This window comes from Triticum aestivum, chromosome 3A (genome assembly GCF_018294505.1).
Source record: "Triticum aestivum cultivar Chinese Spring chromosome 3A, IWGSC CS RefSeq v2.1, whole genome shotgun sequence".
Taxonomy (NCBI): domain Eukaryota; kingdom Viridiplantae; phylum Streptophyta; class Magnoliopsida; order Poales; family Poaceae; genus Triticum; species Triticum aestivum.
In genome coordinates this window covers 57,503,414-57,790,336 of record NC_057800.1, presented here as the reverse complement: position 1 = coordinate 57,790,336, position 286,923 = coordinate 57,503,414, and the positions used below count along the sequence as shown (strand labels likewise).

The following is a 286,923-nucleotide window of genomic DNA, read 5'->3' as shown; positions in this document are numbered from 1 at the left end:
CGTTCGACGGATTGCTCACAAGGTACAATGGATAGTGGTGATGAGTTTTTCTTTCACAACTTCATTTGCTCATCGGATGATTCATCCTCGGATTACGAAGAGCTGGGGCTGTGTTGGTCGTACATGAACACATCACTAGGAAGTGGCCTCGGTACAAGGGATCAATCCCAGGCCATGCTTCGGCCTTGGACCACAATAGGAAGAAAGGCCACACCCTTCTCTATGTCGATTACTTTAAGGATGGTGCACTCTTTAGGCCATCAATTTCGTCACCGATTCCGAATGAGAAGGCATGTGTTCAATCGTATTCGCGAGGGAGTGGTCGTGCATGACCCATACTTTGATTGCAAAGAGGATGCCCTAGGCAAGCTTATGTTTCTCTTCATACCAAAAATGCACAGTGACTATCCGCATGCTTGCATATGGAATTCTCGGTGATCTTTTGGATGAGTATGTTCGTATGAGTGAGTCCACATGTCTCCTCTCATTGTATAGTTTTTGCACGGCCGTGGTGGAAGTGTCCGGCCCGGAGTACCTCAGAGAGCCAAATGTCGCTGATACAGAGAGGTTGTTAGTGATCAATGTCGAGAGGGGCTTTCCGAGCATGTTTGGTGGTATAGATTGTATGCACTGAAAGTGGAAGAACTGTCCATTTGCTTGGCAGGGGCAGTACAAGGGGCATGTGAAAGGTGCCATTGTTATACTTGAAGTTGTGGCTTCACAAGATCTCTGGATATGGCATTCTTTCTTCAGCATGTCTGGTTCTCAGAATGATATTAGTGTTCTTCAGCGGTCTTCGGTGTTTGCAAGGCTTGTGGAAGGGCACTCCCCGGAGGTCAATTTTGAGGTCAATGGCCACCATTACAACAACGGATATTACCTAGCTGATGGCATCTTTCCTCAGTGGTCCACTCTTGTGAAGACCATACCCAATCCGCAAGAAGAGAAGAGACAGAGGTTTGCCCAAATACAAGAGAGTGCTAGAAAGGATGTGGAGCATGCTTTCGGTGTGCTTTAGTCTCGGTGGGGTATCGTTCGTAACCCTGCATTGACATGGAGCACGAAGAAGCTTTGGGAGATGATGACTGCTTGTGTGATCATGCACAACATGATCGTGAAGGATGAGCGCGATGATAGTATCTATGACCAAGTGTTTGATTTTCAGGGTGAAAATGTTGAGCCTGAGCATCCACCTCCTGCAACCTTTGAACAGTTTATCGAGTTTCATCGGAAGTTGCGTGATTGGTATACTCATGTCGAGCTTCAGAATAACTTGGTTGAGTATGTGTAGACTCACATTGGCAATCAGTAGATCTATGAGTTTAATTTCTTGTCATGCAAACAAATTTCGATTGGGTTGTAACTATTTGATATTGTTTTCTTGTCATGCAAACAAATTTCAATTGGGTTGTAAAGACTATTTGAAAGCTATATTTGATTTGAACCATTTCATATGCATCATTTTCATTTTATCTAGTGTGCTGGTGAACGGACGAGATGCGGCCATGCGTTGGACGCACGGCCGCCGCATCCACAAATTTGGACGGACACGGCCTCATTGTCATCCTCAAACGGACAAAATCCGGACAAAACGGACGTCCCTTTAGGTCGCGCGTTAGAGTTGGTCTAAGCAAGTTGGTTGATTCCGGCGAGTTACGCAATACGCAGGCAACGGCAACGCACGCGGAAACAGATCGATACCACCGAGACACACAGGCACGCACGCGAAAAGAGATTGATTCAAGCTAAAACACCACTGTGTGGAGACTTGGAGAGGCAGTGCGACGGCCTTGAGCGGCCGACAGCACAGAGCGGTGGCAGACAGGCAATGAGCGCGGCACGGGGTGGGTAGCAGCGTGCCCCACGTCACCGCCGTTATCTGGTACTCCGCCAGTCACGGACACTGCTTCGGTGCCGTAACTGCACCTGCAGTTGGGTCATCGACATGTGGGCCACGGCGCTGAAGCTCCGTCCGCCAGTCACCGCGGTCATCTGGTACTCCGTCGGCATGGCCACCGACAGACTGGAAGAGAGCGGTGCGAGGAGGGAGAAGCGGCCATTAGCAGAGGGACAAGAAAAGAAATGCAACTAAAGTATAGCTATCAAATGGCGGGGTGTCGCACGTCAGATTGCACAAAATTCCCCACTGGGATTTTAGTAAAACCGCAGAGAAATGGCACAACACCTGGTTCAAACTTCAAAGAAGCCATGCATCTCAAAATTTTGGCGAACATACGTCGTGGCAATTCACACGTCCACTTTTGAGTAAAGAACCCCGTAAAGAGCCCGTGCTTTCAAGTGCAAGGAATTACAGGCACCTAACTCCGAAGAATGCGGCTCATTGTGTAGTAGCAGAAGCTCCATGCGATTTTCAGGACAAGGGGGAAATGGGAGTAAATTGTGCCAGTATATGTGTATCTTCTTTGTCTACTTCACGTATGTGTAACTATGTGGGAACCAGCTTTCCAGGAGAGATCTCTTGATCCTCAGGACTAGGGCGAAGAGGCCATAACAAGGGAAGTGAAGCAGTGCCACCACCAAGTACCTGCATGAGTACAGTTTATTGAGATCACAGTTTAAGGCAGCAAGGTTGCAAGTTCAAACAGGAATGGAGATTTATGTTAAAAATTCACTATAATCAAGTATCTCAAAAAGATTCTGAAACAACTTAATCAAAATTTATGCAAGAACCTGAAACAGTAATCAGATTATGAAGCTGTTCAGAATTCTGTTGACTAGTCTTCTTGATAATCTATTCACCAACGGTTGACCCCAAAATGTATCCCCCAACAAACAACCATACTCTGGATTGATATCTAAGTTCATTCTTGACTTATGAATGCTAGGTATGTACCATGCCCAGTCTAGATTGTATACAAAGGTACTAATTCATTAATGAAGCAGCTGCACATGGAAGAATAGCACTACAAAAGTACTTTTTGTCAAGCAGAACTTACCAGACAGGTGCTCGAGGGTATGTCAAGTCTAGGAATGGGTAAGGCCACCTGGAAAAATAGTATAACATAAACACAAGAATATTTTTTCCACAATTAAGATTCAATATAATAAAGTGAGATGTAAGTAAAAGTATTACCAAATCGACACATTAGCATGGATGATCCACTGAACACTGACAAAAAGTCCTGTCCAGAGCATGAAATATGATATTCTAAACCATGGAAAACGCTGCAATTTTAGATTAAACGGTCAATATAAAGATCAGAAGATTGTGGTATGGATCAATATATTCTGGCACAAGACATTTACCAGGCTATTCAAAGCAGTATCACCGATTATGAAGAGAGCATTGAGTGAATGTGTTCCAATCAGCAACTGCAGTATGCAATCACAAAACAGTAGTAAGACATGCACCAAAGAATATGTTCACCAAAGGATGTGTGAGACACTCAGTCATTCATTAGCACAGCTCCAAACCAGGATGGAACTAGAGGAGTCCTATTTAGACTTCTATGTATGGTTTTAGAGTAGATTTAGAATAAAAAATACAATAATGAAGTAACAAATCATAGTATTGGTTATAAAAAAAGTGGCAACAATTCTTCCCATTTCTCTGGACTAACAAATACTAACTTAAAAGGTCCCAGAGAATACAGTTTGTAAAATCTGTGATCGAAAACTCACAAAATTCATTTGATACTGATTCCGGGCAAGAAAAGGGTAGAGAATGAACCAAAACACCATATCCGTAAGCATCACAGCACCTGCATTTGTCTGAAAACAAGCATATCAAAATCGGGCGGGCAACAAACACCAAATCCGTAATCATCACCATTCATCGGCTGGCCAAAGTTCATAATGCTTTCAGTTAAAGAATAGCTATAATAATGTAAAAGAATTACATGTCAAGCAATTACATTTTCAGATTATGTTATTTGTTTTTTCCATCAATCACAACACAACTCCGCCTATGTCTTCTAGGCATAGCCGGTCCCAAGCCCGGGTAAAGGAGGAGGGTTGTGATAGGCTTGGCGAGCCAACGTAAAAACTAGCCAGTCCCATAGGTATGAAACCCATTTGAGCGAGAATAGTACTAGGATGGGTGACCTCCTAGGAAGTCCTCGTGAAAGGGTTTCATATCTAAGGGTTGTGATAGGCTTGGCGAGCCAACGTAAAAACTAGCCAGTCTTTTGGGTATGAAACCCATTTGGGCAAGAGTAGTACTAGGATGGGTGACCTCCTGGGAAGTCCTCGTGAAAGGGTTTCATATCTAGCCTACCCCAACTTGTTTGGGATAAAAGGCTTCGTAAGTAAGTAAGCATCAATCACAACACACCTACTGTTCAGCAGTTAAAACTCGGAAAATCATGTGCACTTTGTATTTAAATAAATATGACGAATTACCTGAAACATAATCTGGAACAGATAACCCCAAAATCCTGCAATTTCCCGGCCATTATGTGTTCTATTGAAACAAGAACTTTTGATGGAATCGTCGTATGTACTTTCCCCCGTTGGAGCAATGATATAAGAGCCATGATCTCCATCAGATTTAGCCGTCTTGCACGCGTACTGATAACATCCATAGAAAGAAAGCACCGAACCAAGCTAAAGATGAAGAAGGTGCACGTTAGAGGTATCACCTAGTAAGTGACAGCAAAATAGGCAATGAGGAAGCATGCGGATACAACAAATTGCGTGCTATACAATCAAAAAATATTTTATATTGGCCATTTGTTCAAATTCTGGCAGAACATGTTGTTGTCATTCTCATGTGTAGGCAAGAATAAGTGGTCACAACAAGTTTACTGTAGCAAACAACATACCCCAAAGTACAAGGTGACAAGCAAGAAGGTCCACCTGTCAAATGTAGAGAACAAACAAAATCAAATAAGTTTCTGAATATTACTTGGTACGAAATGGATACTTCGCGTTATCTTTCAGCTGTTGTTAGCGAAACTTCACAGGCAGCAATACGAGGAAGGAAGAAGTAGCTTACTGAGTGTAGTAAAGGAAGACGGTCCATCCATCGACAATAACATCAGAGACAAGCACCGAAGCCATGAACAAGAACGACACAAGGCGAAAAGCCAGCAGCCAAGCGGGATGGATCTCCTCAAGGCACGGCTTCCAGCAGTCCTCAAGATACACAACTCCGGGTCCGATCCTGGGCCGAGCCTCCTCTCTGTCGCCCCCCTCGTCGTTGCCGGCCGGCGAACTTGGCCCCTCGTACTTCCAGATCAAGTAGAACGCCAGGGCCATACAGGAGTAGACCCAGGTCGCGCAGAGCATGAACCTCCAGTTGAGCCAGTAGCCCGGGTCAGTGGTGTCCATGACCATGGCTGATTGCAATGCTGACACCAAATTGACAAATGATAACATATTTTGTCAGGCTTTTCTACAGAACTGTATAATAATATACATACTTGTGGATGTGACCAAGAGAAAAGCCATTTTCCCCTGTTCCATGCCGACAAACAGAGATATTTGCCGAACAGTGAAAGAAAAAGGGGAATGGAATCAGGTGGTGCCCCCACGGAAAAGGCAAAGACGCAAGCTTTGCGCCATGATTCCGTGATCCAGTCCACGCCCACACGGAGCACAAGAACAGTAAACAGCGGGCATCAATAAGCCTCGCGGCGCAGGTGGGAGACAGAGAGAAAGGGGGACAGAGCAGAGCTAATTACCGGTGATCCGTCAGTAGACCCGAACGCTGGACTCCCTGACGAGCGTGGGGGAAGAAGGAAAGAAGCGGCCTTCTCCAAGCTCCCGCCTCCCTATCTCTCCAGCTCTGCCCGATTGCCGCTGTCAGATCGGAGAAACGCGTGCGCGTCAGTACAGCGCGAATCATAAATGCTGGGGATAGGACCAGGGGGTGGGGCGTGGATCGATCTTTACCCACGGCACTGTCAGTTTTCCGGTCTTCCTCTGAGGTCGCCGGCGCCAGGGACGGAGGGATCTCCGGAAGCGTCGGGGCCCGGGAGTCGTGGACTGGTGTCCCGTCTACCAGTCTCACTCGCTCGCGACCATAGACAGGAGTCGGGGGCTGTGGGGTGGGGGGAGTGAAGAAAGAGGGAGGCCGGCCGTGGGGAGCCACGTATCCAGTGTCTGATTCCAGGGCGCTCCACGGTCCACGGTGGTGGCGATGTGGGCGGGTGACGTGGTGGACCCGATGACATCTCCGCTTCTCCCTCCGACTTGGCGTGGCTGACTCGTCGTCGGCAGGAGTCGTTTGCTTGTGCCGTTTTGCAAATCGCCAAACAGTGTCCGCACGTAACACACAAATCGCTAACGGCCACGCGGGTTTGCGTCTAAACAAGCGTCACCGAGGAAGAGGCGAATTTGGGAGTGTCCAATTGGCACTTGACCAAAAATCAATTGCGTTTCTTTCATTCTAAAAAAAAGCCATTAGGTATTAATAACTCATATTTTGTGGCACAGTCTGCCGACCTAAATACACCACGCGACACTTGCAAACAATCGCGGCAGAATCAATAGAGTTGCACCTTGTGTCCTGTTGTTGCAGCAAGAACAATCAACGACGACTTAGTGGATTGTTTGTCGCTTGTATTTGTTTTGTAAATCAATGGTGATTTATCGATCATTGTCTATGACTTTGCATACATGCTAGTCAAAAGAGGTGAAGTATAACATGAACTCAAGTCATAGTGTTCCAAAGATGGAATACTTGCCCTCTTCTACTGGACCTCAACGTAGATTTTCATTTGGGTACAAGGTTCATGTTCAAAGCTTTCTGCTGGAGTTTGGCTGAGAGGCGTAACTCGATCCAATCTTCTGGGAACCCTTTTGTTGTGCGGAACAATAAATGGCGTGCCACAGGGAAGTGCTTATAAGTTATAACGTTGGAGCGACAAATGGATTGGTAATATCAGCCTGCAAATTTCAATCACTCTGGAGGTCATTTATCGGCTGGATGTTGTTACCAACTATAGGGCACCGTCGCGACGCCACCTTTCTTTTTATTTTTGTTTGATGACCCAACAAACACGTCTTGACTCTTGACATGCCATGTTCTGCTGATATCCCCTAGGGTTTTTCTAGGGTTCCAACTTCCTCTCGCGGCAACTGCGGGAGTTCCCCATCTACCCCCGAGTGATACCGATCTAGTCTTCAAACCATCCACGGCTGCCGCCCCGGCTTGTTCCTGGTAGGGTTGCGACCTGTGTGATCCCGTTGCATGGCTGGGAAAGAGACGATGCCGCCGCCGGCGGCGAGCGGATCTGGTGCTGGCGCTGGAAGTGGCAAATCAGGGCCAACCCTGGAGAACAAGTTTGCGGGATTAAACCTGCATGGCGAGGAAGAAGAAGATCTAGATCTGTCTGGTGAGATTGATGAATTGATTCAGGAGGTTCGTTGGTTGGCAATCTTCAGGGTTCATACGACCAAGCCTTTCAGTTATGTGGCCCTATATAAATCGATGCGCAATGCGTGGATGACAACACAGGGGGTCACCTTCAAAGCAGTGGGGGAGAACCTATTCCTCGCGCAGTTCATGTGTGTGGGTGATTGGAACAAAGTCATGGGAGGTGGCTCATGGCAATTCAGAGGGTTTGCGGTGGTGATGGAAGAATATGATGGGTTCACCAACGTGAAGGATTACAAGCTTGACCGAATCCCAGTGTGGGCACGGATCATTGGTGTTCCCGATGGGTTGATGAAGAAGAAAGAGATCGCAGAGAAGATAGCAAGGAAAGTTGGAAAACCACCAATCCGTGTATCAGTGGAAGATGGGAGAATAGTCCAGACCAAGTATCTCCGTGCCCGTGTGCTCCTGGATCTGGATACGCCGCTTGTGAGATTTGTACCAATAACATTGAGGAGAGCATAAAGTATCCTGTTGAATATGAAAATTTGCCAGACTTCTGCTATTTCTGTGGACTTATTGGTCATCTAGTAACTGAATGTGGAGATGGCATGCATAAGGTAGAGGATTGCGAATGGGGAGAATGGCTGCTTGTAAACTTTGATGCTCCTAACTCTTTTGGCCAAGGAAGAGGAGGGGGCAGAGGAGGGGGCAGAGGAGGTGGTAGAGGAGGATAGGGTCCAGGCCGAGGAGGCAATAATGGCCGTGGTAGAGGCAACCCTGGTGACACTAATGATGAGGAAAATCATAATATGGATCTTAGTGCTTCGGGTGGTCTGAACCAGAACGGAGGGCCTCCCGCTCGTAAGAGACTTGTTGGCCCGGACGGAATATTTCTAAAGGATACTACCATACCATCCTCATCCTCAGGAGTGGTGCCAGACAGGGCGATGATGATCGAAGGAAGCCCAGTTATTCCTGCAGACAAAGGTTTGATGAGTACCCCGCAGAAGGTGTAGGAACCGAAGAGGCAGAGAACAAACTATTAGGGAACCTAGTAATTTCAAAAAAATTCCTACGCACACACAGGATCATGGTGATGTATAGCAACGAGAGGGGAGAGTGTGTCTACGTACCCTCGTAGACCGAATGCGGAAGCGTTAGCAGAACGCGGTTGATGTAGTCGTACGTCTTCACGATCCGACCGATCCAAGTACCGAACGCACGACACCTCCGAGTTCTGCACACGTTCAACTCGATGACGTCCCACGAGCTCCGATCTAGCAAAGCTTTATAGGATAGTTTCGTCAGCACAACGGCGTGGTGACGGTGATGATGATGCTACCGACGCAAGGCTTCACCTAAGCACCACTACGATATGATCGAGGTGTATTATGGTGGAGGGGGCACCTCACACGGCTAAGAGATCAATGATCAATTGTTGTGTCTATGGGGTGCCCCCTGCCCCCGTATATAAAGGAGCAATGGGGAGGACGTGGCCGGCCAGGGAGAGGCGCGCCAAGGGGGAGTCCTACTCCCACTAGGAGTAGGACTCCTCCTATTCCTAGTAGGAGTAGGAGAGGAGGGAGGAAAGGGAGAAGAGGAGAAGGAAAGAGGGGGCCGCCCCCCTTGCCCTAAACCAATTCGGTTTGGGCCTTGGGGGGCGCGCCCCACACTCCCCTTGCTGCCATCTATTTCCACTAAGGCCCATGTAGGCCCATTAAGCCCCCGGGGGGTTCCGGTAACCCCCCGGTACTCCGGTATATGTCTGAAACCTTCCGGAACCTTTCCGGTGTCCGAACATAGTCATCCAATATATCGATCTTTACGTCTCGACCATTTAGAGACTCCTCGTCATGTCCGTGATCATATCCAGGACTCCGAACTACCTTCGGTACATCAAAACACAAAACCTCATAATACCGATCATCACCGAACTTTAAGCGTGCGGACCTTACGGGTTCGAGAACTATGTAGACATGACCGAGACACGTCTCCGGTCAATAACCAATAGGGGAGCCTGGATGCTCATATTGGCTCCCACATATTCTATGAAGATCTTTATCGGTCAAACCACATAACAACATACGTTGTTCCCTTTGTCATCGGTATGTTACTTGCCCGAGATTCGATCGTCGGTATCTCAATACCTAGTTCAATCTCGTTGCCGGCAAGTCTCTTTACTCGTTCTGTAATACATCATCCCGCAACTAACTCATTAGTTACAATGCTTGCAAGGCTTATAGTGATGTACATTACCGAGTGGGCCCAGAGATAACTCTCCGACAATCGGAGTGACAAATCCTTATCTCAAAATACGCCAAGTACCTTCGGAGACACCTTTAGAGCACCTTTATAATCACCCAGTTACGTTGTGACGTTTGGTAGCACACAAAGTGTTCCTCCGATAAACGGGAGTTGCATAATCTCATAGTCATAGGAACATGTATAAGTCATGAAGAAAGCAATAGCAACATAGTAAACGATCAAGTGCTAAGCTAACGGAATGGGTCAAGTCAATCACATCATTGTCCTAATGATGTGATCCCGTTAATCAAATGACAACTCATGTCTATGGCTAGGAAACATAACCATCTTTGATCAACGAGCTAGTCAAGTAGAGGCATACTAGTGACACTCTGTTTGTCTATGTATTCACACATGTATCATGTTTCCGGTTAATACAATTCTAGTATGAATAATAAACATTTATCATGATATAAGGAAATAAATAATAACTTTATTATTGCCTCTAGGGAATATTTTCTTCAGTTTCCCACTTGCACTAGAGTCAATAATCTAGATTACACAGTAATGATTCTAACACCCATGGAGCCTTGGTGCTGATCATGTTTTGCTCGTGGAAGAGGCTTAGTCAACGGGTCTGCAACATTCAGATCCATATGTATCTTGCAAACTCTATGTCTCCCACCTGGACTTGATCTCGGATGGAGTTGAAGCGTCTCTTGATGTGCTTGGTTCTCTTGTGAAATCTGGATTCCTTTGCCAAGGCAATTGCACCAGTATTGTCACAAAAGATTTTCATTGGACCCGATGCACTAGGTATGACACTGATACGTCTCCAACGTATCTATAATGTTTGATTGCTCCATGCTATATTATCTACTGATTTGGACATTATTGGGCTTTATTATTTGGGACTAACCTATTAACTGGAGGCCCAGCCCAGAATTGCTGTTTTTTGCCTGTTTTAGGGTTTCGAAGAAAAGAAATATCAAACGGAGTCCAAATGGAATGAAACCTTTGGGAACGTGATTTTCTCACCGAATACAACTCAGGAGACTTGGACCCTACGTCAAGCCAGCTAACAGGAGCCCACGAGGTAGGGGCGCGCCTACCCCCCAGACGCGTCCTCCACACTCGTGGGGCCCCTGTTGCTCCACCGACGTACTTCTTCCTCCTATATATACCCACGTACCCCCAAACCATCAGAGACGGAGCCAAAACCCTAATTCCACCGCCGTAACTTTCTGTATCCACGAGATCCCATCTTGGGGCCTGTTCTGGAGCTCCGCCGGAGGGGGCATCGATCACGGAGGGCTTCTACATCAACACCATAGCCTCTCCGATGAAGTGTGAGTAGTTTACTTCAGACCTACGGGTCCATAGTTAGTAGCTAGATGGCTTCTTCTCTCTTTTTAGATCTCAATACAAAGTTCTCCCCCTCTCTTGTGGAGATCTATTTGATGTAATCTTCTTTTTGCGGTGTGTTTGTTGAGACCGATAAATTATGGGTTTATGATCAAGTCTATCTATGAATAATATTTGAATCTTTTCTGAATTCTTTTATGTATGATTGGTTATCTTTGCAAGTCTCTTCGAATTATCTTGCAATGGGAGAAGTGCTTAGCTTTGGGTTCAATCTTGCGGTGTCCTTTCCCAGTGACAGTAAGGGCAGCAAGGCACGTATTGTATTGTTGCCATCAAGGATAACAAGATGGGACAAAGTATATCTATGCTTTCCCGGTGACAGTAAGGGCAGCAAGACACGTATCAAACCAACATATTTTGTCAGGCTTTTCTGCAAATTTGGACACTAATATACCATACTTGTGGATATGACAAAAAAGGCATTTTCCCCTGTTCCATGCCGACAAACGGAGGTATTTGCCGAACAGTGAAAGAAAAGGGGGAATGGAATCAGGTGGTGCCCCCACGGAAAAGGCAAAGACGCAAGCTTTGCGCCTTGATTCCGTGATCCAGTCCACACCCACACGGAACACAAGAACAGTAAACAGTGGGCATCAAGAAGCCTCAAACAGAACAGAGCTAATTACCAGTGATCCGTTAGTAGAACCGCACTCCCTGACGAGCGTGGGGGAAGAAGGAAAGAAGCGGCCTTCTCCAAGCTCACGCCTCCCTATATCACCAGCTCCGCCTGATTACCGCTATCAGATCAGAGAAACGCATGCGCATCAGTACATCGCGAATCATAAATGCTGGGGATAGGACCAGGGGGTGGGGCGTGGATCGATCTTTACCCACGGCACTGTCAGTTTTCCGGTCTTCCTCTAAGGTCGCCGGCGCCAGGGACGGAGGGATCTCCGGAAGAGTCGGGGCCCGGGAGTCGTGGACTGGTGTCCCGTCTACCAGTCTCACTCGCTCGCAACCATAGACAGGAGTCGGCGGCTGTGGGGTGGGGGGAGTGAAGAAAGAGGGAGGCCGGCCGTGGGGAGCCACGTATCCAGTGTCTGATTCCAGGGCGCTCCACGGTCCACGGTGGTGGCGATGTGGGCGGGTGACGTGGTGGACCCGATGACATCTCCGCTTCTCCCTCCGACTTGGCGTGGCTGACTCGTCGGCAGGAGTCGTTTGCTTGTGCCGTTTTGTCTTTGCCACCCGGGGCAGTCACAAATCGCCAAACAGTGTCACCAAGGAAGAGACGAGTTTGGGAGTGTCCAATTGGCACTTGACCAAAAATCAATTGCGTTTCTTTCATTCTAGAAGCGTAGGCCGCGCATTCGAGGCCTTTAGGTCTTAATAACTCATAATTTGTGGCGCAATCGGCCGACCTGAATACACCACACGACAGTTGCAAACACTCGCAGTAGAATCAATTGAGTTGCACCTTGTGTCCTGTTGTTGCAGTAAGAACAATCAACGACGACTTAGTGGATTGTTGGTCGCTTGTATTTGTTCTATAAATCAATGGTGATTTATCGATCATTGGCGGTGACTTGCATACATGCTAGTCAAAAGAGTTGAAGTATAACACAACTCAAATCATAGTGTTCCATAGATGGTTTGTTGTCAGATACTTGACATCTTCTGCTGGAACTCAACGCAGATTTTCATTTGGGCACAAGGTTCAATCTCAAATCTTTCTCGACAAAGGTGGAGAGTTTTACTGAGATCGTCAATGCGGCGTGGAACTCGATCCAATCTTCTGGGAACCCTTTTGTTGTGCGGAACAATAAACTGCGCGCCACTGGAACAAGAGTCAGAGCAGCGCATCCCAGAGTCCTCCTCATCGTCGATCTCCCACGTATAGTCAATCGTCGGATGCCTCGAACAGTCTCATCAGAGCCGCGCAAGCGCACTTCCTCTAATAGCATCAACATGTACAATAGGAATGCCGAGAAGCGGACTGCTAGGTCCGGTCGCACTGCCTGAGCATGGAGAAGTCGCTAGGTGCAACTCTTGTAGTTATAGCCTGACCAACCTTTGATCCAACTTCGATCAATCGATTACCTCGCACCGCGGGTATCCATCCACTTATATAGACATCCCATCAGGGACTCAACACTTGAGACCCACTTGGACTCAAGATGCCCAAAGGTCTACTCGGCCCCTGGTTGGATAACATCCGACTAGTGAAAGTCAGATCCAACCTTGTAGCTCTCTTCCCTTAAGCGTGTGATGACGGTATCCCGGCTTGGAGCGGGGGGGGGGGGGGTTCTCTCATCACATTGTCTCTCGGCCTAGTTGTTCGGGCCAAGGAACCTCGTGTTTAGTGGGCCACAACAGACGGCCCATGGCGTATCAATGGAAAGCTCCCAAAGGCTTGTTGTATTAGAAGTAGATTCGCCGGAGACTAGGATACTTGAACCCTAGAACTCCTCCTTTATATCTATATAAACTGAGGGGAAGGGCTCGTAGAAGCACAATAACAATCTCGGGATAGATCATCTATACTTTGTACTCCAACCCAAAGCAAAACACACAAGTAGGACATATGGTATTATCTCCTTGGAGATCCAAACCTGGGTAAAACCTCGCGTTCTTGCTACCATCGCATCTAGATGCTTAGTTCGGGACCCCCTACCCTACATCTGCCAGATTTAGCTTTGTCACACGACCCCTTAGAGCATCTCCAGCCGCGCCCCCAACAGGCCCCCGGGCGACTTTTTCCGTGCCGGTGCTGAAAAAACGCCCCAGTCGCGCCCCCAGGACGCCAAAATCCGCCGGCTCGGCCCGTTTTTGGGCCCGGCGATCGCAGGACGAACCGAGCGCACTGTGGGGCGCTCGGGGGCTCCGGCGCAAGGGAAAAGCACGTCTGACCCACACCGTTAGGCGAAAAGTCAATCCTATCGTCCAGATTCGCCTCCCACCCCCCGCGCGCTCGGCCGCCAACTGGCTGATCCCGGCGCCGCCCACCGCCCACCACCGCTAGATAGCCCATTCCGCGCCGAAAAAAGAGTAGACGTTTCGCCGAGGCAGCCTCTCCACCACTGGCTAGGCGATTTTTCCAGCGTTCCGGCCGCGGAGGGGCAATGTAGCGGCGGGTGCGCGCCCACCGCGTCCGCAAGGTGTTCGGCAATTTGCCTGCCTTGGCAATGGACTCGGACGACGAGGAGGCGCTCGCCACGTTGCTGGAGGAGGAAGCCGAGGCCGACGTCCAGGAAGTGAAACATCTCATGGTCCTCGCCGCCCTAGAGGCCTGCTGGCGAGCAATGAAAAGCCGCGGCGAGGTGGCTCGGCACCGGGGCGGATGTACGCAAAGAATCGGCATCGTCTCGAAGGTTACTGCATGCTCTACTCCGACTACTTCACCAACGCTCCACTAAATGGCGACAAAGTATTTCAGCGCCGTTATCAGATGAGCCGAAAGCTTTTCCTCATGATTGTGAATTCCATCCGGGAGTTTGACAGCTACTTCAAGTGCAAGAAGGATTGCACCGGCAAACTTGGATTCACCTCAATCCAGAAGTGCACGATAGCAATGAGGATGCTTGCATACGGAGCTCCCAGTGATTCATGATGTCTACTACACAACCTTCTTCTTGTAGACGTTGTTGGGCCTCCAAGTGCAGAGGTTTGTAGGACAGTAGCAAATTTCCCTCAAGTGGATTACCTAAGGTTTATCAATCCGTAGGAGGCGTAGGATGAAGATGGTCAGTCTCAACCAACTCTGCAACCAAATAACAAAGAGTCTCTTATGTCCCCAACACACCCAATACAATGATAAATTGTATAGGTGCACTAGTTCGTCGAAGAGATGGTGATACAAGTGCAATATGGATAGTAGATATAGGTTTTTGTAATCTGAAAATATAAAAACAGCAAGGTAACTAATGATAAAAGTGGGCACAAATGGTATTACAATGCGTTGAAACAAGGCCTAGGGTTCATACTTTCACTAGTGCAAGTCCTCTCAACAATAATAACATAATTGGATCATATAACTACCCCTCAACATGCAACAAAGAGTCACTCCAAAGTCACTAATAGCGGAGAATGAACGAAGAGATTATGGTAGGGTACGAAACCACCTCAAAGTTATTCTTTCCAATCAATCCATTGGGCTATTCCTATAAGTGTCACAAACAACCCTAGAGTTCGTACTAGAATAACACCTTAAGACACAAATCAACCAAAACCCTAATGTCACCTAGATACTCCAATGTCACCTCAAGTATCCGTGCGTATGATTATACGATATGCATCACACAATCTCAGATTCATCAATTCAACCAACACATAGGACCTTAAAGAGTGCCCCAAAGTTTCTACCGGAGAGTCAAGACGAAAATGTGTGCCAACCCCTATGCATAGGTTCATGGGCGGAACACGCAAGTTGATCACCAAAACATACATCAAGTGGATCAATAGAATACCCCATTGTCACCACGGGTATCCCACGCAAGACATACATCAAGTGTTCTCAAATCCTTAAAGACTCAATTCGATAAGATAACTTCAAAGGAAAAACTCAATTCATCACAAGGAGATAGAGGGGGAGAAACATCATAACATCCAACTATAATAGCAAAGCTCACGATACATCAAGATCGTACCACCTCAAGAACAAGAGAGAGAGAGAGAGATTGAGAGAGAGATCAAACACATAGCTATTGGTACATACCCTCAGCCCCGAGGGAGAACTACTCCCTCCTCGTCATGGAGAGCGCCGGGATGATGAAGATGGCCACTGGAGAGGGATTTCCCCCTCCGGCAGGGTGCCAGAACGGGTCTAGATTGGTTTTCGGTGGCTATGGAGGCTTCTGGCGGTGGAACTCCTGATCTATTGTGCTCCCCAAAGTTTTTAGGGTATATGGGTATATATGGGAGGAAGAAGTACGTCGGTGGATCTCCGGTCTGTCCACGAGGCAGGGGGTGCGCCTAGGGGGGGTGGGCGCGCCCCCCACCCTCATGGGCAGCCCGGGACTCTCCTGGTCCATGCTCGATACTCCGTGGGCTTCTTCTGGTCCAAAAATAAGTTCCGTGAAGTTTCAGGTCAATTGGACTCCGTTTGATTTTCCTTTTCTGTGATACTCTAAAACAAGGAAAAAACAGAAACTGGCACTGGGCTCTGGGTTAATAGGTTAGTCCCAAAAATAATATAAAAGTGTATAATAAAGCCCATAAACATCCAAAACAGATAATATAATGGCATGAAACAAGCAAAAATTATAGATATGTTGGAGACGTATCAGCATCCCCAAGCTTAATTCCTGCTCGTCCTCGAGTAGGTAAATGATAAAAATAGAATTTTTGATGTGGAATGCTACCTAACATATTTATCCATGTAGTTCTCTTTATTGTGGCAAGAATATTCAGATCCATAAGATTCAAGACAAAAGTTTAATATTGACATAAAAATAATAATACTTCAAGCATACTAACTAAGCAATCATGTCTTCTCAAAATAACATGGCCAAAGAAAGTTCATCCCTACAAAATCATATAGTTTGGTCATGTTCCATTTTCATCACACAAGAATGCTCTCATCATGCACAACCCCGATGACAAGCCAAGCAGTTGTTTCACACTTTAGTAATCTCAAACTTTTTTCAACTTTCACGCAATACATGAGCGTGAGCCATGGATATAGCACTATGGGTGGAATAGAATATAATGAGGGGGTTATGTGGAGAAGACAAAAAGGACAAAGTCTCACATCGACATGGCTAATCAATGGGCTAGGGAGATGCCCATCAATTGATGTCAATGCAAGTAGTAGGGATTGCCATGCAACGGATGCACTAGAGCTATAAATGTATGATAGCTCAACAAAAGAAACTAAGTGGGTGTGCATCCAACTTGCTTGCTCGCGAAGACCTAGGGCACTTGAGGAGGCCCATTGTTGGAATATACAAGCCAAGTTCTATAATGAAAAGTTCCCACTAGTATATGAAAGTGACAAAACAAAAGACTCTCTATCACGAAGATTATGGTACTGTCGGGGGACTGATCCATGAACACCTATGGGACCAGCGGGCCGAGTCCCTTTCGGTTCGGCGGGGGCGGAGGTCGCACGAAGAGCGGATCGAGGCGAACACACGAGCAGTTTACCCAGGTTCGGGCCGCACGGATGCGTAAAACCCTACTCCTGCTTAGTGGTTTGTATTGAGTTCTTGCTCGGGAGCGTGGAGTGCTACAGTACACACCAGCAGCTAGCGAGACCGAGCGTGAGTGTTCTGTTTTCCCCGAAACCCCCAAAAAAAACCCCCCCTCTACGTTGCGCATGGGCCTCCTTTTATATGCTCAAGGGGTCACCAACAGGTGGCAACGGAGACAAAGGGTAAAAATGGAAAGGTGCTGCGGTAGGGACAGCTACCTGCTACAGTGTATCATACCTAACCCTGACGGCAGGGGACAAGGGCATTAAATGCCCGTCTGTGTCGCCTAAACAGTGCAAAAGGGACCGTCAGGGACGCCACCGCTCGCCACGATGGCAATCTTGTCAGCTCCGCTTGCCACCGCGTGCCGCTTGCTGCACAGCCTCCCGCCACGTACGCCTGGAAGGGTCCCAGGGCGACACGTTGGTGGATGCACTGGAGCGCAGGCACAGAGTGGTGGCTTGCCGCGGCAAGCGCCTTGCCGTGGTCGTTGTCTTGTCGTGCCCGGGAGCTTGTCGCTCACCGGGCCTTGCCGGGACGCGTGGCGCGTCGCGGCAAGTTCCTTGAGATGCCTTGGTTGGCCTTCCCGGCAAGCTCCTCTCGCCGGGGTCTTGAGATGCCTTGGTCGGCCTTCCCGGCAAGCTCCTCTTGCCGGGGTCTTGTCTCCTTGGTATGTATACTTTGTTCTTGAATGGCTCCAAAGGAACCACGGAGGACCTTGGCGGTCACCCGGCAAGCCTTGCCGCGGGATGTTACGACTGCCCGTGCACAAGTTCGGGATACTAGGGTACCCCTACTCTAGTACACCGATAGGAGCCCCCGGGCCTGGGCCATACACGGTGCCGAGCGCTGTTGGGCCAGGCCCAAAACAGGGCACGGGCACGCGCGGCCTAGGTTACGCCGTATCTCTCTCTGTATCCATCGCGCCCTCCCCGAACGGCACGCGTTGAATGCGGCATCGTGGGAGAGATCGTGGGTGGTTTCTTTATTCGGAAATGCGGAACGTCCGCCCCTCCCTCTTTATAAGCAGGGGAAACAGGGGTAGTTCACCCATTCGCCAGTTTCTGCTTCAATCTGGAAATTTCCGCTGCTCCCTTGTCTTCCCAAAGTCGAAAGAGAGCAGCGCTCCGCCCCCCATCGCCACCAGCACCACCAACGCTGTCGACCTCCTCCACCACTTCCGCCATGGCTCCAAAAGCCGACAAGGGGAAGGTTGTGAAGTCGACCGAGGCCCAGCAGCTTGCGGCGCTGCGAAAGGAGCGGGCGGTCTTCCCCCCCAAGCTCGCCGCGAGGGAGCTAAGGGAGAACTACTACCTCTTCTGGTCGACGGAGACGCGAGCGCATCCGCGCACGAAGGTACTCCCCGCCGCCGCTTGGAAGACGGCTCCAAACGGATACCCTTTCTTCGCCTTGTTCTTCTACTGCGGGCTCTGCCCGCCCTTCTCTGAGTTCTTCTGCGATATCATGAACACCTACAGGTTCCACCTCCTCGACTTCACCCCCAATGCCGTTCTGACCATGGCAGTTTTCGCACATCTCTGCGAAAACTTTGTCGGAGTCCATCCCAATGTAGCCCTCTTTCGCCATTTCTTTATACCCCGAGTAGAGAGAGGAGAGCCTTTATCCGGCGGAATCGCCTGGATCTCAAGGGCCGGCAAGAAGGAAACTTATCTGGAGGGAGAGTTCCGCGGCAAGTGGGAGGAATGGAGAGCAGACTGGTGCTGGATTGATGAGGAGAACCCGCAGCCGTTTACCACCCGGCGCCAAACCCCAGTAGCACACGGCAGCGATTGGAGTGACGTGGCCTCGGAAGATGACAGGCTGAAGATTGCTGTCACCCGGATCCTACGCCTCAGGCTTGCCGAGCTCACTGTAGGCGCTGTTGGCGCAGATTTTCTTCGCCGCCGCATCGCCCCCCTGCAGAAATGAGGGAGACCCGCCTGGGAGTTCAAGAATGCGGCGGATATCATGAGGCTGCGGCCGGGCCTCAACTTCAACTTCACTGTTCTGAAGCTCAACGCGATGCTCCAGGAGCTGTTCAAGTATGACCCCCAACATCCCGAAGTGTTCAGGTTGCCGGGGGGCGTCGTTCCGCTGTGCAACAACTTCGCGCTCGACCGCATCCGTGTAATGATGCCATTGTGCGACTCGCATGGAATTGTCCCAACTTGGCAAGAGCCTGCGGACGACGTCGTGCAGCAATTCTTCGATGGCTTGGTAGAAGTGGCGATCCGCCCCGACGAGAAGGAGCCTCACCCGCGACACCACCGATGAGGAGATGACACGCATCGCCACCAGGCTGGAAGAGGCGGCGACAGCCGCAGCCGCGGGCGAATTTGGATTCACCGTGGAGGAGGCAGATGCAGCAGAGGCGGGAAGCCGTGCCGAGCGAGAGGAGCGCATCGGCGAGAAAGAACTTGCCGGGCATGGCGCCGGGTCGAGCGAGCTCGCCAAGGATACGAGCGGCTCGCTGGAGATCAACTCCTCTTCCACCTCATCTTCAGACAGCTCGCCGCAAGCAAAGCCTCCATCTCCACCAAGAAGGCGTCTCCGCAAGGCCGGGGACGTAGCGGAGCGGCAAGCGAGTCAACAGCCGCCGCGCCGCGCGACACGCTCCACCGCGGCAAGCAATGTTGCCGCGGGAGCACCTCATGCTGCGATGGCAACTGGAGCGGGGTCCTCCCGGACCACCGCTTCTGCTCCTGCCGCTTCTCACGCCGCGGCGGCAGCCGGAGCGGGGTCGTCTCAGACCACCGCCACTGTTCCCGCCAAGCGGCCAAGGGAAACCTCTCCTCCGCCTCCTCGCGCCAGACGTGGGCCGGACTTCGACTTCTCCGCGTTTAGCTCCGATGAGGAAGAAGAAGAAGAGTAAGATTCTCTTGTTGTACTTGCAGTTCTTCAATCCTTGCTGTTTTGTCTTGTATCTCATTTGCTTTACTCTGGACTTGTTCTTTTTGAGGACTCTGGCCCAGAGAGCAGCGAAGAGAGCCAAGGTCCCGGTGATCGTCATCGAGGACGAACCACTGCGACAGCAGGGGGTGCGCCCGAGACAACCTTGCCGGACCCGACAACTTTTCTCCAGAGCGGCCCCCAGCGTAAGTATATGGTTTGCTTTCTGCTGTGAGATGCGCATGGATACTCTGTCTTTGCTGATATCTGACTGCTGGTTTGTGTAGGAGCAGAGCAGCCCCACCAGGAGCCAAGGGAGAGTCCTCCGGCAAGGCAGAGCTTTCCGATAAGGGAGAAGTCTCCGGCAAGGGACAGCACCAGCGGCCCCCCGACGACGGAGACCACGACTGCAGAACCCGGTACAGGTAATCCTTTCGCTGCAAGACTTCCCTTGGGTTCTTCTTCTTTTGATCTTCTTGGGTTTTTGCTTGACTTTTCCCCCTTTTCCGGCTGTCAGACCCATCTGCTACGGAGCCGATGGAGACCGAGGCTGCTGCCGACGACGTTGCTGCCACCGAAGAAGCAGCCGGTGCTGACGATCCCGCCGGCGCAGAGGCCGCCAGGGCTGCCGCCGCAGCAACTGGCGAGGGGGTCTGGCGATCGCACTGACGGCCCTGAGGCCGCAGGAGCGCCAGGCGCTACGTCGACCGCCGACCCGTCCGCCGCTGCCGCAGCACCAGGCTCCAAAGAGCCCCAGCTAGGCGTCTACTTGAAGGCCGGTGATGGCGTCTTCATCAACCTCCCCTGGGCGTCAAGCTCCAGGGCGCCGGTCGAGGGAGAGATCTTTGATGGGGAGGTGCTCGCCTCCGCTGGGCTGGCGCTGGTTGACGCGCCGAGCAGCAGCAGCAACGAGCATGAGGAAGAGCGGCTGCTGCGGAAGTTATTGTCGCTCTATCACGCGCGGCAAGCCAAGCTGGAATCCCGCGAGGCGCTTGTCACGAAGACGGGAGCAGACATCGAGAAGCGCGCGGAGGAGCTCCGGGGTTTCCACCAGGAAGCTCTCCGGTCCCTGGCAGAGGAGCGGGAGCAGCTCGTCGAAGCGCAGAAGGCCTTCCTCCTCGAGAAGGATGAAGTCAGAGAGCAACAGCGGCTTGCCGCTGAGAAGCTGTCTGCGCAGGAGGGCGAGCTGGCGCAGCGGAAGGTCAACCTTGACACCCACGAGGAGGAGCTTGCCGCGCGCGAGCGAACATTCGGCGAAGCCCTCAAGCAGGCGGAGGATGCTGCCGCAGCCGCCGAGGCCGCCAAGAAGGAGCTGGAGACGAAGGTGGCGCAGCTGGAGGCCGATCTCGCCGAGAAGGGCAAAGAGCTCAGCGCCGCCAAGGACTCCAACGCGGACCTTGAGTTGAAGCTGACCACTTTGACCAAGACGCTGGACGGCGCCAAGGAGCAGGAGGTGGCCTTGAAGGAAGAGATCAAGGCTGACAAGGTGCTGCTGGAAAGTGCTGTCGCCGCCCAAAACGCTTTTAAGGAGACCGTGGAGCATTGGACGGAGAGTCTTGTGAATGTCGCCGCAGACATTGACAGGGAGCTGGCGCAGCTGGGGATGGAGGATCTCGGGTATCCCTCCGACGAGAACCTCCAACCCAGCGCCAAGCTCGTCTTGTTCTTCAAAGGCGTGGCGACGGCCCTCCAGCGACTCCGGGAGAGGATCCCAAAGCAGCTGGCCGACGAGTCGCGCAGGATCTGCGCGGGAGCTCTTCAAAAGGTGTTGGTGAAGGTGGCCTTCCGCAATCCGGGCCTCAACCTCACCAACGTCCTCAAGACCCTACCGCCGGATGTTGATCTGGAGGCGCTCAAGACCCTTTTCGCACCCATTGTGGATAAGGTGAGCGGGATCAAGAGGATCGAAGGCGATCGCGTAGACTAGGCCGCCCGTTTCTTCTTTTCTTGTCGCTGTTTGTCATGTTATGAAAACAATCTGTTAGAGCCGCGACAAGCTATCTTTGTAATATAACTCTATTCTAGGTAATGATTGCAATGTTATTCCCTTTACTTGATTCCTCCCTTTGTATGTCTTTTTACCCTACACTTTTAGGGAACTTGCCGGTGCAGGCACCTGAGCCGCGAGCGCTGAGTGCAGGACGTCAGCAGCCTGCTGGCGGTGCCGCTACCGACAAGAAACCTTGTCGCAACTAGTTGCAGCTCACTTAAGTTATTGAGCGGACTCGAAACAAAGTAAGGGCGCAACTAGCTACGAGTTGGTTCCTCCACGCACAGGTTTTCCATACAAAGTGCGGTCGTTCAAGGGAGATAACTTAAAAATTTTAAAAATCTGATTGCTCAAACTTTGGCAACTTAGCTTTTCTGTTGTCTGCTTCCCGGTAAGGTGAAACTTTCTTGAATGACGCCTGGTCCATACCATTATCTTCTCCTTTCCCCCCCCCCCCCCGGCAAACTTGTGGGCGAGGGAACCTTCCTTTCCTTGAGAAAAAAGAAAGAAGAGAAAATAAAGATATGGAGCCTTACGGCTCGTTATTGCTTACCGGGGAGTAAGTGCTGCACAAAGTGTCAGATAATACATGCAAAAAAATAGAAAGCATGAAATTGACAAGATGTGCGGAGCACATGAGTTTTACTTATGCACGGGGTCTGTGCCCGGCTTTGTACAAAGGATTACATGCAACAGCGGCAAGACTTGTACAAAGGGTGGTTGCCGGAACAGGTTCCGGCAACTGCGCCTTACGGGTAAAACTTACGAAGATGCTCAATGTTCCAGGAGTTGCTCACCGGAATGGCATCTTCGGTCTCAAGGCGGACAGCACCAGGCCTAGTGACTCGTTTCACCCGGTAAGGGCCTTCCCACTTCGGCGTCAACTTGTTGGAATTCTTGGCGGACTGAACACGCCGAAGAACAAGGTCGCCTTCCTCGAAACTTCTGGCATTAACTTTGCGGCTATGGTAGCGGCACAAAGCTTGCTGGTAGCGAGCAGCTCGTACAGCAGCCTGAAGATGGTCTTCCTCAAGGAGCAGCGCGTCATCTTGTCGTAGCTGCTCTTGCTCAAGCTCGTCATAAGCGAGCACTCGAGGTGACCTGTATACGAGTTCCGTGGGGAGAACTGCCTCTGCTCCGTAGACTAGAGCGAAAGGTGTCTGGCCAGTGGCTCGATTTGGCATTGTCCTGATCGACCAAAGAACCACCGGCAACTCCTCGATCCAGTTTCTTCTGCACTTGTGTAGCATGTCTAAAGTTCTGGTCTTGAGCCCACGCAGCACTTCAGCATTTGCCCTCTTCGCTTGACCGTTGCTTCTCGGGTGAGCAATAGAAGCGAAGCAGACCTTGGCGCCAAGATCTTGGACGTACTGCATGAAGGTGCGGCTCGTGAATTGCGTACCGTTGTCGGTGATTATCCTGTTAGGGATCCCGAAGCGGCAAACAATCGACCTGAAGAACTTGACTGCTGACTGGCTGTCACCTTCCTCACTGGTTCCACTTCCGGCCACTTTGTGAACTTGTCGATTGCTACGTACAAGTACTCAAAGCCCCCGATTGCTCGGGGAAAGGGGCCGAGGATGTCGAGCCCCCAGACCGAAAATGGCCAGGATAAAGGGATCATCTGGAGAGCTTGAGCTGGTTGGTGTATCTTCTTGGAATGGAACTGGCACGCTTCACACTTGGTTACTTGTGCAGTTGTATCCTAGAGGGCTGTCGGCCAAAAGAAACCTTGCCGGAATGCTTTGCCGACAAGTGCTCTTGCGCCAATGTGGTGTCCACATATGCCTCCATGTATCTCTGCCAACAGCTTTTGTCCGTCTTCCCGGTGAATACACTTCAATTTCACACCGTTGAGTCTTCTTCTGTACAGTGTCTTGTCGACAAACTGGTACATACTTGACTGCCGGGCTACTCTTTCCGCTTCTTCTTGCTCTTCGGGAAGTTCTCCTGTCTGAAGGAAACGGACAATCTGCTGCGCCCATGCTGGAGCTTGTGGCTCGACAACAAGGACTAAAGGCAAATCTGCTGCTGCGGGAACATCCGCTTCTACGGCGAGAGCCTGCGGCTCTACCGGAGCTTGACGTTCCCCGGCAAGCTTGCTGGAGCAAAACTTGTCGGGAGCTTCTGCTTCAATGGAACAAACCGTAGGGCTTGCCGGAGCAGACTGCTCCTCAGCGCCTTTGGCGTTGATCTTGGGGACCTTCTTGGCGGCGGCTTTGGGAAGCTCTGCCAGAAAATAGTCACCAGAAATGAACTTCCTCTTCTTGCTCTGTCCAGTGGATGGCGTTACGAATGGTTGAGTCAGCTTGAGCACAAAGATCCCTGGTTTCACAGGTAACTTTAGTGCGGCGCACTTTGACAGGCCATCGGCAACGGTGTTCTGAGCTCTTGGAACATGCTCCATCTGTAGGCCGTCAAAGTACTCTTCTAGCTTTCTCACTTCGTCGACGTAGGCTTCCATCAACGGACTCTATAGCTCTTGTTCACTTGGCGGACGACAAGCTGCGAGTCACCCCTGACAATGAGCTTCTTGATCCCAAGGTCTGCCGCGATCCTTAGACCGGCAAGCAAGCCTTCATACTCTGCAGTATTGTTTGTTGCTTGCTCCTTGGGAAAGTGCATCTGGACCACGTACTTGAGGTGCTCTCCGGTGGGTGCGACAAGCAACACGCCAGCGCCGGCGCCTTGCAGCGAGAAGGCACCATCAAAGTGTTGGAAATATTACCTAGAGGCAATAATAAAAGTGTTATTATTATATTTCTTTGTTCATGATAATAGTCTTTTATTCATGCTATAACTGTATTATCCGGAAATCGTAATACACGTGTGAATACATAGACCACAATATGTCCCTAGTAAGCCTCTAGTTGACTAGCTCGTTGTGATCAACAGATAGTCATGGTTTCCTGGCTATGGACATTGGATGTCGTTGATAACGGGATCACAACATTAGGAGAATGATGTGATGGACAAGACCCAATCCTAAGCATAGCACAAAGGTCGGTTAGTTCGTTTGCTAGAGCTTTTCCAATGTCAAGTATCTCTTCCTTCGACCATGAGATCGTGTAACTCCTGGATACCGTAGGAATGCTTTGGGTGTATCAAACGTCACAACGTAACTGGGTGACTATAAAGGTGCACTACAGGTATCTCCGAAAGTGTCTATTGGGTTGACACGGATCGAGACTGGGATTTGTCACTCCGTATGACGGAGAGGTATCTCTGGGCCCACTCGGTAATGCATCATCATAATGAGCTCAAGGTGACCAAGGTGTTGGCCACGGGATCATGCATTACGGTACGAGTAAAGTGACTTGCCAGTAACGAGACTCAACAAGGTATTGGGATACCGACGATCGAGTCTCGGGCAAGTAACGTACCGATTGACAAAGGGAATTGTATACGGGGTTTGATCGAATCCTCGACATCGTGGTTCATCCGATGACTTCATCGAGGAGCATGTGGGAGCCAACATGGGTATCCAGATCCCGCTATTGGTTATTGACCGGAGAGTCTCGGTCATGTCTGCATGTCTCCCGAACCCGTAGGGTCTACACACTTAAGGTTCGGTGACGCTAGGGTTATCAGGAAGACAAGTATGTGATTACCGAATGTTGTTCGGAGTCCCGGATGAGATCCCGGACGTCACGAGGAGTTCCGGAATGGTCTGGAGGTAAAGTTTTATATATGGGAAGTTGTTAAACGGGCACCGGAAAGTTTCGGGGTCATACCGGTATTGTACCAGGACCACCGGAAAGGTTCCGGGGGTCCACCGGGAGGGACCACCCCTCCCAGGGGGCCACTTGGGCTGCGTAGGGATAGCAGCCAGCCCCTAGTGGGCTTGGCGCCCCCCCTGGGCCCATGCGCCTAGGGTTGGGGGGGAAACCCTAAAGGGGGCGCACCCCCCTTGCTTGGGGGGCAAGCCCCCCACCCCTTGGCCGCCGCCCCCCTAGGGTTTTCCCTAGAGGGCCGGCCCCCCTTGCCCCTTCCCCTATATATAGAGGGGTGAGGGGAGGGCTGCAACACACGACAACTCAAGGCGCAGCCCCTCCCCTCCCCAACACCTCTCCTCCTCCGTACGTGCTTGGCGAAGCTCTGTCGGAGTACTGCTGCACCAACTACACCACGCCGTCGTGCTGCCGTTGGAGCTGCCTTCCTCAACCTCTCCTTCCTCCTTGCTGGATCAAGACGGAGGAGACGTCTCCCGTCCCGTACGTGTGTTGAACGCGGAGGTGCTGTCCGTTCAGCACTTGGACATCGGTGATCCGAATCACGTTCGAGTACGACTCCATCATCACCATCCCCTTGACAAGCTTCCGCTCGTGATCCACAAGTGGTATGTAGATGCAAACTCTCTCCCTTGACTCGTTGCTTAGATGAACTCATAGATGGATCTTGGTGAAACCATAGGAAAAATTTTAATTTTCTGCAACGTTCCCCAACAGTGGCATCATGAGCTAGGTCTATGCGTAGTTCTCTTTGCACGAGTAGAACACAATTTTGTTGTGGGCGTGGATCTTGCCAACTTGCTTGCCTCTACTAGTTTTTTCTTGCTTCAGCGGTATTGTGGGATGAAGCGGCCCGGACCAACCTTACACGTACGCTTACGTGAGACCGGTTCCACCGATTAACATGCACTAGTTGCATAAGGTGGCTGGCGGGTGTCTGTCTCTCCCACTTTAGTTGGAGCGGATTCGATGAAAAGGGCCCTTATGAAGGGTAAATAGAAGTTGACAAAATCATGTTGTGGTTATTCATAGGTAAGAAAACGTTCTTGCTAGAACCCAATTGCAGCCACGTAAAAGATGCAACAACAATTAGAGGACGTCTAACTTGTTTTTGCAGCGATTGATCATGTGATGTGATATGGCCAGAAGTTGTGATGAATGATGAATTGTGATGTATGAGATCATGTTCTTGTAATAGGATTCACGACTTGCATGTCGATGAGTATGACAACCGGCAGGAGCCATAGGAGTTGTCTTTATTTTTTGTATGACCCGCGTGTCATTGAAGAACGCCATGTAACTTACTTTACTTTATTGCTAAACGCGTTAGTCATAGAAGTAGAAGTAGTCGTTGGCGTGACAACTTCATGAAGACACGATGATGGAGATCATGATGATGGAGATCATGGTGTCATGCCGGTGACAAGATGATCATGGAGCCCCGAAGATGGAGATCAAAGGAGCTATATGATGTTGGCCATATCATGTCACTACTTTATATAATTGCATGTGATGTTTATTATGTTTTATGCATCTTGTTTACTTAGGACGACGGTAGTAAATAAGATGATCCCTTACAAAATTTCAAGAAGTGTTCTCCCCTAACTGTGCACCGTTGCTACAGTTCGTCGCTTCTAAGCACCACGTGATGATCGGGTGTGATGGATTCTTACGTCCACATACAACGGGTGTAAGACAGTTTTACACAACGAAAACACTTAGGGTTAACTTGACGAGCCTAGCATGTGCAGACATGGCCTCGGAACACGGAGACCGAAAGGTCGAACACGAGTCGTATGGAAGATACGATCAACATGAAGATGTTCACCGATGATGACTAGTCCGTCTCACGTGATGATCGGACACGGGCTAGTCGACTCGGATCGTGTAACACTTAGATGACTAGAGGGATGTCTAATCTAAGTGGGAGTTCATAATTTGATTAGAACTTAATTATCATGAACTTAGTCTAAAACCTTTGCAAATATGTCTTGTAGATCAAATGGCCAACGCTCATGTCAACATGAACTTCAACGCGTTCCTAGAGAAAACCAAGCTGAAAGATGATGGCAGCAACTATACGGACTGGGTCCGGAACCTAAGGATCATCCTCATAGCTGCCAGGAAACAATATGTCCTAGAAGGACCGCTAGGTGACGCTCCCATCCCAGAGAACCAAGACATTATGAATGCTTGGCAGTCTCGTGCTGATGATTACTCCCTCGTTCAGTGCGGCATGCTTTACAGCTTAGAACCGGGGCTCCAAAAGCGTTTTGAGCATCACGGAGCATATGAGATGTTCGAAGAGCTGAAACTAGTTTTTCAAGCTCATGCCCGGGTCGAGAGATATGACATCTCCGACAAGTTCTATAGTTGTAAGATGGAGGAAAATAGTTTTGTCAGTGAGCACATACTCAAGATGTCTGGGTTGCACAACCGTATGACCCAGCTGAATATTAACCTCCCTGATGAGGCAGTCATTGACAGAATCCTTCAGTCGCTCCCACCAAGCTACAAGAGCTTTGTGATGAACTACAATATGCAGGGGATGGTAAAGACCATTCCTGAAGTATTTTCTATGCTGAAGTCAGCAGAGGTTGAAATCAAGAAAGAACATCAAGTGTTGATGGTCAATAAGACCACTAAGTTCAAGAAGGGCAAGGGTAAAAAGAACTTCAAGAAGGACGGCAAAGAGGTTGCCGCGCCCGGTAAGCCAGTTGCTGGGAAGAAGTCAAAGAATGGAACCAAGCCTGAGACTGAGTGCTTTTATTGCAAGGGGAAGGGTCACTGGAAGCGGAACTGCCCCAAATACTTAGCGGATAAGAAGGCCGGCAACACCAAAGGTGTATTTGATATACATGTAATTGATGTGTACCTTACTAGTACTCGTAGTAACTCCTGGGTATTTGATACCGGTGTCATTGCTCATATTTGTAACTCACAGCAGGAGCTGCGGAATAAACGGAGACTGGCGAAGGACGAGGTGACGATGCGCGTCGGGAATGGTTCCAGAGTCGATGTGATCGCCGTCGGCACACTGCCTCTACATTTACCTACGGGATTAGTTTTGAACCTTAATAATTGTTATTTAGTGCCAAGTTTGAGCATGAACATTGTATCTGGATCTCGTTTAATACGAGATGGCTACTCATTTAAGTCCGAGAATAATGGTTGTTTGATTTATATGAGAGATATGTTTTATGGTCATGCTCCGATGGTCAATGGTTTATTCTTAATGAATCTCGAGCGTAATATTACACATGTTCATAGTGTAGATGCCAAAAGATGTAAAGTTGATAACGATAGTCCCACATACTTGTGGCACTGCCGCCTTGGTCACATTGGTGTGAAGCACATGAAGAAGCTCCATGCTGATGGACTTTTGGAGTCTCTTGATTATGAATCATTTGACACATGCGAACCATGCCTCATGGGAAAAATGACCAAGACTTCGTTCTCCGGAACAATGGAGCGAGCAACCAACTTGTTGGAAATCATACATACCGATGTGTGCGGTCCAATGAGCGTTGAGGCTCGCGGAGGATATCGTTATGTTCTCACTCTCACTGATGACTTAAGTAGATATGGGTATGTCTACTTAATGAAACACAAGTCTGAGACCTTTGAAAAGTTCAAGGAATTTCAGAATGAGGTGGAGAATCAACGTGACCGAAAGATAAAGTTCCTACGATCAGATCGTGGAGGAGAATATTTAAGTCACGAATTTGGCACACACTTAAGGAAATGTGGAATCGTTTCACAACTCACGCCGCCTGGAACACCTCAGCGAAATGGTGTGTCCGAACGTCGTAATCGCACTCTATTGGATATGGTGCGGTCTATGATGTCTCTTACCGATTTACCGCTATCATTTTGGGGATACGCTCTAGAGACAGCTACATTCACTTTAAATAGGGCACCGTCTAAATCCGCTGAGACGACACCGTATGAATTATGGTTTGGGAAGAAACCTAAGCTGTCGTTTCTAAAAGTTTGGGGATGCGATGCTTATGTCAAGAAACTTCAACCTGAAAAGCTCGAACCCAAGTCGGAAAAATGCATCTTCATAGGATACCCTAAGGAAACTGTAGGGTATACCTTCTACTTAAGATCCGAGGGCAAGATCTTTGTTGCCAAGAACGGATGCTTTCTGGAAAAAGAGTTTCTCTCGAAAGAAGTAAGTGGGAGGAAAGTAGAACTCGATGAAGTACTACCTCTCGAACGGGAAAGTGGTGCAGCTCAGGAAAATGTTCCTGTGATGCCCACACCAACTGAAGAGGAAACCAATGATGATGATCAAGGTACTTCGGATCAAGTTGCTACTGAACTTCGTAGGTCCACAAGGACACGTTCCGCACCAGAGTGGTACGGCAACCCTGTCCTGGAAATCATGTTGTTAGACAACGGTGAACCTTCGAGCTATGAAGAAGCGATGGCGGGCCCAGATTCCAACAAATGGCTAGAAGCCATGAAATCCGAGATAGAATCCATGTATGAAAACAAAGTATGGACTTTGACTGACTTGCCCGATGATCGGCGAGCGATAGAAAACAAATGGATCTTTAAGAAAAAGACGGACGCGGATGGTAATGTCACCATCTACAAAGCTCGACTTGTCGCTAAGGGTTATCGACAAGTTCAAGGGATTGACTACGACGAGACATTCTCTCCCGTAGCGAAGCTTAAGTCCGTCCGAATCATGTTAGCAATTGCCGCATACTATGATTATGAGATATGGCAGATGGACGTCAAAACGGCATTCCTTAACGAGCATCTTAAGGAAGAGCTGTATATGATGCAGCCGGAAGGTTTTGTCGATCCTAAGAACGCTAACAAAGTATGCAAGCTCCAGCGATCCATTTATGGGCTGGTGCGAGCATCTCGGAGTTGGAATATTCGCTTTGATGAGATGATCAAAGCGTTTGGGTTTATGCAGACTTATGGAGAAGCCTGCGTTTACAAGAAAGTGAGTGGGAGCTCTGTAGCATTTCTCATATTATATGTGGATGACATACTCTTGATGGGAAATAATATAGAATTTCTGGACAGCATTAAGTCCTACTTGAACAAATGTTTTTCAATGAAGGACCTTGGAGAAGCTGCTTATATATTAGGCATCAAGATCTATAGAGATAGATCGAGACGCCTCATAGGTCTTTCACAAAGCACATACCTTGATAAGATTTTGAAAAAGTTCAAAATGGATGAGTCCAAGAAAGGGTTCTTGCCTATGTTACAAGGTGTGAGATTGAGCTCAGCTCAGTCACCGACCACGGCAAAAGATAAAGAAGAGATGAGTGTCATCCCCTATGCTTCAGCCATAGGATCTATTATGTATGCCATGATGTGTACCAGACCTGATGTAAACCTTGCCGTAAGTTTGGTAGCAAGATACCAAAGTAATCCCGGCAAGGAACACTGGACAGCGGTCAAGAATATCCTGAAGTACCTGAAAAGGACAAAGGACATGTTTCTCGTTTATGGAGGTGACGAAGAGCTCGTCGTAAAGGGTTACGTCGACGCTAGCTTCGACACAGATCTGGATGACTCTAAGTCACAAACCGGATACGTGTATATGTTGAATGGTGGAGCAGTAAGCTGGTGCAGCTGCAAGCAGAGCGTCGTGGCGGGATCTACATGTGAAGCGGAGTACATGGCAGCCTCGGAGGCAGCGCATGAAGCTATTTGGGTGAAGGAGTTCATCACCAACCTAGGAGTCATACCCAATGCGTCGGGGCCAATCAAACTCTTCTGTGACAACACTGGAGCTATTGCCCTTGCCAAGGAGCCCAGGTTTCACAAGAAGACCAGGCACATCAAGCGTCGTTTCAACTCCATCCGTGAAAATGTTCAAGATGGAGACATAGAAATTTGCAAAGTACATACGGATCTGAATGTCGCAGATCCGTTGACTAAACCTCTCTCGCGAGCAAAACATGATCAACACCAGAACTCTATGGGTGTTCGATTCATCACAATGTAACTAGATTAGTGACTCTAGTGCAAGTGGGAGACTGTTGGAAATATGCCCTAGAGGCAATAATAAAAGTGTTATTATTATATTTCTTTGTTCATGATAATAGTCTTTTATTCATGCTATAACTGTATTATCCGAAAATCGTAATACACGTGTGAATACATAGACCACAATATGTCCCTAGTAAGCCTCTAGTTGACTAGCTCGTTGTGATCAACAAATAGTCATGGTTTCCTGGCTATGGACATTGGATGTCGTTGATAACGGGATCACAACATTTGGAGAATGATGTGATGGACAAGACCCAATCCTAAGCATAGCACAAAGGTCGGTTAGTTCGTTTGCTAGAGCTTTTCCAATGTCAAGTATCTCTTCCTTCGACCATGAGATCGTGTAACTCCTGGATACCGTAGGAATGCTTTGGGTGTATCAAACGTCACAACGTAACTGGGTGACTATAAAGGTGCACTACAGGTATCTCCGAAAGTGTCTATTGGGTTGACACGGATCGAGACTGGGATTTGTCACTCCGTATGACGGAGAGGTATCTCTGGGCCCACTCGGTAATGCATCATCATAATGAGCTCAAGGTGACCAAGGTGTTGGCCACGGGATCATGCATTACGGTACGAGTAAAGTGACTTGCCGGTAACGAGACTGAACAAGGTATTGGGATACCGACGATCGAGTCTCGGGCAAGTAACGTACCGATTGACAAAGGGAATTGTATACGGGGTTTGATCGAATCCTCGACATCGTGGTTCATCCGATGACTTCATCGAGGAGCATGTGGGAGCCAACATGGGTATCCAGATCCCGCTGTTGGTTATTGACCGGAGAGTCTCGGTCATGTCTGCATGTCTCCCGAACCCGTAGGGTCTCCCGAACAAGTATGTGATTACCGAATGTTGTTCAGAGTCCCGGATGAGATCCCGGACGTCACGAGGAGTTCCGGAATGGTCTGGAGGTAAAGTTTTATATATGGGAAGTTGTTAAACGGGCACCGGAAAGTTTCGGGGTCATACCGGTATTGTACCGGGACCACCGGAAAGGTTCCGGGGGTCCACCGGGAGGGACCACCCCTCCCGGGGGGCCACTTGGGCTGCGTAGGGATAGCAGCCAGCCCCTAGTGGGCTTGGCGCCCCCCCCCCTTGGGCCCATGCGCCTAGGGTTGGGGGGGAAACCCTAAAGGGGGCGCACCCCCCTTGCTTGGGGGGCAAGCCCCCCACCCCTTGGCCGCCGCCCCCCCTAGGGTTTTCCCTAGAGGGCCGGCCCCCCTTGCCCCTTCCCCTATATATAGAGGGGTGAGGGGAGGGCTGCAACACACGACAACTCAAGGCGCAGCCCCTCCCCTCCCCAACACCTCTCCTCCTTCGTACGTGCTTGGCGAAGCTCTGTCGGAGTACTGCTGCACCAACTACACCACGCCGTCGTGCTGCCGTTGGAGCTGCCTTCCTCAACCTCTCCTTCCTCCTTGCTGGATCAAGACGGAGGAGACGTCTCCCGTCCCGTACGTGTGTTGAACGCGGAGGTGTTGTCCATTCAGCACTTGGACATCGGTGATCCGAATCACGTTCGAGTACGACTCCATCATCACCATCCCCTTGACAAGCTTCCGCTCGTGATCTACAAGTGGTATGTAGATGCAAACTCTCTCCCTTGACTCGTTGCTTAGATGAACTCATAGATGGATCTTGGTGAAACCGTAGGAAAAATTTTAATTTTCTGCAACGTTCCCCAACACAAAGTACATCAGCCACTCTTTGCTTGCTTCGTCGACGGGGATGCTCGTTTCTGGAATTTGTTCATCTGGTGTTGGCGTCCATTCTGCTATGAATTCTGCCAATGCTCTGCTTTGGATAATTGAAGTACTCTCAAACTTGAGGCCAAAGCTTGACAGTTCCAGTGCCCACTCAACAATCCTGCATGTCGCTTCTGGATTTTGTAGTATCCTGTTCAGCGGAAAGCGAGTGACAACTGTGATCTCGTGTGCTTGGAAGTAATGGCGCAGCTTTCTCGAGGCCATGAGAAGGCCGAAAAGCAATTTCTGCACGCCAGAGTACCTTGACCTAGCCCCCTGCAGAAGGGAACTGACAAAGTAAACTGGGCGCTGCACCATTTTCTTCTGTATCTCCTCGCGCATCTGCGCAGATCCATCTTTGTCGGGACCAGAGCTTGCCGGGGAAGCCCCCTGCTTGTCGCTGGATGCGCCTGCCGTGGTTGCTGGCTCGTCATCTGCCTCTCTCTCTGCCACTAACGCAGCACTAACCACTTGATTGGTTGCCGCTATATACAGCAGCAACTTCTCTTGTGGCTTAGGTGCGACAAGTGTTGGAGCGGAGGACAGGTATCTCTTCAGGTCTTGCAGCGCAGCCTCCGCTTCCGGAGTCCATTTCATTGGACCTGCCTTTTTCAATAATTTGAAAAATGGCAGGGCGCGCTCAGCAGACCTAGAGATAAACCTGCTGAGAGCAGCCACGCAACCGGCAAGTCTTTGTACATCCTTGACGCGCTTTGGTGCTTCAATCTGCTCAATGGCCTTGATCTTGTCGGGATTGGCTTCGATTCCCCGCTGAGACACGAAGAACCCGAGAAGCTTGCCGGAGGGGACTCCAAACACACACTTCTCGGGGTTGAGCTTGAGGCTGATTTTGCGCAGGTTTGCAAAGGTCTCGTCTAAATCTTGAATCAGAGTTGCCTTGTCCTTGCTCTTGACCACTATGTCATCCATGTAGGATTCCACATTCCTGTGTATTTGTGGCTCAAGAGCGACATGGACTACTCTTGCAAACGTTGAGCCAGCATTTTTTAATCCGAAAGGCATACGTATGAAACAGTACGTGCCACATGGAGTAATAAATGCGTTCTTCTCCTCATCCTCTTCTGCCATGAAGATCTGATGGTATCCTGAATATGCGTCAAGAAATGAAAGCAAATCACATCCGGCTGTGGAGTCAACAATCTGGTCAATGCGCGGCAAAGGAAATGGGTCTTTGGGACAAGCTTTGTTAATATCGGTAAAATCGATACAAAGTCTCCATTTCCCGTTCGCCTTGCGCACGACTACAGGATTGGCCAACCATGTAGGATGGAGCACTCCTCTGACAAGGCCTGCTGCTTCCAACTTCTTGATCTCTTCTGTGATGAATTCTTGGTGCTCCACTGCTTGCTTCCTGACCTTCTGCTTGACGGGCTGCGCATGAGGACAAACGGCAAGGTGGTGCTCAATTACTTTCCTGGGAACACCGGGGATGTCAGACGGTTGCCACGCAAACACGTCGACATTCGCCCGCAGGAAAGCAATGAGCGCGCTTTCCTATTTAGGGTCGAGAGTGGCACTGATGGTGAAGGTACCACCAGTGCCGTCCTCCTTGGCGGACACCTTCTTCGTCTCTGGCGGAGCTGCCATTGTGTTCTTACACTTGCCGGTGGAGCTCGATGGTGCGTCCTCGACGGCAGCGCAGCACTCCGAAGAGGTGCGCTTGTCGGAGTGGGCATCAGAACTCTTGCTGGACTTGGTCTTCTTCTTCCCCCCGGGAGCTTCAACGGCAAGTGACTTACGATCTGTTGCGGCTGCCGCTTCCCGGTAGATCTTGTCGGCGCAGATAAGAGCATCCTTCTTGTCGCCAGGGACAGAGATGACGCTTATCGGGCCTGGCATCTTCAGCATGTTGTATGCATAGTGAGAGGCTGCCATGAACTTGACGAGTGCTGGACGGCCAAGTATCCCATTGTAAGGCAATGGAATATCGGCAACGTCAAAAGTGACCCTCTCAGTCCTGAAGTTCAGCTTGCTGCCAAATGTTACTGGCAACGTGACCTTCCCCTTCGGCTTGCTCCTTCCCGGGTTGATTCCTTGGAATGTGCCGGTCTCTTCAAGCTCGCTGTCAGGGATCTGGAGTTTCTGGAGTACAGCAGAGGGGATCAGGTTCAAGCCGGCCCCGCCGTCAACTAGCATCTTAGTGACCTTGAGGTTGCGGATAGTTGGTGAAACCAACATCGGCAAGCACCCGGCCGCAGTTGTGCGATCAGGGTGGTCCTCAATATCAAAGATGATAGGTGTGCTGGACCATTTCAGAAGCTTGTGTGACTCGACAGGTGGTTCCGCCGCATTGACTTCCCGCACCCACTGCTTGAGTTGGCGGTGCGAAGTATGTAGAGAAGCACCACCGTCAACGCACAAGACCTCTGTGGCTTTCTGGAACTCCTGCTCACTGGTCTTGACATCATCCATGTCTTCGTCGTTGTCGTCATCTTCATCCTTGTCGCGGCCGCGGGGAGGTCTGTCTCCTTGCCGCTGCTTGGACTTGCCGCGGCGTCCTCCCCGGCCGGCGCGCTTCTTGCCGGATTCTCCAGCGCCTCCTTGGGCCCTCTCCTTGTCTCGTCGCTCGTACTCAGCCTTTTGTTGCTGGACAAGCTGCTCGACCTTCTTGCAGCTCTGGAGGTCATGGCCCTTGGTGCGGTGGATCTTGCAGTACTGCTTGTCGGTGCCGTCCTGCTTGTCGGCGACCGCCACAGCCTGGCAGTTGGTGCATGCGGCAATCTCCTTGCCGGAGCTACCAACTTTGGCTTTCTTGGCGCCGCCTTCATTGCCGGACTGCTCAACGACTTGCGCATCTTTGCCTTTCTTTTTCCTATTACACCGCCGGTTTTTCTTTGCCGGGGCAGCATCCTCGCTGTCAGATCCTCCTGCTCTTGCATTCTCTCCGGGGAGTTTCCTCCCTTCCTCAGCACGTGCACACTTGTCGGCCAGGGCATACAGCTCACTGACGTCTCTGATCTTGCACATCGCCATCTCCTCCCGCATCCTGCGGTTACGCATGTTCTGATGGAACGCGCTGATGACCGCGGCAGGGTGGACATCTGGGATGTTGTGCTGTACACGGCTGAATCTCTGAATGTACTTGCGCAGGGGCTCTCCTTCCTTCTGGGCAAGCAGATGAAGGTCACTCTCTTGGCCATGAGGTTTGTGGCCGCCTGTAAAGGCGCCGACAAACTGATGGCATAGGTCTGCCCAGGAGGATATGGAGTTGTCCGGCAAGTGCATGAGCCAGGACCTGACGTTGGGCTTGAGCACCAGCGGGAAGTAGTTGGCAAGGATCTTGTCGTCCCGCCCCCCGGCAGCCTACACCATGATGGTGTAGATGCTGAGGAACTCCGACTGATGCGACTTGCCGTCGTACTTCTCTGGCACGTCTGGCTTGAAATTCTTCATGCTGGGCCACTGGACTTGCCGCAGCTCACGAGTGAACGCAGGGCAACCTACCGCGTACGGCAAATCGCCTGGTTCCCCTGGCGCATGCATATTGACAGAGGGCCCAGCGCGCTGGTACGATTGACGTCGCGCTTCTCTTCGGCGCTCGATGCGAGTACGGGCGTCTTCTTGCTGTCGTTCGTGAAGAACTTGGCGCTGATCGCGACGAGCTCGTGGATCTGATGACGCGGTGGAGTCGCTGTCGAGGTGGATCCGGCGAGTCGGCGATCTTGGCCTTCGGGGCGGAGAGTGCACAATGGTTGCACCCCCATCGATCTTGTCGCCACCGGCTCGTGCCTGGCTGACTGGCTGCGGCTGCGACATGCTCGGCTGCCGTTGAGTGTCGTCGTTGGCGAAGCCGATGAGACTCTGAATGGTGGCCCTCCAGTCGTCAATCTTGTCTGCCATTGGAGGGTAGTCCAGGAGCAGTTGAGCTCGCACCAAAGCTTCTGCTGCAGTGGCGGGTGGCGGTGGCGAACGATGCGAGGAGCGGGATATGCTCAGACTTCTAACTATGTTAGAAGGAGCAGTATCCCGTCCAGGCGACCGTGTCTCGCTTGCGCCAGCATGTTGGCGTGCATGGTGGTCTTGAGCACTCCGAGATCCACCAACTCGATCTTGGTCCAGCAAACGCATGGTACTGTGAGTACCATGACGCTGCCGGCCCCGCACCTCCTGAGATGGGCGCGGTGCGTGTACGGACGCCGAGGTCTTGGAGTGCGCCCGGTCGTTGTGGGAGCCGGCTACGCGGCCAATGGGCAGTGCAGCCTTGTCCTTGGACCTGGCAGCACCGTGAGCTCCCTCGTCGACGCTCGTTCTTTCACCGGCGTCCGCCCCATCAGCCGTTTGCTCCGGTGGTAGCGGGGCGGACGGAGCAGCCACCTCCGAAGCCTTCTTCTTCGGCGGCATGTCGATGAAGATGATGAAGATCTAGCTCGCGTGAATGCCGGATCTGGTTCGCACAACCTCGACGCCCCCTACCTGGCGCGCCAAAGATGTCGGGGGACTGATCCACGAACACCTATGGGACTGGCGGGCCGAGTCCCTTTCGGTTCGGCGGGGGCGGAGGTCGCACGAAGAGCAGATCGAGGCGAACACACGAGCAATTTACCCAGGTTCGGGCCGCACGGATGCGTAAAACCCTACTCCTGCTTAGTGGTTTGTATTGAGTTCTTGCTCAGGAGCGTGGAGTGCTACAGTACACACCAGCAGCTAGCGAGACCGAGCGTGAGTGTTCTGTTTTCCCCGAACCCCCCAAAAAAAAACCCCTCTACGTTGCGCATGGGCCTCCTTTTATATGCTCAAGGGGTCACCGACAGGTGGCAACGGAGACAAAGGGTAAAAATGGAAAGGTGCTGCGGTAGGGACAACTACCTGCTACAGTGTATCATACCTAACCCTGACGGCAGGGGACAAGGGCATTAAATGCCCGTCTGTGTCGCCTAAACAGTGCAAAAGGGACCGTCAGGGACGCCACCGCTCGCCACGATGGCAATCTTGTCAGCGCCGCTTGCCACCGCACGCCGCTTGCTGCACAGCCTCCCGCCACGTACGCCTGGAAGGGTCCCAGGGCAACATGTTGGTGGATGCGCTGGAGCGCGGGCACAGAGTGGTGGCTTGCTGCGGCAAGCGCCTTGCCGTGGTCGTTGTCTTGTCGCGCCCGGGAGCTTGTCGCTCACCGGGCCTTGCCGGGACGCGTGGCGCGTCGCGGCAAGTTCCTTGAGATGCCTTGGTTGGCCTTCCCGGCAAGCTCCTCTCGCTGGGGTCTTGAGATGCCTTGGTCGGCCTTCCCGGCAAGCTCCTCTTGCCGGGGTCTTGTCTCCTTGGTATGTATACTTTGTTCTTGAATGGCTCCAAAGGAACCACGGAGGACCTTGGCGGTCACCCGGCAAGCCTTGCTGCGGGATGCTGCGACTGCCCGTGCACAAGTTCGGGATACTAGGGTACCCCTACTCTAGTACACCGACAGGTGCTACTTTGAAGCACCAGTGTGGTAAAAAGGATAGTAGCATTGTCCCTTTTATTTATTTTTTTATTTTTTTATTTGGCCTTTCTTTTTATTTTTTTATTTGGCCTTTCCTTTTTTTGGGACAATGCTCTATTAATGATGATCATCACACTTCTATTTATTTACAACTCAATGATTACAACTCGATACTAGAACAAGATCACTAGTAGAAAGAGGGTCAAATGTGAAGCACATTAGTGCCGGTTTGAATTTGAGCCGGCACTAATGTGACCATTAGTGCCGGTTCCAATGGCTAGGCGGGCGGGCATCATTAGTACCGGTTCGTGGGTAACCTTTAGTACCGGTTCATGCCACGAACCGGTACTAATGAGGCTGTGTCAGGCTATGGTCAGTCTGGGGCCCCCACGAAGACCTTTAGTACCGGTTCATGCCATGAACCGGTACTAGAGTTTCTTTGTAAGCTGATTTTTAGTCCCACCTCGCCAAGAGAGAGGCAGTATGAGCGGTTTATAAGCCGTGAGTGCACAGACAATGACGAAGAGTTGCAATGCTCACCTACATGTTGATTAGCTTCAAGCCTTGCGGAATAGCATAGATTGCACTGAGCTATGTGCGGTGCAGTCTACACTATTCCGAATGGCTTGAAGCAAATTAACCAGCATTGCACCTCTTTTTTATTTTTAATAACTTATTTGAACTCCGGACTTCTTTTGTGTTCAGTATGCAGCATTCAAAGCGACATCATCAATTTCCAACATGTTCTGACATCATTTGTTGTTTTTCGGTCATTTACCTAATTGTTTAGAGAGCTAAATGACCGTGAAATTGAAAATCACTACAAAATGAATCCTGAAAATGTTGAAACTTGGCATGGTATCATCATATCACCCGCATAGCATGCAGGAAAGAGTAGAGAGGGTCACGGCAAAAACTGGACGCACTTCGTGTACAAACTGGACAAACTCTTTCAGAGTATCAGGGTTTCGGATGAGAACTCATCTGTTACATGGCCACTTCAATGTTTTTTAAACTTATTTGAACTCCAGACTTCTTTTGTGTTCAGTATGCAGCATTCAAAGCGACGTCATCAATTTCCAACATGTTCTGACATCATTTGTTGTTTCTCGGTCATTTACCTAATTGTTTAGAGAGCTAAATGACCGTGAAATTGAAAATCACTACAAAATGAATCCTGAAAATATTGAAACTTGGCATGGTATCATCATATCACCCGCATAGCATGCGCGAAAGAGTAGAGAGGGTCACGGCAAAAACTGGACGCACTTCGTGTACAAACTGGACATACTCTTTCGGAGTATCAGGGTTTCGGACGAGAACTCATCTGTTACACGGCCACTTCAATGTTTTTTAAACTTATTTGAACTCCGGACTTCTTTTGTGTTCACTATGCAGCATTCAAAGCGATGTCATCAATTTCCAACATGTTCTGACATCATTTGTTGTTTTTCGGTCATTTACCTAATTGTTTAGTATGCAACATTCAATTTCCAGAAGAAAATAAATAGAAGAAAAGAAATAATGCAGAAAATAAAAAAAACTATACAAAAAAATTACTCAAAAATAAATAGAAGAAAATAAATAATGCAGAAAAGAAAAAAACTATATAAAAAACTACTCAAAAATAAATAGAAGAAAATAAATAATGCAGAAAAGAAAAAACTATATAAAAAATTTGTTGGCGTGCTGCCCAGTGGGCCTGCCAGACCTAGGGTGTGAAAATGCAGGCCCAGAAGGGCCAGCAGGCTCACAGGGCAGCGCGCCCTAGTTAATTAGGCCCGGAAGCCTGCTATATAGAGAAGCTCGAAGGAGCAGCCGTAGCTGGGTTTATAAACTAGTGCGGCTGCCCTTCGCTCGGCAAGGTGGGACTAAACATTGTGCACCGCCGGTGGCAGCGCACAACCTTTAGTAACGGTTGGTGGCTTCAACCAGTACTTAAGGGGGGTCTTTAGTACCGGTTCGTGGCACGAACCGGTACTAAAGGGGCCGTTTCTCGCCCCTTGGCCTGGCGAAAATTGGCCTTTAGTACCGGTTGGTGGCTCCAACCGGCACTAAAGACCCCTCCTATATATATGGAACCTACGAAAAAATCAGTTCATCGACCACCAGTAGTTCTTCTCGATCCAAACTTCTTCGTCGCGCGCTCGTCGCCCCATCGCGCGCCGCCCCCGCCGCCCGTCGCCGTCACCGCCCGACCCGTCGCCCCCGCCGCGCCTGTACGTCGCCGCCGCCTCTCGCCCGCCGTGCCCGTCCCCCCGTCATCGCCCGCCGCCGCTCGTACGCCGCCGTCCCCCGGTCATACGTACACACACACATACACACACACATTGTTAATTTTTACTTATTTTCTATTTTCTGTTGTTTAGATTAATGTTAGATAAATTATGTAGATAATAATGTTAGAATGTTAATGGTTAGATGAATTATATGGAAAAGATGTTAAATATTAATGTCAAATATATTTTACATGAATTATAATAAGTTGAACTAGTTGAATTAGTATAGCTAGATATTAATTAGGTATATATATGAGATTATTTGAACTAGTTGAATTAATATAACTAGTTTATTTTTAGTATGAAAATTAATAGAACAAGTTTATTTTTAGTAAGAAAATTTAGGTATATGAGATTTGATGATCTAATCAAAATATTACTATATAGAACTACCTACTTTATTTTAGTAAGAAATTAATAGAACTAGTTTATTTTTAGTAAATGCTTAGTTGAATTAATAGAACTAGTTTATTTAGTTGAATTAATAGAACTAGTAAGTGTTTAATGTTTCACCTATATATGAACATATATGTTAGACATTAGATGAATTAGTTCAATTAATTAGTTCAACTAGTTAGTTGAATTAGTTTAATTAATTAGGTATATTCTTCGTAAGTGCTTAGTTGAACTAGTTGAATTAACAGAATTAGTTGAATTAATAGAACTAATAAGTGTTTAATGTTTCACCTATGAACATAGAAATGTCGTCTGACGACGAACACGATTTCATTATGTGTGAATACTGCGAAGACCAGCGTGGCCTGTGCGGCCAAAATTTTCTAGTTGATGATAGACGCTTCAGCATCGAGCTAGATGAGAACTTCGAAGTGGATACAGTAAGTCACAACGACAAGTCTTTTTTCGTAATTAAGCATGACTTATGCTTCATTTTGCTTCACCTTTTAATTTTAATTTTTCACTATTCTACTAGCGTATCCCCTGCCATGCAAGAATTTTTGTCTTGGGTAAGATAGGTTTCAGTCCTAATGAAATTATGGAGGTAAAAAGAGTTTACTTGAAGACCGGGCATGGTTATACCTTCAACGTCAAATTATACAATGCAGACACATACACCTATTTTGAATGCAAAACTTGGCAAGCACTATGCAAGGCTTATGCATTTGAGCCTGATATGGTTATCACCTTTGATATTCGTCCGGAAGATGATATTGAAGGTAATAGAGACATCTGGGTCGATGTGCAGACGCCTCCAGTTCTACCATTATGTAAGTTTCTCAACCATATTTATGTCTTCGATATGAGATTATTTGAACCAGTTGAATAATTAATAGATCTCAATTAATATTGACAGCTTACTTCCAGTCAAGCAAACATGTCCGGCGCTTGATAGACAGGACCATCCACTGTCCCCGGGCTGAACTAAACTGCGAGGAGACAAGTCATTATGTTTCATGGCTTGAGGATCTTGATGTTGTCAAGACAAATTTCTTTCCTGCACTTAGAAATGTTAGTACTCAAAACGTGCGACCAATAGTGTTCGTACTGAACTACGGTCACATATATTTAGGAAAGATGGTAAGATTTCTACTATTTCTTCTCAGTGCATCTTTTGCATACATTATTTTTTTAAGCTAAACTTCATTGCTAAGTATGTTACTATACGATGTTCTTCAACAGGGACTCCCGATGAATGTTGTGCCTGATTGGATCGAGACTAAAGGTACCATGAATATTGTTAGCTTACGGCCAAGATATCCTACAATGCACTTTAGTGCATTCAGGATTTCTAATAGCGAGGAATGCTTAATAGTAAAAGACTGGAGCAAAATTGTGAACGACCACAGAGAAGTACTAGGGGGCAGCAATCAGAAGCGCAACCCACGATTAGGAGACAGGTTCATCTGCATGCTCCAATATGATGAATCAGCAAAGCTATACATGTTCTATGCTATTTTACCTGAGAGAGAGCAGCAGGAGTGATTAATTAGCTAGTTCATGCTCTTAGTACTTGTCCTCTCATGTCCGTGTTCTTCGTCCTGAACTTAATCTCAAACAGCGATTTGCTTTTGTGGTGTTATGAACGCTTATAATATCATTACCATGTTGAACTCGATGATATCTTTGCTATGAAAACCGTTGGTGATGATATATATGATGCAAGAGTTTTTATATTAATTAATATGATGATGATGATGATGATGAGTTATTATATCATTTATGAAAGAAATTGCATATTAGTTTCAACTGGATGGATTCTAGCTAAGTGATCAAGTATATATATGCCATATCCATATTACCTCGATCACTTAAGTAGGTGATCAAGTATATATAATATGGATATGACATATACTTGATGACTTAGCTAGGATCCACACGCATCCAGTCAAACTAATCACCTAATGATTTAACAACTCATTATAATGTAAAGCAATCACTAAATTAAATTGAAAACACATAATTAAAGTAAAAAAAACCAAAACACACCAAAACATTTAGTACCGGTTGGTGTTACCAACCGGTACTAATGTCCTACGTGCCCACGGAGCTGGCTCGTGCCACGTGTTTGCCCTTTAGCACCGGTTCATGCTGAACCGGTACTAAAGGGGGGGGCCTTTAGTGCTGGTTACCGAACCGGCACTAAAGCCCCTTATGAACCGGTGCTATTGCCCGGTTCTGCACTAGTAGATATGACTCTATATGAATGCCTCCGGCGGTGTACCGGGATGGGCAATGAATCAAGAGTGACATGTATGATAAATTATGCATGGTGGCTTTTCCACAAATACGATGTCAACTACATGATCATGCAAAGAAATATGACAATGATGATGCGTGTCATAATAAACGGAACGGTGGAAGGTTGCATGGCAATATATCTCGGAATGGCTATGGAAATGCCATAATAGGTAGGTATGGTGGCTGTTTTGAGGAACATATAAGGAGGTTTATATGTGAAAGAGAGTATCATATCACGGGGTTTGGATGCACCGGAGAAGTTTGCACCAACTCTCAATGTGAGAAAGGGCAATGCACGGTACCGAAGAGGCTAGCAATGATGGAAGGGTAAGAGTGTGTATAATCCATGGACTCAACATTAGTAATAAAGAACTCACATACTTATTGCAAAAATCTACAAGTCATCAAAAACCAAGCATTACGCGCATGCTCCTAGGGGATAGATTGGTAGGAAAAGACCATCGCTCGTCCCCGACCGCCACTCATAAGGAAGACAATCAAATAACACCTCATATTTCAAATTTGTTACACAACGTTTACCATACGTGCATGCTACGGGACTTGCAAACTTCAACACAAGTATTCCTCAAATTCACAACTACTCAACTAGCACAACTTTGATATCACTATCTCCATATCTCAAAACAATCATCAAGTATCAAACTTCTCTTAGTATTCAATGCACTTATATGAAAGTTTTTATTATATCCCTCTTGGATGCCCATCATATTAGGACTAAATTCATTACCAAAGCAAATTACCATGCTGTTCTAAAGACTCTCAAAATAATATAAGTGAAGCATGAGAGTTCACCTATTTCTACAAAATAAAACCACCACCGTGCTCTAAAAAGATATAAGTGAAGCACTAGAGCAAATGACAAACTACTACGAAAGATATAAGTGAAGATCAATGAGTAGTCGAACAATTATGCAACTATGTGAAGACTCTCTAACATTTAAGAATTTCAGATCTTGGTATTTTATTCAAACATCAAGCAAAACTAAATAAAATAAAATTACGCTCCAAGCAAAACACATATCATGTGGTGAATAAAAATATAGCTCCAAGTAAAGTTACCGATGAACGAAGATGAAAGAGGGGATGCCTTCCGGGGCATCCCCAAGATTAGGCTTTTGATTGTCCTTGAATATTACCTTGGGGTGCCTTGGGCATCCCCAAGCTTAGGCTCTTGCCACTCCTTATTCCATAGTCCATCGAATCTTTACCCAAAACTTGAAAACTTCACAACACAAAACTTAACAGAAAACTCGTAAGCTCCGTTAGCGAAAGAAAACAAAACGCCACTTCAAGGTACTGTAATGAACTCATATTGATTTATATTGGTGTAATATCTACTTTATTACAACTTCTCTTTGGTTCATACGCTCCGATACTACTCATAGATTCATCAAAATAAGCAAACAACACATAGAAAACAGAATCTGTCAAAAACAGAACTGTCTGTAGTAATATGGATCAAACTTATACTTATGTAATCCCAAAAATTCTAAAATAAATTGCTGGACGTGAGGAATTTATCTATTAATCATCGGAAAAAATAATTAACTAAATAGCACCTTCCAATAAAAAATGGCAGCAATTCTCGTGAGCGCTAAAGTTTCTGTTTCTTACAGCAAGATCAACAAGACTTTCCCCAAGTCTTCCCAACGGTTCTACTTGGCACAAACACTAATTAAAACATAAAAACTCAATCATAACATAGGATAGATAAATTATTTATTACTAAACAGGAGCAAAAATCAAGGAACAAAAATAAAATTAGGTTGCCTCCCAACAAGCGCTATCATTTAACGCCCCTAGCTAGGCATGATGATTTCAATGATGCTCACATAAAGGATAATAATTGAAACATAAAGAGAGCATCATGAAGAATATGACTAACACATTTAAGTCTAACCCACTTCCTATGCATAGGGATTTTGTGAGCAAACAACTTGTGGGAACAAGAATCAACTTGCATAGGAAGGTAAAACAAGCATAACTTCAAAATTTTAAGCACACAGAGGGGAAACTTGATACTGTTGCAATCCCTACAAGCATATGTTCCTCCGTCATAATAATTTTCAGTAGCATCATGAATGAATTCAACAATATAACCAGCACCTAAAGCATTCTTTTCATGATCTACAAGCATAGAAATTTTATTACTCTCCACAAAAGCAAAATTCTTCTCATGAATAATAGTGGGAGCAAACTCAACAAAATAATTATCATGTGAGGCATAATCCAATTGAAAACTAAAATCATGATGACAAGTTTCATGGATATCATTATTCTTTATAGCATACAAGTCATCACAATAATCATCATAGATAGCAACTTTGTTCTCATAATCAATTGGAACCTCTTCCGGAATAGCGGATTCATCACAAAATAAAGTCATGACCTCTCCAAATCCACTTTCATCAATATAATCATCATAAATAGGAGGCATCCTTTCATCATAATAAATTTTCTCATCAAAACTTGGGGGACAGAAAATATCATCTTCATCAAACAAAGATTCCCCAAGCTTGTGGCTTTGCATATCATTAGCATCATGGATATTCAAGGAATTCATACTAACAACATTGCAATCATGCTCATCATTCAAAGATTTAGTACCAAACATTTTAATGCATTCTTCTTCTAATGCTTTGGCACAATTTTCCTTTCCATCATACTCACGAAAGATATTAAAAAGATGAAGCGTATGAGGCAAACTCAATTCCATATTTTTTGTAGTTTTCTTTTATAAACTAAACTAGTGCTAAAACAAGAAACAAAAAGATTCGATTGCAAGATCTAAAGATATACCTTCAAGCACTCACCTCCCCGGCAACGGCGCCAGAAAAGAGCTTGATGTCTACTACAAAACGTTCTTCTTGTAGACGTTGTTGGGCCTCCAAGTGCAGAGGTTTGTAGAACAGTAGTAAATTTCCCTCAAGTGGATGACCTAAGGTTTATCAATCCGTTAGAGGCATAGGATGAAGATGGTCTCTCTCAACCAACCCTACAACCAAATAACAAAGAGTCTCTTGTGTCCCCAACATACCGAATACTATGGTAAATTGTATAGAAGCACTAGTTCGGCGAAGAGATGGTGATACAAGTGCATTATGGATAGTAGATATAGGTTTTTGTAATCTTAAAATATAAAAACAGCAAGGTAACTAATGATAAAAGTGAGCACAAACGGTATCGCCTCCCACCCCCCACGCGCTCGGCCGCCAACCGGCTGATCCCGGCGCCGCCCACCGCCTACCACCACTAGATAGCCCATTCCGTGCCAGAAAAATAGTAGACGTTTCACCGAGGCAGCCTCTCCACCACCGGCTGGGCGATTTTTCCAGCGTTCCGGCTGCGGAGGGGCAATGTAGCGGCGGGTGCGTGCCCACCGTGTCCGCAAGGTGTTCGGCGATTTGCCTGCCTTGGCAATGGACTCGGACGACGAGGAGGCGCTCGCCGCGTTGTTGGAGGAGGAAGCCGAGGCCGACATCCAGGAAGAGAAACATCTCATGGTCCTCGCCACCCTAGAGGCCTGCTGGCGAGCAATGAAAATCCGCGGCGAGGTGGCTCGACACCGGGGCGGATGTACGCAAAGAACCGGCATCGTCTCGAAGGTTACTGCATGCTCTACTCCGACTACTTCGACGACGCTCCACTGCACGGCGACAAAGTATTTCGGCGCCGTTATTGGATGAGCCGAAAGCTTTTCCTCATGATTGTGAATTCCATCCGGGAGTTTGACAGCTACTTCAAGTGCAAGAAGGATTGCACCGGCAAACTTGGATTCACCTCAATCCAGAAGTGCACGATAGCAATGAGGATGCTTGCATACGGAGCTCCCAGTGATTCATGATGTCTACTACACAACCTTCTTCTTGTAGACATTGTTGGGCCTCCAAGTGCAGAGGTTTGTAGGACAGTAGCAAATTTCCCTCAAGTGGATGACCTAAGGTTTATCAATCCGTAGGAGGCGTAGGATGAAGATGGTCACTCTCAACCAACCCTGCAACCAAATAACGAAGAGTCTCTTATGTCCCCAACACACCCAATACAATGGTAAATTGTATAGGTGCACTAGTTCGGCGAAGAGATGGTGATACAAGTGCAATATGGATAGTAGATATAGGTTTTTGTAATCTGAAAATATAAAAACAGCAAGGTAACTAATGATAAAAGTGAGCACAAACGGTATTACAATGCGTTGAAACAAGGCCTAGGGTTCATACTTTCACTAGTTCAAGTCCTCTCAACAATAATAACATAATTGGATCATATAACTATCCCTCAACATGAAACAAAGAGTCACTCCAAAGTCACTAATAGCGGAGAACGAACGAAGAGATTATGGTAGGGTACAAAACCACCTCAAAGTTATTCTTTCCAATCAATCCGTTGGGCTATTCCTATAAGTGTCACAAACAACCCTAGAGTTCGTACTAGAATAACACCTTAAGACACAAATCAACCAAAACCCTAATGTCACCTAGATACTCCAATCTCACCTCAAGTATCCGTGCATATGATTATACGATATGCATCACACAATCTCAGATTCATCTATTCAACCAACACATAGGACCTCAAAGAGTGCCCCAAAGTTTCTACCGGAGAGTCAAGACGAAACCGTGTGCCAACCCCTATGCATAGGTTCATGGGCGGAACCCTCAAGTTGATCACTAAAACATATATCAAGTGGATCAATAGAATACCCCATTGTCACCACGGGTATCCCACGCAAGACATACATCAAGTGTTCTCAAATCCTTAAAGACTCAATTCGATAAGATAACTTCAAAGGGAAAACTCAATTCATCACAAGGAGATAGAGGGGGAGAAACATCATAACATCCAACTATAATAGCAAAGCTCGCGATACATCAAGATCGTACCACCTCAAGAACATGAGAGAGAGAGAGATCAAACACATAGCTATTGGTACATACCCTCAGCCCCGAGGGAGAACTACTCCCTCCTCGTCATGGAGAGCGCCGGGATGATGAAGATGGCCACCGGAGAGGGATTTCCCCCTCTGGCAGGGTGCCGGAACGGGTCTAGATTGGTTTTCGGTGGCTATGGAGGCTTCTGGCGGCGGAACTCTCGATCTATTGTGCTCCCCGAAGTTTTTAGGGTATATGGGTATATATGGGAGGAAGAAGTACGTCGGTGGATCTCCGGGCTGTCCATGAGGCAGGGGGCGCGCCTAGGGGGGTGGGCGCTCCCCCACCCTCGTGGGCAGCCCGGGACTCTCCTGGTCCATCTCCGATACTCCGTGGGCTTCTTCTGGTCCAAAAATAAGTTCTGTGAAGTTTCAGGTCAATTGGACTCAGTTTGATTTTCCTTTTTTGCGATACTCTAAAACAAGGAAAAAACAGAAACTGGCACTGGGCTCTGGGTTAATAGGTTAGTCCCAAAAATAATATAAAAGTGTATAATAAAGCCCATAAACATCCAAAACAGATAATATAATAGCATGGAACAAGCAAAAATTATCGATACGTTGGAGACGTATCAATTCACTCGATGACTATGGGTGCATGGCCGAGTCCACCACCATTGAGTGTTTCTACAAGTTCTGTCGGGCAGTGATGGCAGTGTTTGGACCGCAATATTTGCGAACACCCAATGTAGAAGACACTGCTCGGATCCTAGCATAGAATGCAGCAAGAGGATTTCCTGGGATGCTTGGAAGCATCGACTGGATGCATTGGAAATGTAAGAACTGCCCATTTGGTTGGCAAGGGATGTACAAAGGAGCCAAAGGCGGTTGCAGTGTGGTACTTGAGGCGGTGGCCACACAGGACCTCTGGATTTGGCACTCCTTCTTCGGTATGCCAGGAACTCACAATGACATCAACATGCTGCAGTGCTCCCCTGTCTTTGCCAATCTTGTTGAAGGTCATTCTCCTCCTATGAACTTCGAGGTCAATGGGCAGCACTACAATAAGGGGTACTACTTAGCTGATGGCATCTATCCGAGATGGTCTACATTTGTGAAGACTATCTCAAATGATGTGCTAGGAGGCAAGAAGTCCCACTTTGCCAAGGTGCAGGAGGCTTGCAGGAAGGATGTCGAGCGGAAATTTGGTGTGCTCCAATATTGATTTGTTGTTGCCCGGTACCCTGCCCGGACCTGGTCGAGAGACCAAATGTGGGAGATCATGACTTGTTGTGTCATGTTGCACAACATGGTCATCAAGAGCGAGCAGGAAGAGCCAGTGTTTGACACTGAACCATACTGCAGGAGGGTCCTCTAGCCGAAGTTGATCACTAGCTATCGGCAATCTGGACTGCCTACCACAGTATGCGTCAGGAGATCCAAGACCCACAGGTGCATCATCAACTACAGCAGGATCTGGTGGAGCACCTATGAAGGATCAAGGGCGACGCCTAGCTCGACGTGTGATGAAATATGAGTTTTTATTTGTTGAACTATATAATTGGTATTGAACTATTTGTTGTTGCACTATTTTGTTGCACTATTTGATTTTCTGCGATGAACTATGTGATAAAAAATTATTTATGTTAAGAATTCAACGCCGAACCACGTTGAATATGGGCCGTTTCTTGCCGATATCGGGCCATTTTTCGTCAAAAGTTGGCCGAAAAGTGGCCAGGAATGGGCCGGCGCCTGGGGGCGACGGCTGGATGCCCAACCGCCCCCAGAGCCGATTCTACCGCCGGCTTGCCCCCATGCGGCGATTTTTATGCCTCCTGGGGGGAAACGGCTGGAGATGCTCTAGGTTCACGTCCACTTGGCCGTGAGTTGAATCTCATTCCGCTTGACCGTTCGACAGCACCTTCTAGCAAAACATGCCGACTCCAATTGTCCGATGAAGCAAGAGCACAATGGTACCCCTATTTTTCCTTGGACGACTGGTAATAGCAAGAGGACTACCATCACCAGCAACCTAAGCGGTACCATTGTGACCATCTGGTAAGAAATGGGCAATTTTCTTTCCTGGAGGCATGATACGTCTCAAACGCCACTACTGCAGGATGCTACTAACACGACACTATGATCAGAGACCCTTCGACGAAACTGTGTGCGATGCAATAATCGCAAACGGTGGTGTAAAAACCACCAAAAAAGGCGCAAAACGTTTGCGATGACGGATGCATCAAACACGGTTCATATTTTAGTTGCATGTGCGATTCAGGGCATACGGTTCAGTTCAATTAACCGTTTTTGATGAGTAGGAACAAACGAAATGGGCAGCTAGATGAGGGTGTCTGCGATGTACAACATATGGTTCACTCGGATGAACTGTTTGTGATTAGGCAACACAAAAGAAACGGTCAGCCAGATCAAGGTGTGTGCGATGTACAACATACAACATACAGTTCACTTAGATGAACTGTTTATGATTAGGCAACACAAAAGAAATGGTCAGCCAGATCAAGGTGTGTGCGATGTATGACATGCGGTTCACCCGAAGGAACTGTTTGCATTGAGACAAGAGAACATAAACGGTTTAATATAACAAATACCATAAATATTGCAAGGTTCAAATTCAAAGATTACAACGCCCAAATTCAAACATTGCAAGCTGCCTCATTTCTTAAAAGGGATCAACCGCTGGCATGTCATGTATGGGTTTGACACAATGATTTCCAATTTCTTTGCCATATGTTCTTCCCATATGAACTTTGGTATTTTTGGAGGCACTTCCATTCAACAGTACCAGCCCGCTCTGCTGATCATACCATTGCTCTTTCCTAATTAAATGCGTGTTCAACCTCAGTACACTCAGCACCTTTGCTCTGGCACGAAAGAACCTGGCGAGTGTAATCTCCGGTGGGGTCCCTCGGTAGGAGTTCAAAGTAATATTTGAGAGATGCAGATCCATGCATTCGATGTGATTGTCGTTATAAACATCATCCACCGGGCCTAATATGCACTGCAAAAGAAGAGAACTGTTAGTGCCTACATGCAGTTTTGAACACTGCTACACGCCCATTTGGTTTGCAGGATTGGTAAAATGCACCAACGTGCCATCTTCGATCTGGCATGATTAACATGGGCATTTGATTACATTCTAGAAACATGTAGCCTTCTTCAAAAGAGGTTGGATTGGATGAAAAATTCCCTAAGAAAACTAGTACAGATGAATCCAAAGGAGAAATTCTTATGGACGATTGTAACCATATGAATGAAGCAACCAATATGGGGTGGGGGTGTATGTCCAAAAATCCTCCAAAATTCCTTCAAAAATAGTAGTACATTGTCATTGTGAACTTGGGAAAAGGTGCAAAAAATTGAACTCCCTTACAGTAAACATTTAACAGGAAAGGAACATCACCTCGATATACAGCTTCTTCAGGCACGGAAAGCATCTCAGGCAACTGAAAACTTGGTCCAAGTTGGGGATTACAGATTCTAGTGCCAAGACCTTCACTATGCCCAGAGTATGGCTGAAGCTTCGCTGGATGACAGCCGAACATACATCTTCAAAACTAGTTATAATGTTGATATCAAGAAGGAGAGGTATATAAGGCGACTGTTGTACCTGAAAGTTGTAGTATTTGACAGACGAGTAGCCCACCACTTTCAATTTCGGCGCAGAAATGACATTGATTCTTGTTGGACCTTGTTGATCAACTACAAGTAATCTCTCAAGTGTAGGTGTGTCCTGGATGACCATATTGTGGTCCACCTTTTTTGATCTCTCGTTGCAGCACCAGCAACACACATAAATAGTGCAAACTGTCCTGGAGGTGATGTGGAAGGTACTCGACCAATTCATCACCTAAAGACGAAGAAACTCGAGTGCAGTGTAGCCGCGGAGCAGGCGCTCCATGTCATCCTTTGGGATGCGGACGACGACGAGCTCGAGGTGCTTCAGTCGTGTAGAAAAAGAGCGGGCGCGTCATTAAGGGGGGATGGCAGTTCATGAATTTGGCGAGGCGCAGCGTGGGTGCGAAGCGGAGCATGGACGTTGGCAACAAGCTCATATGCCCATCATTATAACTTAGCTTCTTGAGCTGATCTATGGCGCGGGATCGGAACCACTCGTCAAGCTTGGCTCGCTCCTTGCCATTGGAACGGAACTTGCCCATGATAAGGCCTTTGATTAGCCCGTGGTGACTGCCGATGATCTGGGAGAACGCATCCAAGCTTTGGCGATAGCCATGGCAGAGCTTGTGGACGTGGAGGAGGTCGACAGGGGTGTGGAGCCATAGGGTGCACCACCACCAGGAAACGGCGGCTGTCCTCGCCCGATGTCTGATTGGGAGGAGGGATATGATGACTACCAACATATCATCGGGGAGGTTGTTGATGAAGTCTAGGCCTGCAGGAGTCTCTTGCGGTTCTTTCTTGACCTGTCTCCGCTTGTTGGCAACCTCATTCTCCACCTCGTCGGCGGGGACGGGAACCTCTGTCTCCATGTTCACGCCGTGCTCTGGTGCTTGAGCAGCCCCGGCGTCGCCACTCCCTTCGATGGGGCGCTTCGGCGGCATCCTCATACACTGACGGCTTTGAGGACTCAGAGCAGCATCGAGGATGCAGGCAAAGAGAGAGAAATTGTGTGTGTCGCGAGGATGGGGGGTGCGGCCGCTCGGTGGCGTCATTAATATAGACCAGTGGGAGCGAGGCGGGCGGCGGTCCAAGGCTGTCTCGCTTCCCGGTGAGAACGACTACTTAATCTCTAGTATGAATGAAATATATGCTTAATTACTGAATTTTAGTTGCAAAAAATAGATGGTGATATTGATTTTTAGCTGCATATTTTGACAAATCGCAGTGTCTCTTGGCTTAGCGCCAAAGTCTGGCTTTAATTTGCATACCGTAATCTGAATCGTTTGCGTTGAAGAGATGCACAGATCCTGCGTTGAATAGCTTGTACGCTTCCCGGTGAGCCTGCGCACCGGACTGCCGTCGCACGCCTCCCGTTCAGTCAAGCAACTGTCCACACAGCACCTCCTATAGCCATTAAAACCAAGACACATGGAGTCACATGTATGGTTACCCGAACGCACACGGTTTGAATTATACAAGTGTTTGACATATTAAAGTGGCAGCTATTTTTTTCAAAATGCCTTTGTTGGCTGTCATTATTCGAGTGCTCCTCTTAAAATGGACACGAAAAATACCACAGCATGTCGGGTGCCCTTCCATGATAGAATGCCAAGTTTCATGAATTTCAGATGAGTTTTGAATTTACTAGAATTTAAAAAACAGGCATCTCAATGTTTTACCGGCAATCAACGGTGCCCTGGTGTTTGAAATTTAGTCTCATTTCTTGCATGGGACCTAAGCATGCACCCAAGGATACAGATTTGATTTTTAAACCAATTTATATGCACTGGAGCATGCACATGTAGTTCAAATTTGAATTATGCACATAAATGCATTGAAAACTCAGTTAATGCAAAAAAATGTCCAAACGAACCCTGAAAAATCACAAAAATTCACACAACACTCCTGTTGTTCTATGTTGACACGAGAAAAAAACTTGAAAGCAATAAGAGGCAATGAATTCGTTTCATCCCCAAAGGTGGGATGTTCCCTACCGAAAACTATCATGCTTATTGTGAGAAGCTCCAGTTTGTGAGAAGCATATACCCAAACCTGCCCCAAATGGGACAAAATTTGTACCACGGCATGTTGATGCCGCTCCATGATAGCATGCCAAGTTTCATGAATTTCAGACGAGTTTTGGATTTACTAGAATTTAAAAACAAGGCATCTCATTCTTTTGCCGGAAATCAACGGTGCCTTGGTGTTCGAAATTCATTCTCATTTCTTGCATGGGACCTAAGCATGCACCCAAGGACAAAGATTTGATTTTTCAACGAATTTATATGCACTAGAGCATGCACACGTAGTTCAAATTTGAATTATGCACATAAATGCATTGAAAACTCAGTTAATGCAAAAAAATGTCAAAATTCACACAACACTCCTGTTGTTCTATGTTGACACGAGAAAAAACTTGAAAGCAATAAGAGGCAATGGATATCGTTTCGTCCCCAAAAGTGTGAAGTTCCCTACCGAAAACCATCATGCTTATTGTGAGAAGCTTCGGTTTGTGAGAAGCATATAGCCAAACCTGCCCCAAATAGGACAAAATTTGTACCACGACATGTTGATGCCGCTCCATGATAGCATGCCAAGTTTCATGAATTTCAGACGAGTTTTGGATTACTAGAATTTAAAAACCAAGCATCTCACTGTTTTGCCGGCAATCAACGATGCCATGGTGTTTGAAATTCATTCTCATTTCTTGCATGGGGCCTAAGCATGCACACAAGGACAAATATTTGATTTTTCAACGAATTTATATGCACTGGAGCATGCACATGTAGTTCAAATTTGAATTATGCACATAAATGCATTGAAAACTCAGTTAATGCAAAAAATGTCGAAACGAACCCCGAAAAATCACAAAAATTCACACAACACTCCTGTTGTTCTATGTTGACACGAGAAAAAAACTTGAAAGCAATAAGAGGCAATGGATACCGCTTCGTCCCCAAAAGTGTGACGTTCCCTACCGAAAACCATCATGCTTGTTGTGAGAAGCTTCGGTTTGTGAGAAGCATATACCCAAACCTGCCCCAAATAGGACAAAATTTGTACCACGACATGTTGATGCCGCTCCATGATAGCATGCCAAGTTTCATGAATTTCAGACGAGTTTTGGATTTACTAAAATTTAACAACCAAGCATCTCACTATTTTGCCGGGAATCAACGGTGCCATGGTGTTTGAAATTCATTCCCATTTCTTGCATGGGACCTAAGCATGCACCCAAGGACAAATATTTGATTTTTCAATGAATTTATATGCACTGGAGCATGCACATGTAGTTCAAATTTGAATTATGCACATAAATGCATTGAAAACTCAATTAATGCATAAAAATGTCCAAACGAACCCTGAATAGTTCCAATTCTTTTATGATCACTACACATAAAAGGTCTAGCAGTTCATACACCGTCCAAGGTCGCTGTGACCCCATTATGTAATTCAAATCAAGACCAAAAATCAAGTAGATCCCACACAGTTTATTATAACCAACCGTGTGAGATGCAACAAAAAATATCTTCGGACCGTGTCTGAGTAAGGGACCATGTATGATGACACTTTGCGCGCCAGTTTTTTAGCTGAAGCGATTCCAAATTTTCGGTTTCCTTGGAAATTATATCTACCTCCCCGCCCCCTCCCCCTTACCAAAATCCATATTCCCCCCTTTCCGCCTTCCTTTCCAAGTTGAAAACTTCGCTCCTTACTTGCAGCGCCGCCGCCTCCTCGCTGGCGACCCTCCTTCATGCTGCTCGGCCTCGCCTATCCGGGCAGGTAATCCACACCCAACCCCCATCCCCCTCCTCCTTCCACATCCCAGATGGCCCAACCGCCGGCGCGAGCGTGACACCTTCCACCCAAATCACCGATGTTGGAATTATGCCCTAGAAGCAATAATAAATTAGTTATTATTATATCATATTTCATTGTTCATGATAATCTTTTATTATCCATGCTAGAATTGTATTGATAGGAAACTCAGATACATGTGTGGATACATAGACAACACCATGTCCCTAGTAAGCCTCTAGTTGACTAGCTGGTTGATCAATAGATGGTTACGTTTTCCTGACCATGGACATTGGATGTCGTTGATAATGGGATCACATCATTAGGAGAATGATGTGATGGACAAGACCCAATCCTAAGCCTAGCACAAGATCGTGTAGTTCGTATGCTAAAGCTTTTCTAATGTCAAGTATCATTTCCTTAGACCATGACACTGTGCAACTCCCGGATACCGTAGGAGTGCTTTGGGTGTGCCAAACGTCACAACGTAACTGGGTGGCTATAAAGGTTCACTACAGGTATCTCCGAAAGTGTGTGTTGGGTTGGCATGAATCAAGACTGGGATTTGTCACTCCGTGTAAACGGAGAGGTATCTCTGGGCCCACTCGGTAGGACATCATCATAATGTGCACAATGTGACCAAGGAGTTGATCACGGGATGATGTGTTACGGAACGAGTAAAGAGACTTGCCGGTAACGAGATTGAACAAGGTATCTGGATACCGACGATCGAATCTCGGGCAAGTATCGTACCGATGGACAAAGGGAATTGTATACGGGATTGATTGAATCCTTGACATCGTGGTTCATCCGATGAGATCATCGTGGAGCATGTGGGAGCCAACATGGGTATCCAGATCCCGCTGTTGGTTATTGACCGGAGAGTTGTCTCGGCCATGTCTGCATGACTCCCGAGCCCGTAGGGTCTACACACTTAAGGTTCGATGACGCTAGGGTTATAGGGAATAGATATACGTGGTTACCGAATGTTGTTCGGAGTCCCGGATGAGATCCCGGACGCCACGAGGAGTTCCGGAATGGTCTGGAGGTAAAGATTTATATATGGGAAGTCATCATACTGTCACCGGAATAATTCGGGGGGTTACCGATATTGTATCGGGACCACTGGAGGGGTTCCGGGGGTCCACCGGGAGGGTCCACCTGCCCCGGAGGGCCCTATGGGCTGTGTGTGGAGAGGGACCAGCCCCTTAGTGGGCTGGGCGCCTCCCCCTAGGGCCCATGCGCCTACGGTTTGGGGGAACCCTACAAGGGGGGCGCCCCCCTTGCCTTGGGGGGCAAGGCAACCCCCCTGGCCACCGCCCCCTCCTCAGATTGGATCTGAGGGGGCCGGCCCCCCTCTCCCTTGCCCCTATATATATGTGGGGGGTGGGAGGGCAGCCGCACCCAAGTTCTGGCGCAGCCCTCCCCCTCTCCCAAGTCCTCCTCTTCTCCCGCGGTGCTTGGCGAAGCCCTACAGGATTGCCATGCTCCTCCTTCACCATCACGCCATCGTGCTGCTGCTGGATGGAGTCTTCCCCAACCTGTCCTTCTCCCCTTGTTGTATCAAGGCGTAGGAGACGTCACCGGGCTGCACGTGTGTTGAACGCGGAGGCGTCGTGGTTCGGCGCTTAGATCGGAATCAACCGCGATCTGAATCGCTACGAGTACGACTTGTTCATCCGCGTTCTTGCAATGCTTCCGCTTAGCAATCTACAAGGGTATGTATATGCACTCTCCTTCCCCTCGTTGCTAGATTACTCCATAGATTGATCTTGGTGATGCGTAGAAAATTTTAAATTTCTGCTACGATCCCCAACAGTGGCATCATGAGCTAGGTCTATGCGTAGTTTCTATGCACGAGTAGAACACAAGTTGTTGTGGGCATCGATTTTGTCAATTTACTTGTCGTTACTAGTCTTATCTTGATTCGGCGGCATCGTGGGATGAAGCGGCCCGGACCGACCTTACACCTACTCTTACGTGAGACTGGTTCCACCGACTGACATGCACTAGTTGCATAAGGTGGCTAGCGGGTGTCTGTCTCTCCCACTTTAGTCGGATCGGATTCGATGAAAAGGGTCCTTATGAAGGGTAAATAGAAATTGGCATATCACGTTGTGGTTTTCGCGTAGGTAAGAAACGTTCTTGCTAGAAACCTATAGCAGCCACGTAAAAACTTGCAACAACAATTAGAGGACGTCTAACTTGTTTTTGCAGCATATGCCTTGTGATGTGATATGGCCAAAAAGATGCGATGAATGATATATGTGATGTATGAGATTGATCATGTTCTTGTAATAGGAATCACGACTTGCATGTCGATGAGTATGACAACCGGCAGGAGCCATAGGAGTTGTCTTTATTTATTTATGACCTGCGTGTCAACATAAACGTCATGTAATTACTTTACATTATTGCTAAAGCGTTAGCCATAGTAGTAGAAGTAATATATGACGAGACAACTTCAAGAAGACACGATGATGGAGATCATGGTGTCATGCCGGTGACAATGATGATCATGGAGCCCCGAAGATGGAGATCAAAAGGAGCAAAATGATATTGGCCATATCATGTCACTATTTGATTGCATGTGATGTTTATCATGTTTTACATCTTATTTGCTTAGAACGACGGTAGCTTAAATAAGATGATCCTTCACTAAAATTTCAAGAAAAGTGTTCCCCCTAACTGTGCACCGTTGCGAAGGTTCATTGTTTCGAAGCACCACGTGATGATCGGGTGTGATAGATTCTAACGTTCGAATACAACGGGTGTTGACGAGCCTAGCATGTACAGACATGGCCTCGGGACACATGCCAAACACTTAGGTTGACTTGACGAGCCTAGCATGTACAGACATGGCGTCAGAACACGGAAGACCGAAAGGTCGAACATGAGTCGTATAGAAGATACGATCAACATGAGATGTTCACCGTTGATGACTAGTCCATCTCACGTGATGATCGGACACGGCCTAGTCGATTCGGATCATGTTTCACTTAGATGACTAGAGGGATGTCTATCTGAGTGGGAGTTCATTAAATAATTTGATTAGATGAACTCAATTATCATGAACATAGTCTAAATTGTCTTTGCAAATATGTTGTAGATAAATAGCTCACGTTGTAGCTCCCTGTTTCAATATGTTCCTAGAGAAAGATTAAGTTGAAAGATATTGTAAGCAATGATGCGGACTAGGTCCATAGTCCGAGGAGTGTCCTCACTGCTACACAGAAGGCTTACGTCTTTGATGCACCGCTCGATATGCAAACCCCTACAACGTCATCTGTGGATGTTGTGAACACCTGACAGACATGTCCTGATGACTACTTGATAGTTTAGTGCACCATACTTTACGGCTTAGAATCGGGATTCCAATGACGTTTTAAACGACATAGAACACATGAGATGTTCCAAGAGCTGAAATTGGGATTTCAGGCTCATGCCCGTGTTGAGAGGTGTGAGACCTCTGACAAGTTCTTTTTCCAACAAGATGGAGGAGAATAGCCCAGCTAGTGAGCATGTGCTCAGAATGTCTGGGTGCTACAATCACTTAAATCAAGTGGGAGTTAAACTTCCAGATAAGATAGTGATTGATAGAGTTCTCTAGCCACTATCACTAAGCTACTAGATCTTCGTGATGAACTATGACATGCAAGGGATGGATTTGATCCCGAAACTGTTCGCGGTGCTTAAGACCGCAAAAGGTAGACATCAAGAAGGAGCATCAAGTGTTGATGGTTTAACAAGACCACTGGTTTCAAGAAGGGCAAGGGCTTGAAGGGAAACTTCATGGATGGCAAACCAGTTGCCGCTCCAGTGAAGGAACCCAAGGTTGAACCTAAACCCGAGACTAAGTGCTTCTATTGTAAGGGGAACGGTCACTGGTAGCGGAATTACCCCAAATGCATGGTAGATAAGAAGGCTGGCAACTTCAACAAAGTATATACGTGTTATTAATGTGTACTTCACTAGTACTCCTAGTAGCACCGGGGTATTGGATACCGGTTCAGTTGCTATTATTGGTGACTTGAAGCAAAAGCTACAGACTAAATGGAGACTGGCTAAGGGTGAGGTGACGATGTGTGTTGGAAGTGTTTCCAAAGTTGATGAGATCACCATCGCACGCTCCATATGCCTTCGGGATTAGTATTGAATCTAGATAAATGTTATCAGGTGTCTACGTTGAGCATGAATATGATTAGATCATGTTCATTGCAATACGGTTATTCATTTAAGTTAGAGAATACTGGTTATTCTGTTTACATGAATAATACCTTTCATGGTCATGCACCCTATGTGAATGGTTCATTGAATCTTGGTCGTGGTAATACACATGTTCATGCCAAAAGATGTAGAGTTAATAATGATATTACCACTTTCTCGTGGCACTGCCGCTTAGGTCATATTGGCGTAAGATGCATGAAGAAACTCCATGTCGATGGATGTTTGGAGTCACTTGATTTTGAATCACTTGACACATGCGAGCCATGCCTCATGGGCAGGATGACTAAGACCCCGTTTTCAGGTACAATGAACGGGCAAGTGACTTGTTGGAAATCATACATGCTGATGCGTGTGATCCAATGAGAATTGAAGCGTGCGGTGGATATCACTATTTTCTCATCTTCACTAACGATTTGAGTAGATATAGGTATATTTACTTAAACACAAGTCTGAAATGTTTGAAAAGTTCAAGCGATTTCAGAGTGAAGTTAAGAATCATCATAATAAGAAGATCAAATTCCTACGATCTGATCAATGAGAATTTCTGAGTTATGAGTTTGGCAAACACTTAAGATATTGTGGAATTGTTTCACAGTTGAAGCCACCTGGAACACCACAAGGTAATGGTGTGTTCGGACGTCTTAATCGAACCCTATGAGATATGGTGCGATCTATGATGTCTCTTACCAATCCACCGTTTTCATTTTGAGGTTATGCGTTAGAGACAGCTGCATTCACTTTAGATAGGACACCATCTAAGTCCGTTGAGACGACGTCATATGAACATTGGTTTGGCAACAAACCAAAGTTGTCGTTTCTTAATGTTTGGGGATGCGATGCTTAGGGATTCAGCCGAAGAAGCTCGAACCCAAAGCGGACAAACACATCTTCATAGGATACCCAAAGGTGATAGTTGGGTACACCTTCTATCTCAGACCCGAGGGCAAATTGTTTGTCACTAAGAACGGGTCCTTTCTCGAGAAGGAGTTTCTCTCGAAAGAATTGAGTGGGAGGAAGATAGAACTTGATGAGGTTGTCGAACCTTTACTTCAACCAGAGAGTGATGCAACACATAAAGATGTTTTCTGTGGAGCCTACGTCTATTGAATAGGAAGTTAATGATAGTGATCATGAAGCTTCGGATCAAGTTGCTATCGAACCTCGTAGGTCGACAAGGATATGTACTACTCCTGAGTGGTACGGTAATCCTGTCTTAGATATCATGTTGTTAGACAACAATGAACCTATGTGCTATGGAGAAGCGATGGTGGGCCCATATTCCGACAAATGGTTAGAAGCCATGAAATCCGAGATAGGATCCATGTATCAGAACAAAGTATGGACTTTGGTGGACTTACCTGATGATCAGTGAGCCATTGAGATAAATGGATCTTTAAGAAGAAGACGGACGTGGGCGGTAATGTTACCGTCTATGAAGCTCGACTTGTGGGAAAGAGTCTTTTCACAAGTTCAAGAAGTTGACTACGATGAGAATTTCTCACCCGTAGCGATGCTTAAGTCTGTCGGAATCATGTTAGCATTAGCTGTATTTTTCGATTATGAAATCTGACAGATGGATGTCGAAACAAGTTTTCTTACCAGTTTTCGTAAGAAAAGGTTGTATGTGATACAATATAAGGTTTTGTCGATCCTAAGGATGCTAAAAGGTATGTTGGCTCCAGCAATCCTTCTATGGACTAGAGCAAGCATCTCGGAGTCGGAATATATGCTTTGATGGAGTGGTCAAAGCTTTTAGGTTTATACAATGTTTGCTAGAAACTTGTATTTACAAGAAAGTGAGTGGGAGCACTACAACATTTCTGATAAGTATATGTGGATGACATATTGTTGATCCGAAATAATATAGAATTTCTGGAAAGCATAAACGGGTGTTTGAAGAGTGTTTTTTCAAAGGAAGACCTGGATAAAGCTGCTTACATATTGGGCATCAAGATCTATAGAGATAGATCAAGACACCTGATGGTACTTTCAAAGAACGCACACCTTGACATGTTTTTGAAGGAGTTCAAAATAGATCAGTCAAAGAAGGGGTTCTTACCTGAGTTGTAAGGTGTGAAGTTGAGTAAGACTCAAAGCTTGACCACGGTAGAAGAAAGAGGAAGGACGAAGGTCGTCCCCTATGCTTTTGTCATAGGCTCTATACGGTATGCCATGCTGAAGTACCACACCTGATGTGTGCCTTGCCACATGTCTGGCAAGAGGGTACAAAGGTGATCTAGGAGTAGATCACCAGATAGCGGTCAAAGTTATCCTTAGAGGAATAAGGAAATGTTTCTCGGATATGGAGGTGATGAAGAGTTCGACGTAAAGAGTTACGTCGATGCAAGCTTAACACCTATCCGGATAGCTCTGAGTAGAGATACCGGATACGTGTAATGGAGCAACAATTTGGAATAGCTCCAAGTGGAACGTGGTAGCAGCATCTACGATATGACATAAAGTTTTGCGAAATACATAGGGATCTGAATATGGCAACACCCGTTGACTACAACCTCTCTCACAAGCATAACATGATCAAACCCAGAACTCATCGAGTGTTAATCACATAGTGATGTGAACTAGATTATTGAGTCTAGTAAACTCTTTGGATGTTGGTCACATGGCGATGTGACCTGTGAGTGTTAATCACATGGCGACGTGAACTAGATTATTGACTCTAGTGCAAGTGGGAGACTGTTAGAAATATGCCCTAGAGGCAATAATAAATTAGTTATTATTATATCATATTTCATTGTTCATGATAATCGTTTATTATCCATGCTAGAATTGTATTGATAGGAAACTCAGATACATGTGTGGATACATAGACAACACCATGTCCCTAGTAAGCCTCTAGTTGACTAGTTGGTTGATCAATAGATGGTTACGGTTTCCTGACCATGGACATTGGATGTCGTTGATAACGGGATCACATCATTAGGAGAATGATGTGATGGACAAGACCCAATCCTAAGCCTAGCACAAGATCGTGTAGTTTGTATGCTAAAGCTTTTCTAATGTCAAGTATCATTTCCTTAGACCATGAGATTGTGCAACTCCCGGATACCGTAGGAGTGCTTTGGGTGTGCCAAACGTCACAACATAACTGGGTGGCTATAAAGGTTCACTACAGGTATCTCTGAAAGTGTCTGTTGGGTTGGCATGAATCGAGACTGGGATTTGTCACTCCATGTAAACGGAGAGGTATCTCTGGGCCCACTCGGTAGGACATCATCATAATGTGCACAATGTGACCAAGGAGTTGATCACGGGATGATGTGTTACGGAACGAGTAAAGAGACTTGCCGGTAACGAGATTGAACAAGGTATCGGGATACCGACGATCGAATCTCGGGCAAGTATCATACCGATGGACAAAGGGAATTGTATACGGGATTGATTGAATCCTTGACATCGTGGTTCATCCGATGAGATCATTGTGGAGCATGCACTACTAGGAAAAGGGCTATAGATAGGATTGACACTAATGGCGCACCAGGGAAGTAGTGTGCCATTACTATATACTAATGGCGCACCAGTTGGTGATGCGCCATTAGTGTGGAAGACACTAATGGCGCACCAGAAAATAGGTGCGCCACTAGTGATAATTGTTTTACATACATACTAATGGCGCATCCTACTGAAGTGCGCCATTACTAGTTCTAACTAGTAATGGCGCACCAGACATGGAGTGCGCCAGTACTGAACTTTTTTTATTCTTTTTTTTGCAAAACTACTAATGGCGCACCGCCTCACAGTGCGCCATTACTAGTTTAAACTACTAATGGCGCACCCTGTAAAAGTGCGCCATTAGTATATATATATATATTTTTTTTTACTTTTCTACAAAACTACTAATGGCGCACCACCTGGAGGTGCGCCATTAGTAACCAGGGTTACTAATGGCGCATTTGTAGGTGGTGCGCCATTAGTAACCTGGGACCCCAACAAGATATTTTGGACAGCCCCACACCTACCCACTCACTTTCCCCACTTCATTCCCTCCACCTCCTTCTCCAAGCTTTCGGCTGCCTCCTCCTCCTCACCTCATTTCCACCATAGATTCATCAAAATTAAGTGGTGAAATTACCTTTTTTGATAGGTAAGTAAGGGGAAAGCTATCTTCATGATGTAGATCTACTTTTTTCTCCCTAGCTCGCTCCAACAACGTGCACATGCACTTTTTGTGGCCTAGCTAGATCTATGTATGTTTGTGGTGTTGCATGTGTTTGTGGTGTTGCATATATGTTTGTGTTTGCAGGTACCGGTATTTGAAATGCGATAGTTGCCAATATTTTGCCGGAATGTTGATTCATTTCCGTTTCGGCGAGAATTTTGGCACTATGCATTCTTTTTGGTCCTATTTTTAGGGAAGGTCATGCCAAATTTTTTCTTGGTTCTAACATATCGTTTTGCGCTACCCCGCAGGCGACCATGGTCCGCACGATGACCGAAGGCATCATGAATAGGTTTTTGAGCTCCGCGAAGGCCGAGATGCTTCAAAAGAACGAGACGGAAATAAGATGTCCGTGTCGAAGATGCAAGCTGAAGAGCCTTATTGCGGACCCGGATTCCGGGCAGGTGCGGGACCACCTGTTCTTGTGTGGTTTCATGGATGGCTATCGGTGGCAAGGTGATGAAGATGACTATGAAGTCGTCCATGGGGTCCGGGCAAGAAATGAGGAAGGGCAACAAGACAAGTACCACCGCGGCGAGGCCGGGCGAGAAGACGAAGAATCTCCAGGACATGATCACAACGGTGATGCTGTACACAGTCATCATGTAGAAGATGTCGTACATGATGATGAGGAAGATCAAGACGAAGGGCATGATCATGAAGATGAAGATGCCGAAGCAGACGACAATGGAGGCTGGGTGCAGGATCCTCATATTCAAGAGCTGCTTCTCAAGCAGACGGATAACGCAAGAGCTGCCGCCCGAGAGAAAGCCAAGCTGGATCAACAGGAGATAGACGCGGTTACTCCATTGTATGAAGGATGCAGGCCCGAGGATACCCGCCTAAAAGTAATGCTCATGGCTCTGGAGATGAAGGTAAAACACAAAATGACCGACGCATGCTTCGACGAGAACATGTCATTCTGGCACGAACGTCTTCCCAAGGGGAACAAGTGCCCGACCAGTTTCGAGGAGGCGAAGAAAATCGTGTGTCCTCTGGATTTACCGCACATGAAATACCATGTGTGCATGAACAATTGCATCATTTATCGGGACGAGCACGTGGAGTCTACCATATGTCCGGTGTGCGGCGTCACTCGATACAAGAAGAGGAAGAAAGCTCCTCGAAAATCGGTGTGGTACTTTCCGATCACTCCTCATCTGCAGCGGTATTTCACGGACCCTAAGGTAGCAAAGCTCCTGCGTTGGCACGCAGATAGGGAGGAGAAGAAGCGGGAAGATGACGGAAATGATCTGGAGATAAATAAAAAAGGCAAGATGCTGAGTCACCCTAAGGATGCGAGCCAGTGGCAAGCGTTGAACTTCGAATACCCAGAATTTGGGAAGGATCCAAGGAACATCGTGCTAGGCGCGAGCACCGATGGAGTCAATCTGTTTGGCAGCCAGAGAAGCACACATAGCACGTGGCCTGTGTTTGTGTGGATGTACAACCTTCCCCCCTGGTTGTGCATGAAGAGGAAGTACATTCACATGAGTATGCTAATTGAAGGGCCGAAACAACCAGGGAACGACATTAATCTGTATCTGGGGCTGCTGAAAGAGGAGCTAGACACGCTGTGGAAAACGCCAGCCAATACATGGGACGCCGCAGTGAAAGAATATTTCCCTATGAGAGCCGCACTGCTCACGACGGTGCACGACTATCTCGGTTACGGATATCTCGCGGGGTAGGTAGTCCACGGATTTTCTGGACGCGTAAGGTGCATGGATGACACAACGTATCGCCACCTAGATAGAGATCCCGGGTCTTCGAAAACCGTGTTCATGGGACATCGAAGGTGGCTTCGCGACGATGGCCCGTGGAGGAAACGCAAGGATCTGTTCAATGGTGAAACCGAACCCTGAAAACGCCCGCGTACGAGGAGCGGCGAGGAAATAGACGAGCTGTTGAAAAATTGCAAAGATTGCCCACTGTTGGGAAAGAAGCAAAAGGCGCCAGAGCCGGGAAAGAAGCGAAAGGCGCCAGAGCCGCCGCTGAAGGTATGGAAAACAAGGTTTGTTTTCTGGGACTTGCCGTACTGGAAGATCCACTGTGTGCCTCACAGCCTTGATGCCATGCATATCACGAAGAACGTGTGCGAGAGTCTGCTTGGTACCCTTCTCAACATGCCAGAGAGGACCAAAGATGGGTCGAAAGCAAGGGCAGACTTGAAATCAATGGGCATCAGGCAGAAGCTTCACGCTAATGATGATGATGATGATGATGATGAGGCGAAGCAGGACACAGAAACTCGACGCAAAGGCAAAAAGGCCAAGAAGACCGGAAGTGACTACCCTCCCGCGTGCTTCACTCTAAGTCAGGAGGAGATCGAGAAGTTTTTCACCTGCCTCGTAGGAGTAAAACTTCCTTACGGTTACGCGGGGAAGATAAGCAGATACCTAGACCCAGCGAAGCAGAAGTTCAGCGGGATGAAGTCTCACGACTTTCACGTGCTGATGACGCAGATACTTCCAGTTGCAATCCGTGGGATCATGGACGCGCACGTCCGTGAAACGCTATTTGGCCTATGCAACTTTTTCGACGTCATCTCTCGGAAGTCGATTGGCGTGAGGCAACTCAGAAGGCTACAGGAAGAGATCGTGGTGACACTATGCGAGCTTGAGATGTACTTCCCGCCCGCATTCTTCGACGTTATGGTGCATCTGCTGGTCCATATCATGGAGGATATCATCCAACTCGGGCCGACGTTCCTGCACAGCATGATGCCGTTCGAAAGGATGAATGGTGTCATCAAAGGATACGTTCGCAACATGTCACGTCCAAAGGGAGGTATAGCCAGGGGCTTTCTGGCCGAAGAGTGCATCTCCTACTGCATGAATTATCTAGGCATCGAGAACCCCGTTGGTCTGCCTGTCAACAGGCACCTCAGCAGGCTCGCTAGATGGGGTCACCGTGAGGGTCTCCGCGAAATGCATGTCGACTTCGAGGGTCGACTCGCCGACTTTGAAAGAGCAAACCTAGTCGCGCTATAACACATAGACGTGGTCGATCCTTGGGTGGTAGAGCACAAAACCTTTATTGAGAAGACGTACAATGACCAAGGCCAACAGAGGACGGACGGAGATATAATCAAAGAGCACAACTCATGTTTCACGTGTTGGTTCAAGCAGAAGCTTCTGTCGTACCCTTTACATGAGGATTCTTCCGCGGAAGAACAACTCATATTCGCCTTGTCACAGGGCACCGAGCACAACCTGATGACCTATGAGGCGTATGATATCAACGGCTACACATTCTACACCGAGGACAAGGACATGAAGAGCGATGGTTATCAGAACTCCGGGGTAACGATGGAATCCTACACTGGTAACGACAAGGACAGATACTACTGAAGGATCGAGGAGATCTGGGAGCTGAGCTACGCTGGAGAGAAGGTCCCGATGTTCCGTGTCAGATGGGCCAAGAGCGTCCTAAAAGAAGACCGGTATTTCACCACCATGGTTATACCCGAAGCCAAATCCAAGACCGCGGGCGCAAACGTCACTGCGAAAAATGAGCCATGGGTACTGGCTTCCCAAGTGGACCAATGCTTCTTCATTACCGACCCGTCAAAGCCCAATCGTGTTGTCGTGAGGAGAGGCAAAAGGAAGATCATCGGAATGGATGGAGTAGCCAATGAGCAAGACTTCGACAAGTACGGCGACCCGAAGATCAAACTAATGAAAAAAAGAAGTTACTAATGGCACACCAGAGGAGGGTGCGCCATTGCTATCAGAAAAAAAAAGTTACTAATGGCGCGCCAGAGGGGGTGCGCCATTGCTATCAGAAAAAAACTACTAATGGTGCATGAGAGGAGGGTGCGCCATTACTAACATTCCAACCTCTAGCTGGATACCCCTTCGCCCGATCCCCCCTTCCCTCTCCCTCGCCAGATCCCCCTTCCCTCCCCCGCCACACCCGCTCCGACGACCCCCGCGCCCGCTCCACACCCGCTCCGGCTCCCCCACGCCTGTTCTGACGACCCCCGCGCCCGCTCCACACCCTAGCACCTCCCCACTTCCCCTCCCCTCGCGCTGCTTCACCCGACTAGGTCGTCCCCGTCACCGCATCGTCCCCGCGACCACTGTCGTCGCCGCACCCCACCAAGGAGTCCAGGAGCTCTGCAGTGTTATTCTACGTCATCTACGGCCAGCCATTCGATCTCGACGACTCTGCATCGTGCGGATCGAGGTCTTCTTCCACCTCCGGCCACCGCGGCCTCACCGTCGATCCGCGTCACCTCGTCAACCCCGGCCCCGCACGAGCTCGCCATCATCTTCCTCTCGGTGAGCTGCACCGGTTCCCCTCCCCCCTTGATTTCGTCTTCCTCTCTGTCAGTGTAGCTAGCTGTTATCCAAGTCGCCATAGGGCCGGCCTTGTTTGTTTAGGAGCAGATTTATACTTCTTCTGGAAAAGAAACCTGAACAAAAATGATCTGTGCTTAATAGAAAAATTATATATGGCAGTTGGTTAAAACTCAATTTCATGACACATTCCAGGAGATTTGTTTGCTTTTGTGTGAAACATACTAGTATGTAACTATGTGCTCATGTTAATTGCTTAGTTTATGAAAGGGTAATTATGTAATAAAGTAACTGTGGCACACATAGGTAAACAGGAAATAACATCACACTTGAGCTAGTAAAATTTGAGAAAACTCCTAGGAAATCAATGACACAGAACCACAACTGCAGCAAGCAAAGACCTATCTGGTGCCTCATAACAGCTAGCAACTCATATATGTCTTTATTATTTTGCAAATTCAGTTTATACATTCCTTCGTTTCCAGACAAATGATTTGAAGCGATGATGATCCCAATGGCATATTATTAGTGGCTATTTGGCTATCAGAAAAGCAAGAGACACTAAGAACGATCTGCATATTGTTTGCTGAGTTTTGGAGAACATACTGTATTCACTCTAAGAAATAATTATGGAAACATCACTCATTTTTTTCATGGCCTGGCAAGCATGTAGGAGTTCTCACTTGTTTTAAAAAAACCACATATAGCTCTCACTTAATCCAGTAGCTCCATGGAACTGTTAGGCATTTGTATCATGTATCAGTACAGTCACACCAACTGCTTCACTAAATGAACACATGCTTTGCTTGTGTGTTCCTGCTGCTTGACTAATTGAACACCTGCTGTTGCTACTGTGGGACAATGTTCCTTCTTTTCTTCCTGATGTTGCTATTTCCATTGAAGTACTCACATGTGTTCTAGATGAGCTGCTGCTAGTTAGTTCCCTTAGACTACATTGTAGATAGCATAGCATAACTCCAGAATTTTGTCATTGCACACCTGCTGCTAGTTAGTTCTGTAGATACTTAAAACACATATCACTTGTCAGGTTTCGTTCGGTATATTAAATCCTATGAAATTATCAAAGTGGGTTGTACTATGTTGGACAGAATTTTACGTTTGGACTTGGGTGAATGTAACCAGACTTATACTCTCAGATTTTTTCATAGTTGATGGTGTGAGGACTTATAATGAGATAAAGTATATATGGTGTGAGGACTTATAATTTTTGTTGGGTGACCTATTAGATCTGGAATGGAAGCTCACATAAGTTGAGATGATTTTTGTCCATATGCAAGCAGAGGACCATATGGTCTGTGGCCTTTTCATCCATATGAAAGTAGAGGCACATTGTGGTGCTGAATTTTCTGCTCTGATTGTTGCTCAAAGAAATTTAGCAAAAAAATGGGGTCCTGGGAGACGCCGCTGCTGCTTGAGGCCCTTGAGCGGCCCTTCGTGTCGTGATGATTTTGCAGGTACCCCGAGAGGCCCTTGAGTTTGCCGGAATGTCGATTAACTTCCGTTCCGGCAAATTCGGGTACTCCATATGTCTTATTTTCAGCAAAGGTCATGCTGAAATTTTCCGTGAATTTTAGTATGACTTTGCTAAAAATCGGACATATGAGGTACTTGCTACTAATGCATGGGCCAGGGTATCTTAGTACTTAATTAAGTAGGATCAACTGCCCCTTTATTCTTGCTGCATTAAACCATAGGTGGCAATAGAGCCAAGTGATTAGGCCCAACTTAGAAATTCTCCTCAGCATCGATAAACCCTAGATGATAAACCCAACATAGGTGGCAATAGAGCCAACTGATTAGTGCCAAGTGATTAGGCCCAACCTAGGGTGCCTCGACATTGATAAACCGTAAATGATGATAACTTAGCATTTAGGGTGCCTCGGCGTCGATAAACCCTAAATGATGAAACCTTGGCTTTTAGGGTGCCTCGGTGTCGATGAGAACCTAAATGATGTACGCTTAGGCTTTTAGGGTGCCTCGGCGTCGACAAACCCTAAATGATAAAAGCTTAGCTTTTAGGATGCCTCGGTGTCGACAAACCCTAAATGATGAGACCATGATCTTGTTCCTTGACAATAACCAACTTTTTGACCAAACTTTTTTCCTATTTAGAGCGAAACATGGCCCACAACGATGAGGCCGGCGGTTCGGGCGGCAAGCAATTCTGGGAACTGTCCCAGGAGTTGGAGGAAGAACCTCACCGCTATGAGGATGCCACGGAAGACACCGATCCTGACTACACAACCCCTAGTGGCGTCGGGGATGACACCACTGATGATGGCGCCGCGGATGCCACCATTGATGATGGCGGCGCACGCACAGATGGCAGCCAACCGAAGAGGCAACAGAAGGACCGGCGCCCGAACGTCCTCGGTACCGTCAGGGAGGAATTTACTGAAGTGAAATCTGACGGGCATCCGACGGCGCCCAAACACGTAGTCAACGGGTACTCGATTCAGCTCGGGTGCATTCTCCGGAGCACCGCCTCGATCAACACCGAGAACCTAAGGCATAAGGACCGAGGGAATTTGTGCAGCCTCCTCTTCACGAAGCTGCACGAATGATACAAGTTCCCCGCTGAGTTCGCAAACACACGCCTCTCGGGTAATAAAGTGAACGGTGCCGCCCTCACGACGATGAGCACGGCCCTGTCTACTTGGAAAAGCACGGTGAAGGCAATGATTGACAAAGGTGATAGTTATGAGAAGATCAAGGCGAAATATCCTTTGATGAGCGAAGATGACTACAAGGAGTTCAAGATCAAGTGCGAGAGCCCCGCAACCTCCGAATCAAGTCAGTGGGGGAAAGAAATGCGGCAGTTGAACATAGGGGTCCACCAACTCGGTCCCGGCGGTTACAGCGTGGCGGAGCCTGTATGGGACAAGGAGGACGCAGAGCGTGCCAAGCAAGGCCTACCGCCCCGCTTCGAGAAATAGAGTGACAAGCAGACCAGGAACTTTCTCAGGGCCCGGTACAAGGAGGACCCGGTAACAAAGGAGCTTACCACGGATCCGAAGACCAAGGAGCTTGAGCTTGTTCTGGTAAGGAATACACCCCCACGTAATTAGCTCCATATGGTTGCATTCTAATTAATCCCCAATATTTCTAAATGGTTCACGTTCCTTCCGCAGGACAAAGAAAGCAGTAGCGCGGGGTCGTCTCAGAGCTCCCCTTTCGACACCCCTTTGAATAGGGCATTGAACGTAATGAAAAACAGGGATAAGCTCAATAAGCCGATGTTAGCTAGTCGTGTGGCCGGCAAAGGCTTGTCCACAAAATGGTCGTCATACTATGGCGCTGGTGGGCGAAAGGAGAAAAAGACCAGCTCGGAAAGCCAGTCGCGCGAGGTTGAAGCACTCAGGGCGCAAGTGGCGCGGATTCCGGAGATGGTCCAAGAGCAAGTGCAACAACAACTGGGATCGACGCTTACCGGCATTATGCCTACCTTGATTCATGGGATAATGACGTGGATTGCGGGTGGCCAACAGGGGCCGCCCCCGATTCCCAGCTTCACGGCCAGCAACTCACACAACGTGTAGGCGGCGCCATTGGTGTCTCCGGCGACGGCGGTATTGGTGTCTACAGTGACGGCGCCATTGGTGTCTCCGGCGGCGGCGGTACTGGTGTCTCCGATGCCGGCATTGGAGCTTAATGCACCCGGGTGTACGCCGGCCGGCACCTCGCCAGCAAGCGTCCCCTCCGTCAGTTGCATGCCCGCCGTTGGCGGTGCCTCGACATTAGCCGAGCTCAACGGCATCATGGTAACTAAGCCTCTCGGCCGAGGACTTCATCTCCTTGCCTTTGACTGGGCATCCCTGACGCCCTACATGTTTTCGCAGGGCGCCACCAACGTTCCTTGCACTCTCCTGCATTTCGTGGGCGGCGAGTTGGTCGATGTCGCCAAGGGCAGAATTGTTCAACTGGGCGACCCCGTGTTCCACGGTAATCTGATGCCACCCACAATGTATAGGGTTGAAGTGGTTCGGGTGCTGCCAGGCTGCGATGAGTTGTTACCTCCGATTCGACCCGCTGGGGCCGACGAAGAAGATGAGATGACCCTCAGCGCCTGCGTAAGCTGGCCCCTGCTTTGGCCGAAGAGCCAGATTCGTTTGGGGGCGGGGGACACCACCCCACAGACAAGACCGCCAGTCGTGCCGGCGCCAAGGCATGGCAAGAATGCCGCAATGCTACCGAACATGCCGGACATCCCTATGGCACAGGATCCGGACATGCATATGGCACAGGATCCGGACGACGATGACAACGACGATGGTACATTTACCAACATCGATAAGTACTTTGCCGAACATGGGTACGGTGACGAGTTCTATGGGCCTCCTTCTCAAGAACCCAAACAAGACGACCGCGATCTAGCTGGTATGGCGGAGAAACCCAATTGCAACCGGCGTCATCTGGCATTCAGTTCTCAGGAGACGCCTCTAGCTGCCGCCTTCACCGAGCCTCAGATAGCGGAGGTGCCAAATATTATCAGCCCCAACACGCTCAAGAAGGTGGTCTGTGAGCAGAACTCGGTCCCATTACAACAGATCAAGAAGAAGGGCCGGAAACGGCCGACTAAAAAGGCCGCCGATGCGAGCTAGCCGGCACCGAGTACGATCCGTGCTCAGGACGGGCCACCTTCACCTAAGGATATCTCAAGGAGGGTGCATGTGGCGGGTAGGGCGATGCTACCGACAAATATGCTCAGTGCTGCAACCGGTGCTATGCAGAGTCTGCACGACAGTGTTCTTTCTTTGGAGAAGCGGCGTCTCAGAGAGAATGATGTGGCATACCCGGTTTTCGTGGCCAAGGTGCCAGAGGGCAAGGGCTTTGTGGATGGCACCATCGGGGGTACGATCGTCCTGCGGTTTGATGACATCTTTGCTATGTTCAACCTTCATCCGCTGCACTACACCTTCATTCGGCTGTTTTCGCTGAGTATGGAGATGCGGATCATTAGAGACAAGACCCCGGACATCGTGATCGTCGACCCCTTCTACATGCGTGCCAAGCTCTTGAGCGGCGCTGGGGACCGCCAAGTTGCGAGTTCACACCTCGAAGACGTCATTCTGGCAAACCCAGATAAGGATAACTTCCTTGTGCCGTACTTTCCTGAGTAAGTCATCCCTTAACCGCCCCGTAACATATGATTTCTTAGATTTCGATTGTTCTTTTTTTCTAACATTCCGTGTTCTGTGCAGTGACACACATTGCACACTCATCCTCTTAAGCCCAAAATATTCCATGGCCACGTATTTTGACCCGAACCGTAACTCCAAGATAGACTACACAAATATCAAGAAAGTTCTTGATGATGTTCTCCCTGGCTACGCCAAATCTGGAGGCACCTTCATCAGGGCAGTTCGTAAGTACGGCAAGCACGTGTTCGCCCACAATGCGACGTTCTGCTGCGTCAAGCAGCCGCCTGGCGGTCAGAAGGATGCCTACTACGCCCTCCATCACATGCGGGCGGTCGTAAGGGACCATCATCACCTTCTGCTACCAAATAATCTCAAAGATTGGGCCGCGAGCTTGTCGGCAATCCAGGACGCGGACATCAGACAAGAATTCTTTCGCATCCAGTCGGAGTTTGCGAACATCATCCATCAAGATGTCCTTCATACCTCGGGGCAGTTCTTCCTCAGATATCAACCGTCCAACATTGAGATAGACGGAATGCTACAAATGCAGGCTGACAACGCCCGCGATTTCATGACCATCACGATAGACGGCGGCTTCATCCACGCTCCTGTCCATGAGTCGAGTCGAAAGTAGTGATGTGTAGTTCTGAAACATTGATTGGCTCATGTTGTAATTAAACTTTAATGAATTGTATGTCTCTTTTGTTTGGACAGTCGTTCAACTTAGATGTAATCGATGCTATTTATTAGTAGGACCATGAATCGTGCTATTAATGTCTTGCTTTTCTCTTCCGATCCTTTTGTTGCATACTTATATATTGCTTATGTATGTATTGTCTGTTTTTTGGCTTGTGCATAGAGATGCCGTCGTATGTCGTGTACAAGGGTAAGGTTCCCGGAGTCTACGACGACTGGGAGGAGTGTCGGAGACAGGTTCACCGTTTCAGCGGTAACAGTTACAAAGGGTACACCACTAGGATGGAGGCCGAATCTAGATACGCCCGCTATCTAGCGGGAGAGAGGAGGGAGCATTGGAGGAACCGGATGAAGACCAGTTTGATCGCGATGATGCTCATTGTGATGACCGCAGCTCTCTTCTATGTGATGGTAGTTTAGATGATTGATATCGACTTGTAATGTGAAGACAAACTCGATACTCGCGGTCTCGAGACTTGTAATGTTTTATCTTGTTCGGTCTTTTGAATTCGGAGACTAATATGATGAATTGTATTCGGAGACTAATCTTCTATTGTATTCGATGAATCTGCTGTTGTTGTGTGCTACTGTCTATATTCTGTCAAATAATATATTTTGTAACCTGTGCAAAAATCAGAAAAGTAAAAAAAAAAACAAATATTCATACTAATGGCGCATCACCACAAGGTGCGCCATTAGTATGCCAAAGGATACTAATGGCGCATCAAGACAGAGCGTGCCATTAGTGTGCCAAAGCACATGGTTAAATATGGCCCCTGGGAGGCACACTAATGGCGCATGGTGTTATATACTAATGGCGCACTGGATGGTGCGCCATTAGTAAAAAATACTAGTGGCGTGATACTAATGGCGCACCAGTGATGCGCCATTAGTAGGCAAAACTGGTGCGCCATTAGTAGGCCTTTTCCTAGTACTGATGTGGGAGCCAACATGGGTATCCAGATCCCGCTGTTGGTTATTGACCGGAGAGTTCTCTCGGCCATGTCTGCATGACTCCCGAGCCCGTAGGGTCTACACACTTAAGGTTCGATGACGCTAGGGTTATAGGGAATAGATATACGTGGTTACCGAATGTTGTTCGGAGTCCCAGATGAGATCCCGGACGTCACGAGGAGTTCCGGAATGGTCCGGAGGTAAAGATTTATATATGGGAAGTCATCATACGGTCACCGGAATAATTCGGGGGGTTACGGGACCACTGGAGGGGTTCCGGGGGTCCACCGGGAGGGTCCACCTACCCCGGAGGGCCCTATGGGCTGTGTGTGGAGAGGGACCAGCCCCTTAGTGGGCTGGGCGCCTCCCCCCTAGGGCCCATGCGCCTACGGTTTGGGGGAACCCTAAAAGGGGGGCGCCCCCCTTGCCTTGGGGGGCAAGGCAACCCCCCTGGCCGCCGCCCCCTCCTCAGATTGGATCTGAGGGGGCCAGCCCCCCTCTCCCTTGCCCCTATATATATGTGGGGGGTGGGAGGGCAGCCGCACCCAAGTTCTGGCGCAGCCCTCCCCCTCTCCCAAGTCCTCCTCTTCTCCCACGGTGCTTGGCGAAGCCCTGCAGGATTGCCACGCTCCTCCTTCACCACCACGCTGTCATGCTGCTGCTGGATGGAGTCTTACCCAACCTCTCCTTCTCCCCTTGCTGGATCAAGGCGTAGGAGACGTCACCGGGCTGCACGTGTGTTCAACGCGGAGGCGCCGTGGTTCGGCGCTTAGATCAGAATCAACCGTGATCTGAATCGCTACGAGTACGACTCCTTCATCCGCGTTCTTGCAACGCTTCCGCTTAGCGATCTACAAGGGTATGTAGATGCACTCTCCTTTCCCTCGTTGCTAGATTACTCCATAGATTGATCTTGGTGATGCGTAGAAAATTTGAAATTTCTGCTATGATCCCCAACAACCGACCCCTCCACCAAATAAGCGCCGGCCTAAGCCATGGTGCGCGCAGTATAGCCAGGACCTCAGGGAGCATTTGGCAGCGGACAAGCAAATCGTGGCCGCACGCGAGGATGAGGTCACGATGGCTGCCATTCGTGCCGACCCCCAGATCTTGAAGGAGCACTTCGCCGTCGAGGTCACCGTTGACGCCTCATGCACCGACGCCGCGACGCGGTTGGCTGCATTAAACGACAGTTCGTGGCGTTTTCTCGAGGCCACCGTCGGTGCCTTTGACAGAGACTACGAGGTGTTTTCTCAGTGTGCACGTGCTTACCTCATCTCGAGAGCCAGCAGGTTGGTGTCCAGAGCGGCTCAGGCAACTCACCACTACAACGAGGGCACCCATGATGCGGAGGCCTCGCCCTCTTCCATGTCCAAGGAGCCAATCGTCATCGATATCTCTGACAATAAGGAGTAGCTTGTCTTATTAGCTCACTATAAGGACCCACGTTCAGTTTGCTAGCTACTGCCTTTCCTTAACAAATTCTAGTGAATTGTGATATCTACTTTTACCATGCAATCTTCTGCTATAGTGTATATGTTCTATATGTCGTGCAATGTGGTGTTCAATTAACTGCTTGGTTCAATTCTACAAATGTGATGTTCAATTCTTCAGGGTGCAATATTTCCAAGTTGTTAAGCATGTTTGTTTTGGTTAACTGTCTGATTATCTATTAGGAGTATGTTATATTGTGCAATGTGGTGCTCAGTTAACATTTGGTTCATTTGTTGTGGTGTTTAGTTAACTGTTTGGTTCAATTCTGCAATGCAATGTTCAATTGTTGTGGCTGCATTCTATTATTGTATACCATGTGAGGAATAAATCGAATTTGGCTGCACTTAATACATGAGAAACATATACAAGTGCTATATTTCCTAGTTCTTAATCATGCTTGGTTTGGATAAATGAGTTTTCCATATGGCTTGAATTAATCTGATGAATCTGCAATGTGCATATTTATCATCAACATATTTTACTGATAGGATGTGAACCCTTACTTAACCTGATGACTAACTACCTTATATGTGTTGTAGGGAAACAATGGGAAGCACTGAGGTTTACAAGATGGTACTTGCTACCTCTTGAGCACTGCGTTGGTTTTCCCTTGAAGAGGAAAGGGTGATGCAGTAAAGTAGCGTAAGTATTTCCCTCAGTTTTTGAGAACCAAGGTATCAATCCCGTAGGAGATCACGCTCGAGTCCCACGCACCTACACAAACAAATAAGAACCTCGCAACCAACGCGATAAAGGGGTTATCAATCCCTTCACGGTCACTTACGAGAGTGAGATCTGATAGATATGATAAGATAATATTTTTGTTATTTTTATGATAAAGAGAAATAAAGATGCAAAGCAAAATAAACAGCAATAGAAATAGCTAAGTGTTGGCAGATTAATATGATGGAAGATAGACCCGCGGGCCATAGGTTTCACTAGTGGCTTCTCTCAAGAGCATAAGTATTACGGTGGGTAAACGAATTACTGTCGAGCAATTGATAGAAAAGCGAATAATTATGAGAATATCTAGGTATGATCATGTATATAGGCATCACGTCCGAGACAAGTAGACCGAAACGATTCTGCATCTACTACTATTACTCCACACATCGACCGCTATCCAGCATGCATCTAGAGTATTAAGTTCATAAGAATAGAGTAACGCCTTAAGCAAGATGACATGATGTAGAGGGGTAAACTCATGCAATATGATATAAACCCCATCTTTTTATCCTTGATGGCAACAATACAATACGTGCCTTGCCGCCCCTACTGTCACTGGGAAACGACACCGCAAGATTGAACCCAAAGCTAAGCACTTCTCCCATTGCAAGAAAGATCAATCTAGTAGGCCAAACCAAACTGATAATTCGAAGAGACTTGCAAAGATAAACCAATCATACATAAAAGAATTCAGAAAAGATTCAAATATTGTTCATAGATAAACTTGATCATAAACCCACAATACATCGGATCTCGACAAACACACCGCAAAAGAAGATTACATCGAATAGATCTCCAAGAAGATCGAGGAGAACTTTGTATTGAGATCCAAAGAGAGAGAAGAAGCCATCTAGCTAATAATTATGGACCCGAAGGTCTGAAGTAAAATACTCACACATCACCGGAGAGGCCATGGAGTTGATGTAGAGGCCGTCCTTGATCAATGCCCCTCCGGCGGAGCTCCGGAAAAGGCCCCAAGATGGGATCTCTCGGGTACAGAAGGTTGCGGCGGTGGAGTTAGGTTTTTGTGGAGCTCCTGGATGTTTGAGGGGTACGTGGATATATATAGGGGGAAGAAGTAGGTCGATGGAGCAACGAGGGGCCCACAAGGGTGGAGGGCGCGCCCAGGGGGTAGGCGCGCCCCCTACCTCGTGGCCTCCTCGATTGTTTCTTGACTCCAACTCCAAGTCTCCTAGATCATGTTTGTTGAGAAAATCACGTTCCCGAAGGTTTCATTCCGTTTGGACTCTGTTTGATATTCCTTTTCTGCAAAACCCTAAAATAGGCAAAAAAACCAACAATTTGGGCTGGGCCTCCGGTTAGTAGGTTAGTCCCAAAAATAATATAAAAGTATAAAATAAAGCTCATTGACATTCAAAATAGATAATATAATACTTCCTCCGTTCCTAAATATAAGTCTTTTTAAAGATTTCAAATGGACTATCACATACGGATGTATATAGACATATTTTAGAGTGTAGATTCACTCATTTTGCTTCGTATGTAGTCACTTGTGGAAATCTCTAGAAACACCTATATTTAGGAACAGAGGGAGTAGCATGGAGCAATAAAAAATTATAGATATGTTGGAGACGTATCGGTACTAACTATTATACCTTGCATTTTTGTATTCCTTTACCCCATTTCCAATATAGAAAAGATATTTATGCACATCCTTATTTTCAGGCTTAACTGATGATTACCTCTCAAACCACCTCTGTGGTCAGGAGGTGAGGAAAGTTTTCATACAACACCCACGGTTCAATATTGAAGTGTTCCTGAAGAAGTCGAAGGATAGACGGTCAATCATCCACAGGCACTGGCGTAAAGTTGCAAAGACCTTCAACATGAATGAAGGCTTAATATTCGCATCCCGCTTCAACAGTTTTCCAGATGAGATGCATCTCTTTATGTACCGTCTAAGATGCTAATTTCAAAAGGTTCTAGATGTTGCATTTGAAACTTGCTGCTAGTGCAGTTGTGTAATGGGGTAGCTAAGTGCTGAAACTATATCATGTTGTACTCTGATGTATTTTAATTATGAAATCCTGCTTTCTTAATATGAAAATAGAATATATTATGTGTTTAATATGAATGTCAATTAGATTAGTAAATGGATTATTAAGAATAGGGCAATTAGCTCGCTAATTGGTTAATTAGCTTGCTAATTGGGTTTTCTTATTGCAAACGGTTAATGAGAAACCACCGTGAGCGATGACCTCAGGTAATGCACACAGTTTTTAGGAATAAATCATGTTGGATCAATGAACAATTACACACGACATTCTCTTCAAAATTGTTTGCGTTACACCACCTTGCGCAAATGTTTTCCTTGAAGCGACTGCGTGGGATGTGCATACGAACGGAAACGTTTAGTGGAGACTAACTGTGTGGGATATATTTGCGACCGGAAATAATTTCGCCATATAATTGTAATTTTTAGCTATATTGTATGTATTTCCGTATTTGCGCGCTCGCTGGTCGCAGACAACCTTATTTTGCCGAACGTGCGTGCCAGGAGGGCATATCCCCAACGGTTTCAAGGTCATGTGGGAAGGATCCCCTATCGCCCACACTCACTTGGCGATGGTTCCAGATGCCATCGCGGAAAGGGGTTTTAAACTGTTTGTTTAGGACCGACGCGCACCAATGCACATCTATAATTTTTCTCTGTCCATGTTACTTTTATATTATTTATACCATAGTTTTTTCATAAGTTTATATTAATTTATTGGATTGACCTACTAGTCCATCGCCTAGTGCTATTTTTTTTTCATGTTTTTGATTCTTTAGAAAAACACCGTTTCACAGACCAAAAAACAAAAGGAAAATACATCGCAATGTTTTGCAAGCCAAGGCACCAAGGGCCACCAGCGGGTGCCATGTGGGCTTCACGCACCCCTGCACAGTGACTTTGGGCCACATGAGGTGGGGCTGTGTGGATCCCTTGGCCCTCCTTTCCATCGCCTCTCAATGTCTCGTCCTTTATATTCCTCTGAAACCCTAGAAAAAAATTCTAGGGATTTTTCTGCCACCGCCACCTCCCGTTCCGTGGCGATGCAATTTGGAGTCCTTTTTTGGTACTTTGGCCAAGGGGAAAATCATCATTAGAGCCATCTTTGTCAACCCTCGTTGCCACCATGTCCAAGTTCGAGTAGTCCTCTTGGGACTATGATGGGTCCATAACAGTACCTAGATGGCACCTTCTCTCCATTGCCTCTCAATACAAAGATCACATGAGCTGCCTTATATGGTTGTGATTCATCTGATGTAATTCTCGTGTGTTTGTTGTGGTGTAATAAATTGTCTGCTCTCTGATGTATCACTCTTTCATTGGCCTTGTTTGGATTGTTGATCTCCAAGAGGGAGTTGTGTATGTGCTTCCTCTCTATCAAGAAGTTGTTAGGGACTCAAGTGCAAGGGTTTGTAGAAAGCAGCAATTTTCCCTTAAGTGACCTCAAGGTTTATCAAACCAACATGAGCTAAGCGATTGTAGTCAATGACCACTACCTGCACACACAAAACAGAACCTCCTTGCGCCCCGGAACTAGCGAGGTTCTTAATCTCACTAGCCTACTAGTTACAAAAGGGATTAAACATAACGTGAAAAGATTGTATGGAGATTAAAAGAAAAGTAACTGCAAGAAAGTAAATTGAGATTAAAAGCTTTACGGATGAAGATGGGCCAGGTTCCATAGGTTCACTAGTGGTCTCTCTTAGAAGATAAGCAACATTGTGGTGAACAAATTACAGTTGGACAATGATTAAATTGCAATATTTATGAGTTTGAATTATTCATGGCATCTTCAACATATTAGCATCATGTGTGTAGATCTACAGACCGTTATTCAACTGCACCTATAGTCCACCCCAGGACCGCTATGCAACATGATTCTTAGAGTATTAAGTAAAATGGAGTATTGCAATAAGTACGACTAGCAAAAAGGCCCGTGCGTTACAACGGGAGAAAAAAATACCACACACTCGTAATTTACGAAAAATGGTCTGTAATCTGAGAATTTGTAGCTACCGCCCAAACAAAGATGGTCTTAACCTATAAAAGTGTAGTTTAAGATTCTACAGATGTTCTATTTCAACATGGCTTGCATGTAGATTTAATTCGTACAAAGAAACAGGCAAATGATCAGGCATTTATTCATGCCATGTTCGAAATAGGGTGTTGTTACGGGCGAGTAAAGAAAAACGACAAAAACAAACGATGACACATTAACACACTACGGAGACATGTGTGCATCAATGGCAGTTTTCAGTTTAAGAATCACCAGCCTAGGGTAACTTGTGAACACTTTTCTTCACATGCATATTTCTTAAATACATGAAGAGTTGTCAAAAAGGTTGTTAAAATGATACATGATTTTTTTATCATAAAAAGAGATATTTTTTGTTTGGAAAAGAACATTTTTGTATGGTCTCCTGTGGACGCTGGGACTTGCGCCCCTATTTCATCACTATTTCTTGCTATACATGTCATAGGTATTGGTCCCTGTTACATCACTATTTATATCTTATCAAACTTGTGCTTTTATTTTATTTTTTGTCATGCATGTATCCTTTTTACTTTTTTCATGCATGACCTCTCTTTTTTCTTCTTATATATAGGAGAATAGCGCAACATCTCATCTTTATCGGACCTCCTCTTCATTTTCTCTTTTATTTCTTTTATAGCGGACATCCCATCTTTATTGGGTCCTTCTTTTATTTCTTGTCATGCATGTCCTTATTTATTGGGTGTCTCTAACAAATTTTTCATGTCCAATCCTAATTTTGCTGAGGTGTTCATCCCCAATCTGAATGAGTACGGGTTTGAAAAAAAAGACGGATAATGCATTGTTGATTAACATTGCAGCCTAGATAGTATTTTTTTTAAATTGTTAACAGGTAAAATAACATCATAGTAAGATTCTACATATTTTTCTAATCAAATTCCATATATAGCATGTTAAATTTGGAGTTATGGTTTAGAAGATATGAGTATTTTTAAAAACATTTGATATGTACCGCGGGTTTAATGTCAGAAACATTAGAGGTTTTTCTATGAAATAGCAAAACGGACCAAGAATACCTATTTCTTTTATTAGTAGGTATAGATATGGATGACATGAAGTAGATGATATATTGTCTTCACCGTGCATTCAAAGGGAAACTACACAACCATCTTTTTGTTCCTAGTGGCAACAACACAATGCAAGCCTTTTCCACTTTCTGCCACTGCGGTAGCTTACTTGCAAGATTGAACCCAACTATCATACACAACTCCCTCTGAAGATCAGACTCCAAACTTGGCTAGAGAAAGAGAGAATAGATCGAAGGGCATATATGAATAAGAATTATGCAACGGAGAAACCAAATAGATCTCATAAGAATTCATGAATAAAACTGATCATAAACTGATAATTCTTCATATCCCAACAAACACACTGACATAATTACATCGCATGGATCACAGTTATGTAATTAAGGAACCTCATGTGTTGTTTGTATTGATAAACGAGAGAGAGAGAGAGAGATCTAGCTACTACTATGGAACCATAGTCCAAAGGAAACTACTCACGGGCGATCATGATGGCCTTCAAGTTGGTGGAGATAGCCACCAAGATGACTTCCCCTCAACAAAATAGGTGTGTGCGGCAGCGAAAAACTTAGGGTGATAAATTCCTGAGGGTTTTTTGAAGTATATAAAGGCACGAGGACCGAGATGATAAACCGGAGCACGAGGGGCCCACTCGGCAGAGCCATGCGCCGTCCATGACATGAAAAATCGTGATAGAAGTAAGGACGAGGAAATTTTCGTGGAGTTCCCGATCACGGTGGGTGGTCGAGGCCGAGCGATGCAGTGTGGTTTGCGCGTTTCTCTCATACGCACGCGTGGTGCGAGCCGTGTCGCTGTAACTGAACCCGAGCGAGAGGCGTTCACTTACTAAACTCGAACAATCGCCTGTTGCTACGTGCTGAAGCCAATCGATCGATCCCTTCGCTGCTAATTGAACCCGATCAATCGCTGCTGCTGCTTACTGAAGCTGATCGAACCCCCCGTAAGAGACGTAGCTAGCCGGTTGGGTTGCCTTTGGATGCATAGTGCCCGTTGTTGCCGCACGCGCGATACATGGAACGAGTCGAGACGTGGTGAGTCGAGCCGGTTGGGTTGGGTGTGGATGAACAGTTCCCGGTGAGGGTTGGATGAACATGACCCCGTCCGTGTGTAGGCGGTTGTCGCTGGATGAACAGGACCCTGAGGAGGCCGCCACACACCCAGCCGGTTGGGGGTGGATAAACAGGACTCCGTGGAGGCTGATTGAACTGTAGCCGATGGAGGCTGGATGAACAGTAGCCCGTGGATGAACAGTGCCTGGTGGAGGCTGGATGAACAGTAGCCCGTGAATGAGCAGTGTCTGGTGAAGGCTGGATGAACAGTAGCCCGTGGATGAACAGTGACTGGTGGACGCTGGAAACAGTGGATGAATAATAGCAGATGGAGGCTGGAGTAAGTCGACTGTGGATGAACAGTAGCCCGTGGGGTCCCGTTTTGCGGTACGCCACACATCTCATGATGATCAAGATCATGTTTCGACCGTAAGAGGTCGAAGAAAAATCCGTTTTCATCGTTTTGCGGTACGCCAGACCCCTCCCGATCAATATGACCTCATTTCGATCGTATAAGTTGAAAGAAGTATGTTTCCTTCGTTTTACGATATGTTAGATCCTTCCCGATCAACACAAAGGGAGATTGTTGTTTTTAGATAATAAGTTCATGGCATGAATTAAAGAAAACTGGCAACTAAACCGGCCGCTGCGGCCGCCGGAGGAGGTCGAGTCAGCAGTCTGTGGAGGTGAAAGCTGCTACACGTCCCGGATCCATCGCCCGTCGTCCAGGTCGAGCCATGCACATGAGACAACACCGGGCGCAGTCGATGCCGATGAGCTGCTGCTTCAATCATGGCCACATCCCGGATCCATGGCCCTCCGTCCAGGTTTGTTGTTGCAGCTCTCTCTCACTTTAGACAACAGTGAAAGAAAGAACGGAGGTAGAAGAAGCAGTACAGGGACAGATTGTATTCTTGGCGATGAACGTCACCGGCTGCTCGTACAGTCCCGAGTCTAGCTCAGCTCCAACAAACGGACTACAGAATATATACCGGGCTGGCGCACAAGACGCAGCCCACCCCGCCCCGCTGGATGCCCAACCACGCATGCCCACAACGCGATCAACGCGCATGTCGCGTCCGGCTCGCAACAGATCTCTAACAGTCTAGTCTGTCTACCGTAGCGACTACGCCACAAACACGCTATGCACGGACACACGCGCTTCACACATACATACGTCACACTTCCGCTGCGTCCTGCCCGTTCCGCGCGCACCCGACGCGCCCGACGAGCTCGACACCACCAGTGCGTCCCGCACGTCCCGCGCGCATCCGACGCGCCCGACGAGCCCGACCACACCACGCGACGTGGCTTATTCCAACACACACTCCCTAAGCCACGGCCTAGAGGAGTCTGTCGTCGTCGACGTTGTGGCCGGCCAAGAGAGCCTCCTCCACCACTGGACCTTTCCGCAGCTGTGGGCACTCGCATCGGAAGTGTCCGTGCTCCCCGCACTTGTAGCAGCGCCTGCGCCTGTTGCCGCCGCTCCCCGACACCACGCTGCGCCCGTCGTCGTCATCCCGAGCACCGCCGTGTCGACGCTCCCGTGCTGCCCACTGCGCCGCCGTCATGAGTAGCTGCTCACCCCCGTGCTCGCCGCCGTCTTGTCCACGGCGCCGAACACGCTCGTCGAACGCACGCAGCCGCCCGAGCGCTTCGTCGAACGCCATCGTCGTCACGTCGTGGAACTGCTCGATGCCGGCGACGACGGGGAAGAGGCGATCCGGCACCGTATCCAGCAACTTCTTGACAAGTGCTGCGTTGCCCAGCGTCTCCCCGAGGTTGGCATACCTCGCCGCCATCGCCGCGAGCCTCCCGCCGTACACGTCGAGCTCCTCGCCGTCCGCCATCTTCATCTGGTCGAATTCGCCGCGCAGCGTCCCCAGCCTCGCCACGCGGACCCGATCAACGCCGACGAACCTCACCTTCAGGGAGTCCCATACCTCTCTGGCGGTGAGCTTCGTCGACACCTGCAACAGCACATCCTCCGGCAACGCCCTGAGAAGCAACGCGCGCGCCATCTTGTCCTTCCGCGCGTTCACCGCCGCGTCGCCCGGCGCTACCGCCTCCCATACGGTGTGGTCGAGGATCGCATGCGCCTTAATGGCCCAGACCATGTAGTTGTCCGCGGTCAGCATCGGCATCGTCATCATCGCCGATCCACCCGCGCCGCCACCATGTGGGACGAGCGTCATGGTCGCCCGAACCGAAGCTCTGTATACCAATTGTTGTTGCAGCTCTCTCTCACTTTAGACGACAGTGAAAGAAAAAACGGAGGTAGAAGAAGCAGTACAGGGACAGACTGTTTCCTTGGCGACGAACGCCACCGGCTGCTCGTACAGCCCCGAGTCTAGCTCAGCTCCAACTAACTCAAGGCTCCAACAAACGGACTACAGGATATATACCGGGATGGCGCACAAGACGCAGCCCACCCCGCCCCGCTGCATGCCCAGCCACACATGCCCACAACGCGATCAACGCGCACGTCGCGTCCGGCCCGCAACAGATCTCTAAGAGTCTAGTCTGTCTACCGTGGCGACTACGCCACAAACACGCCATGCACGGACACACGCGCTACACACATACATACATCACACTTCCGCTACGTCCTGCCCGTTTCGCGCGCACCCGACGCGCCCGATAAGTCCGACACCATCAGTGCGTCCCGCACACATTCAACGCACCCGACAAGCCCGACCACACCACGCGGCGTGGCTTATTCCAACAAGGTTGACCCATGCACAGGAGAGAGGAGACGACACCGGACGCATCGGCTCATCGTCGATGCTGACGAGCTGCTTCATTGTGAAGTCGAGGGGAGCGCCGTGTGCTACGGACCGCGCGCCCGCTAGGGTCGGCCGTCGGCAACGGGGAAGGACGGCTAGGGTTTGGACAGGGAGGAGGGAGAGACCGCTTGCGTAGATTTTTCGTTGATTGCGAAGCATGTCGTGCTCGTCCGTGCGTACCGGAGAGTGGAGCCGTGCCTGTCGGATCGCATGGAAAGTGAACAAGTATGAGTCCGGTTGGGAGTCATCGATTATTTTAGTGCTTGTTCCGTTTAAAAAAATTGTCTTTTTTTAGAAATAAGGGGATTTTGGCCCCCGGTTCCATTAAGAATGAAACCACGAAGTCTTACATCATACTCCCAGCCGGGACATGTCTCGCGAGAACAGTTCAACATAGAATGGAAATCTAACTACGTTTGGCCTCCAGCCACCCTAATCAGACTGTTTATATTACATTAACGACGAGGTTCTTAAGAAACATCAACAGCTCCTTGGCATCAACTCTGGTTCCGTCCCATGGGCAGCGCAACCTGGCCAGATTGCCTTGTCACGAGCAATCAGCATCAGCCTCGCCATCTTGATCTGCTCTGCGACATCACCTTTCATCTTCTTGAGCGGCTGGGTCGGCGAGCCAGGCATCTCCAGAGGCGTGACTGGGCTTGATGTAACTTGAACTTTTTTCTTCAACGGAAAATCCAGCGCCTGGGTAGTGTTAAGCTTCCAAGGATCCTCACCCGTTTTCAGTGACAGATTAGCGAGCTTAGAGGTTTGAGAGACACCTTCAGTGTCCATTTCACCATCATTCACCCTGCTGTCAACTGAAAAGGGGCTGCGAGAATGCTGGACACCCAAAGTGAGATTTGCTGAAGCTTCTCCAGCGCCTCCCCTTTGTACAGGATCATCCACATTTTGAGAGTTCTCCAGATTAGCCACCATATCTGTTTCAGGTCAGACCACACAACGTTGTTAAACACATGATTATTTCTAGTTTTCCATATGCTCCACAAGACACAAGCCACAAAAGCATTCATAGTTGTGTGTTTTTTGTTAGCCGGCCAAAACCTGGCAATGGATAGATAATTTTCACCTAAGTTAATGGAGAAGAATTTTGAAATATCACTCCAGATTTTCTTGGCAACTACACAATCAAAAAACAAATGATCGACCGTTTCATGCTCCAGACAGAAAACACATTCTGGGGTTTTTTCAATCCCCCTTTTGAGCAGGTTATTTTTGGTCATCAACTTGTTGTGTGCTAGTAGCCACAGGAATACATGCACTCTGGGTGGAATTACCAAGGACCATATGGAGGGGATATAAACAGGCATCACACCCCTAAAATTGATAATAGCATAGAGAGAGCTAGAGGTGTAAATCCCTTTCGATTCATACTGCCAAATCATAGCATCACCCTTCTCAGAGAGGGGAGTTTGCCTTATGATCTATTCAAGACAGTACCAATCCTCCATCATGGCAGTGGTAAAGACTCTCCTAAAAGTTAACTTGATATTCTCCCCATCCCAAACCTCAGATACTGCCATACATTGTTGGTGACAGATAGAGTACAAGTGCCAGAACTGCACAAAGAGGGGTGAGGTCCCAAACCAGATGTCTTCCCAAAATCTGATTTTTGTCCCACTCCCAATTTTCCATCTATACCCAAATTTCAGTGCTTTTGCAGCCCACATCACACCTTGCCAAAAAGTTCAGGCTGATTGTGGTCTACTAGCAAAGATATTAGGGGCATTTCTAACATACTTATTATCTACAATGGTCTTCCATATTTTCCCATCATCTTGAGAATATCTCTTGACCCAGCTCCCAAGCAAACAAAGATTTACATCCTTAATATTTGGCACTCCTAGGCCTCCATGTTCTTTTTTCATGCAGACTAAGTGCCAGTTAGCTAAGTGAAGCTTCCTATTCCCCTCAAAATCACTCCACAAATAGTGTGCCATCTGGCTATTGATTAAGTCTAAGGCCCATTTTGGGAATTTAAAGAAGGATAATAGGTATACTGGAATACTTGCTAAGCAGGCTTTGATCAGTGTAAGCCTAGCTGAATAGGAAAGTAATTTACCTCTCCACCCAGCCATTCTTTTCAAGATTTTGTCTATAAGTGGCTGGATGTCCCCCCTTCTCAACTTATCATAGTGTAATGGAATCCCTAGATATTTAATGGGAAAAGTACCTACAGTACACCCAAAGATATCAGCAAACGTTGCTACCTCCCCCTCATCTACTCCTAGGGGGATTAGCTCACTTTTAGAATAATTAATTCTCATACCTGAGACATTTTCAAAACAAGTTAGGATTTTTTTTAGGTTGGCTGCTTTTGTTTTATCATCATCCATGAAAAGGATAGTGTCATCTGCATACTGCAAGCAGATGACCCCTCCTGGGATGAGATCAGAGCCCAGCCCTCTAATCAAGCTATGTGAGGATGCTTTAGCAAGCATTCTAGTTAATACATCTACAACAAGGTTAAAAAGTAAGGGAGAAGCAGGATCCCCTTGCCTTAGTCCTTTGTTTGTTATAAAGAAGCTACTCTCTACTCCATTTACCTTGACACCCACTGACCCCATATGAGTGATTTGATGGATCCATTTAATCCAAACAGGGCCAAAATTCCTTAAATGCAGGATGTCCATCAGAAAGTCCAAGTTGACTTTATCAAAAGCCTTCTCATAATCTAGTTTGAGCACCAAGCCTGGGTTGTCAGAGTGGTAAGTAGAGTGCAAGACCTCATGGGCAGTTACAACACTCTCTAGGATGAACCTCCCTTTTATGAAGGCTGATTGATTATTGGAGGTTAGAAAATTCATAATAACAGCAAGCCTATTGGTTAGTACCTTGGTGAAAACCTTAAAGATGCAGTTTAACAAGCTAATTGGCCTAAACTTTTTCATACTGGTGGCATCTTCCTCTTTCGGGATAAGAGTTATCATGGCAAAATTGAGCCTGTAGATGTCTAAATCACCAGCATGAAAATCCTTAAACATTGCCATTACATCTTTTTTGATGATCTCCCAAAATTCCTGGAGGAATAGGAAAGAGAGGCCATCTGGCCCAGGGGCTCCATCAGAGTAGGAACCAAATATGGCCTCCCTCACCTCTTCCTCAGTAAATGGAGCTTGAAGAGCTTCATTTTTCTCATCTGAGATTTTCTCCTCAATGGAGAAGAAATTTTGATTTAAAGAGAATCCAAATCTATCTTCTTTTTAAAAAAGATCCTTATAGAAATCAGAAGCTATTTTTAACATCTCATTGATGTCAGATGTGGTGCCATTTGGCCCTTCTAAAGCATGTATCAGGGTCTTCCTCCTTCTTTGATTGGCTACAGAATTAAAGTATTTGGTATTTCTATCTCCCTCCAGGATTTCTTTTTCTCTAGATCTCTGCCTGGCTTTAGTTTCTTCCTTCAGCCAGATGGCCTGAAGTTCTTTAAGGATGTTCTGCATTCTATCATTTTCTATATCAGACAGATGTGTAGTTTCAGACTTGATATCTAGCATATCAAAATCTATAGTGAGCTCATTCTTCTTTTTCCTAATATTAGCTTCTAAATTTCTACTCCAGCCTCTAGAGAATTCTCTAAATCTCCTTATTTTTTCCTGCCACACATCTATAGGTTTAGTCATCTTAACTGGAACAGCCCAGTTTTTTGCAACTAGGTCTTTGAAATCTTGGTGTAGTAGCCACCATTTTTCAAATTTATAGCTGGATGTTCTAGGGGAGTCCCCCATGCCTGAATCCCAGAGCAGGGGAGTGTGATCACTGCCTGTTCTGGGAAGGGCTTGAGAAGTGCTCAAGGGAAACAGAGCATCTAGCTCAGTAGTGCAAAAAATCCTGTCAATAGTAGACATGACAGGATCACCCTGGTTATTAGCCCAGGTGAACTTCCTACCTGACATCCTAATCTCTAACAGACTCCAGATCTCTACCCATGCATTGAACTTATCAGCCCAATGATGATTAATATTACCATTATTCTTGTCCTGTTGATATCTAATCAAGTTAAAATCTCCCCCTATTAGAGTAGGAAGATGTTCATCTACAAACAAGCTATGCAGTTCTGAGATGAAGTCATCTTTTCCTTCATCATATGGGGAACCATACACAGCTACCACTCTAAAGCAAACACCACTAGTTTTAACTTTAAGATCACAAGAAACTGAAAAATTGAGGTGGCTCCATTGTAGAATATCAAAGATATCCACATCTACTCCAACTAAGACACCTCCTGATGTTCCCACTGCAGGGAGGTGGTGCCATTGGAAGTTTTTGTTGCCACTAATGGATTTCAAGAAAGATGTAGATAACTCTTCTTTTTTAGTTTCCTGAAAAGCTACTATGCTGGCATTAGTTTTATTGAGGTTGTCAACTATACATGTTTTTTTCCCATGTGTAGTGATCCCTCTAATATTCCAGAAGAGGCAATTCATATGAAAAGGGCTTTCTTAGGGTGCTTGCCCCGTCCATGTTTAGAAATTTTAGACCAGATCTCACTCTGATCTATTAAAAAAATTTGTTTTAAGTACTTGTCCGAGTTGAACTAGGAACTCTAGTTCCAGTAGTAGTAGGAATAGGTAAATTATATACTGGTTTTACTCAGTACGTTGGTGCCTATATAAGCATGAGCACCGTAGCGTTGTAGACCGGAGGATTGTAACGTGCGTGAGGTCGCGAGAAGTAATAAAGAGATTGAAAGAGGCACAATACTGCCTTTGGCAATAGTGTTTGTATTATTTTGGTGTGATCAGATCGATCGATTGAATTGATCTCTCATCAACTTTGCTCTCCGGTTTGTAGTATGTCTAAGCGACGACGGCAGGACGAGGAGGAGGGCCAGGCGGCCAACTACCACGGCCGCAGCGGCAACAAGCACAAGAGCCTCTACCTGGTTCTAGACGACTGGCACCGGGGCTTCACCATCCGCAAGCTCGACGCCAACAACCCTAAGCTGGACGCGCCCCCCGTCTTCCGGCTAGCGTCACCTCTGAACAACCATGCCATGGACTTTGCCGCTCTGGGCAGCAACATTATAGCCACCAGCAACCGATGCGCCGCAACCGTGGTCTTCGACATGGAAGCCGCCGCGCTGGCCATCGGCAATCCCCTCCCGGACGCGCTTCTCAACGCCCTCAACTTTTTTGTCACCGCCGACGACGTGCATGGGCAACTCCAGGTTTTTCCTTGTTGATTGCGTGGTGGCCGATGGATTCGAGTTCCAGGACGCCTTTGACGACCCTCATGGCTTCGTGCTCAACATGACCACGTTTCGCCTCAGGTATAATCATGAGGGTAAGCTGCGAATCGTCGACAGAAACACCACATCTTGTCCTGCATCTAGGCAGCTCTCGTCTTTTGCTCCCGTAGCGTTCTGGATGTAGCTAGCTAGCAAGGAAAAGAAATGCACCGGCTGTTTTCATTTATTTAACTGTATGTCATGTATACAGGCTATGTTCGTCGTACTATATCTGTGAGTTACTTCCTCCGTTTTTCTATATATACAAGACCACTTTATAAATTGGGTCTAACTTTGACCATTGATTTTGGTAATTCACTTTGGCACATGGAGCTTATGCTCCTTCCACGGGTAAAAATATTTTGAAATGTCAAAAAATCCGATCAAAAAATTTGCGCATACATCTCGACATTCTATGTGCCGCACACCAAGTTTCGCAAAAATTTGACATTTCGTGTCGCCCATGCAAAAAAAAGTCTCATAAAAAACAATTTTAAGCACCAATTTTTCTCTTTTTATACAAGATACAAAAAATGTGAACACATAGAATGCTAAGATGTGCACATAAAAAAAATATCCGAATTTTGTGACATTTCAAAATATGTTCAAATCAGATTTTAAAAACCAGGAGCAGCAAAGCGCCACCTTGCTTTAATTTTGAGCACAAACCATATGTTATAGATGCCACAAATTCTAGTGCATCCCTTGGTGGCAGCTCAAGTTATCTGCCTCAACATCACACCAGATATGCTGGAGTTCTGCCTCAAGGAGAAACTAGGGCCTCCTATTTGTCATTCCTCAGAGGAAATGATCCTGTTAGTTTAGTTCCCAAAACAGGCCAAAAACTACCTCATCACCTATCCAGTGTAAGAATGCTTCAGGAAAAAAAAAAACCTGAACAGCTAAACTTACTTGGGATGACCTTGATATAAGCGTTTTTCTTTCTTTCTTTTCTGATCCATTTGCACATAGTTGTTTCAGTTTCCCCCTGTTTTTCCTCGGAACAATGGTAACAGCAGGGGTTACTACCATCACCAGCGACCTGCCCAGTACTATTGTGACCAACTTGGAAGAAATGGGCAGCTGCCATTGCCATCCTCCTGCTGGAGCTCCCAGAACAACAGCATGCGGCCGACCTCTTCCTCCGTCCTCTGCAAGCGACCCGCCAACCCAGGCAACCCTGCTTGGACCTCCTTCCAGTTGCCGCCACCACCGCCTCCCTACACGGATGACATGACCCTAGTGTGCAGACCACAGTGCAAGCTCCAGACGGATGACCTGCTTGGCCTTGTTCGGTCATTTTCTGGCCACTTCGGAGAAGGTGTTGAGCTCAGGCAGATTGCCGCACAAGGCACAGACCACCCTATTCTTGTTGTGCGGCCAATGAGTCGGACAGCTTCAACACCACGTCTGCATCAAGCTTGCACCTTCTTGGGTTAGGTGCCGTCAATGGCGATGGCAGAGGGAAAGGCAATGAGGCACAGTCATACCAGGACTTAGCTGCAGCGGCCAAGGCGAAGGGGTCCATGAGGAAGCAGAGGCCGGAGACAGCCCAGTTTTGGCTGTGAAAGCGCGGGGCTTTGAAAGGCAAAGAGCTGAAGTCGTGCAGCGAACATATTAGTCCATGAAACAGATTTGCCCTTTGGGCCGATGAACATCAGCAGATCAAGGAGACAATAATAAACTCCAGATACAGGAGTATTTCATATATTGCCTATTTTAATTTTCAGAATTGGACAATTGTACTGCCATGGCCGGTTTATGTTACCTCTGGAATAGAGTATGAACTACCTGTAAACAGACATGAACTACATGTAAGCCATTCTGCCCACCTCCAGAGGCAGTCATGAACCAACTCGTAATATCCAACTACTTGTACCAGCACGGGCACAGGGCAAGCAGAATCAATAAAGCATTTCATCATTCAATGAGAATGAAAATCTGGCTGACTTCAGCTTTAAAATTGGTCAGAGGAGATCAAGAGAATGTCAATTCTGTTCAATACAATACTGGGGTGCCAACGCTAAAATATTAAGTACGCCCTCTGTCCCAAAATTCTGTCTTTGATTTGTCTATATACGGATGTATCTAGTCACGTTCGAGTGTTAGATATATCCATATCTAGACAAGAAAAAAATGGAACGGAGGTAACATGAGTTTTCTGCCGCAGCCATGATAAGAAGTTGTCACATGTTCGGCTCTAATGATTGGGTACAATAATCAGCGATTAATGACCAATGCGAGCTAGACATCATGCAAAATGCTCTACGGGAGTTGGGGGGATGTCCTCCATGATCCCTTTACCATCAGCTGCGTCGTAATAAAAGAAATTCTTGATCGGATCGCCCTTACAAGATATTGACTTAATCACCTCCTGTTAGATCCAAAAAACAAGTGCAAAGCTGTCATCATTATGCCACAGAAAATATCCAAATATAAGAAGGCTTGAAATGAAAATAGATTCACACTCCTGCAGTTTTTTTTTTGCAGCAAAACATAAATGGAAGGTTTGTCTACCTGTTTCAGCAAACATCACAAGTTCTAATGCATCCTTCTTAGATCAATTACGTTTGTGTGCTTGATTTTTTTCTCTTTGAACAATTCATGTGGAAAATTTCAAACCACAGCTAGCTTCCACCAAGTGGTTTGTTAATGCAATTTCTAAACTTACCAAGAGCTATCCATAAACCATAGTTTTGAAAACCAAACCAGTGAGTACCTTGATCGGAATTGCCTTACATACGATTTTTTCTCATCCGATTCTGTACGACAAGAGAGAGGCTTGATTCAATCTGATGTGGCCCACAAGCCCAGATTACTTCGGATGAATTTTCATCGTACGTGTAGCACCACTCTACCTTGATTCACTGGTTCAGCGCTTGGAATGCCGGTTCATTCGTTTGATCGCTGGCCTAGCAAGTATAAAATTAGTAGTACTACTGTTCTTTGGTTATGGAGCAAGTAACTTTATTTCTGCATCACAATCACCAAAACAGCACAGCCAAGTTCACTAGGTAGGGGGCGCTAGCTCTGCACTGAAGCATTAGGTCATGAGTTTGAGTACTTGAGCCTGCAACTTTTTTTCTAGCACGAGTGATATGCAGCAGGTTGAACTGCTCTCCGGTGTGCAAACAGGCCTGGTTTGACCATGGTTTTGTTGAAGTGTATATGTGGGTTGCCTAGCCCCTTTCATCGGTTCGGACTTTTGGTTGCGTTGGCTAGTGCATGAAGCTTAACATGGTATCAGGGCCTAAGGTCTTGAGTTCAAGTCCACGTATAGGCCTCATGTAAATTTTAAATTGATTTAGGAAACAAACATATCAAACTATGTAACCAGACAAGTAATCCTTCTTTAATTATATTTTCAGTTTCTTGTTACAGAGATAGATACATTCACAGCGCAAGAACATTTTACAACGAAAAAAGAAGAGCAAAAGAAGTTAATTTGGAATAGAACTCAAATCCTTTCAACTCTCCTAAGAATCTAATCCCCTCTAACCAAATTCACTAGCTTGCTGAAGATAATGGACAAGTCAAATGCCTCTATTGAAACACACACATGACCGCTATTCAACTGAACCCGTAACTGATGCAATTTTTTATTAAACAAACAGTAGCATTATAAAGGCTAAAACAAATCCTACAGCTGGTAAACAGAAAAGCTAGTAACCTTTGCATCCGATCCAACAATCTATGCAGTACTTGTCGCAAAAACATAATTATATATAGACATGGACTCTTTAGGCTTGCACTATGACTATCTCACCCACTATTTGAGGGCTCACAGTCACATGTGGGAAATCACAAGAGAGATGTATTTCATATTATCATATTTCATATTGATACATATTTTGGTTGCCTTCCTTTCCCTGCTAGCACAAGTACAAATGCCCTAGACTGCGAATTAAAACGGAAACAGTCCATATATAAGAATTCAAAGTATCATCTCCGTATGTCGCCTACTTTTTCCTAGTAATAACTTAAATACCATGCGTTGCTTGAGATAACTACATTTTCTATTGAGCTACTATGTTCCGCATTTGAAGAAAAAAAAGACACTGATCTATACCTAAATTATATAGATTACTTTCTTATTTTCCGGCTATCACAAGAATTAAACAATAGAAGAAACAGAAAATAGCGGATGGGAGATTGGACCTACCTGACCAAGAATGCCACCAAGGATTGCACATACAGGAGGATGTTCCTTCTTTCCAGCTGCTAAAAGCCGTTCCAGGAGAGCCGTAGGAATTTGAGACTCACTTAAAGACTGCAGTTTACAGTAACAGGAAAAATATCTGAAGAAACGTGACTCAATTACTCAAAGTACGACAAACAACAAAAGCTGTACCATTCTATCACACATATCCTTCCTCCAAGCCAAAACTGCAGGTAGATCAGAAAGTCCTGTCTCACCAGGATTGCGCCCTTCAGATAATTCATAACTTTCCAAGACTGCAAAACGACATATTTATGCTAGTTACAAAACCAAGACAGCGAAAAATACACAGGTAACAGTCAAGAGGGTTCTGTATGGAAGATCAAGTGAACATACAGACCAGTAATTTTTTTGTTGAAAAATAAATATAGGAGTCCTACAGAAAATCTCAGAAAACTAATTGAATATAAGATGTTATGTTCTCTTTCTGTGAAATATCAGGAGCAAGCTCATTTGCTTTGAGGTACGAAAAAGAAAATAGTTAGTGAAACAACGACTCAATTTGATCTGTTCCACTACTGTACATCACAAATGAATCACATCGATCTTAAATCTTGCAAGGATATGGAACATGCACCCACCCCCTACATCTGATAATGTTTATTTATTCTGAAATTTCAACACCTGAATTTCACGAGTTTTCACCATAATCACATTTTTGCCTGATATTTACCCAGGAAAAAAGAAGGCCAAGAAAGTAAACAAACGCCCATTTTCAGTTGTCACTATTAGACGAGATAAACCTTAGGAACAGTAACTTAAGTTATCATATCATCACCTCTCATGGCGTAGTACAATTTAGTTGTTTTCTTGGGCAGATTCTTCCAGGGCACAGAAATAGCTTCCTGTATAAAAACAAACAAAATGTAAATGCAGCCATTGTACTTCAATTTGCAATACTTGACGCCTGAAGCATGCAGAAGGGTAGTGATACAATTGCAATCATCGGAATTGATTGTTATATTTGGCAATTGAAGCATCCTAAAGGGTTTGGTAACATCTCCTGCAATCAAATCATATACAGGTATTCCAGTAATACTTTATAACTGGACTACATGACAGGAGTAATATAGCATCATGAGTACAATAACAGATTGAACCAGTATTTAAGTGGTGACAGACAAAGAAAAAACAAGATAACATTAGCAATCATGCATAAGTATCAAGAAAGCACAGAGGCAGTGTAAAAAGAATAAAGACCAGACACCAGAGCTACCTCCAAGAAATGTTTTACACAAAAAAGAAAATGCAGGCCTTTCCAAATAAGGGTAGGTGGCATCGTAGAGCCACATCAGAACTAAAGGAAGAAACGAAAGGCAATAAAAGCATTTACTTTCATCTTTTTCCCTGCTGTCACGAAAAATAAAATGTTTATCGTAGGAGGTATCAGCATGTTTTTCATATTATAATATAAACACATAACTTGAATTGCTTCTGTGCATCATGTAATATGTATAAGTTGCAAACAAAATACTCCTGAGAACAGCACATGGCAGCAAAACAAGGATCACCAACTTGAGGAATACAAAACATGAGCATGCATACTGAAAGAGTTTGTCTCAACGAAGACCAAACTACCAAAAAATCAAATCAAACTTCCATACCTGCAGGCTAGCATATGTCAACTCCTGCTGTTCAGGTTCTCCTCCAGGCTTCTTCTGAAAAAATAAACACAATTTCAGAAATACATTTTAAGAATGAACTGAAGATAGAAAATGTGTTCCACTAGCTAACGACCTAACGTTAATTTGCAAAGCATAAGAAACTGAATCACCATGGTAATTGAACCAGAAGCGGTTTTTATAGAACTGAATCCCTGGTACCAGATTCGATATGTAAACTGTGCCCTGTTTAAGCACCATAAGGTGCCCACTTTTGTTTATCAGCCATTTAAGAATTGGCAGACCAAAATATAGACAGCCAGTGAGATCACCACAGGAATATTGGGTTTTTATATGCTGACAAGTTGAATAGCCCGCCATAATGCGACAATCAATCCAAAATCAAACATGCCAATGCAGAAGGTGCCACCATTATGTATCTTGAAAATAAAGTAGGCACGGCCCAAGATTACTTCGCTGGTAGCCTAGAGTCGAACATCAAAATAATCAGAAAGGCCATTTACTTTTAGTGGAGGGGAGGTAGATGGCAGTCGAACCATCATTGCCAACTCAATTATTTATAGGAGTATAGGAGTAAAGATATAGATATGGAAAAGATAACGAGATATTTATGAATTACAAGAGAAAAGCACAAACAACAAGAAAGCTTTTCAGTCCCAAACAAGTTGGGGTAGGCTAGAGTTGAAACCCATAAGATACCGAAACCAAGTCATGGTTCTGGCACGTGGATAGCTAATTTTCACGCACTCCTGTCCATGGCTAAATCTTTGGTGATATTCGAGTCCTTCAAATCTCTCTTTACAGACTCTTCCAATGTCAAGTTTGGTCTACCCCGACCTCTCTTGACATTATCAACATGCCTTAACCTCCCACTATGCACTCCTTAACGGATGCACTCCATAACGGCCCACTATTCACTGGCCCTTCTGGATGCCCAAACCATCTCAGACGATGTTGGACAAGCTTCTCTTCAAACGGTGCCACCGCAACTCTTATCCCGACCCGATCATTCCATCTCAACATGCGCAGCTCTGCTACACCTAACTGTTGGACATGCCGCCTTTTAGTAGGCCAACATTTAGCGCCATACTCAATGACCCTCTAACATTGCTTCATTGCATGGCTCATCAGCTTAATTGCATGGTAATTAGTACAACTTTGAACATGCATGCACACAAGCAGGTATATCTTATTAGAGGTGACAACTGAACATAGAACAATCGCAGGCACACTTAGAAGGCATACATGTCCTTCAACTTCTAGTTGTGAAAAACAACGGAAGTAATACAAAGTTAAGTGATGTATCAATAGACTAGATGTCACATGTCCTTGAGTAATACATACCTGAAGATAACTATGGTTCTGCAAATCAACAAATATTTCACCACAAGAATCCTTGCACTCTACAGAGTAAAAGGCAATATGCTTGCTTCTCTTCCGACAGTTGTCATTAAGGAACAACTAAAAACATAACACAGATGCAAAAACAGTGAGGATAAGAAACAGAACACGTGACAAAAGAAACTGAACCTAGTGAAAATATTACTTTAGATAAGGATCTGCACCTTTGTTTTAAGAGATGCACAGCTAACTACAATGATGTCGAACCTGTCAACGAATCCTTCATCAATTAGTGATGGATCACCTGGAGGAAACAACATGATAGTCATAACTTTTCCAATCAATACTGTAAAAAAGAACATCAGATTTTATGGCCACCAAAGAATGGTTGAAAATTTCTCTGACAGAACTAATATTAGTAAAACAGACATAACAACTGCTTGTTCCTATCACAAAATGATCTTTCTTGTAAGAACTTTTTCAACTATAGCAGCATTATCAGTAGACACAATAAACTGAACGCCAATTCAAGAATACAAGACATGATCACTTTGTATAATGTATTTTTCTTAAATTTAATAACCAAACTAATTAAAAAGAAGTGCATCAAACTATACACCACACCTATTGCGACAGCAACTCGGACCATTGGATTGAAATCTTTCAAGGACTCGCAGCAAGCCTCAGCTCGTGAGCTAACACCTTGCATACATACGTCATGAGGAATTAGGAAGTTTGCACTGAGATCATCCTCAGTGACTATGTGATCATCCATCAAGGATAAACTGCCAACTCCTGCTAGAACAATATTCTTGCAGAACTGCGGAGCAGGAGAGAAATCAACTTAGTGTATGTGGGTACTTTCAGTAAATTAACTAAATTGTAAATGACATGAGAAGTTAAATTATTGAAATTCGACTAAAGTTCAGAAGAATTGGGGACCTCTGTTTGAAAAATAAGTGCGCATTGGCAAGATGGAACATGAGATGACAGAGGGCGAAAAGCTAAGTTAAGAATATGCCATCAGAAATGAAAGGAACGATGAGTTCAAATTTAATTCCCTTTATCTAGCAAAGAAAAAGATTAAGCGCTTACAAAGAAAAGTAGCAGTCTAGAACACAGACAGTTTAAAGAAACTAAAAATGGCTGAATTGTAACTTATTCATTTGAGCGATGCAAACACAGAACATTACCGCAAATACTAGTTACAACACCTTGAACCCTAATTTTTCAATGCTATCTTTTCATAAACAATAGGAGACCATCAAAGCTCCTTTTAAAGGCAAATTAACTGCGAAGCATAATAATAGAAGACAATTTTAGTTACCCACCTCAATAGTAGTACCGTTCACGCCGCACACAAGCACATGTGCTTTACTTAGCCTGTTCCAAGCAACACATATATAATGCACCCAAACAGTGTTACAGAAGGTAGCAAAAACCAGTAAAAGACAGATGTTATAAATAAACGAAATAGAGCACAGAACATTGGCAGAAAAAAAAAACAAGTCTGAGAGTTTCTACCGAAAGGATAAAACCAGGTCCACATAATCAGGGGAAAGTCCATAGTCGTAGCAGAAGGTTAAGTTTCATATGATCCAAAAAGTTGAATCTTGGTTTGAAAATTCTCATAAGACCAAACGAGGTTTTCCCGACACAAAAACCCAACAGAAGTACAAAAATGATGCGGTAAAAGAAAGAAAGGGGAAAAAATAGCAGGAGCAGAGCTGGGGGTTCTTGGGAGGGGAGGGGCACACCTCTTCTGAGCATCAACGCCCCAGACGCGGATCTGGCGGTCATAGAGCGCTGTCTCCTGTGCCGTCAGCTCCTCCTCCGTGCCGCCGTCTCCTCCCATCGCACGGAACGCCCGGATCCTGAGCCTGAGACGCAAATCCAGTTAGCAGCCAAGGAAGGGAGAAAGACGCAACGGCTTTGGAGTTGTCAGAGAAAATGAGTTTCTTTTCTCTCTTCCCCAGAAGGATATCCTACAGGTTCAAGGACATCCGTCCATCCGTCCTGGATGGAGGGTCAAAATTTCGACTCATGCAATTTAGTAGCCAAACTACTAGCAGAAGATGATCCAAGCCATGCTTTGGTCTGGGACCATCAAATCAAACTAATAGTAGGTTCGTCATCATCATCATCATCATCATCTAAAAAGGGAATCGGGCATATACTTGGACAGTACATAGGAGATTACTGTTTAATTGTTTGGCACGAGGACTTAATTCGTCCACATACCTACGGAAGAAGGATATCAGATAGGTCACATACTTGGACAGATCCATCATGCAACAACAAGCGAAACGAGAGAGAGAACGGTGCCTCCGGCCTCTATCTATATATGCTGCTCCCGTTGGTGTGAACAAATATGCGTGTGTACCGGTAGATCACACCAAGAGCCGTTTCAAAAAAAAAAAATATCACACCAAGAGACATACTAGCAGCTAGTAATCAAAGTGCGCCCCTTGATGTTCCACTGGGAGATTTGTGAGCAGTTAATTTTGTTGCGAGTGCTCGCGGAAATCAAAAGACAGACGGACATCAGGCTTCTCAGATTTCCCTCTGCACTAAAGCCTAGAGGCGGGCTTGGCAACCCAAGCAGCAGCCGGCATTAGTATTGCAAAAAATGGTAGTACTACTCCCCTCTGCCCTCCGGGAGCAGAGTAGAGGAGGGCCCCTCCCCGTCGGCCCTCTGTAAGCCGGCCGCAGCAGCCATGGCCTGCCTATCTATGCTGGTGACAGGACGCTAGCTAGCGTGCGGGCCGCGGTGCCAGCGCCGGACGGAATCAGGGAGGAGATGCAGAACCGAACCTGTTCGCCGGCTCCGCTGCTTGGCGCTGCCCCGCCTCTTGCCTGCCGCCGGTTCGCCGCCGCGCTAGGCAGGAAGGAGGAGATTGGGGAACCAAACGAGGAGCGAGGTTTGGTCGGGGTACTCCGGGGGGACGGAAAGGAACGAAACGGAGTTAATTGCACAGAAGTACTACAATTCAGGCATCACATGCAGATTGGTATCACGATTGCTAATTTTTGCGTGTCAGTACCAACATTAATCCAAATTTTTGCAAATTGGACTAAAACGCGTATTTATACGTATTGACGCCCGATCCGACAGGTCGGGCCCACCCGTCAGGTGCCACGCTGGCCAATCGGCGCGTGTCCGCGTGCTGATTAGGACGAGCCGGTGCGCTGCTGTCCTAACCGGCCCGGTCGCACCAGCTCCAGTCCGGCCGCACCATTCCCCTCCCCCTCCTCCTCCTCGCTCGTTTCCTCCATCGCCGCCGACCGCGTCCCGACAGCCGGCCGGCCGCCGCACCGCCCCGCCGTCGCCATGGTTTTGGAGGACGAAAGCAGCGACGACCATTCTAGCCCCCCGTACATGCATTCTTCCTCCACAGACGGTCTCAACGAGGTCAGTACAGGGTTAGGGTTAGGGTTTCATATTTGGGATTTCTTGATTTGGTTGATTTCGCTAGGTTTTGATTTGGCCATTGTCTTTGTGCGAGCTTCTGCAGGTTCCTTTCACCATTGAAGATCCAGATTACAAGGGGCTTGAGCTGGATGTGATGTCTCCATGTGAGAAGCACGGCATGGCATCTGAGAGGCTTGTTGCCTTTGAAGGAACAGACACAGGCAGGAGGTTTTTAGCATGTGCACAGCCGGTATGTATTGTAGGATTGTAGGCATACTGATTTTTTTTCTTACTTGGTCAGTGCCATATTGAACTCTGTTTGCTGGAGTACTCTGCTTGGTGTCAACATTTTGATTCATAGTGGTTAGAGTAGCTTATTTAGGTCAAGCATGAGTATATTTTGCATTAGAACAATGGCTGAACCTAGTCAGTCAGCTACTCAAGTGGTTGCTCCTCTTGTTAAATTTAGTGGTCTGATGCTAAATTTAGACATTCTTTTTGGCAACTGCAGTGATTTTGTGTAATTACTTGCTGTATGAACTGTTTTGTTGTTGTTATTGTTTTTGCAGGAAGGTAGCAATTGTGGCTTTGTTGAATGGGTTGATCACCAGTGGCCCCCAACAATGCAGAATGCATTGTTGAAGCTATGGGCAATGGTTGAAGATGCCAAAAGTGCTAGGGTGAATGACAATCTTGAGAATTCTTTCACTATCCACCATCTGACAGAAGAGAAGAACAAGCTGGAGGCCAACTATGACAAGCTAGTCCAAGATGTGCATGAGCTGATGAACTTCCAGGAAGATAAGGTGGTGGATTTCAGGCATCTGCAGTCTGCCATTACATATCAGCAGGAGGTAAGAAAAGAACTGACTGATGATATGAAGGCAAAGATGGCAAAGAAAGATGCAGAGACCCAGCAACTTACTCAGAAGTATGAGGTGCTGCTCAACCTGACAAGAGCTCAAGCAACAGTCATTCAGAACTTGAAGTTGAACAAAATGAAAGAGAAGCAAGTGCTTACTGAAGCTAGTATGAATTTGGAGCTGAAGAATGCAGAGCTAACTAAGTGTCAGGAGAAGCTCACCCAAGAGAAGCTAGAGTTGAAGCTTCAGGTTGCTGATCTGCTTAAGGGAAATAAAAAGCATATTGAAGAGAAGTGGCAGTTAGAGTTTCAGAATGAAAAGTTGAAGGAGAAGTTCAGGGGGATTCAAGCCATCTTGGAGAAGTGAAGAAGATGAAATGAGATTAGTGGCATTGCTGACCTTTTGGGAATGATGGTTGTGTAATGACCTAGCATCTAGGAACTAATGTTGTGTACTGTATGCTTGTACTAATGGTGAACTATGGCTGTGTATGTATGTAGTAGTTATGCTATTCATCCTTTTGTGAGAAAAGGATGAACTATGCATTTGAAGTGGAACTCCTCTATGTATTGTGAACAATGGTTATGTATTGCTATGTATGGATCAGTTTCTTATTATGTATGGTTATGTATTGCTATGGTTATGCTGATTATGTAGATTGTACATTATGACAATGTTGCAGCAAACCAGACAGTACATTGCAATAAAAGAGGAACAAGACTCACTAAATCTCATTGCATCAGAAGATAACTTCACTGATCCATTACAACTTGATCCATTACAACTTGGCTACAACTGAAGCAACTAACTAACTTAATATCTTGCCTGCAACTAAGCCAAGCACAAATATAGTGAAAAGAAACAACACATTGTGAAATTTGGCCCTAATCCCTGCAATCTCTGCATTCTTCTCTCTGAGTTGAGTTTGCAGAGACAGAAACATGGCCTCCCTTGTGCCATCATCTTCACTTGGAGTCAGGATTGGAAATTGATCTTCAGATCTAGCAACAGTTGCACCTTTAAGCCTCCATACTTCATCACGCAGATCCCCAATGAGCTCACTCCAGAATGTGGGCAATGGATCATCATGCCATTGCACAAATCCACAGCCACCGTGCTATTAAGATACACAAGCAAATTCACCATGCTGCCAAAAATTATTGCACAGAAGAAAGAGGAAGAAAATTAGGGAAAAAACAGCACTCACCATAGCATCCACGCAGCTGTAGTACCTCCTACCAGGGTTCTGCCTGCTCCAGGAGATCCATCTTGGCGCCTTCCTCGGAGTTGAACAGTGGCACATCACCGGAGGCTCGTATGCCATTGGGTTCTCGCGGTAGCGCACCGGCGAGCGCGACTCCTCCCCCCTCCTTCCTGCAGCTCGACGAAATCCGGGAGCGGACCCGGCACTGGACGACCACGACATCTCTCCGCCGCCGGCCCCAGTCAGCGCCTCGCCTCTGAGATTTGTCCTTGGCTGCGCGGATGAACCCTAGTTTCGTCCCCACACTCCTGTGAGATCTTGTGCTGTCACACTTTAATAGTAGGAAAGGTGGATGGCCCACATGTCAGAATCCCCAAATGTGGTACTGCATGTTATGTGATGCCCCAATATTGGTACTGACATGCAACAGCTAGCAGCAGAATTGGTACTGATTTGTCACAATAATCTGCAAATGTGGTACTGATTTGTCACAATCAACTCTCATTACCAGCATCCAGTAGCAAGTTCAGATAACCAACTAAAGTTCAACATTCAGATAATCACCTAAAGTTCAACCACATATCCATCCAGTTCAACATTACAAGCATCAAGTTCAACATTACTAGAGTACTCCACCAGTACTCCACCTCAAGCATCAAGTTTAACCAAAATAACACCACAATATTTGACATTACATGGCTCCTCCACCTCCCATGCTAGCAGTGAAGTAGGACATCCATCCAGTGTGTGTGCCATCAGTAGGAATGTCAGCATATTGCCTTGGGGCAATGAATGGCATTGGAGCACCTCTTCCAGCTCTTCCTCTGCCTCTGCCAGCTCCTCTTCCAGATGGTGGTGGTGTAGTAGAAGTAGCAGCTCCTCTTCCTCTGCCAGCTCCTCTTCCTCTGCCAGATGGTGGTGTTGTAGTAGAAGTAGCACCAGCTCCTCTGCCAGCTCCTCTTCTTGCAGATGATGGTGGTGTAGGAGCAGAAGCAGCAGGTCTTGGTTGTCTTGTTGTTGGTGCAGTAGAAGGACCAGCAGCTCTTGGCTGTGAGGTACTTGGATTAGCCTTGCAAAGAAAAGGAAACAGTTAATAATGCTAGAAAGAAATGTACAAGAAAGAAAACATTAGTATATTTGAAGGTGAAAAATTATTACCACATGCTTATTCTTCCTCAAAGCTAGCTCAGGCTTCAACTGTTTAAGACAGTTTGTGTACCTATGCCCTTGGAGACCACAATTGCCACATGTTATGGTCCCCATTCTTGAAGTTTCTTTTGGCTTTGGTACTTCAAATTTGCCCTTGATCCTCTTTTCTTTCCTTCTTCCTCTCTTGATTTTGAATGCAGGTGGTTCTATGTCTGGACCAGGGGTCCTTGTCCAATCATGCTCACCAGGCACAGGAAAGATCATTGGTTCATAAGCTGCAGCATAAAAATCTTTCTTGAAGAATTTGCTGACATAATCCTCTGGTTTCCTTTTAGCCTTGTTTATTGCAGAGATGGCATGGTTGCAAGGTATGCCACTAAGGTCCCACTTCCTGCATCCACAAGTCTCAAGTTCCAGGTTGACAGCATGTGTTTGCTGCCCACTTGTAACTTGCCATAAGTTGACCCCTGCCTGTATTGGCTTGCAGTATCTGGCCCTCTCCTTCTCAATCTCTAGCTTCTCACTGTAATGAGGTGTTATCTCCCATCTTGCTTCCTTTACACTCTCTCTCTTCATGTGCCACCTCACCATCTGCTTATCTTTTATCCCATCACACATTGTCCTTATAGGTTTTCTCCTAACATCTAGAATGTACTTGTTGAACACCTCTGACAAGTTGTTCACTACCAAGTCAGTCTTGCAGTTTGTGTCAAATGCATGCCTTGCCCATGTTTTTTTTGGTATTGCAGTAAGCCACTCCCAAGCTTCCTCACTTTCAGCTCTAAGATCATTCATTGCAATATTAAATTTGTGTTCATTGTAGGCATAGCTAGCATTATCCATGCACTTCTTAAGATCTTCACCCCTAAACCCAGCATTTTGGAAATTTGCATATAAATGTCTAAGGCAGAATCTTTGGTTGCAACTTGGAAACACAGCATTCACTGCATTCAATAACCCCTGACACAAACAATTTAACAAGTCTAAGCTACAAACAATTTGAAAATCTAAGCTAATGCAAACACTTGTTCAAAACAGAATGAAATATGCAAACACATACCTTTTGTCTATCTGACATTATAGTATAAGTTCCAAACTTGCCCACTTCTCCCCCTAGGCAAATTTTCAGTTGGTGTAGAAACCAACACCAACTAAGTGTGTCCTCTTGACCAACTATGCCAAATGCCAGTGGATATATGTTGTTGTTGCCATCTCTACCAGTGGCAGCAAGTAGTTGAGCACCTGTAGTGAGCTTAATGAAGCATCCATCAACACCTGCATAATCAACATTTCCAAGTGAGATACAATATGGAGTACTCTACAATATGTAAATGGTTCACACAAGGTTCAAGAACTAACCAATGAAAGGCCTACACCCATTGAGAAACCCCTCCCTTGCTCCATTAAGGCAAAAAAACATGGCATGGAATCTTGGGCCTGGGTGGGGTATTTTTGCATTAGGTACTGGAGTAACAGTAGTGACTATTACTCTACTCCCAGGGTTTGTGTCCATGACAGTCTGAGCATAGTCTTTAAGCCTAGGATATTGCTTCCTGTGATCTCCTAACACAGCATCAATAGCTATGTTCTTTGCCCTATATGCCATGCACTTGGGCACATCTACACCATATTTTTCATTGCATGCATCAATTATAGTCTGAATACCAGTAGTTATATCAGATCTAAAGAGATGCTCATATTTCTGTGCTAGCCACTTAGCACTAACCCTGGTGGTCTCAGTGGTACTAGGGCAAGTGTGCTCTAGTCTCATCTTCTTAATTACAAATGTTTTCTCCCCTTTTATAACTGCTGCCACCATTAAGAACTGGCATTTTTTATCTGTACACTCAACAATTATCCTCTGATCTGAATTCCTGTGATACCTGAAATTCCTGGCCTGGGTGATGTGCAAATTCAACAAAGCTTCTCTGAATTGATGCTGATCCCTAAAACACAACTTCATACACAGTTGCTCATGTGGTTGCTCCATTTTCTCATTGTACCACTTCCTAGGAGGCCTTTTCTTTGCCCTACTCTTCCTTTTCTTTTGTAGGACAAAAGAGAGTGGCTGAAAACCATCATCATCACTCTCCCTCAACAACCCCTCCTCTTCTTCATCTGATGATGGTCTGAAATCAGGTTCAACCTCTGGTAGCTCACTACAATGTGACCTAGTGGTTGGGCCTCTTCTAACTGGCAGCTTCTGCTTCTTCTTTACAGGTTCAACTATAGTTTCTTCTTCTTGTTCAAAAGTCCTATCTTCCTCTACCTCAAATGGGTCCTCAACTTCAGTGTCACCCTCATAATGCAGCATTTCTTCCTCTTCTGATTGATCATCATCTGATTCTTCCTCTTGTACTTCTAGCTCTCTCTGCCTCTTTCCCTCTTCCACCTCTACATCTTCTTCATCAACCATGTAATTAGGGTAACTTCCAATTTGACCATCCTCATCAGAGGAATCACTGTCCTCATAAGCCTCAAATCCTTGATATCCCTCTTCTTCTTCTTCCAAAACTGCTTTCAACTTGTTAGTTGCATTTCTGCTTTCTTGTGTGCAAACACCAGCAGGAGCAACAGGGTGATGTGTGCTACATTGACTCTCAAAGACTACTCCTTCCTGATCAACAGCTAAGATAGGAGGCTCACTCAGATCATAAACAACAGGCTCTTGGTACACCACAGTGGACAAGTCTGGCTTTTCAAAATGCTGCCTCTCAAAATCAGTATCAGGGGGTGGACAAGCCCTGACTAGCAAATTAAGCACCAATTTGTCCTGGATCTTCCTCTTTATCATCTGTAATTCTGCATGACTGTCTACCAAATCCAGCCCTTTCTCTCCTAAAGATGGATTTTCAATGTGAAACAAACAATCATATGCATTAAATCCTTGGGTTTCCATCACTGCAACCAAATTCAGATAAGTAATATCTGAACCACACAGCTTCATCTCCAATGGTTCTCTTGCATCAAAATGGATCCTTACTTGCCAAATGTCTTCATCCAAACTACAGAAAAAATTAAATTTCATTTATTCATTATAATTACTCTTAATTTGGAGAGCAACAGTACAGTACATTACAATTTAAAGTAACCTGTAAGTCTATTATTTACTAATTTAGCACAAAAGCAAATTTTGGAGAGCAACAGTAAAGTACAAAACAGCTTAAATTACAGTACCAGACAGTACAGAACAATTTGGAGAGCCACAGTAATTGAACTAAATTGAGAGTGCAATACACTATGTTACTAGGTTAGTCTAGTCACTTCAATTGGATAAAACCTAATCCCCAACTAGATAAAGCAGAAGATGAACAAACCCTAAAAATGCCCAATTGGATGAATCAGAGGAGTAGGACAAGGGTACTTACAGCACGCCGCCAAGTCCATGCGTCAACTCATGGCTGCTGCTAGGGTTCGCCACCCACTGATGCGCCAACCGCAACCGCTGCTCCATGGTGAGTAACATCGACTCCTCGTCGTCGGTCGAGTACGCGGAGCTGGACTCGTCGCCGCCATCCCCGTCGACGCCAACCGTTCCGCTAGGAGGCCAGAACGGCATCTCTCCGACGCCGTGGACGCCCTCGCCGCGCCGTGGACGCCCTCGCCGCCGCCGTGGACGCCCTCGCCGCCGACTGGCGGAATCGCCGACGCCATGGACTAGGGTTCGAGCGAGGAGGAGGAGGGGGAGGGGAATGGTGCGGCCGGGCTGGAGCTGGTGCGACCGGGCCGGTTAGGACAGCAGCGCACCAGCTCGTCCTAGTCAGCACGCGGGCACGCACCGATTGGCCAGCGTGGCACCTGACGGGTGGGCCCGACCTGTCGGATCGGGCGTCAATACGTATAAATACGCGTTTTAGTCCAATTTGCAAAAATTTGGACCAATGTTGGTACTGACACGCAAAAATTAGCAATCGTGGTACCAATCTGCATGTGATGCCTGAATTGTGGTACTTCTGTGCAATTAACTCAACGAAACGAGTGTGCCTGTGGGCTTTGGGCTCAGTTGTGGCCTTGTGGTCCGCTGAATTAATCAAAGGCCTGTATCTATCTGCCATAGAACAGCAAGCATCTTCCTCCTTGAAAGTTGAAACACCCCTCAAAAAAAAAATTCTTCCTTCTTCAACTGATTCGCAGATGAACAGCAGCAGATCAAGGGGGCAAAAGGGAGCTCCAGATACATTTCACGTATTGCTTATTTCAAATTTCAGATTTGGGCGATTTTTTTTTGAGCATCAGTACAGACACAAGCGCTCATATACACGCGCATACACTCACCCCTATGAACGCACGCACGCACACCCTACCCCTATAAGCACCTCCGAGAGACTGAGCCAGCATATCATCTTGAGATTTACGAAGTCATCGTAGGCGCCTCGTCGTCAACGGGAACGTCTCCTCCCACTGAAAGCGCATTGCCGGAAATCCTGAAATAAATCCAGGAATACTGCGAGCATCGGGATTTGAACCCTGGTGGGTTGGGATATCACTGTCCACCTAACCAACTCAACCACAGGTTGATTCACAGATTTGGGCGATTTTAGTGCCATGGCAGATTTATTTAGGTTACTTTTTTCTCAAAATGGCAGTTATCCTGCATTCATTAAGAAGAAAAGAGTTGCTCGGTTAATTAAGAAAAACCGAGCGAAAACCAGATTGCCCAGTTAATTATGGAGAACCGGGCAAAAACCATCACAACCGATGAGCGACACACATAAGAAACCCCACACACGCCACTCCAAAGAGGGCTTGGCGAGACAGCACGCAGGGGTCATCGTCATCACTCCTTCCCTAGAGGCGTGAAGATGTTGGGTCAACTGACAAACTGCTTTTGCCTGGAAAAAATCATTATGATTATTTTGTCCAGTAATAAACTTGCTGGTAGGGGTGGGCATAAAAACCGACCAACCGAAAACCGAACCGATACCGAAACCGAATAAACCGAATTTTCGGTTTTTTATACTGCCACAATTAAATTCGGTTTTTACGTTTAATAACCGAATTTAAATCGCTCAGTTCGGTATTAAACCGATAATAACTGCATGTGTTTCAGTCTGCTATTGATGACTGCAAACTCAGGGACATGGGGTTTGTAGGAGATCGGTTCACGTGGCAGCGAGGCCGGATTAGAGAGAGACTAGATCGTGGGCTGATAAATGATGCATGGTCGATGCTATATCCACATGCAGTTTTGCAGAACTTGAATTATAACTACTCCGACCATAGACCCTTATGTGTGGATACGGAGTATTATACCCAGATAGGAGACAATGGCGGACACACTAAACGGTTTGAGGCACATTGGTTAAGAGAACAATCTTTCTCGGATGTGGTACAGGAGGCGTGGGTCTCGGCGGGTGCTGCCCCGGGTTTAACCACCGTCCATGAGAAATTAAACCGCATGCATAATATATTTCATGATTGGGATCAAAGGGTGCTCAAGAAGCCTAAGAAAAGGCTACAGAAGGCACAGAAAGAGCTTGAGCAAATTATGACTGGACCCATCAATGATGAAAGTGAAGAGAAGAGGAAAGAGTTGTCGGAACTGATTGAGTATTTGCTGGAACTTGAGGAAATTTATTATATGCAGCGCTCCCGAGCGGAGTGGCTAAAAGATGGAGACCGTAATACGGGATTTTTCCAAGCCTATGCTTCTGCGAGGAGAAAGAGGAATTTTATTAAAAAACTAAAAGATGGAGATGGTAGTGTGATAGAAGGTACGGCTGCTCTTAACCCACATGTACAGAGTTATTTTCATAGCTTATTTACTTCAGAGGTGCAACATGTGGATCCTTCTATTACAAATAAAGTCCAAACTAAGGTGACTGAACAAATGAATGATATGCTTTTGGCCCCCTATACCCACGAGGATGTGCGGAAGGCAGTTTTCAGTATAGGTGATCTTAAAGCACCTGGGCCTGATGGGCTTCATGCCATTTTCTTCAAAAAGTTTTGGCATATTTTGGGTGATGAGATTTCTCAAGAGGTTTTGTTTGCAATAAATTCAAGGCAAATTCCAGCACAATGGAATGATACGTCCATAGTTCTAATACCCAAAGTGGATTCACCCGAATTAATCACACAGTACAGACCTATCAGTCTTTGTAATGTCTTATATAAGATAATATCAAAGATGCTCGCTGCTAGGTTGAAAGGAATTTTGCCTGATATTATTTCTCCTACTCAGAGTGCTTTTGTTCCTGGACGGTTAATTACTGATAATGTCCTTATTTCCTATAAGTGTATCCATAAAATAAAAAACACAAGAGCAGGGCGAACAGGTCTGTGTGCAGTGAAACTGGACATGCACAAGGCTTATGACCGTGTTGAGTGGATTTTCTTAAGAAGCATGATGGAAAAGCTAGGGTTCCACGCCCTATGGATTGATATGATTATGGCTTGTGTATCCTCTGTTAGATACAAAGTAAGATTTAATTCTCAAGAAACAAATATGTTCACCCCTACTAGGGGGATTCGACAAGGGGATCCCCTCTCCCCATACTTGTTCCTTCTTTGTGCAGAAGGGATGTCTAGTATGTTGCAGTATGAAGAAGAAGTTGGTGGCATGGATGGAATTAGAGTGTGCAGAAATGCACCGTCAGTATCACACCTTTTATTTGCTGATGATTCTCTAATTAATTCTCATGAGAGCAGATGTGTTAAATGCAACTTCCTTACAGCAAGTACTGGATACCTATTGTGCAAGTTCAGGACAAATGGTGAGTCCGGCTAAATCAAGTATATTTTTCAGTCCTAATACCAGTGTCGTCTCTAAAGCAGAAATTAGTCAAATTCTTCATATTGATACAGAAGCATTGTCAGATAAGTATCTTGGGCTTCCAGCTATAGTTGGTGCAGATAAGAGTGATTGTTTCAGACACTTCGTTGATAGAATCAAAACAAGGTTGATAGGATGGATGGAAAAACAACTTTCTATTGGGGGCAAAGAGATTCTCTTAAAGGCTGTAGCGCAGGCTATCCCAGTTTTTGCCATGTCTGTCTTCAGTCTTCCCAAGGGGATTTGTAAAGAAATTACAAACAGTATTGCTCAGTTCTGGTGGGGGGATGATGAGGAGCATAAAAGAATGCATTGGATGTCATGGTGGAAATTGTGCATCCCAAAGAGTGAAGGAGGTATGGGCTTTCGCGACCTATATTCGTTTAATTTAGCTATGTTGGCAAAACAATGTTGGAGACTCATCACTGTCCCAGATTCCTTGGTAGCAAAAGTGTTGAAGGCCAAATATTACCCCAATGGAAGTATACTAAGTGCTACCCCAAAAATGGGTCATCCTTCACATGGCAAAGTATACTGAAGGGTCTTGATACATTCAAAAGAGGATATATTTGGAGAATTGGTACGGGTGAAGAGGTAAACATTTGGAAGGACCCTTGGATCCCTTCGAGTTCTGACATGAAAGTGATCACACCGAGAGGCCAATCAATTCTTACTAAGGTCTGCGAGCTAATTGATCCAGTGACCGGGACATGGGATGATACGCTTCTAGAAAGCATTTTTTATCCAGTGGACGTGAGAAGGATACTTCAAATCCCTGTTCACTTCCAAGCTTTTGATGATTTTGTAGCATGGCAACCATACAGAATAGGCATCTTCTCTGTTAAAACAGCCTATCATTTGCAATGGATGCATACTTATAGGTCCCATGCAAATATGATGGAAAGACCAGGTGGATCCACACCTTTGGCAGTATGGAGTAATCTTTGGAAATTATCTGTTCCACGTAAAGTTCAAATTTTCTGTTGGAGAGTGTTACGAGGGATCGTCCTGCCAAGAGCCATCCTAACTAATAGGCACGTTGGCTCCAACGGCGCCTGTCCTATCTGCCACCAGGGCGCGGAGGACATCCGACATCTCTTGTTCCAGTGCGTGCATGCGAGGTACCTGTGGACCAGACTTGGTATGATGGATCTCATTGACCATTCACTGTTGGTGGATAGATCCGGTTCAGTTATTTTTGAGCATTTACTTTCACTGCCGGAGATCCATTTACTTATACACCCAAGTATAAATTTTAAAGAAGCTCTTGCAGTGGGAGGCTGGTATCTTTGGTGGATTCGGAGGCAAGTAACACATAATGAACCGGTGCCACCTTCATGGAGATGGTCGATCTCGGTTCTTTCTATAGCAAAAAACTTCCAGACCGCTACAGCAAGATCACATGATATGCCTGAAACAAAATGGTGCAAGCCAGACCCAAGATATACAAAATTAAACGTTGATGCAGCTTTCTTTGGAGATGAAGGAAGTGGTGCGACAGCTGCTGTCCTCAGAGATGATAGGGGTAAGTTTATCGCCGCGCAATGTAAGTTCATTCCAGTTGTAGCTGATGCAATTACCACGGAAGCGACGGCTATGAGAGACGGCTTGGCATTTGCCAACTCTCTTGGTTTCAATCGGATTGAAGCGGAATCAGATTCACTTCAAGTAATTAATTTTTGTTCTGGTCATACAAGATGGTGGGATGAAGCTGCAGCACTATTTGCAGAATGTGTGGACATAAGTACTGCAATTGGGGAGGTCTTTTTTAAGCATTGTATTCGTTCATGTAATCAAGCAGCTCATGTGCTAGCTAACTATGGCTTTTGTAATAAGTCTACTCTTACTTGGTTGGACGAGCCTCCTGACTTCATTGTCAGCATGCTCGTAGACGATGTAAATGTTTTTATGATTTAATAAAGCTAGCCATGATGGCCTTTCCTAAAAAAAACCGATAATAACTGAACAAAAAACCGAAGTGCAGAGTTTTCTACTTCCTGACTCTGTGTACGAGGCTCCCTCCGTACGCTCCCGTCCCGCGCGTAGCGCCAAAACACTGGCGGCCGCGTGCGCACGTCCAGGCCACAACCACACATCTTACAAAGGCCCATGCATGCTCTTTGTCCCACGTTCTGACTACTACTTCTACTTTTCTTGATCTACTAGGCCCACCACTAACTGCAAGGCCCAACGCAAAAACTGGTACTCCCTCTGTAAAGAAATATAAGAGCTCTTAGATCACTAAAGTAGTGATTTAAATGCTCTTATATTTCTTTACGGAGGGAGTACTTCTGTTAGACGGGGGAGTGTGCAGCATTTGTTTAGTCCCACATCGCTTGCGAATACTCAACGGGCAAGGCGCTGGGTGATATAAGTCCGTGAGGTGCTTACTACTAAGACTAGAAGCGCTTGCTGCTGCTAGTATAAGCAGTGTTCGGTAATAAACTGAAAACTAAACCGAAGTCTCGGTTAACCGAAAAACCGGTTTGCAATTTTAGCTTGCTATTTTCGTTTCTAGTTTCCAAAACCGAATTTAAAAATAAACCGAATGGTACAAACCGAATTTTTGGTTTCTACCGAATGCCCACCCCTACTTGCTGGTATATATTTCCAGAAGATCTTTCAAGTCAAGGAGAAATGTATACCCGCAGTGGCTACACACAAGGAAGATAATACAACGCCATATTTGGTAAAACTGTTTTCATCTATGCTGACAGGTTACAAATGTTGCATCTTTGGTATGGCAAGATGTCCCTCTAAGAAACTTGGACTCACATCAAGAGTGTAACCATACTAAAAGACTAAAAGTACAGTGTGTCAAAGTACATAGTTTCAGATTTAGAGAAGACCTCTCTGATGTCTGTATCAGGGTTCTTGTAATACTGCTACATCAAAAGATCGCAATATCCTGCAGGGAAGCTTCACATTGCCTTGCCCGATTCTTTACTGTCCGCCTTTTCCTTTTTATCGACATAGGGGTACTCGGCAGGCGAACTCCATAGGCCGAACAAGATGAAGAGGTGCGCGAACAACAGAAGTAGTGACGAATAGGCGGTAGAAGGATAAACGTTCCAGCAGAGCTCGACGGCAACAAATAAAATTATCCTGAAATGATGAAGGATATGACATAACAGAGGAAACCAAGGATGAATACTAGAAAACAAAGGAAGCACCTCTGAAGAAACACATAAACTTTAAAAATTGCAAACAAAAGAACTTCTATTAGAATTTACCCTAAACCCATAACTATGAGTAATTTGTTCAAACAGCTACTGCTCATGATTATTATAAAAATTAAGGTGGAAAAAGGATGTAAACATGCTGGTGCCTCACGGAACAGAAGCACTCAACATGTTTGTTCAAGCAGTTACTAAGCGCTGATTTGAGGTGGAAAAACGATTAAGACGAGTGTGTTGCCTTACCTTACTACTGTTGGAAACTTTGTTCTCCACAACAGAAAAGGCAATGAATAGAAGTACCTGCAAACAAAAGAATAAACTTTAGTTCCAGCATCTGTAGGTACCGGGGTACATTTGGGCGGTGGCAGTGGTGGTGGTGATGGGATACTTACCAAGAATAAAACTGGTAATGTAATGAACGGGCACACACAATGCCAATGAAGTTTCCAACAAACATCACAGTCACAATATCTGGATTGAAGTTTATTATCTCATTAGTCTGGTAAAAGAACAGTTCCAAATGCTGTGAATACAAGTAATTCAAGCTTTAGAGTCAACATACGCTCTTTACTGAGAATGGACTGTCTGGGCTTGCACGAAATGAGCTGTTGAATTGATGTAGCATCTCTAAATCTGGAATGCACAAAATGGAACAAACCACCTTCATGCCTGTCAACAAGTGCAAGAAGAGTAAGTATCGGGAAGAACCATAGAGTTTAGAGAACAACTGTGGTGAAACTTTTACATGCATATCTTCACCACAATTCTAGCATGTAACAACTGATTAGACCCAATATAAGTATACTCACTTAAACCACTTGTAGTGTGCAAACACCATAAGAGTAGTGAGGTGAAAAATCAATAACCCAATAGCTAGCTCTTTTGATACAAAATACTTCTCAGGAACAAACTTAAAGTTGACAGACCTGAAAAGCATAAAACAGGTAAGATTGTATCAGTGGCGTGTACGCAATAATAAATATAATAAATCTATGAAGCCACAGCTAGGAATGTGATATACTGGTATAGTTATAGTGCTGCAATGGTTTGAAATTCAAGAAGTATTGCATAAGCACCAGAAATGGATGAAGACACGCCCAAGATTGAAAGCTCTTGAGATGTACTCAACAGGATGCGACAATAAGAATGGGATACCCAACAAAACCTAGAGAAGAGAAATGCAAAGCGTTAGAGACAAAATGAGATACTTCTTATCCACTGGCAATCTAGCCACTTCACAAGCAACATAGAGCATGGTACTACAAAAAGTTCATGGTTTCCTGAGGACATTGTTTTATCAACAATCGCTAGCTTTTCCATGTAGAATCGCAATATCTTAAGACAGTCTCATATACTAGAACTGAAATTTGCATTTAGCAGAAAATTATAATAATCAAACTGTTCAAATGAGGGTGAATTTGATCCCTTACGATGCACTACTGGAAGATGTCACTACAACTAAAAATAAAAAACGCAAGACCTAGAAACATTCAGTTTTACCGTACATAGCATTTGTGAAATATAAACAACTCATGTTGGCATGCTAGAAGGAACTATCAAGCATAGGCGCATAGCACAGCCTAAATGTGGTTAACACATGGTGATCAGAAAACCATTCAAGAACTTGTAACAATGAAACTAAGATGACAAGTATGAATAAAGTAAAGCACGACACACCTGTACTCCTGCAGCTCCCAACAAAGCAAGAAAAACTCCTTTGATACTCATGGCCTTTATCGAGAACTTAGTAAGATAAAAGTTTATAGCATAAGTTGTAAGGAACAGAGGATGGTCATATAACATTATACCTTCAACATTAGTAGAAACAAAGATGGAGCAAAAAGGAGCACGTTCATCTTAACTGAGACAGCTCCACTGCAGCAAAAGTAGTTGCAATAGAAAGTGAGCAAAAGGCGTGTACTAACGGTATGGTATGTTAGTACTCCCTCCGTAAAGAAATATAAGAGCGTTTAGATCACTACTTTAGTGATTTAAACGCTCTTATATTTCTTTACAGAGGGAGTACTTTGTAAGAAACAAGCATGGATGAAATGATAAATCAATGTCATACTCACGCAGTTTGTAATCACCTGAAAATAATTAGGCCGAGGTACCACTTGTGATAGACAATCAAGACCATAGCAGCATGGAGCAACGTCATGGCAACGCAATCGTTGAAAAGACGGAGCACAAAGATGGAGTGAACTCGCTTTGATAAGCAAAGCAAACCTAAAGCCCACCAAGGAAGCTGGTCGTCATGATCAAGAAACAGGGAGGCATCAGAAACAAATCTAGGTAAACAGCTCTGCAGAAGTGCTGCCAATGGAAGCCTGGGCGTACAGATTTGCTACTCCCTCCGATCCATATTAATTGACGCAGCCTCTATACAACATTGTATAGAGGCTGCGTCAATTAATTCGGATTGGAGGAAGTACAATATTTCTTACTGTTAAAAGAACGCTTAAACGGTTTTGGAGTCCCTTGCAAAATTATAATTGGAGTTATCCCCCATTGAACTAAACAAACTAGTGTTTTAAGTTTGGAATTGTGAAACTGACGCAGAATTAGGTGAAACGCATCATGAATTTCGCACTCATACCACTTCAGTCTTGACGTAGAGCAGCAGAACAAGGCTCATGTTGACAAGGTACAAGACGCCGAACAGAATCTGCAGACACAAACACAAAAGCACATTGAATCAGCACAGCTACCGGCATGACTGATGCTGGCAAAACAAGCAAAACAAGACGATGCTGGCAAACAAATTTAGCACTGAAAAGGTGACCTGAGCAGGGAACACTTGGCCTGCAGTGAGGAACTTGATGGCGGAGTAGACGTAGAGGAAGCCGGCCGGGTAGACCAGCGGCCCGGTGTCGCCCTCGATCTTGGTGTAGTCCCTCTCCCCCTCCCGAAAAGCGTCCACCTTCCACGCGAAATCAACACTCGGAAGTCAGAACCTCTCTGGTTTAACCCGAATTCGAGATTCTCCGCCCAAAAGAGGATAAAAAAAAAAACGAGCTTGGTGCTCGATTGCAGGTACCTGAGACATGTAGGCGTCCCAGTCGATCTTGGTATCTGCACACGGAAGCAACAACGAGGAGGTGAGCTGCGAGCGGGGGATGGCTGGGAGGGAAATAGGGGGAAGGGGCAGGGCGCGAACAGGGGACGAAGGCGACGATGAGGGCGACGAGCGCGGCGTCGGCGAGCAGCAGGAAGGCGGCAAAGTGGATCGGCCGCCTCCGGTCCGCCGGCGTGCTCGCGGGGCGCTCTTTCACCAGCCGCGCCCGCGCCATGCTGGCCGGCGACGAGGCGACGCGGCCGCAGATCCAGAGGCGGCTGAGACGATTTTGGCCGGCCGGTGAGCAACTCGCCGGTTGGGTTGGTGGAGCTGTTGCGCGTTGTGGGCATTGGGCTTGTACGCTCTTACGGTTACGGGTTACGGTCTGCTCGGCCCATGGAAGGAGGTGGGCTCGAACGACAACCGCCCATGGAACGTTTGGGTTTCAGGCCATTATTCTTCTCTGCGTAAACTGGAACTGGCTCGGCCCAAAACCAGCTTATTTACTTTATTATTTTATTATTCCAAAAAGTTTTTACTTGAAAGATATTTGTACTAAAGTAAGTTATTTAAAATGCACAGAAATTAAAATGTTCATGTATCTCAACAAAAAATGTCCATATGTTTGGGGAAAAATGGTACCCTCGTATTTTGAAAAGTGATCGTGTTTACAGAAGAAATATTCATGTGTTAAGGAAACTCATGTATTTTGAAGAAATGATCACTGACAACTGGGGAATAAAATATGTTTATATACTTCTGGAAGAAATGTTCGCGCGTGTGCCGAAAAGAACATAAATAAAAAATAGGATAAAACTTGTAAAAGCGGAACAGGCCGCCAGGCGTTGTGCTAGGGTGCGTGTTATAGGGGCAGTTTATTCCTGTGAGTGTAGAATACGAATTTCCTTCATCGCTCGATTTATATGCATCAGGAGCTCCCTACTAAATGTAAGTACGCCTATGTATATGTCGAAAGAAAAAGAAATATATAAGCGTCTGTGTAAATGTCATCCTCAGGTATAAATTATTATATTATGTGCGTGCCAAAACTAACATTTTAGTGGTGCCTAGACAACAAAAAGGTATTAAATTTTCACTTAACCATCTGACTGGAAGTTAAACGTCAATGCCAACCTCTAGATTGGGAATAAATCCTATACAAACTACTTCCTCTATTTCAAATTACTCGTTGCAAAAATGAATGTATCTAGAACTAAAATACATCTAGATATATTCATACCCGCGACAAGTAATTCGGAACGGAGGGAGTAAATGACTAGGATTTTGACCTCAAGAATCTATTTTAAGTGTTCCACTGCGGATGACCTTAGCATGCAATAAAGGAGTTTCAACTCAAGGAGAGTAGGCCATGGTTGCCGCTCGGGCCAGCCCATCCTGGCCTCCATCACCACCATCCAACCATTGTCACAATCACCGTTGTCATGCCCCTGCCAGCCAACACACAACGTTGTCACTCCCTCCCTCCGTTCCGAATTACTTGTCTTGGATTTGTCTAGATACGGATGTATCTAGACTCATTTTAGTGCTAGATACCTCCGTATCTAGACAAATCTAAGACAAGTAATTCGGAACGGAGAGAGTAGAAAGCAGTAGCATCGTGACCTTGCCACCCATCTTGCCCTGGCCCTCACCGATACTAAGGGCATGTACAATGGTTGATAAAATAGTTTTATCTTAGGTCTTGCATGTAATTAAAAGATGACAAAAAAAATGTCTACAATGGGTCATTTCTTAGCCTTATCTTCATAACTAGTTATTCCTAAAAACATGGTGACATATATTGTGCTAAGATATCATCTCTTGTCTTATCTTAAATAAGAGAAGACAAGCCTTTTCTTATGAGTTCTCTCTCCTCCACCTCATCATTTATCCTACATGACACTCCTAAGATAGCATCATTGTACATGCCCTAATGCGCCATCCCAAGAATCTTTATAAAACCCTAATCACGTCGTCTCATCCATATATTATCGCCCACGGTGAACGAAAGCATTGGTGTTCTAATCAGATCATCCCTCTTTTTTTATAAATCTCACCCACTTTATTAATGCAGAATGTTCATAGGTAGAACGTTATCATTATACGGATTATCCAACCAAATACAGTGTCCTATGTATGGATTACATGCAAACATGGCGATATTGTGTGCTACAAAACTAAAAGTCCTACGCTCGAAGATAAATTTACAAGATTGAAACCCAGTCTTGTGCTCCAATATTTCTTGTATAATTGAACCTTGACTTCCTCCGGAGCTACTGAATGTCCTACACCACTAAGCAAAGTTTATGTACGCCTAGATCCTCCACAAGTGACATAATGTCGTCTCGACAAGCCAAAGCTTCAAGTGTTTGTTGGGTCAGTGATGCCACTGAATACTGTCGCCGAAACTCCTTGGTAAACACCATTGGCATCTCTACAGATTGCCGCCGCTATTTCTCTACGGCCATTGCTTTCTACAGCCCTATCCACCTTGAATTTCATATAACTCTCCGCATGTGGCAACCAGCGTTTTGAGAGATCCCCCGTTTGACGGACAGGTCTGTGCATTGTCGCTGCCGGTGGTAGTGATGCTAAGTCCATCGGGTACGTGTTGATGAAGGAGTTTGTATGTCGCATACCAAATTGTCCACAAAGTCATAGCCAGCCTTGTGAACTTCTCATGGGATAAACTCTCAGCACTTCGCATTAGGCTCAGTGTTGTCGACCATCCGCTCAACCAAATCCTTGTCAGACAAGGCCCATGTGCGCAACCTATCATTGCATGGCGCAACCTATCATTGCATGGCGCAACCTATCATTGCATGGCGTCACGAGTCCAGAGTACTCCCCGCCGCAAAGAGGGCATGCATTAACACATGACATGTTCCTTTTGTGAAAACGCCCGTCGTCGGGAGCGAGTGGCAGGGAAAGTCGCCACAGAAACACCTTGACCTTTGAGGGGACCGAGATGTTCCATAGAGACGTCCAAGCCTTCTCCTCCATCGCATTATGTACCCATCCGACATTTTGGAAATCATGAAATATGATAATCGTCCAGAAACCCAAACTGGCGCCCTGAGCGGAGTGCTTATCTTTATCTTTACCTACCAATAAACCAGCTGTTGCTTTTGGTCGTCCGTCGCGGTTGTTTTGCAAAAACGCCCCTCGATTTACAGGAAATCAACCCGCGGTCCCTGTTTAAGTGGATCTGAGAAAACGCTTCGTTTTTTCACAAAACACCCTGCCATTTGAAGCATTCAACCCGCGGTCCGAGCAAATTTGTGTAAAGGAAAAAAACGCGACCACAAAAGGAGCACGGGCTCGCCTCCTCTCCCTCTCGCACATTAAGTCATCGCCGCCGCCAAAGAGCAAAGGTGGGCTGGGGTTCAGGGATCTACATAGTTTCAATCTTGCCCTACTGGCCAAGCGGGTATGGAGACTGTTGGAGAACCCGGAGTCGCTGTGTGCACAAGTCTTAAGAGCGAAGTACTATCCGAACGGAAAACTATTAGAAGCGAAGATGAAGAGTGGGTGTTCTTTCACGTGGCAGAGCATTTGTGCAGGAATTAACACCTTCAAAAGAGGTGCCATTTGGAGGATCGGTGACGGTTCTCAGGTTAATATTTGGTCTGACCCGTGGGTTGCTGAGAGCGCGGACGGACGTGTAGTTACCCCGAGAGGAGCTAATCTGCTGTCAAAGGTGGCCGACCTGATCGATCCGGTGACAGGTGTATGGGATCGAGATCTTGTAATGGATACGTTTTGGCAGGTTGATGCGGAGAGAATTCTGGCGATCCCGCTCGCACCGCAGGGTATGATGGAGGATTTCGTGGCCTGGAGATTCACGAAGAACAACATGTTCACAGTCCGGTCGGCGTACCATGCTGAGTGGGATCACCAGTTTGGACGATGGTTTGAGAGAACGAAAGGCCAACAATCACAGCGTTATCCGGTATGGGCGAAGCTGTGGGAGTCCTCATTGCCGGGAAAGATCAAGATTCACGCATGGATGGGTTCGTTCCATGCTTCGGAGTCCTGGCAAATCAACATATTGCTATGCCTAGGAACTGTCCTACGTGTGCAGGAGGATGTGAGGATGTCAAGCATGCACTATTTACTTGTCCAAGAGCGGCGGAAATATGGAGGTGTCTAAAACTAGATGGATTGGTGGAGGAGGCAAGTAATGTAGACACAGCTGGTTCTTTAGTTTTGGACCATATTTTATGTATGCCGACGAGAGGAAGCCTGCTTCCAGAGGTGAGCGCACAAACATTAATCCTCGTTGGGATATGGTATATATGGTGGGAGAGAAGGCAACTAGTTCATGGAGAAGAGGTCCAATCGCCAGCTCGGTCAGCCTTGTCAATTTCTGCCCTAGCTGCAAATTATACGCATGCAAGGAAGAAGGAGACATGGGTGAACAAGGAACGATGGATCAAGCCTATGGAGGGATGTGTTAAGCTCAATGTTGACGCAGCATTTCATGCAGAAACTCTCAATGGAGCAGTCGGAGCAGTACTGAGAGATGACAGAGGGGGATTCATAGCGGCGTCCAATGGAAAACTAGAGCATGTGACGGACGTGGCAACAGCGGAAGCATTTGCTTTGAGACATGGGCTCCTACTGGCGCAACAGGTGGGCGTGAACAAGCTGGTGGTGGAGGCGGATTGCCTGGAGGTGATTAACACGATGAACCTGGGTGGATTCACGGCGACAGGAGCGGCGGCAATTTATGCAGATTGCAATGTACTCATAATAGGTTGGAAAAAGTCTAAAACAAACCTTGAATTTGTCGGCGAAAGCTAAATCAAACCTTGAACTCTCAATCCCTGGAATCAGCACACCAAACTCCCTTATCCCGGTATATTTTAAACCTTGAGACGACTTAGCCGGTATTTGCTGAATTAGGCCGGCCCATTAACATCGTCGCTCGCGTGCGCGCACTGCTCTGGGTTTCCTTTTTTTTTCCTTGTTTTGTTTTTTTCCTTTTCTCTTTTTTACTCCTGTCTATTTTTTCTTCTTATCCAATGTACATTTTTAACGCACACATAAAATATTTTTTGATAAACTTTTGATACTTCCATATACATTATGTACATTTTTAAATTAAATTGTTTCATTTTTTTGAATACATGGTTATATTTTTTTTCCAAATGCATGTTTACATTTTCTCAATGACAATAAACATTTTATAAAACCAAACAAACACTCTTCTGCATGGTTCAACATTTTTAAATATGTAGCCACTTTTTTCAAAAACATGCCAAGTATATTCTGTTAAATGTAAGACACAATTTTTTACAACGCGCACACTTTTTCTTTACATTGTACACACATTTGTGTTTGAAAATGTCACAAACACATTTTTTGAAACTCATGAACATTATTGAAATGCTACATTTTTCGATTGTACGAAACATTTTTTGAATCACACAAATATTATTATAAATTCTATAAACATTTGTTTGAATTGGTCCGTACATTTTCATAAAACCTGCGATATTTTCTTACAATTTGTTCAGATTTCGAAATTTGTCCCTATTTTCTCAATTTTCAAAAAGCATTCACACATTAAAATTATGTTTATGTTTCAAAAAGTGTTCGCACTTAAATTTTTTGTACAGCTTTCAGAAAAGAAAAGCTCGCTTCATGTCTGGTCGGCCGGCCCACATGAGTACGTAGCCAACGATCCAAAACATTTTCTAAACAAATTATTTACAAAATTATAAAAACATTATTTATAAAATGTGACACAATTTTTGAAAATCCGAAACATTTTCATAGCATGTGAAAAACTGTTGAAACTCTGAACATTTTTTATAGTTGTTTTTAGAATCACAAGCAGCTTTTAAAAATGCGAATAGAATTTCAAAATTCCATAAAAAATTCAAAACACAAAATAAATTAATTGTGCGATAAATAGAAAACAGGAATGTTTTTTAACTGCTGGAAAATTTAGAAATGCGTGAATATATTTTAAAGTTCATGATTTCTTGTTGTGTTATAGTGGGTCGGCCCAAATTCAGAGTAGCAGGATATCCCGGCCGGGATTTTCTTATTCCCAGTGTGCCAAACAGGTCTATGGTCCAAAATAGACCGGGATTACAAGTTCAGAGTGCCAATTTCCGGGATCCAAAGTTTAGGGTTTGATTTAGCTTTCGTCTGCAACTTCAAGGTTCGTTTTGGACCTTTTCCTAATAGGTTATACTTCGGTGTCTTTCGTCCATTGCCCTAGGGAGGCAAACTGTGTCTCTCATGAGCTAGCTAGGCTGGCGGTCTCCAACCCACCCTCGCTGTGGGTTGAGGAACCACCAGCATCCATTGTAAGATGGCTGGTGGAAGATGTAATGGTTATTTGATCTAATAAAGAGGCCGAAGTTTCAAAAAAAAAAGTCATCACCGCCGCCGCCACCCACGCCGTCCGCTTCCGGCGACCTCCAGCGCCGCGCAGCACGCCCCGAGCTCCCCACGGTCCACGCCTCCCTTCCCTCCGGCGATATTCTCCGCTCCCGTTCTCTACCACCCGCTCGCCCGTGGCTAGGGTTTCGGGCAGGGCTTCATCGGAGCCACGAGCGCGATGACGGCGGCGGTGGCTCAGAGCCATGAGCGTGACGGAGGCTGGGGAAAGAATAGAAACACTACTGCTCGCAATGACAGGATGGTGCCGTGCGTGCGCTGCCCCAAGGCTGCAACTGCTTCCTCCAGTCGTCCCCCCTCCATGGCTACATCTTGGTGAGACCCCTTCCACCCAAGCCTCTCCCCCTTCCTTTTTTTAAACTGATTCCCAATTCCTTGATCAAACCATGCACCTCTGCTCCTGTAGATCTCGCTTAGCTACCAGTACAGTGCAGATTGCTTTCTCTATTCAATTGATTTTGTTGTCTATGTATTACCTGAACTCCAAGGGAACCAACTTACATGGCGTAATGGATGGAGGTCAGTAGATGTTTTCCTGATATGTTCACTTGTTTTTAATAGTTCCCATCAGATTATAAGCATGGGCTTTGTGCAATAGGCAGAAATCTGTTTGTAATCAATCAAAGATAATGAGAACGTTTACTGAAATCTTTGTAATAGTCGATCCTATGAATTGCCTTGATTGGAAGTCCGACGATGATCTCATATTATTAGGAACTCACTTTTCAAACATATGCATTAGTAGTTTTTATGTCTTTGCTTTTGCCTTCTGAACATACTGGATTGCACTCTGTAGGAAATGGCACAGATTTCTCCTTCTGAACATGGTATTAAACATTGCAAACAACTGATTATAGTAGTTAGCAAATGCAGATCATTGTATATTGTTAGTTACGTGTCTTTTCATATGAAATACTATTATTTTGGGAAAAGGCATCTCGCTGAGTTTAATAAAACTCCTTAGATTTTGTATGGTGAGATTGTCTTCAGCAAACAAGATCTGTATTGTTATTGGGGTTCTTTTATTTTGTTCTAGGTGTTATTGGGGCGTATTTTTTCATGGTTGGAAACAAGATGTTGCTGCTGTTGGAGCTCACAGAGAATGGTGTTATGATAGTCTACTTACTTCTGAAGGTGCATTAGAAGATAAGTGGGAGTCCAGATTCTTTGGCCTCAGAAAAGTGGTGATAAAAATCTTGAAGTATTGTTAGCATTTTCCTCTAAAAATGGAAAGAGAACATACAAAGAAGGTACACAGTGATGTTCATTGTCATGGAAAATTATTATCCTTTTGTTATATTGAGTAGTTGTTGTTGGATGTTATTTGTCTCTTTGAAAAACATCTGATGTAAATTTGGTGTACTTCAACTCAAATGCCTACTACTAGAACCAAAACCTACTACTAAATGGTTCCAAAAACATTGCATGTTATTGTAAAAGTCTTGGTCAATATTCTCGTGTTACTGTGATGTAGTAGACAAATTTTTATGCTTGGACATTTTTAACTTTTCTTATAGCAACTATTGCACTAAAATTCTTTGCTGGTCTCTTACTTCTATTGATGGCAGAAAAGAACACATTTGGGTACACCTACCAGGACAGTTTGTTCTACGTTTATCTTGCTTTGAGGTTGCATACCCTAAGATATCAAGATAGCTCTTGATGGTATAACATGACATTGGCAGGAATTATCGATGACTACTTTGATGGGTACTTTTCTGAAGAAATGATTGTCCCAGGTACTGTGATGCTCGCAGTTCTATCTTTTTCAATACTTGCATATGCCATTGTGATACAAGATACTGCTACATTTTGCAATGTCCGTGATTCAGATTGACCATGATTGCTACTGCTGTTTAAGATCATAAACTTTGTCATGGTTGATTAAATAGGCACAACTGATTTTAGTCACAGACCCTAAGATATCAAGAAAGCACTACTACAAATTTAGAACTAGGATGTAGTTTTAAATAGTTCCTGTCAAGTATGCTTATTTGCAATCTAGGATCACAGTTCTAAGGTTAATACTTTTAGTTGTGTAGCATTGCGAATCTCGGCTCTTGAAAATTTTCCTACCATACCAACACATTTGGTAGGATTTGCCTTATTTTGTAATGAGCAAACAAAAAATGTTGTAAATATAACAAATAATTATGTGCAGTAGTACATGGTTGGAAATTCCTTTCCTGTTCAATGCATATTAGAGTGGAATTTGTACTGTTTGGTATGCATTCACAATCAACATGGGGTGCTGTAGTGTAAATTGTTTGAAGTTGCCTTTTGGCCAGTATATATAAGGATGGAGTACTGTACTGTTTGGTCTGCCTTTTTGAAAATCGGAAGCGGTTTTAACATTTCACATCATGATATTGTAGTTTACGGTACTAAGCTTGACGCTTCTCGGTGTGCTGTTGTTCTTCGTCAGCGTGGAGCTAGCCGTCGCCACATATACCCGTTGCCTCCGCTTGACGTAGTTCGCTATGGACATAGACATGGGAAAGTCGCGACGGAGATCCCCCACTTCAACCCACGGATCCAGGGTGGCTGTGGCGGTCAGCTGGTGACCGAGCTCAAAATCTGGTTCAGCGTCAATGGTTGGCTGCGCTCCAGTGCGAGGGGTGGTGGCGCTTCGAGGAGACAGCTGCGTGCCTTCATCAGTTGCTTTGTGTACTACTTTTCACTTTCAGAATAAATTCGTGATTCCATAGTGAGTCATTACCAACGAAATTATGGGGGGTTTTGCTCTAGGCATCAGATCAGGAAGCACAAGCCCCGTCTCTTTGGTGGTCTCTTTGGTGCTCCAGTAGTGGATATTGCTGGAATAGCTGAAGGACTTGGTTGTAACACTTGCTCTGACCTTTACTCACCAAGCAAGTTTTCCAAAAATTGAAGTCGGATTTTTTCAAGGTTCCTATACATATACACAAATAGTGGGAAATTAATTGCCCTTAGATATTGTTGTGCTCTTTTGAAAAGCAGGTCTGTGTATACAACATACAGTGTATATATATATATATATATATATATATATATATATATATATATATATATATATATAATTATATATTATATATATTCTAGGACCTATGGTGCCCAGCAAGCATAAACAAATTTAGCTTGCAGCTTTGTTAACGCATCGCTATGCTTTGATACAAAATTTAGGCGTAGTGCCAGTCTATTGATAAATAACCCTCCGGCAAGGTTCATATCTAAGTCTTGGTTGATCAACTGTTACACGCCTAACTAAAATCTTTCCTTCAGGATTTCCTAAAAGATTTTTCATTAATCGCATCATTGTCCATACAAATGACGTACTGAAGTAGGCCATGGACCCTCTCGTCTAATATAAAAAATCCATGAGATCTAGCATAGCTAGCCAGCCCATGATCTACTTGGTTACACTCTCGACGCATCAGGGATGTGCATCACTACTGAAAACGAATCATCTGCTCCCTAATATCCACATACCCAACAAACAGTCTTGATCTGCAGGTCCCAGTGAATTGTAGCACCTCAAAAACTGCAAGCTGTCGATTTTCAAGATTACCGGGCCAGTTACCAACTTACCATTCATGTGGATGAGTGAGAGCAAGAAACAACCTCAGCTTTTGCTTCCTCGGTGGTGTCCGAGCACTGTCGGAGTTCAGTTCCCAGCGAAAACTACAGCTGTCCTTTGTACTGGAATGATTATTCCTGTTGCAACGTACTCCTTAGTACTTCCCATTATCTATGGATATGTAATCTTAATGAAAATAGTATGTTTCTGAATATTGCCATGTATGCCTCGCTTGATTTTTCCACACACCAAAGTTTTTATCAATCAATGTGTGCGCGGGTGATTAGATTAGAACAAAAATACAGTTTTGAAATTTGATAAGGAGTCCTGATGGACGTGTATATATATGCATGTGTTGTTTATATTTGAATCGAGAGAAGGTACAAAAACAATATACACTTATGGCAAATGTGTTAGTTGGTCTTCTTAGATGCAGAGCCTGGGAAGATGGTGGTCTTCTCTCATTCTCTTCTAAACAATGTATACACTGCAGGTAGGGGAGAAGTAGAGAAGTATTGTACTGCTTGGAGAAAGATATGAGAAATCAGCAGGCATAAAGTTGACTAGGTATACAGGCTCATGCCGCTCTGGTGCCTGCAGTATGGCGTGGTATTCTACCCAGAACTTGCCGCGGAAAAGGACAACCGCGCCTGCTCCGTCCCCTACAACAGGGGCTCAATTCTTCAATGGGTGACTGAATGAGACCACGGCCAGTCTCACTCACAGGGTGGCCCTGCTTCACCTACATCGACGTGTACTCCACCAAGTATAGGCTCATTAGTCGGGCCAAGAAGCTCGGTAAACGTTTGATGTAACCTCACCAAAGAGAGTTAGCTACATGCTGCGATGAAGTTTGGAAGTCAATGTCGGTTGCTAGAATTTGCGACCAGGCATCAAACTGGTAATGTTCAGTCTTCAGTCTGCAGTCTGCACTCGAAACTATTACCGTGCATCGACGGCAGTAGAGCCTCGGCAAGACATATTAACTTTCAAAGTCTGAAGGCCAAGCAAGGGACTGGCCCCACTTATTAGTATGTCGTTAATTCTCATGAATCCACTCATCTTTTTAATTAAATTTTTTCTTCCTGTATGTTTAATATGGCTTGCACTTTATATTGCTAATGTTCTGCTCAGTTTGTCTCACTTCTGCTATGTATTATATTAACAATTTTCGGATCACATTTAACAAGAACGACATTGTTAGATATTGATTTCTCATTTGCATATTGTTTAGGATTCAATGGATTTGATTTTTACAGTTACATGCCTACGCCTTGGTGGAAGTTCTATCTACTGCTACTTCGGAGAAGATTAGGTTCCGGTGCTTGACAATTAGGTTGAACACAGACACATCTGTTTCTAGAATCTTGCACTCATGTTGTATGCAAAATAAACTATTGTACTCTACTAAACTGAATCTGTGCAATGGTTTTTTTTTGAACGAGCCTGTGCAATGGTTGTTGACTAGCAAAGTTTGTTTAAAGGCTTTCCATTTTATTTCCATCCTTTGAACCATAATTAAGAGATTTTGTGGAATTATTTGAGTTGATTCATCCTAGCTTATTGTTTATTGTCATATGACGAAGTACGAAATATGATAGTTCTACATTCTCTCCATGGAGAGACATGATGCAAGAGAGGACTTTACTAGAGATGGCGAGCATTACTATTTAACCGGCTGAGAAATTAACTAATTAAATTTTCTTTTTAGTGGAACTGGCCAGTTAGTATTTGATTGGATAACTTTGAATTAGCTACTATTTTTAAAATGGAGTGTCTTGTTGAAATAGAGGGTGTGTATCTGTTTGGGCTCTTGAGTCATGTTTATTGGGCTTGGGGGTTTGATATTTTTTCTTCCATTGCAACACACTGACATGTTTTCTATAATCTGTAATTTTCATAAAGCAAACACATGGGTTTTCTCTAGCTTGAGGTCTAATTTTCTACGAGCATAAGTTTTGTAGGTGTAACAAAACATACAAGATGCTCGCGTTGCACGGCACATCCTCACGTTTTCATATGTTTTCCCAGTAATGAAGCACTACTAGGAAAAAGCCTAGTAGTAGCGCGGGTTAAAAGCTAGTAGTAGCGCGGGTACCTGCGCTACTACTACGGTGCTATAGCTAACTAGTAGTAGTAGCGCGGTGCATCCCGCGCTACTAGTACGTGTGTTAGTAGTAGCGCGTGTCTGTGACCCGCGCTACTACTATTAATTTGAAAAACCAAAAAAAAATCTCGACCCCATGACGCGCGCACGTTGGCCGGGAGCAGGGAGATCTCGTCCATGACGCGTGCCTCGTGGAAGCCGTCGAGGGCGGCCGCGGAGGCCAGCCCGGCGTGGGCCAGGAGCTGGAGGACCTGCATCTTGGCATCGTGCGTGGGGAGCAACACCTCACGGCGGGCGTTGCCATTGAGGTCGGCGACGAGCGGCGGCAGAAGGCGGTCCATGTCTTCCGGAACGAGAAGTCGCCCTCGTGCTGCGGAGGAGGAGAGGGATGGGTCAGCTAGCGTTCCGGATCGAATCAGAGAGGGGGGGAGGAGGGCTGACCTAGAGCAAGAAGAAGACGGTGAAGGCGGCGAGGAGGAGGATGCCGTGGTCGCGCTTCCGCATCTTGGCGGTGGCGAGGAGCTCCGGCGACCGCCCACCGAAGGGATCTCAGAGAGGGAGGGGGCGAAGAAAGTAGAGTGTACCAGCGGCGGCCACCGCTGGAGTATGAGGGAGAGACGAGGAAAGTGAGAGAGGGGGAAAGTGAGGGAGAGAGGAGGGATTCGGCTGAGGATACGGGGATTTCACCTACCTCGTACTTAGTAGTAGCGAGGGGTGTAAAACCGCGTTACTACTATCAACTTAGTAGTAGCGCGGGTTTGTACCCCTCGCTACTACTATGGCATGTCCCGAGAGGGCACGGTAGAGACCGCTTAGTAGTAGCGCGGGTTAAAAACCCGCGCTACTAGTATCAAGTTAGTAGTAGCGAGGGTTAAAAACCCGCGCTACTAGTAAGTAGCAGTAGCGAGGGTTATAAACCCTCGCTACTAGTAAGCATCTGTCTATAAGCTTTTTCCTAGTAGTGAAGCATGGCTTTGAGCTAAAGACATAAATGTCAAATTTATCGATTGAATAATATGTACATTTGTATACTAATGTAATTTGAAGTATGTTAGTATAATTATTGTAGGTATTATATTCTCAGTGGTTTGATTTGAAGGTGCTATTTTTTCATCCCGTTGCAACGCATGGGCCTTTTTGCTAGTAGTCTATAACACATGTAAGAGCATCTCTAACACAACAACAATAGCGCGCGCGGAGCGTTTTCGCACGCTCGAGCGTGCACGGAAAATTTCGGCGCGACAAAGAATCGCGCGCGGGAAAACGGACCGGCGCGCGGCAGTTTTGGACGGGGCGCGCTCTATAAAACACGCGTGCCCGTGCCGTCACCGCACACTCGAGCGTAGCTGCCCTCTTCTCCCCCCTCCCCGCCGCCCTCTAGTTCCTCGCACCCGGCGCCCCACCGCGCCGCCTTCTCCGACGCTTTCTCCCCCACCGCCGGCATGCATCTGCGCCGCCGAAGCGCCTCCGGCTACCGCGGCGTCCGCGTCCGCCCTTCCGGCGCGTTCTATGCAGAGATCCGCTCCGGTGGCACGCTTCTCGTTCTCGGGACGTTCAAGACTGCACACGAGGCCGCCCGCGCGTACGACGCGGCGACGTGGCGCCTCTCAAGGCCTCGCGCACAGATGAACTTCCAGGACGTCTGGACATGCAAGCAGGTGCATGACCTCGCCCCTCCGCCGCGGCTAGTAACTGACGCCGACCTTCAGGAACACCATCGGCAGCAGCGCCGCCTCCTCATCGCCGAGGCGGACGAGCGAGCCATGGTGGAGTGGCGCCAGCGCCACCCGGAGGATGTCGCCAACGAGAGCACCTTCTGGGCGGAGAGGATGGCAAGGCGGCGCGCGGAACGGGCGGACATGCGTCGTCGAAAGGCACTGGCGATATCGCAGTGCGACAGACATCATTCTTCTCCGACAACGACGATCGGTGGGAAGACGTGTTTCTTGATATGTCAGACGACACAAGCGAGGAGGAGGAGGACGACGACTCAGAGTAGTCACTGTAGTTTCTAGTTTTATATTTGTATCGGACTAGTTTGTACTGTTTGGTTGAACTTTTCTATTTGTATCGTTGAATTTATCTATGTGGTTGAACTAGTTTGTGTTCTGCTTGCTCGCGTGCGCCCTTTTTTTGCAACGTCTGTTGGAGTGGGTCGCGCGCGCAATATTTTGCAGCCGCTGCTGAAGCCAGCGCCCTGCCGCGCGCAAAAAACCGCTATTTCTGCGCGCAAAAAACTGTTTTAGCACGCCGCTCGTTGCACGACTGTTAGAGATGCTCTAAGCATTGACGCCTGTAGAAGCCAAACAAGGTTTATACATTGCAGAATATTTAATTAACTCAACAAAGGCCAACTTAAACAATAAAGAAGCCCAAGAAAACCAAAAACAATTGCATCAAAATGGAGTTTTAAAAAAGCAAAACTATTTTTTGAGTGGTTTTTAAACGCAAAACTAGGAGGTGCCTGTTGCCGGGAATTCAGGACGAGAAGTCCGGGCCTTCGATGGACAAAAAACAGGGCGGCTATTTCCATAGGAATGCCCTACTATATGGCCCAACCAACGCAGCCGCAAAACCCTCGCTGAGTCGTCGCCCTGATCGCTCGTCAAATCTCTTCTTCGATCGCCGGCGGGCGGCACCATAGGCGACACTGTGAGCGACATACTCTGAATCCACCGTGCTATGCACGGACTACTTCTCCTGCCTTTTGCTTTTTAATGTAATCTGCGCCGGCTGGGTGCTGTTGGGTTTGGGTGCGAGAGGCTAGGTAGATCTACAAGGGTATTGATCAGTTCATGGCCTATATCATCATAATCGGATTTAGGTCATAACTGAATGCTGATCCATGTCTTGTAAGATACTCCAGAACCTTGTGATGCCATATCATCTGAACTCTTGGTGTTTATATTTTGTCATAAATATACAATTTGGTAAGAGGGATTCGCACATTATGTGATGCCAGTTGACATCACAAAGTATGTGTAGCGCCACCACCGAGCAGAGTGGTCCGCACATACATACATACATACATACATACATACATACATACATACATACATATACGTTTATTGCGCTGCTAGATCTGCCATATGTCATGATATTTGGTATTTGTTATCCGTTTAATTTTAATTCTCTGCTACATTGACATTGCTATATCATTTGAAGGATATAAAAACTTATATCTACCCCTAAAAAAGACTTATATCTGAAATGTACACAGTGGGGAAAAAACATGCATGGTTGGGCTTTGAGATATTTATAGGCTAACGTGAATGGAGGGTCGTTTCTAGAAGAAGAAAGCACTAACATTTGGTTTTCTGTTTGAATAAATCCTCCTAATTCCTTGGTCTTTCTACCAACAATCCTCCTCTGATCATTGGCTACTTTTTTCAGTGAATGTCCTCTGCTTCAACGACGTGTTTGCATCTCTTACTCTATTTGTGTTTGTCAGTTGTCCATAGATGGCAAAGTAATTATTGTATGTATATATATAGGGTAACGCTATTCTAAGCGTGAGTGTAGAATAGCTTATTCTACACCCTGTAGTAACGCTATGTACAAAATCTAGTAAAACGGTGTACAAAATGTAGTAATTCGGAAAATATTTTTTTATCATCTATGTTTGTAATTTACTACATTTTTATGAAAATTACTATATTTTACATAGTGGGTTACCATATTTTGTATGTACCGTTACTGGGGTGTAGAATAAGCTATTCTACACTCACGCTTAGTTTAGCATTACTCTATATATTTCTATATTTACAAATGGGCTAAAACATTTCCCCTATTGATATTCAAAACCGTTGGCTGAGTTGAATATCCAAAAATATATATCAACATCCACTATAGAGAAATGCATGCACTACCCCCACATTATGCATTTGTTGTTCATTGCGGTGTATGTATCCTAGAATTGATCAAGTGAACTGGATAAAATTGGATAGTAAAGATATACCCTGCATGAAGAAAGGGAGGGAGCATATTTATCACAAATATGAGCTACTAAAAGTTTCGTGTTGATTTAGTGTTTCATAGCTTGCGTTATTGTGCTAATTACCTTGTGGTTTACCCTTAAATTTGACTACTAATCTGAAGTTATTTTCCATATGGGGATCTCTTGGTAGTGGGTACAGTCTACAAAAAATTTGTGGTTGTTCCATCTTTTTAAAACAGCTGTTGGAAGATACTGATATGCATATTTCTGGCCAAGTGTTACCATTTCGTAAGAACTGAACTACAACAGTTGTAAAGCCTGAAAGTTTAGTTGACTTTATTTTACTCCTGGCAGGCAGCAGGAACCAGATAGTTGAGAAGAAACATAGGGAACTAATAAATAGCATGGCGACCACCAATGAGTTATCGATGAAGCTCCTGATCGACACCAAGTCTCAGAAGGTGTGCTTTGCCGAGGCCGGCAGCGACGTCGTGGAGTTCCTCTCCGGCCTCCTCTCCCTGCCGCTGGGCACCGTGACCACCCTGCTCACCAAAGAGCGCATGGTGGGCAGCATCGGCAACGTGGTCGGCAGCATGGAGAAGCTGGACGCAAACTACAAGAGCAAGGAGCTGCGCCTCAGCCCGGAAGTTGGCCCTGCCATGCTCTCCCGCCTGCAGCAGCTGCTGAGCGCGCAGCTCACCAACGGCGATGTCACACACCGTAACACTAGAAACTCGTACAATGAGCATAGCAGTGAATACGCGGCCGCGATGCTCGCCCCCGCCAGAGCCTACGGGAACGTGGCTCCCGCCGCAGCAGCCACGACCACGGTGCTGCCTGCGTCCACATACACGGTCCGGGACGACCTCTCGGTGACGCCGGCGTCTTTTTTCACGACGATCCCTATGCTGGGCATCACGCGGTTTGCACAGTGCGGCGTCAAGGACTTCAGCGTGATGCAGGAGAAGACAGTGAAGATCGGCAAGGAAGAGGTACTTCTACTTGGTGTAGTGCCTTAATTTCTTCCGAGCCTTTGAACTTTAGGTGGTGATTTTTCCCTGAACTGAACCGATAATTGATTTTAATGCGTTGGATTTTGAAATGTAGGCGCTGGGAATACTCGCTACTTCCCTCAAGTCGAAGACCGTCCTGACTGACGTCTTCCTGCCGAAGAAGAATGCTCGCTGCAAGAGAGAACCTCCTGAGGAAGTCATTCAGTTATGAACGAGTCCACAAACTTATTGATAGTGTTACGAGAGAAAGGAGATAGATTTCCATATGACTTTGTATTGTTATAGTAGTACTTGCTTGTTTAGCCGTGATGCTTCTTTGGTTTCTGTTGTGATTCTGCCAAAGTGCATATGAATTAATACAGGGACATTTCAATAATCCTAGTTACTACCTTTGCTTGGTGAGGAGCATTTTGTTAGAATTGCCAATTCACTCGAGATTTGAACTATGTTCCGACCATTTTAACTTTGTTTAATAATCCTAGTTACTACCTTTGCTTAATAAAGTTAGGGCAGGTTTTTCTCCGGGATTCCATTAATCAGTACAGAGCCATGAGGAGCAGAGGGATATAACAGAAAAGCAAGCTATCCTATTGCATGACCAATTTTGGAGCAAGACGTATCAACATATCTAGATACCACAGCCTTTTTTTTTCTTGAATTATTTGGATTGCTTACCACATGTGTCACGTTGTCTCTAGATACCATAGCCTTTGCGCTTCATACCCAAGTTGACAGGAAGCACGCTCGGGATCAGGGGTTTAAAAGAAAAACCGGTTGGTGAGTAGGAGCTGCTGATGTAGTTCTCTGAGTCCATTCTCCATTCTCTATAGGGAAAATGCATATGCTACTTCCATATGATCAGTGGCGAATCCAGAAAAAAAAATGAAGGCTGGGCTCAAAGTTAAGTTAACGGCTAGAAAACTAAATCTTATTTTGAAGGTAAATAGACATTACCTCCTAATCATGTTGTCCAAATAAGCTCAAAATTTTCAGATTACTACTAAAAACATTACCTTTTTTACTTTTTTCAAAATTATCATTATCAAAATTTGAACCAAAAATCTGGATCTGTAGCAAACTAGCCAATATCACCTAATTTATTATCAAAATAAGCTCAAACTTTACTAACTAGATTACTATTTGGGAACATGCAGTATTTGCTGGATTTTTTGAAAAATATTTTTTTGAACCAAAACTTGGGTCTGTCTAGCAAAATAGCAAATATCTACCAACCTTGTTGTCCAAATAGGCTGAAATTTTCCCAGATTCCTACTGCAAACATGTACTACTACATGTTTGCAGTAGTAATCCAGTATAAGTATGACATATTGAGCCACTCCTTCTCATCCATTCATAAACGGGCCTTGACTAATTGGGCCCTCTATTGGCTTATTGGCTTGGGCTTCTTTACTTATTCCCTTCATTCTTTAACTTGATATTTTATTTAGTACTATTCCTTTGACTTGTTGACCATGATGGCTTCCTTGGACTTTTTGTTAACCATGATGGCTCTCTTGGACTTCTGTTAACCGTCTTAGACTGGTGTTTATCAGCCATGTAGGACTAATGGGACCCACATATGCGATTAATTATTTCCCACAACAACTATTGTCTGTCCTCAGAATATCCAGGACCCGCCTTCAGTACTTCCCCCAATTCCCCAAGCAAGAGAATTGCAGAGTATACCTATTATCATTGAGTGCTTGTATAAGAACGTGCTAAGCTAACTTCCATGTTGACCCCATGTTCTTGATGAACTAATATTGGATGCACTCCTTGTCCATACATATGTGTCCATACATATGTACTCTAGCCACTGCCATCCAACAAGTAGACAATGCCGACAAGGGATCTTCCTCCTAAAAAAATCACATGGTCCAGATCTTCCTTCCGGAGTCCTAGGCGCTCCATCATGCACCCGGTGTCTTCCTTTCCCGAGGGACTAAAAGACAAACTTGTCGCGTGCCTCTGCCATAAAACCCTAATCAATCTACTATTTGGTGGAGAACATAAAACCTTACCACGACCACACCCCGGGTTTGTCAAGGTCAAGAAGCGGTTCGAGGACTACCCCTGAATCATGCTGAACGGAACCCTTGCAAGCCTAAAGGTATGTTTGGATTGTGTTCAAAAGTTACCCTACCAAAATTTTGGCCATGATGAAAACTTGGTATTTCTTTCGATCATGGCCAATTTTTTGGCATCCCAGTGCTCCTTGCCCCACTCTAGTTCAATTTTCCAAATCATGGGATAGCAAAAACTTGACCAAAATATTGGCAAGCCAAGGCTAAAACCAAACACATGGGAAATTGGTAGGAAAAGAAAATACTTAACACCGGTTAGACACCAACGAGAGAGCGAAATCCTAGTGAGAGGGGAAAATTGTGATCTTATGCTAGTCGTCTCCCGTCACACATGTTGGGTAAAAAACTCCCTGACCACCCACTCCAACTGCATACACACCATCTTGAACATCGGTTAGTACTCCGGCGTAGATCATGTATTAAGCCAATGCACACAACGGTATATAACATGCATAAAGAAGATATTTTGCCATTGAAATCAATATATCATCTCTACTTAGCCAAAGCGGTCATAATAAGACAAACGCTTTCACCCTTATTATAGTGCTAAACCTATTTGGTATCCCCGTCAAGCCCGTGACTATATATATTAGCGTGTTAAACCTATTTTTATCATATACTTCATGTGTCCTATAATATAAGAGTGTTTGTGACACTAGTGAGACAGAGGGAGTATCTAATTGCCAATGTGTCAGGTTTCATAAAAAAAAATTAGTGGGAATACTTGGAAGCAATGCATGCCAATTGTGCATGATTGCTAATTATCGGGAGGGACCGACAGCTAGCGGCGGCCCTGAATTGATTGAAATCAACTCGATAGGTCGTGATTGGAGGTTACTCCCTCCGTTTTGAAGATTTAGGTTTGTTCTAAGTAAAACTTCTTTAAATTTAATCAAGTTTATAGAAGTATACATCATCAAATGTATATAGTATAAAATTATAATTTACGAAGAATCTAATGAAATTAGTTTGATATAGTTGTAGATCTTGTTATATATTTTTCTATAAGACCTGGTCATACATAGAGAAGTTTTTTTTAAGGGCAAAGCAAAGCTTTATAAATTAACGGTGTACGGGCAAATCACCCGTAACACAAACAGCCACAGCGGGCGGTACATTCGAATCCCACTCGATACAGCTATTGAAGCTACACGAGCGACCGAGTTTTGCTAATTCATGAGCTATAGTATTCGCATTGCGACAACATGTGTTAATGGACTGGTTGGAGAACCACATCTTCAGCTGAAATTTGATGTCCTCGATGATGGCCACATGCGATGATGCGTCCGCCTTCGTGAAGTCTAGCGCTTCTTGGAGTAGTTTGGAGTCCGTCTCAAAGATCGCCCCTAGTGCACCCACATCAACAGCCATCGAGATTGCTTGGGACATGACAATCACTTCTGCAACAAACGGATCGGCGGTATGTTCTGTGCGACCAGCTCGCGCCAGTAACACTTCTCCCGTGTGACCCCGGATCACCACTCCCCACGTCATAAAATTCTCTCCTGGCGTGAAGGCACCGTCGAGGTTGATCTTCACTCTATCATGTGGCGGGGGCTGCCATTTGCAATCTGGAACGGGTTTTGTTTTCGTTGTAAACAGCTGCATATACTCCAAGGTGTTGCTCATGGCGCGCCTGATCAGATCGGCCACCTGGACAGGTAGTTCTCCCTCCCTGACTTTATTTCTATTATTCCACCAATGCCACCAGAAAGTGAGGATTTGCACTCGCGTGTTTTCATCTAGCCCCCATAGAAAGTCATGCATTGCATGTACGGACGTAAACTGCTCTAGCTCAGCTCTGAATCGTTCCAGTTGCATGGCTCTCCAAGCTTCCTTTATGGATTTGCACTTGACAAAAAAAATGAGCTCCATCCTCGTCCGCTCGACCACAAAATAGGCATTTTGTGGACTCCAGTTTAACTCCTCGCCGGGTCAGATTTGTGCGAAGTGCCAAGGACTCATGTTTGATTCTCCAAGTAAACATTTGGATTTTACGCGGGCATGACAGCTTCCAGATCCTCTTCCACGACTGTTCCGGGCTTCTCTCAAGGTTGCCAGCCGTCATGTCACTGCTCCCTGGTACCCCGCCCTGCTCTTCCCTCTCGATCTGAACCTGCAACTTGTACGCGCTCCGGACCGAGTGATTGCCTTTCTTGTCAAAGTGCCAATCCCTGAAGTCATCCACCCCCTCCTGTAACGGGATTTTGAGGATATGGCTAGCATCATCCGGCCAGAAGGTTACCTTTACCAGGTCCTCGTCCCCAAACCCTGTGAGAGGGTTGATAAGTTCATTGACCGAGGTTAACAGGCTATGTCCTCTTGCGTGATGATTCGTCGAGACCATGCCCGGGGTATCCAAGGGTCAGACCAGATGTTCACGTTGGTGCCGTCTCCGATCCTCCATATGTAGCCCTTTTTTTACCAATTCCAGGCCTTGGCACTGCTTCTAGGAGCTCACAGTGAGGGAAGTATCGGGCTTTGAGGATTCTGCCACACAAGCTATCCGGGTTTTGGAGTAGGCGCCAGCCTTGTCGTGAGAGCATAGCGAGATTGAAGTTGTGCATGTCCCGAAACCCTAAACCTCCCTCCGCTTTTGGTTTCGTCAAGGTGTCCCAACTGAGCCAATGCATTGTATTCTCCTTATCCTGATGACTCCACCAAAACCTCCCAATGAGTGTGTTTAGCTCTTGGCAAAAAGTCTTTGTGAGATCAAAGCACGACATGGGGAAGGTCGGAATCGCCTGTGCCACGGATTTCACCAGGGTTTCTTTACCACTCTTCGCTAGTAGCCTTTCTTACCAACCATGAACTCGCCCACATAGGCTCCTTTTGATGTATGCAAAAGTGCGTCGACGGGACCGCCCAACGTGGACAGGAAGCCCAAGATAGCGATCCTTCCAGTCCTCACTGGTAATCTGAACCTCAGCCTTGACTTGATCCTTCACGGCCACGTCAGTGTTGGGCGAAAACATGATAGCCGATTTTTCATGATTGATGCATTGACCCGAACAATTTTCATACAACTATAGTATCTCATGGAGAGCAGCGGCTTCTTCCTGCTTTGCCTTCAGAAAAATCACCGAGTCATCGGTGAACAAAAGATGTGAGACACTGGGAGCATTTTGGCAGATCTTGACGCCACTAATTCTCCCCTGCTCCTCAGCTTCATGCAATAACGCGGACAAACCTTCAGCACAAATAACAAAGAGGTAAGGGGAGAGTGGATCCCCCTACCTCAGCCCTCGTGTTGGCACAAATTGTTCAGTTAACACTCCATTCACTTTGATTTGGTATCAGACCGTTGTGACGCATTTCATGATGAGTTCTACCCACCGTCTATGAAAGCCAAGTTTGCATAGCATTGCCTCAAGGAAACTCCACTCCACACGATCATATGCCTTGCTCATGTCCGCTTTGATCGCAGCCACCCCTTCCTTCCCATTTTTCTTCTGCCTAAGAAAGTGAGAAGCTTCATATGCTATTAACACGTTATCTGTAATCAGCCTTCCGGGTATGAACACACTCTGGTTCTCTGAAATGATCTCTGGGAGCACCACCTTGAGCCTATTTGCCAACACTTTGGGCCGTACTATTGAGATTTCAGAAGCATATCAACGTGGGTCGTGGACCAGGCCGAGGGAAGCACATCAAACCAATATACGTGAAAGTGTTCCCCAAGGAAAAAACTCACCGATCGCCTTCTCCTCCACATCGTCTCGCCGCCGCAGCACCCCCACCCCACCCGTCCGACGATGCCACCGCCTGACGCGGCCACAGGCGCCCTCAGCACACGCGTCTGCGCCTTCAGGCTGCACCCCAATGTCGTCCGCAACTTCTTCGTGCACCACAACCGCGTCAAGGACAGTAGCTTCTTGTCGTCGGAGGATGTCTCGAGGATGTCTGGGTGCGTCATCGGGATGAAGAGCAGGCGGACGGTTGAAATCGTGGACAGCCTGGACCTCCTGCTCGACCCCGTCTCAGGAACCCTCTGCCGCGCCTTGCTGGAGAAGAAGGAGCACTGTAAGCTGATAGGTATTTTCAGGATACCCAATTACCCAGCCTCATCAGAATCCTCCCAAGGGTTTTGTTGGGTTTGATGAGGCTTGCTTGTTGGGTTGTAGTTCTGCAGACAAGAAGCGCTTTCCTGGCTCCGTCGTCCTAGGGTGGTACTCTTCTGGGACTCGGAGCGCCGCCATGCAGGACATCGACATCCAAATCCACAAGGCCGTGAGTATTTACTTGAACAACCATTTATTTGTTCAAGTGCTTAATCCGTGTACTAACGCAAAGTTTATTTGTAGCTCAGGCTACATGGAACCTCTTATCCTCAACCCTACAGCCTTGCTTTGAGATCCGTACTCTTCAACTAACTAACAATAACAAGATTTCTCTTTTTTGTTTCTCTAAAATGAAACAACTTATGAACTTCAAACTTTGCAGATCGAACAAACATTAGGACATTAATGTGTGAAAAAACTTTCAGATTTTTTGGTCTGATATAAATATACAAAATGAGATTTTGTTTGAATAAAAATATTATTTTAAGTATTTAAAATGCATGAAAAAATCTGAAAGTTTTTTTCCAGATTATAGTTAGAATGTATTGTTGTTCTGCAAAAATTGAAGTTTATATGTTGTGTCATTTGAGAGAAACAAAAAAGATAAATGCGCCTGCACGGATCACGATGCATAAATGGATGGCAAAGATAAGGGATACCATGTAGCCTGAGCTACAGAAAACCACACTAATGCACACTGTGCAATACCTTTTAATCGTTGACCCCCTGCATATATAGACTTCTAATACTATTTTTATCTAGTTGATGGATGCTAAGGGAAGAGCTTTTTATCTTCTATTAGATCCTGCAATCAAGCCCCCGCAGATGGATCTCCGTGTATGTATTTATGACTCTGGTGAGTGAAGTTTCGAACCATTGAATGTATTGCAATTGACTTCTTTTGATCCTTAGTCCGATCTACCCTGAATTTGTCATCCTATTAGCTTCAAGGATTTTATATGTGCTGCATTGACTGCTAGAGGTTTGATTATGGGTATACATCAGTTATGCATGCACAATGCAAGTAACTTTTGTGAATCGTTGTCTAGCACTCGACATCTTATTTGGATTGCTACTGTTTTTTTTATGACGAAAAACAGCGAGCGCTGATTTCATTTCATTAAGAGAAAGGCCAAGAAGGCCAGGGGTTACAAGTAAAAGTTAGAAGCTAAAATGTACAGTACGATGGGGTTAGTAGTGAGTAGTCTGCCTATGCTTCAATCAGGGGGAAACCACATTGCCCTCACCAAGCCTGCATTGGACTATTGACGTAGTTCGTCGTTGATCAGTAAGATGACGGTAGTTCATCTTATTGAATTGTTACTGTTATATTCTAAAAAAAAAGAAAATTGCTAATGTTTTAGAGCAACAAATGATATTTGTTTAGTCGCCTAAAGATGTACTCTTGAAATGACGATGTTTCCTACTTCATATATAAGCTAAATCCTCTTTCCACTTACTTTGTTATGATATATACTGCTTTTTCCTACAAATGTTCATTTATCTATTTGCTAAGTTCCTTCCCATATGCCATTATTTAGCCGCATTATGTTCTAGTATGATACACATAGCATAGCACTAAGTTCTTACCTCACAAGTGTTTTGCATTGTGCTAATGTTCTTATCTAGTTTTCTTTCGTGTATTTATGATGCTAATACTTTTTTTATCTTCTGTAACTTTCAAGTGTTGTGCGCTACCGATGGGAGTCCTCAGCTCAACCTTGTCAAATTTAACTGTACCATTGAGGTTGGTGTTCTCCTCAAGTGTTTGTTTAGTTATAGGTATTTGCTAATACAAGCATATTTGATTAAATATTTTAGAGCCAGAGAGGATATCTACAGACCGTGGCACTGGTTTCAAACGATGTTTCCTCGGTCCAAACCGGGCCCTTTGTGATGTGAATCTACTGCCTCTTGAAAAAAAGTAAGTGCATACTTTCTTTCCTTCCTCTGAGATATGGCTTGAACTGCATTATACATAATGTGATATTGGCAAATGGTTGCTACATCCCTAAATATGCCACCATCTTTATGCCCGAAAATGGAAGAATAGTGATGATTAACCCTCCTAATCTCATGATAGTGAGAGGGCGGCGGGAAGCTATTATGATTCTTTGGTCGTTGGCAATTTCATTGAATTGCTTTGGTCTTACTTGCACTTGCAGAGACGGTGCACCTCCTAAGCATCATTCATTTAGGATGATGCTGCTTGAAACTCCGTCAGGTTTTGCCATGTTCAGTGTTTCAGCGCGATTTCTTCAGTACCCTGAGGTACCGCACTGTCCTCCAGGCTCCGGCCTGGTGTGATTTATAATCCATTTTCCTTCCCTTAAATATGAGCCCTACACCTTATCCCTCATAGATTTTTTCTTTTGTTTTTACAGGAGATATGGGCACTAGTAGAAAAAGGGTCAAACGTGAAGCACATTAGTGCTGGTTTGAATTTGATCCGGCACTAATGGTATCATTAGTGCCGGTTCGAACGACTATGCATTAATGCCGGTTCGTGCTGAACCTTTAGTACCGGTTCGTGCCATGAACCTATACTAAAGGAGTGATGGCAGGCTGGCGTCAGGCTGGGGCCCCACGATCACCTTTAGTACCGGTTCATGTCACAAACCGGTATTAAAGGGCTAACCTTTAGTACCGGTTTGTGCCACGAACCGGCACTATAGGACAATTTTCAAACTCTACCCCCCCCCCCCCCCCCGTGTGTCGCCATTTCAGTTCTGAAAAAATCAAAAGAAAATGATAAAAAATTCAAAAAATAAAATCCTTCGAGAGGTAGTTATATTACTACATCTACTAGTTAGGAAATTTTGAAAACTTAAATTTGGACATGTTTTGCAAAAAATGTAGGGAAAATATAAAACAGCTATAACTTTTGCATACAATGTCGGAAAAAAACGTATAATATATCAAAAAATTCAGCACGAAAATCTGCATCCGATGGAGACTGCCTACGGCCTGTTTGCAATTTTTCAATATCCTCAAATTTCAAAAGGAAAAAAAGATATGGTCAAATTTCAGTTTTTTTAATTTTTTTTGTTAAATCTGGTCAAACTACTTATTCAAGAAGTATTAATGTTACTACATAATTATTCAAGAATATTAGTGTTACTAAATAATTATTTCAATTTTTGAATTTTGGTCAAATCTGGTCAAACTATGGTCAAACTATGGTCAAACTGTGGTCAAACTATGGTCAAATTTATTCAAGAAATATTAGTGTTACTAAATAATTACTGTTTTTTAGAATAATAGTTTCAAACTCAAACAGTGAAATGTGTGACTTCATGCTCAAGCTAAACTCCTGAGGGTTAATAGGATTGGCATCTTACTATTGTCAGGAAAACAACAAGTGCAGTCTTGGAAACGAAGGAGAATAGAACCCGAAAGTTAAGTGTGCTCGGGCTGGAGTAGTGAGAGGGATGGGTGACCGGTCGGGACGTTAGATGATTTGGAATGAGTGATCCACACTTGAGCAGTTAAGAGAGGTGATTAGAGACTAAATCACCAAATAATTCAGAAAAATTAAAAATCGAAAAAAAATAATCAATTTTTTTTCCAAAAAATTCAAAAAAAACCTTTAGTACCAACCGGTACTAAAGGTCCCCCATACCAGGGCGCGAGCTCACGCCACGTGGTGGCACTTTAGCGCCGGTTCGTGCCGAACCGGTACTAAAGGGAGGGCCTTTAGTGCCCACCAATTAGTGCCGGTTATGGAACCGGCACTAAAGGCCCTTACGAACCGGTCTTAAAGCTCCGTTTTCTACTAGTGGGGCATCGTTTACTCGTCTAAGTGATGCACACGATGTACAGTATAGCTCCTGAATTTACTTCTTTCAGTGCTAAATTGTTTTTTTAGTTCTCAATCTCTTAACTTTTAGGTTGTTTATTCTAGTTTTTGGACTATTGTTGGGCATTTCCTGTTTTGTGCTCTTTTAGAGTACATGTTGCCGTCTACAAGCCTTTAACATTTTGATGGGTTGACCACCTGAAATTACTTATTTCAATGCATATTTGTTCATTTATGTTCTCGGTATCATACATTTTAGTTCATCTGAAATTTAGGTAGTTTATTCTAGTTTTTGGACAGTGTTGGGCCTTTATTATTTTGTGCTCTTTTACAGTTTTACTGTACATATGTTGCGTTCCAATCCTTTAATAGATGTGTTCCACACCATCCTATTTGCAGGCTATCTCCACCCTTGGTTTCATTAAGGTTGATAACAAATCTATTGCCTGGGATAGTGTTGTTGGTCCCGGTAAGGATCTGGAAAATCTCATCCCAAAATTCAATTTTATACAACCGTTGATCGTTCCGGACGCACAACTTAAGTATGTTTTTGAGAACAAACTTGTGAGTTAATGTTTACCCTAATCTACTCTATTGTTGTATTTCCTTAATTCTTTTATTTTAGTGTACACTAGTAGAAAACAGGGCTTTGGTCACGGGGCAATATTCACATTAGTCCCGGTTCAATCATGAACCGGGACTAATATGAGCATTGGTCCCGTTTCGTGCGGCTAAGGCTTTAGTCCCGGTTCACCTGAGCCCTTTAGTCTCGATTTGAGACACGAACCGAGACTAAAGGGTGCGATGCCCTTTAGTCCCGGTTTGTGTCTCAAACCAGGACTAAAGATTAGACCTTTAGTCCCGGTTTGAGACACGAACCGGGACTAAAGGGTGCGATGCCCTTTAGTCCCGGTTTGTGTCTCAAACCGGGACTAAAGGTCCCATTTTCAAACTCTACCCCCCTGTGGATCGCCTTTTTTGTTTTGAAAAAATCAAAAGAAAATGATAAAAACTTCAAAAAATAAAATCCTTCGAGAGGTAGTTATATTACTACATCTACTAGTTAGGAAAATTTAAAAACTTAAATTTGGACATGTTTTGCAAAAAATGTAGGGAAAATGTAAAACGGCTATAACTTTTGCATACGATGTCGGAAAAAACATATAATATATCAAAATGTCCGGAACGAAAATCCGCATCCGATGGAGACCGCCTACGGCCTGTTTGCAAATTTTTAGAATCCTCAAATTCTAAAAGGAAAAAAAATTATGCTCAAATTTCAGTTTTTTTTGGAATTTTTGTTAAATCTGGTCAAACTACTTATTCAAGAAGTATTAGTGTTACTAAATAATTATTCAAGAATATTAGTGTTACTAAATAATTATTTCGGTTTTTTTGAATTTTGGTCAACTATGGTCAAACTGTGGTCAAACTACTTATTCAAGAAATATTAGTGTTACTAAATAATTATTGATTTTTAGAACAATAGTTTCAAACTCAAACAGTGAAATGTGTGACTTCATGCTCAAACTAAATTCCTGAGGGTTAATAGGATTGACATCTTAATATTGTCAGGAAACAATAAGTGCAGACTTGGAAACGAGGGAGAATAGAACCCGGAAGTTAAGCGTGCTCAGGCTGGAGTAGTGAGAGGATGGGTGACCGTTCGGGAAGTTAGATGATTTGGAATTATGAGGGGTGATTAGAGATTAAAGGTTAAATTGAGCAGTGATGAGGCGTGATTAGAGATTAGAGGTTAAAATAATTCAGAAATTTAAAATTAAAAAAAAATTCAAAAAAAATCATAAAATTTCCTTTAGTACCGGTTGGTGTTACCAATCGGGACTAAAGGTGGACCTCCAGGCAGCGGCCACGTGGAGGGCCTTTACTCCCGGTTCCAGTTAGAACCGAGACTAAAGGGGGAGGCTTTAGTACCGACCCTTTAGTCCCGGTTCCAGAACCGGGACTAAAGACCCTTATGAACCGGGACTAAAGGCCCTTTTTCTACTAATGGTAGTGATTAATATTTACCTTATTATATTATATTGTTATATTTGTTTCTTCTTCAGAAACTCATTTGTTGGCTTGATGCACGCATTGTTCGTGAGATGACGTGGAGACTAAAGTATGTCCTGGGTGAATTTGTACCTGAAGAAAAGGACAATCTAACTAATGAATATCATCTTCCGCTGAGCAAGGAATTGGAGAAGAAGGTAAAAGCATGTGGATTCAGTGTCTCACCACGAACGGTAAGTTTTCTCCCCTTGCTACTATACATACTGCTATGGGAAAATAGTGGCTACACCCAAGTCCGGTGCACCTCATGATGAACTGTAAAAAAAAACTGAAACTTCGTGGCATTGATTATGAGCAAATGTTTTAGGTGCTTGCAAAGCTTGATGGCCAAATAACATCAAATGCTCTCCATACAAACAAAATACAAAATCTGGTCAAACAATGCACATGTGTTTGAGCACATTTTGTTTTGTTTTGTATAGATCTCTTCGGATGTCACTTGGCCACCAAATTTTGCAAGCACCTAAAACATTTGGTCATAATCGAAGTTGCAATTTTTTAGAGTGATTTTTCAATATGTCAGGTAGATGCACCTCCGCTACACCTACAATCGGAAACATAGCAAAACAAATCAAAAAATAAATCTGAAAATTTGTAGTTTCGATTTTGGCCAAATGTTTTAGGTGCTTGCAAAATATGGCGGCCAAATAACATCCGAGGAACTCTGTACAAAAGAAAATTATGCTCAAACATATGTGCACTGTTTGAAAAGAATTTATATTTCATTTGTACAGAGATCATTTGATGTTATTTGAGCACCAAACATTGCAAGCACCTAAAACATTTGTTCATAGTCAATGCTACGAAGATTCAGATTTTTGTTTAATATTTGTTTTGATTTTATTACTATTCATCATGTGGGTCCATCGAACTTGGGTGTAGCCACTACTTACTGTCGATCGTGGGTGTAGCGGGGGTGCATCTACCTGGGGTATAGAAAAACCACTCTCGACTGCTATTGTGTGTTGCATTGCTGTATCTATAACTGTAATTAAAGGTTTAGATAAGCAAACACAAAGTTAGAGACTGTAGATTACACCTATAGATAGTGAATGAACTAAACTAAGAAATAAACATGAGGGTAATAAAATACTAGTCCTTTTAAAGTGACAACGATCCACAGTTATTACCTTCCTTAAGCGAATCAACTTCTGAAAACTTTAGTAGGGTTTTCATGTACCCCTGTAACAACTTCACACACAAGATCCATTAATAGAACTTCACAGACAAGATCACGAGTTCACCACGTAACATAAGCCCCTTGCCTTCGAAGGAACAAATTATCCATAAGACTGACGTTCTTTTCTACCCCCACACACATACTGCATGCAGTAAAGTTAATCTATGTGTTGTTCTCGTGTTTCATTGTTACTGAGCCCACTTACAAACTGCAGTGATTTAGGGGTGTTTCACTGTTATGCATCACTTTGGTTATTGAAAGCATGATAATAACCGACACACGCCTAAAAGAAATTAACCATTATTTGTGACGTTCCTTTCAATTCCTAGAGAGTCCGTTTCTGTGCATACATTAGTGGAGGTAATGGCATTAAGCATGAACAAAAAATCCGACTAACCTCCCAGCCTGGTAATACACGCATTTGCGAATTTTTTGGTTAATTCATTTCAAAAGCAACTAATATATCATGTTCAGATATGAATTAATTATCATGACCCTTAATATATTTTAATTGCATTGATAATTAATGTCACTTGGGAGTTCATGGCGATGTTGTCAACCTCCTTAATTCATTTTGATTGCATTGATATTAATGTAACTTGGGAGTTTATTATTTAAAAAAAAGTTGTCGTTGCACAAGATATATGAGAACCAAGCTGAAATGTGCAAAGAAGGTTGATCCTTGGTTTCTGCACTATGTCTACTACTCTACGTTGATGTTAATTTGTATCGGTGCATATAGCTTGCTCATAAATTTTCTACATTTGTTACATATTTTTTGTTGACCTTGCAAAAGCATATTTACTGATTGATGATTATTTGTAACATATATGTAGGAAGGATGTCAATACTCTTTTTTAGTCTCGGAAGGTTTCCTAGAAAAACAATCCACATTTTTTATTACAAATTGTCTAATCAAGCTATCTATGTGAAATTTAAGGGTTGATGTTTTTAATAGGTTAGCATCACATGTCTTAACCTGCGGTGCTTATATCTCCTTTTATCTTATCGATTTCAGATTGACAGAGAGTTTATAACCACTATTGGTTACATGTACATACTAGAATTAACTTCAGATAGTCTCTTTGTGTTCTTGCACCATAAATTTAATGACTGCTTTTATGGGCGTCACATGTCTGACCTCGAGTTTGCAAAAGCTATTGCAGACCGTCTCCATTTCTCCGAGGTTAGTGGAGTTGCTGCAAACGATAATTCAAGTGATAATTAAGTGGTTATTGACGAACAAGACATGTTTTCTTTGTTTGGCACAGGAAATTATACCAAACTATGGCGAGTATAGCAAACAAGATATACTGAGATTCACCGAAATTTTTTTGGCAGCTCCTGATTTGAAAAATGATGCTATGTCACATCTCAAGCTAATGGAGGCAGCAGCTAGTGAAGATCCTTTGGCGGTTCCTGACAAGAAAAATTCATGTCTCAGAAAAGAGGAAGATGATAGACCCAAGGTTTGTGCTTGATGTGCTTCCCCCTGTTACATTTTTTTTCTCCTAATGATACCTGACACAAACACCATCTATGCAGAAGCCAGGGACAAGGAAGAGGAGAGCAGCTGAAAGTGCGTTCAAGATGCATGCTTCCAATAAGAAGGCAAAGGTCGCAACACCGCCGAGCCAGAAGACAGGTGTGAAATGCCAAGTTTGTGGCGTCTCCATCGTAATCTACGCGGCTTTGGTGTTTGATTATATGCGTTTCTTGCAGGTGACAACAAGGGGGCTGTCCATGTGGCGACCTTGCACCCGGCAAAGAAGATGGGCAAGACCCTTGCAAGTAGGGCTGGACAGAAAGCTTGGGGCTCAAGGCTTTCGAGGCACAGCTGGGTTTGGCTCGGGCTCGGCCCGGCTCGAAGGTCCAACAAGCCAAGCGCAAGCCTCTGACCAAGCTCGTGAGGCTTGACAAGCTGGCTAGTTGAAGCTCACAAGCTGGATTGAGGGTCGACGCACACAAAAAATGGCACAAACTTTGCTAAAAACTAGCAATACACGCCCATATATAGGACAATACAGGAATTTATTGATCAACAATTCACATATTTAAAAGAAAAATTAGTTCAATATGGTAACGTTCATACATGCGCTTGTCCATCAAATTTTCTCAAGTCTCTCTCAACAAGGACAATTCAAGAAAAAGATCATCACTATATTATCTTGTTCTCATTGTCGTTCATATTATATTTTTCACCCATTTCTTGTATTGGGTCAGTAGATCACACAACACCTGGTGGTTTGCCCCATCTCTGTTTTTGCAGATTAGAATCAAATATGTTTGCTAGCCTATAATCAATTCTTTAGTCAAATGACCCGCAATGAAAGAAGCGTCTCATACAAAAATCCAACGGAGTGAAATCAGTGAATACCGACTATTCTTTGGTGTCATGGAGACACTAGCCGTTTTCCACGCCTCCCATAGTAGAGGTGTCGCTTAGCTTTTCCTTCATCCCATTGTTTTACTACTGTCGCGTTTCAGCTTATTCATTGTGACCTTTGGACTTCACCCGTTGTAAGTTTTTTCAGCTACCAGTACTATTTAATAATTCTTGATGATTACACACATTTTTCATGGTCGTTTCCCCTACGCTCCAATTGGACACCTCTCTCACCCTACGTCGCTTTTTTCGCTTGTCCAAAACCAGTTTCATGTTCTTATTAAAAGCATGCAATATGAAAATGGTGGTGAGTTTATTAATGGCTCCTTACGTGACTTTTTGTCTACTCATGGCATCACTTATGGCTTCTCTTGTCCACATACCTCACCACAAAATGGGAGGGGCGAAAGCATGATTCACACCACAAATGATATCGCTCGTACTCTTCTTCTTCAAGCCAACCTAACACCTCCCCTTCGATGTTTTGAAAAACACACCTCCTTTTGGGTTAAGGCCCTTCACACCGCCACACACCGCTTCCGCCTCTATTCGTCACACGGCACCATACTTTCTTGTATATGGCCAGCATCCACACTACGATCACCTACGTCTTTGGGTGTCTATACTTTCCTAACTTGTATGCCACATCACCACATAAGCTCACTCATCCACATCCGACACAGATCCCACCCATCCACATCCGACACGCACGGCTTCCACCAGTCTCCACCCGACACGACCGGATCCAATCCGCCTCGTGCTCATCTGCCTCGACACTATAGCAAGTTTAATTCACCGTGGAAGCCAATTCACCTGTAGATGCAAGCAGTTTAATTCACCATGAAAGCAACGTATTTATCCATTGGAAACTATTTTTTTGTTAAGGAAGCCAATCTTCTAAATAATAATGGAACAATATTTGCTTCCCAAGGAAGAGGACCGCCTGCTAACCATCGGAGCTAATCCCATGAAATATGGTAACAAATTACTGTAGAAGATGTGATTTACGCAAGCAGTTATGGAAAGAAAATCGCTGTTACTAGTGTCTATCCAAACAAGCTGCATGCCTAGGCATCACCACGCGCGCACACAACACATCGGACGTCCATATTACTTCCAATCCGATGGCGTATGACAGGTCTGATGGGTGCATATCATGGTAGTCTGACGCCTAGGATAAATTCGTGCGCGTGCTCATCTGCATCCGCACCATCTAAACCCTAGCTAGCCGCCGCCGCTCCCTGATCGACTGCTCTCTCCTCGACCTTCACCTTTGCACACCGCCGCTGAGCGCCTGCGCCGTGACTTAAAATGCCTCGCCGCCAGCGGGCGGCGATGTCGTCGGAATCGGATGATGCTAGTGCGCCGGAGTGGGGATCGGAGGATGAGGATGACGATGACGAGATAGCTGCACAGGGGGCAGCCGCAGCGACTTTGGCGGCGGGGTTACCGATCAAGCTCGTGATCGACACCAAGACTCAGAAGGTGCGGTTCGCCGAGGCCGGAAGCGACGTCGTGGAGTTCCTCACCGGCCTCCTGTCCCTGCCGCTGGGCACCGTCGTCGACCTGCTGACCAAGGAGCGCATGGTCGGCAGCATCGGCAACGTCCCCGGCAGCGTGGAGAAGATGGACGCCGGCTACAAGGGCAAGGAGCGGCGCCTCAGCCCGGCCGTCACCCCCGCCGCGCTCTCCCGCCTGCAGCAGCTGCTGAGCGCGCACCTCATCAACGGCCGAACCTGCTGCCATTGCACCAGTTCCACGTACAATGCTGCCGCCGCGGGAACATCCACGACGCCGTCGCTACCCACGGCCACGTACACTGTCGGGGACGACCTCTCGGTGACTCCGGCTTCTTTTTTCACGACCATGTCGCTTCTGGGCATCGCGCAGTTCGCACAATTTGGTGGCGAGGACCTCAGCACGCTGCAGGAGAAAACCGTGAAGATCGGCAAGGAAGAGGTATGTACGTGGCGTCCTTCGGTTTCTGACTAGGACTTTTGAACTGCTGGTGATTGATTTTATTTTCCCCTGCATGCGTTGGAATTTTGTAGGCGCTGAGGATACTCGCTGCTTCCCTCCAGTCCAAGACCGTGCTGACGGATGTCTTCCTCAAGAGTCAAGAGTGAAGCCATTGTCCACTAATAGTAATTCAGAATTTTTCATTGTCATATATCATTATGATAGAAAGGATATGTTTTTCAATATCACTTGAATTTAGTCGTGATGGCATATTTTTCTTGTGCGGCTGCTGCCGTGATGAATCAAAGATTCTGCCAATGTTGCTTTTGGTGTCTCTCGGTTCATTGTTTCGATGAGTGGGTGTTAGAATTGACAGTTCAGTATAAACTTGAGCTAGTTTCGGATCAGCATACACAATCCCTATATCACTAATTAAACAAACACATACTGTATAACATAATCAGCCATGCAGCACATAGTAGGACCTCACGAAATGGTACTGGAGTCCCATCGGTACTGATGGGGCAGTCAGTAGTGGCGGTTTTAATGTCGGTCTGAAGAAGACGTTCATCTTCTCCATTGGGGAGCCCTTTCAGGCGACCAAAATAACCTGGGTGATGCATGAGTACCACTTACTTACGTGAATGGGGGTATAGTAAGAGCACCTCAGGTAGTTCACACAAGTGGCCTCGCAAGAAGAAAGGCAACCCAGACAATGTGAGTACATGTTATTGTATCTAGCATTTTGTTAAACTATGCATTTAGCATCATAATATATGCATGACAAACGTGCCAACATGCATGGATGCAGAAATTGGGTGGTAATGCCGGGTGTTTGAGCCAAGCTATGATTCGCAAGTGATCTTCCACACAAGGATGACATGGAATTTTCATGCTTAGATGAGGTGTTCCTATCCCTAGATGACTATGATGAATTTAGTTTACCGAAGAATTAGAACCTTTGCTAGCATAGTTGATAGAATGAGTTTTGTGCGTATGATGCCATCTGATCATGGTGATACACATAAGAGAAGCTTCTTCCTTAATGATCAATTGGTATGGTAGGCATAAGCCTAATTAGCTCCATCTAGAACAAAGATGTAATTATTCTCCTCAAAGAGGTGTATAAAATATATTTAATATGTTTTGACTACTACAGAATATAAGTGTGTAATAGCCTAATGGGCAGTCTTTCAACTAGCGCTTACTCAATCATTTGATGGGTTTTCCTAGCAAAGGGCATGTCCTGGATGATCATTGTATGAGGTCACAGTGAGCACTATAAAGAGGCTTGTGGGGGTTATGACTTAGCTAGGACTGGTTTTGGAGAGATGCAAGCAATGCTTGTGCCTGCCAACTACGACTCATTGTGTTTCTATGTGTTGTGAACAATGTTATTGTGCCCACAAATCAAAGGCCAAAATGAATCACTCAGATGCTTTTAGATCACATGGATAAAAATGAGCATGGTTATAACTTCCGCAAGCATATTGCTATGGATCATCAATGAGATGAGCTTCAAAAGGTAATAATGTATACTAGCTATACCCGTGCGGCGGCACGCCGCACCCCGGCAATATGTAATGCTTATAGATGGTGTCTTTGTTATATGCAGTGAATTTTAAATAAGTACTATGTGGATTGTCAACTATATACCCTCAAAGAGGGTTTATATTTCATTCATTTGCATTGTACGATAATCAGCTTTCCAAACGGAAAAAAGACATTACATCTTAAAACTTTGTTGCATATAAGAAGTAACACATAGAAGCAAACTGGAAAGGATACATTTATTCTCACCCTATGTGATGCATCTTCCACAAAAGGATGTACGCACTGGCAATTTACTAATAAGATTAAACGCTGTAGTCAATATATATTTACAAAGAAAGATGTACACATTGCTATCTCATACCAAGACCAGGCATGTTACAACCATTGCCATCTTATACTATTCTAGTGCGGCCGCCAGCGAGATGACACCGGTGATGATATGATTTAAAGCTCGTGCAAATTCTTGCACATGACTTTGTTGTGGTTTAGCACTTAATCAGCATATACTACGCTAAACAAATGTAGCACTTAGTTTAGAAAGCAACATAGCATGTGAATATTTCAGTACAGGGTATTCAGTAAAACACGAATCTGCATGATGACGGTCTACTCAAGATAACATGTCAGATTATAATTCAATATACCACCACTTGATCACTGAATATGCCAGCTTTACTGTATTATACATGGGCAACCTTTCTGAAGTCCCTCTGCCATATTTTAGGCAGGATCTCAAGAACATACATTCATTTTGCATGAGGCCTAGGATTATGTAAGGTGGAGGTGTCGGACAGTAGATAGAGGAGCACAGTTGATTTTTCTCATCAATGTTCCGGCATGTGAGCAATTTGAGATCATCTCTAGGCGACCTCTCTACAACGCTAGCCAATGTGACATGGCTAATGGAGAGTGGAGTGAAGGTGAGTAACAACCAAGGCAGAGCTGCAAAACAATTCAAAACTTAGGCTACGACGCTACGTTACAGAAGTGTGAACCAAACACCTTATAAGGATACTTCATTATTACCACCTCTATAATCCATGTGCTTCATAACAATTTTTTTTGTTCCAGACCACATGTAGCAGCATAGTAGGATCAGAGTTACTACATAAATGAGTGAAATTACACTCCAAATTAGTAACCGTCCTATTAGTGAAAAATCACTAATTTTCACAATACATTGTTCCTCCTCAAACTATATACTACAATAGTTTTCAGTAGGCTAATTCAGAACTATTCTCAATGGATGCACATGACATGCTATTTCTTTATCTTGTTGTCTTGAACGAATGGGAGATAATGAGCTCAAGGGTCGGGCAATTGACACTGAAGACTAAAGAATACCTACACTGAAACAATATCCATCCTGCCTTTCTATTCCAAAAAAGGGTTAACCATGTGAGACGTAGAAGTGCATATGAGCATGTCTTCACATATGAACATTGGAAATTAATGGGTAGTGAGGAAGTTAACATTGCAATGCATAATGAATGAACGAAAATCAATCTATCTAAACATCATTAAAAGAACTGAGGTAATGCAATATATGAAACTTTAGGGGGCAATAGACCTCACAGTCATGCTACAAACTTACACTATATAGCCAATCTATTGTCTCATCAATGTAACTTGAAAGAAAAATCAAGTGACGTGTTTCTCAATTATACTAAATAAAATGGTCGAACTATGTAGCAGGATGTCCTGACCAACCACAAAAAGAACCTGCTAACTATCGCACGATGCCCTTAATGCTATAAGTGTAGAACAGAAAAGAGGAACTAAACTAACTAATGAGTTCTTGTCCATAAATGTGGCAGTTAAGAATAAGCATGACAGAGACGTGTTACCATACATAGAGCAAACAAACAAAATTAAGTCGGATCAATTATTTGGTTCATGTTCATTGCCTTCTTAGTGCAGACATGATGAACCAATAATATCCCACATTATCCTATCTGAGGTTAAAAAATTATCTCAAATAATTAGTCGCTCTGCATTCTTCTGCTACACACATCAACTATTCAGGTCCTACATTCAAAAATCACAAGAGTTACCTGGAAAATTGTCTATCATCTCCCAGTATTTAGTTATCCCGGTTTTGAAATCCCAACTGAATACTTGATGGGTGTTGCATCATGGAAATTTAAACAGCTTGCCTTATACTAACCTCCCTGGCCTGCAATTAGTTTTTGTCCCCGTGCTCATGCCTGCTGCATCACATGGAAGGGGGTCAGTGCCAGGTACTCAGGTCCATGAACCATCACGATCAACAATAATCTAAAATCGATTGATCAATACATAAGCACCTGCAAGGATAACCACCAAGGGATACGACCATACTGTTTCCTTGTACACAGCCTGCAGCAGAACATATACTGTCAATCAGGAAGCACAACCAAAAATAGAGAAACAAATAGCCTATAACAATCTAATAGCTGGGCTGGATGTGTAACCAAATACCACAACGGCAAAATAGCTTTCGTTAGCACGATACAAGAGCACAGGCATATCATAGAAAATTGAGTACTCCAGAAATTTGAACAAATTGCTTCCGACCCATCCAGTAATGGGTGTGGCTCCCTATTCAGTTTACTCCAATACTTCAGTAACCCTCTGATTTTCAAGTCTGCTCAACAGATGGGACATCTGATTGTTTTGGAGTACAGGGTACTGGACCAAACAAAGGGAAAACCAGAAGATGTCTGTCCGTTAGAAAAAACTCATAATTTTCTGAATATTTTGATATTTTCTGGATTTAACTGTTCATGGCAGGAACATATGGTCTCGGTCCAGACCGGAACTCTGTGAGCTAATAAGTTACTTTACTTCCTGAACTTAATACAGTCTACATAATGTACCCAATGTACAAAGCTTATATTTCATCAAACCAGAAACCTTGAAAGAATGATACACATGCATCTAGTTGTCCCTAACGAATTTAAAGTAGATACGTGTATTGCAATGTGCATTGGTACTTCAAAACAATCATCTTGCATCTATTTTTTACCTGAGAGCTTCTCACAAAGGCAACCAACATCCATTACTAAAACATTATTTACGCATCTTCTATCATAGTAGCACTCACCCAAGATCTCATACACTGGAAGAGAAAATCAAGGGATAAATTAGGGGCAAGGTTGAAACATCAGCACCAAATGATCGCTGACAGTATGTCACTAACTGGAAAAAGAGCATTGAGAAAAGAAGTGCTCGCTACTCAGTAAAGAACTGTAGTTCCATAAACCTGAATAATGGATGATTGAAGAGAGCCGCAGTTGTACTAAAGGATTGAGAATTTTTCGGCGACAAATGAAACTCCCTCTAGCGCAATAGAAACCATCTCCACAATGGAAGGGGGCATCCTCCACAACTTCATGGTCGCACGGGAACAGCAGGGACGCGTCCTGCACGTGTGCCAGAGCTGCTAGGCGAGGCTGCCGGAGCAGGGCTGTCCCGCAGCCTGGGACACAACGCCAACCCTGGGGTTGCTGCAGGTGGCCGGAGGCTATGAAGGCGTTGGACCTGCGAGACAACATCGAGGTGCTCGCGAGAGGGGATGATTCACAAAGATTTGCAAAATTTGTATATAACTAAAAATATACAATCAGACCATAGGTGAAGACTTACGCTGGTGGTTCCTGGAAAAGCAGAAGCAAGCTCGAGCGGTCAGGCCACATCTCCGTATTCTCGAGGCCTCCTCGTCAGCGCCAACGCCGTGGGCGCTCGCTATAGTTCCCATCGACAGTAACCAGGGTGGCCTGCACACGAGAGGTTTTCGAACATCAAGCGCCGTTTTGGAGGTCCCGGCGGCCAAACTCGCTCCACGCTGGTCCGGTATATAGACTTGGCTCGGTTGGGGCAATTGACCGAACACGTTACAGGCAGCTCAGCATCGGTGTAGAGTAGACGACGAACCTAGTTAGTGAGGTCGTTGGAGGAGGCCGTACGGGAACGGGGAGGGCGCTGGAAGAGGTCGGAGGTGAGAGGCGACGTTGGGGCATCGAGAAGCCGAGGAGCGGGACGAAAACCGGATCAGGCCATCGGTGGAGGCGGTGGTGGATGCCGAGAACGTGGTGTGACGACGGATTGCGACGGCGGTGGAGCAGCGGTTGACTGTTCTGCAGCGGTGGCGGTGGGAAGCGAGGCAGCCGTGCAGCCTTTATATAGGTATGTCTAGCGATGCCTTTTTCTAGAGAGAGCGATTGGAGCGGTGAATCAAGCGGCAACCGACTCAGCTGGACAAAGTATATCCGGCCAACAGAGCCAATCCAACCAAAACAATCGCTGGATACACTTCAAAGCGTACACCGCAATATCCCCCAGTAATTAACGTGGCGGCCTCCCATTGGCCGGTTTTTTTACTGATAAAAAAAGTCAAAAAAACAGTGAAAAAAAGAATCCTGGTTAGATTTAGTATATGTATAATGTGTGTACCACCATGCAGTGGCGAGGCTTGCCAAACCAGTAAGCACTGGATTTTGTAAACTTGTTTAATCATTTGCACTGCATGATGCATGATGCACTGGCTTTAGATCACTAATCATGGATAGGAACTGTTTAGCAACTTCTTTTAGTACTATATAAATGGTTATTGACTTCTTAATCCAACCCTAGAAATGTGATTATATATTGAGATCTCTTATATATTCTGTTTGTCCTAATAGAAGATTTTTTAACATAATACAGATGCTCATATATACGTACATACACTCACCCTTATGAACGCACGCATGCACAACCTATCCTTATGAGCACTTCTGGGAGACTAAGCGGACACATCATCTTGAGATTGACGAAGTTGCCATAGATGCCTTGGTAGTCGACGACGACAACGTCTCTCCTCCCACAGAGCACACATCGCGGGAAGACCTGTAATAAATTCAGGAAAATGCGAGCATCCGTGTCAAGTCTAGGACTTGAATTCAAATGGGCCGGGGATACCACTGTCCTCCTAACTATCTAACCACAAGTTGGTTCGCATTCTAATAGAAGTTACTAGTGCCATCCATGGTTTCAGCATGATTGTCGTTACTTCTCAAGGCTTGTGCAATGCATGCTGACATTATACAAGTGTGAAACAAAGAACATGGATAAACAAAGAGAAAAACTCAACTAACTGTAACTATACAAGTGGTTATGGGGTTGTTTTGGATCATTGCCCTCACTTGCCCTGCAGAAGAATTGAGCGTTGACCCCACCTTGGTGGTCACTTGGATGGAGACCAAAAAATTGGTGCGCCTACACTTCTATGACAACCCTAGTTCAATTCTAAGCCAATATTATGCCCAGGCACGAGAGGCAAAATCCTACGCCAATTATTTGGCGAGCCAAGATTGGTAAGGCCAGTGTGGGGTACAAACCAAACAACCTCTATGTGTTGTCATTTGAGTAGTCCATTAATGACTTTCCAATTGATGCAATACAGGAAGAGAAAAATGTGAAGTTAGCATTCCAATATTAGCAAACAAATAAAATATAATAAAATGTATGCTTTAAGTTTTTTTTTTTTGTACATTCTTTGAAAATCACAGTATCGAGTATGGTCATGATATTACTCGAGCCAAATGACTACGTATTATTTACAAAATAAATCTAGTTAATCTGAACAGTAATAGGAATACATGATAAAAATGCACCAAGACGTTAACCAAAACAATTGCAAGATTTACGAATAGATAACACTATATATATCTCATGATTTACCAATGCAAACATTAACCATTAGCCCATGTGAGTGCGCGTATAACTTATCATGGAAATCATTTCCTTAAATGAGCAAAACACTAATGGAAAGGTTGCTATCAAAGCCATTTCAAACCGGCAATTTTAGTATTAACAATATGTCAGTTTTATTATTTGAGAGCGTGGCATTTCTATTATTAAGAGGATGACCTTTTTTTTATTGGCATGACAGTTTTATTTTTTCCTTGGCATGCCATTTTTCATGATTTTTGCAAAGTGGACAAAATAAATCAAAAATTTGTAGCATGTTTTGTGTTTGGTGCATGGCAAAAATAAAGTAAAAATGTTCTCCAATATGGCATTGTTCGCACAGTGAAACATCTCCACCGCAAAAATTTATTAAAAAAGTAGATCACATGGCACTTTTTTCTAAATCATACCATTGTAAATTTATAAATTAGAGAAATGGCAGTTTTATAAAGTAGCATGACAATTTTCGTTATTTTAGATCATGGCAATTATAAATTTATATTCCTCTATTTTTTATAAGAAAATATCTATTTACCCCCTCCTTTTTGGTTTATAGGGCTCAAATCTGAAATCTCATCAGCCAAGGCATTTTGTGAGTGAAGGAATATATCTCGTACTTTACAAAACTACTCAAATTAAACTCATGCATTAATTTGGATTAATTGCAATGCATGCATGCTTGGCCACTAGATGAGTAGGAACATTACATGCATTGATGTGTTCTTTTTTAATTCTTACATGCAAAGATTTAATGCGCCTCAAAAACTAAAAATAAAATGGAGATAAGCCCTTTAAATTGAAAAAAGAGTTGAAATAAACCCTATAAACCGAAAAGAAGAAAGTATATTTTTTATTCATGGATATAGCATCGCACGTCACAGCGAACCACAATTTCAGGTGAGCGCGTGCAAGCAGGTGCGCGCGTGCAGCCTCTCTGTTTGACGAAAATACCAGACAATGCACACAAAAAAACAAGCTGCACGCGGTTAAACGGGTGAGATGCGGTTTTGGGAATCACCTGATGGTTTGTCAGGTATAAGAGCAACTCTAGCAGATCCTGCAAAAAATACGAAAGCGCAAAATTTCGGTAAGTATATGGGCTTAGCCTAATTTTTCGGTCAGAACAGAGTCCGCATACTCGCCCGTCCCGTAAAAAAATTTGCCGCGGCCCGCAAACCGCATTGCCCGACCACTATATCTACGGTTCCGCGGCGCGTTTGTGAGTCGAAACCCTATCCCCAGCCGCCACCGAGCCACACAATTCCCCACCCCCCTTCTCCACATTTCTCGCCGCCGGAGACCACCTTCCGCCTCGATCTCTGGACGCGGCTCCGGCAGCAGATCCGGCGGCGGAAGCAAACCCGAGCGCAAGTGGCGCGTCCGGTCGAACGGCGCGAGGAAGTGGATCAACCGCGGCCTCTCGCCGCCGCCGAGCTTCCGCATCCGCGAGACGGACGAGTACGACCGTCGGCACGGCCGTACCCCGTCCTCTGTCACGTCCTTCTCGTCCGCAGCGAGATCTTCCTACGCCGGGAGCTCCTACTCTTCCGGCGAGGGCCTTCTCCCCGTGAAGAAGAAGTGGTCGAAGGAGCCGGAGGACTTCGAGTTTGTCCCCGTCAAGGAGGAGCCCGAGGAGCTCGGCCGCCGCGGAGTCGTCGGGCTGGAGGACTTCGTCGCCGACGTCGACGCGGTTGCGGCAGCGGAGCATGTACGAGGAGGCGGAGCACCGGCGCCACCACGAGGAGCTCGAAGACCTCCAGTTCCGGCAGGCAGCCGCGGCCAACCTCGCTGCCAAGGAGAAGGACGATAAGTGGCGGCACATCCGCGAGGAGCAGAGGGTGAAGTACATCGACCTCGGCAGCTCCGACGAGGAGGAATGAGCACCTCCACGGCGTCATCCATGGCCGCGAGCTCGCTGTCGTGAGATCTCCACCCCTATGGTACTAATATTGACGTAGTATATAGTATGAACTAGTGTTTGTAGTGTTTGATCATATAAAATATATGTAGTACATGATGAACTACTCACGTCCACGAGGTACAGTTTTTCCCGCGAAACTGCTTTTTCAAATTATGTAGTTTTATCTACGGTTTATGTTCGGCCACGTTAGTTTCGACCCGCAAACGAGATCTTCGTGAAATTGCAAACGTGTTTTGCGGGTCGAGATTTCGTGGGGTCTGCTAAAGTTGCTCTAACTCGCCGGAGTAATCGCCTCCCGCGACCAGAGGCTTCTCGTACATGACTGATTTTTTTTTTGAGACAATCGTACATGGAAAACGAGAGATGAAGAATGGAGGCTTCGGCCCGTGAACCCAACCGGCCCACGCGTCGTCATTTGGATTCCTTAGCCCACCCTCAGAGTTTCTGCGCGCTCTGAACTGAAGAGAAATCAGTCGTGTCTCGGTGACAGTCGGATTGCTCGCTCCCGCCGCGTTACGGCGTGTTGCCGCCATGGCGATGGCGACGCTGGGGATTTCAAATCCGACTCCGGGAAGAACTTGGAGCGTGACCGCCACGCCACGACGGCCATATTATCCCCCCACCCCAGCTGATTCTTTCGCGCTTTTCCTCTCCACCTTTTTTGTTTGGTCTGACCGCATCGATCGTACGCGCTTCAGTTCTTGATCCACTGCCATCAGGCGGCGACGATGGCGCTCGCGCCCGGCTCCAGCGGCGCCTCCGTACGCTGGCTGCCGTCCTACACCGCGGTTGCGCGCTCACCTCCGTCCCACTGCGGCCACATGCTGGGCGCCCCCGTCTACCTGGGCTTCCGCGTCGACGGTGAGTGCCGCAACCCGTCGTTTGCCAACTACTACTACGAGGACGTCGAGGAGGACACGCCGCCGTCGTACTCCCCGGGGGCCCCCTCTCCTCCATCCCAGTGCGGCCTCATGCTCGGAGACCCCTTTCCCCCGAGCTTCGGCGGCCGCCGCGGGTGCCACAACCCGTCGTCTGCCGACCACTACGAGGAGGACATGACACCGTCGTACACCCCGGGTGCGCCCTCGCCGCCGTCCCATTACGGCCTCATGCTGAAGTCCACGGACGCCGCCTTCTTTCCGGGCTCCGGCGTCGGCAGCGAGTGCCATAGCCAGTCGTCTGTCCAGCGCAACGAGGAGCACACGCCGTCGAGCCCTCCCCCGCTCGCGAGCTCCAAGGATTGCACTCCGTCGAGCCCTCTGCCGTCGCCGGGCTATACTCCGTCGGACACGGAGTCGTGCACGTCGCCGTATTACACACCATCGACCCCGACGCCCAGCACGCCGGCTCCGTCGCCCCTGGTGTCCGAAGCCGAGTCATCCACGTCTGCACCGCGCCGCCGCCACCATCCGTACCAGAGGAGTGGCGCCAGCAGAATCAACCGCGGAGGACGGCAGCAGACCTTGAGATATTGACATCTTATAACAGGAGTGCGATATTGGATTCTCTTTTGTATAAATTTTGCATTGTTATGCATTTGTTTATTCCTTTGGCAAATCTATATATTAGCAATATATCTGTACAACTTTTGTTGAGGATGTGAGATTGTTCTTGGTTATTGCCTCTCGTTTTTCATGGTCGGAGCAGATCGATGCAAATTGCAATTCCTACGTGAATCAATTTGTTGAAAATCACCTCCAGCAATTGTCATGCTCTGTGACTGTGTGATGTCTGAGAGTTTGTTACACGACCAGATTTTACTTTTTGTAAGAAATTAGAGAAACAATCTCCATTTCTAACACAACCATCACATGGCAGATATCATAGCATCCATATGTATTCTAGATAAATAAAACACATTCTGCACTAATCCTTCGACATGCATCTACAAAAAGCTCACAGGATACATCACTCATTCACACTTCATCCTGTCAATACAAAATGTCTCTACATCTACAGTTTGATCACTACATTGTTGGTTTGCTACTTCCTACATCCTTTGTCCAACACATTGTCACCTCTTTGTTTTCATGGGGTTCCGAATCATGTATAAGGGATACAGCAGAATAAAAATGCATCATGCCTTCGTGCCACCCCCACCTGCATGGATCAAGAATACCAGGTTTGCCGGGGAGAGTTACCAGCGCCATATTAGTACAAATTTTTCCATAAATTCAGTTCCAAAGTTGCAAGCTTTGATACTCCCACTAGAAGGCTAAGAAATCAGCAAGCAGAACTACATGATTATTTTCTAAGATTCCACAACTTGTCATGATGTGAAAGATTATTAAGGCGATCTCCAACGCTATCCCCTAAACCCGACATAGTATTCGTCCATGTGAGGCATCCGCAAACATTGATATGGCAGCCGCCGTCTAACCCTAACCATCAAACGTCCGGATATATTTCAAACGGAATTTGAATAAACCCGACAAATTTCATGCAAACCAGGCGTTTCCATTTAAAGTGGACCAAATTAATTACATTTTTGACATATTTTGTCATGATGTGAAAGATTATTAAGGCGATCTCCAACGCTATCCCCTAAACCCGACATAGTATTCGTCCATGTGAGGCATCCTCAAACATTGATATGGCAGCCGCCGTCTAACCCTAACCATCAAACGTCCGGATATATTTCAAACGGAATTTGAATAAACCCGACAAATTTCATGCAAACCAGGCGTTTCCATTTAAAGTGGACCAAATTAATTACATTTTTGACATATTTTGTCATGATGTGAAAGATTATTAAGGCGATCTCCAACGCTATCCCCTAAACCCGACATAGTATTCGTCCATGTGAGGCATCCGCAAACATTGATATGGCAGCCGCCGTCTAACCCTAACCATCAAACGTCCGGATATATTTCAAACGGAATTTGAATAAACCCGACAAATTTCATGCAAACCAGGCGTTTCCATTTAAAGTGGACCAAATTAATTACATTTTTGACATATTTTGTCATGATGTGAAAGATTATTAAGGCGATCTCCAACGCTATCCCCTAAACCCGACATAGTATTCGTCCATGTGAGGCATCCCCAAACATTGATATGGCAGCCGCCGTCTAACCCTAACCATCAAACGTCCGGATATATTTCAAACGGAATTTGAATAAACCCGACAAATTTCATGCAAACCAGGCGTTTCCATTTAAAGTGGACCAAATTAATTACATTTTTGACATATTTTGTCATGATGTGAAAGATTATTAAGGCGATCTCCAACGCTATCCCCTAAACCCGACATAGTATTCGTCCATGTGAGGCATCCGCAAACATTGATATGGCAGCCGCCGTCTAACCCTAACCATCAAACATCCGAATATATTTCAAACGGAATTTGAATAAACCCGACAAATTTCATGCAAACCAGGCGTTTCCATTTAAAGTGGACCAAATTAATTACATTTTTGACATATCTTGTCATGATGTGAAAGATTATTAAGGCGATCTCCAACGCTATCCCCTAAACCCGACATAGTATTCGTCCATGTGAGGCATCCGCAAACATTGATATGGCAGCCGCCGTCTAACCCTAACCATCAAACGTCCGGATATATTTCAAACGGAATTTGAATAAACCCGACAAATTTCATGCAAACCAGGCGTTTCCATTTAAAGTGGACCAAATTAATTACATTTTTGACATATTTTGTCATGATGTGAAAGATTATTAAGGCGATCTCCAACGCTATCCCCTAAACCCGACATAGTATTCGTCCATGTGAGGCATCCGCAAACATTGATATGGCAGCCGCCGTCTAACCCTAACCATCAAACGTCCGGATATATTTCAAACGGGATTTGAATAAACCCGACAAATTTCATGCAAACCAGGCGTTTCCATTTAAAGTGGACCAAATTAATTACATTTTTGACATATTTTGTCATGATGTGAAAGATTATTAAGGCGATCTCCAACGCTATCCCCTAAACCCGACATAGTATTCGTCCATGTGAGGCATCCGCAAACATTGATATGGCAGCCGCCGTCTAACCCTAACCATCAACCCGTCCGGATATATTTCAAACGGAATTTGAATAAACCCGACAAATTTCATGCAAACCAGGCGTTTCCATTTAAAGTGGACCAAATTAATTACATTTTTGACATATTTTGTCATGATGTGAAAGATTATTAAGGCGATCTCCAACGATATCCCCTAAACCCGACATAGTATTCGTCCATGTGAGACATCCGCAAACATTGATATGGCAGCCGCCGTCTAACCCTAACCATCAAACATCCGGATATATTTCAAACGGAATTTGAATAAACCCGACAAATTTCATGCAAACCAGGCGTTTCCATTTAAAGTGGACCAAATTAATTACATTTTTGACATATTTTTGTCATGATGTGAAAGATTATTAAGGCGATCTCCAACGCTATCCCCTAAACCCGACATAGTATTCGTCCATGTGAGGCATCCGCAAACATTGATATGGCAGCCGACGTCTAACCCTAACCATCAAACGTCCGGATATATTTCAAACGGAATTTGAATAAACCCGACAAATTTCATGCAAACCAGGCGTTTCCATTTAAAGTGGACCAAATTAATTACATTTTTGACATATTTTGTCATGATGTGAAAGATTATTAAGGCGATCTCCAACGCTATCCCCTAAACCCGACATAGTATTCGTCCATGTGAGGCATCCGCAAACATTGATATGGCAGCCGCCGTCTAACCCTAACCATCAAACGTCCGGATATATTTCAAACGGAATTTGAATAAACCCGACAAATTTCATGCAAACCAGGCGTTTCCATTTAAAGTGGACCAAGTTAATTACATTTTTGACATATTTTGTCATGATGTGAAAGATTATTAAGGCGATCTCCAACGCTATCCCCTAAACCCGACATAGTATTCGTCCAGAGGCATCCGCAAACATTGATATGGCAGCCGCCGTCTAACCCTAACCATCAAACGTCCGGGTATATTTCAAACGGAATTTGAATAAACCCGACAAATTTCATGCAAACCAGGCGTTTCCATTTAAAGTGGACCAAATTAATTACATTTTTGACATATCTTGTCATGATGTGAAAGATTATTAAGGCGATCTCCAACGCTATCCCCTAAACCCGACATAGTATTCGTCCATGTGAGGCATCCGCAAACATTGATATGGCAGCCGCCGTCTAACCCTAACCATCAAACGTCCGGATATATTTCAAACGGAATTTGAATAAACCCGACAAATTTCATGCAAACCAGGCGTTTCCATTTAAAGTGGACCAAATTAATTACATTTTTGACATATTTTGTCATGATGTGAAAGATTATTAAGGCGATCTCCAACGCTATCCCCTAAACCCGACATAGTATTCGTCCATGTGAGGCATCCGCAAACATTGATATGGCAGCCGACGTCTAACCCTAACCATCAAACGTCCGGATATATTTCAAACGGAATTTGAATAAACCCGACAAATTTCATGCAAACCAGGCATTTCCATTTAAAGTGGACCAAATTAATTACATTTTGACATATTTTGTCATGATGTGAAAGATTATTAAGGCGATCTCCAACACTATCCCCTAAACCCGACATAGTATTCGTCCATGTGAGGCATCCGCAAACATTGATATGGCAGCCGCCGTCTAACCCTAACCATCAAACGTCCGGATATATTTCAAACGGAATTTGAATAAACCCGACAAATTTCATGCAAACCAGGCGTTTCCATTTAAAGTGGACCAAATTAATTACATTTTTGACATATCTTGTCATGATGTGAAAGATTATTAAGGCGATCTCCAACGCTATCCCCTAAACCCGACATAGTATTCGTCCAGAGGCATCCGCAAACATTGATATGGCAGCCGCCGTCTAACCCTAACCATCAAACGTCCGGATATATTTCAAACGGAATTTGAATAAACCCGACAAATTTCATGCAAACCAGGCGTTTCCATTTAAAGTGGACCAAATTAATTACATTTTTGACATATTTTGTCATGATGTGAAAGATTATTAAGGCGATCTCCAACGCTATCCCCTAAACCCGACATAGTATTCGTCCAGAGGCATCCGCAAACATTGATATGGCAGCCGCCGTCTAACCCTAACCATCAAACGTCCGGATATATTTCAAACGGAATTTGAATAAACCTGACAAATTTCATGCAAACCAGGCGTTTCCATTTAAAGTGGACCAAATTAATTACATTTTTGACATATTTTGTCATGATGTGAAAGATTATTAAGGCGATCTCCAACGCTATCCCCTAAACCCGACATAGTATTCGTCCATGTGAGGCATCCGCAAACATTGATATGGCAGCCGACGTCTAACCCTAACCATCAAACGTCCGGATATATTTCAAACGGAATTTGAATAAACCCGACAAATTTCATGCAAACCAGGCGTTTCCATTTAAAGTGGACCAAATTAATTACATTTTTGACATATTTTGTCATGATGTGAAAGATTATTAAGGCGATCTCCAACGCTATCCCCTAAACCCGACATAGTATTCGTCCATGTGAGGCATCCGCAAACATTGATATGGCAGCCGACGTCTAACCCTAACCATCAAACGTCCGGATATATTTCAAACGGAATTTGAATAAACCCGACAAATTTCATGCAAACCAGGCGTTTCCATTTAAAGTGGACCAAGTTAATTACATTTTTGACATATTTTGTCATGATGTGAAAGATTATTAAGGCGATCTCCAACGCTATCCCCTAAACCCGACATAGTATTCGTCCAGAGGCATCCGCAAACATTGATATGGCAGCCGCCGTCTAACCCTAACCATCAAACGTCCGGGTATATTTCAAACGGAATTTGAATAAACCCGACAAATTTCATGCAAACCAGGCGTTTCCATTTAAAGTGGACCAAATTAATTACATTTTTGACATATCTTGTCATGATGTGAAAGATTATTAAGGCGATCTCCAACGCTATCCCCTAAACCCGACATAGTATTCGTCCATGTGAGGCATCCGCAAACATTGATATGGCAGCCGCCGTCTAACCCTAACCATCAAACGTCCGGATATATTTCAAACGGAATTTGAATAAACCCGACAAATTTCATGCAAACCAGGCGTTTCCATTTAAAGTGGACCAAATTAATTACATTTTTGACATATTTTGTCATGATGTGAAAGATTATTAAGGCGATCTCCAACACTATCCCCTAAACCCGACATAGTATTCGTCCATGTGAGGCATCCGCAAACATTGATATGGCAGCCGACGTCTAACCCTAACCATCAAACGTCCGGATATATTTCAAACGGAATTTGAATAAACCCGACAAATTTCATGCAAACCAGGCATTTCCATTTAAAGTGGACCAAATTAATTACATTTTTGACATATTTTGTCATGATGTGAAAGATTATTAAGGCGATCTCCAACACTATCCCCTAAACCCGACATAGTATTCGTCCATGTGAGGCATCCGCAAACATTGATATGGCAGCCGCCGTCTAACCCTAACCATCAAACGTCCGGATATATTTCAAACGGAATTTGAATAAACCCGACAAATTTCATGCAAACCAGGCGTTTCCATTTAAAGTGGACCAAATTAATTACATTTTTGACATATCTTGTCATGATGTGAAAGATTATTAAGGCGATCTCCAACGCTATCCCCTAAACCCGACATAGTATTCGTCCAGAGGCATCCGCAAACATTGATATGGCAGCCGCCGTCTAACCCTAACCATCAAACGTCCGGATATATTTCAAACGGAATTTGAATAAACCCGACAAATTTCATGCAAACCAGGCGTTTCCATTTAAAGTGGACCAAATTAATTACATTTTTGACATATTTTGTCATGATGTGAAAGATTATTAAGGCGATCTCCAACGCTATCCCCTAAACCCGACATAGTATTCGTCCAGAGGCATCCGCAAACATTGATATGGCAGCCGCCGTCTAACCCTAACCATCAAACGTCCGGATATATTTCAAACGGAATTTGAATAAACCTGACAAATTTCATGCAAACCAGGCGTTTCCATTTAAAGTGGACCAAATTAATTACATTTTTGACATATTTTGTCATGATGTGAAAGATTATTAAGGCGATCTCCAACGCTATCCCCTAAACCCGACATAGTATTCGTCCATGTGAGGCATCCGCAAACATTGATATGGCAGCCGCCGTCTAACCCTAACCATCAAACGTCCGGATATATTTCAAACGGAATTTGAATAAACCCGACAAATTTCATGCAAACCAGGCGTTTCCATTTAAAGTGGACCAAATTAATTACATTTTTGACATATTTTGTCATGATGTGAAAGATTATTAAGGCGATCTCCAACGCTATCCCCTAAACCCGACATAGTATTCGTCCATGTGAGGCATCCGCAAACATTGATATGGCAGCCGCCGTCTAACCCTAACCATCAAACGTCCGGATATATTTCAAACGGAATTTGAATAAACCCGACAAATTTCATGCAAACCAGGTGTTTCCATTTAAAGTGGACCAAATTAATTACATTTTTGACATATTTTGTCATGATGTGAAAGATTATTAAGGCGATCTCCAACGCTATCCCCTAAACCCGACATAGTATTCGTCCATGTGAGGCATCCGCAAACATTGATATGGCAGCCGCCGTCTAACCCTAACCATCAAACGTCCGGATATATTTCAAACGGAATTTGAATAAACCCGACAAATTTCATGCAAACCAGGCGTTTCCATTTAAAGTGGACCAAATTAATTACATTTTTGACATATTTTGTCCGGACATACGGCAGCCGGCCAGTCGGAATGCCAACACCACCGACACCGGTGGCGGTGGAAACTTCTCCGCCATGACGATGTTGAACTGCACATGAACCTTCCCCATGATGAAGCTGGCATGGATCCGCGTGAGCACGGACTCCGGCTCATCGTTGGGCATCGTCAGGTCATCATCGCTTACCTCCGGCAAGCTTGCCTCAAGGCCGGCCAACTCGTGCTTCTACTACGGAGGAGGAACGAAATCAGAAGTGGTGATAGATTATGTGGTATTAGCTTTGACCCGTGAGACAACCTAACATCTGTGCTAGCCGCTGCCAGCACCACGGCTTTGAAATCTACTTCCTATGTAAAGAAATATAAGAGCGTTTAGATCACTACTTTAGTTACCTAAATGCTCTTGTATTTCTTTACGGAGGGAGTATAACTCGCGTCAACAAAGAGAGTGGCTTAGGTGTTGAAAGATGGTTTGGTCGGAGTTGGGGGAAGCGGTTAGGTCACTTGCGCCCTGTTTATCACATCAGATGCATTTTGCATGAATGCTCCATGATTCGTCTAGCCACGTCAAACTAACATTGGGCACAGTTGACAGAACGGTGCAGAACTTTAAAATGTCGAAACTAGAACAACTTACTTGAATAGGGTAAAAACTAGAACAATTTTTATATGAAATATAGCACGAAATGTCCCAAAGGAGTAAAAATCGGATAAATGCAATCAGTACCAAGTCAATCATGTCTACCTCCTTGCTCTCGCAAATATGATATGTCAAAAAAGGTATCTAAAATTCTAAAATAGCGAGCACCAAGTAATATCCGATTAACTTCCTCAGGAGCTTCTCTCTAGTCTCTAGCGGCGAGCCTTCTTCTTCGGCAGGAAGACGTCTGTCAGGACGGTCTCCGACTTGAGGGAAGCAAGGAGTATCTCCAGCGCCTACATTCAAAAATCCAAAACACACAAAACAAAAAATCAATCATCAATCAATCAAGTTAAGCAAAATCACAATATAAATAAGTTCATAGGGTCTTGAAATAAATTAGAGCACATCACACACCTCTTCTTTGCCGATTTTTACAGTCTTTTGCTGCAGTGCACTGAGGTCCAGGGTGCCAAGCTCTGTGATGCCCAACAACGAAATAGTCGTGAAAAAAGATGCCGGAGTCACCGAAAGGTCGTCCCCAATCGTGTACGTGGATGTAGGTAGTGACGTGGCTGTTGTTGTTCCAACAGGGTCAGGGGCGAGTGTCGTTGCGTTGTTGAGCTGCGCACTCAGTAGCTGTTGTAGGCAGGAGAGCGTAGCTCGGCCGACAGCCGGGCTGAGACGCCGCTCTTTAATCTTGTATTTCGCGTCCAGTTTCTCCGCGCTGCTGAGCACGTTGCCAAGGCAGGGACAGGAGACAACAGGTTGACAACAGTGCCAAGCGGCAGGGACAGGAGACCGGTGAGGAACTCCACGACATCGTTGCCTGCCTCTGCGAAGCACACCTTCTCAGACTTGGTGTCGATCAGGACTCAGGAGCTTCATCGATAACTACATAGTAGCCACATTTTCCTGTTATAGTTTGATTCAAACCTTCTTATGAGCAACACTACTAAGGGCATTTCTAATCGATCCCCTAAAAGCTAGTGAAGTATCCGGCGGAGTAAAGTTAGTGGAGTAAATTTTTATAAGCAACACTACTAACTGACAAAAAGAATGCATTAGTAGAAAAAAATGATTTTCCAAGAGTTGGAGCAGATAGCGCAATATCATTTTTCTAGAGTGTAACCCAAAATCTTTGTGCCAGGGACAATTCCAGATTAGTGACAAATATCTATAAATATTACTTGTAAATGGATTATTTGTGTAATATGTATAAAATATAAAAATGGCGAGACCAACCAGATCTACTTTCAAAAATTCATAGCAAGCAAATTGCAAAGATTCATCCACTTAAATTTGGAGCTTCAATATGCAAAATTTATGGTTAAGGAGGTAGTAATGTATACCTGAAACATCACTGGCTCCTCAAAATACTCCTCGTAAGAATAAGCAACAATACCCCGGCTATAATAAACTGTACATGCAGATGCAAAAAAATAAAATCAGTTAAAGCTTAGACTGCTACAACAAAGCTCAATCTTGAAAGGGTGAGTTTTACATTAGATTGAGCTCGGCTCAAAGGATCTCAGTGACTATCCAGCAAGGCATGCCCTACACTCGTAATTTCAGAAAGAACTAGTCCATCTAGTACTAGCCAGGCTTGATCTAAGTGCATGTACATCAATCAAACCATATAAAAGATTGGCACGACATTAGTTGATGGAGCCAACATTACAAACACAATAGATAGTTTCACTACCACATTAGTAGATCTAACTAGCGTATGGTTACCGAACCTAAACGAACATGCTATGATCAACCTTTAATATCCCTGTATCGCTCTACACCTACGTACCTCAAACCGCACATGCATCACCTCTGAAACCCATCAAATAAAGCCCTCACGAATCCTAGCAGATGACAGTTAGACGAATATGAACATGAAGCAAAAGGTAGCAGAAGGCGGTGGTGAGAGAGGAAATCTCTCACCTTCACAGCGTTGGAGTCAATTGCAAGAAACCACCACATTTGTGGCTAGGTTTGCAGAAAACCACCAACTCGTTAATCCGTTGCAAAAAGCATCGCAAAATCACTTAAGTCGTTGCAAAAAGCACTGATCGGGTGATTTAGCCCGTTTGATCACTTTCTGACAAGTGGGGCCTGGCTGTTAAGAGCTGACTTGGCAAAACATTGACACACACACCCCCTAGACCTTTTAAAAAGTGCAATCAGCCCCCTCGGTGTGGACAACCTCAGCGCACTGGCCCTGATGTCCGATTGGCACGGCGGCGCCCTCGTCGGCGTCGGAGACGGGTACGGCCGCGGTAGAGGACAAGGAGGCGGCCGAGGTGTGCGCATTTTCGAGGCGTTGGCCTGCCGGTGCTGCAGCGATGTGGAGCACGCGTCGGAAGCCGAAGCAGAGGAGCGGCAGCCTCCTCTGATGTGGTCGGCAAAGAGAGTGGAGGGGAAGGAGGCGACGAGCTCCACCTGCTCGACAAGCCATTCCCGTCGCCCTCCTCCATTGAAGAGGATGAGCTCGAGCCATAGGCCGCTCTGGCGCTGCCACGACAGAAGCACTCGCGGCGTCTGCCCCATCGAGGGAAGGCAGCGGGTGCGCTTCCAGCGGCGGCGACGGGAGCCAGTGGGGGCGGCGCGGTGACGGGATCCAGCGGCGGCGAGGGAGCCAGTGGGCGCGGCGCGGCGACGGGAGCCAGTGGGGGCGGCGCGGTGACTGGATCCGGTGGCGGCGATGGGAGCCAGTGGGGCGGCGCGGCGACGGGAGCGGGTGGGGGCGGCGGGGAGACGGGATCCGGCGGCGGCAACGGGAGCCGGTGGGGGTGGCGCGGCGACGGGAGCCGGTGGGAGCTAATTGGAGCAAGGGACGGGGATTGGGAGGGAGGGTTTGATTGCTTTTCATTTTTAGATACAGGGGTGTGTATGACATTTGGTTGCCAAGTCAGCACCTTACAACTCGGTCCTACCTGTCACAAAGCGATTAAATGAGCCAAATCATTCGATTAGTGCTTTTTGCAACGGCTTAAATAATTTTGTGATGTTTTTTGCAACGTATTAACGAGTTGGTAGTTTTCTGTAAATCTAGCTATAAATGTAGTGATTTCTTGCAATTGACTCACGGCGTTGCCTGACTTTGATGACCGCTGCCGCCGCTTGCCGGCGAAGAGACGAGAAACTTGATCAGGGCGACGGACGGCTGGCACGACGAGGGCTTTGTCGCTGCACCCGCAGGGTGAATCGGGGGTTAGGGCATCTTTTTTTTAGAAACGGGGGGTTAGGGCACTTATGTGGAGGGCCCGCATCAGCTCACTCGGAATTTTCTTGGCCCGTTAAAGAGGCCCATCCGCTGCACGTTGGACGACCTTAGCATGTCTGCCTATTCATCGCTCCTTGTATTTTGGAAAAATGTTCATGTTTATAAAAAAAATGTTCATTTTTTGCGGGAAAACAAATATGTACAAAAAATGTTCATATTAACAAAATATGTTCATGTTTCTTTAAAATGGTTATGTTTTTTTTGAAAAAAAATCAACCATGACTAGATTTATGTTCATGTACTTTGAAACAAAAGGTTCACTAATGCCCCCCCCCCACACACACCCCCAAAAAAACAGGAAAAACGAACAAAAACACGAAGACAAAAAGGTTGAACCGAATGGAAAATCAGGAAAAAAGGTGGGGCAATCGAGCATGGGCCTCTCTTGGACAAGAAGATAAGAGGGAAACTAAAGACACATGTACAGAAACCAACTGATCTCAAAAATAAAATGTACATAAACCAATTGTTCAATTCAAAATTGCTTCACGGCAAAGGCGTTTCGGAAACTCATTCTCAATCAGTCTGAGTGGTGGCCGTGTCAAATGGTGGTGGTTTGTTTGGGTCAACATCGGTATTGTGATGATTTTTCTTCCATTTTCTTTGTGTTTTTCTGTGATTTTGGTATAGTTTTCTTTATAAACCAAGCAACTATATTTTTTTTTCTATCTATATGAAATGTGCATGAACACCATGCCCTCAGATGAAGTTCTGTAAAAGATAATTCTGGTTGTAGTGCATCTTCTTCCACATTGACACCACACAAGAAGGCAATTGAATGCCTTCCTCCTCTCTCCTCTTTTTTTTTGGGCAAAATTCCTCCTCCCTCTTCGATGTTCTCTAAACTCAACCTTTTGCGTTGATCTACCGTCCCACCGGCAAGGACGTGCTCTGACTTCCTCTTCTTCTGATTACACATATCCATAAATGTGTGCATGCATGTGTACGCAAAAGCTATTCCGATGTATATAGTTAGGCCCTATTCAGGACGAAGGAATTTTACGGGAATTGTAGTGGGTTTTTTCCTTCGGATTTTTTTCTTTAGAGACGTACGGCACGAAGGAAACTGCCTAGGCGATTCCTCGGGAAAGGCTTCTTAGCCTACGCTTTTCACGGGAACTGAAACATGGGGCGGAAGCTCATTTTTCGCATAGGGTCGTGGCAAACTGGTGCAGCGCATGAGTGCGGGATGTGATACGGCTGGTTGCCCTTGATTTTTTTTATCCGGCCGTCAGTGCATTCTCTCATATACAACTATATTGACTTCCTGCGTTCCGATCACCACTTGTTTAAAATTTTCCTCCAATTTCAAGCCTATAGGTTTTCACTTTAGGCTCCACCCTATTCCTACGCACTTTCTATTCCTTTGTTTTGAGCACCTACGTTGCGAACATGGATGTCACGAGACTTAGAATCCTACATGAATTGGAAACATAGGAATCAGCAATAGACGTTGTTTGGTTGCAGCTCAAGAAACACACAAGAATCTTCTACAGATATATGGCGTCATTAGGTTTGAAAGATTGTCATAAGAAAAACATAGGAATGGGGATTCCAGAGGAATACTTCCTTGCATCTGATTTGCAGGAAACGGGTACATGATTTATTTTTGATAACTAAACGGGTAAATGAATTCCTTAAGAATGCTACTCATTTTTTGTGTTTTTTAGGAAACTACACATCCACTCAAAGCTCTTCTCTTTTTTTTGTGTAGGAATGAGGCAATAGAATTGCTTAGGCTGGTCACAATGGGGAGGAATTTAGGAGTAACATCACACACTCCAATACAACTTTGCTTATGTGGCACATATTTAATAAAGAGAGAGGTGCTTGTGGTAACTAGCTAAGTTACCGGAACATCACACACTCCAAGAAATAATGAGTCTATAACCTAATAAATACATCGTTGCATGACACTACATAGATGTTCCTACCCACTATGGAGGTAGTAACATAGTCTAGGGAAGTGTGTAAGTTACTAGCTTATGTTCTTGCCCATTGTGACCAGCCTTAGGATGACAAGTGTTGTCCTATCATATTTCTGTACTACATCTATTTTCTAGTACGTTTTGATTTTCGGCAAACCGAATAAGCCCATAGAGTGGATACGATAGTTGTCATATTCGAAGTAATTTTCCATAGGAATTTTGGAGGATCCATTCCTTTGAACCAAATGAACTCTAGAAGGAAAAATTCATAGGGAATACTACAAAGTTCCTTTGAAAATTCTTTGAACCAAAGGAAAATTCTGAAAATATTTTTGAAATAAACTTGACCTTTCATTGTACTAGTGAGAAAAGTTTCACAAAAGGAAAATTCCTCTTTGACTTGTTTTCAAAAAAGACAAATTTTGGGTCAAAATAGCGTGAATAGTGACCTATAATAGCAAATATTTTTTGTTTTTTTTGCTGTGAAGTCAACGTTGGTTCTTTTTTGGTGAAAATGTATATACTAGTGCGCAAGTAAGTCAAGTTTAATCTAAAAATACTTTTGAACTATTTTGACTTTTTGTTTAATTATTTGAAAAAAATACTCCATATAGGGTGTATATACATGCGAGAGCCAAAGGGTATTTCCCGGCAAGTGCTATCTTATCATATTTTTGTACTACTTACATTTTCTACGTTTGGTTTTCCAGCAAACCGAATGAAGCCCATACTAGAATGGATGCGGTAGTTGTCATATACAAAGGAATTTTGGATCCTATGGCATTGTAGTGTAGGAAAGCATTCCATTGGAATTTTAGAGGATCCATTACTTTGAGCCAAATGAATTCTAAAGGAAAAATTCATATGGAATACAAAATCCCTTTGAAAATTCTTTGAACCAAAGACCCTTTTAGGCTGAGGCGGCCGGAGCCAATCTCATGCGTTTCAACCATCCATCAGCATGCACGCGTGCCAGAATGCCAGTCAATGTTGCATCCTATATGATCTTCCCAATGGCCTTTCAATTGAACCGCCGCTTTATCTTCCCAATGAGCTAGCATACGCACTGCTGCGCATCGAGTAAAGCCCAAAAATGACGGCAAGCAATAAATCTTCGCAAGTTCCCCATGAACTGAACGGCGCATCAATTGCACTCATATTCCCCATGAAGTCTAAGGTGCCTAACCGTGTGTATAAATGCCTTAGTGTCGGTAGTTCAAGACTGCGATATTATCCTTTGGGGAGATCCTCTTTGGACTCGTTTGGTATTATAGTATCATTATCGTCTAGCCGGACACTTGTGATTATGATCACGAGATACCGGCGGATACGAATACAAGTAGATAGAACAAAGCCGGTAATGACGATAACCGGTATACTGATCAAAGTGTTGATCATGGGGATACTGGTAATCTCAACTCGGGTTTTGCAACAATATGACAAAGCAAAGGGAATGGTATTCATAAACAAAGGTTCACTCGAGAACTTCATGAATAAGCGGGAGTTGTCAAGGGTGTCCTGATCCAACTTCATGAACAACAGGTTTAACATTTTTCAAATACAAGTTTACCAAATTTTTTAATACATGGTCGACATGTTTTATATACACATTTTAAACATTTTCAAATGCTTGATTAACAATTTTCAAATGCTTGTTTAACATTTTTTGAATACAAGATTAGCATTTTTTAATACATGGCCAATATGTTTTCTATACACATTTTCAACATTTTTTAAATATAAGCTTAACATTTTTTAACACATGGTTAACATTTTTCTATGCACATGTAATATTTTTAAAATGTTTGACTAAGATTTTTCAAATGCAATATTAAAATTTTTAAATACATGGTCAACAATTTTTCTATACATATTTAACATTTCCCAAATGTTTGATTAACATTTTTCAAATAGTTGTGCAACATGCTTTTTTTTAATTCTTGATTAACATTTTTATATACACGATAAAAATCATCATTTTTAAATTTTAATACATGATCAACAACTTTTCTATACACGTTCAAAAAATTCCCGATGCGAGATTAACATTTTTCAGATACTTGTTCAATATTTTTCAAATTATTATGTAAAGTGTTTTTTGCAATATATATTAGAAATATTTTAAAGTATAAACAAACGATGAAAGTTAAGCAAAAATCAAAAAGAGAAAACAGAAAAAGAATGTTGTGGCATCCGGCGCTCCTTGGCCGTTCCATCTCAGTCTCCGCTTCTGCGAGGGCTCCTTCCCTCTCGCTGAACGCGAGATAGGGGCGCCCCGGTCTAATTGTCCTAAAGGATTAGGCTCTGGATTAGACGGGCTCTAATCTCGGTCTAATTGGTGTAATAGAATTAGACTCCAAATTACACAAGAACACCGCGTGGGACAGTGTCCAACCCAGCCGCTCCCGTGATGTGCCTCCTCGCCAACGCCTGCCCAGTGCACTAGAGGTGAGCACCGCACCCTTGTCCATCGCCCGCGTATCGTTTAACAGTCCGCCGCTCATATCGGTAAGATGGGGCAGGCCCATAGGCGTAATACAATGAATTCCCACATTAGCATTGTGTAGTTATTTAGCGCCACTCTGTTTCATCCCAGTTCTCTCAGATTCGGCTTGTGTTGGGTTATATATCTTTGCACATTTAATAATTATACAGGTAAATAAAAGTATTGTGTCGCACAATACTTTGGATCGGTTCAGACTTCAGAGGCACATTCGGCGCGAATATTGTTTTTTTCAAAATCAATCCCAACGCGGTGATCCGGTGGCCTGCTTCTGAGAGCGAACGCAAGACCCACGCTCCATCTAAAATGTCACTTTGGTGAACGGGTGCATGGAACACCTATATTTTGAATAGTGTGACAACAGTATTTTTGAAGTTTCAAAACTTCCAAAAATAATTCCACATGTTCATATGGATGTATGTTACACATGTGCAAATTTTGATGATGAGATAAGTAACCATGTGAGTTACACATAAATGACAAAACCGTTATTTTGGAAAGATGAGTAGTGCATGTATTATTCACAATTTAGAAATGGCCATTTTGTCATTTTTGTATAGCTCACATGTTTACTTGTTTCATCACCAAACTTTACACGTGTAATAGCGATCCATAATTCCATATGATCTTGTAGAATTCTTTTCGGGATTTTTTGAAGTTTTCAGTGTGATTTTTAAGCTATTTAAAATAAAGTCCTCCAATGCACCCATGTTCCAAAAATCCACTCTCACCCTCCATCTCTCTAGCTTCTCTTCCATCTTTTTTACGCAGTTAATGCAGCTGTGGTCTTTTGGTCTTTCCAATATTTCATCTTTCCCAAGTTCCACACGATGATCATGCGTATGCATGGGCATCGAGCATTGCGCTAATAAACTCACCACGCGTGCTGGGGTAAATCAATTCCCCAAAAATCGCCGCAGAAGATTGCCCATGAATTCTGCTTCTCTTCGCATGTGCTGTACTTATATATATATATACACCCAAAGAGAATAACTACACCGTCCAAAAAGTGCATCCAGACCCTAAAAAAAAAAAGTGCATCCAGAAAACAGAAGACCGTGCAGCTTGGCCACGCAGAGGTAACAAATGACTTGTTAATTGTCAAAACTTTTAGCCGAAATTGGATTCGTAGACCGTAGTTCAGATAATGCGGTTGTGTAGTGCTTGGGAATACTGAGGGCGTGGCTGCGATCCAAGACGGTGCTCACCGCCGTCTTCCTCGGGAAGAAGAAGAAGCGGAAGGCTGCGGAGGCGTCCCGCCATGAAGCGGTCTCTCGAGTCGTCAGGAGGCGCCGTGCTTGGGCTGGCTCGTGGCGCCCGTGGTACTTGAGCGCCGGGCCATGCTCGGCTTGTGGCACTCGTCGTGCCAGCTGCACGGCCCGCGAACCTGCTGCTGGCCAGTGCAAACAGTAGCTTCTAGTCATTGACCTCATTGTTGTGAGGATTCTTGCGGAGTTGTGGTGTTACCTCGTGAAGTTTGTATTCCTATTAAAATTCATGTTAGCTTCGGATGAAGAAATGACATGTCACTTCATTCATCGTTACTCGTGTGCTAGAGCATGTCTAGCAAATCCTTATATCACGGTACGGGAAATCACTATATAAGGAAAAACTAAAACCTGTTTTTCTGTACCGTCCGGGGTGCGGCCGAACAGATCCTGCAAAAATTTACCGCAAAATCAAATATTTCCCGTGGTCTCCTTTTTTTTCCTCTCACGCGCGTGCGCGTCTGTCTAAATCCCAAGCGGAACAGATCATCATCAACCATTGCATACATGGTGTAGATTGAATCAGGAAGACTGGAGCGTGACCCTGAGCGAGTCGCCGTACTTGGGGTCGACGGCCCCGGGCAGGTCAGGATGGGAGGCAGCTTGGGCCGCCGCACACCACACATTCCGTTGCCGCACACAATGAACCAGGCGCTGCCGCACACAACGCAGGCTGCCTCGCGCGCGTTGTGAAGCATCGGCCAGAACCGCGACTTCTTGTGCAGCACCACCACCTCTTCAGCGATGCCGACGTACCTCCCGTCCACGAACAGCCGCGGCAGCAGCGGCATCTCGCCGTCCGTCCAAGGAGCAGCACGCGGAGCTCATGCCAGCCCGCCCAAATCAACTAGAATTGCTATGAATCGGGCCTGTCCGGCCGCCAGAAATTAGGCGCGCGGAATCGAGACCGGGACGATGCATCTTGGTCGGGATGGAAACTATTCTGACGGTTGGACCTGAAATTTCCCTCTTGTCAACCATCTTTTTTGTTTAAGGTAGACGACACACAACGATCTCGTGGTAGATCAACCTGTACATTATACTTCATCCTAAATCAATACAACATAGGCACGATGTAGGGTTTTTATCTCCTAGAAGAGCCCAACAAGGTTAAAATCCCTTGTTCATGTTACCATCACATCTAGGCTACTAGTTTGGGAACCCTTATTTGAGATCTGCCGGAATCGACTCTGTCACACGTGTATATGAGTTTTTCTATGAACCTCTTGGTTTGCACAGGTTTGAGAGCTATAGCAGTCATAGCATAGAATATAAATATTCATTATAAACATGGAAATAAATAATGACATGGTTATTATTGTCTTTAGTGCATATCTCCATCAGGAACAAGTCAAGGGCTTGTTGCACCACAATTGTTTGTCCAATAGTCGCCTTGAAGAAAAAGTGATTGTCATCGGCAAATATGAGATCCGAGATATCGGGGCCGTTGTGAGCCACTTTAATAGGTGTCAAAATCACTAACATTTGAGGTATTGGGCCGTTGCATATGCATATACATTAGAACATTCCATGCAGGCAAGCCTACAAGATTCAAGTTGGTTCGGTTTATGTCCTCACAACCTCATGTGTAACTGTATATCATTAGACAATTTTTTGTAAAAAATTGTTACTCAATGTTGTTATTTCCTAGCAAATCATGCACAAAATAGAGTCAAAATTACACCTGTGGCAATGTATCAATGCCAAAAGGTGGTCTATTTTGTAGTATATAGATAAATAGGAGAACAATCTGTCTTCACAAGATTCAAATAAATATAATATATTCGACATACTAAAGGTGATACCCTTGCCGTAGGGAGGGCCACTGTGCTAGTTTTGACGACAAAAATTGTAATTTTAGACTAGAAAAACACAAATAATCACTTCTTTGCACTAGTTTTATTCTCATGCATGACCGCTAGTGCTCTGATGGTTCCAGAGGATGTTCCAATTTTTTTGGCAATTTATCATATTATATGTCCAACTCCATCAATAATCGTGTCATGCAAAAAGTACAACAACCTTACAAGATACAAATCAACTATCAACCTCTCTTATCAATTGGATTAAATTGGAAAAATCTAAATCACATGCTCAATCATGCCAAAAGATTCTCTACTATACACTCCCCAGGGATGTAGCTATCATTATTTGCGGTAAAACAACATCAAGATGGGCGCTGTCTCAAATGCTATGGGACACATCAGGTCAGCTGATGGCAAATATAACCATCAAGACTTCTTTCTTCACATCTCATTTCCATCCAGTTATCTTCGTATGGTCTCAAATAGCATCTCGTTCCATGTATCTATAGGTCCTGGCATGCACCAATGCAGACAATCCTGAGATGGAGGCCTTCCATCCGGCCCTCTTTGAGTCTTCTTGTTTGGGTCCAGATTTGTGTATGGTCCAGGATGCCCATCAACCCTTAAGGCAAAGGGTTCTGTGATGCTCATCAGTTTCAACTTGGAACCCTGTTTCCCAGAATTCTTGACTACCTTTTTGAAGGCCGCAACTTGTTTTCCATACATTGCATCTATGAATCCATCCTTCACCGCCTTATCCAAGGGCTTATCCTTCCCAGTGCATGATCCACCTACATTCCATGCCCCACGTTCGTAATGGTCTGGAGAGTATGTTCTCAAAATAGCTATACCTTTGAAATTCGGGTTAGTAGCCACAGCAGTTAGGAAAGTCTCAGTGGATGCACCAAAAGCATCAATGTTGTTCATCTGCATCTTTCCTGCTTGAAGAGGCCACCAGCCCTGCCCTCCAACGACCTTGCCATTCAGGATATAGGCTGATGGTGTGACAAACCAATGTCCGGAAGAGAGGACAAGCACATCGAAACTTGGAAGCAACTCCATCAAAGTCTTATCCGGGACATCGAGGAAAACCTTATTAAGACCCTCGGGAGCAATTCCCACAGCTTCTTTTGAATTGTGTAATAGCCAAGCTGACCAGATGCGGATGATAGTTGTTGAGGTTGAATTGAAGATCCACTTGCTCATCCTACGATCACTAAGGTTTATTGGGGTGTCCACCTGTTAAAAATGAAATATCACGCTTAAGGATAATAAATCATATATTGTCCCACTCTAACAAATAAGCTACATGTACGCACAATTCTTTACGCTGGTCTTGCCATTTCGGTTATCATAGGGAAAAAACATATGAACAAAAATAAGTATGACATACATAAGGAGGAAATTTGAAGCAACAATGCCTATTCAGAGTTCGGTTTTAATCTTAGTGATAGTAATCATAGAGCTCTTTTAAGATGCTCCCACATTGATATGCCCGTTAACTTTTTATTTTCTGATGGCTAATCTTACTCTTGCCTCTTTGTGGTGTAAGGTGTTGTCAATGATTACGTGGGGGCTAATATGGACTTTTCACTTCAACAAATAAGGGAATAAATTATAGTGCTATTTAATCATGAAGTCAAATAAGGAAAGATTGCAGACAAACAAATATTAAAATGAGAAAAGATAGATAAATTCCAGTTCATGTTATCTTTGTTTACAACCCTTGATTTGTGAGTTTTTTAAATAGATATATTCAGAACATAGGCAATTTAGATAAACTCTATTCTTGACATTAGAAATAGATACACATATATACTATCGATAGGAATAATTAAGTATAAACAATATAATATTTGAATATTTAAGTGGCATTGATGTGATTATATATCATATAATTTTGTTTTCTAAATCCGTGGGATGTCGTAATATGAAGAAATCACACTTCAATATGGACATTCTACTAAACAAATGGTTTGTTGTTTCTAAGAAATGCCCATGAATATATCATATGTGATTTTCTGAATACATAAATTGATTTATTAGTTATCAGCCATGTAATTAATTTATAGAATTATATTTATGACATTAGAAACACATGCAGATATAAATTATCATTTGGTATAAATAAGTACAAAAAATATAATACTTAAACAATGAAGTGGCGTTTGTGTGATTATATATATGTCACATGATTTATATTCTAAGATCATGGGGATGTCATAATATTAAGAAAAAAATCCATACTTCAAGATGCATATACACATGTATCTCGCAAAAAAACACATGTGTGCATATTTTACTTTAAAGGAACATATATAGTATAAATAAAAGTATATGTTTTGGCAGAGGGGAAACTCTTGTGTTTGGAGAGAGAGAGAGAGAGAGAGAGAGAGAGAGAGAGAGAGATCACTAAATTAATCAAGAATATTTGCTCCTTATTTTATTGCTGTACTTATCATATTTGTATGGTCAAAATTGCCCTCACTAATCAACGGCTAGATTAAACTATCCTCTTACCTCTCTTAAATCTTGCCGCAATCGTAAGTCAAGGTTTTCCAAAATGTGACGGTCTTAACTTTGAGAAAATACGAAGAGTTTGAAGCAATTCTAAATAGAAAGGTTGTCTGCATAACCACGCAAGGGCTCATTCATAGGGCAGTTCCAACGCTTGTATCTTAGCATTGCTCTCATAAGTTAAAATTTCACACGGCGTCCTATTTAATGAGGAAAGAGAGAGCAACTTTATCTTAATCTAGATATAGATCTTAGCACCAAATTCAATACATCTCATAACTTTTCTCTCGCAAAACATATTAAAATGAGGATTGTTTTAGGTACAACATATAGTGCGAGTGAGGCATTTTTGGCTCTCGGCCTCCATGGAGGCCGTTTTTTTGGAAAATTCAAAATTTGAACTTTTTAGTTAAAAAAAACTGAAAATGGTTGTACAAGTAAACAAGGATGTTATGTGTATGTGTGTAAAAATTCAGGATGAAATACCTTGAAATGCGACATGTACAAAAAAGACAAATTCATGACCTAGGAGGATGAATAGTATCATGTATTAAAAAGCCCTAGATTTGTTTTTTGCACAACCCTCATTTCAAAGTATTTCATCTTGAAAATTTACACACTTATGCATTATGCCTCCATGTATATTTTTTCAGCATTTTTTGAAATGTAAAATTATGAATTTTGAATTTTTCAAAAACCGGCCTCCATGGAGCTCGTCCTCCAAAAGGGATTTTCGACTGGGACTACTATATCTAACTATCTATTCCGCTAAACAAATCTAACTAACTGTTTAATGTCATTAAATTTAGCTTTAGATATAGTGCATTGGGACTGCCATAAACGGTTCAAGACAAAAACCAAGGTAATCAAGCGGCGATAGAAGCTTGTCTTTCCAATAAAAAGGTGCGGCAAAGGGAACTTTCTATGTGGTGAAACCAGCCCACGGGGATTCAAGTCGTAGACGTGGCACTAGTGCTCACATTTTTCTGAATTAATTTCAATCTTTCCAGTGATGTTTGTTCTATGGTAGAAGACGTTCCCGTAGATTAAGGAGACGCATGTGGTGACTTCGTCAATCTTAAGATAATGTGCTGACTCGGGTGAGTGTATATGCGTATATACGAGCGTCTACGTGTATATTGTGTTGAAATGACAAAAGGGAATTCGGGAAATTACTTTGCTTTCCGGGCTCAAGTGCTCAACACAATAACTATCCTGCTACTTATTGGTAGGCTTATTTTGACTTTGTCCCAAATTCTTCCACGTGAAAAATAAAGGACTGCTATTTTCTTATATAAAATATTGATAAGCACGAACAATCATCTACTCCCTTTGTCCCATAATATAAGACTTTTTTCAAGCTAACAGGAGGCAATATTTCTTTTATAAAGGGGATATATTTTTTTATAATATGATTATTCCCAGGAATTATAGATCTTGACAAAACGTCCATCCATTATCCGTAAAACAAAGGGAAAACTTTGTTTTTGCCACTCTAGCTTTTGCCTACTTTGCTTATGCCACTCTAGATTTTAACATATCACTTTTGCCACTCTTAGTTTTTGACAATACATCACAAATGTCATTAGTGGCAAAAGCAATAACTTTTCATTTCACTTTTGCCACTCTAGATTTCGACAATGTATCGCAATTGCCACTCTAAAATTATTGCTTTTGCCACGGAATGGCAATTGTGATGTATTGTCAAAAACTAAGAGTGGCAAACGTGAAATGTCAAATTCTAGAGTGGCATAAGTAAAGTGGTCAAAAGCTAGAGTGACGAAAACAAAGTTTTCCCTAAAACAAAGCAGCATCAAGTCAGAATGCATCATTTTTAAACAACCTACTTACTCCCTCCGTCCGGTGAAAAGTGTATATATATAAATTTTAGGACAAATTATGGAGTAGAGTAAAAAAATGTATTGAAAAGGTGCAAGCCACCATCTCTCTCCTCTTTAATTACCCAAATTCAATGAGCTAAGTGCATGTAGAAATTAAAGAAACCATGTATAGAATGTTATTAGTCTTGATTACTGTGTGATGAGAGAGAAACATTTTTTCTATTTTAAAGTGTATTAGGAAGATAGAAGTGCACTATTTTATGAACAAATTTTAAAGCTAAATGTACACTCTTCATCAAATGGATGGAGTAGACTAATTACGCTGCCAACATCAAACCATCAGTAGTAATAGTACTAGTATATCAAAAAAAAATAGTACTAGTATATCAGTGAAGTGTGTGGTCACCTGCCATAGGATGCAAAGGAGAGAGTCCATCTGGTTCTGGGCGATAGAATCCCCAGCGAAAGCAAGTGTCTTGCCCCTCATCATCTTCAGGAACCTCCTCGCATCGAAGCGCGGGAGAGCGCACCGCTCGGGCTTCCATCTCCAGTTCTCATATCCCTTGTCCGGCCGCCCATTCGCCTGGCAGTTCTCCGCGCGTATGATCTGAGGGCAAGAGCTGCTCGTGTACAGCGGCCCAGAAGAATCAGGAACCCACTTCCCACGAAAGATATCACAGCTACCTACACAATGAAGAATGAACGTACATTCAATTTGTGTAATGAACTACCATTGCTGGAGATCATTAGGAAATGACACCGGTGGAGTCCAGTTGAGCACACATCTCATTCGTGTCTGTAAGATGTTGTGCATAGATCAAAGAGGGGAGTGAACTGGCTAACACCTTACCTTGAATATGTGTAGGTCCCAGGGTCAGCAAGAGAGCCACCACGAACATAACGATGGTTGAGAGCCATTGCTGGGCTCCTCCGGCCACGGCGCGAGACTTCTTCCCCGACAAACTCATGGCCACACACACACACCTGACCTGCAGTTGAGAATCAATGCCGATAAATCATTGAAAGGGCAGTGACAATCATCACTAGAACAATGCTGACACTTGGTAAGCTAAAGCAGCTAGACAGATGTTGGTTCAAACCTTGAGCTCGACACTGCCAGAGGAAGGCGCGAGGAGCTGCTCTGCTTGTGCCCAGGGTAGGAGTTTTATGAGCTACGGAGAGGGGATGGGGGTTCGTAGATGGTCGTGGTGACGACCCGAGAGAGTGCTGGCCCTGTCGAATTTAACCGCGCAAACTCCATTGGAGATTGGATTCAGATTGCAAAACACGCCAATCGTTGGAGTCCGATTGCAAAAGGGGCGTCTAGTCTCGTGCCTATGGGCAGAGCCGTTGACTTGGTGCATTGGCCACGCCGGTGTGTTCATGCCGCTACCATATCCTAGTACTACTAATACACTAGTGGAGTAAAATGGGGTATCTTTTAGTATTTCTTGAACGTGCAAGCCAGGTTGGGAGGCCATGTAGTGACAAGAAGTGTTAGTTGGTGAGTAATCACACGGTCAACTGCTTAAAGCTTCTCTAGATTAACGGAGCCGCCGGAGAATCGGATTCCTTGGGACTTCGCGTGATGGCATCCAACGTAAGTGCAGCCATGTTGTAATGTCAGAGAAGAACATGCTTCGCAAGCCATAATAACCCAATTAACTGCAATGATCTCCAGCTGCATGCATGCATTTGGAGAAAGTAACAATACCAAAATAACCTAGCCACTGGCTTCAAATACGCTTTCGTCCCATTTCATAGATAAAGCACAAACCAAAATACACGGTCAAACGATACAAGGCAGTGAGGAAGTTCTCCTACAAAGTAGATAGAGAGATAATCGGACAACATAAAAGCACACAACTATGTTGCCGAGAAATAGCATTGGAAGGCCTAAATACAATGACACGGTACGCCGTAGGACACCAAACCACCACGACAACACCCCAAACTAGGAAACTGAGCAAAGCGTAGCCGCTACCGAGACCAAGATGGACAAGGGACTTCGCTCGGAATCCTAGCACGGAGAGGAGAACCACAACGACGCCCCCAAGAGGAGAGCGACACCTGTGGGCATTGCCGCCAAAGCGCAAAGCTTTCGCTTAGCAGCTCACCCATGCTACCACGAGATGCCCAGGACAACCGTGCCGAACACTAGCCTCCAGATCCAGATTCGGGTGTTGCCACTGCCATCAACAAGGAGCGAGCCTGAGTCATCTGATACTGCACCCCTCACGACCCACGCGGCCAAGAGGCATAGCCACCACGGCTGCCATGCTGTCTGCCGGAGAGCCAACCATGCGGACCGCCATCTAGGGTTGCCGCCCCGGCATCCATGTCTGAGAGACCACCAATCATCCACATAAGAGTGCATCAACCATGCGAGGAAGAGTAGAAAGTGCCTCCTTCCACTCCTAGCCTGGCATCAGCCACTGAATCTGGGTTGACGCCTGCATGGTAGGAAGCGCCCACACCTACGTCCCCAGTCAGTCCCGGGGAACACAACCCCGTCACTACCGAAGGCCGCCGCCAAGCAAGCCCCAGACATAGCCCTCGTCCTCAGCCAACGAGCCCGCACGACATCAGATCTGTGGGCTTTGGCTCTGATCTGTCCAACAGCGCAACAGTGTCGTGACTTTAGTTGTCAAATTTATTTCAATGTTGGTCTTCGGCTCTGATTTAGTTTTTTTTTTTTGCGGGGAGGCTCTGATTTAGTTGTCAACAAAAATATTTCCAAAATATATTCAATGTTGGTCTTGTTTTATGATTTTGTTAGAGAAAACACAAATGTACAAATAGAATGTAAATCAAACTTTTTATTTGAAAATACCTTAGCCATCTATTTATTTATTTGAATGAACTCGGTTAGTAGGGAATAGCATGTGATTGTATGTGATGTGTAAGAGAAAAACACAATAGTCCGAGGGAGGAGGGAGGGAGAGACTATAATGTGAGTGGTCTTGCACAATAATAATGAAAATGTTGCATGCATGTATATATAGGTAGAAAATCTTCTTTTCCTTTGGTTCTCCGAAAATTGATCCGACGTATAAACTCATCACAAAGTCAAATTTTGGCTAGTCCCTAACGTATTCCGCTTTATATCGATCCGTTGCGTTTCCATGTTGGATTCTACCCCAAAAAATAACAGTTGATCACCACCCATGGGGTTTCGATCCTACGCCAAGTACATAAGCATCGCCCAGTGCCTCGATCTCACTTCTCACCAATCACGATGGAGGCTACACCGACCACGGCCAACACCAACCCACTCGCGTGCCACGGCCTGACGTCGTTCGCCCTGCGCCTCATCAGGGCGCTCTCCTCGACGAGCGCGGCCGGCAACCTCGTCTTCTCGCCGCTGTCCATCTACGCCGCACTCGCGCTCACGTCCGCCGGCGCCCAGGGCATGAATGACTCGCCAGGAGCTGCTCGCCCTCCTTGGCGCCGAGTCCAACGAGGGCATCGCCGAGACCGTCGGCGGTTTGTCGAAGCACGCCCTCGCCGACCGGTCATGGAGGGGCGGGCCGCGCATCTCGTTCGCCTTCGGCGTATGGCACGACGAGACCCGGAAGCTCAACCCCGCCTTCCGCGCCGCCGCCGCCGAGTACTACAAGGCCGAGACCCGCGCCGTCGATTTCCACGGAAAGGTAAGGTCGGTGCATGTGCAGGTGCAGCCACAACTCTCTCTTCAACATTTGTTCATGTTTGGCACACAATCTTATTAAATTTCTAATTGATCACGCTGGCTGCAGCCAGGAGAAGCCGTGAAGCAGATCAACGCGTAGGCGGCGGCGGCGACGGACAACCTCATCGACTCGGTCCTCGCCGACGAGCAAGTGTCCGCTGAGACCGACATCGTCGTGGCCAACGCCATCTACTTCAAGGGCAGGTGGCACGTGCCCTTCCGCGAGGAGAACACTGTGGACGACAAGTTCCACCGCCTCAACGGCAGCACCTTCCATGTCCCCTTCATGCGGGGTTTTGGGCAGCAGTACATCGCGTGCCACAAAGGGTTTAAGGTGCTCAAGCTCCGGTACAAGGAAGTGTTGGTTTTGATCTGATGGCTTAAACAGGCCCGTTAAATCTATTAGTCTAACTGAAGAAAAAAAAAGGATGAAGGGATAACGACAAGTGAAGGGGTCCACGTACCAACGTACGTGAGCCTCGATCAGAACTAACGCGCCTTGATCGGGGGCGCTCAAAAACCAACTCAGGTTTTGGGTCCCCTGTCGCCAGCGCCATATTAAAAGGATACGGGAGAGAGCTGGCCACCTGCGAGATCATAATTCACGTAAGGTTTACTCTTCTCCCGATATTCTCTCACCCCATCCGATCAGGGGGAGTGCTGCAGCGACGGGAAGACCTAAGCCTGCCGCCGCCGCTGTCCCCGGGCAGTGCCGGTGGCGTCTTGAGGGCATCAGGACGTTGAGGAGGACTGCTACCTCGACTACATCACCTCTGCATCACGCCTGCATCAAGCAGGCGATCATGTCCACTGTCGTGACATGTTAAGATTCCCTAAACCTTCTCTGTTCATGCCTTTTTTTTTGAACCGGGCATTACCCCTTTCCATTACTATGACATAACGGAAATACAAAGTCCAGGTCTTAAGGAAACTGGAAAGGGGAAAGCGGGTTCAAGACACCACTGGGAAACCCACTGCAAGCACTCATCATCGAGCAGCTCACCATGGGGCGAAAACCCAGTGCCATCTAAAACCACCTATCCTAACCAGAGCAAAATAAGAAATCCGGAGGTAACTTCCACATTTAGGGGGGGGGGGGGGGGAACGGCTCACAAGTGAGCATCAGGCAAAGCCCACGCAGGGGCAAAAGCATCAAACGGAACAAGAATCAGGACAATAATATCCACTGAAGATAAGGCAGGAGAAGGCATAGACGATAGCTTCATCCTTCAGTCCATCGTTGATCCAGCTGGGGCTGCACAAATCCTCATCATGGCAGCAGCGTTGGTCTTGAGCATCTTAGCGCCGCGCTCCATCGCCTCTCGATCAGCTCCCGCCATCATACATGCCCAGTAGTTCATGTAGCTGTTGGAAATATGCCCTAGAGGCAATAATAAAAGCATTATTATTATATTTCCTTGTTCATGATAATTGTCTTTATTCATGCTATAATTGTGTTATCCGGAAATCGTAATACATGTGTGAATAACAGACATCAACATGTCCCTAGTGAGCCTCTAGTTGACTAGCTCGTTGATCAACAGATAGTCATGGTTTCCTGACTATGGACACTGGATGTCATTGATAACGAGATCACATCATTAGGAGAATGATGTGATGGACAAGACCCAATCCTAAACATAGCACAAGATCGTATAGTTCGTTTGCTAGAGTTTTCCAATGTCAAGTATCTTTTCCTTAGACCATGAGATCGTGTAACTCCCGGATACCGTAGGAGTGCTTTGGGTATGCCAAACGTCACAACATAACTGGGTGACTATAAAGGTAGACTACGGGTATCTCCGAAAGTGTCTGTTGGGTGACATGGATCAAGACTGGGATTTGTCACTCTGTATGACGGAGAGGTATCATTGGGCCCACTCGGTAATGCATCATCATAATGAGCTCAGAGTGACCAAGTGTCTGGTCACGGGATCATGCATTACGTACGAGTAAAGTGACTTGCCGGTAACGAGATTGAACGAGGTATTAGGATACCGACGATCGAATCTCGGGCAAGTAACATATCGATAGACAAAGGGAATAGCGTACGGGGTTGATAGAATCCTCGACATCGTGGTTCATCCGATGAGATCATCGTGGAGCATGTGGGAGCCAACATGGGTATCCAGATCCCGCTGTTGGTTATTGACCGGAGAGTCGTCTCGGTCATGTCTGCTTGTCTCCCGAACCCGTAGGGTCTACACACTTAAGGTTCAGTTACGCTAGGGTTGTAGGGATATGTATATGCAGTAACCCGAATGTTGTTCGGAGTCCCGGATGAGATACCGGACGTCACGAGGAGTTCCGGAATGGTCCGGAGGTAAAGATTTATATATGGGAAGTCCCGTTTCGGGCATCGGGACAAGTTTCGGGGTTATCGGTATTGTACCGGGACCACCGGAAGGGTCCCGGGGGTCCACCGGGTAGGTCCACCTGTCCCGGGGGGGCACATGGGCTGTAGGGGGTGCGCCTTGGCCTAATGGGCCAAGGGCACCAGCCCCACATAGGCCCATGCGCCTAGGGTTTAAGGGGGAAAGAGTCCTAGGAGGGGAAGGCACCTCCTAGGTGCCTTGGGGGGGAGGGAAACCCCCCTTGGCCGCCGCACCCCCTAGGAGATTGGATCTCCTAGGGCCGGCCCACCCCCCTTGGCACCCCTATATATAGTGGGGGAGAGGAGGGACTTCATACCTGAACGCCTTGGCCTTTGATTGCCTCCTTCTCCCTCCCCAACACCTCCTCCTCCTCCATAGTGCTTAGCGAAGCTCTGCCGGAGTACTGCAGCTCCATCAACACCACGCCGTTGTGCTGCTGCTGGTGCCATCTCCCTCAACCTCTCCTCCCTCCCTTGCTGGATCAAGAAGGAGGAGACGTGGCTGTTCCGTACGTGTGTTGAACGCGGAGGTGCCGTCCGTTCGGCGCTGGTCATCGGTGATTTGGATCACGTCGAGTACGACTACATCATCACCGTTCTTTTGAACGTTTCCGTGCGTGATCTACAAAGGTATGTAGATGCATCCAATCACTCGTTGCTAGATGAACTCCTAGATGATCTTGGTGAAACGAGTAGGAAAATTTTTGTTTTCTGCAACGTTCCCCAACAGTGGCATCATGAGCTAGGTCTATGCGTAGTTCTTCTTGCGCGAGTAGAACACAATTTGTTGTGGGCGTAGATTTGTCAACTTTCTTGCCGTTACTAGTCCTTTCTTGCTTCAGCGGTATTGTGGGATGAAGCGGCCCGGACCAACCTTACACGTACGCTTACGTGAGACCGGTTCCACTGACTAACATGCACTAGTTGCATAAGGTGGCTGGCGGGTGTCTGTCTCTCCTACTTTAGTTGGAGCGGAATCGATGAACAGGGTCCTTATGAAGGGTAAATAGAAGTTGACAAATCACGTTGTGGCTTTAACGTAGGTAAGAAAACGTTCTTGCTAGAACCCTAATTCAGCCACGTAAAACTTGCAACAACAATTAGAGGACGTCTAACTTGTTTTTGCAGCAAGTGGTTTGTGATATGATATGGCCAAAGTTGTGATGAATGATGAATGATCTATATGTGATGTATGAGATGTTCATGCTATTGTAATAGGAATCACGACTTGCATGTCGATGAGTATGACAACCGGCAGGAGCCATAGGAGTTGTCTTTATTCTTTTATATGACCTGCGTGTCATCAAGAAACGCCATGTAAATTACTTTACTTTATTGCTAAACGCGTTAGCCATAGTAGTAGAAGTAATAGTTGGCGAGCAACTTCATGGAGACACGATGATGGAGATCATGATGATGGAGATCATGGTGTCAAGCCGGTGACAAGATGATCATGGAGCCCCAAGATGGAGATCAAAGGAGCTGTGTGATATTGGCCATATCATGTCACGTTTATTATTTGATTGCATGTGATGTTTATCATGTTTTGCATCTTGTTTACTTAGAACGACGGTAGTAAATAAGATGATCCCTCACAATAATTTCAAGAAGTGTTCCCCCTAACTGTGCACCGTTGCGACAGTTCGCTGTTTCAAAACACCACGTGATGATCGGGTGTTTTATTCAGACGTTCACATACAACGGGTGTAAGACAGATTTACACATGCAAACACTTAGGTTGACTTGACGAGCCTAGCATGTACAGACATGGCCTCGGAACACAGAAGACCGAAAGGTCGAGCATGAGTCGTATAGAAGATACGATCAACATGAAGATGTTCACCGATGTTGACTAGTCCGTCTCACGTGATGATCGGACACGGTCTAGTTTAACTCGGATCATGTAATACTTAGATGACTAGAGGGATGTCTAATCTAAGTGGGAGTTCACTAATAATTTGATTAGTTGAACTTAATTATCATGAACTTAGTCTAAAATCTTTGCAATATGTCTTGTAGATCAAATGGCCAACGTAGTCCTCAACTTCAACGCGTTCCTAGAGAAAACTAAGCTGAAAGACGATGGCAGCAACTATACGGACTGGGTCCGGAACCTGAGGATCATCCTCATAGCTGCCAAGAAAGATTATGTCCTACAAGCACCGCTTGGTGACGCACCCGTTCTCCCTGCGGAACAAGACGTTATGAACGCTTGGCAGGCACGTTTCGATGACTACTCCCTCGTTCAGTGCGGCATGCTTTACAGCCTAGAGCCGGGGCTCCAAAAGCGTTTTGAGAGACATGGAGCATATGAGATGTTCGAAGAGCTGAAAATGGTTTTCCAAGCTCATGCCCGGGTCGAGAGATATGAAGTCTCCGACAAATTCTTCAGCTGTAAGATGGAGGAAAACAGTTCTGTCAGTGAGCACATACTCACTATGTCTGGGTTGCATAACCGCTTGACTCAGCTGGGAGTTAATCTCCCGGATGATGCGGTCATTGACAGAATCCTCCAGTCGCTTCCACCAAGCTACAAGAGCTTTGTGATGAACTTCAATATGCAGGGGATGGAAAAGACCATTCCTGAAGTATTTGCTATGCTGAAATCAGCAGAGGTAGAAGTCAGGAAGGAACATCAAGTGTTGATGATCAATAAAACCACTAAGTTCAAGAAAGGCAAGGGTAAAAAGAGCTTCAAGAAGGACGGCAAGGAGGTTGCCGCGCCCGGCAAGCAAGCTGCCGGGAAGAAGCCAAAGAATGGACCCAAGCCCGAGACTGAGTGCTTTTATTGCAAGGGAAGCGGTCACTGGAAGCGGAACTGCCCTAAGTACTTAGCGGATAAGAAGGCCGGCAAAACAAAAGGTATATGTGATATACATGTAATTGATGTGTACCTTACTAGTGCCCGTAGTGGCTCCTGGGTATTTGATACCGGTGCAGTTGCTCACATTTGTAACTCAAAGCAGGGGCTGCGGAATAAGCGGAAACTGGCAAAGGACGAGGTGACGATGCGCGTCGGGAATGGTTCCAAGGTCAATGTGATCGCCGTCGGCACGCTACCTCTGCATCTCCCTTCGGGATTAGTTTTAAACCTTAATAATTGTTATTTAGTGCCAGCTTTGAGCATGAACATTGTATCGGGATCTCGTTTAATTCGAGATGGCTACTCTTTTAAATCTGAGAATAATGGTTGTTCCATTTTTATGAGAGATATGTTTTATGGTCATGCTCCTATGGTGAATGGTTTATTCTTTATGAATCTCGAACGTGATGCTACACATGTTCATAATGTGAGTACCAAAAGAAGTAAGGTTGATAATGATAGTCCCACATACTTGTGGCACTGCCGCCTTGGTCACATAGGTGTTAAACGCATGAAGAAGCTCCATGCTGATGGACTTTTAGAGTCTCTTGATTATGAATCATTTGACACGTGCGAACCATGCCTTATGGGTAAAATGACCAAGACTCCGTTCTCAGGAACAATGGAGCGAGCAACCGACTTATTGGAAATCATACATACCGATGTGTGCGGTCCAATGAGTGTTGAGGCTCGCGGTGGCTATCGTTATGTTCTCACCCTCACTGATGATTTAAGTAGGTATGGGTATATCTACTTAATGAAACACAAGTCTGAAACCTTTGAAAAGTTCAAGGAATTTCAGAGTGAGGTTGAAAATCAACGTGACAGGAAAATCAAGTTTCTGCGATCAGATCGTGGAGGAGAATACTTGAGTCACGAGTTTGGGGCACACTTAAGAAAATGTGGAATAGTTTCACAACTCACGCCGCCTGGAACACCTCAGCGTAATGTTCGGTGACGCTAGGGTTATGAAGATATGTATATGCAGAAACCCGAATGTTGTTCGGAGTCCCGGATGAGATCCCGGACGTCACGAGGAGTTCCGGAATGGTCCGGAGGTAAAGAATTATATATAGGAAGTGCTATTTCGGGCATCGGGACAAGTTTCGGGGTTATCGGTATTGTACCGGGACCACCGGAAGGGTCCCGGGGGTCCACCGGGTGGGGCCACCTGTCCCGGGGGGGCACATGGGCTGTAGGGGGTGCGCCTTGGCCTAGATGGGCCAAGGGCACCAGCCCCTATAGGCCCATGCGCCTAGGGTTTCCACCATGGAAGAGTCCATGTGGTGGAAGGCACCCCTAGGTGCCTTGGGGGGGAGGGAAACCTCCCCTTGGCCGCCGCCCCCCCTAGTAGATCTCATCTACTAGGGCCGGCGCCCCCCTGGCACCCCTATATATAGTGGGGGGGAGAGGAGGGATTTCACACCAGCCCCTGGCGCCTCCATCTCCCCCCGTTACGTCTCTCCCTCGTAGTCTCGGCGAAGCCCTGCTGCTGTGACGCCCTGCATCCACCACCACGCCGTCGTGCTGCTGGATCTTCATCAACCTCTCCTTCCCCCTTGCTGGATCAAGAAGGAGGAGATGTCTCCCGTCCCGTACGTGTGTTGAACGCGGAGGTGCCGTCCGTTCGGCGCTGGTCATCGGTGATTTGGATCACGTCGAGTACGACTACATCATCACCGTTCTTTTGAACGCTTCCGTGCGCGATCTACAAAGGTATGTAGATGCATCTAATCACTCGTTGCTAGATGAACTCCTAGATGATCTTGGTGAAACGAGTAGGAAATTTTTTGTTTTCTGCAACGTTCCCCAACAGTGGCATCATGAGCTAGGTCTATGCGTAGTTCTTCTTGCGCGAGTAGAACACAATTTGTTGTGGGCGTAGATTTGTCAACTTTCTTGCCGTTACTAGTCCTTTCTTGCTTCAGCGGTATTGTGGGATGAAGCGGCCCGGACCAACCTTACACGTACACTTACGTGAGACCGGTTCCACCGACTAACATGCACTAGTTGCATAAGGTGGCTGGCGGGTGTCTGTCTCTCCTACTTTAGTTGGAGCGGAATCGATGAACAGGGTCCTTATGAAGGGTAAATAGAAGTTGACAAATCACGTTGTGGCTTTAACGTAGGTAAGAAAACGTTCTTGCTAGAACCCTAATTCAGCCACGTAAAACTTGCAACAACAATTAGAGGACGTCTAACTTGTTTTTGCAGCAAGTGGTTCGTGATATGATATGGCCAAAGTTGTGATGAATGATGAATGATCTATATGTGATGTATGAGATGTTCACGCTATTGTAATAGGATTCACGACTTGCATGTCGATGAGTATGACAACCGGCAGGAGCCATAGGAGTTGTCTTTATTCTTTTATATGACCTGCGTGTCATCAAGAAACGCCATGTAAATTACTTTACTTTATTGCTAAACGCGTTAGCCATAGTAGTAGAAGTAATAGTTGGCGAGCAACTTCATGGAGACACGATGATGGAGATCATGATGATGGAGATCATGGTGTCAAGCCGGTGACAAGATGATCATGGAGCCCCAAGATGGAGATCAAAGGAGCTATGTGATATTGGCCATATCATGTCACGTTTATTATTTGATTGCATGTGATGTTTATCATGTTTTGCATCTTGTTTACTTAGAACGATGGTAGTAAATAAGGTGATCCCTCATACTAATTTCAAGAAGTGTTCCCCCTAACTGTGCACCGTTGCGACAGTTTGCTGTTTCAAAACACCACGTGATGATCGGGTGTTTTATTCAGACGTTCACATACAACGGGTGTAAGACAGATTTACACATGCAAACACTTAGGTTGACTTGACGAGCCTAGCATGTACAGACATGGCCTCGGAACACGGAAGACCGAAAGGTCGAGCATGAGTCGTATAGAAGATACGATCAACATGAAGATGTTCACCGATGTTGACTAGTCCGTCTCACGTGATGATCGGACACGGTCTAGTTTAACTCGGATCATGTAATACTTAGATGACTAGAGGGATGTCTAATCTAAGTGGGAGTTCACTAATAATTTGATTAGTTGAACTTAATTATCATGAACTTAGTCTAAAATCTTTGCAATATGTCTTGTAGATCAAATGGCCAACGTAGTCCTCAACTTCAACGCGTTCCTAGAGAAAACTAAGCTGAAAGACGATGGCAGCAACTATACGGACTGGGTCCGGAACCTGAGGATCATCCTCATAGCTGCCAAGAAAGATTATGTCCTACAAGCACCGCTTGGTGACGCACCCGTTCTCCCTGTGGAACAAAACGTTATGAACGCTTGGCAGGCACGTTTCGATGACTACTCCCTCGTTCAGTGCGGCATGCTTTACAGCCTAGAGCCGGGGCTCCAAAAGCGTTTTGAGAGACATGGAGCATATGAGATGTTCGAAGAGCTGAAAATGGTTTTCCAAGCTCATGCCCGGGTCGAGAGATATGAAGTCTCCGATAAATTCTTCAGCTGTAAGATGGAGGAAAACAGTTCTGTCAGTGAGCACATACTCACTATGTCTGGGTTGCATAACCGCTTGACTCAGCTGGGAGTTAATCTCCCGGATGATGCGGTCATTGACAGAATCCTCCAGTCGCTTCCACCAAGCTACAAGAGCTTTGTGATGAACTTCAATATGCAGGGGATGGAAAAGACCATTCCTGAAGTATTTGCTATGGTAAAATCAGCAGAGGTAGAAGTCAGGAAGGAACATCAAGTGTTGATGATCAATAAAACCACTAAGTTCAAGAAAGGCAAGGGTAAAAAGAGCTTCAAGAAGGACGGCAAGGAGGTTGCCGCGCCCGGCAAGCAAGCTGCCGGGAAGAAGCCAAAGAATGGACCCAAGCCCGAGACTGAGTGCTTTTACTGCAAGGGAAGCGGTCACTGGAAGCGGAACTGCCCTAAGTACTTAGCGGATAAGAAGGCCGGCAAAACAAAAGGTATATGTGATATACATGTAATTGATGTGTACCTTACTAGTGCCCGTAGTGGCTCCTGGGTATTTGATACCGGTGCAGTTGCTCACATTTGTAACTCAAAGCAGGGGCTGCGGAATAAGCGGAAACTGGCAAAGGACGAGGTGACGATGCGCGTCGGGAATGGTTCCAAGGTCAATGTGATCGCCGTCGGCACGCTACCTCTGCATCTCCCTTCGGGATTAGTTTTAAACCTTAATAATTGTTATTTAGTGCCAGCTTTGAGCATGAACATTGTATCAGGATCTCGTTTAATTCGAGATGGCTACTCTTTTAAATCTGAGAATAATGGTTGTTCCATTTTTATGAGAGATATGTTTTATGGTCATGCTCCTATGGTGAATGGTTTATTCTTTATGAATCTCGAACGTGATGCTACACATGTTCATAATGTGAGTACCAAAAGAAGTAAGGTTGATAATGATAGTCCCACATACTTGTGGCACTACCGCCTTGGTCACATAGGTGTTAAACGCATGAAGAAGCTCCATGCTGATGGACTTTTAGAGTCTCTTGATTATGAATCATTTGACACGTGCGAACCATGCCTTATGGGTAAAATGACCAAGACTCCGTTCTCAGGAACAATGGAGCGAGCAACCGACTTATTGGAAATCATACATACCGATGTGTGCGGTCCAATGAGTGTTGAGGCTCGCGGTGGCTATCGTTATGTTCTCACCCTCACTGATGATTTAAGTAGGTATGGGTATATCTACTTAATGAAACACAAGTCTGAAACCTTTGAAAAGTTCAAGGAATTTCAGAGTGAGGTTGAAAATCAACGTGACAGGAAAATCAAGTTTCTGCGATCAGATCGTGGAGGAGAATACTTGAGTCACGAGTTTGGGGCACACTTAAGAAAATGTGGAATAGTTTCACAACTCACGCCGCCTGGAACACCTCAGCGTAATGGTGTGTCCGAACGTCGTAATCGCACTCTGTTAGATATGGTGCGATCTATGATGTCTCTTACCGATTTACCGCTTTCTTTTTGGGGCTATGCTTTAGAGACTGCCGCATTCATTTTAAATAGGGCTCCGTCGAAATCCGTTGAGACGACACCGTATGAATTATGGTTTGGGAAGAAACCTAAGCTGTCGTTTCTAAAAGTTTGGGGATGCGATGCTTATGTCAAGAAACTTCAACCTGAAAAGCTCGAACCCAAATCGGGAAAATGCGTCTTCATAGGGTACCCAAAAGAAACTATTGGGTACACCTTCTACCTCAGATCCGAAGGCAAGATCTTTGTTGCCAAGAATGGGTCCTTTCTGGAGAAAGAGTTTCTCTCGAAAGAAGTAAGTGGGAGGAAAGTAGAGCTTGATGAAGTATTGCCTCTTGAACCGGAAAATGGCGCAACTCAAGAAAATGTTCCTGAGGTGCCAGCACCGACTAGAGAGGAAGTTAATGATAATGATCAAGATACTTCTGATCAAGCTCCTACTGAAATTCGAAGGTCCACAAGGACACGTTCCGCACCAGAGTGGTACGACAACCCTGTCTTGGAAATCATGCTGTTAGACAACGGTGAACCTTCGAACTATGAAGAAGCGATGGCGGGCCCGGATTCCGACAAATGGCTAGAAGCCATGAAATCCGAGATAGGATCCATGTATGAAAACAAAGTATGGACTTTGACTGACTTGCCCGTTGAGAGGCGAGCCATAGAAAATAAATGGATCTTTAAGAAGAAGACAGACACGGATGGTAATGTGACCATCTATAAAGCTCGGCTTGTCGCTAAGGGTTATCGACAAGTTCAAGGGGTTGACTACGATGAGACTTTCTCACCGGTAGCGAAGCTGAAGTCCGTCCGAATCATGTTAGCAATTGCCGCATTCTATGATTACGAAATATGGCAAATGGACGTCAAAACGGCATTCCTTAATGGTTTCCTTAAGGAAGAATTGTATATGATGCAGCCGGAAGGTTTTGTCGATCCTAAGAATGCTGACAAAGTGTGCAAGCTCCAACGCTCGATTTATGGGCTGGTGCAAGCATCTCGGAGTTGGAACATTCGCTTTGATGAGATGATCAAAGCGTTTGGGTTTACACAGACTTATGGAGAAGCCTGCGTTTACAAGAAAGTGAGTGGGAGCTCTATAGCATTTCTCATATTATATGTAGATGACATACTTTTGATGGGAAATGATATAGAACTCTTGGACAGCATCAAGGCCTACTTTAATAAAAGTTTTTCAATGAAGGACCTTGGAGAAGCTGCTTATATATTAGGCATCAAAATCTATAGAGATAGATCGAGACGCCTCATAGGTCTTTCACAAAGCACATACCTTGATAAGATATTGAAGAAGTTCAATATGGATCAATCCAAGAAAGGGTTCTTGTCTGTGTTACAAGGTGTGAAATTGAGCTCAGCTCAATGTCCGACCACGGCAGAAGATATAGAAGAGATGAGCGTCATCCCCTATGCCTCAGCCATAGGTTCTATTATGTATGCCATGCTGTGTACCAGACCTGATGTTAACCTTGCCGTCAGTTTGGTAGGAAGGTACCAAAGTAATCCCGACAAGGAACACTGGACAGCGGTCAAGAATATCCTGAAGTACCTGAAAAGGACTAAGGAAATGTTTCTCGTTTATGGAGGTGACGAAGAGCTCGTCGTAAAGGGTTACGTCGACGCTAGCTTCGACACAGATCTGGATGACTCTAAGTCACAAACCGGATACGTGTATATTTTGAATGGTGGGGCAGTAAGCTGGTGCAGTTGCAAGCAAAGCGTCGTGGCGGGATCTACATGTGAAGCGGAGTACATGGCAGCCTCGGAGGCAGCACATGAAGCAATATGGGTGAAGGAGTTCATCACCGACCTAGGAGTCATACCCAATGCGTCGGGGCCGATCAAGCTCTTCTGTGACAACACTGGAGCTATTGAACTTGCCAAGGAGCCCAGGTTTCACAAGAAGACAAGGCACATCAAGCGTCGCTTCAACTCCATTCGTGAAAATGTTCAAGATGGAGACATAGAGATTTGTAAAGTACATACGGACCTGAATGTAGCAGATCCGTTGACTAAACCTCTCCCTAGAGCAAAACATGATCAACACCAGAATTCCATGGGTGTTCGATTCATCACAATGTAACTAGATTATTGACTCTAGTGCAAGTGGGAGACTGTTGGAAATATGCCCTAGAGGCAATAATAAAAGCATTATTATATTTCCTTGTTCATGGTAATTGTCTTTATTCATGCTATAATTGTGTTATCCGGAAATCGTAATACATGTGTGAATAACAGACATCAACATGTCCCTAGTGAGCCTCTAGTTGACTAGCTCGTTGATCAACAGATAGTCATGGTTTCCTGACTATGGACACTGGATGTCATTGATAACGAGATCACATCATTAGGAGAATGATGTGATGGACAAGACCCAATCCTAAACATAGCACAAGATCGTATAGTTCGTTTGCTAGAGTTTTCCAATGTCAAGTATCTTTTCCTTAGACCATGAGATCGTGTAACTCCCGGATACCGTAGGAGTGCTTTGGGTATGCCAAACGTCACAACGTAACTGGGTGACTATAAAGGTAGACTACGGGTATCTCCGAAAGTGTCTGTTGGGTGACATGGATCAAGACTGGGATTTGTCACTCCGTATGACGGAGAGGTATCACTGGGCCCACTTGGTAATGCATCATCATAATGAGCTCAGAGTGACCAAGTGTCTGGTCACGGGATCATGCATTACGGTACGAGTAAAGTGACTTGCCGGTAACGAGATTGAACGAGGTATTGGGATACCGACGATCGAATCTCGGGCAAGTAACATATCGATAGACAAAGGGAATAGCGTACGGGGTTGATTGAATCCTCGACATCGTGGTTCATCCGATGAGATCATCGTGGAGCATGTGGGAGCCAACATGGGTATCCAGATCCCGCTGTTGGTTATTGACCGAAGAGTCGTCTCGGTCATGTCTGCTTGTTTCCCGAACCCGTAGGGTCTACACACTTAAGGTTCGGTTACGCTAGGGTTGTAGGGATATGTATATGCAGTAACCCGAATGTTGTTCGGAGTCCCGGATGAGATCCCGGACGGCACGAGGAGTTCCGGAATGGTCCGGAGGTAAAGATTTATATATGGGAAGTCCTGTTTCGGGCATCGGGACAAGTTTCGGGGTTATCGGTATTGTACCGGGACCACCGGAGGGGTCCCGGGGGCCCACCGGGTGGGGCCACCCATCCCCGGGGGCCACATGGGCTGTAGGGGGTGCGCCTTGGCCTGCTTGGGCCAAGGGCACCAGCCCCACATAGGCCCATGCGCCTAGGGTTCAAGGGGGCAAGAGTCCTAGGAGGGTAAGGCACCTCCTAGGTGCCTTGGGGGGGAGGGAAACCCCCCTTGGCCGCCGCACCCCCTAGGAGATTGGATCTCCTAGGGCCGGCCACCCCCCCTTGGCACCCCTATATATAGTGGGGGAGAGGAGGGACTTCATACCTTGAGTCCTTGGCCTTTGGTTGCCTCCTTCTCCCTCCCCAACACCTCATCCATCTCCTTATTGCTTAGCGAAGCTCTGCCGGAGTACTGCAGCTCCATCAACACCACGCCGTCGTGCTGCTGCTGGTGCCATCTCCCTCAACCTCTCCTCCCTCCCTTGCTGGATCAAGAAGGAGGAGACGTGGCTGTTCCGTACGTGTGTTGAACGCGGAGGTGCCGTCCGTTCGGTGCTAGGATCTCCGGTGATTCGAATCACGTCGTGTTCGACTACATCATCCCCGTTCTTTGAACGCTTCCGCTCGCGATCTACAAGGTACGTAGATGCATCCAATGACTCATTGCTAGATGAACTCCTAGATGATCTTGGTGAAACGAGTAGGAAATTTTTTGTTTTCTGCAACGTTACCCAACACCTGCACCGACTAAAGAGGAAGTTAATGATAATGATCAAGATACTTCTGATCAAGCTCCTACTGAAATTCGAAGGTCCACGAGGACACGTTCCGCACCAGAGTGGTACGGCAACCCTGTCTTGGAAATCATGTTGTTAGACAATGGTGAACCTTCGAACTATGAAGAAGCGATGGCGGGTCCGGATTCCGACAAATGGCTAGAAGCCATGAAATCCGAGATAGGATCCATGTATGAAAACGAAGTATGGACTTTGACTGACTTGCCCGTAGAACGGCGAGCCATAGAAAATAAATGGATCTTTAAGAAGAAGACAGACGCGGATGGTAATGTGACCATCTATAAAGCTCGGCTTGTCGCTAAGGGTTATCGACAAGTTCAAGGGATTGACTATGATGAGACTTTCTCACCGGTAGCGAAGCTGAAGTCCGTTCGAATCATGTTAGCAATTGCCTCATTTTATGATTATGAAATTTGGCAAATGGACGTCAAAACGGCATTCCTTAATGGTTTCCTTAAGGAAGAATTGTATATGATGCAGCCGGAAGGTTTTGTCGATCCTAAGAATGCTGACAAAGTGTGCAAGCTCCAACGCTCGATTTATGGGCTGGTGCAAGCATCTCGGAGTTGGAACATTCGCTTTGATGAGATGATCAAAGCGTTTGGGTTTACACAGACTTATGGAGAAGCCTGCGTTTACAAGAAAGTGAGTGGGAGCTCTATAGCATTTCTCATATTATATGTAGATGACATACTTTTGATGGGAAATGATATAGAACTCTTGGACAGCATCAAGGCCTACTTTAATAAAAGTTTTTCAATGAAGGACCTTGGAGAAGCTGCTTATATATTAGGCATCAAAATCTATAGAGATAGATCGAGACGCCTCATAGGTCTTTCACAAAGCACATACCTTGATAAGATATTGAAGAAGTTCAATATGGATCAATCCAAGAAAGGGTTCTTGTCTGTGTTACAAGGTGTGAAATTGAGCTCAGCTCAATGTCCGACCACGGCAGAAGATATAGAAGAGATGAGCGTCATCCCCTATGCCTCAGCCATAGGTTCTATTATGTATGCCATGCTGTGTACCAGACCTGATGTTAACCTTGCCGTCAGTTTGGTAGGAAGGTACCAAAGTAATCCCGACAAGGAACACTGGACAGCGGTCAAGAATATCCTGAAGTACCTGAAAAGGACTAAGGAAATGTTTCTCGTTTATGGAGGTGACGAAGAGCTCGTCGTAAAGGGTTACGTCGACGCTAGCTTCGACACAGATCTGGATGACTCTAAGTCACAAACCGGATACGTGTATATTTTGAATGGTGGGGCAGTAAGCTGGTGCAGTTGCAAGCAAAGCGTCGTGGCGGGATCTACATGTGAAGCGGAGTACATGGCAGCCTCGGAGGCAGCACATGAAGCAATATGGGTGAAGGAGTTCATCACCGACCTAGGAGTCATACCCAATGCGTCGGGGCCGATCAAGCTCTTCTGTGACAACACTGGAGCTATTGCACTTGCCAAGGAGCCCAGGTTTCACAAGAAGACAAGGCACATCAAGCGTCGCTTCAACTCCATTCGTGAAAATGTTCAAGATGGAGACATAGAGATTTGTAAAGTACATACGGACCTGAATATAGCAGATCCGTTGACTAAACCTCTCCCTAGAGCAAAACATGATCAACACCCGAATTCCATGGGTGTTCGATTCATCACAATGTAACTAGATTATTGACTCTAGTGCAAGTGGGAGACTGTTGGAAATATGCCCTAGAGGCAATAATAAAAGCATTATTATTATATTTCCTTGTTCATGATAATTGTCTTTATTCATGCTATAATTGTGTTATCCGGAAATCGTAATACATGTGTGAATAACAGACATCAACATGTCCCTAGTGAGCCTCTAGTTGACTAGCTCGTTGATCAATAGATAGTCATGGTTTCCTGACTATGGACACTGGATGTCATTGATAACGAGATCACATCATTAGGAGAATGATGTGATGGACAAGACCCAATCCTAAACATAGCACAAGATCGTATAGTTCGTTTGCTAGAGTTTTCCAATGTCAAGTATCTTTCCTTAGACCATGAGATCGTGTAACTCCCGGATACCGTAGGAGTGCTTTGGGTATGCCAAACGTCACAACGTAACTGGGTGACTATAAAGGTAGACTACGGGTATCTCCGAAAGTGTCTGTTGGGTGACATGGATCAAGACTGGGATTTGTCACTCCGTATGACGAAGAGGTATCACTGGGCCCACTCGGTAATGCATCATCATAATGAGCTCAGAGTGACCAAGTGTCTGGTCACGGGATCATGCATTACGGTACGAGTAAAGTGACTTGCCGGTAACGAGCTTGAACGAGGTATTAGGATACCGACGATCGAATCTCGGGCAAGTAACATATCGATAGACAAAGGGAATAGCGTACGGGGTTGATAGAATCCTCGACATCGTGGTTCATCCGATGAGATCATCGTGGAGCATGTGGGAGCCAACATGGGTATCCAGATCCCGCTGTTGGTTATTGACCGGAGAGTCGTCTCGGTCATGTCTGCTTGTCTCCCGAACCCGTAGGGTCTACACACTTAAGGTTCGGTTACGCTAGGGTTGTAGGGATATGTATATGCAGTAACCCGAATGTTGTTCGGAGTCCCGGATGAGATCCCGGACGTCACGAGGAGTTCCGGAATGGTCCGGAGGTAAAGATTTATATATGGGAAGTCCTGTTTCGGGCATCGGGACAAGTTTCGGAGTTATCGGTATTGTACCGGGACCACCGGAAGGGTCCCGGGGGTCCACCGGGTAGGTCCACCTGTCCCGGGGGGGCCACATGGGCTGTAGGGGGTGCGCCTTGGCCTAATGGGCCAAGGGCACCAGCCCCACATAGGCCCATGCGCCTAGGGTTTAAGGGGGAAAGAGTCCTAGGAGGGGAAGGCACCTCCTAGGTGCCTTGGGGGGGGAGGGAAACCCCCCTTGGCCGCCGCACCCCCTAGGAGATTGGATCTCCTAGGGCCGGCCCACCCCCCTTGGCACCCCTATATATAGTGGGGGAGAGGAGGGACTTCATACCTGAACGCCTTGGCCTTTGGTTGCCTCCTTCTCCCTCCCCAACACCTCCTCCTCCTCCATAGTGCTTAGCGAAGCTCTGCCGGAGTACTGCAGCTCCATCAACACCACGCCGTCGTGCTGCTGCTGGTGCCATCTCCCTCAACCTCTCCTCCCTCCCTTGCTGGATCAAGAAGGAGGAGACGTGGCTGTTCCGTACGTGTGTTGAACGCGGAGGTGCCGTCCGTTCGGCGCTGGTCATCGGTGATTTGGATCACGTCGAGTACGACTACATCATCACCGTTCTTTTGAACGCTTCCGTGCGCGATCTACAAAGGTATGTAGATGCATCCAATCACTCGTTGCTAGATGAACTCCTAGATGATCTTGGTGAAACGAGTAGGAAAATTTTTGTTTTCTGCAACGTTCCCCAACAGTAGCCACATGCAGAGAAGACCACATCAAAAGGGGATCTCAGTTTTTTGCCTTCGAAACTGGCCCTGTTACGACAAATCCACATGGCCCAGCAGATCACAGCTAGGCCAAAAGTATAAAATCTGACACCATCAGGTAAGAAAGTATAGCACCAAGAGAAATATTGCCATATGTTATCAGGGCACAAATCTGTGCCAAACACACAGCCAACCGTTCTCCAAACCACTCTTGCAACTGGACAGGTGAAGAAGAGATGTTGAGACGTTTCCCTTTTCTGACAGAAGGAACATCTGGGGTTCCCCGCCCATTTGCGTCTTTTCATGACATCTCGTGTCAACACCGCATCTTGAAACAATTGCCAAAGGAAAATTTGGATCTTGAGAGGTAGCTTAGCTTTCCAAATCCATCTATAATCACACCCAGCGAGGCGGCTTTCCAGGTGACTATACATGGATTTGGTGGTAAAGTGCTTGCTTTTTCCAAGTTTCCACACAACCTGGTCTGGTTCATCAGATATCACCCAGGAATTTATCATTTTTTTCACCTCATCCCATTGACTTGCAAGCCGAGGATGTAATCGTCTTCTAAAGAGATCTGGGGACCCCTCGCCCCTGGCTTTGGCCACTGTGATCTCTTGGTTGTTACAGATATCATACAGCTCTGGGAACCTGATTCTCAAAGGGCGGTTTCCCTCAATGTTGTCCATCCACAGCCGAGCCAGGTTGCCAGCTTTTGCATTCACCCCCTCCCAGCGAAATAATGTTCCTTAACTTTCATAATAGCTTTCCAGCTCGGAGAGTCGCCAAATTTGCATCGAACCGAGGCAACAGTGTCTCTCTTCAAGTACTTGGCTCGGATAATATCCTGCCAAAGCCCTTGTTGAGTCTCAAGTTTCCACCACCACTTAGTTAGCAGGCTTATATTGTGTCTATATAAGTCCTTCACCCCCAAACCCCCTTTTTTCTTAGACCTACATATCCTGGTCCATTTGACAAGGTGATAACGTTTCCTGCCGTTGGTTTCTTGCCAGAAGAATTTTGTACGATGTCTGTCGAGTTTGTAGGTCACCATCTTAGGGAGTAGGAACATTGCCATGTAGTAGTACACAATACTGGACAGGGAGGAGTTCAGGAGAATGAGTCCCCCCCCCCCCCCGAGGATGCAGCGTTACCAATCCAGGTTTCACAACACTTAAGGAATTTATCATCAACAAAGTTCCAGTCCAGGTTGCGCAAAGTTGAGCTCACAGGGACCCCCAAGTATTTCATTGGGAAGTGACCAGTTTGACAATTAAAGATGTTCGCATAAGTTGCCAGGATGTTGTTGTCTCCACCCACACACAGGACTTCACTCTTAAGGAAGTTAATCTTTAAGCCAGACATAATTTCAAAGATATATAAGAGAAGTTTCAGGTTGACAGCAGCTTGTTCATCATGTTCAAAACAAATAACCGTGTCATCGGCGTATTGCAGAACAGCAACGCCATTTTCAATGAGATCTGGGGCCAACCCAGTTATCATCTTTTCCTTTTGAGCATTGCGAATCATCTTAGACAAGGTTTCCACCACAAGGTTAAACAAAAAAGGGGAGTGAGGGTCGCCCTGACGCACTCCCTTGTGGCTTTGAAAGTAAGGCCCAATCACATTATTCAACTTTATGTTGACTGTGCCATTAGTTAGTATCTTCTTCACCCAACCACACCAGGTTTCACCAAAACCTCTGTTATTATGACACTCAAGGATAAAATCCCAATTAATTTTGTCGTATGCCTTCTCAAAGTCCAACTTCAGGACTACCCCAACTTTCTTCTTATGGTGTGTGTGGTGCAAGATCTCATGGAGAGTGAGGATCCCATCCATGATATTTCTATGTTTGATGAAAGCATTTTGGTGTCTGCTAATAAGTTTATCGGTAAAGATGGCTGCTCTATTGTCCATTACCTTAGTAATTAGCTTATAAGGACATCTAAGCAGGCAAATGGGGCGGTATTGTTGTATTTTCTTTGCACCATTGGTTTTAGGTATCAAGGTGATCACCCCATAGTTTAGACGTTCCACATCCAGGGTGTTATTGTGAAAAGCGCGAAACAAGCGCATAATATCTGTTTTAACAAAGTCCCAACGGTGTTTGTAGAACTCAGCTGGGATGCTATCTGGGCCGGGGGCCCTATTGCTCTCCATGCCAAATAATGCTTTTCTGACCTCCTCCTCCGTGAATTCACTGGTCAGGAGTATATTATCCTCTTCTGTTAGTTTCTCTTCTTCTGACCAGGTATCCGTGGACAGGTGAAAAATGTTTCCCCTGGCCGGGGCGAAAAGATTCTTATAATAAGTTGTGGCATGAGCCAGTAGGTTATCTGTGCCCTCAATCACCGTTTCGCCATCAGTGAAAGAGTGAATATTGTTTTTCCGTTTTCTACCATTGGCCGCACGATGAAAAAAGGTCGTGTTTTGGTCCCCTTTTAGCAACCATCTCTCACTGGATTGTTGGAGCCAGAAGAGCTCCTCATTGGCCATTATATCATCGAGCTTCATCCGCAGGTTTGTTCTATTTTCATAAGTTTCTGGGTCAAGGGGACCCTCTTCTTCTAAGGTCTCGATCTCTTCCAGCTCTTTTTCAGTATATTTTTTTCTTTTCTTCGCATGGCCAAACAAATGGGAGCCCCACCCTTTGAAGTACTTTTTCAACCTTTTGAGCTTGATGTTTAGGATGTCAATGGGATCATCAGAGGCAACTGGTTGTTCCCATAACTTTTTGGCTATGGGATAGAATTCTTCATTTTTAAGCCAACTGAGTTCAAATCTGAACTCACGTTGTCGAGTGGGTTTTGAAACATTTGAGTTAGAAGACAGTAGGAGAGGGTTATGGTCTGACACATCCCGTACCAGCTTCCGGACAGTGACCAGGGGAAAGAGGTCTTCCCATTCAAAACTCATAAGGACTCTATCGAGCTTTTCTAAGGTAGGATGTCTCTGGTGGTTGGACCAGGTATACTTGCCCCCTCCCATATATATCTCACGCAGGTTCAGAGATTGGATGATGGAATTGAATTTATCCATGTAAGGAGACCGATTTAAGTTCTTATTGCCTTTTAGGTGATCTAGATGCAATCAGTTCCTGCTAATGGTATCCTAGAGATGCATAATTAATCCAACAATGGTATCAGTCGCCAATCTTGATTGCAATAGATCCCTTTATTGTTGATCAGTAGATCACTACCATGTTTAGATCAATGTCAAGTTTAGGGTTCATGATCAAGATTGAAAGTTTTAGCCCCTGGTTAGCCCAAATATGCATGCTACTGTCTTGTTGCCCCCTGTACATCATCATGTTGTTTTCTAATTGCTACGGATTAAGTACTGCTATCTTTTGATCAATCAATTTTTTAATTAATCTAAGTTAATTAAGATCTAATGCTCACTTTCATGTCAAGTTGATTAAAATTGACCATGCTTAAGTACTGTTTCCATATGCATTAGCAAAATATAAGGCAGAGGGATACACGCAAGTCTACAATAGCAACCCCTCATGATGAAGAACCCTAGAATTAATCCCCAATTCGTAAGAACCCTAATTCTGCAATTATGACTGTTTTTCCCCCAAATCAAGCACTGATGTACATGAATTGGAGAAGGAATGAGGAGAATCCTCACCTAATGCGCCGCGTAGCCGCCTCTTCCCTTCAGGGCCCGCACTGCGTCCACCGCGGTGCGAGGGCGGAGACGCCGTGACGCCGCCGTCCTCAGGACGACGCGCGGGAAGAACTCGGCAGCCGCCGCTGCTCTAATGGATGTGCCTCTGTGTGGCCGACGCCGCGCAGGTCGCCGTCACTTTTTCATGCCGCGGTGGCCGGCGCCCATCCTCCTCCTTGATGCGCCATGTACACGGACGCTAGCAGCCACGCTCGACGAAGGAGCACCCCGGACGTCGTCCACGGCATGCTGCTTCGGCGAGCGCAGCCGCCGCGCCGCCATGGCCGGCGCGCCTTTCGGGCTGCCGTCGAACGTCGTCGCCCTGCCAGTGAGTGGGAATCGGGAGGAGGGTTAGAAATGGATAGGGTTTGACCCAGCCGCAGGTTTTGCTCGGGTTTGGGGCGATCCGAGCCGTCGGCTCGATCCGACGACTCAGAGCATCGCGCGGCTCCCTGTTGGGCTGGCGGGCGCTAATGGGCCGATTCCGGCTGTGGGCTGCGGCCCAGGTTATGTCAGTCCAGCGAAAACACAGAAAAAAACTTCTTCTGGGCTGGGCCGTTTTACGTGTAGCTGTGGGGTCTTTCGAGCTAAAATGACTGTCGCGATTTTCTGTTTTTACAGTGCGTTTAAGTTAATAGTTATTATGTTTTTGCACCGTTAAAAATAGAAAATGCCTAAAACTAAAATGAACACATTATTATTCTGGGTAAAATTGAACCAACGAGATATTTTATTCAGGATTTATTATGTGTTTTTGCATGATGAATTTTTAGACATCAAAAATAATGATATTTTCTTTTATGTTGATGTTTAAATTCAGAATGAAATGACTCTAATTTTAATTCGGACCAACGTTGTTTTATTATTATGAGTCATCCTCTATGATATTTTAATTCCATGTTTTTTCTGCCCAACGGTGTTTTGACATGGAGTTGAAATTAAATACTTGGCATGTTTGTTTATTTACCAACGTAAATTTATAATCATGCAAGTTTACTTATGAATTTTTATGATGATTTCAGCTTCCGCTCCATTTCGGTCCAACACGATCGAACCACTTACGAGGAGTAACTTCCCTCGTTGGAAGTCCTAAGCCGAATTATGTTTGGGTTGTAATGAATTTGACTATGCCTTGAGGGAAGAAAAACCTGTGGCACCTGTTGCACATGCTACAGGGTATGCAGAACTCAAGAAGAATTATGATGTTAAGATGGAAAAGTGGAACAAGTCCAACCATATTGCACTTCTCATCATGAAAGCGACAATATCGCTGGACATTTCTGAAGCACTCCCTAAGAAAGACACTGCTAAAGAATTCCTCACTGAAATGGAGGAGCAATTTAAAGGCTCCGACAAAGTGTATGCTCATGAGCTTTTTGCTAAACTTCTTCAGAAATACACTATTGACGGAAACGTTAGGCAACACATATTGAGGGTGGTAAATGCTTACACCAAACTTAAGGCTTTGGAGTGTTCTTTAAGTGAAGCCCTTCTTGTCATAATTATTCTTGAGTCTCTTCCAGAAGAGTTTGAACAATTTAAGGTCAACTATAACTCTCTAAAGGAAAAATGACCACTCTCTGAGATGACCGCAAGGATCGTCCAAGAGGAAGAGTGGATCATGAGGCAGAAGAAAGACCATGTTTTTCATGTTGGCTCTAACAAGAGAAAGCATGACGGGCAAGGTTTTCCCAAGCCTCAGAAAAAGCAAGTCAAGAAAGAAGGCGCTAAGCCATTCAACCCTAAGGCATTCAAGGGTAAAGAAGCCGGCAGTTCTTCTTCTGCTCCTAGCAGCTCCACTGCTGGAGAAAATGCTTGTAACTTCTGCAAAGAGGAGGGACACTATCAAAGGGACTGCCCAGGCTTTCTAAAATGGATGAACAAAAGAGGGATTCGATACGATCCAAACTATAAGAGGAGGAACAAGAAAGCTTAAGGTTGCGAACGGAGTTGAGGCCGATGTTGAAGCTGTGGGATCTTTCACGTTGGAGCTACACACTGGCCACACTCTTAGATTGAATAATGTTATTTATGTGCCTACCTTAAGTAGGAATTTGATTTCAGTTTCTCGTTTAGATGATGATATGTATGAGTGCCATTTTGGCAAGAAACAATTTGTGCTTTGATCAAATGTAATAAGAATGTAGGCATCGGTGTTAGACGAGGCCAACTATACATGTTATCTCTTAATAATGATTCAGTTATGCATGTGAGTGATGAAATTAATGTTGAGAAGAAATGGAAAGGAGTTAGTAATTCTTCGAAATTGTGGCATTGTCGTTTGGGCCACATTTCGAGGGGGAGAATGGAATGCTTAGTTAAAAATGAAATACTCCTCCCATTAGACTTCTCAGATGCAGACAAATGTGTCGACTGCACTAAAGGAAAATTTGCAAAAACAATTAAGAAAGGAGCAGAAGAGCCACAGGGGTTTTAGAATTAATTCACACCGACATATGTGGACCCCTTAATGTTAAGTCTGTAGATGGTTTTGATTCATTCATTACATTCACAGACGACTTTTCCCGCTATGGATATATTTATCCCATACGTGACCGATCGGAAGCTTTGGAGAAATTCAAAGTCTATAAAGCGGAGGTTGAAAATCAACTGAACGCGAAAATCAAAGTTGTATGGTCTGATCGCGGGGGAGAGTATTATGGTAGGCATGCTCCTTATGGGCAGATTCCTGGACCTTTTGCCAAGTTCTTATCTGAAAATGGAATCATTGCTCAATACTCAATGCCTGGTGAACCACAACAAAATGGTGTGGCCGAGCGTCGCAACCGCACCCTTATGGATATGGTGCGAAGCATGCTTAATCACTCTAGTTTACCAGTAAGCCTTTGGATAGAGGCATTAAAGACAGCTGCACACATACTAAATCTTGCTCCAACTAAGTCAGCACCGAACACACCTTACGAGATGTGGGTGGGAAAGAAACCGAGCTTGAATTACTTACGAGTGTGGGGTTGCCCTGCTGAAGCTAAAGGTTTCAATCCACAACTTAAGAAATTGGATCCAAAAACAGTTAGTTGTTTCTTCGTTGGATACCCTCATAGGGGAAAGGGATATCGTTTTTATTGTCCAAATCATACCACCAAGTTTGTGGAGACTAGACAAGCGGTATTTTTTGAGGATAATAAGGTCACTAAGTTAAGGGAGATCGATCTTGAGGAGAAGCGGGTTTGTGCGCCATCCCCGATTATCCAAGAGATTGTTTTTCCAATACGAAGAAATGTGACAACTGATGATCCTGAATCTCATGGTTCAGTTTCTCAGTCAAATGGTGATCCGGAGACTAATAATGAAAATCCAGACACAAATGAGGACCACTAGGAAAATAATGATTCACAAAATGATGATGTACCACCACCACCTCCTCCTGTGGGTAGACCACGGCGTGAGAGGAAGAAAGCCATATCAGACGACTATATCACCTTCATGATTGAGGATATGAATGATCTGGGAAAGGTGGAGGATCCAACCTCTTATAAGGAGGCCATTAAAAGCGAAAATTCGTCCAAATGGTTGGTTGCCATGGAAGACGAGTTGAAATCTATGGGCTCAAACGACGTATGGGACTTAGTAGAAGTTCCCGATGAAGCTAAGAAAGTAGGTTGCAAGTGGGTCTACAAAACCAAGTATGATTCCAAAGGGAATGTCGAACGGTTCAAGGCAAGGCTAGTGGCAAAAGGGTATACACAGAGAGAAGGCATTGATTATAAGCAAACCTTCTCTCCTGTGTCAACCAAGGATTCTTTCAGAATCATAATGTCATTAGTAGCTCATTACGACCTAGAACTACACCAAATGGATGTTAAACGGCATTTCTAAATGGTGACTTAAAAGAAAACGTTTACATGGCTCAGCCAGAAGACTTTGTTGTGGAAGGGAAGGAACATTTGGCATGTCGTCTAAAGAAATCGATTTATGGCTTGAAGCAAGCTTCAAGAGAGTGGTACCTCAAGTTTGATACAATTATCAAAACTTTTGGTTTCATCGAAAATGTTGTGGACAACTGCATATACGTTAAGTTTAAAGGCAGTAGGTTCACATTTTTAGTCATATACGTTGATGACATATTGTTGGCATGTAGTGATAAGGATATGCTGCATGAGACCAAGAATTTTCTATCATCCAGTTTTGATATGAAAGATCTTGGTGAAGCCTCGTATGTCCTCGGCATCGAGATTCATCGAGATAGGTCCAGAGGAACGTTAGGACTATCTCAAAAGGCATACTTTGAGAGAGTACTGAAAAAATTCAATATGCATAAGTGCTCACCCTCACCTGCTCCTATAGTTAAGGGCGATAAGTTTGGGACATTTAAATGTCCGAGGAACCAATGTGAAACTGATCAGATGAAGTCGGTTCCTTATGCTTCAGCTGTCGGAAGCATCATGTATGCTCAAGTGTGTACACGCCCAGATTTATGTTTTGTAACCGGGATGCTTGGCAGATACCAATCAAATCCAGGACCGGACCACTGGAAGGCCGCAAAGAAAGTCTTGCGTTATATGCAAGGAACTAAGGATTTCATGCTTACATATAAAAGAACCGATAACAAAGAACTGATAACCTAGAAATTGCTGGTTATTCAGACTCTGATTTTGCCGGTTGTGTGGATAGTAAGAGATCCACGTCAGGTTATATATTCACACTCGCGGGAGGAGCTATATCGTGGAAAAGCTCCAAACAAACCTTAACTGCTGGATCTACGATGCAAGCAGAATTTGTAGTATGTTATGAGGCCACCGGGCAGGCTGTATGGTTAAAGAATTTTATTTCCGGACTTAAAGTGGTTGACAGCATATCTAAACCAATTTTATTATACTGCGATAATGAACCTGCAATTTTCTATACGAGTAACAACAGGTCAAGTGATGCTGCCAGACACATTGACATAAAGTATCGTGTTGTGAAAGATAGAATCCAGGATCAAACAGTTGATGTTAAACACATAAGAACGAAGCATATGCTTGCGGATCCGCTAACAAAAGGCTTACCGGCTTACCACTCAGTATTTTTCGTGAGCATGTTGCCGGCATGGGACTACTGGAAGCCTTATAATTCTGGAATAAGAGGACCATTAAAATGAACCACTCCCCAATTAGCAAAATGTTTTTCCATTTCGAAATAGGCGGGTGTGCTATAAATGTTGAGGTTCCATGGCGTTTCGAGCGGTAATAACACCTCACTTTGGTACATCATTCCTATGTAGAATGGGCGAATAAAGTTAAGCCTACCGATCAAGGAGGAGAATGTTGGTTTTGATCTGACGGCTTAAACAGGCCCGTTAGATCTATTAGTCTAACAGAAGAAAAAAAAGGATGAAGGGATAACGATAAGTGAAGGGGTCCACGTACCAACGTACGTGAGCCTCGATCAGAACTAACGCGCCCTGATCGGGGGAGCCCAAAAACCAACTCAGGTTTTGGGTCTCCTGTCGCCAGCGCCATATTAAAAGGATACGGGAAGAGCTGACCACCTGCGAGATCACAATTCACGTAAGGTTTACTCTCCTCCCGATATTCTCTCACCCCATCCGATCAGGGGGAGTGCTGCAGCGACGGGAAGACCTAAGCCTGCCGCCGCCGCTGTCCCCGGGCAGTGTCGATGTCGTCCTGAGGGCATCAGGACGTTGAGGAGGACTGCTACCTCGACTACATCACGCCTGCATCGAGCAGGCGATCATGTCCACTGCGGTGACATGTAAAGATTCCCTAAACCTTCTCTGTTCATGCCTTTTAGGTGATCTAGATGCAATCAGTTCCTGCTAATGGTATCCTAGAGATGCATAATTAATCCAACAGGAAGGACGCAAGCGGCCTTCACCCTTCTCAATGTGCATCTTCCTCCCGGACGCCCGTGACGGGCTCCATGCCCTCGTCGAGATGATGGCGTCGAGCCCAGGCTTCATCGGCTCACACCTTCCGACGAGCCTTGTCCCGGTCAGGAAGTTCAGGCTGCCTAGATTCAAGCTGGCCTTCTCAAAAGACATGTCTGGCATTCTCCGGGAGTTGGGACTCGTGGTGGCGTTCGACGAAAAGAAAGCGGACATGTCCGACATGGTGGAGGACGACGGGATCATCCACAAGGCGGTCATCGAGGTGAATGAGGACGGTACCGAGGCTGCAGCCGTCACCGCGTCTATGATGGTTGGCAAAAGCGCGCCCAAGCATCCGCGACCGGTTCCCGTGGATTTTGTTGCTGACCATCCTTTTGCCTTCTTTGTGATTGAGAAGTCGGGCACCATCGTCTTTGCAGGGAACGTCCTTGAACCCTCGCCATCGACGGTGCGTATGGGGCAAGCCCAGTCGCCTGCCACAAAAGAAGACGTCAACAAAAGCATGCTGTCATATCTTCGTCACTACCTCTGTACCTTTTGTTCGGCTAGCTAGCTTGCAGGGACTTGAAGAATGCATTAGATTAGAAGATCGTGTTTCGTGTACTTGCTGTCAGTGTGGAGACTGGTAAAAAAACATGCAGCAATTGTAGCCTAGGTTAATGAACTAAAATCTTATAATGAACCCAAGAAAATTGGTGTGATCTATAAACAATTCAATTCTAATCAAAAGTTTCCTGCAAATCAAATGCGGAAACAATTCACATGTATGAACTAAATATTTCTGCTATAGGAGATCAGCAATGTCAAACATGCTAGCGAAGGAGGCATGCGCCTAGCTGAAAGCAGAAGGTTGAAGAGAAAGGGCTCTGATTACCATGTAAAACTAGGTGGAAGTGTATGCTATCAGCAAGGATGCATGCACGTTATAAAAAGGTTCAAGGCCAGGAGATTACAGAAGTTACGAACCAGTCGTTATGGGCTTTGATCTCGACGTTTACTACAGCCTGTACAGAGGAGATCAAGCCTAACTTAACCGGATCAGGATACGAACTCACGCTCATGCTATAACACCCTATACAATACATATTTCAACAACTACCAGTGAGCATCCAGTGAGGACAGTAAACTCTGCAGAACTTCCAACATTTTCTTACATTGCTTCCAGAAACAGCAGCACCCATTATTCCATGGTAAGCTTCCTTAAGAGAGATAACCTTCTCTATTTCCAGAAAGGGCGTAACGGTTAAAAAGCAGTCATCGCCGGCAGTTGGGCAAGAAAAGCTTACTGCTAGAAGACAATCATCTTCCTTTTAGATCCGTCTGAAAAAAAAGATCCACTGCCTTGCTGCTGCATAAATAAACGTCGCCAGCATGCAAAACACATGCAGTGTCAAACTCACTGCAGCAAAGATACACATTAGGAGATTCATTCACTAATACATAAAACATAAAATATGACACCTGCAGTATAGGCGATGAACCTACCATTGACAGCAAGGGCATAGCAAAAGCATGGCATCAAGGAGTTTACAGCCTGCTAACAGGGATGCAAATCAAAGGATTTATCTGGAAGAGCGGGGGCGTTTAAAGGAAGATGCAGTGTTTCTTCCCTCAATTCTTCTCTTCTCATTAACAGCATGGTCAATATTTCCAGAATGTGTGCCCATGAAGTTACTAATGTCAACCAACGCTCCAGCTGGCATATGGAGTCGCTGGGTCTTATCTTTAGTGTCATTTGCATTGTCAGTTTCAGATAAACACATGGAAGAGGGCTTCGGGATCTTTGGAATTTCACTGATTGAACGACTCCCAACATGAAACATATTGGGTTGTTTGTTAGTCGCCGGGATAACAGGTACAGCATTTTCAAAGGATCCAGTGTGCTTCCTATCAGACATTGCCTGGTGGGAAAATGTTGTAAGTTCGGTTTTTCCATTGACCCTACTTATTTTTGATAAATCAGGTCCACCTTTTGGGGCGACGGTTGAATTTGGCATCTCAACATTACATGCAGATGCCAAAGAGCAGCCTACTAAATTATTTGTTGAAACCACGTGATCTGATTCACCCAGAAGGCTTCTCGCACGTTGAAGTGCATCACTAGAAATAGCCATTGATCTGCCTCCCGCGGTACTGAATCTGATAGAATGTTCACCAGAATCAGAAACTGTGTTATTAGAAAGTTCAAATGGCCGGTGTGGTTCCTTACGCACTTGGTTTTCTGTTGGACCAGATGCAAGCCTCTGTTCTGGATTTTTCCGTTCAAATTTTATTTTCGTGCCAAGCTTATCGCCCACATGTCCAAAAAATTGTGTTGAAAGGGTATTCTCCTCCAAGCCCAACAAAGTAGCAGCTCGAGATACACCAGCTGAAGATATATTAACTGTTCTTGCACAGCTTGTCTTGAGAGGTGAAGCAAAGACAGGAATATTTTTGTCCATGTTAAGGAGATTATGATTATCTGAAACAATAACGCAAGATCAGATCTCTTTAAATGGCAAATGTGTACAAATTAAAATGCAGTAATATTATGCAATAAAGAAGTGCATGTTGCCACATCAACATGCCACTCCAATGCCTGACTTGATCACTAGACAGCTCACCGTGATCATACATTGTATATTAGTATGCTTGAAATTTGGTACTATTGAAAACATACATTTGTTTATTATATGATTGAAGAATAATACATTCTAGACAGTATAGGCTAAACAGCTGCCTCGAAAGTCAAAGGCAATAAGTGTACCATTCTAAATGAAAGCTGCGACATAATCAGGTTACACATTGGTGGTTCACTGCTAGGCTTTACTTCTGTTAACTTGGTCTAATGTTTACTGAAAAGCATTGCAGAACCATGGGATTAGCACACCAGTATACCAATGAACAGCTGCGTCAAAAGTCTAACAGAGGTATAACAGACTGTGATGGTTAGCTAACCTATGGGCCGCGCGGTATTGTACAAATGAACTACGGGACTAGTTTGAGAATAGACACTTCAACTATACATGCATGCTGAACTTTTATACCATCTTCTATTGAAATAAAGTAGCAGTGGCTGCATCAGTGAAAGTCTCAGAAAGTTTGATCAGCTGTTATACCTCTGTTTATTTTGACCTCTTCCTCCAGAACAGCCTTTGCTTTCTGCACTGAGCTTTCACTAATCAAGACTGACTTTCCAGATCCGGTTCGAAACATTGGCAGTTGACTTCCAGAGTCTTTGTATCCTTTCAAAATAATATTGCATATGTCAAAGGAATGGGAAAAGGAGTCTCAAGTTACTTTCGAGATCCAGATGTAAAAAGTCTGTAAAATGCCTCCACTATATAACTGAATGATTCCAAAAACTACCTTTCTCCGTGAAGTTTCGTTGCTCCAAAAGCATACTGGCCTTACGACTTGAACTTCTGTTTTGGGGTACAAACGTTTGTATCCCAGCTTGGAACGCTGGCACTTCAACAAAGGCTTCTCTGTTGTAATTGTTTACTGGTTTGCACATACAAAGCAATTGTTAACTCAGTGCAGACTTTAAAAGTTTATTTCTACCTACTTTTTAGACCCATGTGCAGGAACTCTTATAATTCGGAAAATGAAAGTACCACTTTTGACTGCTTCTTCAGCTTCTAAGATACACAATTCAGTTCTACAGCCATCACTTGCTAAGTTAGACCTTCCTAATCCAGTTTTGAACATGGGAGTATCATGGCCACCATCTAAATGAGCTTCATCTTACAGACAAAAAATTTGACTGTCAGTAAATATAAATGCACATTTATCACAAATTTAGTGACAAGAGAGCACACTTGTTATGAAACCATGTCATGTGTTTAGAGAGCAATTTACCTTCCAATTCCTTTGTAATATTCCTTGGCTCCAGAACTGCAGTTGCCCTCTTAAATGAGCTCTTACTTATAGCAATTGACCTCCCTGACCCAGTTTGAAACAACGGCAAGTGGTTGCCATCCTCGTGATTTTTCTCTATTCGAGTGACCGAAAAAGATTATTTGATATATGAGGAACACCCCAGATGTGTCAGTAACACAGACATAGTCAACTTGAGAAAGTCAAGTACCTTGCACTGCACTATCTCCATTCGGTGTAACACTTCTATCAGTCATGATCAAACTGCTACTCATCAAAACAGACCTTGGCGTTTCACTTTGAAGAGTTGTGGCGCAAAAACTGCTATCTCCATGTCCTGAATCTCAAAGAATACAAAGAAAAAATGCTGATCTTCTGCATTAACATTACACAAATAAATAACAAGGCCATATGTCTATGTACCAGTTGTTTTAATTTTTTCTTCCTCCAATACTGCCCTTGCCTTCTGAACTGAGTTCCAGCTCACAGCAACAGGCTTCCCTAATCCTGTTTGGAACATTGGGAACTGGCAACCAGTATCCCAATGTCCTACACAAAGAAGTACCACTTTAGAAATAATGTGTGTGGATAAATCAAAAGACAGATAGTCCAAGCTTTTTTTAAAAGGCCCAGGTACTCCAATCTTACCACTCTTTTCCGCATCTCCCTCATTCACCGCATCTATAGATCGCTCAATGGATCTTTCGCTGATCATGACTGGTCTTCTTGAACCAGTTTGGTCAGGCCTACCAAAACTCTCTGTATGGTCAGGCCTACCAAAACTCTCTGTATTTTCTAATAAGAGAGGAATGCCATCAGTACACCAAGAAAGGCATGCATTTCACCATAAGCAGGCAAGATCATTAGCTCCGAATTCAAATAGCAGAATAAGCAAAGCTCACCCTTGCTTGTATTATTATCCTTCAACACAGACTTAGCTTTCTGAACAGATGCTGAACTGACTGATACAACTCTTCCTGAACCAGTTTGGAACAATGGAAACTGTTCCATGCCGTCCACACCTGCTGACAGAGGGGTCGGTTATTCAAAAATTTAAGGCATGCTTGGAATCTATATCTTTAAGAAAATATCCAAAACTTTTATCATACTCTCATCATAATGACCTTGTTCTACAGCTGTTTGTCCCTCCAAAACAGCTCTTGCCTTGTCAATAAGGGTCCGGTTCACAGGAACCGCCCTACCCATTCCAGTACGGAACATTGGTTGTGCGGCACCAGCAGCACTATCAACATCTATTGTGCAACAAACGTTACAGCTTTCCAAAAAAAACTGCTAAGAAAAACTGGAAAATATACCAGAAGTTCTCACAAACAAAAAAAATATACAGCCATCAATTTGATGGACCCTAATTAGTATAAATAAAACTATTTTAAGTCACTGTATAGTACTATGGAGTAGAATGGCTCAACAAGCTAAGCACGTCTAAATATATCTTCATTTGTAAGTATAACAAATTGTCAGGCAGCTGCGGAAAATCTTGCTAGTTTAATAAATATTATATTATTAATTATGGCATAATTTCTAACAGTACACTGAGTGAACAAATCCTAGATTACTCCGAGCCATATACATGTCAACATGAACAAAGTGATAACAAAGCACTTCCAGCATTTACATAGAAAAACTAAACAGGTGTTAAACTTCCTACCTTCTAAAATAGCTCTTGCCTTTTGGATTGAGTTCCTGCCCGGCAAGACCGCTTTTCCTGACCCAGTTTGGAACAATGGGGGCATGGTTCCACCTAAATTTCATAAGATGGAAAACTGATAGTAATGCATAACCTCAAGAGAAAAGAAAAAAAAATCATACAGCTATCAAAACTAGGCACTTTGTTGCTATTATTGCAACATTCAATCTTGTCTCTAAGGACAGGACAGACCCAGTGCATAGAAGCTCCCACACAAGGTGGGGTCTGGGGAGGGATTATAGGAACCTAGTCTTACCCCTGCAAAGTGCAATGCAGAGAGGCTGGTTCGAACCCAGGACCTCTTGGCACAAGTGGGGAGGACTTCACCACTGCGCCAGGCCTGCCCTCTAACATTCAATCTTGTCTCTACAGAGAAAAAGGTGAAAGCAAGTCTTACCTCTAAATGGGGCGCCCATTTCTCTCAATCCGCCCTCTACATCAGGTACATCGCCAAATGATTGCTCTGAAACGCAAAATCTGGTCAGCCCAGCACAAAACATGCAGAAACGGACAATGGAACAATTTGACCAAAGCAAACCAGAAGTTGGACACATAAGCTCTTACTTCTCTTAATACCAGCCTTCTCCACATCCTCCCCGACCAACGCCCTGGCCTTCCTTATAGCCCTCTCGCTGAGGGACACTGGTCTCCCCGATCCAGTGCAGAACAGCTTGCCTTTTCCTGCATCCCCGGTTGCTCCGGCCATCCCATCACCTTCGAGCAGCTTGTTCCGCGCTGCAGATTCCATCAGTAACAACCGGCCAATCACCAGTTAAATACAAGCATTTGTGTTCAAACGCCGAGACGGTATACACATGAGAGCACACACGTGCTCACACTGACAGGACCAAGTAGAAGAGGTGAAGGGAGGGGGCCTTACCTTGGACGAGGAGGTCGGCCATGGACTCGACGCGGCATCCGTCAGCAGCGCCCCGGCCTAGGGTTTCGGATCGAAGAGAGGGGAGGCAGGAGAGGGGACAGCCACGTCAGTATCCAGCGCCATTTCTGCGACGGAATCCAATGAGATAACGATGGGGCCGTACCTTTGACCTGCGCGTCCTCAAATGAAGCGGCGGCTGTCCCCGCGGCGCGCCCCGGCGGAGGAAGAGGCGGGGCCGCGGCGGGCGGCGGCGGCGGCGCGTCGGGGTCGGGGGCGGGGATCCAGAGTTGGCTGCCGTCGGGCCGGCCCCAGACCTGCCACCTTCTCGCCATCGCGGCGGGGGTCGCGCCTGGAATCTCGGCGGGGATCTCTCGCTCGCCGGCGCCGCGACGGGTCCGAGAGAGGGGGAGGAGATTGGGGACGAAACACTTTTCGAAACGGAGACGTGGCGACGGAAAAGGGTGACGGGGAATGGCCAGGCGGCGCGCAGCGTGCTCGCTCCCGCTCTTTTTTTTCGTCTCGCCCTCCTATTTGCGCCCGTGACGAGGTGTGTTTGGCTCATGAACAAAGTGAAATGGCATGGTATGGTTCCGTTTCATTAGAATTGTCGGTTTCGTTTCAAAAAAATGGCATGGTTACATTCTAGCTTTGGGTTGGAAAGATAAAATGGAATGGAATTGTTCATCTCGCATTTTTATGTAGAAAATTGTTTTTTCACCCAACACAAACACAAACACAATCGTTGTTGCCGTTCTTACTTGTTGCCGGATGTGGAAAGGCGTTTGAGGGTTGTCCAAATCGAGGGCCGGAGTGGCCGAATTGAGATGGCTCGGCGCACGGGAAGGTGGGAGGTGCCCGGGTCATCGCAGCGGCGATATCCTGCACGGGCGAAGCGAGCATAGGTAGCCGGGGCTGGAGGTGACGGCCAGGGCGGCCACATCTGCACCGACGGGAACAACGAGCTCCTTCGGTGACGACGCCAGACATCGGAGTGAGGGAGAGAGGAAGAGATGAGGGGAGGATGGTGGCAGAGCTCCTCCGGTGACCGTAAATCTCTACTCCGATAGGGATCGGGAGGTGAGGGAGCGGCGGCAACGCGTATATGGGAGAGGGAGAGACGATATAAGGGGAACTATCGAGGGAAAGGGGTGAAAGCCCCCAACTAGAGGTCGTTCCGTGCGATTCCTCCGCTTTGGAGGAACATGTGTGTTCAACGTATCAAGGGTATATTCGGTTCGAGGACGCGAATTAATTCTAGTCCCCAATCCAACCAAACACGAGGAGGCCTGTGGCACAGACCAAACACGCCCCATATATCTAACTTATAGCGATGAGTGCTCCTTTCATCCCCAAATGCTATATCTCGTTTATAGCGAGTATAGCATTCGTCTCGCGTGAAGGCTCCTGCATATATGGCCGATCTATTAACTTTGGTGCTTATTCGTCGGCTTTGTTCGCTCGCTCACTTCCACGTAGTTTTGTTCTTTTTTTTCTTTTTTTCCTTTTTTTTTCTTTTTTCTTTTGATTTTCTTTTGTTTCTTCCTTGATTTTTTGCTTTTCTTTTCTCCTTCTTTTCTTCATTTCTTTCACAATTTTATTCGTTCCTTTCATGGCTTTACTATTTTTTTTCTTTTTTTGTTTCTTTTGCGATTTTCAAATGGTTTTTTTGCGTTGGTTTCTTTGTTTTTGTTCAACACATGTTAGTTGTGTTTTTTCGTATAAATTCAACATTTTTAGTATACATCAGAATTGTTTTATATGTACATGTTGGCGCTCCATTTTCCTATTGAGGACGAATCTCAACCTATACTCGAGAGATAGCTCTCCATACACTGATAAGGGATGTACGAATTCTCGAGAAAAGAGGAGATGTGGTGCCCTCCCCCCTCCACCCCGGACCACCCGGATTCTACGAGTGAGTAGAAAGTTAGATCTACATGGACCTCACTTAAATCGTTGAAAAATTGGTTTTCAAGGTCTCATTGCTTCGGTGAATCACATGAATCGTTCAAAAAATGCGTTTTCTTCTTTTTTTTCCTTTCACGGGAGTCACGGTTTTGCTTCCGCGAGAGGCACGGTTTTGCTTTTGCGAGAGTCACAGTCGTGCCTCTCGGAAAACGGGAAAAAAATGTGTTTTCTGTTTTTTTTTTCTTTCGTGAGATGCACGGTTTTGTTTCGCGAGAAGCACGGTTTTGCTTTCGCGAGAGTCACGACAGTGTCTCTCAGAAACGAAAAAAACGTGTTTTCTATTTTTTTTCCTTTCATGAAAGTCACGGCCGTGCCTCCTCGGAAACGAAAAAAACGTGTTTTCTCTTTTTTTTTCCGCGAGAGTTACGATTTTGCTTTCGCGAGAGGCATGGTTGTGATTTTGAGAGAGGCACGGGCGTGCCTCTTTTGAAAAGGAAAAAAACCCGTGCTCCCGGTTCGGTTTTTTTGTCCGTTTTTTTTGTGAAAAAAAGTTCGTCAAAATCTATCAACATGGGATCTAGTTTTAAAGATCTCGACGCGAGGAATTCAATAATGAAAGCGGTTCGAGATTTGGACGCACGGCTTGAGAGATAAAACATTTTGAATAAACGGATCTACGAAAAAAAGGGAAACTCCGAGGTTACGGCAAGTGACGCGCTGCATGTGCGCCACTTGTCGTAACCAGGAGAGTTGCAGTGATCTTTGCTACGAGTACTCTCAACTAGTGATTTCGTCGTTCGCTGCTTCGGTTGTTTTCGCACACTTTTATTTTATTATTTTATTTTGTTCGTTCACTATTTTTCTTTTTTTCTCTTGTTTGGTTTTCTGTTTCTGTTTGTTCGTTTTTGTTCTTTCCTTTTATTTTTTATTTTTTTGATTCTTTTTCCTTTTTGCACATTTTCTAAAAAAAATGTACCATTTTGTGAATAGAAAATCATAATATATAGTGAACATTTTTCAACACGTGGTTTAGTACCTGATGAGCATTTTTCAAATATACACTGAATATTGTATTTTTTGTACAAGATGAACATTTTTAATACACATTGAATATTTTTATAATATACAATGAACTTTTTCAAATATACACTAAACTTTTTAAAAGAACATACATAAATTTTTAAAAATATATTTTGATCTAATAGTATATTTTTAAATATGTAGCTCCTAAATAACCGTGTACGTCAGGCTGAGCTTACGTAATGCTAGGTGTGCTGCTCTCGAGCAAAGCTCAGATTCACCGCCGTGTCCCGTGTGTCACTCTTTTTATTGTCTTTGTGACTGTTGGGTCTTGGACCTTTTTTGTACTTGGACATCGGCCTCCCCTTCTTCTTCAATGGAATCACAACAATTCTTCTCTTGTCGTTCAGGAAAAAAGAAGTTAAGTTAAGCTGCGCTTGCTGCCGAGCGCCAGGATAATCATTCCCTGCGAGCGAAACGACCAGGATTTGTATCCCTTGTGCCCGCTCTAAGCGTTGTGTTGTAGATGGCCTCATGGGTCCAACGTCCACAACCTAAACCCGAATTAAGTTCGAGACAAAATAAAATTCATCGTATCACTCTCAACCTCCACCGAAACCCCCAAATTTTGTAAAATGTTTATGATTACACCAAACATACGGAGTACGATTGACATTTTCCAATGTTTTGTTTCCTGTCTTATTCCGGACTTTTGGATAATCCGATCTACTATACTATTCAAAAAACCATACTATTCCGGAATAAGCACACTTTGCCTGAAACAGGAAGAAATGATATCCAATCCTAAGAGCAGGCCTTGCTCCCCAGGAGAACGCATTACGTCCACTGAAAATGCAACCAAAGCAGGGCATAATTAATCGCACCTCCTACAAATTAACGTTCCATCGGTACTACTAGTAATTCAAGTCTTAAATTCTGCAACATTCAACCAGGAAATGGAAGGCCACTCCCTTAATTAAGCTAATCTACTAGTAGTAGAGTAGTATAGATATAGATAGCTGGCCGGAGCTAGATGGATCGGCGGCGAGTTCTCCTCTCCATGCCCCTGGGTGCGTCAGTCAGTCGTACACCGGACCTGTCTTGCAGCCGGCGAGGAAGACGTCGGTGAGGACAGTCTTGGACTGCAGCGCCGCCTTGAGAATCGCCAAACCCTACACATCAAATCAACAATGGTTAATGCTCGATAAGCAATCGTGCGGTGCGGGCCAAGTGAGAGAGATGGTGTCATATTGGTATGGTCGATCAACAATGGTCACCACTCACCTCCTTGTAGCCGATCCGCACGGTCATCTCCTGGAGCGCGCCGAGGCCCCTGACGGCGAAGGTGTTGAGCAGGGTGATGCTGGCGATGGCGGACATGGGGGTCACGGCGAGGTTGTCCATCACCGTGTACGTCACCACGCCCTGCACGAACCCTCTCGCCCCTCCGGCGGCGGCCTGCCCGGAGTCGCCGGAATCGGGCCGCACGCACTGGATCGCGTCCGCCATATGGTTGCCACATCTGGGGCACTTGGCGCCTCTCACCTCCGTCACGTAGCCCGGGCTGTGACAATAGCCGCACCTGAAGAAAGCCGGCGACGGGCTCGGCAGGCCGAGGAGGGACAGGGAGATGCTGGGGACCGCCGCCGGCGAGGGCACGGCGGGGCATAGGAGCGCGTCGGTGTTCGCCCCGGGCAGGACGTAGGAGCCGTCGAGCTTCTGGACGCTGGCGTAGAGGTCGCCGGCGCCCCCGACCATTGAGTCCGGCCCGAGCAGCTTGACGGCCGTGCCGACAGGCAGGGCGAGGAGGGAGAAGAGGAAGTCGACAACGTCCTTGCCGGCCTCCGCGAACAGCACGCGCCCGGCCTTGGTGTCCACCAGCAGCTTCATGCTCATCGCGGCCGCGGTGGTGGTCGACATCTTCACCTTGAGAGCTCTCTGTTGGAAATGGAATACGCAAATGCTGCAGGCTTCAGGTGGCTAACTGCCAAAGCCGGTTCCCCGGGAGCTTTAACAGCTCGTGCTCTTCGTGCGTTCGCACGTCGTGCATGTCAGGCGTTGTCGTTGTACTTCCATCTCTTTTTTAGGGTAAAGCCCAGTTTTATTCCTCAAAAATCATAGTGTGGGAGTGGGATACAATTCGGTAGATGAGGTTGGTCAAACCAGACATGATACCCAACCTCGAGAACCCTTTGTGATGTCTGAAATAACTTGCTTGGAGTCCGAAGCTACGATGAAATTCTGCACAAGAAGATCTTTTTCGGCTAGTGAGAGCGCCTCTCAGCACGCAATAGCCTCTAGGGTTATCGGATCATCAACTCCTGCTATGACCAATGCTGACCTGCCAATATAGTTCCAGTCTCTGTGTCGACATACCGCTACTGTCGAGCCTCCTCTTCCTGCCTTGACTCTGGCGTCAACATGGATCTTCGCAAAACCCACATGCGGAATAATAGCACTCTGGACCGAAGCATACTATTTCTCCTTAATCATACCGAGCTCCTATATGAACCTCTTGATGAACGCGTGGGTCACCTGGGGACTTTGGAAAACACCCTCATGGATGGCCTTGCGGCGGTCGGACCAGATAGACCATAGCGTGACCGAGAGGAGCACAAAAAGATTATGCGTTAATATATCCATAAGCGTGAATAACCACAGTTTGGCACTAGGCTTGGTAGTGGTCATCATTTTATGTGCCAAATCTTCGTCAACTAGAGCCCATGTACATCTTGACATGGTGCACTCAATCAGGGAGTGTCACCAAGAGTCGGGCGTCCCCCACAGAGCCCGCACAAATTAGAATCAGACATGTGCCTATGATCTCTGACATCTTCGGTCAGTAAGAGTATTTCGAGAGCCTCCATAAAAACATACGGATCTTTGTTGGCACTTGTGTCTGCCACATCTGGGGCACTTGGTGCCTCTCACTTCCGTCGCGTAGCCGGGGCTGTGGCAATGGCCGCACCTGAAGAAAGCCGGCGACGGGTTCGGCAGGCGGAGGAGGGAGATGTTGGGGGCCGCCGCAGGTGAGGGCACGGCGGGGCGTAGGAGCGCGTCGATGTTGGCCCCGGGCAGGACGTAGGAGCCATCGAGCTTCTGGACGCTGGCGTAGAGGTCGCCGGCGCTTCCGACCATTGAGTCCGCCCCAAGCAGCTTGACGGCGATGCCGACGGGCAGGGCGAGGAGGGAGAAGAGGAAGTCGATGACGTGCTCGGCTGTTCCCCGGGAGCTTTAAAGCTCGTGCTCTTCGTGCGTTCGCACGTCATGCATGCCAGGCGTTGTCGTTGTAATTTCATCTCCTTTTTAGGGTAAAGCCCAGTTTTATTCCTCAAAAATCATAGTGTGGGAGTGGGATACAATTCGATACATGAGGTTGGTCAAACCAGACATGATACCCAACCTCGAGAACCCTTTGTGATGTCTGAAATAACTTGCTTGGAGTCCGAGGCTACGATGAAATTCTGCACAAGGAGATCTTTTTCGGCTAGTGAGAGCGCCTCTCAGCATGCAATAGCCTCTAGGGTTATCGGATCATCAACTCCTGCTATGACCAATGCCGACCTGCCAATATAGTTCCAGTCTCTGTGTCGACATACCGCTACTGTCGAGCCTCCTCTTCCTGCCCTGACTCCGGCATCAACATGGATCTTCGCAAAACCCACATGCGGAATAATAGCACTCTGGACCCCAAGCATACTGTTTCTCCTTAATCATACCGAGCTCCTATATGAACCTCTTGATCGGTTTTACTGTTTTTCCTTTTCTTTCTTTCTTTTTGTTTCTTTTGCAATTTTCACTAGGTTTTTATTGCTTTTCTTTTTGTGTTGTTTTTTTAGTTTTTGTTCAACACATGTTAACTGTGTTTTCAGTACAAAATTAACATTTTTTGTATACATCCGAAATATTTTATATATACACGTTGGTGCTCCTGTTTTTCATTAAGGACTAGATAGCTCTTCATACACTCATAAGGGATGTATGGATTTGCAAGAAGATAGGAGCCTCCCCCCCCCCCCAATCCCATGAGTGAGCAGAGAGTTAGATCTATATGGGCCCTCACCTGAATCGTTGAAAAAGCTGCTTTTAAGGTCTCGTCACTTCAGTGAATCACTTGAGGCTTGAGACATTTTCGGCGCCGTGGAGCTAGACTAGTGAGATACTACACTTCCTTTAAAGTATGGTCGCTTCCAACCCCATCTCCTGGTTATCATCGCTTGATCACTTCATTTTCACTAAGTGATTGCTTAGGGACCTTTAGCGTACGATCTTTGTTGTTTCCCTCTCGACTTTGGATCTTAGCACCCAATCAATCGGTACGTCCTAAGAATGACGACCTGTATTCGGAGTTTCCCTGGGATAGGTAGAGCGAAATGGGGGCCACCCTAGCCCATCGAGTGCTCTACCTCGGGCCATCGACATCACACGCTATAGTGAAGTAGATTTCGTGCCCCCTATTACATCTGCATTTAAAATATTAATATATTTGGTACGTTTCGGATATAGCACCTCCTTTTTTAACTATATGAGATTCACACTTTGACACCTAAAATTCTGTTACGAGTAGATACTTTTTTTAAACTCATATTTTGTATGTATAATTTCTCCACATACATTGTACATCTTTGGTATATATCTAATAATTTTCTAATACAGGTTTGATATTTTTCAAATACAAGATTAATAGTTTTCCACTTGATTCTAGAAACCGAGCATAAAACTATCACAACTGAGCGACACACACAAGATACTCCAAGCACACCACTTCAAAGAAGGTCTCGTCGAGACAGCGCGCATGCGTCATTGTCATCACTCCTCCCCTAGAGATGCCATCGCCATCCCTAAACTCTGAGCAAACGACTCCGACTTCGTCATAGGCGATCATCAACCCAACACATACTGAAGAGACCACGTGGAGAAGCATGAAGATCCCCGCGAGAACTCGGCCACCTGTGACCAGACAACGCAGCTCCGACTTTGACGAAGAACTATGAAGGACATTGTCGGACGTCGTCAAATATAATCGAACGAACCACCTACTGCCCGTCGTATACCGCCGGGACCCACCACCGCAACTTCAACTTCACAACAACAAACCAGCAAAGTCAATCTCGCAGACTCGCCAGAGAAGAGCCAACTGCCACAATCATAGCCACGTCACCGACTTCGCTCCCCCATCATTATTGTCACAGAAGCCTCAAGGCCAACACAGTCATATTCCACCAATCCTGCTCGCCGGTGCCCAGCTCCAAAGATGAAACCCCCAAGGATACAACACGAAGGAGCCGCCCTTATTCGATCACACCAGATTAAGCGTTTCCCCGGGAGCTGCAACGATCCGCACGGTGTGGATTGTGGCGTTCCCGCCGTTTGTCCCAGACAAAAGAAGAAGAAAACAACTGTAATAGGTGCACCTTCGGTAAACCATAAACGGATGTCTGTCAGGCGCAAGGCAGCTACCGCGAGAAGTCATGATCGCCGAAATCTCTTGGCTTGAGACTCGTGCGCGGCAAGCCTTCAAGGCAGAGGCGACGACGACGCACTAGTAGAAAAAGGGTCTAATATGAAACTTATAAGTCCCGGTTTGTAATTAAACCGGCACTAATGTGATCATTAGTACCGGTTTTAACGGCTAGGTGGGCGGCGCTCATTAGTACCGGTTCGTGGCGAACCTTTAGTACCGGTTCGTGCCACGAATCAGTACTAAAGAGGTTGTGGCCATTAGTACGGGTTGTTGGCTCCAACCGATACTAGGAGAAGGGGGGGGGGGTCTTTAGTACCGGTTGGAGCCACGAACCGGTACTAAAGGTGATGGCCTTCAGTACGGGTTGATGGCTCCAACCGGTACTAAAGACCCTCCCTTTTAGTACCGGTTGGAGCCACCAACCGGTACTAAAGGTGGTGCGCTGCCACCCGCAGTGCATAATGTTTAGTCCCACCTCGCTAGTTGAGTGGAGTTCGCACCGGTTTATAAGCCCCGCCGCGGTTATCGTATTGAGCTCCTCTCTAAGCAGGCCTTTGTGGGCCTATTGCAAGTCTTCTGCCCTGTGGGGCCTACTGGCCGTACGTGCCTGCATCCTGGCCCAACTAGAGATTGAGTTTCTAGTCGTACGCAGGCCGTACCGGCCCAGTAGGCGGCCTGCGTGAAATGTTGTGCCAAATCCTGGTCATCACAATTGCTCTACTACTCCTGTCACAAATCCTTGCTGCAGCGCCGCAGATCACGCAAGCTAGATTTAACCCGGCTCGAGAAAATATCGTGCAAATCGTTTCTCTCTCGCCACACGTCTACGGTCTGCCCATGCATGCATGCTCGTGTCCCGTCATCTCAATCTAACCAGATGGCCAGCTCTGCTCTCTCCCCCTTCAAATACGAGAGTACACTTCCTCTTGGTGTCGTAGTAGTAGTCAAGCCTATTTCTCCACAGTTCTCACGCCCTCACCACCACAAACACAAAGGTCAGTCAGTCCAGAATGGCGACCACCGCGCTGAGCATGAAGCTGCTGGTGGACACCAAGGCGCGGCGCGTGCTGTTCGCCGAGGCGAGCAAGGACGTGGTGGACTTCCTTTTCTCCATCCTCTCCCTGCCCGTCGGCACCGCCGTCAAGCTGCTCGGCAAGGGCTCCATGGTCGGCAGCGTCGGCAGCCTCTACGCCAGTGTTGAGAAGCTCGACGGCACCTACGTCCAGCCCGGCGCCGCCAAGGACGCGCTCCTCCACCCCGCCGTCCCATCCCCGGCCGTCAGCAACAAAAGCTCCCTCCTCTTAGGCTCGCCGCCGCCGCCGGCGTCGTCCATCCGGGCCCAGCCCCAGCCGACGACGTTCTTCGGATGCAATAGCCAGTGCAGGTCGCGCAACTACGACTACGACAGCGTCTACGTCTACGACGAGGGCGAGTGTGGCCGCCAGCAACTTTCTTGCAGCGGTTGCCGTAGCTACATGACGGACAAGAGAGGCACCGCCTGTCCGTCGTGTGGCGGCCAGATGTCCAAGGAGTTGAAGCTCGTGCCGTCAGCGGTGTCCGGACGGCAGGCGGCGTCGCCGGAAAGGGGTTCGTGCAGGGCATCGTGACGTACACGGTGATGGACGACCTCACCGTGACGCCCATGTCGTCCATCTCCAGCATCGCCCTGCTCAACACATTCGGCGTCAAGGACCTGGGCGCGCTCCAGGAGAAGACCGTGCAGCTCGGCTACAACGAGGTACAGTACATACATACATGCATGCATGATCCACACTTGCCCCGTCAAATGGATGCTTCCATGTTCCTTCTTCGTTCTTGAAAAACCGCATCAAGTACGTATCAATCAACCGTCACGCTTGCATTGCAGGGTTTGGATATCCTCAAGGCGTCGCTGCAATCCAAGACGGTCCTCACCGACGTTTTCCTCAAGCTCAGCAACGTTTGAAGGCACGGTCCTGCGTCTGACATGCTCATCGACATGGAAAATGTAGGGTTAAGTAGGTAGGTAGGTTGGTCCTTTTGTAGTATGAACATGTGCAAGGGCTAGTAGCTCCATCCATGTAGCTAAATTAGGTTGGCTCTTCGTGTGAGCATCAGAACTATCGTACCGTCGCATCTTTTGGTAATGTCTAGTATCAGGTGGTATTACTCCAGCTGAATTTATCAATTACTCCAGGTTGTCGTAGTACTCTGTGTTGATGCTTGATGTATGGGCTTGCATCGCAGTTAATGTCATGTTCTGTTGGTTGTCAAAATGCTTCTTCATGTGTATGTTGTATGTGTCAATCACATGAATGTCTCTAATCCCTCCAACCGTTGAAGCATAAACCAAGTATAAATTTAAGCCAATGTGCACTTATAAGTGTATAGCGTCAAATGGACTTATTTTTCTCCGAACAAAGAAAAAAAATATTTCTTCATAGCCATGTGATGCAACAACAATAAGCCATCGCACCGAGCACATTATGGGAACCAAGCGGGTTCTCAACTTTGTACCAATGCACTATTACGAGTTCCAAAATATATTTGAAACATAACAAAGGTGAATACAAATCAGATGCCATCTGCACAATAAACAACATAGAGAGGGAGAAAATTGCCAATCAAAGGATAAGTGCTTAATAGTCTTATTAGTGTGGCAAAAACACATTTTTTTATTACCTTGTCACTTTCCTTTCAGAAGGTTAACTTTAGTCAAAACTCTACACATCCCTGGTGCCAAGACTTCAATCATGTGTTGTCAATTTAAAGTTGTGTAGTCAAATGTATGTGTCTATATCTTTTTTTGTGTGTGCAGATTTCTACTTGTTATATGCTCTATTTGCAAAAACTTTGTGTAGTCAATTTGGCTACACAGCTCTTGTGTGGCTTCACCACTAGTCTGTGATGTAACACCGGTCATGGAGCAAGGAGAAGATTGGCAGTAGGAGTTGGAAGTAGATCAGCAGAGAAGCCGATGACAGATATGAAAGATGGTGTTGCATATGCACTAGCTGGTTTGGAGGCGAGAATTCGGGCTGGATAGATTTGACGATATTAATCACTCAAAATTGCTACAACAAAATGCGAAGAACTTCCTTCACAAGTGGATGTAAAATTATTTCCTTCATCCAATATATGTAGTTACTAGATATTCATTTTTTTTAGAATTTGACGCGCAAGTTCATGACTATACGCTGTGTCCAACCAATTTGTTATCTTAGTGTGGTCACTTTTGTGCGATTAATTTAACAAGGAATGATCGCTTGCTGCGAAAAGGCTTGTGAGCGCGCTGTCGTTGCTCGCTCTGAGCCCGGCGGCCACCGCATACCACCGTTGCTCGCTCTGAGCCCGGCGACCATCGCATACCACCGTTACTCGCTCTGAGCCCGGCGCCACGGACCCTAGCCCACTGCTGGCGACCTCAGGTAACCCTAGTCCACGGCCTGCTGGCTACCTCAGATAGACTTGCACTTCGTGATGCTAACAAGTTGAGCTCTTTGACCCTCTCTGCTTTGTCTGATCTCACCGAGTCCACACTAACTTGCACTCCTCTCCGTTAATCATATAGTTGCATCCTGCGTTTTTCTCTTGCATCCTCTCTGCTTCCGTCCACCTTGTTGTCAGTTGCATTCTGCATTTCTTTGCATCCCTTTGCATATAGCTACACCCGCTCTTTCGCATTTAGCTACTTCGGTTCGCTTGCATGTTCTTTGTATCCTCCGTATGAGGCTGGTACGCTGTTAGCTGCATGCTTCTGCTTCGGTGCCCCTAGTTTGCTCGCGCGATCGGGCCTCTAGTTACGCGCGCCCGCTGAGCGACGAGTACGCCATGCAGCCGCCTGATGTCTTGGGTGTTCGCTTTGAGGATCGCATGTTAGCCCTGTATGGCTCTGGTACGGTCGCGCCCGTGGCCGGCTCCCGCCAGGCTTCCTTCCTCGACGGCCACCTCCTCACCCTGGGGGTCTTTTGCTCGCCGGAGTTCTTTGCGAACCTCCTCCGCCACTGGTTTGGCGGCTCTCCGGCCGGCTTCCGTGTCCGGCCGCTGACCGTTGGGCATTTCGAATTTGAAGTTGCCCATGCAGGCGTTCATGGGAGATCGTGCGACGTGGTGCATGGCGCTGGGGTGCACTGGCTGTCAGCTTCTCTGTACGCCCACGACCCACTCAGTACCGCTCGCGTGCATTGGGCAGTTCCACCATGCACGTTCCGCCATGCACGCTGCACATCCAGACCTCCCGTCGATCCTAGGGCCGGGTTGCATGCCCCATGCAAGCGCAATCATGCCCCACCTGACTTAAATCCTACTGCCACGCTAGTGACCGAACACCTCCGCCAATCAGCTTGCCCTGCAAGCGGGCACGCCGAAGACACGCGACCGCCCGGACGAGTCGATGCTGACGACTGTTGCGATTACCAACCTAATGGCACAACGGTTCTTCGTCATAATTCCTACCTGCAAGCCCTCCTGTCTAATCTAGTCCCTGGGCAGCGCGCCTATGCTGCACCTCGCCCCACGCCCAATGCTGCAAAGCGCTTCACAAAGCCAAAAGATCTGCATCTTACAGCCACTGAAGAAAATATTGCCGCGATCCCATTGTTTGTTGGTCTTGCCGACGAATGGGCCACACTGCCTCCCATTGCCATACCCAACGCCTAGAGAGCCAACGTGCCCTCCCGGCTTCTCGCGCCACAGCCCCAGCTACTTATAGCAGCCAGGAGCGTTTTCCACACCACAACACCTCTCAAGCCCTACAACCTTCCCGCCTAGTGCCCCACCAACCTTGCTCCTCCGAGCTCATACCCTCCTCCACCATGGAACCTGTCATGCGCGGACGCCCCACCTCCCTTGACGTTCACTACCCACTCCTCCCCGACCAGAACGCCCTAGTTTGCCTAGTTAACATCACCCCACCCCTGCCCGGCTACCTCCCATGGCTAAAGCGCCTCTTCCGCGAACATCTACAGATCATGGACGTGCGCTACGCTGGCTGCACAACGGGCACTGTCTATGTCGTCTTCCTCCGGGAGGCGGAACAGGCAGCAGCCATGTCTGCCAGCCCTATCGTAATCGGCACTCGCCGTGTCGACATCCTCCCCCACAATGCCGGAGACAACGCTTTCACCTTCTCCTTCCGCCATATTGTCAGCCTCTCCCTTGAAAAAATGCCACTCGAGTTGTGGGATCGCAAAGGAGTCTCGTCCAGCGTTGCTGGCTTTGCAAGTCTCCTTGGTGTCAATCACCTTTGCCTCCATGGGAATGATTTCTCATGCATCCTTGTGCTGGTTAAGGTTGAAGCCCTCCAACACATACCACACCACCTAGCCTTCACCGCATTGATGGGGCTGGCATTTACGCTGACGTCCTTATCAATGAGATATGGGACGTGGCCCGCACGCTTGGCTCCCCCTCCTCGCCGCCCCTGCCACCTAGCTCCTTCCAGCCCCCGGAGGACGGCTATGCCCCGCCCCGCGGCTTCCGTCGTGGACATGCAAACCCGCGGGCCACGCGTGCTACGAACGAGAGCATGTCTAACCGCGCCTTCCGAGCTTTCCAATACCCACACTTCGCCACCTTTGGCACTCCATAGCCATGCTCAAAATTTCCACAAAACCCACGCTCCGCAAGCATACCACCTTTACCATACCCACCATTCAAGAGATTGCGCATGAAGATGAAGACCGCCTTTGCCTTAAGTCCGTACTGCTTGCTGCGGAGGTAAGGCGTAATGGTCGCAGGTTCAAGTCCTGCTATACCCAAAACAAAAAAAACCACTCTTGTATTCGTAAGGATGCATAGTAGCCTTCAAAGAGCACTCTTTGGCCTTGAGAAAAGCCCCTTTCTCATCAACATCTCGACTCGAGTCGATCAGTCCCATTCATTCTTGCCCGAAACAAGTGGGCTATTCATTCCGGTATGCCCTGGAAGCCTTTGACGCCGACACCTTAACCTACACCTTCTCAGTTCGACTGAGCAATTACCGAACCACGTCTGGGGTTGTTATGGTTGGGCAGGCCACCACTAACCAAGGACACTTTTCGTGCTTCGACCTCAACCTTGAGCGCACTGAGCATCACAGCTGCCGCTCTATCCTCTTCAAGCTTTGGCCTAAAACCATCACGGGAGAGTTTTGCTCCCGCACCCTGCCCTTACTGCCCTCCATTGAATGCAAACACCCGCTGAAATCTTTCGTCCCACACTCCTTGGTACCAGATGTCGGGCCACTTCTCTCCCTCGCTTCTTCACAAGCCTTCCCAACGCTCAATATGCCTCTGGCCCAGATAAGGGTCCAAGCCCATAAGGTGCTCATCTCTCGGCCCATCTGCACTAGGCCCATCTAGCCAGTTCCTGGGCCTTTCGTCGGTCTGCTACCCACCAACTTCTTATCCCCTGTTTCCTGCACTGACATGGAGCATGGGGCTTGCGCTATCCTGCCGCCGCAGATCGCCACCAGATTCTGCCACTGCCGCACGCCGCCACCTGAACCCACTGCTACCGACAAGCGCTCCTCCCCAGCCACCATACAGCTCCTAGAGCCGGCTGTGATCTCCATCTCCGACGACTTGCCCGTGCCGGATGCTGAGCATGAGGAGACTGCTCAGGAGGCCGCCGATCCAGACCCTGCTGCCGCCGCGGGGGGGGGGGGAAGGGGAGCACGGCTGAGGCGGGGCAAGCCACGGCTGCCTCCCCACACCGCAGCTCACGCATCCAGAAGCTCTACGACGGGGCACGGATGGGCTCTGTGGAGCGCGCCTCCAAGCGCAAGGCCAGCTCTAGCTCATCTGACAGTGCCGCCTCCCGTCGCCGCCCGATGAATCAGAAGAAGAGCAAGATGCTGAGGGCGGCGGACATCGTCAAGCTGCCGCTCCAAGACACCCCTCGACCGCTCACCAAGGGCAAGGCCAAGCTGCTCGCGCGATGCTGCGACCTCAATGTGGATATCGTCCTCTCTGACGCGTACCACTCGAACGACACGGGTGGCGCCTCTGCTTCCTCTGAGTCTAGCAGGTCCGCGCATGACTAGATTCCCCGTCATTGTTGTTTGTTCGAAGGTCCGAAGTGACAGCATGCTAGCTAAATTTGCAGCGTTATGTACCACCTATGTTTTAGTTCATCATTAGCATGTTTGGCCCTTTGAGGCTTTGTATCTACTTTGTAGTACATGTTTCCCTTTCAGTCAGAACATTTCCCTCTTCTTAGCTCATGTAAGCTCTTATGAGCACCACCACTATTATGTCATCGCAATGAGATGTCTCTCTTTCCCATATGCGTATTTCTAGCTGGAATGTTAGAGGACTTGGTGATTCTGACAAATGCTCACTCGTCAAAGATGCTCTCTTGGCTAGTAGATCGAGTGTGGTTTGCTTGCAGGAGTCCAAGCTGCAAGAGGTGGACAGAAGAAAGGCTGCGACCTTTCTTCCACAATGCCTGCGGAGGGTTGTTTATATGCCAGCGTCAGGCTCTTCGGGTGGTATTATTATGGCCTGGAACAATGATGATCTACAAGGGGTTGAGATTGCCAAGAACAGGTTCTGCATCACCATACATCTATAGTCGAGGAGCAACAATGACTGCTTTTTTCTCTCGGCCATCTACGCTCCCTGTGACGACAGAGAAAGACCTCTTTTTCGAAACTATGAATGAGATGGCTGCTACAATCACTGGGCCCTGGATTTTGCTAGGAGATTTCAACATGTACATATTCGAACATGAGAAATCAAGAGGCAGAAGAAACTGGGCACTCATGGAGACTTTCAACTCCTGGATAAGAGAGCATGCGTTGGATGATGTGGATATTGCTAACCGCAGCTTCACCTGGTCTAACAAAAGGGAAGAACCAACTCTCGTCAAGTTGGACAGAATTCTTGTCAATGCAGATTGGAACCTGGGCTTTGCGGACACCACGGCCACGGCCCTTCCAACTGTTACATCAGATCATATACTTTTTGCGGTGGATTGCTGCCGGGCGGCAACTAAGTGCCCATTCTTCAGGTTCGAAAATTACTGGCTGCAAATGCAGGAGACACGTGAGCTGATTAGTACATGTTGGCAAAAGGGCAGCAGAGTGTTCGCTTCAGCGTCTTCTCTTATTAATTTCAAGTTAAGGAGACTTAGGGTTGCAGTAAGGAAGTGGAACAGGACCAAGAAGCCAATACAGCTCACTCTTGACAACTGTAAACATGTCGTCCAGTTTTTGGATGCAGTAGAGGAGAAGAGACAGCTATCCAAGCTGGAGTGCGCGCTGAGGATTCATGCGCGTGAGAAAGCACAACAACTCATACTTTGGCAGACTATGGCATGGAGGCGTCGCGCAAAAATTAGAGGCTGCACCCCGAGTGATGAAAATACAAGGTTCTTTCATGCCGCGGCCAACCAGCATCACAAAAAGAGTAAAGTACGACTACTGATCAAGGAAGGGGTCCAGTTCTTTGGTGAACAGGATAAGTTGCGCATTGCAACAGACTATTATCAGGAACTGCTCGGGCAGCCATCCCCATCCTTGCCAACGATTGGCTTATCTGAGCTCTATGTTCCTTCTGATTTAAGGGCATTGGAAGAACCTTTTACTTGGGCTGAAATTACTACTGCAATTCAGAAAAGCCCTAACAACAGAAGCCCAGGGCCTGATGGTTTTACTAATGAATTTTACAAATGCTTCAGAGAGCTTTTAAGGGAGGGCCTGCTGAGTTTCTTCCACGAGTTCTATGAGCTTGGCAGCAACCTGAGTGGTATTAATGTTGCCAACATTGTGCTAATCCCCAAGAAGGACAGCCCAACAGATATTAAGGATTTCGGCCAATCTCGTTGGTGCATAGCCTGCCCAAGCTGCTTACCAAAATGCTCGCTACACGGCTGCAACGACTCATTCCAGCCATGATTCATCCGTTACAGTCGGGTTTCTTGCCAGGAAGATGCATTATTGAAAACTTCGCCCTAGCGGCAGAGTTAGTGCGGCAAGCATCCAAGAGAAAGAAGCCTATGATTGTACTAAAACTTGATTTTCGGAAGGCTTTTGACAGTGTTAGCTGGGAGGCTCTACGGCAGGTTTTTACAGCAAGAGGATTCAGAAGTCGTTGGAATCATTGGCTTTCCCATATCTTCACCTCCAGCTCCTCCCAAATCCTACTTAATGGACAGCTTGGAGAGAAGATCTACTCCAAGTGTGGCCTCAGGCAAGGTGATGCAATATCGCCATACCTCTTCATACTACTGGCGGATATTCTACAACAGCTCTGCCACAAGGAGCACCGAGCTGGCTGGCTCCAACACCCGCTTGGAGTAGAGGGACCCTTCCCCGTTCTTCAATATGCCGACGACACACTTCTACACATACAAGGAAATACACAGCAGGCCGCCATTGTCAAGAGGATACTGGACTCGTTCTCAGCTTTCACTGGCCTCACAATTAACTTCCAAAAGAGCTCCTTTGTTCCCATTTGCGTCGATCCGACGGTCTGCCAATAGATTGAACTAGTGTTACAATGTCAGTCTTCTGCTTTCCCTTGCACCTATCTGGGATTACCCTTATTTGCGCACAAGATTACCCATGGACTGCTAATGCCGGTTATTCACAAGGTCGACAAACGCTTGTCAGGCTGGTTGGCCACTTTCCTATCCTGGGGGGACGGCTCACTCTGATTAATGCCATTCTAGCGATGATACCCAGCTACTTCATGGGCTGCTTACTCTGGCCAAAACAGTCTATACAGCAGGTTGAGCAAATCATAAGGGGCTTCCTATGGCAAGGGAAGAACCAGACAAAGGGGGGACAGTGTCTTGTGGCATGGGACTATGTGATTATGCCGCAGCAAAACGGAGGTTTGGGAGTACGGGATCTCGCAGCACACAACAGGGCAATGATATGCAAAGCAATGACGAAGATACTATAGTCTAGCAACGTGTCGTGCTACCAGTGGTTTGCATCAACATATTGTCGTACAAAACTGCCACTTACAGTACATAATGCAGATACTGCCATTTGGCGATGCTTCAAATCTTCTCTGCAGTTAGTTATCCAGTCAACCAAGTGTGAGCTCGGGGATGGCAAGACGGTATCCTTCTGGTTTGACCATTGGATGGAAATTGGTCGACTCTCTCAGTCTTTTCCGACCCTTTTTACATTCTCCAAAGCCAGGTACTGCACTATTGCTTCACAGTACGACAACGGCCATTGGTTGATACAGTTGCATCCCAACCTGTCCTACACCGCGTCGCGGGAGTTGGGCACACTAATGGATCTCCTGGTTACCATCTCACCAACCCCTAGTACATCGGACGTTAGGAAGCCAGTGACGCTGGATAACAAGCTATCAACAGCCTACTTTTATAGGCTACTCACCTTCAGAGGCATAGATTGCCCCTCGGCTCCTTATATCTGGGATTGAATTATACCCAAACGACACCGGGTCTTTCTATGGCTGGCCATCAGGGACAGGCAGAATACTAGGGATAACATGGTGAGGAAACAATGGACAAGGATTGTAAACCACAACGGATGCGATATGTGTCCAGCAGCCGAGACCATGCACCACATTCTGCTCAGATGCAAACTCGCACAAGCTGTTTGGGCCAGGACTGGCCTCCTGGATTCGGCCACATTTGCTGAAACTACTGCAGCTTTCATGACCTCGGAGGTAGCAAGGGAAACATATGGAACACTTTGGCATGTTCTCTTTGCTGCAAGTGCAGTGGCGCTTTGGGATGCCAGAAACGCAAGAGTCTTCCATAACGTTTGTTGGACAATGCAAAGGTTATCACTGAGATTGCTCAACTACTGATGCTATGGAGGTTGAGAGCACCAGAAGGAAATGCAAGGGAGGTCATAAACTCTTGGGCTAATGTAATGATGCAATAGTAGATATAGACATAGCTTACACCACTAGCCCCTGTCTCTTCTTCCGCCTTCCCTCCTTCTTTTTTTGCTTTCCTCTTCAGGCTTGGCGATGGCCTGCTGCACACTCTATGCAGCGCTTACATCGCCTTCATGTAAAACGACTCCGGTCTATCGGGCTACGGCCTATTTTGAATGTATAAGGTAGAACAAGATCTACCTTTTCTTTCAAAAGAAATTTAACAAGGAGATGCCATACCAATTTTTATGTGGTGATTAAACTAAAACGACATAAAACAATCATCTGAGTGGTGATTGGTGATGGGACGTTAAGATGCGTGCACATTGGGGCGGACTGACTTGGTTTATTGATGTGTGGGTGTATGTTGTTATCCATGAGGAACGAGGGGCACGTCTCATTCATATGGTCATTGATCCTTATGGTCTGCTAGAAGTTCTCCTTATAGATTAAATCAACGCAAAATCTAACGACCAGTCGACTAGTGGTTTGCTTCAGGCAGACACGCTTCGCCAGACGCACGATCCACGTTCGACTTCTTGCACTGCATGGATCGCTAGATATTTTTTTTTCTATTGGCTGATTTGAAAGTGCAACTATCCCTAGGTGGTTTTGGTAATTCATAACAACATATAGCTCATTGAGCTAATGCTATTCCAAGATGACTATTTCAGGAAAGCTCAATGATTGGCATGGCATGGATGTGAAAGTGGAACCCTCAAAATGCTAAGGACAAAGGATTGGCTCAAGCTCAAAAGCTCAAGACTTTTCATTTTATATTTTAGTGATCCAAGATCACATTGAGTCTTTAGGAAAAGCCAATACTATCAAGGAGGGGTGAGGTGTTGCTTAATGAGCCTCTTGCTTCATGTGCTTAGTGATATGCTCCAAAACCCTCAACTACTTTCCCATATCCACATATGACCTAAACCCTAAGCCAAACTCGGTCCTACCGATTCTTTCTATCCGGCGCCACCGAGTTTCACTTGTCATAAGCCACTGCCAAACCCTAGCAATTCGGTTCTACCGATAGGGATCTCGGTCTCACCGAGATGGGATTGCAAACTCTCTGTTTCCCTTTCGTAACTTTTCGGTCTCACCGAAAGAGCGAATCGGTCCCACCGAGATTGCAATGTAAACTCTTTGTTTCCCTTTTGTAACTTTTCGGTCTCACCGAAAGAGCAAATCGGTCCCACCGAGTTTGCCTGACCAACTCTCTGGTTAGCTTATTACCAAACTCGGTCTCACCGAGTTTGTGTAATCGGTCTCACCGAGATTACGTTATGCCCAAACCCTAACCATATCGGTCCTACCGAGTTGCATGTCAGTCCCACCGAAAATCTCTAACGGTCACTAGGTTTACCTTTTCGGTCCGACCGAGTTTGTTGATTCGGTCCCACCGAGATTGGAAAACTGTGTGTAACGGTTGGATTTTGTGTGGAGGCTATATATACCCCTCCACCTCCTCTTCATTCGTGGAGAGAGCCATCAGAACACATACACAATTCCAACTCATATGTTCTGAGAGAGAACCACCTACTCATGTGTTGAGACCAAGATATTCCATTCCTACCATATGAATCTTGATCTCTAGCCTTCCCCAAGTTGCTTTCCACTCAAATCTTCTTTCCACAAAATCCAAATCCTATGAGAGAGAGTTGAGTGTTGGGGAGACTATCATTTGAAGCACAAGAGCAAGGAGTTCATCATCAACACACCATTTGTTACTTCTTGGAGAGTGGTGTCTCCTAGATTGGCTAGGTGTCACTTGGGAGCCTCCGACAAGATTGTGGAGTTGAACCAAGGAGTTTGTAAGGGCAAGGAGATCGCCTACTTCGTGAAGATCTACCGCTAGTGAGGCAAGTCCTTCGTGGGCGATGGCCATGGTGGGATAGACAAGGTTGCTTCTTCGTGGACCCTTCGTGGGTGGTTGCTTCTTCGTGGACCCTTCGTGGGTGGAGCCCTCCGTGGACTCGCGCAACCATTACCCTTCGTGGGTGGAGCCCTCCGTGGACTCGCGCAACCGTTACCCTTCGTGGGTTGAAGTCTCCATCAACGTGGATGTAGGATAGCACCACCTATCCGAACCACGGGAAAAACATCCGTGTCTCCAATTGCGTTTGAATTCTCCAAACCCTTCCCTTTACATTCTTGCAAGTTGCATGCTTTACTTTCCGCTGCCAATATACTCTTTGCATGCTTGCTTGAATTGTGTGATGATTGCTTGACTTGTCCTACAATAGCTAAAATCTGCCAAGAACTAAAATTGGGAAAAGGTTAAGTTTTTATTTGGTCAAGTAGTCTAATCACCCCCCTCTAGACATACTTTCGATCCTACAAGTGGTATCAGAGCTTTGGTCTCCATTTGCTTTGATCTCCATAGCTTTTGGTGGTCATAGCCTTGGTTTCACAACCTAGGAGAGTATGGCGTCTAGCGAGGGAAATTATCACCGTAGAGGTCCTTACTTTGATGGTACTAATTTTGCTAGTTGGAAGCATAAAATGAAAATGCATATTCTTGGACATAACCCCGCCGTTTGGGCTATTGTGTGTGTTGGTTTGCAAGGTGACTTCTTTGATGGGAAAGAACCAAACCGTGAAGCTACCGCGGATGAGTTGAAGATGTTGCAATACAATGCTCAAGCTTGTGATATTCTCTTCAACGGATTGTGCCCCGAAGAATTCAACAAAATCAGCCGTCTTGAGAATGCAAAGGAAATTTGGGACACTTTGATTGATATGCACGAAGGTACCGACTCCGTCAAGGAATCCAAGTTGGATGTGCTTCAAAGTCAACTTGACAAGTTCAAAATGAAGGATGGTGAAGGTGTCGCTGAAATGTACTCTAGGCTTGCTCTCATCACAAATGAGATTGCCGGCTTAGGAAGTGAAGAGATGACCGATAGATTCATCATCAAGAAGATTCTAAGAGCCTTGGATGGAAAATATGATACCGTGTGCACATTGATCCAAATGATGCCCAATTACAAAGATCTCAAGCCAACGGAGGTGATTGGAAGAATTGTTGCTCATGAGATGTCACTTAAGGATAAAGAGGAACTTCACAACAAATCAAGTGGTGCCTACAAAGCCTCATGTGAAGCCCCTACATCATCAAGTGAGAAACAAAACTTCAATGAAGAATTGAGCTTAATGGTGAAGAACTTCAACAAGTTCTACAAGAGTAGAAGCAAAGATAGAAGCTTCAAGTCAAGGTCCTACAATGACAAAAGATCTTCTAGTCGAGAGCGAAACTGCTACAGTTGTGGAAGACCCGGACACTATTCCAATGAGTGTACGGCTCCCTACAAGAGAAGAGAAGATTCTCCAAAAAGAAGAAGCAAAGAATCACCACCAAGAGAGAGAAGGAGTAGAGATGATCGTTATGAACGAAGATACTCACGGAGAAGCAAGGATTCGGAAAGGAAGGAAAAATCATCAAGGAGCTACACAAAATGAAGACATCAAGCTCATGTTGGTGAATGGGTATCCGGCTCCGACTCCGACAGCCACTCCGAGAGAAGTTATCACTCCGACTCCGAAGATACTCAAGATGAAGGTGTTGCCGGTCTAGCACTTGTGTCAACCAACTCCTACGACATATTTGACTCACCAAATGAAGGAATTGGAAGATGCTTCATGGCCAAAGGTCCTAAGGTAACACACCCCGAGTATGTTGATTTCAATAGTGATGAAGATGACTTGTTAGGTGATGATTTGCTTGTTGACAACTCTAGTGATGAATACTATGATGAAACGTCAATTAATCATGCTAATCAAGATAAAACGAATGACAATGATAAGGAGAAGATTGAGGCTCTAACTAAAGAACTAAACACTCTTAAGTTAGCTCATGAAACTATCTTCGAAGATCATCGAGAACTTTTAAGAGCTCATGAGAAATTACGCTTTGAAAAGCTCAATCTTGAGCAAGAGCATGAGTTCTTAAAAGCAATCAATGATGATCTCCGCAAGAAAAGTTCTTCTTACATTGCCAAGCGTTTACTCTTATCCACTTACATGCCTCAAGTCAAGTCTAGTAACAAGAACAAGAAAGATTCTTCCTCTAGCAGTAACAATGATCATGCTAAATCCAATATTGTTGCTTCTAGTAGTTCTCTTGATTCCACTAATGATTCTCTTAGCCAAGTTACACTTGAGCAAGAAAATAGCTTATTGAAGGGAATTATAGAGAAAGGAGTGTACAAAAGCCTTGCCGGGAGTAAGCAATTCGAGGAAATTGTGCGCAAGCAAGGAATGCACCGGAAGAATCAAGGTGTTGGTTTTGAACGAAAGTTCAATGCCAATGGAGTTGAGTGGGAAGAAGATCAATACCCCAAGACAAAGTTTGTTCCTCAACAAGAGAAGTATGATACTTCTTTCAAGGGGACACAAGCTCAAGATGATCTTCCACCACAAGACTACAAGCAAAAAGGCAAGGACAAGCTTCAAGAGGAAATTGATGCATTTGAAGAAGCTCCTAAGACCTTAGTCAAGTGGATTCCCAAGACTACTTCAAGTTCCACTTCATCAAGTACGACTACAACTCCAAGGATTCCCATCAAGATGGTGTGGATCCAAAAGAAGAAGAACTAGAGAGTTCTTGAGGGTGACTCCGCCAACATACTTCACTCTTATCATTTTGGCAAGAACAAGTGCAATCAACTTCCACATCTTGCACTAGTTCAAGGAGTCACAAACCCTCTTGTTGGTAAGACAAGGGACAAGGTAACCTAAAAGTTTCCATGGACATCATCTTGTGTGTGCATCACTCTATGTCTATGGATATCCTTGTTTGTTCCTTGTGGGACTAACCCATGTAGGTATTGAAAGTGCAATTCACTCAAATGGATAGCTCCAAGTGATCTACATCAACATTGAGCATCCACATCTTCAACATCTACATGAAGTCATCATCGACAAAACCCGAGGTTAGTTCATCCCTCTAAGGGGGGATATCACATCTAGGGGGAGCTTTACTCTAAGACTTGAACTAAAGCAACTCTAAAGATGTGAACACAACAATGCTTTATGTAAAAGTGGTAACCCCACTTGAGCTTAAACGATGAGTATGACCTATGATCAAGTGTTCTCACTTGACTCCTAAGTCAATATACTCATATATAGATGACCTTGTCATTGCAAATTGCTTGATAGATGCTAGAATTGGTTGTGCATGCCTTGTCACATATTTCATTTGCCATCTTATTGTGTGAGCATGCTGGTTGCATATTTTACTCATTTGAGGGCATCCACTTGTTGTTTTGATTGTTTGGTTTTATTTCCTTTTGCCAAGTGGATGGACAAGAATGCCTAAGAACCTCCTCTAGCTATCTATGCTTTCCTCGTCTCAAACTCTATTCATGCTGCATCACAAAATTTGATCAAGTCAGATTCGAACCACTCTGTGTGAGGAGCGCTCGGAGTCCCCGATTCGTCATAGACTTAAACTTCCAAAACCTCTTTATGATTCTCGGTCTGACCGATACACTACTTTCGGTCCTACCGAGATCATTAAGTTGATCTAGGTTTTTGATCTCGGTGCAACCGATTTGAACCATTCGGTCACACCAAGTTGCAACAACTGTATACAGTTTTGCATCTCAGTGCCACCGAGTTGTTCCACTCGGTCACACCGACAGGGTCGGGCTATATACAGTCACGGGCAAAAATTTGGAAATTTCTCCGAACCCCTTCTCCCGCGCGATAGCCTGCTCTGCCAACTTGGTCTCCGGATCGTCTCCTCGCCGCCAGCCGCCTCCAGTCGCTGGTCTCCGTCACCGTCAACGGAAATTCAACCCCGCCGTTGCCGCCGTAGCGAGTCTCCGCCGAACTAGGGTATGGACTCGATCTTTGTGCTATTCCCCAATCCGATTCTTAGCACATTGTGATCATCATGATTCTTGCCACGTTTGTTAAACTTCTATCCAGTCAATGAACTGGTAGATTAGGTTTAATTCGAAAATTTTAGGGTTAGATTTCCGCCGAAACCATCTCGGACCCACCGAGTTGAAAAACTCGGTCCCACCGATTTGGCTTATGCCATTGCACAAGTGAGACTCGGTCTAACCGAGAATTACTTATAGGTGTGACCGATTTTGGAACTCTGTGAAACCCTAGCAGTCTCGGTGCCACCGAACTGTGACTCGGTCTGACCGAGTTCACTAGTTTAGGTGCCAAAACTGCTTCGGTATCACCAAGTTTAGAAATCGGTAGATCCGAGATGCTTTCAGTGGGAAACTAAAACTAAGTTTTTGAATTATTCTTTCGCAAAAATCTCTGCATTTTGTGATGCTTATCCACTCTATCTCATCTATAACCTATTCACAGGGTCAGCAGTCAGAGTTTGCATCATGTCAGACCAGAGTGATAGCCAGAACTTGTCAGAGCAGCAAGTGCAGATGAGTGAGGGCACTAGTCCCTCAAGTTCCTCAGATGATGGCAGCAGGAGCACCCCTAGCAATCTGCCTAAAGCTGCCACAAGACAGAGAAAGAAGAGAACCTCAGACTCAGAAGATGAGGATTATGTGGCAGAAGAGGAAGCAACTTCCAAGAGAGTTGAGCTAGCACAGGGCATAAAACTAGGGATGAAGATCAAAAGGCCAGCAGGCAGGCAGCCTATGTCAAAGGCCAGAGCTTCAACTGAGAAGCCCACTCCCATTGAGCCAGTTGCTGCTGAAGGCAAGAAGAGGAAAGAAAGGGTGAAGAAAACTGTAGCCAGAGTGCTTGGCAAGGCTTCCATCATGGAAGATGAGGAGGAAGAAGAAGAGGTAGCTGCACCAGCACCTAAGGCACCCAAGCTGATGGGTGATGCCATAAGAACAGGGGCAGCTGCTTCCAAGGCCAAGCCAGCTCCAAAGCCAAAGCCAAAGAGGAACACAAGAAGCATCCCAGCTACTGAGAAGAACAAGGCCCCAGTGCCTGAAGCTGCAGAAGAAGAAGAAGAGAATGTTCTTAGAAAGCTCAAGCCCAAGATCCCAGACCACAACGATGCTCATCCTGTGGCTAAGGATATGAAACTCAGGAGTGCTCCGGACTCCACCACCACCTGAAGATCAAGTCTGAGTGTCGACTTAGCACTATGCATTTTCTAGGAACTTTTTGGTAACTTGTTGCCAAAGGGGGAGAAAATGTATGGATCATAGGCTTCGAGAGAGAGTGTTGCTTTTATTCTCTCTTGTTTTATTTGGTGGTTTTTCGAACTTTGTGTGTTTGATCATAAGCCACACTTAATGTTTGCTTAATATTATCATCTTATCTATCTTATGTGATCATTCACTATTCTTGGTGATGAGTGCATGTATTTCATTCTTATCATTTTAAGCGCTCCACCAAGATGTATGTGACATGGAAGAGTAACCCATGACTCTAACTCTTTGTGCATTTACAGTCCAAAGCAAATTTTAAATATGCACAAATTTAGGGGGAGCTCTTACTTGTCACATACTTCTCAAAGCGACGATATATTTCATGCTTATTATCATTTGTCGAAGCTTTGATCTATATGTTGTCATCAATTACCAAAAAGGGGGAGATTGAAAGTGCAACTATCCCTAGGTGGTTTTGGTAATTCATAACAACATATAGCTCATTGAGCTAATGCTATTCCAAGATGACTATTTCAGGAAAGCTCAATGATTGGCATGGCATGGATGTGAAAGTGGAACCCCAAAATGCTAAGGACAAAGGATTAGCTCAAGCTCAAAAGCTCAAGACTCTTCATTTTATATTTTAGTGATCCAAGATCACATTGAGTCTTTAGGAAAAGCCAATACTATCAAGGAGGGATGAGGTGTTGCTTAATGAGCCTCTTGCTTCATGTGCTTAGTGATATGCTCCAAAACCCTCAACTACTTTCCCATATCCACATATGACCTAAACCCTAAGCCAAACTCGGTCCTACCGATTCTTTCTATCCGGCGCCACCGAGTTTCACTTGTCATAAGCCACTGCCAAACCCTAGCAATTCGGTTCTACCGATAGGGATCTCGGTCTCACCGAGATGGGATTGCAAACTCTCTGTTTCCCTTTCGTAACTTTTCGGTCTCACCGAAAGAGCGAATCGGTCCCACCGAGATTGCAATGTAAACTCTTTGTTTCCCTTTTGTAACTTTTCAGTCTCACCGAAAGAGCAAATCGGTCCCACTGAGTTTGCCTGACCAACTCTCGGGTTATATTTCACCTAAAGCCTTCCCTATGGCTTGTTGCTATCTATGTTGGTTATAAATGACACAAGTTATTCATCTATCCTCCCGGTGAAATAAGTTTCTCGTCTCCTTGTTCTTACCAATCAAATTTATTCCGTGAGTGGCAAGTTGTCACCTCATAGTTTTGAGACGTCTTCTATAAGTCCATATCAAGCTTATCCTTTTCGTTGTTGGTTTTCCAACAACTCCGTTCGACCCGTTTCCAAAGGATGCCTTCTCAAGCTCTTTTGTGGCAGAAGTTGGCATTTTCTCCTCAATTCTCCTATTTCAATTATCCATCTTCTATTCTTTTGTTCCGGAGTCATAGTGATGTTGCTATCTTCAACCTTTCCTTTTGTTTTTGTCAGGACCTTGTTCCTTTCTTGCTTATTCATTTAACCGGATTGTCGTGCCTTCTTTTCAAGTTATATCACCTTATCAAGTTCTTATTCAATTCCTCCCTTTTCTACCGGAGTGCTGCCCGAATTTGGTCTTCCTTGATCCCCTTCCTTAATCGGAGTGTTTTCTATGTATATCTTCCCTTCAACCTCAAGGTTTTCGCAATGTTCTTTGTCCCTCTTTTCTAACGGAGTGTTTTCAACTTCGTTCACCTTCGTTGTGTTCTTTTCTCGAATTTGTTCAACCTCGCAAGGTTCTTTGGTTTCACTCGTTTGTCGTAAGAAGCAACTTAGTTTTACCGTTTCTCTTCCTTTTCCGTTTTCCCTCCGGTGCCATTCTAGATCTCGGGACGAGATCCTCTCGTAGTGGTGGAGTGTTGTAACGCCCCAAGACCGGAGCTTCAGTTGCCTTCCAGGGTTTCCAGTTTTCGCCGTGTGTTTCATTTGTGCCTGCCCTTTTATTTTTGCATTGCATCATGTCATCATGCCATCATCTCATAAATCTTTTGCAACTCAGCTAAATAAATTGCATGGGTCTTTGATCCATTTAAATCGAGGGAAGTCACTTGTGATATCTCTTTATAACATATTGAAGCCTCTCAATATTATTAGAGAGCTAAAATAAAAATATTCCATTCTTTTGGAATTAACCAAAACACACTTGAAAAATCCCCACTCCCTTTCTACTTCAAGTTTGGTCTCCAACCTTGCCAATATTTATTTCATCATTTTTCCGGAGCTCCACCAAAGATCCGAACATTTTTGGACCTTCCTTTTACCTAGTCCTAGTTTAAACCTATTGAATTAAATTCAAATGATTTTGAATTTAATCTTGCAATCTTGCTCACTTCTATTTTCTTGGGACTAGCGCATTTTTGTGAGTCCAAGAATATTATTTGCATGTGCTAATTCTTTGCCTATCCTTCTCTTTCTTTTCTTTCTCTTTTTCTGTTTTGTTTTAAATGGGAAAATGAGAGAGATAAGAGAGAGTGCAGCCTGTAGCCCAGCCGGCCTCTAAGCCCAAGGCCCAGCCGCCCCCACCTTTCCCCGTAACCCTAGCCCGAACCACTCTCCTCCATCGATCCCCATCTCTTCCTCTGGCCGCCGCATCATCTCTCTCCCTCGGATCCCCCTCCTCTTTTCTTCCTCGTGCGCGGCCAAACCAGGGAGGCGTCCGCCCCCGCGCCCCTGGTCTTCCTCCTCGCCCTGCGCGCCCGACGCCGCCCCGTCTCAACTCCGGCGGCCACGTGCCCCTCCTCGACCTCGCCGCCGACAGCAGCAGCTGCTGCACCTCGCGCCGAGCGCCGCCCTTCGCGCCCCTCTGTCGTTCGCCTCGGGCTCCTCCGACCTTCCTCGCGCCCGATCTGCTAAACCGCCACGCCGCTGACTCGCGGTCCAAGTCCCTCGCCCCTCCCAGGCCGCTCACGCTGCGGTCTGTACGCCTGGCCAAGCCTGCCACGGGCCTCGCCGATGTGCGCCGCCTCGCTTCAGCCCCTGCCGCCGCCCGCCTCAGTTCGTCGCCACCGACAGCAACAGCAACTACTGCACCCTCTCGTCGCCCGCGACCTCCTCCTCCTGGCTCTGCTCGGGTCTGCCGAGGCCCATCGCCTCCCGATCCGGCGACCTGCGCCCAGGTCGGCCTCCTTCGCCCGGATCCCGCCGGACCAGCTTCCCGTGACCTCCTCTGCCTTCGATCCGGTCGCTCACCACCGCCTTTCCACGCTGCTCTAAGACACCAGGTCGGCCGCCCGCTCGCCCGTCGTTCTGCTTCGTTGGAGCAGAGAACCAGCGCCGCCTTCATGCCCATCGCGCCGTGCTTGTTGCATGCCAAGTCAGTCCCGTGGATTTTGTCAAGAGTTCCACTTCGACCCGTGCACGCCTTGTGGATTCGCCGAGTACATCTACCGCCTTCTTCGGAATCACCAAGAACGCCAAGTACCCCTACGAACCGTGTACGACTACCGGCGCCGAAGTCCGCGAGTACCACTACGTTTGCGATGTACATCTACACCAAGACTGGACCGACAAGTACCGCGAGAACATTTGTACCTCTACCGTCGCCGTGGATCCGACAAGTACCCCTACAACAAGTGTACCTCTACCTCGTCTTCGGAATCGCTAAGAACGTCAAGTACCCCTTCGAGATGACGAGATCGGCAAGTTCGAATGACCCCAAGTACCTCTTTGAAACGACCGAGTACTATTACCATCGGACGCTTGAACGACTACTTCCACTACGAACGCGTTCCGCCCCGAATGCACGCTTCAAGGTATAACCCCGAGACGACGACCGCGATGAGATGCCCTTGCATGTATGAGATGCCCGTGTTTGCACCGTGTCCAAATTTCGCTTGCGCATTCACTCGTTTGCCATGCCACCGACACGTGGGAACCCGGTATCGGGATCACCCCACCATCTTCTGCATGTTTCGCACATCCGCACACTTGCTCTTTTGCACCGGTATCTCAATGAGTTATCGGATCATCATGTTGCCGTGGCATTTTCGATGTTGCCGTGGCACCATTTTTGTTTCGCCGCCGTGGCACCCTTTTTGTTCCGCCATGGTGACCAAATGCTTCATAAATGCTCATGTCAACATTTTCATAAAAATTGCATAAAACTTGTATATGTCATCCGCATCATGATAACAACAATTAAAATGTTTAAACTTGTTGTTGCATTAAATTGCTAAATGCATATGGGGATTTACCGGATTTGTTGTTTTTATATCCGGCCCCATTTAAATTGTTTAGATGGTATAGTTTATATTATGCTTCACCTCTTGCCATGTTTAACAACAGTTAATATTGTTGGGTAGCTTAACGAGAGATAACTAAATAATTGATGTGGTGTTCCGTCAACATGCACCTCGTTGCATATTGAGCTCCACTTAACTTGTAGTATTGTTTGTTGCACTTTTGCCATGCCATGCCTCATTAAACCGGACATGCATCATACTTGTTTGTGCATCATGGCTTGTTTATGCTTGTGTGTTTACTATGTTGTTTGTTTCTTTCCGGGTTGCTTCTCTCGTTAGCTTCGGTTTCGTTCCGGAGTTGTGAGGATTCGTTCGTCTACGCCGTTTGTCTTCTTCATGGACTCGTTCTTCTTCCTTGCGGGATTTCAGGCAAGATGATCATACCCTCGAAATCACTACTATCTTTGCTATGCTAGTTTGCTCGCTCTTTGCTATGCCAATGCTACGATGCCTACCATTTGCTTGTCAGCCTCCCAAATTGCCATGTCAAACCTCTAACCCACCATGTCCTAGCAAACCGTTGATTGGCTATGTTACCGCTTTGCTCAGCCCCTCTTATAGCGTTGTTAGTTGCAGGTGAAGATTGAAGTTTGTTCCTTGTTGGAACATGGAGATGTTGTTCCTTGTTGGAACATGTTTACTTGTTGGGATATCACAATATATCTTATTTAATTAATGCATCTATATACTTGGTAAAGGGTGGAAGGCTCGGCCTTATGCCTGGTGTTTTGTTCCACTCTTGCCGCCCTAGTTTCCGTCATATCGGTGTTATGTTCCCGGATTTTGCGTCCCTTACGCGGTTGGGCTATTATGGGAACCCCTTGACAGTTCGCCTTAAGTAAAGCTCTTCCAGCAATGCCCAACATTGGTTTTACCATTTGCCACCTAGCCTTTTCTTTCCCTTGGGTTCTGCAGACTCAAGGGTCATCTTATTTAACCCCCCCGGGCCAGTGCTCCTCTGAGTGTTGGTCCGAACTAGAGTCCTGTGCAGCGCCCCCTCGGGGAAACTCGAGGTTTGGTTTTAGTTGTACGGAGCGCTCATCTGAGTGTGCCCTGAGAAAGAGATATGTGCAGCTCCTATCGGGATTTGTCGGCACATTCGGGCGGTGTTGCTGGTTTAGTTTTACCCTGTCGAAATGTCTTGTTGTACCGGGATACCGAGTCTGATCGGAATGTCTCGGGTGGAGGTCTATTCCTTCGTTGACCGTGAGAGCTTGTCATGGGCTAAGTTGGGACACCCCTGCAGGGATTTGAACTTTCGAAAGCCGTGCCCGCGGTTATGGGCAGATGGGAATTTGTTAACGTCCGGTTGTAGAAAACCCGAAGTTGACCTTAATTAAAATACATCAACCGTGTGTGTAACCGTGATGGTCTCTTTCCGGCGGAGTCCGGGAAGTGAACACGGTGTTGGAGTTATGCTTGACGTAGGTAGTCCAGGATCACTTCTTGATCATACCTTTATCGACCGTGCTTTGCCTTCTCTTCTCGCTCTCATTTGCGTATGTTAGCCACCATATATGCTAGTCGCTTGCTGCAGCTCCACCTCATTACTCCATCCTTCCTATAAGCTTAAATAGTCTTGATCTCGCGGGTGCGAGATTGCTGAGTCCCCGTGGCTCACAGATACTTCCAAAACCAGTTTGCAGGTGCCTATGTTACCGTGCAGATGACGCAACCAAGCTCAAGGAGGAGCTCGATGAAGATCTTGCCCTTTGTGTTGTTTCGTTCTAGTTGATCAGTAGTGGAGCCCAGTTGGGGTCGATCGGGGACCTTTGTCGCATTTGGGGTTCTTCTTTTATTTTGGTTCCGTAGTCGGACCTTGATTGTATCTGGATGATGTAATGCTTTATTCATGTAATTGTGTGAAGTGGCGATTGTAAGCCAACTATGTATCTCTTTCCCTTATGTATTACATGGGTTGTGTGAAGATTACCTCACTTGCGACATTGCTTTCAATGCGGTTATGCCTCTAAGTCGTGCTTCGACACGTGGGAGATATAGCCGCATCGAGGGCGTTACAAGTTGGTAATCAGAGCCTTCCCCGACCTTAGGAGCCCCACTGCTTGATCGTTTTTAGCGGCCGAGTTGTGTCTAGAAAAATGTTTTGAGTCATTTAGGAATTATATATCGGAGAGTTTAGGAATTCTTTTTACTCCCAGTCTCCTCATCGCTCTGGTAAGGCATCCTGACGTAGAGTTTTGACTCTTCTCTTCTCAAATTTCACTAAAATTTTTTAGGATCACGCGGGTATCTTGGAATCGTTCCGATGGTTTTATGATGAGAACATTGTCTTGGTGCCTCCTGTCAGGGGTTTAGTGGAAGTGTCCCGGGGAGTTGAGCTCTGAGGTGTTGTCGTCATAATTTTATCGTTGCAGTTCTGGAATACCTGAGTTTAGTACGCCGACATCGAAAATCTCTTTTATGCAGTTGTTGGTGAGATAACCCCGATAACCCAGTACTGAGGTGAGTACGGGAGTATCGCCATAACTTGTATAACGGATGCTTTTCGAAGGTTGAGGTAGACGATTTCCGAAGGTTTCTTGGTTATGTGTTGAAGGATGGATACAGCTGGATGTAGGATTTGTTAGTTTTGGGTGAGATATTATGCTTCCCCTGTATCCCCAACACCTGATTGCATAACCTGAAAATTTCGGGAGTTTCATAGGTGGGAAATCAAGTAGCTCTTAGGATATCTTCCCGACAGATGTATGATATGAAATTGGGGTTCGACGTCTAGTGGTCCGCCTATTCATGGTCGTTTTTACAGTCGTCTCGTTGTGTCTTAAAGAACCCTTGGCTATGCTGGTTCGGGGACACTTCGTATGTCATGTGCACTGCCTTGTACATGATGGTGCTGTACACTCGAGCCCGTGTGGGCCCCACCACGAAAACTTCGGACGAAATCTCTATCATATGTTTGTTCCGGCTTATTCTGCAAGCCAGTCCTTTGTTTTTGTTTTGAGTTGTGGTATTCGAGTTGCTTCGAAGTCAAATGTTGATTCCATACCTTTTCCAAATGGTGTTCTCATATTCCTATGTGAATACTAATCCTTCTTGATCATCGAGTCTGTCTTGTCAATCCTTTTTTTTAACCGGTGTGTCTCTCCTCAAGTGGATCCGTTCACGTCAACATTTGCAAGATAATTTATCACTTCTTCTCAATGCTGTTTGTTTCATCCGTCTCCAAGTTGCCTTTGTTTTTCCCACCCACCCTCCCTTTTGTTTTCTTCAAGGACTAAGATTTCTTCTTCAAGTATCCATTTTATTGATGGGAAGTTTCTCCATTCTTTTTTCCGTCAATGTTCTTATCCGGTGATTCTCATGAAGATTCTAATGGGGCTTCAAGTTCATCATTCCTCGTTCTTTTCTTCTCCGGTGGATTTAATTCAAGCTTTGGTATTAAGCATACTCCTTTTATTTTTTTTCCAATGCTTTTATTATGCTGGTGCACCTCTTAATCATCCATCTCTCGCTATTAAATTGTTCCGGAGTGCTCAAGATATCTCGAAGATTCGTGTTTCCACTCTGCATTCGTTCAAGCTCTTTCGAGATTGGTATCTCATTCAAGTCATTTAATTCAACCGGTGCAACATCTCTTTTAAATCTTTTCAACGGTGTTCTTTTGAGTGGGCCCTAACCCACAGGTCTTTTTCCAGGATCTTACCTGACTCTTCTATTTTCCCAGAGCTATCCTAAATTCTTCTCCAAGTTTGACGTAAGAATGAGTTATCATTAGTCAAATGCTTTTCTCCAAGATCTTTCAAATTCTTTTCATAGTTGGCTCAACCTCTTCGCTTTTGATTCTTCCGGTGTGCCTCAATAATTCTTGGTGGTGTTTCTCGTTGTCATTCTCATCATTTGAAGACCGAAGAAGAGTTTCTCTTTAATCTTGCTCTATTCTCTTCAAGATTCATGGTGCTAGCTTGTTGCCATCCTCTCATAATTGTTTTCGATTGTGAGAATCTTTTTCACCCATCAGGAGATATTCAAGAGTCTTCTCAGTTTGTCATCCGGAGTCCATCAATTCAGGTTTATTCATTCTCAGCCGTCAGTTATCATTCTCCTATCTTGCCGGTGCATCTATCGAATATCCTCTAATCAGTTCTTGATCTCTTTTTTCTCATGTATCTAGTTTGTCTCAAGCACCTTCGTTCATTTGCTAATTCTTACCGGTGATGCACCCCTACTTCGATCATTTTCAATCCTACCGGTGGTTCGTTGAAGACCTTCTCAAGTTTTGATATATCTCTTTTAATCCTTTCTACGAGAATAAGTAGTATGCCAAATCCGTTGATTGTCATCAATTTAATTGGTGAAGGATAAGCATAACATAATTCTTATTCTTGTTCATCCAAGTGATTAATTCTTTATTCCGGAGGCCCTTAAAATTCTCGGTTTCATTTGTTTCATCTTCTCTTTTTCCCGGAGTTCCAAGCTCTAATTATCACGGAGATCCATCTAAATCATTGCAAGGATTCACCTTGTGTTTTCAATTTCTCTTTCTTTTCATTCCTTTTGTTTACCGGAGTTCTTCATGGAGGTTCTACATGATGGTTCATCAAGGATTTAATTCCCTTCTCAAAGTTTTCATCGAGATTCTTTCCTAAGGAGCTCAAGCTTTCTTCATATGGTAATCCGGAGTGCAATTCTTTCTACCATATTTTGGAGGTGGTATTATGTCATTCTTGATAATTTGAGTTCATGTTCCATGATTCACATGTTGTTAAGTATGAGATATTTTAAATCCATCAACCTCTTCGTTGGAGTTATCTCGGGTTATATTTCACCTAAAGCCTTCCCTATGGCTTGTTGCTATCTATGTTGGTTATAAATGACACAAGTTATTCATCTATCCTCCCGGTGAAATAAGTTTCTCGTCTCCTTGTTCTTACCAATCAAATTTATTCCGTGAGTGGCAAGTTGTCACCTCATAGTTTTGAGACGTCTTCTATAAGTCCATATCAAGCTTATCCTTTTCGTTGTTGGTTTTCCAACAACTCCGTTCGACCCGTTTCCAAAGGATGCCTTCTCAAGCTCTTTTGTGGCAGAAGTTGGCATTTTCTCCTCAATTCTCCTATTTCAATTATCCATCTTCTATTCTTTTGTTCCGGAGTCATAGTGATGTTGCTATCTTCAACCTTTCCTTTTGTTTTTGTCAGGACCTTGTTCCTTTCTTGCTTATTCATTTAACCGGATTGTCGTGCCTTCTTTTCAAGTTATATCACCTTATCAAGTTCTTATTCAATTCCTCCCTTTTCTACCGGAGTGCTGCCCGAATTTGGTCTTCCTTGATCCCCTTCCTTAATCGGAGTGTTTTCTATGTATATCTTCCCTTCAACCTCAAGGTTTTCGCAATGTTCTTTGTCCCTCTTTTCTAACGGAGTGTTTTCAACTTCGTTCACCTTCGTTGTGTTCTTTTCTCGAATTTGTTCAACCTCGCAAGGTTCTTTGGTTTCACTCGTTTGTCGTAAGAAGCAACTTAGTTTTACCGTTTCTCTTCCTTTTTCGTTTTCCCTCCGGTGCCATTCTAGATCTCGGGACGAGATCCTCTCGTAGTGGTGGAGTGTTGTAACGCCCCAAGACCGGAGCTTCAGTTGCCTTCCAGGGTTTCCAGTTTTCGCCATGTGTTTCATTTGTGCCTGCCCTTTTATTTTTGCATTGCATCATGTCATCATGCCATCATCTCATAAATCTTTTGCAACTCAGCTAAATAAATTGCATGGGTCTTTGATCCATTTAAATCGAGGGAAGTCACTTGTGATATCTCTTTATAACATATTGAAGCCTCTCAATATTATTAGAGAGCTAAAATAAAAATATTCCATTCTTTTGGAATTAACCAAAACACACTTGAAAAATCCCCACTCCCTTTCTACTTCAAGTTTGGTCTCCAACCTTGCCAATATTTATTTCATCATTTTTCCGGAGCTCCACCAAAGATCCGAACATTTTTGGACCTTCCTTTTACCTAGTCCTAGTTTAAACCTATTGAATTAAATTCAAATGATTTTGAATTTAATCTTGCAATCTTGCTCACTTCTATTTTCTTGGGACTAGCGCATTTTTGTGAGTCCAAGAATATTATTTGCATGTGCTAATTCTTTGCCTATCCTTCTCTTTCTTTTCTTTCTCTTTTTCTGTTTTGTTTTAAATGGGAAAATGAGAGAGATAAGAGAGAGTGCAGCCTGTAGCCCAGCCGGCCTCTAAGCCCAAGGCCCAGCCGCCCCCACCTTTCCCCGTAACCCTAGCCCGAACCACTCTCCCTCCCATCGATCCCCATCTCTTCCTCTGGCCGCCGCACTCATCTCTCTCCCTCGATCCCCCTCCTCTTTTCTTCCTCGTCGCGCCGAACCAGGGAGGCGCCGCCCCCGCGCCCTGTCTTCCTCCTCGCCCTGCGCGCCCGACACCGCCCCGCGTCCTCAACTCCGGCGGCCACGTGCCCCTCCTCGACCTCGCCGCCGACAGCAGCAGCTGCTGCACCCTCGCGCCGAGCGCCGCCCCTTCGCGCCCCTATGTCGTTCGCCTCGGGCTCCTCCGACCTTCCTCGCGCCCGATCTGCTACGAGCCGCGCCGCCGGCCAAGTCCCTCGACCCACCGACCAGAGCCGCCTCCTCCCTCGCCTGCGGCCTCCTCCTCGTCGCCTCCGCGCCACCAGCCAGCCACCGGAGCCTCGCCGACGCCATGGCCCCGCCTCTCCTTCACGCAGCTCTGCACGCCGCCCCGCCTCCAAGTTCGTCGCCACCGACAGCAACAGCAACTACTGCACCCTCTCGTCGCCCGCGACCTCCTCCTCCTGGCTCTGCTCGGGTCTGCCGAGGCCCATCGCCTCCCGATCCGGCGACCTGCGCCCAGGTCGGCCCTCCTTCGCCCGGATCCCGCCGGACCAGCTTCCCGTGACCTCCTCTGCCTTCGATCCGGTCTCTCACCACTGCCTTTCCACGCTGCTCTAAGACACCAGGTCGGCCGCCCGCTCGCCCGTCGTTCTGCTTCCATGGAGCAGAGAACCAGCGCCGCCCTTCATGCCCATCGCGCCGTGCTTGTTGCATGCCAAGTCAGTCCCGTGGATTTTGTCAAGAGTTCCACTTCGACCCGTGCACGCCTTGTGGATTCGCCGAGTACATCTACCGCCTTCTTCGGAATCACCAAGAACGCCAAGTACCCCTACGAACCGTGTACGACTACCGGCGCCGAAGTCCGCGAGTACCACTACGTTTGCGATGTACATCTACACCAAGACTGGACCGACAAGTACCGCGAGAACATTTGTACCTCTACCGTCGCCGTGGATCCGACAAGTACCCCTACAACAAGTGTACCTCTACCTCGTCTTCGGAATCGCTAAGAACGTCAAGTACCCCTTTGAGATGACGAGATCGGCAAGTTCGAATGACCCCAAGTACCTCTTCGAAACGACCGAGTACTATTACCATCGGACGCTTGAACGACTACTTCCACTACGAACGCGTTCCGCCCCGAATGCACGCTTCAAGGTATAACCCCGAGATGACGACCGCGATGAGATGCCCTTGCATGTATGAGATGCCCGTGCTTGCACCGTGTCCAAATTGTCGCTTGCGCATTCCTTCTCGTTTGCCATGCCACCGACACGTGGGAACCCGGTATCTGGGATCACCCCACCATCTTCTGCATGTTTCGCACATCCGCACACTTGCTCTTTTGCACCGGTATCTCAATGAGTTATCGGATCATCAGAATGTTGCCGTGGCACCATTTTCGTTATCGTTGCCGTGGCACCATTTTTGTTTCGTCGCCGTGGCACCCTTTTTGTTCCGCCATGGTGACCAAATGCTTCTTAATGCTCTTGTCAACATTTTCATAAAAAATTGCATAAAACTTGCATATGTCATCCGCATCATGATAACAACAATTAAAATGTTTAAACTTGTTGTTGCATTAAATTGCTAAATGCATATGGGGATTTACCGGATTTGTTGTTTTTATATCCGGCCCCATTTAAATTGTTTAGATGGTATAGTTTATATTATGCTTCACCTCTTGCCATGTTTAATAACACTTAATATTGTTGAGTACCTAACCGAGAGAGAACTAAATAATTGATGTGGTGTTCCGTCAATATGCAACTCGTGCATATTGAGCTCCACTTAAATTGTAGTGTTGTTTGCTTCATTTTTCCATGCCATGCCTCATTAAATCGGACATGCATCATACTTGTTTGCGCATCATGCCATGTTTATGTGATGGTTGTTTACCATGTTGTTTGTTTCTTTCCGGGTTGCTTCTCTCGTTAGCTTCGATTTCGTTCCGGAGTTGTGAGGATTCGTTCGTCTACGGCCGTTTGTCTTCTTCATGGACTCTTTCTTCTTCCTTGCGGGATTTCAGGCAAGATGATCATACCCTCGAAATCACTACTATCTTCGCTATGCTAGTTTGCTCGCTCTTTTGCTATGCCAATGCTACGATGCCTACCATTTGCTTGTCAGCCTCCCAAATTGCCATGTCAACCTCTAACCCACCATGTCCTAGCAAACCGTTGATTGGCTATGTTACCGCTTTGCTCAGCCCCTCTTATAGCGTTGTTAGTTGCAGGTGAAGATTGAAGTTTGTTCCTTGTTGGAACATGGAGATGTTGTTCCTTGTTGGAACATGTTTACTTGTTGGGATATCACAATATATCTTATTTAATTAATGCATCTATATACTTGGTAAAGGGTGGAAGGCTCGGCCTTATGCCTGGTGTTTTGTTCCACTCTTGCCGCCCTAGTTTCCGTCATATCGGTGTTATGTTCCCGGATTTTGCGTCCCTTACGCGGTTGGGCTATTATGGGAACCCCTTGACAGTTCGCCTTAAGTAAAGCTCTTCCAGCAATGCCCAACATTGGTTTTACCATTTGCCACCTAGCCTTTTCTTTCCCTTGGGTTCTGCAGACTCAAGGGTCATCTTATTTAACCCCCCCGGGCCAGTGCTCCTCTGAGTGTTGGTCCGAACTAGAGTCCTGTGCAGCGCCCCCTCGGGGAAACTCGAGGTTTGGTTTTAGTTGTACGGAGCGCTCATCTGAGTGTGCCCTGAGAAAGAGATATGTGCAGCTCCTATCGGGATTTGTCGGCACATTCGGGCGGTGTTGCTGGTTTAGTTTTACCCTGTCGAAATGTCTTGTTGTACCGGGATACCGAGTCTGATCGGAATGTCTCGGGTGGAGGTCTATTCCTTCGTTGACCGTGAGAGCTTGTCATGGGCTAAGTTGGGACACCCCTGCAGGGATTTGAACTTTCGAAAGCCGTGCCCTGCGGTTATGGGCAGATGGGAATTTGTTAACGTCCGGTTGTAGAAAACCCGAAGTTGACCTTAATTAAAATACATCAACCGTGTGTGTAACCGTGATGGTCTCTTTCCGGCGGAGTCCGGGAAGTGAACACGGTGTTGGAGTTATGCTTGACGTAGGTAGTCCAGGATCACTTCTTGATCATACCTTTATCGACCGTGCTTTGCCTCTCTTCTCGCTCTCATTTGCGTATGTTAGCCACCATATATGCTAGTCGCTTGCTGCAGCTCCACCTCATTACTCCATCCTTCCTATAAGCTTAAATAGTCTTGATCTCGCGGGTGCGAGATTGCTGAGTCCCCGTGGCTCACAGATACTTCCAAAACCAGTTTGCAGGTGCCTATGTTACCGTGCAGATGACGCAACCAAGCTCAAGGAGGAGCTCGATGAAGATCTTGCCCTTTGTGTTGTTTTGTTCTAGTTGATCAGTAGTGGAGCCCAGTTGGGGTCGATCGGGGACCTTTGTCGCATTTGGGGTTCTTCTTTTATTTTGGTTCCGTAGTCGGACCTTGATTGTATCTGGATGATGTAATGCTTTATTCATGTAATTGTGTGAAGTGGCGATTGTAAGCCAACTATGTATCTCTTTCCCTTATGTATTACATGGGTTGTGTGAAGATTACCTCACTTGCGACATTGCTTTCAATGCGGTTATGCCTCTAAGTCGTGCTTCGACACGTGGGAGATATAGCCGCATCGAGGGCGTTACACTCGCGCAACCATTACCCTTCGTGGGTGGAGCCCTCCGTGGACTCGCGCAACCGTTACCCTTCCTGGATTGAAGTCTCCATCAACGTGGATGTAGGATAGCACCACCTATCCGAACCACGGGAAAAACATCCGTGTCTCCAATTGCGTTTGAATTCTCCAAACCCTTCCCTTTACATTCTTGCAAGTTGCATGCTTTACTTTCCGCTGCCAATATACTCTTTGCATGCTTGCTTGAATTGTGTGATGATTGCTTGACTTGTCCTACAATAGCTAAAATCTGCCAAGAACTAAAATTGGGAAAAGGTTAAGTTTTTATTTGGTCAAGTAGTCTAATCACCCCCTCTCTAGACATACTTTCGATCCTACATGATTGCTAGAGCCAAGGAAGAAAAATAAAGCGCCTGACAGGAATTGAACCCAGGACGCACAACCTCCGCACGCTCCCTTTGACCAACGAGCTACAACATGTTAGTGGTCCAACTTGGAAATCATAAGAACTTAACCTTTTAAACCTTGTAGCATCAAAAATGAAAGTTGTGATAATTCCCAAATTTTTTGCTGGGAGCTGGAGTCAAACTCCAGACTCAAGAATTCTGACGAGGGACATGAACCACATGGACTAAGCTGCTTGTTGTGATAAATATTGTGTGGTGTAGTACTTGCGTCAATTCTTAAAGCTCGACTGAAAGTTAGCAATAGATATCTACTGCCTGATTGTTGCTCGTTGTGGATCGCACGACCCCGAGGACCCCGTCTGGATTGCCCGCACAACCCACCTCTCTCCCGACGCTGGCCCGTTCTCTTTTACTTTTTTTTCCCGACGCATGCCCGTTCCCTCTACTTTTTTTCCTCACATGATCACATCCCATCGGCCCATGTTCCTAAATTAAGAGGAACATTTACCGATCGCATCCTTGCCCACGTTTCAAAAAAAATTGATGGCTTCCTGTGCTAGATAAGAATCGAACCATGTACCTCAAGTAGTAATTCCTACGACACAAACCACTAGCCCCGCTTCAAACTTGCTGTTTTTTAAACAAGTTTACATGATACTTGTTCTTGGTTAATACGAGTTTGAACATTAAAAATTAGTGGTCAGGTCAATGATTTCCCCACTAACATGGTGTTGGAAATATGCCCTAGAGGCAATAATAAAATGATTATTATTATATTTCCTTGTTCATGATAATTGTCTATTATTCATGCTATAATTGTGTTATACGGAAATCATAATACATGTGTGAATACATAGACCACAACACGTCCCTAGTGAGCCTCTAGTTGGCTAGCTCGTTGATCAAAAGATAGTCATGGTTTCCTGACTATGGACATTAGATGTCATTGATAACGGGATCACATCATTAGGAGAATGATGTGATGGACAAGACCCAATCCTAAGCATAGCTCAAAGATCGTGTAGTTCATTTGCTATAGCTTTTCCGAACGTCAAGTATCATTTCCTTAGACCATGAGATTGTGCAACTCCCGGATACCGTAGGAGTTCTTTGGGTGTGCCAAACGTCACAACGTAACTGGGTGACTATAAAGGTACACTATGGGTATCTCCGAAGTGTCTGTTGGGTTGGCACAAATCGAGACTGGGATTTGTCACTCCGTATGACGGAGAGGTATCTCTGGGCCCACTCGGTAATGCATCATCATAATGAGCTCAATGTGACCAAGTGGTTGATCACGGGATCATGCATTACGGTATGAGTAAAGTGACTTGCCGGTAACGAGATTGAACGAGATATTGGGATACCGACGATCGAGTCTCGGGCAAGTAACATACCGATTGACAAAGGGAATTGTATACGGGATTGATTGAATCCTCGACATCGTTGTTCATCCGATGAGATCACCAAGGAGCATGTGGGAGCCAACATGGTTATCCAGATCCCGCTTTTGGCTATTGACCGGAGAGTCGTCTCGGTCATGTCTGCGTGTCTCCCGAACCCGTAGGGTCTACACACTTAAGGTTCGGTGACGCTAGGGTTGTTGAGATATTAGTATACGTTAACCCGAAAGTTGTTCGGAGTCCCGGATGAGATCCCGGACGTCACGAGGAGTTCCGGAATGGTCCGGAGGTGAAGATTTATATATAGGAAGTCAAGTTTCGGCCATCGGGAAAGTTTCGGGGGTAATCGGTATTGTACCGGGACCACCGGAAGGGTCCCGGGGGTCCACCGGGTGGGGCCACCTATCCCGGAGGGCCCCATGGGCTAAAGTGGGAGGGGAACCAGCCCCTAGTGGGCTGGTGCGCCCCCTTTGGGCCTCCCCCTGCTCCTAGGGTTGGAAACCCTAGGGGTGGGGGCGCCCCACTTGGCTTGGGGGCACTCCACCCCCCTTGGCCGCCCCCCCCCTTGGAGATTGCATCTCCTAGGGCTGGCGCCCCCCTGGGGTCCTATATATAGTGGGGGGAGGGAGGGCAGCCGCACCCTAGCCCCTGGCGCCTCCCTCTCCCTCACGTGACACTTCTCCCTCTCCCTAAGCTTGGCGAAGCCCTGCCGAGATCACCGTTGCTTCCACCACCACGCCGTCGTGCTGCTGGATCTCCATCAACCTCTCCTTCCCCCATACTAGATCAAGTTGGAGGAGAGGTCTTCCCAACCGTATGTGTGTTGAACGCGGAGGTGCCGTCCATTCGGCGCTAGGTCATCGGTGATTTGGATCACGACGAGTACGACTCCATCATCCCCGTTCTCTTGAACGCTTCCGCTCGTGATCTACAAGGGTATGTAGATGCACTCCCTTATCCCTCGTTGCTAGATGACTCCATGGATTGATCTTGGTGATGCGTAGAAAATTTTAAAATTTTGCTACGTTCCCCATCAGTGGCATCATGAGCTAGGTCTATGCGTAGTTTCTATGCACGAGTAGAACACAAAGCAGTTGTGGGCGTGTATATTGTCAATTTGCTTGCCGTTACTAGTCTTATCTTGATTCGGCGGCATCGTGGGATGAAGCGGCCCGGACCGACCTTACACGTACGCTTACGTGAGACTGGTTCCACCGACTGACATGCACTAGTTGCATAAGGTGGCGAGCGGGTGTCTGTCTCTCCCACTTTAGTCGGATCGGATTCGATGAAAAGGGTCCTTATGAAGGGTAAATAGAAATTGGCATATCACGTTGTGGTTTTGGCGTAGGTAAGAAACGTTCTTGCTAGAAACCTATAGCAGCCACGTAAAAACTTGCAACAACAATTAGAGGACGTCTAACTTGTTTTTGCAGCATGTGCCATGTGATGTGATATGGCCAAAAGGATGTGATGAATGATATATGTGATGTATGAGATTGATCATGTTCTTGTAATAGGAATCACGACTTGCATGTCGATGAGTATGACAACCGGCAGGAGCCATAGGAGTTGTCTTAATTTATTTATGACCTGCGTGTCAACATAAACGTCATGTAATTACTTTACTTTATTGCTAAAGTGTTAGCCATAGTAGTAGAAGTAATAGATGACGAGACAACTTCAAGAAGACACGATGATGGAGATCATGGTGTCATGCCAGTGACAACGATGATCATGGAGCCCCGAAGATGGAGATCAAAAGGAGCAAATGATATTGGCCATATCATGTCACTATTTGATTGCATGCGATGTTTATCATGTTTTACATCTTATTTGCTTAGAACGACGGTAGCTTAAATAAGATGATCCCTTGTAACTATTTCAAGAAAGTGTTCCCCCTAATTGTGCACCATTGCGAAGGTTCGTTGTTTCGAAGCACCACGTGATGATCGGGTGTGATAGATTCTAACGTTCGAATACAACGGGTGTAAGACAGATTTACACACGCAATACACTTAGGTTGACTTGACGAGCCTAGCATGTACAGACATGGCCTCGGAACACGGAAGACCGAAAGGTCGAGCATGAGTCGTATAGAAGATACGATTAACATGAAGATGTTTACCGATGTTGACTAGTCCGTCTCACGTGATGATCGGACACGACCTAGTTGACTCGGATCATGTTTCGCTTAGATGACTAGAGGGATGTCTATCTGAGTGGGAGTTCATTGAATAATTTGATTAGATGAACTTAATTATCATGAACTTAGTCTAAAATCTTTACAATATGTCTTGTAGATCAAATGGCCCACGTTGTCCTCAACTTCAACGCGTTCCTAGAGAAAACCAAGCTGAAAGATGATGACAGCAACTATACGGACTGGGTCCAGAACCTGAGGATCATCCTCATGGCTGCCAAGAAAGATTATGTCCTAGAAGCACCGCTAGGTGACGCACCCATCCCAGAGAACCAAGACGTTATGAACGCTTGGCAGTCACGTGCTGATGATTACTCCCTCGTTCAGTGCGGCATGCTTTACAGCTTAGAACCGGGGCTCCAAAAGCGTTTTGAGCGACACGGAGCATATGAGATGTTCGAAGAGCTGAAAATGGTTTTCCAAGCTCATGCCCGGGTCGAGAGATATGAAGTCTCCAACAAGTTCTTTAGTTGTAAGATGGAGGAAAATAGTTCTGTCAGTGAGCACATACTCAAAATGGCTGGGTTGCATAACCGCTTGACACAACTGGGAGTTAATCTCCCGGATGACGCGGTCATTGACAGAATCCTTCAGTCACTTCCACCGAGCTACAAGAGCTTTGTGATAAACTTCAATATGCAGGGGATGGAAAAGACCATTCCTGAGGTATATTCAATACTGAAATCAGCGGAGGTGGAAATCAAAAAGGAACATCAATTGTTGATGGTGAATAAAACCACTAAGTTCAAGAAAGGCAAGGGTAAAAAGAACTTCAAGAAGGCCGGCAAGGGAGTTGTCGCGCCCGGTAAGCAAGCTGCCGGGAAGAAGTCAAAGAATGGACCCAAGCCTAAGACTGAGTGTTTTTATTGCAAGGGAAGTGGTCACTAGAAGCGGAACTGTCCCAAATACTTAACGGACAAGAAGGCCGGCAACACTAAAGGTATATGTGATATACATGTAATTGATGTGTACCTTACCAGTACTCGTAGTAGCTCCTGGTATTTGATACCGGTGCGGTTGCTCACATTTGTAACTCAAAGCAGGAGCTGCGGAATAAGCGGAGACTGGCGAAGGACGAGGTGACGATGCGCATCGAGAATGGTTCCAAGGTCGATGTGATCGCCGTCGGCACGCTACCTCTACATTGACCTACGGGATTAGTTTTAAACCTCAATAATTGTTATTTAGTGCCAGCTTTGAGCATGAACATTGTATCAGGATCTCGTTTAATTCGAGATGGCTACTCATTTAAATCCGAGAATAATGGTTGTTATATTTATATGAGAGATATGTTTTATGGTCATGCTCCGCTGGTGAATGGTTTATTCTTAATGAATCTCGAGCATAATGTTACACATATTCATAGTGTGAATACCAAAAGATGTAAGGTTGATAATGATAGTCCCACATACTTGTGGCACTGCCGCCTTAGTCACATAGGTGTGAAACGCATGAAGAAGCTCCATGCAGATGGACTTTTGGAGTCTCTTGATTACAAATCATTTGACACATGTGAACCATGTCTCATGGGTAAAATGACCAAGACTCCGTTCTCAGGAACAATGGAGCGAGCAACCAACTTATTGGAAATCATACATACTGATGTGTGCGGTCCAATGAGTGTTGAGGCTCGCGGTGGCTATCATTATGTTCGCACCCTCACTGATGACTTGAGTAGATATGGGTATGTCTACTTAATGAAACACAAGTCTGAGACCTTTGAAAAGTTCAAGGAATTTCAGAGTGAGGTTGAGAATCAACGTGACAGGAAAATCAAGTTCTTGCGATCAGATCGTGGGGGAGAATACTTGAGTCACGAATTTGGTACGCTCTTAAGGAAATATGGAATAGTTTCACAACTCACGCCGCCTGGAACACCTCAGCGTAATGGTGTGTCCGAACATTGTAATCGCACTCTATTGGATATGGTGCGATCTATGATGTCTCTACCGATCTACCGCTGTCATTTTGGGGCTATACTTTAGAGACTGCCGCATTCACTTTAAATAGGGCTCCGTCGAAATCCATTGAAACGACACCTTATGAATTATGGTTTGGGAAGAAACCTAAGCTGTCGTTTTTAAAAGTTTGGGGATGCGATGCTTATGTCAAGAAACTTCAACCTGAAAAGCTTGAACCCAAATCGGAAAAATGCGTCTTCATAGGATACCCTAAAGAAACTATTGGGTATACCTTCTACCTCAGATCCGAAGGCAAGATCTTTGTTGCCAAGAATGGATCCTTTCTAGAGAAAGAGTTTCTCTCGAAAGAAATAAGTGGGAGGAAAGTAGAACTTGATGAAGTATTACCTCTTGAACCGGAGAGTGGCACAGCTCAGGAAATTGTTCCTGAGGTACCTGCACCGTCTAGAGAGGAAGTTAATGATGATGATCATGAAACTTCAGATCAAGTTGCTACTGAACTTCGTAGGTCCACAAGGACACGTTCCGCACCAGAGTGGTACGGCAACCCTGTCTTGGAAATCATGTTGTTAGACAACAGTGAACCTTCGAACTATGAAGAAGCGATGGCGGACCCAGATTCCGACAAATGGCTGGAAGCCATGAAATCCGAGATAGGATCCATGTATGAAAACGAAGTATGGACCTTTACTGACTTGCCCGATGATCGGCGAGCTATAAAAAATAAATGGATCTTTAAGAAGAAGACAGACGCGGATGGTAATGTGACCATCTATAAAGCTCGGCTTGTCGCTAAGGGTTATCGACAAGTTCAAGGGGTTAACTACGATGAGACTTTCTCACCCGTAGCGAAGCTGAAGTCCGTCCGAATCATGTTAGCAATTGCCGCATTCTATGATTATGAGATATGGCAAATGGACGTCAAAACGGCATTCCTTAATGGTTTCCTTAAGAAAGAATTGTATATGATGCAGCCGGAAGGTTTTGTCGATCCTAAGAATGCTGACAAGGTGTGCAAGCTCCGACGCTCGATCTATGGGCTGGTGCAAGCATCTCGGAGTTGCAACATTCGTTTTGATGAGATGATCAAAGCGTTTGGGTTTACGCAGACTTATGGAGAAGCCTGCATTTACAAGAAAGTGAGTGGGAGCTCTGTAGCATTTCTCATATTGTATGTGGATGACATACTGTTGATGGGAAATGATATAGAATTCTTGGAAAGCATAAAGGCCTACTTGAACAAGTGTTTTTCAATGAAGGATCTTGGAGAAGCTGCTTACATATTAGGCATCAAGATCTATAGAGATAGATCAAGACGCCTCATTGGTCTTCACAGAGTACGTACCTTGACAAGATATTGAAGAAGTTCAATATGGATCAGTCAAAGAAGGGGTTCTTGCCTGTATTGCAAGGTACGAGATTGAGCACGGCTCAATGCCCGACCACGGCAGAAGATAGAGAAAAGATGAGTGTCGTCCCCTATGCCTCGGCCATAGGGTCTATCATGTATGCTATGCTGTGTACCAGACCTGATGTAAACCTTGCCGTAAGTTTGGTAGGAAGGTACCAAAGTAATCCCGGCATGGAACACTGGACAGCGGTCAAGAATATCCTGAAGTACCTGAAGAGGACTAAGGATATGTTTCTCGTTTATGGAGGTGACGAAGAGCTCGTCGTAAAGGGTTACGTCGATGCTAGCTTCGACACAGATCTGGATGACTCTAAGTCACAACCCGGATACGTGTATATTTTGAATGGTGGGGCAGTAAGCTGGTGCGGTTGCAAGCAAAGCATTGTGGCGGGATCTATATATGAAGCGGAGTACATGGCAGCCTCGAAGGCAGCACAAGAAGCAATCTGGGTGAAGGAGTTCAATACTGACCTAGGAGTCATATCCAATGCGTCGGGCCCGATGACTCTCTTCTGTGACAACACTGGAGCTATTGCCCTTACCAAGGAGCCCAGGTTTCACAGGAAGACCGGGCATATCAAGCGTCGCTTCAACTCCATTCGTGAAAGTATTCAAAATGGAGACATAGATATTTGTAAAGTACATACGGACCTGAATGTGGCAGATCCGTTGACTAAACCTCTCCCTAGAGCAAAACATGATCAACACCAGAACTGCATGGGTGTTCGATTCATCACAATGTAATTAAGTTATTGACTCTAGTGCAAGTGGGAGACTGTTGGAAATATGCCCTAGAGGCAATAATAAAATGGTTATTATTATATTTCCTTGTTCATGATAATTGTCTATTATTCATGCTATAATTGTGTTATCCGGAAATCGTAATACATGTGTGAATACATAGACCACAACACGACCCTAGTGAGCCTCTAGTTGGCTAGCTCGTTGATCAAAAGATACTCATGGTTTCCTGCCTATGGGCATTAGATGTCATTGATAACGGGATCACATCATTAGGAGAATGATGTGATGGACAAGACCCAATCCTAAGCATAGCTCAAAGATCGTGTAGTTCGTTTGCTATAGCTTTTCCGAATGTCAAGTATCATTTCCTTAGACCATGAGATTGTGCAACTCCCGGATACCATAGGAGTGCTTTGGGTGTGCCAAACGTCACAACGTAACTGGGTGACTATAAAGGTACACTACGGGTATCTCTGAAAGTGTCTGTTGGGTTGGCACGAATCGAGACTGGGATTTGTCACTCCGTATGACGGAGAGGTATCTCTGGGCCCACTCGATAATGCATCATCATAATGAGCTCAATGTGACCAAGTGGTTGATCACGGGATCATGCATTACGTTACGAGTAAAGTGACTTGGCAGTTACGAGATTGAACGAGGTATTGGGATGCCGGCGATCGAGTCTCGGGCAAGTAACGTACCGATTAACAAAGGGAATTGTATACGGGATTGATTGAATCCTCGACATCGTGGTTCATCCGATGAGATCATCGAGGAGCATGTGGGAGCCAACATGGGTATCCAGATCCTGTTGTTGGTTATTGACCGGAGAGTCGTCTCGGTCATGTCTGCGTGTCTCCCGAACCCATAGGGTCTACACACTTAAGGTTCGGTGATGCTAGGGTTGTTGAGATATTAGTATACGGTAACCCGAAATTTGTTCGGAGTCCCGGATGAGATCCCGGACGTCACGAGGAGTTCTGAAATGGTCCGGAGGTGAAGATTTATGTATAGGAAGTCAAGTTTCGGCCATCGGGAAAGTTTTGAGGGTAATCGGTATTGTACCGGGACCACCGGAAGGGTCCCAGGGGTCCACCCGGTGGGGCCACCTATCCCGGAGGGCCCCATGGGCTAAAGTGGGAGGGGAACCAGCCCCTAGTGGGCTGGTGCGCCCCCTTTGGGCCTCCCCCTGCGCCTAGGGTTGGAAACCCTAGGGGTGGGGGCGCCCCACTTGGCTTGGGGGCACTCCACCCCCCTTGGCCGCCGCCCCCCTTGGAGATTGCATCTCCTAGGGCCGGCGCCCCCCCTGGGGTCCTATATATAGCGGGGGGAGGGAGGGCAGCCGCACCCTAGCCCCTGGCGCCTCCCTCTCCCTCACGTGACACTTCTCCTTCTCCCTAAGCTTGGCGAAGCCCTACCGAGATCACCGTTGCTTCCACCACCACGCCGTCGTGCTGCTGGATCTCCATCAACCTCTCCTCCCCCCTTGCTGGATCAAGTTGGAGGAGACGTCTTCCCAACCGTACGTGTGTTGAACGCGGAAGTGCCGTCCGTTCGGCGCTAGGTCATCGGTGATTTGGATCACGACGAGTACGACTCCATCATCCCCGTTCTCTTGAATGCCTCCGCTCGCGATCTACAAGGGTATGTAGATGCACTCTCTTCTCCCTCGTTGCTAGATGACTCCATGGATTGATCTTGGTGATGCGTAGAAAATTTTAAAATTCTGCTACGTTCCCCATCACGTGGTTCTTTTGGCCTGATTTTTTTGTCGAAACATCCCCCAATAATGTTGTGTGAATAACATGGTCATTAATGCACCACGGACCTGATAACTTACACACAAACACCCTGATAACTCACACATCACAGACCTAATAATTTATGTACCCCGGTCCTGATAAATTTGGCATTGGGGGGGGGGGGGTGATCCAGTATCCCCCGGTAACTTTCCTGTGAATAGCCTGGTATCTCACACATCGGAGACCTGATAACTTATGCACCCCGGTCCTGTTATTTTTTGTGAGGGAGGAGTGATGAAGTATACCCCCGATAACTTTTATGTGAATAGCACGGTAACTCACACCTTGTAGACCTGATAACGAATGCACCCCAGTCTTTTGGTAAATTTGGTGACTGGATGGGGGGAGGGTGGTTGATGAAATATATGCTTGGTAACTTTTTGTGTGGATAACATGATAACTCACATATCGCAGACCTGATAACTTATTTTGTCCCAGTCCTGGTAACCTTGGCGACGGTGGTGAGGGGTGGGGAAGGGTTGTTGATGCAATATACCTCCGGTAACTTTTTTTTCAATATCATGATAACTCACACATCATATACCTGATAACTTTGGCGTCGGGGGGGGGGGGTGTCATCAAGTATCCCCTGGTAACATTCGTGTGAATAGCATGGTAACTTACACATTGGATACCCGATAATTTATGCACCCCGGTCCTAGTACTTTTCGCGAGGGACGGGTGATGAAATATACCCCTGATAACTATTATATCAATAGCACGGTAACTCACACCTCGTAGACCTGATAACTAATGCACCCAGTCTTTGGTAAATTTGGTGACTGGGTGGGCAGAGGGTGGTTGATGAAATATGCCCTTGGTAACTTTTTGTGTGAATAACATAATAACTCACACATCATAGAGCTGGTAATTTATGTGCCTCAATCCTGATAACTTTGGCGACGGTGGTGAGGAGTGGGGGAGGGTTGTTGATGAAATATACATCCGTTAATTTTTTGTCAATATCATGGTAACTCACACATCGTAGACCTGATAACTTAGGTATAAACAACGCGGCAACTTTAGACCCGAATAAAAAGTTATCGGAACATACCCCAATTACTTATGTGCAAATAGCACGGTAATGCATGCATCCGGAGCTGATAACTTAGATATAAATACCACTATAAATTTGACCCAGGGGAAAGAAGTCGTTTAAAACACATCTCCGACCACTTCTGTATAAATAACATGTTAATATACACATAACATAATTGATAACTTTATAGTAACTTTTCACCAAAAAAGTGATCAAAACATGTCAACATGAGATCTAGTTTTGAAGTTCTCGTGATGGATTTTTTTATGTGAAAACGATTTTTCAATAAAAAACGACAGTTTGAGCAATAAAATATTTTACATCTTTGAAATAGCGAGAATTTACAATGACATCAGGTTTTCTGTGCTCCACTATTTTTGCATGTGGAGAGAATGTTGGAGGAGCCATTTTTATGCCCCAGTAATTTTCATGTAAACCTAATGGTAACTGGCGTACCACATAGGTGATAACTCATTTAGCCTAAGTCTGATAACTTTTCATCCGAAAAAAAAGTCATCGAAACATCCCAACATGGGATCTAGTTTTTGAGGTCTCGTCGCGACGAATCTTTTATGTGAAAACGGTTTTTCAATCGGACCAATGGTTTGAGCTACAAAACATTTTGAAGTTTTAAAATATGGAAAATCTTTGCTAACATCATCTGTTTTGTCTTTTAGTATGCATGCATGCATAAATTTATTAATCATTGCTAGCTGCATGCGATTTCCTCAGGATTAGCTAGCTACTAAACTCGCATGCATGTGTGATTGTTCGGGCACTTGTTGCTTCGATCAGGAGAAGAACGAGAGAAGCGGGAGCCATCGAAGGGATTATGGTTGCTTAACGTCCAAACGACTGGACGTTTAGCACAGTCCTTAAATCAAATCTATTACTGCAGTACAATGTGTCTTTGGTCTTCTTGGTGCTAAACCTAAAGAAGTGGTTTATTGAGATGTCACGTGTGACACAATCAACACTTGCGAAATGTCAATCTCCTTCTAGTCACGCTGCATTTTCATGGGTTCACAGTTTCATCTGATTAGGAATGATTGAGAAAGCATCCACCAAAGAAGGCAGGATACATACATACTATATGTTGATCCATTGTACTATTTGTGGTGATATAATTCAAGGATCAGACACCTTTTTGCAGCAATTGTTTACAAGACTTAAAAATTGGTGCGAGAAAGCTGACATTTATTGTCAGTCCAATTTGGAATCATGTCAACGTGTGGACTTCCCGCTCCAATTTTGAACTTCTCGATTCAAAATTGGAGTGTCAAGATATTCTGGCTCAAATTTTGAGGTCATGCCTGCGATTACAATGGCAATGACAGCTTCACTTTTCAAAGTGTTGTTACAAAAAAGTGTTCGATCCTTGAATATATCACGATAGATAATACAATGTCTCGACATAATAGGTATCTATCATGCCACATTTGTGGATGTTTTTTTTATTCATTCCTAACCAAGTGAAACTATAATGCCGAGAAAATGTAGACTGGCGCTTCGCAAGTGTTAGCCTTATCAGCCGAGCCATCCCATTAAGCCGGTTATTCATGTCAACACCAAGAAGTCCAAGATACATTGGAGTGCATGGATAATCTATCTGGTTATAGGATATAATACATCTATAATACCTAAATAGTTCATCCTCACTATTCTATTTCTCTAGACATGCAGCCTATCCACATCATCATTGTGCCACATCAGCGTATTTGTCTTCCACGACATCGTGTTTCTCTCACAGAGTTTTTCTTTCCGCTGCTGTCCGCACGTTGGGAGGAGTAATCCCGGCTCAGTTCTCCTCAATTATTCCCCCACCCATCTCCAAATTAACTCTCCCACCCATTGATGCCCATAACTAGATCGTATTCATCTTCCCACCGAATAGCAGACGGAGCGACTCCCCCTTTAAGCTTCCATCTCCACCAGAGTTCTCCCTTTAAGCTTCTGCCTTCACCACATTGACTAGCGCTTTTGTTGGAGAGGAAGTTCCGACGGTCCATGCCCTTCGTCTAATGGCAAATCACGAGGAGGAGGCGGGGTGTGGAAGCTTCTAGACCCAGACGTCCGTCCATGGGAGATGCCCGCCGCCTCCATCGCTCAGCCACAGCCCGCAGGGTCGCCATCCTTCTCCTACCTGAGTACCTGACCATGTTCAACAACTGTCCACTCGTCGCCATTGTTCTCGATTCGCGATCACCGATCCATCAAGATCTGCACCACATGGTATGCCTCATCCGCCCTATACCTCGGGATCTGCCGCCAACTGTACCTGATACGTGCGTGCGTACACTGATCCCAGCCCTTGGAGCCACAAGTAATGACCAAATTTATGCTGCCACAACTCCCCACGAGCAATGACTACCTAAGTGGCTACCGTTCATGTACTGATGTTTGGGTATTGTATTCTCAAATCTTTGTGTGCGTGCATACCCTTCCTTGCAGGTTGATTCCCCCAATTGATTACTTTATATTTTATGAAAAGTTTTGAGTGGAAACTTTGCTTTCTTGGAGATTGTAAACTCATTTGCAGATTCGCTACTGAGCTCATTTGCTCAAGCAGGTTGCGTCAGTTAGAGTTACTGAATCCCTTTGAGATTGGCAATGCTACCATCCACTTGAGGCAACTCTTGCTCCGCCATTCTATAAGCAGGATTGCATTGCACGGATTGTAGTATTGTGCATCGCTAAAGAATACCTCTGAAGAAATTACCTTACAAAAATGCACAACTTTTTTATGGTATCACGCCCATAATCTTCTTTATGGTTCAACACATCTTCTATTTGTAGTTACTGGTGTGCGTGCTTAATGTATTTCTGAATAATCAAAATATCTTGATGTTTGCAGGTTACTTTTGTTAGAATTTTGCAACTGTCTTCCAGTCATTTTCATGTGTTAATGTCGTGAGTTACTCAGGATATATGCGCACATGAGAATAACAAGTATAGGTCTGAACAGTTGAAGGAAGGTGAAAAAAAAACAGTTGAGGAATATCAACATATCTTTTCTGTCCATTCTCATTAGTCTTGCGTGAACCTAAAAATTGTATTGTGAAACAGGATACAGATTGTTTGAAAGATGCCGAAACTCCAATGGAGAAGCATCAGTATTGACCACTACTTATTTTTCTTTCTAATCTCTATCTTCGGTAATTTTCATATGATTTTTCATTTGTTATATATGACGACAAATTTGGTGGATGTGATCTCTAATGCTCATTTCCCTATCTGTCGAAGTAAGAACATGTCCTTTAATTACCTTTACAGATTTTTATTCTTTGATTGCTATTGAATTTCTTAAGTTCGACTTTGCGGAATCTGTAAGATTCATTTTACTATCTCTCTTCTTTGTCATAGTTGTTCGACTTAGGATACATATCGTTGTTGGAACAGGTTATCCTGACTTCCCAAACCATGAATATTAATGGACAGAATGAAATGCTCATCGAATACCATGTGTAATTATGGAAACAAAGTTCATCATCGCTCTAAATTTAAAAGCCTTCTTCGTTGACTGGTCTTGCCTTACTAAGTCAAGTAGTATCACTATTTTATATTTATTTCATCAGGATTTTTCTCGCTAATTTGAATTAATATTGCCTCACTAAATGTAGTAGAGGTTGAATTCTTTTGAAAAAATTATGGTACTGCATGAATGGGCATATTTCTGCTTTCACTATCATTGACTCTTCTTAAACGTTTACTATTTTTTTCACTTTTGAAATGCCACCACCTGGTGACTGACTGTTTGTTGTCCTCACGAGATGAAGATAAAAAGTGAGCTATGATGCAGGCAACTAAGAAGAGTGATTACCTCCCAATGAAATTTCCAATGACTATTTCATTTCTGATACATAAATATATACATGTAATTGTTCTTTGTGCGTAGATGTTTTGGATGCAAAGATGGATGGCGGGGTCACTATATATATTTTTAGCTTATAAAGGGTCACTATATTTAGTCATTGTAATCTGAAGCATGCACCGATCGACTAATGTTCATATTTCTTTAAATGAAATCTTTAGTAGCCAGTCGTGCATTGTCCAGTCTCATCAAATGGCTTTCTTTTTGCATCGATACGATGTGCTTAACAAGTAAATTCAAATGGTTTATTTTTCATTTGTCTAACATATATCCATTTTTTCTTACTATAAATCCCGCAACAACGTGCGGGGAATCATCTAGTTTAATCTATAAGAAGATCCAACTTCTACCAGGATCGATGGCCATATCAACGAGACGAGGCCTCGCTCTTATCAACCTTCGACACCGTCCCCTTGTGGAACCCGCTTCCCCCATCCTATCCTCCCTAGAAACTTCACGGCTCTTCCATCCCCATCGTATCCTATCCTCTCTATGGATTCTCCCTCCTCTTATCTCAAGCACCGCTCATTCTCCATGGCCGACGTGGCAAGTTTGCGTCCAGCTGCAACGCAAACAACGTAGGCACTTGCTCAGAACCGTGTATATGAGGAGAGGAATGATCGAGTCGGTCCTGATCATGGCAACCAAGCAGGTCAACAAACCAATCACTTCACTATATACACCGCTAGCTACACGATTAGTGTGATACGGGATCTTGATCCACGTCATTTGTACTAAATTAGCAACAATTAATACGTATCGGAGGGAATAGTAAAAAGTAAAACTCACTGGTAGAATTATCGCTCAGTGGCTCGCAGTAGGTCACGGAGTGACCACTTGGAGTCCTCCTTTTGCCACAGAGATATAGCTCGGCGAAGAAGAGTAGTCCCGGCGATCCCTGCTGGCTGGCTTTTGCAATGAAGTTGATATGTATCTAAGGGCGGCATTTAGTAGGCACATAGTTGACAGGCCTGACCTCCAAGAGCTCAAACTTGGTATGAGCACGAGAAATGATATAGGTGATTAATTAGACAAGGCCATGACAATTCAAATCGCAACCAACCCAAACTAGATAGGTAGCTAGTGCTCGGTGAACAGGTGGGTAAACTGGTTAACTGGGAAAGACCATGCACCTTCTTCGTCTCGATGTAGTAATCCAAGGCGAACTCCGCGATTCTTATGGACTGCTCAGCATGAAATTTTGGATCGTGCTTAGGCCGTTCTGCGTAGTACCTAGGATCATTCTCCCTGCGACCAGCAAATAAAACAGAACCATGTCAAATTGGTACTAGTACAAGGGATCGTGTACAACCATTACTAATATTGTTAGATTGTGCGTGAGAAGAGGCAACAAAACTCAGCAATTGCCTGCTGCTGCTAATTTACAGTGCTTTGTAAAGTTCAGAATGATCCATCGAGATAATGACAAGTACTATATATTCCCTCCGTTTCAAATTACTTGACCCATATTTATCTAGATACGGATATATGTAGACACTAAACAAGTATAGATACATCTGTGTTTAGACAAATTCAAGTCAACTAATTTGGAACGGAGGGAGTATATGGCTGTTGAAACTCCACGGGATGAGGGAATAAATAAGTCGCAGGTACATCGTTTCTTTGTCTTAGCAGGGAGACGGAGGCCGCCGGGGAGGCGGGACCCAGATGGGGTAGGCCCCGGCCGCTGGGGATTGAACAGAAGAAGCAGACACGTCGAAGGTTGGCGGCAGGGTCGCCTGCCTAGGCTCGTTCGCGGCTATGCTTAGATTGCTTAGGTTTTCGGCGGTGGCGTCCACCGCCGACTACAATCGGAACCCTCTGCAAGAAGGCTGTGCCCTACACGGATCTGAAAGAAGAAGAATTTCTTTTTTTAGGCAAAGAAAAAGATAGCCCAAGTAACCGGACCTATATCTCGCTTAGAGCGTCTCCAACAGCCGCGCAACAGCCTCCATTGTACATGCCCTTAAACATCTGTTTGCGCGGCGTGTGGGTGAAAATGCTGCATACTTTACAATCAGGGCATGTACCATGGAGGCGTGCTCCCCCATGCTCCACATGTGCACGAACCGGCGAGGACGATGGTTTCATCTAGTCGGTGCCCAACCCGTGACCTCAAGCTGCCATCATTGGCGAGCACCTTTTCCATCTCTCTCGTCAGCGTTTTCACTGCTCTGTTTCCCAGAATGGGGCACATCTCACTCGCTTGCTTTTTCCCTTGCTTTCATACCTTTCTCAGCTGGCCTGCAAGCAGCATGCTAGACCATCCGAACCTACGTGGACAGCTGGGGCATCACTCCACGGTGGAGCATTGGCCATGCCCTTAGAGGCTCCATGCTGAGCCTCTGGAGTCTGGCGTAGAGGTCGCTGGAGAAAACAGTCAAATATCTGGGCGTGGTGCTGCTCCCCTGACAAGCCAACGGAGGATGGGTGCTTCTTTTGCTTTTTTCTGATGAAAAGGCAGCAAACAGTTACAAGACCAATTTCGGAAGAACGGGACAAGATCACAAGACCAATGCTCTCAAGCCTGAATCACGTCAAGGCAAATCTGGTTTCTGTTCTCTTCTAGTCGGCACATGATCTGTTCTGTTTAGAGGAGCGAGTTTCCAAAATCCTCATGGGCAGATTTCCCGATGGCTGGTGGATACAATTAACACGATGCCAAGGGTGAAACACAAGATTTTTTTTTTCCAGAAGTATCACTTTTTTATAGCAAATTCAGAAACTATAGCACCCAATAAAAAAGAATCAGAACTATGACCACGTCGGCCTCCTGTGAGCCGAAAAGGGAGTTTTCGTCTAAGATTTGGCTGAAATGGGCTTTTCGGCCGTGCCTTCGCCGAAGAGGTGTATACCTGGGTCGAAAAGATCTTTTTAGCCAACAGTAGGCCGAAAAGTCCCTGTGGCCCACCTTTTCACGTTAACGGGAGGCCAAAACTGCATGGCTCCACTCTTCGGCTTATGTTAGGCCGAAATGATTTCTTTTAATTTCGGCTTATGAATATTGTGCAACCATTGCCCATCTTAGACATTAAAAAAAATATTTCCGCGCAACCCTTTCCCCTCAATATTTTCCCGTCAACTCGTTCTGGGGATATTCTGCAAAGGAGTTTTGGTTCTGCTGTGTTAGCGGCTACGTACAGAGGCCTGTGCAAAGCTTGCATGTTGAAGTCTAGAAAATCTAATCTTGTTGGATGCCCATTATTGTTGCAGCTCTGGTCATACGAGAGATTCCCTATTAGATGACTCTATGTTTAAGATGAGCAATGGTTGCACATTATTCATAAGCCAAAATTAGAAACAAAAATTATTTTGGTTTAACATAAGCCGAAGAATGGAGCCATGCTGCTTCAGCTCCCATTAACGTGAAAAGGTGGAGCCCAGAAACTTTTCAGCCTACTACTGACCAAAAAGGACTTTTCGGCCTACTGCTAACCAAAAAGGTCATTTTGGCCAAGATACGCACCTCTTCGGCCAAGGCACGGCCGAAAAGCCCATTTCGACCAAATCCTGACCGAAAACTCCCTTTTCGGCCCACACGAGGCCGGCAAGGTCATATTTTTGAATTTTTTTGCATTGGGTGCTATAGTTTCTGAATTTGCTATAAATAACGTGATAGTTTTGAAAAAAAATCGAAACACAAAGGATCGGTCTCAACGTCCAGTGATGAATGTATAGATGCTATCTGCGAGACTGTTTCACAAGCACTGCACAAGAAAACGCACTCGACCAGCTACAGAAATTCAACTCCCTGCAACAAACAAAGCTACTCCAATACTTCCAATGCTGGCAGCCAGGAATTCAACCTGGTATACACACAAATACTTCCAATGTGGTGTTACAAAAGCCAGGCCGCCTAGTTCATTCAAGTCAATAGTAATACGGTTGCACGTTGGCAGCCACAACTTTGAAGAAAATAAATAATCCGCATTGCGTCCATGCTGGAAGATTTGGCGACGTCTGAACGCCGACCAGTCATTTTACAGTCAAAAAATTTCTCCTCTACAGTGCAAAAAGAGAATGTGCAGGGGCAGTTTGAGTCCCATGTGTATAATGTATCTGTTCCTAAATAATGCACCCCTTATCCATGCACGGCGTCCTCACGAAGTACGCAGGCCCAGATCCTTCAATTGCTGAGGTTCCACAGGGGACGGTGCTTTGGTGAGCGAACATTGAGCAGTCGTGGTCTTTGGGAAAGCTATCACATCCCGGATTGAACTTTCGCGGGCCAAAAGCATCACCAAACGATCCAACCCATAGGCAATGCCCCCTGCATTAAGGAGGTGACAAATATGACATTTCTGTTTGATATTCTATTCTAGTTCTAGTAACTAAAAGCAAAAAAAATAAAAATAAAAACGAATTAGTTCACAACAAATGTGTGAGGGGCAGCCTTTATTCAAAGGCTAACATTTCTGTGATATCCTAGTTCGAGATCTAGTAAGTAAAAGCAAAATGAAATTTATCAAGATTATTCAAATACCTTAGAATCAAGATATAGCAAAAGAACAAGATTGAGCCACTTTTAGAGAAAAGGAATAAGATTGCTTTAGAAGGCCTCTTGTTTCAGAAATAGCAGTGTAATGAAACATGCAAGCAGCAACAAAGCGGAATGCATAGCTACTATCTTACACTAAAGAACATGATACATTGAAAGCCATGTGGTTGAAGTATCATACCATGTGGGGGAGCACCCATGTCAAAACACTCCAAAAGGTAGCCAAATTTTTCCTCTGCCTGCATTGGAAATTTCAAATATTAAGTACACCGCCAAAAGAGAGCAGCACTGGATATACAAATAAGGCTCGGTTGCTGAATGGTTATGGACTCAGTTGGTGCAGTATTGAATTATCATGAAGAGAGTACATTAATATCATGAAGAGCAAGTCAAAAAAATATAGTCAAACCTGTTCAGGTGAGATACCGATGATCTCAAAAATCCTTTGTTGCACATCACTTTTGTAGATCCTCAAACTGCCTCCTCCGATCTATGAACAAGAGGACAAAACATCAGATGTACTGTATGATTTCATTTGCAGTAAGCCAGTAACACATGCACATAGTCAAATATATATCATATGATCATTTGCCCACCTTGCTCAATTAGTCATCTACAATAGAAAAGGGCACTAAAGCGTATTTACTATTTAGCATCTGAAACATGAAACACACTCTAATACAAATGTAACACAAGAAAAAACAGGTAGTGCTTGTACAGGGGGATACAATATCATCTTAATTTGCATAAAACTACTAAATTATATTGAACTTTGATGCATATCAGTATGTTTCATGTCTTGTTTGTCTGTTGGAGGCGTGGATGACTATTTACCAAGATAATACATGAAAAATCTAGGTACATAAACTTCACATTGTAGTGCATAATTGCAGATTCAAACAGATTGAAACATTAAAACAACAAACTAAACTAAAACTTGCATACATACTTCAAAAGAGAAACAAGGAGTACCTCCACCCCATTGTAAATCATATCATAAGCCAAGGCACGAGCTGATGGTAGATCATTCATATCTTCAGGATTTGGTGCAGTGAAAGGATGGTGTAGAGCCTGTGTTTGAAATTGAGAAGAACAAGGGTAGTGACAAAACAGAAAATAAGATACAACCTTTTCTTTTAGCTAGATGTGAACACCCAGTTTAATTAGGCTCTTCAGTTCATAAATTTTGACAAAAATATGCAACTTTCCATACTGTTCAGTAGAATATTGGGCATACACTATAATATAAACCATGAATCCATGATACTTATGTACCAATGCCCATCCAAATGGCATTAGCATGTAAATAAAACTGTATATCGACTGATGTTCCCCTTCACATATCTCTTTGTAAACACGTGTCATACCAGATCATGTCTGGATGTCATCAACAAAGTTCTAAGATTCGTCCAATATTGGTGGGTATTCTTGCGATACAACGTGGTACAATGTATCGTACTATACCAAGGTTCAAAGTTTGTTCATAGTGTATTATCAGCAACTAAACAGCAATCAACATTCAACAAATAACTGCAGTCTCTTAAAAAAACAGCAAAATGCTAGTTCTCTAACGTGATGCACGCACAGGCTTAAGGAATACCCATTTTTGTTTTGTAGAAGTAAAGAAGAATACGAACCGATTATAATTTGTTAGTACAAACTAAAAGACTGACCTCATATCGCTGCTCGTCACTATTCCATTCAAACATTGGAAAATCTGTCACCCAAAGAATTGAATGTGCTGACTACAGAAAGAAATAGAAATTTTTAAGGGCAGAAACAGAACTATTCTTGGTGTCTCATCAGTATGCCAAGAATATGTTTACAATACAAGGACGGAAGTTCTTGGTTTGAGAGACTCACTGTATCTATCACGTCCAGCTTATGAGCAATAAACAATCTTAACCTGCCAAGAATTTGATTAGCTGTTGACTGCTCGCCCAAGGCAAACAGGATAAGATCACCTGCTTTTGCATCTAAAAGTTCCAACAGGTGTTCTTTCTTTTCGGGTTTTAGACTTGACACCAACGGACCAACTCCTTCAAGCTCCCCTGTGGTACCACAAATAAATAACATATCATTTGCTGCCAGGCCATGTAGTTTTGTCTAATATAACAAGGACATATTATCCTTTTTACCATTGTCCATAACTTTGAGGAAAGGCAGGCCCTTAGCTCCAGCTTTGGAAGCCTCAGCATAAACAGTTCCCTTCTTTAGGTCGGTGTTTGAAAAAACTTTGGCACCACCAGGCACACATAATGCCTTTATTACACCACCATTTTCTAATGTATCTGCAAAAACCTTGAAGCTACTGCCCAAAAATACATCACTAGCCTGCATTTGACAGAACAAGAGTGAAGGGAGAAAATGTGCAAGTAATAAACTAAGAAAAGAGTTTACAGCGTGTGTTTCCCATGTAAGCTGCAAGGTAAAAGCAGCATCAAAATCTACAGACCTACAATATCATACTAGTAACGGTACTCCTGTGAATTAAAGTAGAGGACTTCTGTTTTTTATATGCAAAAAAAGGAGTAGC

The 286,923-nt window shown here is 45.4% G+C and overlaps 14 protein-coding genes, 1 long non-coding RNA gene and 3 pseudogenes across 25 annotated transcripts in view; 7 read left to right on the top strand and 11 right to left on the bottom strand.

Annotated features, from left to right (window-relative positions):
* Positions 1-2,186: 2,186 nt before the first annotated feature.
* Positions 2,187-6,050, bottom strand: LOC123060253 (uncharacterized). Its single transcript, XM_044482863.1, has 10 exons — positions 5,857-6,050; positions 5,646-5,763; positions 4,958-5,312; positions 4,785-4,818; positions 4,363-4,566; positions 3,643-3,732; positions 3,268-3,333; positions 3,095-3,186; positions 2,958-3,005; positions 2,187-2,545 (listed from the first exon to the last, which is right to left on the bottom strand). Exons 3-10 carry the CDS (start codon positions 5,296-5,298, stop codon positions 2,428-2,430), a joined length of 993 nt encoding a protein of 330 aa, XP_044338798.1. The 5' UTR covers positions 5,299-5,312; positions 5,646-5,763; positions 5,857-6,050; the 3' UTR covers positions 2,187-2,427.
* An 85,526-nt stretch (positions 6,051-91,576) lies between these two features.
* Positions 91,577-92,318, top strand: LOC123057874 (uncharacterized; annotated as a pseudogene).
* Positions 92,319-94,078: 1,760 nt separating this feature from the next.
* Positions 94,079-102,302, bottom strand: LOC123060252 (SUMO-activating enzyme subunit 1A). 3 transcript variants are annotated; one of them, XM_044482861.1, is made up of 11 exons: positions 102,147-102,302; positions 101,090-101,212; positions 100,664-100,715; positions 99,957-100,152; positions 99,557-99,636; positions 99,336-99,452; positions 97,974-98,027; positions 97,148-97,214; positions 96,502-96,605; positions 96,313-96,420; positions 94,079-94,524 (listed from the first exon to the last, which is right to left on the bottom strand). In XM_044482861.1, exons 2-11 carry the CDS (start codon positions 101,185-101,187, stop codon positions 94,402-94,404), a joined length of 999 nt encoding a protein of 332 aa, XP_044338796.1. In that variant the 5' UTR covers positions 101,188-101,212; positions 102,147-102,302; the 3' UTR covers positions 94,079-94,401. The 3 variants fall into 3 exon arrangements, with proteins under 3 accessions (XP_044338796.1, XP_044338794.1, XP_044338795.1); XM_044482859.1 differs by lacking the exon at positions 102,147-102,302 and adding an exon at positions 101,574-101,689; XM_044482860.1 differs by lacking the exon at positions 102,147-102,302 and adding an exon at positions 101,607-101,635.
* Positions 102,303-107,289: 4,987 nt separating this feature from the next.
* LOC123060249 (uncharacterized) lies at positions 107,290-109,524 on the bottom strand. The gene is made up of 2 exons (XM_044482857.1): positions 109,329-109,524; positions 107,290-108,965 (listed from the first exon to the last, which is right to left on the bottom strand). The coding sequence occupies exons 1-2, from the start codon at positions 109,517-109,519 to the stop codon at positions 107,315-107,317; spliced, it is 1,842 nt and encodes a 613-aa protein (XP_044338792.1). The 5' UTR covers positions 109,520-109,524; the 3' UTR covers positions 107,290-107,314.
* A 5,894-nt stretch (positions 109,525-115,418) lies between these two features.
* On the bottom strand, positions 115,419-119,312 carry LOC123060251 (dol-P-Man:Man(5)GlcNAc(2)-PP-Dol alpha-1,3-mannosyltransferase). Its single transcript, XM_044482858.1, has 13 exons — positions 119,075-119,312; positions 118,955-118,989; positions 118,700-118,837; positions 118,514-118,582; positions 118,005-118,162; positions 117,723-117,789; positions 117,592-117,645; positions 116,991-117,079; positions 116,724-116,840; positions 116,477-116,583; positions 116,307-116,385; positions 116,158-116,214; positions 115,419-115,840 (listed from the first exon to the last, which is right to left on the bottom strand). The coding sequence occupies exons 1-13, from the start codon at positions 119,205-119,207 to the stop codon at positions 115,657-115,659; spliced, it is 1,287 nt and encodes a 428-aa protein (XP_044338793.1). The 5' UTR covers positions 119,208-119,312; the 3' UTR covers positions 115,419-115,656.
* Positions 119,313-125,816: 6,504 nt separating this feature from the next.
* LOC123057873 (uncharacterized) lies at positions 125,817-128,256 on the top strand. Its single transcript, XR_006426986.1, has 4 exons — positions 125,817-125,908; positions 126,426-126,639; positions 127,075-127,128; positions 127,815-128,256. It is a non-coding gene; the product is annotated as an uncharacterized lncRNA (long non-coding RNA).
* Positions 128,257-133,583: 5,327 nt separating this feature from the next.
* LOC123057872 (uncharacterized) lies at positions 133,584-136,378 on the top strand. The gene is made up of 3 exons (XM_044480747.1): positions 133,584-133,704; positions 135,344-135,981; positions 136,097-136,378. The coding sequence occupies exons 2-3, from the start codon at positions 135,394-135,396 to the stop codon at positions 136,211-136,213; spliced, it is 705 nt and encodes a 234-aa protein (XP_044336682.1). The 5' UTR covers positions 133,584-133,704; positions 135,344-135,393; the 3' UTR covers positions 136,214-136,378.
* Positions 136,379-141,841: 5,463 nt separating this feature from the next.
* LOC123056774 (uncharacterized) lies at positions 141,842-151,100 on the top strand. Its single transcript, XM_044480049.1, has 12 exons — positions 141,842-142,109; positions 142,219-142,316; positions 142,910-143,003; positions 143,833-143,929; positions 144,313-144,418; positions 146,038-146,096; positions 146,342-146,510; positions 148,016-148,195; positions 150,221-150,388; positions 150,474-150,671; positions 150,748-150,847; positions 150,925-151,100. Exons 1-12 carry the CDS (start codon positions 141,842-141,844, stop codon positions 151,098-151,100), a joined length of 1,713 nt encoding a protein of 570 aa, XP_044335984.1.
* Positions 151,101-152,649: 1,549 nt separating this feature from the next.
* LOC123057871 (uncharacterized) lies at positions 152,650-153,874 on the top strand. The gene is made up of 2 exons (XM_044480746.1): positions 152,650-153,547; positions 153,640-153,874. The coding sequence occupies exons 1-2, from the start codon at positions 152,900-152,902 to the stop codon at positions 153,712-153,714; spliced, it is 723 nt and encodes a 240-aa protein (XP_044336681.1). The 5' UTR covers positions 152,650-152,899; the 3' UTR covers positions 153,715-153,874.
* A 1,835-nt stretch (positions 153,875-155,709) lies between these two features.
* LOC123057870 (uncharacterized) lies at positions 155,710-159,220 on the bottom strand. 3 transcript variants are annotated; one of them, XR_006426985.1, is made up of 6 exons: positions 159,017-159,220; positions 158,346-158,859; positions 158,109-158,201; positions 157,408-157,459; positions 157,156-157,311; positions 155,710-156,043 (listed from the first exon to the last, which is right to left on the bottom strand). XR_006426985.1 is itself a non-coding variant. In XM_044480744.1 (5 exons), the coding sequence occupies exons 2-5, from the start codon at positions 158,635-158,637 to the stop codon at positions 157,284-157,286; spliced, it is 465 nt and encodes a 154-aa protein (XP_044336679.1). In that variant the 5' UTR covers positions 158,638-158,859; positions 159,017-159,220; the 3' UTR covers positions 155,710-157,283. The 3 variants fall into 3 exon arrangements, 2 of the variants coding, with proteins under 2 accessions (XP_044336679.1, XP_044336680.1); XM_044480744.1 differs by having other exon boundaries at positions 155,710-157,311; XM_044480745.1 differs by having other exon boundaries at positions 155,710-157,308.
* A 12,900-nt stretch (positions 159,221-172,120) lies between these two features.
* On the bottom strand, positions 172,121-172,987 carry LOC123060248 (uncharacterized; annotated as a pseudogene).
* On the bottom strand, positions 172,803-174,981 carry LOC123056773 (CASP-like protein 4A2). Its single transcript, XM_044480048.1, has 3 exons — positions 174,552-174,981; positions 173,471-173,538; positions 172,803-173,033 (listed from the first exon to the last, which is right to left on the bottom strand). The coding sequence occupies exons 1-3, from the start codon at positions 174,979-174,981 to the stop codon at positions 173,013-173,015; spliced, it is 519 nt and encodes a 172-aa protein (XP_044335983.1). The 3' UTR covers positions 172,803-173,012.
* Positions 174,982-183,078: 8,097 nt separating this feature from the next.
* On the bottom strand, positions 183,079-188,225 carry LOC123056772 (protein trichome birefringence-like 18). Its single transcript, XM_044480047.1, has 3 exons — positions 188,108-188,225; positions 187,664-187,941; positions 183,079-184,138 (listed from the first exon to the last, which is right to left on the bottom strand). Exons 1-3 carry the CDS (start codon positions 188,223-188,225, stop codon positions 183,362-183,364), a joined length of 1,173 nt encoding a protein of 390 aa, XP_044335982.1. The 3' UTR covers positions 183,079-183,361.
* Positions 188,226-190,495: 2,270 nt separating this feature from the next.
* On the top strand, positions 190,496-218,629 carry LOC123056771 (putative serpin-Z5; annotated as a pseudogene).
* Positions 218,630-218,961: 332 nt separating this feature from the next.
* Positions 218,962-225,011, bottom strand: LOC123060247 (protein BREAST CANCER SUSCEPTIBILITY 2 homolog A). Of its 6 annotated transcripts, none has more exons than XM_044482852.1 (16): positions 224,686-225,011; positions 224,523-224,579; positions 224,207-224,377; positions 224,040-224,105; positions 223,604-223,696; positions 223,044-223,187; positions 222,837-222,956; positions 222,583-222,729; positions 222,358-222,483; positions 222,146-222,271; positions 221,917-222,051; positions 221,673-221,795; positions 221,425-221,559; positions 221,175-221,300; positions 219,562-220,537; positions 218,962-219,475 (listed from the first exon to the last, which is right to left on the bottom strand). In XM_044482852.1, exons 1-15 carry the CDS (start codon positions 224,852-224,854, stop codon positions 219,639-219,641), a joined length of 2,637 nt encoding a protein of 878 aa, XP_044338787.1. In that variant the 5' UTR covers positions 224,855-225,011; the 3' UTR covers positions 218,962-219,475; positions 219,562-219,638. The 6 variants fall into 6 exon arrangements, with proteins under 6 accessions (XP_044338787.1, XP_044338788.1, XP_044338786.1 ...); XM_044482853.1 differs by having other exon boundaries at positions 221,673-221,801; positions 222,583-222,720; XM_044482851.1 differs by having other exon boundaries at positions 221,673-221,801; positions 224,686-225,010.
* A 3,149-nt stretch (positions 225,012-228,160) lies between these two features.
* Positions 228,161-229,420, bottom strand: LOC123057869 (uncharacterized). The gene is made up of 2 exons (XM_044480743.1): positions 228,735-229,420; positions 228,161-228,622 (listed from the first exon to the last, which is right to left on the bottom strand). The coding sequence occupies exons 1-2, from the start codon at positions 229,368-229,370 to the stop codon at positions 228,530-228,532; spliced, it is 729 nt and encodes a 242-aa protein (XP_044336678.1). The 5' UTR covers positions 229,371-229,420; the 3' UTR covers positions 228,161-228,529.
* Positions 229,421-233,924: 4,504 nt separating this feature from the next.
* Positions 233,925-234,859, top strand: LOC123056770 (uncharacterized). The gene is made up of 3 exons (XM_044480046.1): positions 233,925-234,414; positions 234,483-234,652; positions 234,782-234,859. Exons 1-3 carry the CDS (start codon positions 233,925-233,927, stop codon positions 234,857-234,859), a joined length of 738 nt encoding a protein of 245 aa, XP_044335981.1.
* A 48,782-nt stretch (positions 234,860-283,641) lies between these two features.
* The window catches only part of LOC123060246 (aspartate--tRNA ligase, chloroplastic/mitochondrial), an 8,434-nt gene continuing 5,152 nt past the window's right edge, over positions 283,642-286,923 (bottom strand). Inside the window, exons 9-15 of one of the 2 annotated variants that reach the window (XR_006427820.1) lie at positions 286,526-286,721; positions 286,251-286,438; positions 286,061-286,132; positions 285,337-285,458; positions 284,797-284,877; positions 284,569-284,626; positions 283,642-284,159 (exon numbers count right to left, since the gene is read on the bottom strand). Coding sequence is in view for 1 of the 2 variants with exons in the window: in XM_044482849.1 (XP_044338784.1) it covers positions 283,990-284,159; positions 284,569-284,626; positions 284,797-284,877; positions 285,360-285,458; positions 286,061-286,132; positions 286,251-286,438; positions 286,526-286,721 (864 nt within the window). In the remaining variant the exon portion in view is untranslated. The remainder of the gene's footprint in view (positions 284,160-284,568; positions 284,627-284,796; positions 284,878-285,336; positions 285,459-286,060; positions 286,133-286,250; positions 286,439-286,525; positions 286,722-286,923) is intronic. The other variant, XM_044482849.1, reaches the window with a different exon arrangement.

What these genes read in the sequence shown, in the direction of transcription:
- LOC123060247 (XM_044482851.1), bottom strand. Translation starts at nt 224,854, where the DNA reads ATGGCGAGAAGGTGGCAGGTCTGGGGCCGGCCCGACGGCAGCCAACTC. An exon ending in GAAGGCTGGTATTAAGAGAA is followed by an intron (nt 224,106 to 224,206) that starts GTAAGAGCTTAT and finishes TTTGCGTTTCAG; the next exon opens with AGCAATCATTTGGCGATGTA. An exon ending in GGGAGATGCGGAAAAGAGTG is followed by an intron (nt 222,484 to 222,582) that starts GTAAGATTGGAG and finishes TTCTTTGTGTAG; the next exon opens with GACATTGGGATACTGGTTGC.
- LOC123057872 (XM_044480747.1), top strand. Translation starts at nt 135,394, where the DNA reads ATGGCGACCACCAATGAGTTATCGATGAAGCTCCTGATCGACACCAAG. An exon ending in TGAAGATCGGCAAGGAAGAG is followed by an intron (nt 135,982 to 136,096) that starts GTACTTCTACTT and finishes TTTGAAATGTAG; the next exon opens with GCGCTGGGAATACTCGCTAC.
- LOC123060253 (XM_044482863.1), bottom strand. Translation starts at nt 5,298, where the DNA reads ATGGTCATGGACACCACTGACCCGGGCTACTGGCTCAACTGGAGGTTC. An exon ending in TTGTCACCTTGTACTTTGGG is followed by an intron (nt 4,567 to 4,784) that starts GTATGTTGTTTG and finishes CTTCATCTTTAG; the next exon opens with CTTGGTTCGGTGCTTTCTTT. An exon ending in CATGCTAATGTGTCGATTTG is followed by an intron (nt 3,006 to 3,094) that starts GTAATACTTTTA and finishes CTATTTTTCCAG; the next exon opens with GTGGCCTTACCCATTCCTAG.
- LOC123057869 (XM_044480743.1), bottom strand. Translation starts at nt 229,370, where the DNA reads ATGTCGACCACCACCGCGGCCGCGATGAGCATGAAGCTGCTGGTGGAC. An exon ending in TGCGGATCGGCTACAAGGAG is followed by an intron (nt 228,623 to 228,734) that starts GTGAGTGGTGAC and finishes TTTGATGTGTAG; the next exon opens with GGTTTGGCGATTCTCAAGGC.
- LOC123057871 (XM_044480746.1), top strand. Translation starts at nt 152,900, where the DNA reads ATGCCTCGCCGCCAGCGGGCGGCGATGTCGTCGGAATCGGATGATGCT. An exon ending in TGAAGATCGGCAAGGAAGAG is followed by an intron (nt 153,548 to 153,639) that starts GTATGTACGTGG and finishes GGAATTTTGTAG; the next exon opens with GCGCTGAGGATACTCGCTGC.
- LOC123056772 (XM_044480047.1), bottom strand. Translation starts at nt 188,225, where the DNA reads ATGAGTTTGTCGGGGAAGAAGTCTCGCGCCGTGGCCGGAGGAGCCCAG. An exon ending in GGGACCTACACATATTCAAG is followed by an intron (nt 187,942 to 188,107) that starts GTAAGGTGTTAG and finishes TTCATTGTGTAG; the next exon opens with GTAGCTGTGATATCTTTCGT. An exon ending in TCCTTTGCATCCTATGGCAG is followed by an intron (nt 184,139 to 187,663) that starts GTGACCACACAC and finishes CATTTTTAACAG; the next exon opens with GTGGACACCCCAATAAACCT.
- LOC123060252 (XM_044482859.1), bottom strand. Translation starts at nt 101,623, where the DNA reads ATGATGGATCTGTCCAAGTATGTGACCTATCTGATATCCTTCTTCCGT. An exon ending in TGAACGGTACTACTATTGAG is followed by an intron (nt 100,153 to 100,663) that starts GTGGGTAACTAA and finishes CCTGCTCCGCAG; the next exon opens with TTCTGCAAGAATATTGTTCT. An exon ending in AGGATATGTGTGATAGAATG is followed by an intron (nt 96,421 to 96,501) that starts GTACAGCTTTTG and finishes TGTAAACTGCAG; the next exon opens with TCTTTAAGTGAGTCTCAAAT.
- LOC123057870 (XM_044480744.1), bottom strand. Translation starts at nt 158,637, where the DNA reads ATGTTGTCTCGCAGGTCCAACGCCTTCATAGCCTCCGGCCACCTGCAG. An exon ending in TTCAATCATCCATTATTCAG is followed by an intron (nt 158,202 to 158,345) that starts GTTTATGGAACT and finishes TTTCTCTTCCAG; the next exon opens with TGTATGAGATCTTGGGTGAG. An exon ending in CTTGGTGGTTATCCTTGCAG is followed by an intron (nt 157,312 to 157,407) that starts GTGCTTATGTAT and finishes CATGTGATGCAG; the next exon opens with CAGGCATGAGCACGGGGACA.
- LOC123056770 (XM_044480046.1), top strand. Translation starts at nt 233,925, where the DNA reads ATGGCGACCACCGCGCTGAGCATGAAGCTGCTGGTGGACACCAAGGCG. An exon ending in GGACAAGAGAGGCACCGCCT is followed by an intron (nt 234,415 to 234,482) that starts GTCCGTCGTGTG and finishes TCCGGACGGCAG; the next exon opens with GCGGCGTCGCCGGAAAGGGG. An exon ending in TGCAGCTCGGCTACAACGAG is followed by an intron (nt 234,653 to 234,781) that starts GTACAGTACATA and finishes CTTGCATTGCAG; the next exon opens with GGTTTGGATATCCTCAAGGC.
- LOC123056773 (XM_044480048.1), bottom strand. Translation starts at nt 174,981, where the DNA reads ATGAAAAGCAATCAAACCCTCCCTCCCAATCCCCGTCCCTTGCTCCAA. An exon ending in GGGAATGGCTTGTCGAGCAG is followed by an intron (nt 173,539 to 174,551) that starts GTGGAGCTCGTC and finishes CTGCATGTACAG; the next exon opens with TTTATTATAGCCGGGGTATT. An exon ending in AGGAGCCAGTGATGTTTCAG is followed by an intron (nt 173,034 to 173,470) that starts GTATACATTACT and finishes AAACTATAACAG; the next exon opens with GAAAATGTGGCTACTATGTA.
- LOC123060249 (XM_044482857.1), bottom strand. Translation starts at nt 109,519, where the DNA reads ATGCCGTTCTGGCCTCCTAGCGGAACGGTTGGCGTCGACGGGGATGGC. An exon ending in CATGGACTTGGCGGCGTGCT is followed by an intron (nt 108,966 to 109,328) that starts GTAAGTACCCTT and finishes TTTTTTCTGTAG; the next exon opens with TTTGGATGAAGACATTTGGC.
- LOC123056774 (XM_044480049.1), top strand. Translation starts at nt 141,842, where the DNA reads ATGCCACCGCCTGACGCGGCCACAGGCGCCCTCAGCACACGCGTCTGC. An exon ending in ACATCCAAATCCACAAGGCC is followed by an intron (nt 142,317 to 142,909) that starts GTGAGTATTTAC and finishes ATTTTTATCTAG; the next exon opens with TTGATGGATGCTAAGGGAAG. An exon ending in CTGTTTTGTGCTCTTTTAGA is followed by an intron (nt 146,097 to 146,341) that starts GTACATGTTGCC and finishes ACCATCCTATTT; the next exon opens with GCAGGCTATCTCCACCCTTG.
- LOC123060251 (XM_044482858.1), bottom strand. Translation starts at nt 119,207, where the DNA reads ATGGCGCGGGCGCGGCTGGTGAAAGAGCGCCCCGCGAGCACGCCGGCG. An exon ending in TGGGAGCTGCAGGAGTACAG is followed by an intron (nt 117,080 to 117,591) that starts GTGTGTCGTGCT and finishes TCTCTTCTCTAG; the next exon opens with GTTTTGTTGGGTATCCCATT. An exon ending in GTCCATTCTCAGTAAAGAGC is followed by an intron (nt 116,386 to 116,476) that starts GTATGTTGACTC and finishes ACTTCAATCCAG; the next exon opens with ATATTGTGACTGTGATGTTT.